General features: G+C 39.5%; 12 protein-coding genes across 16 annotated transcripts; 3 read left to right on the plus strand and 9 right to left on the minus strand.

Moving 5' to 3' along the window:
• Window positions 1-87,855: 87,855 nt before the first annotated feature.
• On the minus strand, window positions 87,856-98,978 carry LOC108680455 (GRIP and coiled-coil domain-containing protein 2). The gene is made up of 4 exons (XM_018169275.2): window positions 91,721-98,978; window positions 91,402-91,488; window positions 90,116-90,889; window positions 87,856-89,429 (listed from the first exon to the last, which is right to left on the minus strand). Exons 1-4 carry the CDS (start codon window positions 98,921-98,923, stop codon window positions 89,283-89,285), a joined length of 8,211 nt encoding a protein of 2,736 aa, XP_018024764.2. The 5' UTR covers window positions 98,924-98,978; the 3' UTR covers window positions 87,856-89,282.
• Window positions 98,979-102,319: 3,341 nt separating this feature from the next.
• Window positions 102,320-119,326, plus strand: LOC108680477 (rab11 family-interacting protein 1). 2 transcript variants are annotated; one of them, XM_018169301.2, is made up of 15 exons: window positions 102,320-102,469; window positions 103,481-103,519; window positions 103,896-104,001; window positions 105,392-105,529; window positions 105,881-106,110; window positions 106,380-106,528; window positions 107,402-107,492; window positions 108,833-108,916; window positions 111,728-112,984; window positions 114,875-115,006; window positions 115,408-115,542; window positions 115,764-115,900; window positions 116,460-116,635; window positions 117,013-117,071; window positions 117,477-119,326. In XM_018169301.2, exons 1-14 carry the CDS (start codon window positions 102,439-102,441, stop codon window positions 117,038-117,040), a joined length of 2,733 nt encoding a protein of 910 aa, XP_018024790.1. In that variant the 5' UTR covers window positions 102,320-102,438; the 3' UTR covers window positions 117,041-117,071; window positions 117,477-119,326. The 2 variants fall into 2 exon arrangements, with proteins under 2 accessions (XP_018024790.1, XP_018024791.1); XM_018169302.2 differs by lacking the exon at window positions 117,013-117,071.
• A 951-nt stretch (window positions 119,327-120,277) lies between these two features.
• LOC108680471 lies at window positions 120,278-125,742 on the plus strand. The gene is made up of 4 exons (XM_018169293.2): window positions 120,278-120,678; window positions 122,643-122,816; window positions 123,072-123,221; window positions 124,269-125,742. The coding sequence occupies exons 1-4, from the start codon at window positions 120,610-120,612 to the stop codon at window positions 124,542-124,544; spliced, it is 669 nt and encodes a 222-aa protein (XP_018024782.1). The 5' UTR covers window positions 120,278-120,609; the 3' UTR covers window positions 124,545-125,742.
• Window positions 125,743-126,508: 766 nt separating this feature from the next.
• On the minus strand, window positions 126,509-166,322 carry LOC108680457 (probable GPI-anchored adhesin-like protein PGA55). Its single transcript, XM_018169276.2, has 14 exons — window positions 166,210-166,322; window positions 148,766-148,922; window positions 143,511-143,751; window positions 138,505-138,697; window positions 136,294-136,423; window positions 135,819-136,036; window positions 135,233-135,471; window positions 134,779-135,185; window positions 134,189-134,365; window positions 133,619-133,849; window positions 132,136-132,984; window positions 131,417-131,867; window positions 131,142-131,263; window positions 126,509-130,845 (listed from the first exon to the last, which is right to left on the minus strand). The coding sequence occupies exons 1-14, from the start codon at window positions 166,320-166,322 to the stop codon at window positions 130,081-130,083; spliced, it is 4,293 nt and encodes a 1,430-aa protein (XP_018024765.1). The 3' UTR covers window positions 126,509-130,080.
• Window positions 166,323-170,222: 3,900 nt separating this feature from the next.
• LOC108680485 (sodium-dependent dopamine transporter) lies at window positions 170,223-185,768 on the minus strand. The gene is made up of 14 exons (XM_018169309.2): window positions 185,290-185,768; window positions 180,672-180,713; window positions 179,343-179,621; window positions 178,865-178,996; window positions 178,357-178,579; window positions 178,055-178,188; window positions 177,734-177,873; window positions 175,228-175,456; window positions 174,203-174,315; window positions 173,691-173,831; window positions 172,799-172,898; window positions 171,690-171,796; window positions 171,272-171,451; window positions 170,223-170,391 (listed from the first exon to the last, which is right to left on the minus strand). The coding sequence occupies exons 1-14, from the start codon at window positions 185,477-185,479 to the stop codon at window positions 170,308-170,310; spliced, it is 2,094 nt and encodes a 697-aa protein (XP_018024798.1). The 5' UTR covers window positions 185,480-185,768; the 3' UTR covers window positions 170,223-170,307.
• Window positions 185,769-194,994: 9,226 nt separating this feature from the next.
• On the minus strand, window positions 194,995-197,384 carry LOC108680479. Its single transcript, XM_018169305.2, has 3 exons — window positions 196,982-197,384; window positions 196,549-196,693; window positions 194,995-195,686 (listed from the first exon to the last, which is right to left on the minus strand). Exons 1-3 carry the CDS (start codon window positions 197,005-197,007, stop codon window positions 195,393-195,395), a joined length of 465 nt encoding a protein of 154 aa, XP_018024794.1. The 5' UTR covers window positions 197,008-197,384; the 3' UTR covers window positions 194,995-195,392.
• Window positions 197,385-197,704: 320 nt separating this feature from the next.
• On the minus strand, window positions 197,705-208,880 carry LOC108680480 (U3 small nucleolar RNA-associated protein 14 homolog A). Its single transcript, XM_018169306.2, has 11 exons — window positions 208,719-208,880; window positions 203,938-204,085; window positions 203,396-203,617; window positions 203,047-203,189; window positions 202,681-202,879; window positions 202,260-202,403; window positions 200,861-201,331; window positions 200,138-200,271; window positions 199,548-199,670; window positions 199,092-199,182; window positions 197,705-198,040 (listed from the first exon to the last, which is right to left on the minus strand). The coding sequence occupies exons 1-11, from the start codon at window positions 208,820-208,822 to the stop codon at window positions 197,720-197,722; spliced, it is 2,100 nt and encodes a 699-aa protein (XP_018024795.1). The 5' UTR covers window positions 208,823-208,880; the 3' UTR covers window positions 197,705-197,719.
• Window positions 208,881-213,802: 4,922 nt separating this feature from the next.
• Window positions 213,803-218,004, minus strand: LOC108680484. Of its 2 annotated transcripts, none has more exons than XM_018169307.2 (3): window positions 217,193-218,004; window positions 216,544-216,664; window positions 213,803-215,583 (listed from the first exon to the last, which is right to left on the minus strand). In XM_018169307.2, exons 1-3 carry the CDS (start codon window positions 217,263-217,265, stop codon window positions 215,358-215,360), a joined length of 420 nt encoding a protein of 139 aa, XP_018024796.1. In that variant the 5' UTR covers window positions 217,266-218,004; the 3' UTR covers window positions 213,803-215,357. The 2 variants fall into 2 exon arrangements, with proteins under 2 accessions (XP_018024796.1, XP_018024797.1); XM_018169308.2 differs by having other exon boundaries at window positions 216,544-216,661; window positions 217,193-218,003.
• A 93-nt stretch (window positions 218,005-218,097) lies between these two features.
• Window positions 218,098-241,807, minus strand: LOC108680458 (sorting nexin-18). Of its 2 annotated transcripts, XM_047885063.1 has the most exons (12): window positions 241,695-241,807; window positions 232,670-232,831; window positions 231,499-231,651; window positions 230,564-230,729; window positions 227,003-227,175; window positions 226,472-226,586; window positions 225,986-226,223; window positions 225,271-225,452; window positions 224,888-225,054; window positions 224,496-224,684; window positions 224,417-224,434; window positions 218,098-223,815 (listed from the first exon to the last, which is right to left on the minus strand). In XM_047885063.1, exons 1-12 carry the CDS (start codon window positions 241,707-241,709, stop codon window positions 223,762-223,764), a joined length of 1,632 nt encoding a protein of 543 aa, XP_047741019.1. In that variant the 5' UTR covers window positions 241,710-241,807; the 3' UTR covers window positions 218,098-223,761. The 2 variants fall into 2 exon arrangements, with proteins under 2 accessions (XP_047741019.1, XP_047741018.1); XM_047885062.1 differs by lacking the exon at window positions 224,417-224,434 and having other exon boundaries at window positions 224,478-224,684.
• Window positions 241,808-246,440: 4,633 nt separating this feature from the next.
• LOC108680478 (toll-interacting protein) lies at window positions 246,441-253,919 on the plus strand. 2 transcript variants are annotated; one of them, XM_018169304.2, is made up of 7 exons: window positions 246,441-246,715; window positions 249,005-249,148; window positions 249,568-249,716; window positions 250,161-250,278; window positions 250,616-250,702; window positions 251,064-251,219; window positions 251,988-253,919. In XM_018169304.2, exons 1-7 carry the CDS (start codon window positions 246,662-246,664, stop codon window positions 252,105-252,107), a joined length of 828 nt encoding a protein of 275 aa, XP_018024793.1. In that variant the 5' UTR covers window positions 246,441-246,661; the 3' UTR covers window positions 252,108-253,919. The 2 variants fall into 2 exon arrangements, with proteins under 2 accessions (XP_018024793.1, XP_018024792.1); XM_018169303.2 differs by lacking the exon at window positions 246,441-246,715 and adding an exon at window positions 248,261-248,490.
• Window positions 253,920-256,314: 2,395 nt separating this feature from the next.
• Window positions 256,315-267,349, minus strand: LOC108680461. The gene is made up of 5 exons (XM_018169281.2): window positions 267,301-267,349; window positions 264,705-264,912; window positions 262,139-262,272; window positions 258,647-258,710; window positions 256,315-258,077 (listed from the first exon to the last, which is right to left on the minus strand). Exons 2-5 carry the CDS (start codon window positions 264,858-264,860, stop codon window positions 257,817-257,819), a joined length of 615 nt encoding a protein of 204 aa, XP_018024770.1. The 5' UTR covers window positions 264,861-264,912; window positions 267,301-267,349; the 3' UTR covers window positions 256,315-257,816.
• A 10,930-nt stretch (window positions 267,350-278,279) lies between these two features.
• LOC108680459 (basement membrane proteoglycan) lies at window positions 278,280-287,173 on the minus strand. Its single transcript, XM_047885067.1, has 9 exons — window positions 286,882-287,173; window positions 286,460-286,582; window positions 285,724-285,997; window positions 285,336-285,588; window positions 284,816-284,926; window positions 283,282-283,440; window positions 282,697-282,872; window positions 282,090-282,246; window positions 278,280-278,844 (listed from the first exon to the last, which is right to left on the minus strand). Exons 1-9 carry the CDS (start codon window positions 287,072-287,074, stop codon window positions 278,770-278,772), a joined length of 1,521 nt encoding a protein of 506 aa, XP_047741023.1. The 5' UTR covers window positions 287,075-287,173; the 3' UTR covers window positions 278,280-278,769.
• Between the last annotated feature and the right edge of the window lie 1,185 nt (window positions 287,174-288,358).

Here is a 288,358-nt window from a genome sequence, read left to right on the forward strand (position 1 = left end):
CACAGTTAATGGTTTTCACGGATTCCTCTCTTAAATCACGATTTTGTGCCTCAACTGCCCTACTTTCTCTTCTCATTTCTGGTTGTAAGGCCTAACGGAATCGTGCCAATTTCCGCCGCGGCGTACATGACAGCACGCAGCCTCGCCTCGGATCCACCGTGTCTGGGCAAATGCACCTCAAGCTCAGATCCGGGAAGATTTTCCGGGTTGTTGTTGAGGTCAGCGTGATTTCCTGCTTATCATGAATCAATTTTGCTCTGATATCTACTGCTAGATTTTTTTATTGTATGTCGGTTTATGTTCTCCTTTCGTTAGGCTCGTCTTTGCAAGTTCAGTCAATATGTTATTCTGTCAAGAAATGGTTAATCAATTTCTATTTCTCTATCGGTTGTATGTGTTCTACTATTAAAAGAACAAGACATTTGAATTTATTTTTAGAGTTACAATATATTCTTTTAAATTCCATACACACGCAATTATACGAACATTTTTCTCACATTTAAAACAATCTCTTTATACATGAGTCTCTAACAAAATAATGAGGGTAGATGAGGAAAAGAGACACGCGAGAACGGCCAACAAGGAAAAATATTAGAAAAGTATCAGGAACAAATGCCGGATCTATACGTGCGAATCTAGTAGAAAAGAAGACGAGAGCGAACATGTTACCAAATCACTGAAATGCTCCAACTCCAAACAAAAAAACGGGCTTTAGGTCTAATCCTTAGGAAATTTATTGCAGTCGCTGTGCGGCGAAGGTCTTTTTTTTTGCTTGTAGCTCGTTCTTGCAGGAAGCGATCAATTGGCTGTGGCAGAAGAGATGGGCCGCCGAGTGATTGCCTCAACAGCTTTAAATCAATGACTTGCAAAGCCGGTATCGGGGATGTGTGTCCAAAACCGCGGATGTGGTCTACTTTGCCGCTCGCTCGCAATAACTCCTTTACTTTCTAAGGCTGTAGCAAAATGAGGATAAAATGAGGATTAATGAAGTGGAGATACAAATTCATGATGCGTTATTTTCATATCATGCCGAGGTTTAAATTAGGTATTTTTTTATTAAACGTTTATAATCGAGAACGATGAACAAGAACGACGGACAGCATTAACAACAACTAACAAAGATACAAGAAAGCTGGTTAAAGTTAGGGCAGGATAGGTAATGGCTGCAAATTAGATGAGATTGGAATATAAAGTCACTTCATTCTTCATTATGAGCTGATCTAATTAGTTTTAAGGAATCATCATTAAATGAAGACAACATCTTGAACAAGTGGATTATAGGACGAAGTGTGCGATTTTCACACGTAGTGAGCGAGATACGATCTTCCAATTTAATTTTTAGGTGACGGAGAGACGAATAGAAGTGTATCTTCAAGAACTGAAGAGTATCTTGAAGTTTTACGAAGCCTAAAGTAATGCAGAATCACAGGGTGCACCCTGGGTCAATATTTTCAACTAATTTAACATGAAATAATCGTACACTATAATTACGAAGCGACGTTTCATTACATCGAAGGGAAAAATATAGCTTCCCTTGAAAACAATATTTGATGTTTGCAAATAAAGGCCGCGAAAGAAAACCCCCGAGCCTGCTTTCCTGGCACCAAAGTGTTGATGTCGTAGCAGAGGGAAGGAATGGGGCGGTTCTATAAACAAGACTGTCCGTCCATTGTTTGATGACGGGTCGTGGCTGAGGCTTCGAAAACGCACAAGATTTTCTCAGGGACCGCGATGTGGACTTTTGACTGACCGTGGAAGGAGGCTGTCGTGAACTTATGGCAGCCGTGAAGGCCTTTTTCGGAGTGTTTGTAAAACTTTCAGCGACCGATCTGTAAAACAGGAATTTTCCTGAGCTATTTGATGTACTTAGAATGCTTAATGTAAGCCAAAGTGAATTTATTAACGTGATAAGTGGGATCATTATAACGAAGATTCTGTTGCTCAAATATCTTCTCATTCCGAGGTCCTAAAGCTGCAATGTCCTAAGCTATCGAGTTAGTTACTCACTAACTTGAAATTACAAATTATTCTTGCACAACTACGTAAAGACGATGCTTTGAGAAGAAGGGGTAATTACAGAGCTCGGACAATCTGTGCGAGGCTGCAAAGTTGGCCCTTGTAGCACCAGCTCAATTCTATTAGTTAGCCAAACTCTTGTGTTCGTAAAAAATTCAAACACAAGTTAGAGGACGCGCCTCACCTGTCTTCAGCTTATGCATTCTCCATCCTTATTCGCTGTCAACGCCGGTACCACAGCTTAACAATAAAACGTGATTAAAATGTTCTCACGCTTCAAAACCAGATGCATGCCAAACTGAGCTACATAAAAACAGTCTATTCCATCATGATGAGCTAGAGAATTTGCAGCAATTATTGAAATAAATGCTGTGATAATTAACGGTAGGTAAGCCAATGACCGCGACGCGTTAGCAGCAGCGGTGCACTTCTTGACTGATGAGCGTCTCAACTCCAAATAATTTGATTTGATTTTGATTTGATTTATTTATTTATTCACACAGGAGCACACGTTACAATGAAAAAATAAAAAGAGACGTGAAATAAAATAGCAAGGCTTCCAGGTGAATGCCCGTATAAGCTAAAAAAGCTTCGCAGGCAAAACAATAGGTACATGACTCAATTCCAATGATAACAAGACGACGATTTGAACAAATAAGTAACAAATTTATAAAATTAGCAAAACCATTGACAAAAGCCTTAAAAACTGATAACCGTATGTCATAGCAGAAAAATCAGCAGAAAGGAGGCAATGTCAACATCACGCTTAGTAAAACAGAGTACAACTATAAACATCTAGTCAAAATACCTAAAAACTTGCATAATAATCGAAGTCAAATTAATACTGGTTAAGGATAAAATCACGGTATTTTATTTTTAAAAACATTTTAGAGCAATCTTGTTTGAACTCATCGGGTAATTCGTTAAAATATTTGACTCAATTAAAAACGGTACCGCTTTTTTCTATGTCTAAACGAACCGGTGGTAGGTTAAATCGAACGCCCCTGGTGTTGTGAGAATGCTGGGGAACAAGAGGGGCGAAAGCAGTTTAAAAAAGACGCTCATCATGGTAAAGTGCTCTATTCATGAACTTTAAAAATTGAAATCTGAACATATCGTCAAGTTTTAAGATTTTCGACCGCCTATATAATTCGTTAGTGCATTTCAAAGGAATATTATTATCGTCATACCTAACCCTAAGCATAGAACGTAACGATTTATTAAGTAATGTGATGACCCGTTTTTTTGTATTGAAAGGTACACCACCCCAGATTAAATAGGAGATAACATACCTCATAGAAGATAACATACCTCATAGGAGATTACATACTTCATAGGAGATAAGAGACCTCGTAGGAGATAACATACCTCGTAGGAGATAACTTAACTCTTGGGAGATAGCATGCCTCTGCTGGGCGACTACCTCTTTATCACTTTCTCAAACGGTCAGTACCGGGTTTCAGCTGAGATAAAATACCGAGTATTCACAATATATTTAATCACGTGCGTAAAAATGCGTTGTGCCAGGTGGTAGTCCTTGCCAGTGCGTAACTAAAACATGAATGAATGAATCCCGGATGTTTGCATAACCTTAAAGTACGGAAGTCTCTAAATGAAAATGGAATAATTATTACTATGAAATATAAACAAATGTATACTATTCCCTAACACCTCATAGGAGAGAACTTAGCTCTAAGGCGGTAGATTGAATTTTGAGAGATAACTCAGGTGATAACTCAATTCTTAGAAGATAGCCTAACTTCTATGGATAACTATTGTTCTAGTAATGAAAATGAAGTGACTGCTGGAAAAGTCGTGACTATTGTCCACAGTCCCTGTTGTGACCTCTGAATACCAAGAGATCAACATTATAATTCGTAAATACTGTGCTGATATTAGCAAATTCATCACGAAACTTGACCTATAAAAATATATCATAAAAGTTGACCAAGGAACGTTTACGTAGATCAAGATTATCATCTCTGAATATTTCCATATCCTGATCCCAGACAGAAACAAAATTTTTTGTCATCTATCTCCCGACAACTTTCAATCTCTGTAAGAACTTTTGGGGATGTTCTAAGGTTCTGAGAATCCTCCAGAGGCTAGGTCGTAGCAGAGACAAGAGAAAGGCGGGATCACTTATCGACGGCAGGGCTGCCGTCCGCATACTAATAGCTTCGCAAGAACCGTGCGCTCTCTAACGACCTCACTAGCCCTCGCAAAACCTACCATGCAACACAAAAAATCTGCTGGGTGACAGTGTATCAAATGCCTGCGTCACTTCAGCTGGACGATTTGCACTAGGTTGATTCTTCTCCATAATGATATAACCAACAGTTTATACATTTAGAGAATTTTTGACTTCCAAGTTCTCGTCGTATGTAAGAAGTTTATTGAAATTCGTTCCTAAATGAGATTTTTTCTCAAGTGTGATTGTGTATTTTTCATTACGTATAAATATTGGAAGGTATAACTGATAAAAATAAATAATTAGAATATATTTTCTTAATAATGTTTGTCTTAAATGCGGATTGAAGTTAAGAATTCTTAGTAATTTAGCATCTTAAGTTTATGTACGCAAGAAACAATACTTACAATTCAGTTGTCAAGCGTTCAGTTCGAGCGTGTATACTATATTACTTTTGCTTTAGTATTTTCAATCCTTGCCGCGTTTTGAAAATTCGTTGCCTTTTTTGTATTGTTTTCTTATTTTAGCGAGTATACTAAGTTCCAGTTTCTTTGCCAGCAGTTTGGGTTAGAACGCTCGCCTCCCGCCCAGTGCCCGTGCGTGTGCCGCAGTGGGCATTTTTGCAAGCCGCTCGTCGCATTCGCCTGTGCCCCAAAGACTCGCATTTGGGAGTCGCTGAATCTGGTGAATTCCGTCGTTGGAAGCGGCGCGGCAATTAGCGAACGCCAGATGAGCTTCTCCAATATTGCTCCCGGCACAATTTCGCCAAATGCCTTTTGTTGAACGTGTACCGGACGCAAGAGCTGAACTGGTTAAAGAGTGAAGTTCACTATACTTTCAGAATTGACTGCTATTAATTTTGGATCTATTCTAAAGATTATTATTAAAATTCAGCATTAAATCCAAAACAGCCCTATTGAATTGTTGAGCGCGCTTGATAAATTCTTCCATTGGAGCAGTTACAGCAAGTTTTTGTGATTAGAGAACTGCAACAGGCGAATGAACTTTAGAGCCACGCAAACTGTTATGATACGAGAAGTTACTGCTCCGTAGCTGGTATTTCAGTGAGAGTTCTAGCCAAAGCAGCTCATCAGTAAAGCAGCTGTTGCCCGGTCCCGCAATACTATATTCAGCAGATCTGTAGCTTCTACTGATAACGCTGACCACGTTACGCCACGAGCGAAGAATGAGCTTTACAACATCGAAAGCTGCGAAGCTGAAGCAGCTTTGTAGACCTCAGCAGCTGCTGGACGACAAAGTAATAAGCAACAAGAGTCGCAACAAAAACTGTAATTAGGCGCAACTTGCTCGATCCTGACAGCCATAAACGACTTGCCGTCAAAACCATAAGCCTTCCGTAGAACATGAGGGTGGAAGCCTCCCGTAGAATGCGAGTGTGGAAGCCTTCCGTAGAACATGAGAGTGGAAGCCTTCCGTAGAACATGAGAGTGGAAGCCTTCCGTAGAACATGAGAGTGGAAGCCTTCCGTAGAACATGAGGGTGGAAGCCTTCCGTAGAATGTGAGGGTGGAAGCCTTCCGTAGAAGAACATGAGGGTGGAAGCCTTCCGTAGAACATGAGGGTGGAAGCTTTCCGTAGGACATGAGGGTGGAAACCTTCCGTAGAATGTGAGGATGGAAGCCTTCAGTAGAATGTAAGAGTCGTTTGCCCGTCCACTCGGCGAGGCTCGCTTACATCGTTCATGGCAACAACGTTCCTCTGAATTTCTGATGTTGAGCAGCTTAATCAATTTCAAAAATGATTTTTTAGGATATTTTTGTGTAAAGCCCGTTTGAAAAACGTGTCAATCCATTCCTCGTGATTGTAGAGTGTCTAAATGTCTTACTTAATTATACTGTACGTCATATCTTACTCTGCCACGCATTGAGGTTGAGAGTATCTAAATCAGGAACAAATTCCCTGAGTAATAACGAGGAGGTTCAAATTTATGCTGAAAGTAAATACATCCAACATTTCCTATGTAATCTGCTGACGAAAAATAAAGCAAATATAATTATGTATCACGCCATAAATGGTAAATTAACTTTCCCGGAGCATATACTTATGAGGCCAATAACTAACGTTGTTGTCATTTTTTACTTGTGTTACTTTTAAACATCGCTTAAAATTTTTTGAGAAAAATTGCACAAATAACAGAAAAATAGCAAAGTAATATATATAACATAAAAAGAAATGAGATTAATACAATTTTTCCTTGCTCTGCAATCTCCGATGTCATATAAATCGCCTATCGTACCCGCAAACTCGCCCTTCTATGCTCTCAGAAATTCTGATCACCAGCCGTGCGGTTAACGCAGCCAATATATGGAGTCATCGAGAGTGCTCTAAAATTACTTATAGCTCATCGTTACTCACAAATTGTGAGGAGAATGGATCATTAGATTCAAAGGGGCGGCAAAACGCGCACATTATCAACCTTTATGGTCTGGTATTGAGCGTCTCATAAAGTTTTTCCTACAGTCAGCAGGTAGTCTGTCTGGTCGCGATATAGCCAGTGGATACTCGGTGCATATTTCAAGCGAGTTTTAGGCTATGTACAAGCGACTAGTGCAATTGTACTACATTAACTGAACGCAACCTCCAGGTCCCTATGAGTGTCTTTGTAACATTGACCCCGGAGAATAAATTTACCCATTTACCCATTAGCGCTGAAATCCAATTTTCCTTATGTGTTATAAATAGTGCTGACATCTAATTTTCTTAATGATTGTGGTGTAACTAGCGCAGACATCTAATTGTCTTATGCGGTATAAATAGTGCTGACATCTAGTTTTCTTTATGATTGTGGTGTAACTAGCGTTGACATCTAATTTTCCTTATGCGGTATAAATAGTGCTGACGTCTAATTTTCTTTATGATTATGGTGTAACTAGCGTTGACATCAAATTTTCTTTATGATTGTGGTGTAACTAGCGCAGACATCTAATTTTCCTTATGCGGTATAAATTGTGCTGACGTCAATATTTCTTTATGATTGTGGTGTAACTAGCGTTGACATCAAATTTTCTTTATGATTGTGGTGTAACTAGCGCTGACATCTAATTTTCCTTATGCGGTATAAATAGTGCTGACATCTAATTTTCTCTATGATTGTGGTGTAACTAGCACCGACACATAATCACAATTTTTTCGTTCTATGCTAGCTTGTGATTGTAATACTCGTAGAAGCGATAAAAGTAGCAGTTTGGATTCAATTTTGTGCAGCCATTTCTGCTTCTCTAAATGGCCCCAGCGGCGCCAGTGGTGAACTGCTGGCTTCGCAAAAACTGCTCCAATTCGGATAGATTTAATTTGGCTTTATGTCCAGCATTGCCATTGATGATATCAGTCAATCATCAAAATTTTCGATTCAGGTGCAGTAACGCATCCATGGTTGTAACGTGACCTTATGATACACCACGCAAATGATTTGAACCAATCACAGTTCATGGGAATGTTTTAAATTTAAGAAATGCGGCTCACAAACTGCACTTAGTTCTTGCCTCAGAAGGTACCGTTGAAACTAGAATAATTTTTATTCATTAAAAAAAGTGCGAGTTATGTGTGCTATTGAATGTAAGAATGATGAAACATAAATTACAGTAAGTACTGTACTTTGTCATTCTGGAAACCATGAGATGCAATTTGAAAATTCGAAGTTTTCTCTCTCATTACATGCATAGCTTCAAGTGATAAGAATAAAATTTTCAGTCTAGTAAAATGTACCCATCTGCAACATCGTGCGTGGAGACGAAACAACTTATCAAGACGAAAGGAGTTTCAGTAACTGCAGGGTTTCTTGGAGAGCTGCACGGCATTTTAAGAGGCCGTTTGAAGGAGATAGCGCCATGTCACTGCAAGAGAATCGGATCCTGCGGGTTCATTGTGACAATCCAATAAGGTTCTTAAGATAGGTTAATGCCGAGTTAACAGCAAAAAGGAGGATGCGCAGTACCCGGTCACTCACATGAGACTCGTTCGATTGACCCGGAATTAAGGGCTCTGGCAGGTACGTAGGTTCGAACACATGTTGGCTGAAGGTTTCATTGCGATGTTCCCTTCTTCGTTATAGAAACAGTGGTCCAAAAATTGACGATTCTCGAAACTTTAAACACGGACATGAGAAACGCGTGCGCTTGGTTATGAATAACATACCCCCTGCATGTTCAGATACGATTTTTTACAGAGAGAATGTCATTGAAATTATGAAAAATATGATTTAAAAACCGGAATGTGAACTGCCAACAGCTATTTTTTTCAACTAGAAACACAGGAAAATCTTTAAAAATTGTTCATTTTTCACATTGATTTGCTTAATATCAATAATAATTTGACTTTTATTTGCTGTTTTTAGCGCATTTTCTCATTCAAGAAAAAATGCACTATGGTGCTCGCCATGTCCGTCTGTCCGTCCGTGATTTTACGTTTTCGTCAACGAAAAAATGCGCTCTGTCACTCACTGCAATGAGTACTGAGTTATATTTTTTTAGTTTTTACGCCAGTTTTTTACGCCATGCACTGGGCGTAACGTGAAATTTTATCCTATCCGCAATAACTCAACCATAGCTCGTCACACTTCTTGCAGTTCAACACAGAGTCATCGACAGGAGAATAAAGGCGATCAAACATGAAGCTTTCAATAAACAACGACAAAGTTAACAGATAGTATGTAAGTTGAAAACTTCGGGTCACGACTTCGGATCAAGATTTGGAGGTCTCTCCGTATGAGATAAAACTATTACAGACACTAAACGTACACAATGGGTCATACCTAAAACTAAATCATTAAACTAAGAAGACCACTTCACATCTATAGCTAAACGGGTTGACATCACACTAATATATTCCAGGTCGCAATAAAACACAACAATATTGGTCCTATCTAAGAATATTATATTTTCCGTGCACAGTAAACACCTGTCCCGTATGGGAGCGCAGATCGAGTGATCCTATAGAGTATAGACTATAGAGCTGAGCTACTATAACTATTACGCAATACAGAGTGGATCCGACAACATCACACGGACTTCTTAAGCCATTTGATTAAAAAATATAACTCAGTACTCACTGCAGTGCGACAGAGAGCGCATTTTCTCGTCGACGAAAATGAAGTCAGGGACGGACAGACAGACGGACAGACGGATATGGCGAGCACAATCGTGCATTTTTTCATAAATGAGAAAATGCGCTAAAAAGGATCAATATAAAATACATCTATAAAAGATGTATTTCCCTCCTGTACAATGATACTCTCAATCCCTCATAATGATCAGAACGCACGTTGTTACGCTTTACATTTATGCTTCTGAACCTCGTGGGAAATTTGTATTCAAACAAATTTACTCATAAAAACTATTGTCCATGTCTCAATAACACTCGGTGTGATCTAAAAAAGAAGCGAAAGCTTCCATTTGTAATTTGAAACAAGAACCAACACCAGGGGCCACGGCTATAAGCTAAAAAAACTGCGCTGCAACTTCTCCACGCGACAACATTTCTTCTCGCTTCGAATCACCGACATGTGGAACAGCCTCCCCGATGACATCGTTGGTGCTTCAAGTATGAACACGTTCAAGAACAGATTAGATAAAGCTATGGAAAAATATATGTTCAGATTTGAAATGCCAAGCACCATATGGAACCCGGTGGAAGTCTGGTAGCTACTTCAAACTATCGTCAGTCATGAAAAGATCCGGTCAAATGACACGATTTTAGATCTTCTGTGAACAAGGCACGAAAAGGAAAAGAATCGGCGACAGGCCACATCAGGCTTTCACTTCAGCGCCGAGATCAATATGTTATGTTATGTTAATTGATTCAGTTAAAAAATAACTTGCTGCCAATCGCTTTTGACAGATGATGTACATTGCATTTCTTAATAGAGAAACGATTATACCTGAAAAATATTTTCATTTATATAATAATTTCCAGGAATGTTAATGTTGTTCATTGAGTAGAAGTGCATTTTTGAGATGCTACCTCTACCTACGCGCTCTGTTATTTATGTTGAGATGCTACCTCTACCTACGTTAGCTATGTCTAATGCTACTTTCCTAAGTTTGATTTCTTGCCAGATGTTGCTTGAAAATATCTTCACAGGCGTTTTTGTGTGCCTTCTATTTCACCAGGAAGGAAAAATTTTGAAAACTATATGTGTAAAAAATCGTGTTAAATGGGATGACAATACTGATATGAGTGATCAACTATTTTTTCTTTTCCCAGATAAACTTGTATTTGAAAAAAATGTACATTCCAGGTACATGCAATTTGAAAACTTCATCAGGGTCAGGTTCATTTCGGCAGACAAACCTAATACCTGAAGTTCGAAATTCAACATTATAAAGTTTCTTGTACCTGAAGAAACGTCATTTAGAGATAAAATCGACCGCGAATACTTAGTAACTTTGCTTACATCCGCAGTTTATAGAACCCTCGACCGGTGTAACATTCCAGCCCAAAGGGTGCGGAATGCTGCGCGGTATTTGGTGCGAAACTCGACATTCCCCAGAGACGCCCAACACTCGATTAAGAAGCCCTAACGAGTGAGCGATGGCGGCTGCCCCTTCCACTCCAATCGCCGACTTGTGTTCTTGCAGAGCAGGCCTGGCGGCGTCACGGGGAATTTACTCCAGGATATAACGGGCTAGAGAGATGGCTCTTTTCTTTCTTGGATACAAATACCATAATCGCATAATTATTTATTTGTTTGAAGTAACAAAATATTATTAATATTTTGTTACTTCAAACTATCGTCAGTAATGAAAAGATCCGGTAAAATGACACGATTTTAGATCTTCTGTGAACAAGGCACGAAAAGGAAAAGAATCGGCGACAGGCCACATCAGGCCTACGCTTCAGCGCCGACATCACATGTTATGTTATGTTATTAGTACCTATTTACTCTCTGAGGTACTAACACTCTCCCAATTTCGTTTCAAAATTTTCGAGAAAATCACGAAAAGATATTTATGTTCTATTTGAAATTTTTCGCCGGGTGGGTGTGGAAAGTGAATGACCATAATGGTCTTGGTGCCTATATTGAGGCTGGGGCAGAGTCCAGGTAGGACGTGAACCTCAGAAGCTGCAGTATCAGAGGCTGGCAGCTGCACTGCTGATGGATGTGTTGTGACGGAACGCTCACTGATAAACGACCTCCTGATGAACCGCAGTCCCGGTCTCTGCCCATTGTTCGACTTCCGACTCGCAGCCGTTATCACTCATCGATTTTGGTAGATGGATGACTTACTTATCCATAGTTGATAATCATCGCAAATCGCATTATACTCATGGCATATCAAACGAAAAGATAATCAAAGCATATCACACAAAAATTTTATACTAATCGCGTATAATTTAAAAAGTTATAATCACGCAAAAAGCTTATACACATCACATAAGGTGCTTGATATAGAGCATAGCGTCACGTAGCACTTAGGAAATCTGGAATGAATGTTGAGTTTTGGACAGACATATTTCCATGATACTAAAATTTAAATTCAATTTGTTAGCATGTTTGATTAATCTCATATAAGTTAATGATCGTAAATTTGTTATTATTATAAATGACAATAAATACGCATATATTCTATCATAACCTTACAAGTTGCGTTTTAAAAATATTTTCTGCCATAAGCTTAGTGTGCTAAAGTTCTCATCTCGAGGTCTTAGTTGAGAAGTGCAGGATTTAGAGGAGTGATAGTTTGACTTAGGCTGAAGATAGCGTCAGACGTAAGCCAGTCAGGCTGTGTAGGCGTTTAGTGGGCGAAGGTTGCTGCGGCCTCCTAGAACTCTTACCCCAAATTGCTGCGGCCTCCTAGAACTCTTACCCCAAATTGCTAAGGAATTAAGAAGTTTGGTGTGAGCGGCGGTCTCGAGATCAGCTGCTATGATGACGGATGAGACCTGAGCTCCGGGCAGCTCGTTAAGATCCCTCCACATGAACTGCCGCCTCAGTCAGCACTAAAGCCGTCAATGGCAGGGACGAAATAGTTGAGGTCCTGCAGCACTAGTGCAGCATTGGCAGGGACGAAATAGTTGAGGTCCTGCAGCACTAGTGCAGCAATGGCAGGGACGAAATAGTTGAGGTCCTGCAGCACTAGTGCAGCAATTTAGCAAGGAAGTTGTAGACGTTTCTCTGTGCAATACGAAGACCGGCGCGTGATGGCACTAACCAAATAAATTAGATCGACGCCGGTTCTCTGCGCGGATGTTCTCCAGCCCACCCTCTCTTTTAGTCCACTTTGGGATGCGCCGAAAGAACATCTTCTCCTTAAAAGTATTCTAAAGAAAACGCTGTAGTGTTTAACTTTACCACACAGAATAATGAATGCAAATCCTTAGCTCAAAACTTATACAGCTAAGGTCTTTACAGCGCATGAATTAGCCAGTCGTTGTGGACCCAAGCGAGAGGCGTTCGGCGATTGTGTTTCTTAGCGCCGGCTGCTGCATCTAACAATATATATTAACTTATGAGCTAAGAAATAACTCCGCACTCTCAATTGCTTATGCATATGAAAATAATGCATAAATATTTTATTTATCGAAAGTATGGTCGAAAAATATACTCAATCTTTAATAAAGTTTGGTTGATTATTCATTTCATTGCAAGCAGCCCAACTTAGCGGTAGCTGTTCGTTATGCTCGACATGAGTTAAACTGCGAGCATTTTTTAGTTATTTCAAAACGAGTTTACCGGTAAATTTAACATGAATTAAATATATGGCGATCATTCTATTGTAGCTAAGCCCTCATGCACAGTATGCAAATATCGTACATTAATATTAATTGGATAAACATCATTAATTATTTCCTTCACAATAGTACGACGGCTTGCATTAAGTAAGCTTTTGGCTAGCAGCTGACGATACTCCGGAGATTAGCAAAGGTAGCCTGGCTTTGCACCTCACACGACAGTTTAGTCTTCTTTTAATCCCAGGTCTCCAAGAAGAGTTACGCTCCTAAAGAACTTTTCTGAGAGGAAATAAAATTTCAGCGCTCTATTTTGGAATAAGGTTCACAAGTTCTTGCCTAAAACTTTCGATATGTCGCAAGTTTGAGAAACGAGAGACTTTTTTTGGGACCTGAGTCCTGAAGTAGATCAATTAAGTTGAAACTTTGAGCTTTTGATGACTTGAGTTAGACCAGAGCTACATTATGTCGGCTTGCCTCTGACTTTCAGTTAAGAATCCCTAGCAAAAATTCATGGTTTCATCATTTTAACACGCTGAAGCCGTTGGTAACGGTTTTTTGATCAGTAATACGTCATAGAAAAACCTGATATTTTACTCATGCTTCATATCTACATATATCTATAATTCATTACTTGCATTATTATGTGGATATTATGTGGGAACTATGATTCAACACGTTATATGAATAAAAAAAACACGTTGAGTGCGGAGCGACCCATCGTTGGGATGCTGAGTCTTTTTTCCTGGATAAATTCTTCGATTTAGTTTTTTTTTAATTGGGTTGGCGGCAAAAGTTTGTGATGTCGGTAGGTAAAAAGTAAGTAAAACAGGGAAAATGGAATTCTGCACCGGAATCTACCAAATTTACGTGTAAATATTGAATTATAGGACTTTTTCCGCTGACTAGGCAACTTGGTCATCTGGCAACTCTGGCGGGTCAAACCGCACTTAACTCGTTAACAGTTTTATTCAAGTTAAGCTATGCTTTAGTAAGGCTTTAAAAGTCGCTCTAAATCGAAAAATTATTTTCGATATCCCAATTATAAGAAAATAAATTTAAATATAATTTAGCAGCGCTTAAGCATCATCGTCCGGAAAAGTCAGGAAAAACAAAGCTTTACATAATTATTAAAGATATTTTGTCCTCGAGACCTTCAAGCAGAGCATTTCATTTCTCTTTGTTTGGACGATTCACTTTAGAATATTCGTGTTGACGGCAGAGACGCTTGTCTCTGGAGCGAGAGTTCTTTGCGTTTGACGCACACCAGGCAATTGTGTTGGTTTGAGCGCCACAAGAGAATGCAATAAAAGTCGCCACTGCGGGGGTGCAGTCTACAAACTTTGTATTCAGACTCTGGAGGCTACAACAATAATGTCGCCAACCGCTCCGACAATAACTGCTGACTTCTTCGAACAATGTGAACGGATTCTCCAACAATATATAAGAAATACTTGAAAATCACTGAAGCATTAGTCAGAGTAACCCAATTGTGTTCTTTTTCCGCTATCCCAATGGTGTCATTCTTTATTCCCTAATAAAAATAGCAAAGAATTAATAAACAGCTCTGAAAATCTGAACTTTTAACTTGATGAATTGCATAAAAAACATTTAACCTTCTATAAGGTTATGAATAAACATCGATGATTGATGCATGCGTTGTCTGAGCTATGTTGAACTTAGTTGATCACTCAATCTTGTTAATGAATGAAAGCCAGAATAAATTGAATTTGAATTTCTGACAGAAACTCTATTTTTTTAACAGCTGTAATTAAGTTAATCTATTCTTGTCACTAAGTGTTTCGTAAATCGATAGGCAAAATTGGGTCACTTATGGATCATTGCCGTTTCAATGGATTTAAATGATCATACAATGATAAAATAAAAATTTAAATGTCTACTTAGGAAAAATATTCAGTGAAATAAACCAAGCTATAATGATTAATTCAGGATTCAAATTCAAGTGAAAGAATCTGCATAGTTTTTTTTATAAAAAGTTGATTTTTTTAAACTGAAATAGAAAGGAGAAGCTTACAGTACCTGCAAGTAAAACCAACATCAAACTATATATTGTGCACGTTAAAAGTCCGTAATTTAGATATTGTTCATAACAATAGCCTTTTTTGTGTATAAACTGCATCATGTTATTTTCAGGACTTGATTATTCATTACTCTTTGCCTGTCTTTATTCATTAATCTTTATTCATTACTACACTTTTTTCCAATGTCCGTTCAGGTAATCTCGTTGCGCCGCTGCATGATCAATAACTTTGCAATATTTTTCAGTGAGAATGAGTCTATTGCTCGTCTCAACGATATTTTAATCGCTCTGATATCAATCGTCGAGCATTATTTCATACGCGCCCCTCTTTTCAATATTTCTGTCTCGAAAACTTATCGGAGTTCAATCAAATTTATTCGATAATTATCGCAACGCCGAACTTTTTTAGTCTTCCTTCAATTGAAATTATTTTCATGTTCATTTTATCGATTGTGGTAAGCAGTGCTTCTCGTCGATAAATCTTGTGTGCGATCTTGCCACGGAATAAATTAGGGTTACAGTTTACTTTTTTCATATTAATTCAGCATCTTTTGTACGGATTCACATTAACCATCCTCCGCATTCAATTTGAAACGCCCATAGTGGGAAAATACGGAACCATATTTTCGGAGGGTTGTGTACCATAAAAAATGTTATAAGGGCGCCTTATATCGATGGCTGGAGAGCTTGTGCTCGAGGTGGTCAGAAGGATCCTAAACTGTCCCAGCAACACTGGAAGCCCCTCGAGGGCCCGATAGTTGTGCCATGTCAGCAGTTTTGAAAAAGATGTCGTCCATGCAAATGATGGAGAAAGATAGTGTCACTGTGGACCTGGTAGCTCCTTTGTCGCCCTCCTGGGACGAGCGAAGTAAGGTGTTCACGTTGCATAGGGGCGGCTTGAGATGAGGCCGCTGACAGATTTACTGCTTTGCATTTCTGTGTCGTCGCGGATGGAAGACCAAAACGCCAGACTTCCTTGGGTTTCACGAACCGTGGAGTTTCTGAAAGCTCTGATATGGAGTGAATCAAAATTTTGAAGTATTTCTAACATGAACTTGGAATTTTGATAAATATTAACTGCTCTGGTCGATTTTAGTTGCCAGTTTAAATCAGAATAAATTATTGCAATTGAACGCCTTTATTTTTCGCAGAGCTGATATACATTGATGAAATTTGTGAATTTTTAGCATTGTGCGATGCTGCTATAGTTTTGGATTCTTTCAATAGTAAGTTTGACGTTGGTTAAATCTTAAATTAAATCATCTAGCTCAGCCATTGTGTTCATTCTCGCAACTTTTGCAAGTTTCCAATAAGGTGCACGAATGAAAAGTTGATTTTCGTAGCTGCATGCCATCTATCTACAATATACAGGCTGCATTTACGACATTGGAGTGTTAAATTAAAAGCATTGACTTTGCTGCATTAAGGTCATTGGCTTACGGCTTTAACGGCTTCAGTAAATCACGGCTTACGGCATTTACGGTCACGGCTTACGGCATTTACGGATTCAGTAAATCACGGCTTACGGCATTTACGGTCACGGCTTACGGCATTTACGGATTTTACGTTAAAGACCAAGTCTAGTTCTACATGGCATGAACAGAAGGCCTACGGTAAATCACCTCAACATTTCAGTATCTCCTAAAGTTTTCTTATGTTTATTAACAACAACCATAAATCGATCACTAGACGAGTATTCAGAATGACTTAACATCAGAAAGAAGTACACTTCAGAATCTCACTGCAGCTTTGGTGATACTCTAAGTGGGCTCAAAATATATCACTAAATGAAAACATGACCCTAGATCCTGTACGCAATTAGGATTTTTTATTTTAGTTTTATTTAGTTTTTTAGTTGTTTCAATTTTTTCTTAATCGTTGTTAGGCACAAACTGAAAAATTAATCAATTTTCCAATTAGGTTCTTTCCACGCATGCGCAATTAGAAGCGAGCATCAATCATCTCTTCTGCTCTCGTAAGGCACGTACACACGAACAAAAAAAATCTAATAAATCTAACGAACTCATGTTTTAAATTTGCCTATACCCAAGATGTTGATGACCAGGCCAACCAAACCCTTCACCCTTCTTATTCTTGATCCTAAATACCACAGTCTTTGCTGTAAGATCGCAAAAACTTCAGTATTTTACGAACAACGTTATTGAATTTTTTCGCTGCAGCTTCACGCTCCAGATCCTGTTCAGTTTCAGCAAGCATCCTCCGGAGAAAATGCGAGTAAAAAAGCAAAACTTTCTCTCAGATTCAAAGACTTGGAACATTGCGAGGAATTTTGTGAAAAGTTTCCCGACAGGTCGATTGCCATTCTGAGTGTTGCTTCGTGTTGAAGTTGTTGCGATTTCAAGCCGCTGCTTCAACGGCGTCTCCCTGAAGTGGAGGTCTTGTAGAAAATTATGTATCATGAAACTTATAAAAAACTTCCATAAAACATTAGTTTTCCAATTGATGCATGCAGCTATCCCAGAAGCAAACCATTTTTACATCATCAGCAGAACATCGATATTTCCAGTGATTTTAGCGCATGTTCTCATTTATGGAAAAAAAGGCGCTATTGTGCTCGTCATGTCCGTCCGTCTGTCTGTCTTTCTGTCCGTGACTTCAGATTTTCGTCGACGAGAAAATGCGCTCTCTGTCACTCACTGCAGTGAGTACTGAGTTATATTTTTTTTCATTGATAGTTGACAATAAGTAATTAGGCCAAATGATCCGAGTCCGAGTTCTGCTTTGAGGACGACATTATTCGATTGCAAAATATTAGAGATTAACATCCCTATATAATATTGTCACGATTATTTTACGTGTGGCTTCCCTTGATGTCGCTCCTTCATACAGAACATGAACTTTCTAACATGCATCTTCAGAACTTAATCCAAATTAACATTCAGAGCTGCAACCATATGAATATTCAGAGCTGAAACCAAATAAAAATTTAAAGCTTCGCCCAAGTGAACACTCACAGCTGCATCAAAATGAACATTCAGAGCTGCACCCAAGTGAATATTCAGAGCTGCAACCAAATAAAAATTTAGAGCTTGGCACAAAGGAACATTCACTGCTGCACCCAAATGAACATTCAGAGCTGCACCCAAATGAACATTCAGAGCTGCACCCAAGTGAATATTCAGAGCTGCAACCAAATAAAAATTTAGAGCTTGGCACAAAGGAACATTCACTGCTGCACCCAAATGAACATTCAGAGCTGCACCCAAATGAACATTCAGAGCTGCACCCAAATGAACATTCAGAGCTGCACCCAAGTGAATATTCAGAGCTGCAACCAAATAAAAATTTAGAGCTTCGCAGAAGTGAACACTCACAGCTGTGCACCAACTGTTCTCTCGTTTCAAAAACATTCCATGCGCCTGTTTTTACAAGTCGAGGCGAGCGCTCATATCCCTAGGCGCACACATGCCCCCGCCTCCCGACGCTCGCGCTCTGTCCACTCAACTCATCCCAATCGTCTCTGCCCCGTGATATTTATTTTATTATCTGTCCTTTTTCCATATTTCCTTCTCATCTTTTAGCCCTAAACCAAATTTTAGTTAACAAGCTCACTATAAACTTTTTTTAATTTTCCCCTCTTCCCTTTTTCCTACTTATATTTCTCTCATTCTTCATACTTAGGGGTGGCAGTACATGCAACCCAGATGTCAAAGTTTAAAGAAAGAGGATTGAAGCAGTGAGTTACAGATTCGAGCTTCAGGCTAAATATATATTCATCTTATTCTTTATTTTCCAATTTTCTCCTCACCTTTTGTCTTCCTTCGCCTCACGCACTTTCCTCAGCGCCTCGTCTCCGCCGCAGCTGTCGCAGCAGCTGCTGCCACACCAGCTTTAATTAAGCCTCGTTATTTGTCAGCTCTACGAGTGTCGCCCAAACTATCATCGTCGCTTGGCAGCCAGGCTCAGCATATAGTTATTTGTCAGCTCTACGAGTGTCGCCCAAACTATCATCGTCGCTTGGCAGTCAGGCTCAGCATATATTCCTAAATTTCCCTGACATTTCTCCCTCAGATCATATTTGCCTCGAGGCGATACAAAGCGCGTCGCTTTACGGCCAAAAATTAATATCCATGGATGTTTGATTTGGAGGCCGCCAATTTTTAGTTTTTGAATTATATGGGATATTTTGTCGCTGGATTTTTGCTGATTTAATATCTAAAGGGGGATTTTCAACACTAAAACACACACGAAATTTTTTTAGGTCTTTGCCATATTTTTGCTTACGAGTAACCTGAGAATTTTAGCTGATCAATATTAATTTAGCCTATCAACTAATTCCACATGATATATGAATGTTTAAATGCTCAATACAAATGGCTGCAATTCTTAAACTTTTGAACTTTTTTTGAAGCTTTTATGAACTTTTTTAACATCTGCTGTCATAGATGACTCAGATCTGCTCCAAATTTTTAAAAACACAAACAATGCTGATTTTATTGACTACTCAAACTCTTTACGACAATCTATTTGACTATAACAAGAAGTGAAGTATCTTCCTTTCACTCTTTTAATGCGCCGTAAACTCGATAACAAGCTGCACACTCCTAAAGTTTCAGGAGTTTCTCTTCCAATCTCCAACGACTTGTGATCAGTAAAGGAACAGTTCTCATTTTTTTATCTTCATGGCCTGGCTAATTCCGGAAGATTTCCTTGTGAGTTTTGCAAATTTTCCTCTAGCCTCATTAACCCTTGCGGGAATTTTTCTTCCTGCAGATCAAGTTTGCAACTTAGAAAAGTTCTGAGGTCTTGGAGGTTCGTCTAGGAGAATCTCAATTAGCGCGAGAGCTCGAAGGCTCTAACATGACAACTCTAAAGCAGATCAGAAGATCGCGCACAAACCCTGTAGCGGCTGACGCTGGGGGAGGTTTGGGTGAATTCAGACACAAGGTCTGTGACAAATAACTTTTGTCAGAAATTGTGCAAATAACTGTCTTGTGTTCGAAAGTCATTTAATAATAATTGATGTAATCATGCCAAAATGTCAGTTTGGTATGAGTCTTGTCTAAACGAGAAGATTCAGATTTTCTGATGTTGTAATGGGTGATTGCTTTATTGCTTGTCATTATGGCACAAACAATGATTTGCTTACTGATATTGGTTGACCATATATACCTGCTCGTTGACTGTATGAGACTTCAAGAAGACAACAGTGAGTTCATTATTTTCAAATCCAGATTCAGTCCAAATTACTGAAAGATCCCCTTGTAGAAGTAAGCGTGAATCCGCTGCTCGAAACTCGTGCGTATTGCAATACTGATGCAACCGCGCGCAGCCTGCACTGTTTGGGAACAATAAGGATCTCAGGGTATCCCTTCGGGTATATCCTTGGGAATGTTGGCTTATAATTAACTTCAATTCTAACTTCTAGCTTGCTGTGTGCATTCCTCTTTCTGCCTCTGTTTTTAGAAAACGTTTGTGGTATGAATATGAATAAAGCAAAACACACATGTGATAAATTCGTTACTCTGCAACGCGTAAAGTCAAGAGGAGATGGGATGACAAGACGAGAGGTGACGAGTCTTTTATAGCTAATGTAGACGTCGCGTTATTTTCAGATGAAATTGCTGGAGTTTTCATCATTATGTGACTGAATAGAATGAAGCCGTGGCAACCTCAACAAATTCAGCGGCAGAGCAACAGCGAAGCCAGCCATCGCTCTCAGTGCTGACAGCTGCCTCAGATGTATCGGGCTGCTTGGCTCCGTGGAATTTGGAGCATCAGTAATTGTACCATCGGAGACAGATTAATGTGAGGCAGAAATGCCCAATATTGCTTCGGCGGCCCGACTGAATGCCAGCCCGCACAAAAGATGTTCGCTCGCCGCTTTCCTCGATTCTATGTTGGATTTGTGCTCTGGCCTGTAGAGAGGTCAGCCATTGCATTTAAATCTAAAAGAAAGGATAAGCAGAGCACGCGTAGATTTCCCATAGGATAAATTTAATTTCAATAATGTATTATTTTAAGACTTGGAAGGAACTGTATGTTTATCTATGATTTCAAATTTAAGGAATTTATTATTTTTTTTAATTTCCTGGCATAATTAAGGAATTTTGGGTGTTTTTTTCATAAAATCACATTCACACCATATGCTAAACTCCGACAAGTTTAAGCCATATTACGTCAACGTTTGTTCTAAATAAGGAGATTTATTAGTTTCCCACGAATGATGTTTATGGAGGAAGTGTTCGAAATGATGAACCGCTGTTAACATCATGCAGACACGAATATTTTCATCAACAATAGCAGCAAACAATAGACTATTGAATTTCGCACGTGATATTACTCATTGAATTGCAAAGCAGGTAAAAGTCCCGACTTGAACAGAGACTAATCGACTTCCTTTCAAAACCGCACTCGCTGCGAACGAGAGCGCTCGAGAGATCGACGGCGGTGGACCTCAACGGGAAGTGTTACAGGGGCGGAGGTTGTGGCTGGCAGTTATGGTTCACAGGCGAGATGAATGGAAGTGAGTCTTGCCTTCTCAGATACTGTGGCCCAAACGTCCTCTGCAAGACCCAGCCTACGAATAATGGACGCGTCCAGCCATAGCCTTTAAACTTGCTCTAAAATAATATCTATCGGAAGCTAAATTCTCAGCGGCTCTGAATATCCGACCGACAACGTTATTCCTTCGTCAACAAATGTTTTTCTTTAAGCGAAAAATTCTATCTAAAATTTTAGCGAGATCTAGAAGTGTATCTCGATATAAATGTCAAGATCAAAAATTGGTTCATAATCAGAGGTAATTTGTCCAATTTTCGTCTATAGTGATTATGATAACACACCATTTTGAAATGCAAATGGAGACATAAGATTAATTCTGATATTTTGATACAGAAAACAAGCCAATAATACGTAATTTTTAAGTTATTCGTGAAAAGTGTAATTATAATCTAATACATTGCAACTAAATGCAAATAAATTTTTAATTATTCTATCGTTAGTTTCTCGTTCAGTGGAACGTAGAACAATCTTCTTCCTAATTTATTTGAAAATGTTAAAGAAATTTCGCCTCTCATGAAGAAAGATAAATTTAGTTCACAATAAAAAAAAACGAACAACATGCGAATGATCTAACCTTAAACTAACAGCTTATCAAATCTGAAATCTTTTTGAATGTAAACACGTTTTACTGGGTTGATTGCAAACAATTTACGATAGTAAATGAGTTCTATAAAAACAAGAATAACTCCTTACATGTTATACAAAATAAAACATGATACGTAATTCTACGAATACTCCTGAAAATAACCATGACTACAAATCCGGCCAAAATAATGTTACAAAATAATAATGTTACTACGACCGCCATAAGCAAAATTTACGGTTCAGTATTGAATTCGATGTAATAAATTCGTAAATGCTGATTTACAAGTCACCTTAATGTGTAAATAAACAATGAAACTTTGTTGATAAAGGTCCTTCGTCGCATTTATTTCCATCAACTAATTGAGTTATATCCTGCAGAGCCAAGCTGCGCCGAACTAAACGCTAGGCTCACTTTTTTCATGTGGGGACTGGAGAGCGGCTTTATGGGCTCTAGCCCACAGCACAACGGATATTTATTACTTTCCCATCCAGCAGCAGGTTTGAACAGCCGTCTTAAAAAGGCCTGGTCGTCACTGCCATCACGCAAAACTAAAAGCTAAAAATTCCATCGATGGAGACACCTAACTTATAAAAAAGTATGTGGGTTAAATGCCCTAAACTGGAAAAAATTCAACCAAGCGCTTTATTAAGCGGGGAAAAATTAAAATACACAAATATAGCGTGGGAAACTATCGTCGATAAAGTTTTAGTTGGTGTGAATAAGAGAATAGCCTAAAACTGAAAAAATCGACAAAGCTCGTTATTGAGAGAGGAAAAACTTTAAATACACCAATATCTCGGGGGAAACTAGCATCGAAAAAGTTTTGGTTGTTGTAAATAAAAGAATCGCCATCGCTTAGAACAGCATAGATAACAGTGCAACAACAGTGCATTGCAGTAACCGTGCAGTGGATAAGCGTGCGGTGTAAGCGGCTTCCAGATGAATTAATGTAGGTAAATTTTATTATTAATGACAACGGGCGTTGTGAACTCAATTTTACTTACTTTAAATGAATTATTTTATTCATTCATCAAAATGAATAAACGCCTCATTAGTTCAAATTACGTAAATTAAGTGAGTAATTTCGTTGTAGGATGTGCAATTATTGCCAGCACTTGCAGGTGAATTGTAACAGCTATTGAGAAATCGATTTCTCATGCGTCACTTCCATGAAGAAAAGTTACTTTATACCACGAATTAGCTTTAGATCGTCCTTCAAGCCCCCTTCAAAATGTTTTCTCAAGTGATGTAATAAAGAAATAGGGTAATATTATACTATCGTTATAAGAATTGTTAAAGGCTCGCCAGCGGTATCCCTATGCGTAAACTTTATCCAACATCGGAGACATTCCATCAACTGAAAAGTTTCTATCTGTATTGTGTGCTTGCGTCTAAGGCCCTCGTGCAGGCTTTTCATCAATGTTCCTAGCTCTACGAGTGTTTTATCTCCTGAGCACTTTAGAGTGAGTTAAGCGCTATCGTCCCTGCTCTTGCCGACGCTTTCTAGCGATAGCGTGAGCTCTTGTACAAGCTGAAACAATGTTGCCGGGACTGCACTTCAAACGAGGCTTTGCCGAGCCAGAGACACGGAGCCAACGTGGGCCATCTCGCTTCTTCTATAAAAGCTTTTCCGTATACAACGGATGTGTAGCAAAACACCGTGCAGAACTTTGTGCCTGGTTCTGCGTTACTTTTCGAGTGTTCTTCATTCTATTTGATGGTCGATTCTGCATCGTTTGAAGTTTAGGGTTAGTTTGTGGATTTAAATTTTTTTCTTGCGCCCCGAGAGCGAATGTTACATAATAGTTGATTTTGATTTGTTCTTGACATGGATCATTGTATTTACACTGGATCAACTAAAACCATTTAAATGCTAGATGATAGACATTTGTTCATTATAAAAACGATAATAAATTAAATATTATTTTTTATGGATGGCCCTGATCAAACGCCAATTAATTTTTTCTCCAATACAAGCATTGTTTGATAACTCGGTTTCATAAATATGTTCACACATTTTAGCGTAATTAAATAATGGAATTTACACCAATTAACTAATCTAATATTAAGTCATTCTAAAAAATTCTTACTTTCCGCTTTTCCTCATAAGACAAAATTATCATTTAACCCAGCCAGCTCAACCCGCCCCATAAGCATGCCAAGAGTTCTATTCGTAGAGAATAAGCTGATTTTTTTAGTTACTACCAAAATAAAAGATAAAAATGCTTCTAAGCCTAAAGGAGCTTCACAAATTGGATGTCATGGCCTGTTTGTCGGCAGGCGATCATTTGACGGCCGCTGATAACCGACCTTAATTTATCAGCAGGTTCCAGACGTTTCATCAGAGGCTCGCTAATCTCGCAATGTAATCAGACGCGCGATCGATACGCTTGCTAATAAGCACGCGATCTGTAGTCCGTCCATCCGTGACTATTGGTCCTTGATGGCTATTGAAGGTCGTGTATTGCAGGTTTAACTTGCATATATGCTGCCCAAACTACGTTACATTCAGCTATTGCAGGCCTTCGTGGTACATATGCTGCCCAAACCAACACTGGCTTCAGCAACTGCACGCTGTACTGGTAGATATATGCTGCCCAAACAACCAATAGCTTCAGCGATTGCAGGCTTTAGTGGTAGATATGCTGCCCAAACAACCACTAGATTAAGCTATTGCAGGTTTTACTGGTTGATATGTCACTCTAACAACCAATACCTTCAGGTTTTCGAGCAAAATTACAAATACAATATGTAACTCGAAATATGAAGGCAATTTGGCTACATTTATTTAACTTTATAGATGTATCATTTCGTGAGAATTGCCATAAAAACTTCCACCTATTTCTTTAAAAAGCATGTGCGGTTTAATTGCTTATTTTCTTCTTCTTCATTCCTGCTCATTCTGCTTCAGCTTATTTTTTCGAACTGTGTGCGTCTAGATGTAATTATTAATTGTGTAAAAATTCAGATTAGAACAAATGTAAAACTAGATTTATCGCTAAAAACGTGAACGTCCCAACCGTGAACGCAGCATTTAGTTTACTTCGTTTCGACCTTCTGTGTTTATGTACATTGCTCAACAATCTCGCATTAGAGTAAGTACAGCCAGGATTATACATTCATATACTTTCCATATATATAACCTGATTCCGATTAACTTGATTATTTGAATTGTTTATTTCGTGTATATGTATAGCTTGTTACAGTGCTGTATTTATACAGGGTTTCAATACATGGAATCAAAAACGTTAAACTTTAAAGAAAAGAGTCTTCCTATACCTCCATCCTAGCTAGAGTCGGCCACCAGCCTTCATAAGCTTTAGGCTCAGCATTTATTTATCTGAAGAGCTCAAGCACCTTTCATGGAGGCTTACGTATGTCAGGAGGTCATTTATGCACCTCCTGATTTAAGAAGGGTTCGTTGAAGTTTGTGAAGGATATGTGAGACACATCTGTCTAGATAACATCTTGATACGGGGTGGTTATTCATGAGAGTTACGATACAGAGATATAAGCTACGGCGTCGCGAACTCAACCGCGAGCTATACATCGCGAAGCGCTTATATGTATATATCAACTACTGAGGGGGGCCTTATACTAAAGTTCCCAGCCCTTTTATAGGATATTCGCTTCCGCCCACAACTAAGGCCTTGATCGCGGGATCTATTACGTGATGTCATCTAGACTCTGACTGAGGTTTAATACTTTTTATAGCAATCTCTATCAGGTCAAGTGAATATTACGTCCAATTGCATATGATCTAATCATATAATTGAATTATAATGAATATAATGAGACGCCAGATTGACACCGGACACGTGCGATGAGAATTTTAAGTGATAATTATAATGCTGAGATCTAAATTTAAATGGCCAAACATAGATAAATTTAGTCATTAAAAAGTGAGTAATAATAATGGATGGTGAACACTAATCATGAATAGTACTACATAAGAAAATTATTTTCGTCTTATTCAAAATACGAAGTCTTTACTTTTATTTTGAATCGACCTTTAGAGACTTTAACAAGTTGCTAAAAAGCGATTAGCCTCAGCAACACGTGTGTACCAAAACATTATTAATATGTATTGATCTTTAATAAAACGCACTAATCATGAATAGTACATTCAAATAATTAAAAAATAAATCATCGATCAGATAAAATTCTAATACCCAGTACATAACTGACGACATCTGCGACATAAATTTCGACATAACTGACACATCTGCGATAATGTGCAACGACATTAACACGGTTTTGTGCCGCTGAAAAAAATTATCAAACGTTCATGGAGTTCATCGACGTTGCGATCATTCCGTTGGTCCGCCCGCGCCTTCACAAATCGAGTCCAATCGCAGCGTCGGCCGCTGAAACCATCCGCAAGATTCGTCAGCAATCGCCTTTGATCCAATCTTTTCAGCCTCCGAAACTTACAACAATTGAATTGGAGGCTTCCTTTTTGAAGAATGAAATCAACAATGGACGCAGCCGCAGGGACTAAGTTCATTAATAACAGGCTCCATTTATATGGGTTTGCTTCCGAAAATCAATCACTCGCGGGCTTTAGAAGCTCCTCACGAGGAAGCGCCAGATATCCCTCCGACCGAGCTAATAATTTCTTCTCGAAGCTACGTACAGAGTTTGTGGCAGTACAGCTGCTGGCTACGACCTCCACATCTTACGAGAGAACAGACTCAAGCCGTTCAAATGTATTGAAGGAGGTTTCCAGTAACGATTTTTTCAGCTGTGTCTGCAAGAACTCTGGACTGTCGATGCTTCTTGATCGAAGGCGCCATCATCTCCTGAATCGCTGGTGGCGCAAAGAGCCGGAAGCTGATGAATGATGGAGGGTCTCTGGATCTTGGACTTTTTACGGCAGGAAATACCAAACTGATCTCTGAGTATCGCTCGGTCAATTGAGTGCATAGAGTATCTCTTGCATTGAGGTTCTGAGTAAATTATGCGTCTTTTTTAAAACGCATTTGAAATATAAAATAACGGCACCAGTCAAAGGAACTATGATTCTTTTCATAAACTTTCAAAGCCATTTCGGTTATCTTGAGTTATCTAAAGATGAAAATAAAGCAGAAAACATTTTTTCGTGCCATGAGTTAATCTTACGGTGCCAACTAACGGACAGTATTGCCGATGCGGCAGAAAGCTACAATAATTCTTTATATTCAAAGTTACTTGTCACTCTCAATTGTAATTGTGAATGACCTTCTGCCATCCTCTTTATTTTTATTCAAATCAATCAGCTTCAAAATAGTCGTAAATGCGTAACAAGTGGATCGATACGAACAAGTATTTATTCATTTCTAACAAGTAACGAAGTTATGATTTATTTAAGAAGTTTTTGATCAGATCTGTCTCCTTTTTATCATGTTCACGGAACATCGTGTAATTCGCCCTTCAAAAAAAGTTTCTAAACCTCGGCGAGTGGACCTTTCTATACCTGCCGGTGGCTGCATGCGATCAATACGTCAATATTTTGATCATGACAATCTGCATTTAGCGCTCCTGCTAATTAAACTGAAGAGCATCCGGCAGTTTTAGGGCGAAGAAAAGTCGAAGCAATCTTTCTCAGGCGGTTTCTGGCCAATGGTCTCGAGAACACTCTGACCAGGCAGGCTAGGCTAGTGTCACCAGGCTCTCTGAACACTCTGACCAGGCAGGCTAGGCTAGTGTCACCAGGCTCTCTGAACACTCTGACCAGGCAGGCTAGGCTAGTGTCACCAGGTTCTCTAAACACTCTGACCAGGCAGGCTAGGCTAGTGTCACCAGGTTCTCTAAACACTCTGACCAGGCATGCTAGGCTCGTGTCACCAGGCTCTCTGAACACTCTGACCAGGCAGGCTAGGCTCGTGTCACCAGGCTCTATGAACACTCTGACCAGGCTCTGACCAGGCAGGCTAGTCAGGGAGGCTAGGACCATGCTAAATCTCTGACCAGGCAGACTTGGCTCATGCAGCCTCTCTGACCAGTCATGCTAGGTTCTTGCGTCATCCCTGACCAAGCAGGCTGGGCTCATTTGACCTCTCTGACCGGGCAAACTAGGCTCACGTAACATCTCTGACCAGGCAGGCTAGGCTTTTGCTAAATTTCTGATTATGCATGCAAAGCTTAAGGCACATCTCTGACCAGGCAAGCTAGGCTCATGTAATTTTTATTGAAATACGTTTTACTATAACCAATACAATACAATAAACAATAAAAATTTTCAATAGGTGATTCTTTAAGCATGTATATTTTGACCGTACGTTGATATTATCATTTATCCATGGAGTTTTAGAACATTGTCATTGGATCTTCGTAGAGTATTTCTATTGGAGTCGAATTATCGATAAGATATGCAACTTTATCGATAGATATGCAACTCACTAATTCTTATTTTAATTATTGATCGTTACTAGACAAACCGTTTCTACTGCTGCTTTCCTCGACAAATCCAGATTATCTCGGGGACGGACTCGAAGAAGTCCAATAAGAAATTTATAATTTCGTACAGTAATATGCGAATAATTTAATCTACGTTCCGGAGTACACTTGAATGCATTGTATTATCTTTTATAGTAACAAGAAGGTAACTTTGAAAAATAAATTTTTCGTCTCTGTGTACAAACTTGTTTAACCCCTGAATTGCCCGCCCTGAATTGCCTGTCCAAAATGACAAGATAGCCGTCGTCTCTTATAACGATCATCCAGTTAATTTTAGAAAAAAATTGGTCTTAGAAACATTTGCTGGGTTATCTATTGGATAAACTATCCCTGGAGTTCTGAATTACCAAGCTCTGGACTGATTTTCGTTCAAAGTATCACGCCTACAACATTCAACAGCCGTTACTACTAAGACGCTGAAAAGTTTACGGCCTTCGGACTGAATCACGTTGAAGTGAGCGAGTTTGTATGAGCCCCACGCAAACAATGCGAACTTGTTAGGCTTCCCGAGCGCCTCAGCTTGCAATGGACTCCTTTGTTGTGCTTCGCCTCTTGATGGACAGGTGTACGTTGCCAGCAACGCAGAGGTCTCCTGATAGGCCGACCTTTGTGTTCACACATGTGTAGAGTTACTTGATGGCATTTGTGCATAGCCGGCTAGTGAAGAGGGTCTTGCTAGACCGAACTTTGTGTTCACACGGCCTAGAGTTTCTTGATGGCATTCGTGCACAACTGGCAAGTGAAAAGTTTCCTGCTAGCCTGACTTTTGTGTTCACACATGTGTGGAGTTTCTTGATGGCATTCGTGAGCAACTGGCAAGTGAAAAGTTTCCTGCTAGCCTGACTTTTGTGTTCACACATGTGTGGAGTTTCTTGATGGCATTCGTGCACAACCGGCAAGTGAAAAGTTTCCTTCTAGCCTGACTTTTGTGTTCACACTGCCTAGAGTTTCTTGATGGCATTCGTGCACAACCAGCAAGTGAAAAGTTTTCTGCTAGCCTGACTTTTGTGTTCACACATGTGTAGAGTTACTTGATGGGATTTGTGCACAGCTGGCAAATAAAGAGTGTCCTGTTAAACCGACTTTTTTTGTTCACACAGTGTGGACTTACTTATGGCTTTCGTGCTCAAGTCTCACGCAAGGCTGCTGTATTGTGTATAGTTGGAGCGTCTTGTGATTGCTCAATCAAGAAAGCTCAAAATAATTCAGTTACATGTATGCAACGAAAATATTTCGCAGAAACCAACGCCTCATAGATTGTAACATTTGTTAATGGCAGTTTTATGTAATTAACAATGGAGTAGCGCACACCGTGATCTGTACTACTGAAGAGCATAGCGTACATATTCCGTCAGTACTCCGGGACGACCTCCTGTCCGTGTCGGCTCTAGATGGTATGAATATCAGAAATGTCAGCTAGACTTGCTCAACTTGATGACGGATGATTTAAAATCTGAAATCTGTGTTTATTATTTTGTTCTTAGTTTATTACTTATTCTTAAGGTTTATTATACCGGTTGTAATGTTACCGGTAGCTTTGGTGTGGGCTGTAATTCGTATAAATCATGTCCTCATTATGTAACGTGAACACTATAATAATATTGTTGTATTGTAAATTATAACATGAACCTTATTGTTGGTTTGCACAATTTTGGGAATTAAACTTAGGAAGCCTTTCACTCAGAATCTGGTACAAATCAGTCATATTTCAAGTATGGTTGGTGACGTTGGGGCCAAAGCCAAACTGTTCAAATAGAAAAAATTCGAATTACCTATCGTGTTTGCTATTGTACTATAAATTAACTCGTCGACTGCCCGGCTCGTTCACGATGACTTTGGCCAAACATGACCCTATTCGCACCTTGTGTCCGAGACAGATTCATCGTTTGGTATCTCGAATCCTTTTCACGTGGACCTTCCACGTGCAAGAAATCAATAGCTGTTCCTGCACTCGCGCTTAATCTTTGTCGGATTGCATAAGTACAATTTTATCTAAACTCGGTACGATTATGACGTTGATGTAAAACTATGCAGTCTGTCGAGGGTTGAGCAGAACGAGTATTTTTCAGAGAATCTTGTGTCTTAGGCGCGGCCAAACTTTGACAATCATTCTAAGATTTTCGCGCATTTCAAATATTCTGTACGCAAACAATTGGTGTGCTCTAAACACCGAGATCATTTTCAGTCTGTGTTGTAGCCAAAATTAGAAAAAAATTGCTACAATTTATATGATTACACTTGCATTCAAAATTCATGCGTTTGGAACATGAGTAAATGGTAAAATTTTAATAATTTCAATGTCATAAATTCAATTTCAGACTCATAAGCATTATTTTCAAGGCTATATTAGTGCTCTTAAAATACCAAAGCTAGATAAGATGGCTCAAAGTTGAAACTGAATAATTGAAATCAACTCGGCTGGCCAACGTAACGTCCACTTTTTCGTTCTCACGGCCACATTTGCAATGCTTTATCCCCCAAACTTTCGAATCGCCTTATTTTTACAACACTTCTCTTTAACTTCACTTCTTGTTTGTCTGTCTGTCTGTCTGTCTGTCTGCTACAAATCTTGTAATCGAAATTTAATACACTTCTACTTATCCTATCGATCTGAAATTTTGCACACTTGTTTAAAGTTGGAGACAATGGATGAATCAAATGTCAAAACAAATGATTTTTAAAATTTAAAAAAAATTTTCTTTTCAATATTAAAAAAATTGAAAAAATAATTTTGTCAGCTACAAATCTTATAACTGATATTTGACACACTTTTACCTGTCTAATTGATCTGAAATTTTGCACACTTGTGTGAAGTCAGAGGCAATGCATGAATCAATCAACAGAATCAACAATTTTGAAAAAATTTATATATTAAAAAAATTTATATATATTAAAAAATTGAAAAATATTTTTTTTAATTTTCAAAAATTAGATGAGAAATTCATTTTACATCTGTAAGATTGGACATACTGGATTCTTTGGAAGTGTTGTCTTTAAAAAGTAATTTTTAAACGTATATTATTATTCTATTGCAGTAAACGTTGCGGTGTAGTACAAAGTCGAAACACATTAAGGACGAACATTATTCATGTTCTCAACTCTAGTTCTCCCTGATACTCGCTCCTAGACAAAAACGAATAACGACGGACCTGAGAAGAGACGATGTTTGCATCACATTTGATGTGATAGAAAACATCACTGATGGCTTACCGCCGAGGCGTAGAACACGGCCTCCACATCCGCCGCATTAGGATTCTCTTAAAAATAGAGGGAAATTTCGGGCACGTGAGTTTGCAACGCAATGAGGGATGAAGAGGACGGCACTGCGCGGCTGTTGCTGCTGCAGCTACACGAAATTTTAGTGGGGCTAACGCGAGGGATTTATAGTCGTAAAAAGTGTCTTTGAAATTACGGTGGTCGCGGCGTCACTGGACGGAGAGCTATCGACCAGCGCAGACTTGGCGCCGGCGTGTCGGTCGCCAGTCTCACTTGTGTTGCAAGCAGTTCCTTGCTACATGTTCAGTCTAGCCTCACTTGTGTTGCAAGCAGTTCCTTGCTACATGTTCAGTCTAGACTCACTTGTGTTGCGAGCAGTTCCTTGCTACATGTTCAGTCTAGCCTCACTTGTGTTGCAAGCAGTTCCTTGCTACATGTTCAGTCTAGCCTCACTCGTGTTGCAAGCAGTTCCTTGCTACATATTCAGTCTAGCCTCACTTGTGTTGCAAGCAGTTCGTGGCTAAACATTCAGGCTAGCCTTGCCTGTGTTGCAAGCAGTTCCTTGCAACATATTCAGCCTAGCCCCGCTCGTGTTGCAAGCAGTTTGTTGCTACATCTTCAGTCTAGCCTTGCTAGTGTTGCAAGCAGTTCCTTGCAACATATTCAGCCTAGCCCCGCTTGTGTTGCAAGCAGTTTGTTGCTACATGTTCAGTAAAGCCTTGCTAGTGTCTCAAGCAGTTCCTTGCTAAATGTTCACCCTGGCCTCGCCTGTGCTGCAATCAGTTTCTAGCAACACATTCCTGCAGACGGCTTGTGACGAGGGATCAATTTACACTTCCGGGGTCTCTTCCTTAGCGTTGAGCAAGTCACCGTACGTTGTTCTAAAGATAAAATTAATGACAGAAAAAAAAATAAATGGAAAAATTTAATTCTCAATAATGTTCTCAGATTTCAATATATGTCATTACTTTTTCGTATCGTATAATCGTATCGTCAGAACGATTTTTCTAATATTGAAATCGTGTAAGTTACTGCAGTCTCGATGTCTTGCGTCATTGCGCTCCACTAGAACAAAGACAAGCTCCGAATAGCCTAAGTCTTAGCTGCTCTAAAATCATTGACTGCGCCTTTTCCGGAGAGTCAGTGAGGTGTTATGCAAGTCCGGCACGGAATTTAATCACGATAGAACTTCGTTGCTGTTAATTTGAATTTCAATTTCCTGTTTCCCTCGCATAATCCGGCGACTTCCGTCTGAGGCAGGGCGCGTGATGTCCTAACAGGTTGCGGAAAATCGGTCGGCGTTGGCGGAGCTTACGTGACGCCTCATCTGATGACCGGTGAGCCGGAAGGATGTCATAAGAGTGATAAGGAAGTTAGGGCAGACAGAACCCTGCTCACTCTCTGCTCACTAAGCGTGAGGCAGACACAGGCCGTGCTCACTGTTGCTCACCACGCTCGGGCCGTAACGATCGCAGGTCTTTGCTGTGGGCTCTCTCCTAAAGCAAACAAAGAAGTAATAATCTCATGACGGTGAAATTATGTGGCTCACAATCGAAAATTACTGTGGCCTTTTCTTCACACCAGTATACTTGTAAATAAATACCGTATTTTTCCAAAACGTATAATCCGAAAACAACTTGAATAATTTTAACTTTAGTAGAGTATTGAAAACACTATGATCATCATTCCATTCAGATACATTACAACTTCGTCTTCAGCTCCATTCATTCATATCCCTTTTGGTTCACGTCATTCAACCCTCCGTAACTTGTCATGCCTGCTTTAAGACCAAGGCTTGTCATGTCTGCTATCTAGACACGAGTCATGTTTTGTTATCAAGACTATGACTTATCAGGCCTGAGGTCAAGACCAAGACTTGTCATGTTACCTGTCAAGCTAACACCAGAACTTTTATGGCAATTATCATGGCAACAAGATAACTTGTCATGTAGGAATGAAAACAAAAATTACTCGTGTACATAACACAACACTACCAATAATAAAAGATCAGTCTCATTGTAGCTTTAATTCGTGAATATTATTTTGTTTGTAGAAAAATAAGGCCGAAACAAATTAGTTTCATGTATTTTAATTATCTTGCAGATATAATTGCCTTCGCAGTGGCCACTTGCGGCATTTATGTTCACTCTGAAAACTCTGTCGTCTGCAAGAGCTGTGCCGCCTGTCGCAGCTCATCCCGAGCTTGGGAGGCAGGATGACTCGATCTCCCCAATAACAAGTTATCTTTAGGGGGAAAGTTCAGGTCCTCGAGTGCCATCCATCTTTGTTCTCTTTGTTCCTTCGTAGCTCGCTGTATTTTGCTCTGAAATCCTTGCAGTGGACGATATCAGTTTCACTCGAGAAGAGAATCGTCTCGATTAAACCAGTCGCCAACTTTGGTCATCCGCGAAAGTTCTGAGTTGAGCCACAGAAGTCGCTGCGTGGAGCTTATTTGATTTTGGAATGGAAGGTAATAAGTCGTAAGTTTTCTTGAGACGGAATGAACGGGGACTTTATTCGGAACCTCGTTACAGTAGATTCCAATTAACGAAGTCACGTGGATCAGATGGTATAAAAACTTTTGCAGGCATTGATAATACTCGATTAGTTCATATGGAACTTCTCGTCTTTATGTAGAAATTCTTATTACGTTTCAAAATTAATCAGGAGGGTTCTTCCCCTGGAAATTTTGAAGTAAGACACTTGATTGATTGAGATTTATTTCAATTTTCGAGTTTATTTCAGTTCCTTTTAACGCTGATCGAGTGTGTAATAAATCGGTTGATGACATGAAACCCATTTGTCCCTGCAATGTTTGTGCAGTTTTTAAAGAGTTCATATTGCAAGCTAACGTTTACGAATTTGTTATGGATTTGATTTTTTTAATGAAACACCCAGATTAACACACAAATGGTAGGTTTCCTTAAATCATGGCAGTTGGCCGATAGTGTTTAACTTTCCACCTAAATTGCTTCAAACCCCTCACAAAAGTTATTAAGCATAATTTGGTGGCTCTTTCCTCGGTGTCGAACCAATTGTTAGGTTCGCCGAATAAAGAAGATCAGAAGTGCACCTTAACGATAACATATTAAAATTAAGAATCATTGAGAGGAACTCACTGAATTCATTTAGGTAAAGCCCAAATATATGTACAAAAATCTCAGGCAACATAATATAACTCTCATTTCTTAAGTACATGAAAGAAGGAGACGAAAATATTTATCAAGTGTACTGGTTTTGCGAAGGAAAGTGGCCAGCAGAGACGAAGTTTTGGGTCTCGAGGAGTTTTTGCGCGACATGAAGAGAAGAGCAGGACTTGGCTCAACCAAAGTCGCTTTCGGGCATTTTTTCGGTGCTTGGAAAGATGGATCGAAGGCATGATCTCTCCTCTGCCTCTTTCCGGCCATAGAATAAGCTTTATGAAGGAGCACTGATGACGGATCTGACATATCGTGAGGCTTCTGCTTCGTCTGCAGGCCTTCACAGCTCCAGGCTTTTGTTCTCTCATAATACTTGCACAAATAAATTTCAAATTTCATGGCTAATTTCGGCGGAAAAATCGTGTATGTTAGCAGCTACAGTTGATATTTTAGAATTTCACACACGTAATGCCGAATGAAGTCATTTGTACCTGAATGTGATTCATTCCCAGAATTCTAGCATTGGTAATTCTTTTTGTTTTGAATGATGTCCTGATATCGTTCATATATCTCACGATGGCAAGGCCGGGTCATGAGCTGCTCTTCCTGGTAACAGGTCAACTCTGCAGCTGGCGACACTATATATAAGGGGTCAATGATCGCAGCGAGACAGTTGGCTGGTCCGCCTCGCACCAGATACACGGATGACGCGGTGCGACTGAGCACTTCCACTTAACTTGCACCACGATGCTTCGCTGTGCAAGTGTTCCCTCGAACCTAGAAAGAAGTAGTTTTTACAGATCATAAAGCGTCTTGATATCGTGAATATATTGACTATTTAACAGCAGATGTAATTAATATTTTTTTTCAATTATAAAATGTGCATGTATTTCCTCAGTTCAAACGTTATTTGACTTGCTGAATCAGCGTGACAATAAATTATGTGTCCCGTGCAATAGAGACGACGAAAGTGTGTGTTGATATCAAACTACCTGAAAGTTATTCCCAGTCTTGCAAATGCTGTAATATTTTGTACTTTGCAACTGCCTGCTCGGTCCACGCAGACCTTTTAGTCTTCCTGCCCAAAAAACTCCAATTCATTCGGATTCCAAATATGATTGACGCTGCCATAGCGCATGCATTGTCTATAAAAAAGGTTTAATGAAGTTTGCGAGAATTGATCCACATTGAGATTCGTTCAATGAAAGATTCCATTCAACCTTCAAAACGTCCGGAAACAAGGTGTTAGCTATTGGAGATACAAAATAAAAGGGAAGTGAAGTATGATTTTCAGAGGAAACTTATTTTAAATAAAAAATTTTGAATTAAGAAGAATTCATCGCGAGAAAATTTGGTTTAGATATTTATGCCGCTGGCTCAACAATTCTAACGATCTTAAATGAAAATTCGGATCACAGGTAAGTTCAAATTTTCGTGCCGATCTTTCTATATAATAGCATAGGATTACTGTAACATTTTTCGCACGTGAAGTCTATAAATTAATAACATTTAAAGTTGATACACAAAATTTCGGATGACCAACATCGCGAGGCTGGTGCGAGCGGAACAATTTTGCAGCATTTCGAAGTGAACATCAAAACGCCTTAAAATTATAAATTATAGTATACAAATAAATAATATTTAAATAAAAATTATATGTTATAAGTGAACTGAATATTGAAAGTATAAATATTATCATGAGTCATATCGTGGCTGTTATTTTGAATCATTTTTTCAAATTAAGAGGTACTCAAAGCAACAATAATTTAATGAAGAGTAAATTTGCCCGAGAAGAACTTAACGATCAAGTAGTAATAAGGTAATTTTATAACTAAACATTTTAGATTTAAATTCTGAATTTGAGATTTTTTGTTATAGGCACACAGATTGTCGCTTAGAAGTAGTCATTTAATATTATATCTATTCATTGCAGTTTTATTCCAGCTGAACTCATATTAGTTTATTAAAAGCATCGCCTTCAATTATATCTCATTGTAAGTGAATTAATGTGTGAGTTTTGGATGAATGTCCAAGACTCATGTATAAAATCTATACTCAATTACCGGGAATTATTATCTTCTAACTCAATTCGTTTTTAAAGCCAATTCATATTTCAAGTTACAATATAAAATATGTTTTCATATTATTATTTGAATAATAGGTGGGAGAAATAAATTACTCAAGATCATTTTCCTAAAAAAGTAGATAGTTAACTGAAAACAAATGTCAAATGATCTCCTGTAGTTCAACCGTACTTTAATAACAGTTGATTTTTCTGTCGCGAACATGCGACCCTTCCCATTAAACTCAGGACGTCTGGATAGAACAGTCGCCAGCAGCCAACTCTTGGAAACTCAAAGGCTACATCCAAAACGCCTTCATCCGTGAATTACGACACAACTTGAGGCGCTTTCACCGCTCCTTGCACTTTATGGGTTCCTCTTGTAACTGCGCACCTGCTCCAAATCCTGCAACTTTATAGGAACTTTTAACATTTGTCTGCTTTGGTTCGTATCTCAGCGTCCAGGAGGCTTAACAAGCTCTTAGATAATGCGATTCAATATCACTCTGCGTGGTCGAGGATCGTTCCTAAAGTCAAAACCGGCAAATAAACCAGTTATTTGGCACTTAACTTGCGTCAATGTAAAATTTAAACTTTTATTCGGTTTCAACTTAAGTAGAAAACATTGGAATTTCTTATTAAAGGAACAAAAGTACAAAGCCTTCTAAACAATCATGTACATTTTGTACGTTCAAATGGACCAAGTAGTGTCTCCACATTTTTCTCGCATGTTCTTTGACAACATTAGCCTCATGGATCAGCATATCAATATCTGTTTGACTGGCATAAATTTCTTTTTTTCGATTTATAAGTTGCAGATAAATAAAGTTTTCATCATTTCGTGGCACCTTGACCAGGTTTTCAGGCGATGATGTCACGTATTGTACATTATTTACTATAAGTTTTTTCAGTAGTGGGTGTTTTACGGAAATTTGTTTTTTAGCATGTATGAACTAACATCTTTCATTAGTTTAGCGCTGAATAGAGTTGCTTCACTACCTGGAAAATGCACTTATACAGTAAGTACATCATCCTGCTCTTAAGATTATCAGCAAATCATATTAGTCATATATCGAATATTTTTACCACTGTAACTTATTTAACATCGCCCAGCAACAGAAAAATTTGTTTAGTTTGAGCACATACTGTATAAGATGATTGTTTGCCAGTCAAGGGTGATGATACACATTTATTTCCGCATTTTGGATTGATTAAATAGTTATAAGATATTAACTGGAGAAAACAATAACAAATTTTGCCAAAGTTTTTTAATTCAATATATGATTATTAATTTACCTCCTGATTGTTTACTTCGCAAGCAGTCCTCACTACGTACCAGACGTGCCCAACTGGCAAGTCACTCGCTACAGGTCTTCTGCTAAGTTCAAAGTTGAGCCTTTACAGCTCTGCTCCCAGAGCTCTGCTGTCAGAGCACTGCTGTCAGAGCACTGCTGTCAGAGCAGTACTGTCAGAGCACTGCTGTCAGAGCACTGCTGTCAGAGCACTGCTGTCAGAGCACTACTGTCAGAGCACTGCTGTCAAAGCACTGCTGTCAGAGCACTGCTGTCAAAGCACTGCTGTCAGAGCACTGCTGTCAGAGCACTCTCCTTAACTTCTGAATGGAAGTCGAGAGTTGAGACGCCGGCGCCATTCGTCTCGTTGATGCCGTGTAGGCCGGCCGAGCAAAAACTTAATTTGAAGCTGTGACAAAACCGCCGTCAGAACCTATGAACTTTGCCGAGTACTGAATGTCTGCTGGTCTTACTTGTTTTTTAATATATATAATGTTATTCCCCTGCTAACCGCACGTAGACTACGTAGACTACTGCATCCACGTAGAATAACTCACGCGTTCTTTAATCGTGTGATATCTTTTGAAGGCTATTGAGTTTCAGTTCAGGTTCTACTTTATCCTACGATTTAAAAAAAGGCACTCTATAAGTCACAAAAGTTGCAGTTAATCGTTACGCTAAAGTTAGATGCGTTTCATTTCCTTTCATTTAGAATTTAAAGATAATCATATAGCCAATCACCTATCATTCTCGATTACGTAAGATTTCTAATTTTCGGTCATTTGACCATTTTGGCTACTTTTAGTTATTACCAGAGTTTGCGCAGAGTACGAAAAACGTTCCTTAATATTCAACGCATGTTCCACACCCTGAAAATTCATTGGTTTGTCATGCTGATAGCTCTCTGACAAAAGGATAAATATAATTTCTCGAGGCGTAATCTCAAGCAAACTTATTCTAGTGATTATAAGCACCAGAAAATTTGTCGTGATAACCTGAAAATTAATAAGTATAGAACATAATTGAACAGAAATAAAGCTATAATGTGAATTGATTGCGCCACGATGCGTGCAGGCTTTGCTTGAAGGAAGGATTTGTACGATATGGTGTTGTAAACACGACCCAAGGCGCAGAGCCAGCGCTCATTATGATATTCTAATGTCTTCACTAAGATAATTTCCATAAATTATCGAGCCCAAAGGCAGCGTTGAAGTTTGGTGTGAGTTTAATACAGGCGTCGGCGGCTGAGAGACGTACGCTGCATCGTGATGCTCCTGTCAATAAGTTTGATGTTGTGGCTCGCGTGCCGTCTTTGAAAAGCATCTCAACCAAGAAAATTTTCAAGATACGTCCAGTACATGAGTTAGAATTATTCATTATGCATGAGTTTCAGACGTGATTCTTGGCACTCATCACGCAGCTCCTGCCAACTTGAATATCATGCAGAAAAAAAACTACACTGCCCAAATGAATCAAGTGAACCAAAAATTAAGCAAAGATACTAATGAGAAACAAACTTCTAAACACTGGTCTGTAATGTGAAGCAAGAGGAGAAAGCTTGGCTATGGTGAGCATGAACAACAAATTAAACAAAAATACAAATGAGAAACAAGCTTCTAAACACTGGTCTGTAATGCGAAGCAAGAGGAGCAAGCTTGGCTCTGTTGAGCAGCAGTGCAGTGTCCCGGCCAAGCCGGACCCGGACGACAAACGCTTTTCAATTACAGCGACTGAGAAGCTCGCACAAAATAGCGCCAGACGTCGCCACTGGCGCCTCGGGACTGCGACGTCTCGCCCCTCAGTATCCTTGATACCGCGTCGTCTGCTTACTCTACTTGCAGGACGGGACGCGGGATGTTCGTCAGGATGGATGTGAGATGATTTGTGAAGATTCTCAAATGCTAATCATCCTGAAGTTAACTAAGAGAGGTTTTCTCAGAGAGCATTGCAAACATTTTTCAAATGAAATTTAAACATCAGTGAATATTTTCTCACTCATTTATCACCTTTAAGTAGAATAACGAAAATTTTTTAAATTAATCCAAGACACGATTTATGAATCAATTCACTTGAATTGTAAAGACCGGTCTTGCCTTGATGCAAGCCTTGCACGGCTGGAGTCAAGCCTCTTCTTACGAGTCGGTCGTGTCTTGTAGTCGCTGATTCAGCATTGCGGGAGGCAATTCCTAGCTCAGTGTCCCCTTTTTACGACGTTCTCCGCCAATATTGGCTTACGTATTCAAAACTTTTCTCCCAATATCATTACGGTCCGCAATGCTAGAGGGAATGTTAACAATTTACACAACAAAGGATACATGCACACTTAATACACAGTAATTTTCTTATTATGGTTGCATATTACTAATTTTCAATCAATACTCTATTTTCGAATACTACTTGTTTTATAGATTTCTTTTTTTGTTCATTCCTCTCAATAAATTTTATTTTCCTCCTTCCCCTTTTTTTATTGACTCGAAATAACCGTGTTGTGTCAAAAAGGAAAACCATCTTGCTCAAAAAGATATAATGTCTTGCTGCAAAGAAAACTTTTGGAGTCTCCCGATATCTACGGAAAAACATATCCAAATTTTATTTATTATGAATTTATCCAGAAATTTATATTGTTAGTCTACGGTCTACAAACCCCAGTTTTAAGTATCTACATACCTACCTTAACTACAATTCGGAAACATCTCTTTATTTATACAGTTATGAAGTGAAGAAAGCCAGAAAAACATGCTATGCTATACATGTCTAGTTTAATGATTTCAGAAGATGAGAAGTTTGCTCACTGTACGGCACTCACAATGCCTTCGTCAGAGTTACGTTCACGAGGTGAATTTGATCGAAGAAAGTTCGAGGCGCAAAGGCAGGGCATCTGGCATCATGGCTTCATTTGATCATACCTCATGTGGTGTGAGGCATTCTTTGCGCTGTGGCATGACGGTTTCTGTTGATCATACAACGCGTGGTGTGATGCATTCTTTGCGCTGTGGCATGACGGTTTCTGTTGATCATACAACGCGTGGTGTGATGCATTCTTTGCGCTGTGGCATGACGGCTTCTAGTGATCATACCACATGTGTGTGCTGCGTTCATAGCACACCACACGTGATTACTGGAAAGTTATTGTAATAACGTATATATAGAGAGGCTGCAGAATCCAATTGATACATTAAAAGAGAAGCCCTACAAGAGACCAGCAGTGAAGTGTTTTTCTATCAACGTAGTGAGCAAAAATTCAAATTTTTCCAACACTGCAATGATGCACTGCGAAAAAAATGAAGTAACTTAAAATGAGAATACCAGAAACAATTTCTTGACCAAAGACGAATTACGTCAACTCGTTTCTTGATCAAAAACTGTACTGCTAACAAAGAAACAAAGATTGTACACAAAGATTGTACACAAAGATTGTACACAAAGATTGTACACAAAGATTGTACTGCTAAAGACACACGTGGCGACAACTTGGCGGCAAGCATTTGATGCAGAGACGGAAGCGCAGGCCTAATATCGGAAGGCATAGACGCAGCGCTCAGTGGAGCGAGCAGCGAGCAGGGGCCGGAATATAGAGTGTTGTGTTGTGTGCGATTAGTTCAGGGCTGTTCAGAACTTTGAGAGTCCCTCCTTCTTGAGTTCCGGTTGTCTTAAAAAAGTCCGGGTTGACTCTGTCTCCGGTTGTCCTAAAAAACAGCCTCATTTAAATATTTTTTACTTTATCGCTCGGATTGGTTGCGATACTTGAAAAAATTAAGAAATTTATGAATACTCGTACAGTATGAATGAATAGGCTTGTGTACAAAATTGACTGGAAATTAATTAATACAAAACTAAATAATCTATTAAATGTAATAAAAATGTGTGAACATGATATAAGAAACGACGCATAAGCAGATTAGGAATCTTTTGTTGTTGCAAACTCGCTTGCAGAACATACTTGTATTGTCGCAATTGAGCAGTTCGATTGAACATCGAACATTCATTGGCTTCATTTTTTCCACAGCCCCAAACTCGTACATCTGACACCAAAGAATTGCATCTTCGATGTACTCGTGTTTCGTGCGTCCAAGCTTATTTATTTCCAAACTTGATTGCAATCCGTCAAAGTACGCTCCTTCACTGAAAGCTATGAGAAATATTTGGTCGAGAATAACGTAGCTTTTTAGCGCGCTGTGCACAACCTCCCACCGTACATCAAAATGTTTCTCAATGACACTGGAAATCCATTTGCATCGCTAATGTATTTGCCCTTACTTCGGTGACTGGATATGAAAGGGAACGAGCGCCAGCGCGCAGCATTTCTCCTGTCAATAGTCATGGTTGTTGACTGAGAACGCCGCTCCGGCCCCCCTGGTGGGAGATGCTTGAGTAACGATCGGCAACAGACCATAACGTATAATTGAGTAAATTGAGAGCTACCTCTCACTGCATGCGAGTGACGTGCGTGTCGAAGTCAAATAGCCTAAATTAAGGAGACTATCAATCGGAGGGTATTTGCCAGTTTTGAAATACGACGGAGTCTCGCCAGCTCAGGACAACGCGTTGGGTATCATATACAGCCAATGAAGCAGCACATCGCGGCAGCCGCGGCTCACTGCTTCAATTATACGCGTTCATTGTACCGGAAAGCATACAGAAAATAACGATAGAGAATTTCCGAATTTTGATGAAGAAAATTTTACAAATTAATTGCCCGACTAGGTTCATACGGATTATTTGCGCCAGAAGAAAATACTTGGAAAATATATTCAATTTATAATCACCTATTCAATTGTAACGTCTTCTGTAAAAAGTAGCAACCAGATGTTGCTATTGAATTTTTATTTTTTTCATGATTGATTATTATTTCTAAAATTAATTGTAAATTTAAAATTAAATGTACCGGATGGTCTGTTCAAACTGCGAGCGTTGAAGGAAATGCTGTTTCTGTGGAAAATTCTATATCGTGGCCTTAGATATTACCATACTTATTTGTTAACAAAGCTGCCCTTTGAAACGAGGCGATGTCTTCACGCGTTGGCTTCTCAGCAAATTTCCTCGTAATTTTGCCGCTCGTTATTAAAGACGTGATCATGCGTGAGCTCGTAGTGAGAAAAATGTATCCCTTTGAAATTTACTATGACTTGCCGTCGTCTAGTGAGCATGGAAAAGAACACTTCTGCAACGATTTTTATCTGTTACTCTTTTACGCGTCGTGTTGAGAAGTTCCTAAGTAATTCTTTTGTTGAGAACTATCGTTAGTTACAGCATAACATAACGATAAATTTATTTCTTGTGGAAATATTTTTTTTATGGACGAGAATATTATTTATTGTAATATGCTCCAATCAAAGTTTAAAGTAACTCAATACGAAACATATGATCGAAGTTGGTGCATATATTGCTAATAATGAAAAATATAAAAATGGTAATACAAAGAAAATTTATCAATAATTTTGAAATGAGGATAATCAAACTGGCAATTTAATGTTATTAAATCTCACTCCCCAGCTCATCTTACAAAAAAACATAACAAGGAACAATAAGTAGAGTGATGATTCGGAAATAATTTTCATTTTATTGAAAGGATAACTTTGAAAGGAATAAGTATCTCTGATGCGGAGCAAATATGCTAAACAATATTGATAATGTTATTATCATGCTTGATGCCAGCATAGAACAAAGCATGTTATTCAATCCTCTGGTGACATTATAAAATTGTATTAATAAATGAATCTGAGCTGCTATAGTATGAACTAACCACCTGCATGAATTTTATAGGCAAAAACAAAATTCATTTTGTTTTTGCGTATGAAATGAAAAATTTTAAATTTTGTTTCGTATTTCCGCGTTGAACTGGTGAATAAAATTTAATAAATATAACTGACAACACCTTTCCCGACGGTAAAATTACAAATAAAAACTATAACTTGCTTCAATGTAAACATCTCAATACACACACATTCATATTATTGTTATTCACCCGTACCTTACATTCATGAAATTTGGCGTTCGTTAGACATTTCACGATTAATATAGTAGAGATATTAAGTCAGGGAAAGTAAACCCGAACATTCATCTATATAAAGTGTTCAGCGTTTCTAGATCAGGAATTTGTGGACACCAGTGGCTAAGCTGCGTAGATAATCGCCTTAATCTAAACATTGCAGTCTCCCACGCCCCGTTCTATTAGAGTAACTCCATCTCCATTGGATGGGTTTACAGCTCGGGCAGTTGCAGCACATCAAGTGGCATCCTTTTTATAGTCTCGATCTCGCCGCATTTGCTCCCGGCGAATACGGTCTTCTTCTGGACTAATCCGCCTCTTGAGATACGCATGCATCGCTTGCAACTCGTTCAACTTTTCCCTCTTTTTCTGTACCTCATTCTAAGTTTTATCATGTTTGCATATCTTAAGAGAGGAACTGACCAAATTTTACTGCACCTGAAGTTTTTCTACTTTGTTTGACATAAAATAATAAACTTCTATTTTTGTTCTTAAATTTTGCTGTTGATGAACATGTTTACCCATTTTCATAATTATTTCTAGAATTTGTTATCTAGTTTAATTACCATTCATGCAATAGAATTCATAAAACACTAACTTCTCTCTAGGCTCTCTTTCAGCTTCTTGTTCTTTGGAAGCTTCCCGCAGAACTCAATTTAGTTTAATTTATCTTTTATATCAAACCTAATTTCACGCCCTTCCTCACCACTCATGGTTTCAGAGTCTAAACTAATTACTTGAGCCCAAATTTTTTAAGTGAAGCTCACTTTTCACTCATTCTGTTATCTACGAATGCCATCCCTAGCCGGTCTTATTTTTCCCAGGTCCCAAGACCATGGATTTCTCTTTCCCCTCCACTCACTCCTCCCACTGAGCGGCCGCTCCCTTAGAACGCCCACTCCCAAACCGCTGCTTTGGGAATACCAACAAAAATTGAACTCGAAACCTCACAGAGCCTCTCAGGACTTGATTCCCACTCCAGATTTTTACAATAAAACGGGAATTGGTCGAGACAAAGCGCGAAACTTTGTGACACAGAAGCCCCGTCGCGTGTGTTCGATTTCCTTCAAACACATTGATCGGTCGTGGGAAAATGAACGAAAACAAGTTGCAACCTAAAATTTTGGACTGTTCCGCAAACCGTCGCGCCTTCCAAATTTTTCCATAAGGAGTCAAAAATGATTTCTTAAAAGGTTTCCATCTCTTATAAAATTTTTGAAAATCTCGTAATTTATGGGGCGAAGGGAATGAAAACAATATCAATTTTATTGAGGTGCATCATCGAAGAAAAATATATTAACAATTTTAAAATATAATTGCAACTGTTTTATGAAGCGTTAATTGTGGCCTTAGGCTCCGTTAAAGGTTTTCGTTTGTTTCCTTCTATCTGCCAAATAAATTCATCAGAATTTGGAAATCAGAATTCATGCCAGCCCAAGTTGCTTATTCAGAAGGTCAATTCAGTTCAGAATTGCGAATTTAAAATATTTTCATCAATTCAAATTTTACGTCAATTCATCATGACGTATGAGTATGACCAATGACCAGACTACTATCGCATTCGCATCTCTAACCCTTCTTTGGTAAACTAACACTTGCGCCATTGAATAACGAGCTAACGTCCATGTCATAAAACGACAACATCGGTATCGCGTTTCCGAGAGACATTTTAATATCACATTCCACTTGGCGCAATTCCCACTGAAAAAGTACCAGAAAAGTAACTTGTCTGAGGGATCGATGTCAGGGCGGAAGAGGGGCTTACCACGATGGAGCTGCAACTGCCGCGTCGCTCTTTGATCCGACGACAACCCTCTTCGCCACTGACGAAAGTCGCCCACGTTCTCGAGTCTCTGACTTGCCTAACCTAATTTGCCAGAGATCCCAGGGACTGCACCGGAACTGAACCGTCACGCAGCCTCTCAGAATACCGGGAATTTTGTTCAAAGTATCAAACTTAGGATTTAGGTGTTGTCAACTCAGATCCTTCAACGGCCCAAACCAAATTTTTGGACCATTGATCATGGTCCGTAACATTTTTAATATGAGGTTACGACAGAATTTCCCACTTCACCATTTGCATATGTATGTTTAGGAAAGCCTATCTGAACATTTTCATGAGACACTCGGTTATAGTTTGATAGAGCAATCGTGCTTTTTGTCAAAATTTATAAGTTTTTTCTATAACTTTCCTACAATCCTTCCATAACCTACATTACAAGAATCTATATAGTTTCAGAACCGATGCTTGACTTGTACATACTTCATTAAGCTTCAATATCCAAAATCAAGTAACCTGGTCCGTTACGACCAGCAGGCTGAACTCATCATATAATCAAGATGAAGAATGTTAACAAACTCAAACGATATCTCGACTCTTGGGCTTCGATAGTATCTTCCTACTCCAAGTTACACCCTCATAAATAATGACTTGGTTGTTTGCCCGCGCAATTCATAGCCTAGTTAATTGCTTCATTAAGGATCACTGGTCATCCGAGATTAAATTGCATTGTGCTATTGAAGCAACATCGCAACGTGAGAGCTCGACGTGCCAAAGTCAACGGAGTTTCGACCATCATCATTTTAATTAAAGCTTATTTGGTGCCTGTCATCTGAATTATGGCGGCCACTAAAACGCTCGCCGTGTATTGCATCGTACGAGAGATGCAATGTGGATCTGGCAGGCATGAATTGCCGTCAACTCAAGCAATATAATGTACAGTTGCTGTGGGCTCACACCAAAGCCAACTAGGCCCAAGCACCATCACTTATATTTATGGCTCGTGATCGTCCATCGACCCAACTTCTCGGTTTTCAAAGGTAGATTTTAAGCATCATAAACAGTAAGACGGGTGGATTTCAAGCATCATCAACAGTAAGACGGGTAGATTTTAAACATCGTCAAAGGCAAATTTTCACATGGTCTGCATTGTGCAGATTCATGCCATACAAAACATTGGCTTGAATGTTTCATCGAGATTGTTGCGTATATAAGCTTGGTGGTGATGCTGTATCATTCTTTCATGGCTCACCATCTGTATGGCTGTCTCACGAAGAAGCTCTTATGATTTATGACTGCAAAACCTCGCGGGAGACTAAACTGTAAGGAAGTGAAATGCTTTGTTCATGAAATTTATTGAGGTATAAAAAGACATGGGTTATTTTATACCCTCGTTCGCATCTTTAATTTTTACTTGCTTTAGGGTCTTTTCAATGCAAGAATAATTAATTAATCTATCAATTGATAGCCGGGGAAATATTGGCAAGCATTGTCAATAAAGGCGCATAAATAGTCACACAGTGAATTTCATTTTCAGTCTTTATATTTGTAAAACAAAGAATCCCTGTCATCTTTCATAAGCTTGCATTGAAAATAATCTATAGGGGAAATAATACTGTAATACATAATATATTTGTCAAGGGAACTCATTCTAAAAGTTTATTTTCAAGCTTACGTTTGCCGAAAGGAAATTGAGTGATGCCATGATCCAATAATTGAAGATAAATCAGCTGCTGTAAATTAAAAGTTTATATGAAATCGAGATTAATTACTCGGATATTAGAGTTAAAATTTGATTATACGATTATATGATTATATTAGTTTTTGACCCATGATTATGATTGTTAACATTATTAGCTCTCCGGAATATAAAGTAACATTTTTGAGAAGTTTCTAGTCACCGAATTTTAGTTGGGAGAAATCGGGCCTCATCTGGCAACTTATTATTCGTTGTAATATTTCTATGCATCTCGAGACAATCGAACGTTAAATTTAATAACCAGGTTCCTATAAAATGCTTCAAATTTCTTTAGCTACTTTAGTTGCCTTGGATTTTCTTGAATCGCATTATGAAGCAGTCTACTAGTCTATATCCCTTGGAAGAATGCTACAAAAATTCTACATTTTCTGGGTCTCCTTGCTCTAGAAGAAAGTAAAGATGTTGGTCGGAGTTACTGAGCTCAGTACTGTACAGTTCCATTTTTTAAAATCCTTTGAATGTTTCGCTTCACGCCTCCATTGGAACTTTCACGGGCAGGAATGCGGAGCAAGCTTCCTATTCTTACAATAAGTGAAGCCATTAGAGTTCCAAATGAAATAAAAACGCTCTGTCGTCGCTACGGCAAAATCGATGAGAAAATCCCGAACTGGAATTCTTGAACTGGCGCGATGTTGGGTCGCTCCGATCACTGCGTGTCGAAACTCTCGAACTTTCCGCTTACGGAAGCCGCTCTGCAGGCAAAATGAGCACAAATGAGTTTATGAAGTATTCATACTTTGACAAGTCACAGATAATTTGCATATATACCGGGGAAACCTTTATGCTTCACTTATCAGGCTGCTCAAAATATCGAGTTCGTTGCACGATAGATGGAGCATTTTGAAATTATATATTTAGCCTCCCAACTTTGTATTGATGTGCACAGATAAAATCGTTGATTTTGATCCGATTTTAACTTCCAATACAAAAATTAATTAGCAATCAACAAATAAAAAAGGTCGCGCTTGTCCTGCCAAGTGATCCGCCATGTTGGTTGTCATGGCAACTGACGACACCTCCAGAGCGGCGAGCGATTTATTAGCTACCTAAATATGAGGAAGCAAAAACATTTAGATCGTTTCTTTCGAGCCGTAATCCAAGTTTACACCCCTGGCTTTTTATCACATCTTCCCGTGAAGATATTTAGGAGGCCCTCTACAGGATTCGGGATAAATGCAAGGACGCCATGTTGGGCGATGAAACGTTCTTACTCTGTAAGAACTGATGAGCGTAGCAGTTTATATTAATGGACAATGGATGAGGACCTAATACAATAGACTTGAAATTCTTTGTAGAATGTTAATTCTCGTGTTATCAACAGAATATCAGAAAACAAAAGCCGGAATCAACGGGTAGATTGATGCTCAAGTCATACTTTGCAACATCTCGTCGTGCACAACTTTTGACGGATCATATAAGTAATTATTGATAACACTTCACACGGCACTTCTCATCATTGTAATTGTACTTCTATTAAACCTTGCACAACTTCCTTTTGCTGTTATTGTGCTTCAGTAAAGCCTCCTCATCCACCCGATGCCCGCCAACGAAAACCACCGCAGCGACCCACTCTATTATTCAGTTTTTAATTTTGGACTTCAGAGGCACTAGTTAGGCAAATGTTATGAAGTGCTTGTCGCACGGCCGAAAAGTGGCCGCTTTGGAACAGCGGCAGTGGGCATTCTTTCGCTGATATCTCTTGCAAATGCTGTGGGTCGGTGCTCCATGCAGCTCTAGGGACTCGAACAAAAGATAATCGCGGATTTGGTCCTCACACTCTTACAATCTACTTACTTTCAAATCAACGACAGCAAATCGTTGGCGGCTCCCCGGCCAGTGATGGACCGCTCCAAATTCTGAGTGGATTCCATACTGAGTTTGACAGGCTGTCAGTCGTTTTGGGTAGAAGATTGCTTCCGAATCCGTAAGATGAGTTTGGTATAAATGGAGATAAGAACGTTTTATTTCCTGCACAATAATTTTTAGAAATTGTCATAAATTCAATTACGTTAAACTGAAGTCGTTAAGTTTGTTGTTTTCATGAACACTGTTTTTGGAATTATTTATACTTCAGAAGTTCCAATACTCTACGGAAGCAGCGATTTCATCAAGGAAATGTAACTCATCTGGAAATATAACTCATCTGTAGAGGTGAATAGTGACGTAATTTCTGTAATTGTAAGATAATAAATCCGAGACACTTCTATTGTAATAGAATGAGTCAGATTGAACTCTACTCTAATTGTTCAGCATATCCATGTTTCGCCTCTGATTTTCTCTTTACAAGAATTTCCGCTAGCCTTGATGTATACCTTAAAATTTAAAATTCTGAAGTAGTTCCCCTGTAAAATAATATGAAGTTTTTCTATTGTCTGTTCAAAATTTGAACCCAACATTCGGACATGTTCAAAAAGTATCCAATTTCAAATGTTCAAAATGAATGTTAGAAGTTACGTTTAAAAATTTCATTCGAATGTTAACCGGTTTTTAATATTTGTCAATAATTTTGAAACTGAATTTTCTTGGAATTGCTAAAATATTTTTCCTGCTCTGGTCCCGTACGCCTGAATGACGTAACCGAACGTTTTATCTAGTTTGTTGAAACATATAGGGAGTTATCACACAGGAAAGCTACTTGCGTATGCACCTCAATCATCTGTGCGATCCAAGATAATATAACGCCTTTGCTATGGGCTTACTCTTGTTAATACTGTATATAGATTTTTCCGTTTGTGTTTACATCTTTTTGCTTGCCACTCTGTTGGTGAGTTTAGTTTCGAATATCTGTTCTGAAAATTTTGCTGTACGAATAGAACATAGACTCAAAGAATTTTAAAAATAATTAAGAAAAGTAAAAAAATTCCATTAAAAATAATTTAAGTGATTTTGCTAGCTTCTTTTGCTTTAAATTTTTATTTATTTTGAATTCAATAAATCTACGGCTCTCTAAATTTTCTTTCCAGAGCCGCGAAAAAAATCGAAGTTTCATTTGCTCGATCATACACAGCTCACTTAATTCCTCATTGTTCGAAGTCGAGAAATATCGAAGATTACTTCGCTGATCGAATATTACGATTAAATTTCGTTTGTACAAAAATTCTACCTGGCGCCAATAGTGAATAGCAGATCTTTTTTCCGGAACTCACCGTCTTTTCCCAACCAACAGCGCAAGGAGGAAAATCCTTCCTCTGGGAGTTGTATGTCCGTCTCTACCTTCGAACAATTCGGCAATAGCGGCGTAGATGTGACTGACTGACTTGGACTTCAGCGCATGGATGTCCCGGATGTGGAGGGAAGAGTGGCCTCGCTGTCTCCGGACATCCTGGAGATTTCTTAGTCCAATTAGCCGCTGATAATGTCTCCATGGACGCTCTTATGAAGCCCACACAAGAAACTTTGAAAACATCTCGGGATGGCAGGGCCGCTGTCGCTCTTGAAAACATCCAAGAATTGCAGGATTTTTGCGCCTGAAAGACGTGCCGGCGCTTGGAATTAGCAGGGATCCTGAAGGCTTGTGAGGACTGAGACGCGTTGTGGGGACAGATTTGTCTCAGGATCAATAACAAGATGAATTTTATTCTTCAAGTTTATAATTCTTTCTCGGAATTTCCCATCGATTCAATTCTTCGAGACGTCGGTTCCCGGGAAACAAGGACATTATGTGCGTGATCCATCAAGTATTTTTGAGATATTATTTAAGCATTGCATATGTAATGGTAAGGCAGGGCTCGAATATAAATAATTTTTAAATTTTTTCTCGAATGGTTGTGTTGATCGTCCCGTTGAATCGAGCTCTACAATTAAGGTCAGCTGTACGATTGAAGCATACGGGAGCAGCTGTATGACTGAATAAAATGGGAAATTAGTATTACTCGTGATTAATATGGATCATGATTAATATTGCTCATGTTTAAGACTGATCATCATTAATATGCTCATGATTAATATTGCTCATAATTAATATTGCTCATAATTAATATTGCTCATGATTAATATGGCGCATGATTAATATTGCTCATGATTATATCGTTCCTACAAATAAATTTTACCTCATTTTTTAGCTAGGTGCTGAAAGGGTGTCGATTGCACCGTTAATGTCCACATTGTGTTGGATGACATCGCTGCAATTGTTGCCAGCGATTTATTTCCTGGAATGCATAGGACGAGAACGCCGACACTCCATTACCACGGCGCTGTCACTGCGTGTGACCCGCACGCTGCGAACCTATTGATTGCTGCGGATACGGCGCGTCGACTCCCACAACCGGCGAGGAAGGGCCGTAGATTAACGGAGCATTTTACGGTCCTGGAGCTGTCGTTAGGACTAATTCTATTTGAGTGAATTGCTACCACAGATTCTTTGTGACTGTATGATGTCACTTGACTGCGGCTACTACAGATTCTATGTAAGCGTATGATGTCACTAGACTACGTCTACCACAGATTCTTTGTGAATGTATGATATCACTTGACTGCGGCTACTACAGATTCTATGTAAGCGTATGATGTCATTAGACTACTGCTACTACAGATTCTATGTAAGTGTATGATGTCACAAGACTACGTCTACCCCAGATTCTTTGTGACTGTATGATGTCACTAGACTACTGCTGCCACAGATTCTATGTAAGTGTATGATGTCACAAGACTACGTCTACCACAGATTCTTTGTGAATGCATGATGTCTCTTAACTACGGTGACAACAGATTCCATTTGAGTTAATTATGCCACTGTACCATTAGCTACATTAGATTTTATGTGTGCGAATGACATCACTAGACTGCAGCTACGACAGTTTCCACGTGATTGTAGAAATTGGAAGTGACGGTGACAGTCCAGTAGCGAGACGTCATTTCCAATCATATGAACAGCACAAGCTCCTTGGAATTAAAAACTTGTAATGTTCGAAACGTTCGAGTGTCACAATATGCGAATCTCTACAAAAAAAAATCAAATGAAATTAACTAAACCACCACACAGCTTCGAAATTAGGAAGATTCTTTGTATTACCTCTCTTCAGGGTAAAAATTTTCATCCGATGGACTCTGACAGACTTGTTTTTAGTCACATGCCAACAAATCCTTCTTCGGAGCCTTTACTATTTGCCACTCGGACATAATCGAACTACGAATTTTATTCTGGAGTTGTTTGCCGAGGTTTCGTCGACCCATGCAGGCAATTGTGAGTGCAAACCATGAAGCACTTAAATTAAATTAAAGGCCTTGCATTTAATTTAAATTAAATGCAAGGCAAAATATGAGCCGGTCTCCAGGATGAGTTCTGTCGCACTCTGCAGACATAAATTTTCATTAAAATTGTCTCTTGGTTCAAAACATGATTGAAATGAAGGAAGAAAGTGTAATTACTCGATAAAAGTAGAAAAGAATTGAGGCAAAAACTCTGTAAGTGACGGGGAAGCAAAGGAGGCTCGTTGTAAACTCTCGTCTGTTCTGAGCCACCGACTCCATACTTGTGATGTCGTGTTCTGGATATCAATGCCTTTATATTGATAGCTAACTTCCCGTACGAGACAACTCCTCCACTGCATCACCAACGCCTAGAGCTTTCACCAGCAGTTCCTCCATACAACTCCACCATCATATCACCAACGCCTGGAGTTTTCTCCAGCACCTCCTCCATATTGAGCAGAGGTGGGCAGTAGCGCGCTACATGTAGCGGCCGCTACTAGCGGCCGCTACATTTTCAGTAGCGGTAGCGGTAGCGGCTGTACATTTAAGGCAATGTAGCGGTAGCGGTAGCGCCCGCTAAGTCAACATGTTAGTTGTTACTTGTTAAGTTGTTACAAGTTACCACTTACAGGTTTTTTCATCTTTCAGTTTGCTTACAGTTATTTTTATGTTTCACCTTCCCTACATGGATGTCTACTTTAATCTACCAATCTCAAAAATAATGCACATATATATACAAAAAAAGAGTGATTTTTATATGTATATGTGGATAATTTCTTAGATTGGTAGATTAAAGTTCACATCCATGTAGGGAAGGTAAAGCATAAAAATAACTGTAACTTTTATTTACTGTATCTAACCCTGGGGTAACCCATACTAGTTCGGTTAGGTTAATTGCAATAAAGTTGCATTGATATCTTTAAAAAATTTTTATTATCATTAAGTGTTAATGAGTAAATCCCAATAGCAGAACAATAAATATTTAGAGATTTCCAATCATTTTGGCCATTGTAGCGGCTAATGTAGCGCGCTACATTTTACTGTAGCGGTAGCGGTAGCGCCCGTTACAATCTAGTGGGTGTAGCGGTAGCGGTAGCGCCCGCTACATTTAGAGCATGTAGCGGTAGCGGTAGCGCCCGCTACATTTAGAGCATGTAGCGGTAGCGGTAGCGCCCGCTACATTTAGAGCATGTAGTGGTAGCGGTAGCGCCGCTACATTTTCAAGTAGCGCTGCCCAGCTCTGATATTGAGGTCTGGCGTCTGCAACGCAGAAAATTGCAATCAAGTCCTATTTTTACTGAGCGAATTTTCTCTCAAGTAATTAGCCTCGTTAGTGTTAGCAGAAGAAAAGTGTTCGCTCCCTAATTTTTCTCCTAAGTGAATCAATGGCGAGTCTGCTAAGAGAGCGCCAGGCGTACGTTGCCGGTACAAATGTTGTTCAAACTTAAATAGATACAAATATTGTTACGCAATGTATATATGAGCGCTAATAGTGGTAAGCAATGTATATATAAAAACAATTTCTGTTAAACAATGTGAATTTGAACACAAGCAGCATTAAGCATTCTATGTACGGACGCCAAACTGTGTAGCAATGTGAATTTGAATGCAGTTTAAGTACTATAAATATGCGCACAACTGTATCCTGCGATATGCCTATCACTTAAGTACGAGAAATGCATATGCAACTTAAATATAGGAATCAGAGACTGAGGAAACTTCGCAACTTCAGCATCTTTTTGCTTCTAAAAAAAGACCTAATGTAAAGGCTTAAAACTACAGTCAGCTTGATTTGATGTGAGGGACAAAACATTAATGGAAAATAATGTATTCACATTGATTATTGTTGAGACTTCTCGTGCACATCTGATTTGCTGCAATGGGAGGTGTCGTCTGGAGCCAAATTCATTCAGTAGACAGAACGTGTATAAACCCACGACCGTTCACAAGCTTGGTATTCGCTGTTCATTTGGCTGCTTTATTATTCGTTATTTAGCAAAGTTACTCCGATGATTTGAAACTCACCATCAATAAATCCGATACAAGGTCTCGAGTAATCTTATTACTTTTACGAAATTTGGGGAAACCTTGGTAATTTTGTTGTGAGATTACCTGGTAAATTCCGGAAGTTAATTATTCGAAATAAATTTATTAATTCATCGTAGTATTCAAGCTTTTATTCAACCCCCGCGTGCATACCTAATCGACCAAATCCTAGGTCAAAAGCCAAGCAGCTGTGAACGAAGTTCCCTCTGAAGCCTCCAGCCTCAACCAGCCGGCACCCGACGCTGCTGTTCTGCCAGCTCCCTGCACCTTACCTTCAGTATACAGGATACAGCAGGATATTCTCAAAGAGATCTGCACGAGACAGCCATCAATAAATACAACGAAGCTCGCTGCAAGATTTGCTTATTGTAACCCTTATAAATCCTTCATAAATTCCTCACTGTCAATAAAAAATGTTTCCGCAGTCTGAGTGCAGCTAAGATATAGAAATTTTGAGCTTCATCTGTATCTTAAACTGAGCTTTTGTTTCTGTAAACAGCCTAGTGTAACCACAACCACTGCAATATCAGCGAAAAAAGTTATGAACACACACTCTCATTAAAAGATAAAAACAATGAACTATTTACTCCATTTTATATCACCCCCACAAGCAAGAAAAACGATATAATATGAACATTTTTTTCATTTCCCCTCATCACCCCCACAAACAAGAAGAACAATAAAACATGAACATTTTTTTATTTCCCTTCATTATGAGGTTCATTTCTAGAACTCTCCGTGGCGAATATAAGATTATAGAGCGAGATGCACCTCTCACCTCACAGTTGACACGGACTGGTCCACTCGGCGTCACCACACAAGGAGGTCGATCACGTTTCCAATTAGTGGCAAGGATCAATGTGGCACACAGAAAAATAGCTCCAGGGAAAACCAGCGCTGCCTCCAAAGGGGGAAAGCAATTAACGCCGAGCAAGAGAACAAATCAGGAAATTCAGAAGCGGCGCTCGCGTCTGGAGTTCAATGGTGCGAAGCATCGCCTGGAAATGAAGGGGAAAAATGCGGCGCGATCGCTGGTTCTGCGGTGAGATCGAGGCGCGTCTTGTGCGTCCATTGGTGACAGTGGAATGATGGGACGAGGAGTGACTGCCAGAGGAATGGAGGAGTGACTGTCAGAGGAATGGAGGAGTGATTGTCAGAGGAATGGAGGAGTGACTGCCAGAGGAATGGAGTAGGGATTGTCAGAGGAATGCAGGAGTGACTGTTGGTGGAATGGAGGAGAGACTGTTAAATGAATGGAGGAATGACTGTCAGAGGAAAGATGAGGCGAGAAGTGACTGTTGGAGGAATGATGTTGCGAGGAGTGACTGTCAGAAGATTGATGTGGCGTGGAGTGACTGTTGGAGGAATGATGTTGCGAGGAGTGAATGTCGAAGGAATGATGTTGCGAGGAGTGACTGTCGAAAGAATGATGTTGCGATGAGTGAATGTCGAAGGAATGATGTGGCGTGGAGTGACTGTTGGAGGAATGATGTTGCGAGGAGTGAATGTCGGAGGAATGATGTTGCGAGGAGTGACTGTCAGAGGAGTTTGGTGAAACAAGAGGAATGATTACACATATATCAGGTAAAATTCCTGACAAGCACAATTGACATTAAATGGAAGCTGCTGTCTCAGAGGAAATAATAAATAAATGCCCGTCATGAATGTTGAGTAAGTGATGTTCGAGATCATGTACGGGTTTAGGAATATAGAATATAAAATAAATTAGGTTGAAATTGACAGAAAAATTTATTGTTACAAATGCCTACGAATATCCTGTTTGATTTCTAAATTATAACCACAAGGTTCACGTTAAAATATCGTCGAAGTTTGGACACATTTGCCTGGAAGAGACGCGGCTACTTCAGTGATCAGTTGGTCGGTGACCGCAGATAATTTCCGCTGACTGAGCGAATATTTTGATTGGTCAGGAAACGAGGCTCGTAAAGCAGTCCTGATCTGTGATTGGTTCCCGCGCGTGTTTGAAAATGTTGACTCAAAATTGGGTCAGTCAGCAAGAAGCAAGTGATTAAAAGAAGTCGAGAAATTCTTGACCCTTATTAACTGTCCCAAAGTCTCAGGTGCTCCATTCTTCGGATCTTCTAACGACAAGAAGAACGGGGGAAATAATTTGACGGGACTTCCTCTGGCAGAAAAATTCTGCTCCTATTCATCAGATTATTTCTCTCGCGTAGATCGAAAATTTCCTTATAACATATAGCGCGATACAACCCTTGACTTTACTCAACTCGTTTGCGTTGAGAAGAGCGGGTGGCAACAAGATTTTAACATTCAACGGCTCTCGTCTTGCAAGCTAATCAAGCTTGCATGCTAATTCCATATCAACTTGCATCTTGCATCAGATTGGTCGGCTCAAGCGGCCCCAGCACAAGCGCTCCCACGTAGGCACTTAGGCCAAATGACGCTCGCCTCGGACGCAGATTTAGCAACTATTTCATGTCATTTGTTTGGTGGCTCGAGGCCTTCCGGCGTCTCTTGAGCTGATAAACGTGCATGCGTGCTTCTTTTTTCCAGACCTCTTACAACTTTGCCTCTAATGCTTGCTTTTCGACGCTTTTTAGTCGCTTTGTGGTTTACATTGTCAGCTATAAGTATATGGATTTGGGAGTGACCAACTTGCCAATTGAGAAAATTATTACTATCATAAATTGGAACGAGGTAATCAGACTAATACATCATTTAATTCAATGGAAATGTAAATAATTATTTAAGAAATATGTAATCAATAATTGGGAGGTAGCATTATATTCTATAAAGTAATATGCTGCAGTTTCAAGAAACAATAACGTCAAATATTATTTTAACCGCCATTTTCCATGTTCATTGGAACTTGCAGCAATAGAATTTGCCTACTAGACGTTTTTTTAATTTCTAGTGCGCCACAGCATTCAGTGCTTGACCCTAGATGCCTGCAGTACCCGAGGAACCAAGCTATTCGGTCAGTTAGATTTATTGTTTGGTTACTTGAATGATTGATTCATTGTTATTGATTTGTGTCAGTTTATATATCATCATTTAATGTGTATATCATGTATTATTCCTCATATATTTTTTATTTATTTTATTGCCATTTCTTTCTAGAAACCTAACGTCATGGAACACTCGTTGTGTTCATGCCATGAAGGTGCGCCTTGCAATAGCTTAGTAAACGTTCACAAAGGACTAGAATACAAGAAATTGATTTTTTACTTTACATTGATTGTATAATGTATATATCACATTGAAACACGTGTGGGCAGCGCGAGGCTAACTTTCACAAACAACAGCATTCGGAAGAGCGCGGATCATTCCGCTTTGATCATCGGCAGGCGTCGCTGCAATGCTAGTTTACCGCTTCTGTTTAATTGGGCTGCTATCCATTGAGTTGCAGCGTAAATATGTTGGCCAATTTAATATTTAAATAGGATGAACTTTTGCGTTTAAAATGGCTTTTAGTCGATACATTCCAAGGGAAAATTACTCGATATATTGTATAGCGAACGAGTTAGCAGAATTTTATATCAAATAGAATGAAACATGAAAAACATGAAAATCATGTTTATTCGCAGCACTAACATGCGCAACTTCAACGCTTTATGCGGTCAAAGTTCCTGATCCCATGCAATTCTTTTTCTGATAACTGATTATATTTAATCAATTTTCCCATCATCTCAATGATATATTTTTGAATCTGACAGTTCATTCTGCATACCTCATCCTTCGTTGTTTGCTTAGAAATGATCTGTATGTAATATTATCGAATGCAACGGATAGAACAAATCGTTCCCTGAAGATGAAACTCAGAGTCTAAGTTATTTATTCCGACATTCACTTTGTCATCGGTCCCAACATAAACTAAGGTTCTAGAATTATAAGAATTTCAGACATGACTGCCATGCTTATTGCACTTCAATATGTAAAGTCATGATTCCAGGGAGAGTATATTTATTGTTGCGTATATTTTTACATTATTTCAATCTAGTTTTCTCCATAAACAGTTTTTAAATCATTATTCGCTAGGGCCGTGTGGGAACCCGGACTCAGGGTTGTGCGAGCGTAGCCCTAGCTCCGTTGAACCATTAAATTTCCATTAGCTTTATTGACCATTATCGTATTAATGGTTTGGCACAAACATTAGTATTATTGACCATTATCGTACAAATGGTTTGGCACAAACATTATGTTTTCGACCGTTATCGTTCAAATGGTTTGGCACAAACATTAGTGTTTTCGACCATTATCGTTCAAATGGTTTGGCACAAACATTAGTGTTATTGACCATTATCGTTCAAATGGTTGGCATAAACATTAGTGTTTTCGACCATTATCGTTCAAATGGTTTGGCACAAACATTAGCGTCACCGGCCATTATCGTACAAGTGGTTTGGCATAAACATTAGTGTTATTGACCATTATCGTACAAATGGTTTGGCACAAACATTACTGTTATTGACCATTATCGTACAAATGGTTTGGCATAAACATTATGTTTTCGACCATTATCATTCAAATGCATGGTTTGGCACAAACATTAGCGTTATTGACCATTATCGTACAAATGGTTTGGCACAAACATTAGTGTTATTGACCATTATTGTACAAATGGTTTGGCATTAACATTAGTGTTATTGACCATTACCGTACAAATGGTTTGGCATAAACATTAGTATTATTGACCATTATCGTACAAATGGTTTGGCATACACATTAGTGTTATTGACCATTATCGTTCAAATGGTTCGGCACAAACATTAGTGTTATTGACCATTATCGTTCAAATGGTTTGGCACAAACATTTGCGTCCCCGACCATTATCGTACAAATGGTTTGGCACAAACATTAGCGTCACCGACCATTATCGTACAAATGGTTTGACACAAACATTAGTGTTATAGACCATTATGGTACTAATGGTTCGGCACAAACATTAGTGTTATTGACCATTATCGTACTAATGGTTCGGCTCAAGCATTACTGTTATTGACCATTATCGTACAAATGGTGCGGCACAAACATTACATTTATTGACCATTATCGTTCAAATGGTTCGGAATAAACAGCATTAGCGTCACCGACCATTATCGTACAAATGGTTCGGCACAAGCATTACTGTTATTGACCATTATCGTACAAATGGTGCGGCACAAACATTACTGTTATTGACCATTATCGTCTAAATGGTCAGCGTTATTGCCCATCGTTCAAATGGTTGCGCTAGCAGACGCTCGTATGACTCAATGTAATTGTCGTCGCCGCTCGTTTGACAAATTAACTTTCCTTGCGATGCAAAAATAAAACCGACAGCAAATGTTTAGTAATTTGTGAGCGCCGCCTGAAATAACAGCTCGCTCTTCATTCTGCTTTTATTACCACGCAACGAATTTGATTCGTTTCAGTTTCAGTCAATTAGGACTCATGCTAATTTTGCAAAAAAATACGTTAATATAGTACGTAGTTTATCGAACAATGTCGTTGACCTCATTCCCTCATAATTTGACCTCCGCGAGGTAAAATGCTTTTCCTGGAACGCCGACTTGCGCCCGAAACAATTACCTTATTATCGATTAACTTTTATTTTCTTCCTTATTTTGCAGCTTTTTACATGTCACGAAGAAAAAATTAATGGGTTAAAAATTTGTTAAAAATTTAACATTTTAACCATTAAAATGGTTAAAAATGATCAAATAGCGGCATTTTATTACCCATAGCACGAGCAGAAAGCGGGCGTTAGAAAATTACGCCCTTCTGCAGGGAGAAATTGGGTCAGATAGCATGAAATGCATTGAAATCGGGGCTCAAGAGCATATAGTGCATTGCTATTTGAACAAGTCTCATTCATTTATCCTTCTGCATTTCGAATTGTTTGCTTCAAACTATTCCTTAACGTCATTCTGCTTCTCCACCTCTTCTCTCTCCTCATCCTTTCCCCCATCCCCCAGATACCTCCCGTCTCGCAGGCCCCTCAGCCCCCCCTCCCCTCCCCCCCAGGAGTGCAGTGAAAACTTTCCATGTCGTAGGCATTGTTGGCGCAGCGCGCATCTTTTGTGGCGACCTGAAGTTGGCCGCAGCATTCCTCGCCGAGGCGCGTGACGCGGCGTCGCCTCATATGCGCTCATTGCTGTACGAGTCTTCAATACAAAGTTATTTTATAATTATTTATTATGTTATTGTCATATATTAAACATATTCCATCCCTAATAACTTTTCTGCTAGTCTCAGCGGTGTTATTGTATAAGTGATCACTTGTAGGTTCTGCACGACTCCCAATATCTTTCTTATCAAAAACCCACACTAGTTAAAACGAATATTTTTACGTGTGAAATGTTGACTACTACCAATCAGTAATCTTCGTGTTAGTTGGAGTTGTAATTATTGAATAATTGTCTTTTCGCTTCAGTATAATTTACAGCATCCTTGCTCATGTCCTGAGGCCGTCTGTCCCGCCAATCGCAGGCTGCTCTGCTTAATCGTTGATCGTCAACGGAGCTTCCAGAGTTGATAATGCGGCGCTCTTGACAAAACGAACTTTCTACTACTGATTAAAACTGACTAAATTCTTGAATAAAATCTTAAACTGTGGAGGTAAGTTTTTGTTTATCTTTTCTAATTCTAAATGTTTTAGGGTTTTATGACCCTAAATAAATTAGCGTTGCTTCCAAGCTGTGAATAAAATTCACATTAAGTAAGCTGAGTTGCTAACGTTGAGTCGCTTTTGCTTTCCAGGAACATCCACGTCCCAGCTCAAGACGCACGTCCCGTGACCGGAGTAAGAAATTGGGACCATCCCACAATCGTATCCCGCCCAGAGACGGGCAAATTTTCTTTCGTCGGGCATTCATGGCCACGGTACCGCGGTCCTGAAGGGGACGTGTACTCTTCAGTTCCTTCGGCCGCTGCGTCGGCCGTGGGTGTCGAGTGCGTGAGCAGTTAAACATCAGCGAGCGCATTCCAGTGGAGGTGAGCGGGGCACCGCGCAGCAAAGGTCAGGCCTGCGTGCGCACGCGCCTTCCCGCGGTCCTTAGCGATACAAACATGGACGAGGTGAACAGGGAACAGGAGTGGAACACGGACGAGGTGAACAGGGAACAGGAGTGAAACACGGACGAGGTGAACAGGGAACAGGAGTGAAACAAAGGCCGGATCCCTTGTGAATCAAGTCACGAAAAGTTCAAGAATCGGCAACAGGCCATGGGCCTATTTCTTCAGCGCCGACACTTCTATTCTATTCTATTCTATTCTATTCAAGCCTGTGGCAGTGGTAACACGGTTTAAATTTTTTGTTCTGAGTGTGACAGTTACGTGTTTTTGACCATGAAATTCTTCCCTGCGTCGTGATGATCGAAATGGTACAATTTCCCCGCGTGAGGCCCCAGCATTTATTTGCGAATATTTTTAATTTCCACGCGTCACATTTTTCAGACTATTTACGATGTTTTCAAAAATGAACTCACAATTCGCAGAGATTTTTACGCATTTGGAGACAGTTTGTGCCCAGACATTAAATAGGCGAAGAAGCTCTTATTAAACATGAGGACTTCGGAGTCCAGCGAGTTAAACATAAAAACTGGAACAGCAGGAAAAAGCTCCGTGGAAATGAAGGAATTCCTTTAAGATTGCATCCGGTGACTGAGGTCGTAAATGACGATCACGACGCCGATGAAAATCACGCTAGTCGTAAAATGGCGGCACAGAAAAAAGTGGCGCTTCCTTGCGAAATAAAGACACGTCGTCGACGACGAGAAATCGCGCGCTTCCGTTTTCGGCAGAACTTTTCCCATCGTAATTTTGATTACTGGAAAATACTTTCTTCGCGTTTCAATCGGGGTTCTTTGGAAACTGATTACTACAAAGTTTGATATGCATATAATTTACTTGTTTTTTTTAATTCTCTTATCACTTTTAGGAGCAACATTCATTAAAAGTTTAGCTCAGCCGTACAATGATAATATCACTTCTACGAACAAGGTTTAATGACTAAATTTTTGTCTAATTTTTTTATTCCACTCAATAGCTTCTATTTTTTCACTAACCGAAAAGTACGTTTTTCTTGACGCAAAAGCAAAAAGCGCCGCGTCGAGCTGCCAGAAGGGACTTTTATTGTATGTGGCACCACAACCTCACAACTGCAGGTCAGTTCAAGCAAAACTTTTCTGCTTTAGTGACTATAATTTGTAAGTAATTGCAGAATAGATATCTTCATAAAATTACGTTGTCCTAAATAACTTAATTTGACTTAACGAAAGAAGTAAGAAAAGTCAAATAGTTTGAAACAAAGGAATGTGGACACATTAATTACGAGCTTCAAAAATGTTCAGCCAGCATAAAAATTATTCCTGGCTCATTTGGTAAGCTGTTCTTCAAATTAGCATTTAATGTCCAAAGCTTGTTTCACACACAGAGGTATACAGGAAATGTGCCAGTTATATCCAAATCCTAAGAAAGGTTTTGATAAAAACTTATTGAAAATGAAACGTTGAAATGAAAAGACTATCACACGATATTACCTCTATTCAACCAGTTTTTTCTGTTGATAGCCACTCACCTTGATTCATGCTGCCTATCACATTTAAATCTGCCAATGATACGGTAATCGTATCAGCATTAGCATCAGATGCTAATGAATATCATTTTGTGTACCGTTCGTCATTTCAGTGCAATGCTTCTGGATATGGCTGCCATAATCCTCTATTTGATCAGCCAAGCTTCATTCATCGCCTGACGAGAGTGAATGAACTGCAGGATTTACTCTAAGAAGAAGAGCTTCTTGCATGCATCCAATGGCCAGCGTGCGATAATTGACGGCAAGGTATGATGATAATAATAATAATAATAGCGGTTTCAGCGTTTATTAGGCCGTAGGCCTGTCGCCGATTCTTAACATCGCAGAACATTCACAGCATTTTGAACTCGCAACTCACTGCTACAATTCTGCTATGCTTAACCGCCCGGCCTCCTTGCCGATTCTGACCAGAAACTGGCGCACAGAGCTGGGATCGAACCCGCACCTCTCTGCGCCAATCTTGGAACTCTGAACTTTAACCACTGGGCCACCCTGATACGTGCAGCTGCTAATTTTACAGCAGCCCACCAGGCATCTCACGATAAAATAACGTTGATTTAAAGTTGTTTCAAAGCAATAAACTCGTATTCAACGTTTTTTCGATGTTTCGATTTATCTAGAGGGAGAGCAGTGAGAGATGATAGGCTGCCACTCAAGGTACCTTTTCCGTAATTGTGAAAACTCGATTTGCCGTCAATTATTGTCGCCTTAAACAATAAGACATCGAGGATTATTTAATTTACATTGGCATTTTCTACAATTAATGAACTATGCAGCCTCGGAGCTGCCGCTGCCCAGTCAAATGCTTCAGTACTACCTTTTTAAAATTATACCAGCTGGATCAAAGTCCATTTATCCCATTTATGATGCAAAGTCCATTTAAACATTTATCCTCACTGCCACGTTTAATCTCTGCTGGCATTGCTAAAAGTCACATCGTTTCTCATGAAACTGCACCGACCGTTCCGCTACTCACAATTTCGACCGCAACCAAGGATCTAGTGCAGCATATGAATGCCTAAAGACAAAGAAGCTACAATCAAAACACAAGCCAATTTATTTCTTGTTTAATTCCAGCACACGTGACTCGGAACTTGGAGTTGCGAAACCAAGGGATGATGCTGGGCTGGCCGCCATCATCATAACGCGACCCTCTGTCGCCCCCCTCGTCATCAAACAGCCACCATACAGCGGCCTACCTCCGCCACACCGCCACCTTAAAACGATCTTCCGCCACACCGCCACCATACTGCACCGCCGCCGCACCGCCACCATACTGCATCGCCGCCGCACCGCCACCTTAAAACGACCCTCTGCCACACCGCCACCGTACAGCCACCGCCCCCGCCACGCGCTGCCAAGCGGCGTCTCGTCTGCCGGCGACGCCGTGCCTGATAAAGCACAATTTGTATACCAGCGATGCCAATAATTCCTGCCCTGCAGGCTTTACGATCCTAACTCCTACAAAGTAAAAGAATTAATTTTGACGAAGGATTCTCCCTGTGAGAGAAAGGCAAAGTCTTACAAAAAGCGAACTCTCACTCTCGCACTTATCCATCTTTCCCCTCTCATTTGCTCTCGAGCAAATTAATGGAAGTTTGGAGAGGAAAGAACTCTTCAGCAGAGAAATGTTTTTACGGTCGACAAGTCAATTAAGATGTGCGCCAAATGATCTAGTAAATGAGACGAGAGGTTATTTCAGGGACTGGCTCAGCGGCTGGGTTTAGTTGATTGCGGGGCAGGAGTTCAAGTCACCATAGATATTAATTAATCATTATTTGTGCATTATTATTGTGATTCCAACCTAACCTAAAGTCATCCTATTTCTAAATATAGTGGTTAAATAATAATATTTCTAGTTCAAGTTTTGGAAATTTAAGATGTTTTGATGATCAGGAGTCAATGCCGATAGGAAAATTTTAATTAATGTTCACATTAAAATTTATATTAACACTCATTCTAGAGAATTTTAATATGTATTACACAAAATAGAGTTACATTAAGGATGCATTCTTGAAAGAAATTCCCAATTTTGCATTCTGTAACATTAATGGAATAATGCATTGAGAGTTTACAGCTCAGGTTCAAATGGGGTGATCAAGCCAAGTGTTTCCTCGTGATGAAAAACTTAGGAGAAACCGAACCTACTGCGACGAGATTTACGAAGATGCGTTACCATGATCCAGCTGATCCAACTGTTACAGTTGATCGAGCTGATCCGACACTGTTGATCGAGCTGATCCGACACTGTTGATCGAGCTGATCCGGCACTGATTGTCCAAACGCAATTCTTGTGTCGTGCCCAAGAACTGTGTGTGGGCATCTCTGTTGGACAGCCCTGACGTCTGGCGCTGCGAGGAGGCGTGCAGCGGGCTACCCTCAACCAGAACTGCACGGCTGAACCTTCCAACACAAACTGAAGCAAACGCTCCAACTCGCAGGGAAATACGAGATTCAACACAGATCAGAGTTGAAACCATCGTTCACCTCAAACTCACTCAATCTTGTCATCAGCGACAAGATATAATTTTACAATGATAAATAAAATTTTTCTTAAGATGGGTAACAAAAGTAAGTAACATCTTGTACGAGTATAATGTCTGTGTTACCAAATACTCGTGTCGTGCTGCTCATAAATGGACCACGTCACTAGATCCATATTATTACATGACAATTGCATGCAAAATTATTGCCTATTTTATATGCATTTTTCATATCCTATATTTTTTAACGTTACATGTATTTCGTTAATAACGAAGCTGACATTCAGGACCAACCACCCAGCGATGAGCTACCGATTTCTGGTCGTCACCGCGCGAGGTCTCGCGTCATGAGATCTTCCTGTAGCTGCCACATGGACCGCAGGTAGTGGCTGGTAACTCAGTTATAAGCCACCACACATCCACTACACATCCACTACACATCCACTACACATCCACTACACATCCACTATACATCCACTACACATCCACCACACATCCACTACACATGCACTGCACATCCACTACACATCAACTACACATCCACTACACATCCACTGCACATCCACTACACATCCACTACACATCCACTACACATCCACTACACATCCACTATACATCCACTACACATCCTCTACACATGCACTACACATCCTCTACACATGCACTGCACATCCACTACACATCAACTACACATCCACTACACATCCACTGCACATCCACTGCACATCCACTACACATCCACTACACATCCACTACACATACACTACACATCCACTACACATCCACTACACATCCACTACACATCCACCACACATCCACCACACATCCACCACACATCCACTACACATCCACCACACATCCACCACACATCCACCACACATCCACCACACATCCCTCACACATCCACCACACATCCACCACATATCCACCACACATCCACCACACATCCACCACACATCCACCACATCGAGCTCCAGGTCTCATCAAAGACCTCATCGTCGCTACGTCGTCAAGCGAGGCGTCTTCGTTCAGACATCAAACGCACTGCACCAAAGACTGTATGTTATCTTTATATTCAATATTATCCCTCACAGAATTTGTAATTTATATTATATGAATGTAAAATTACCAGACTGATATTTTCAGCGTGTTTGAATAATTCACGGATAATTAGATATATTTTCCAACACTAATGTGAGGTCCCTTATTTTTTTCAATTACCGAAAATTCCATTTTTTGATGCATTGATGCGCAAATGTGCTCAGCAGTAGCTGGAGTCAAATTGATTCTTTATTGATTCAAGTACTAAAACAATTAAAGTATGTTCAGATGCTCTTAAGGTATAAAATCTATCGTGCCTATTCCTGCAACAGTAGGAACTCTGTGATCAAAAATTTACGTTTTTATTTATATTATATATGTATATCCACGCAGTGGCTTAATGCACGCTAAGATGCTCGGAAAAAAATGAAGACCGCCGTTAACTGATCGTGCTTTGACTCTCATATTTGAGTAACCCAGTGCGGGGAAATTCAATAAGAAGGTTCAAAGCAGTGCGATGTTTGGCGCCTTATTGATGACCTAGCTTGCAAGAGTTCTTTTTTCAACCCCGACAACTCAATAAGGAAACTCGTTAAGTTCTTTCCTGAGTTTATTCTCAAGAGGAGAAGCCTTCGACTTCTTTTCATGAATATATGGATGAGTCAAGGTAAAGAAATGCGCTCGCAATTACAAAGCTGGAGAAGAATCATTTCCCAAAGGCACAGTTCGCATAACATCTAAGTATGTTTTTCACAACCTTCATACAAGGGGCCAAAGTGTAAGCAAGTGCAGGTCTGTAACACGACTGGTGCTGTGAGCAGGTCGTCGTGAGCAGCATATCAGGTTGCTGTGAGCAGCAATAGCAGGTCGCCGTGAGCAGCAATAGCAGGTCGCCGTGAGCAGCAATAGCAGGTCGCCGTGAGCAGCAATAGCAGGTCGCCGTGAGCAGCAATAGCAGGTCGCTGTTAGTGCAGCTCACTTCTCTCATGCATGACAGCGTCAAAGTTTATAACTGAAAAGGAGTTATCTACTTCAGGTTCATCCGAATATTGATGTGGGTGATTCGTTGCGTGACTTATATAAATTTCCGTACAGATATGTTGAATCATTCATTAATAACTCATTACAATAGTTGCAATTTATATAGCCTTGCGAGTTTGAACTACTGAGTTTTCATCGTTAAGATAAAAAACACCAATTGCATTAAGTCGCGGAAAATCATCAGTCTTTAGGATTTTATTAATGAACTCACATTAGTTAAGCTTCAAATGTCGGCGGGCTTCTTCTTGTTGAAAAAAAATTAAGAGCTCACAACATCTCTAGATTTGAGAGCCTCGAGGTGAAATTAGATTGAGGAAGAATATCGGGAAAAATTATCAATGAAGAATATCAGTAATGAATATCAGCAGAACATCACTTAAGAATATCAGTAGAAAATCAAGGAAGAATATCAGTGAAGAATTTCGAAGAAGAATATTATGAAATAACATCAAAATGGAATATCAGTAGATAATATCATTGGGAATTACAAATGAAGACTATCATTGGAGAATATCAATGAAGCTCTGATGGCCTCCGGGGTCCTGAATCTCGTAATTAGCCACTATACAGCAGGAGGGCGATGATGGCATTAATGGCAAAGGAATACTAGGCTTCAAATTAGCACTTGCGATCGGCACCTCCGCAGGGATAACTTCAGTGCGCTCGTTAAGCCACGCAAACTAATGAATTTTTCCATGCGGGAGCTGGCAACAGAGTAAGATGACACAGGAACTTGTTTGCATAATTACATCCTGCAGCTTTTGCTGCCAGATGGCGGGGGGAGTTTTTCCCTCACTTGGAAAACGAGCGAGAGGGCGTGGCGCCCACGACTGAGAAAACGAGGCAGAAGATGCGAGTCACACCTCAACAAATGCTTATAGGTCCTAATTATTATGGGTTAGTATAGGTCCTAATGTGCGTTGTACACGTATGATTTATCTCAACACTCACGAAGTAATTATAAGTACTTCCTTGATGCGCGCGTGGTGTCAATGAGAAATACTTCAACCCCTACGCACGCAGTAATTATAAGTCTTAAAGGAGTTGATCTGCCTGGCTGGGAAGTTGCGCTGTTCTGCGCTGCTGCGGTGTGTGTGTGTACCCATCCCTGGAGGACTGTACTGACCAAGGGACTTTACACACACACAAGTCTTGACAAGGGACTGTACTGACCAAGGGACTGTACAGGAGGACTGTACTGACCAAGGGACTCGAGGTTATGGTATCTACAATCCATACGAGTGCAGCGACGTGGAAGAACGCGGAGTCAGCTTCAGTAAACTTTGGTCCAGACCGAGGAAGTTTTGCCGAGAGGTCCTCGACCGCTTCCAGTCATCCGTATTCCAATCATCCGCAACATCAGACGTACCGGACACGATCGAAAATAAGAAGATCTAAGAAAGAAATGGACATCTAAGGAAACGCCGAGTAAGATTCTCTAAGATAGGGAAGAAAATAAGATTGTATGCATGATCAACGACTGTCGGATGAGGTTCAACAGGACGTGTCAAGTAGATAACCTACACTCAAGCACCAGTTTAATTAAATAATACCAGCACCTGAACTAATCCAACACTCGCTGCACAGAGGGTGTTACCATTACCTGCCTGTGGGGGCCTAACCAATAATAGGGGCCCCGGCCTAACAAAGTCTAGATTGAGTTCCCATCCTTTCTTCTCGGCAGAAGATCTGGTGGAGTACTGCATAATTCTTCCTGGAATATAATAAGAACTATGTCTACGTGCATCATATCCTCTTACGTATTTTCATATCCGTTCCTTGCCCAGCCCAGCGAATCCCATTGCAAAAAGCAGGTTAGGTGACTTCAGGCTATCTGAGAATCAAAGACGAGCTACCCGCAATGTAAAAGTAGCGATCAATAACGATTATGTAGAGAAAATTGCATCGGTGGTAATTTCATGGATAATTTCAACTAGACATTCAATCTTCTTGTTCTTGCAGCAAGCAGGGATACAAACAATTAATGTTCTCGAAATATGCTCTCTAAGTTTACTGATACTTTTTTTCCTTTAAATTATCTATTATTATTATTAGCCTCTTGCGCAATGAATATATGTGAATGAATTTGCGCAGTCCCTTAGAAAAAATTGACTTTTTGCTGAACTCAGTAGTTTTATTTGCTACCTCCGGCTATCCAAGCAAAGCAAACACGACTGCCTTTCAAGCGTATGACCCTTTGTCGATAGCCCTGCAGTTCTGCCTAGACTTCTTATACCCGGAATGGCAAGAAAATCAACCCACTCTGGAAAATGGCCTAATAAGCTTAGCGTATTTTGCAGCGCTAACACCGCCATCACCATTGCAACGTAGCAAAGCGAATTTGTTTGAATAGAATTAGCATCAACGTCAGCCCTTGTATCGGACCTTCACTAAATTCGGCGGCCAAACCGTGGCTCGGGAATTATTGCGGCAATATTAGGCCGTATAAGGATTCCTGAAGCCTTACTTCGCTGCCGGTCTCGCTACGTTTCAACCTCGACTTCCTGACTTCACATCTCACTTTCTCTGCGCGTAGTGAACGAGAGTTTTGTAACAATTGTTAATAATTGCCTGGCATTGTGGGCAATTAAAGGCCAAATTAACCCCGAGAAGTACAAAAACGAGATTTTATTCTTAAATTATCTAATCTTTGACTTCTCGGGAGAATTTAAAAATGAAATGGAAACCGAAATTTCCTCCTTAATTTTTTGTGTGAATATACGCGAAATGTTTGGGGTTAAAATTATACAAATTGCCTTACACAGCAAAGAAAAAAAGGACAAAAAGATAGAAAGCAAAGTCATCAAACGAGAAATGAAAGAACAAAAGCTTATGATCATGCAATATAATTCGGATATTAAAGCTGGAGTAACTAACTCAGAAACATCTAGGTTACCTAACTCTACATATAACTGAGACATAAAATAACTGATTGCCTCAAACGTGGAGCTCAAGCCAGAAAGCAACAGGTACCTAATATATGTCACCAAGCGAAACCTATAATTTATTGAAGTAACTTCCCTCTTAACTTGTACCCTTTTGAAGTTCTTAGATAAATGGGCGGAACTTTATGTCCAACAACTTGAGCTCAGAAACGCAAGCCAAGCACGAATCACTCCGAGAGCCTCAAGCTGGATGACGGTGGGAGTGCGGGGCAAGAATGCGGTGATTTTGCTGAGCATCGTCGCAGTTTGACCGCAAAGTTTAAACGTCGCATGATGTCGAAATATGCAAGGTAAAATAAGAATAGACTAATTAAATATAATTGTGCGTTTAAGCGAGAGATCTAAAATATGCAAGGTAAAATAACAATAGAATAATTAAATATAATTGTGCGTTTAAGCGAGAGATCTGCAATAAGAAATGTTCAAGTAAAGTCCCGTCGGTATAGAATTTCCAGGGTTGATATAACTAGTGCCAATTTTTGAATTTATATAAAATAAATTAAGCTTAAGATCATTTATATAATCATTATTGAAAATAATAAAATTAATATAATAGAAATAAATAAGTCTGGAGCCGAGATGGGTTTATCCCAAACAGGTCCCGCGACGCCACCTTACTAAAGAAATACGAAGTGATGCACACGCAAGACGAAAGAGTCTTCGTGCGAAACAAAGAGATGCTCAGAGGATAATCTTAAGAGGCGAAGCATACACATGGTTTGCATATCGACATACTCCTGGATATTTTGTTTGTTGGAGCTGTACTTAACAGTTAACAATAATAACAGTAATATACAACGAAAATAAATGAGTTACAAGTTCCCAAGTTACATCAGAAATCTAATTTGTCTACAAAACGCATGTTTTATTCAGCATCACATGAGAGTATGAGTTTCGTTTGTGTGTTCTATGAATACATATTCATCTCCTCCTGGTAACTTGTTTACTACCGTACATTTTAAATTGCATGCTAATAATTTACCGACATGCCTTTTAGTTTTATTTTAGATGCTTGAAGTAATGATTTCTTTATTACTCCCGTATATACATGATTTTATTAAATTCGTGTTGTTGCCATCAACATGATATGAAATGTAAACAATTAACTTATTACCACGAATATGTGTAACACTGAAAGTTCCAAGTTTGTCCAGGATTACCTTGTTGAATTATATTTGTCGATTTTTTTAGTCATCTCATCCGCCTACCTGTTTATTCAGTGTGTAAAGCAAAAAAAATTCTAGTATGAAGAATCTAAAAAAATCTTCCTTGTGAGGCAGTCATGTTTCCAAAGAGGCCACTTACCATGCAGATATCGACAAAACTGTTGGGACAGTGCAGGCGAACTCAGGGCCATCACCGCACTCACATCACCTACGCAAGCGCGGCAACATTTAAAAGACACATCCAAATAGTTGAAAATATCAACGAAACTATGAAACCATATTGTAAAAAGATGTCAGTCTCCATTATAATTACTTATCTTATCTTATAATATCTCCCTGGCATAGTCATATTGAAGTATAAAAGACGAGTAAAAATCAGTCTTGAATCAGTAAAAATCAGTCTAGAACTTACTACATCTGTCCAGTACATCTGTCGATTTAGAACGATTAATATTACCTGGCGCCTGTGGTGTTACATGTGCTAAGGTTGAACTTTCATCAGTAGGCGAGCCAAGCACTGAACCGTGCGAAGCAACCCATTCCGTCTGATCGCAGTCGGCATTGTTGGCGAATCTGTTGACGCAAACTTTCTGCGAGAGGCAAAGCGAACCGAATTCCAGCCACTCCGCACAGCGTGGCCTCATGCATGAAGTCCGGGAATGTTGAAGAACGCTCGCACCAGCTATCAGAACAACAAAGTTCTAGGTCGCTGAAGAACGTTCATACCTGCTGACAGAACAACAAACACGCTGTGTTCTAGTACGCTGAAAAACGTTCGTTCCTGCTGTCAGAACAATAAATCAAATTCTAGGAAGCTGCAGAAGGTTCATTTACGAAATCAGACCAACAAATTCCAGGGCACTATAGAACGCTGTACGCACAGCCATGTCTGAATACAAATTACTAGAACCCTGAAAATCCCCATATTACCGTCACGTCACGTCATCCTAACTACAAAGTTCCAGGCCCCAGAAACGCAGTATAACACCGTCACGTCACGTCATCCTATGCACAAAGTTCCAGGCCCCAGAAACGCAGTATAACACCGTCACGTCACGTCATCCTATGCACAAAGTTCTAGGACACAGGAACGTAGTATAACACCGTCACGTCACGTCATCCTAACCACAAAGTTCCAGGCCCCAGAAACGCAGTATAACACCGTCACGTCACGTCATCCTATGCACAAAGTTCTAGGGCCCAGAAACGCAGTATAACACCGTCACGTCATCCTATGCACAAAGTTCTAGGGCCCAGAAACGTAGTATAACACCGTCACGTCTACGTAAAAAGTTAGTCCCGTAGCGCTGGCAGTCTTTGTCGCCGGGCTCGGCTGAGATTGCGTCAGTCGCGACACAAGCGACTCGGTGCGGTGTCTGATCCTGACAAATGGTTATTGCGAGTACTTTAGCAGCGCCGTTAAATAAGCGTGAAATTTGGCGGCAATCTCGAAAGCAGCTCTGGGCCTTGCTGCTTCATAACATGGATACGCTACACTTTGCTACAGCACTCCATGGAGCACAGGCACGCCTACACATACCCTCTTGCAGTTCCATAACATGACACTGCTAAACTGTACTACAGCCACACTCCATGGAACACAGACACACCTACACATCCCCTCTTGCAGCTCCATAACATGACACTGCTACACTTTACTACAGCCACACTCCATGGAGCACAAACACCTACACCTACCCTTATTTAGCTCCATAACATGACACTGCTACACTTTACTACGCCCACACTCCATGGAGCGCAGACACACCTACACCTACCCTCATGCAGCTCCATAACATGACACTGCTACACTTTACTACACCCACACTCCATGGAGCACAGACACACCTACACCTACCCTCTTGCAGCTCCATAGCATGACACTGCTACACTTTACTACAGCCACACTCCATGGAGCACATGTACGCCTACACATACCCTCCTATTACATGCACTTGACTAGACTTCATGGCACTTGACTGGTCATGAATGCACTTGACTGCGCTCTCTAAGCCATCATTAAAGAAGTTCTTAAATGTATGCTAATGACCAGCTGTCAACTTGCTTAAAAGAGGAAATTTTGTCTATAAAAATTCAATAACTAAGGAAGTAATTCTAGAGACGCCTCGTACGAAAAAATGTAACTCAGTACTCACTGCAGTGAGTGACAGAGAGCGCATTTTCTCGTCGACGAAAACGTGAAGTCACGGACGGACAAGTCACAGACGGACATGACGAGCACAATAGCGCCTTTTTTCCATAAATGAGAAAATGCGCTAAAAATAAATTGCAATTCCGTCATAATTGTTGCCATCATAGCCTTCATCTCTGTTATTATAATGACAAACAACTAAAAAAATCCTTCATAGACATCACAGACCTGGTGACGTATATAGTTGTTTGTGGTAGTTGCATACAACATCCGTGCATACAACATCCATACAACATCCGTGCCCAAAAGTATTTTATTCGTTAATAGCATTAAAGTTTCGCCGGTAAACGAAGTAAATGGTGCAGTAGAGGGAGACAGTGTAGCAAATTGTTCAGCCTTGCAGCAAATTGTTCATCATTCCAGGACGGGATGTTCTATTAAGAAGAACAACTAGCATCTTAACACGAGCATCACAGAGAAGAATACCATTAAGTCGCGTGATGGGCCAGTTAAAGTTTTAATGGAGAAGATGTTGTTTAGACCGTGGAATAAGGCACCTCGCTGTCCTACTCTGTCTGCCATGCCTGTTTCCTCATTCTGTTCTCATAACATTTATTCTTTACTCTCGCCGACTGTTTTTCCATTTATTCTCTAAATTATGCGTTTACTTTTACTTTTTCTTGACAATATTTCTGCTTTCGAAATTTGTTATCAACAAGTTTTAAATTTAATATGTAAATTCTCCCTGGTGATTTAAGCTTTCTATTAAATTCCATTTAAACGTTCTGTCTTTCTATTTTCGTTGTTTTCAAAATCAAAATGCTATCCATTAAATTAGTTTGTTTTACTTAGAATTTTCCATGCACCTCATTCCCACCCATGGGCGACATTTTTCCTTCGTGGATATTTTTGTTCCTCGTCCATCGAACACTCACACATACCAACACCTCACAATTTTAAATATAACCCTGATGCTAGTTTTAGAACTTTCATGTACTGTTAAAATAAGTTAGTTTTTTCATTTGATTCGTTTTTCTGTTTTCCTACGTTTTATCAGTCACGTGGCCTTGTTTCGCTTACTTGCGCCATCGTGATGGGCTTCTAAACTTGCTTGGTTCCAGCCCAGCGAAAAAAGCTCCATTGTTGCTGAAATGCATTAGCTCGGTAAGCGATAAAAAATATACTCTAGAGCCTGATCTCAAGTCTTAAAGTTATTAGGTGAGGCTCTGGGCTCCCATCGACAATGGAGAGAAATGCTGGAGAAATATTCAGGTTCAGTTTGTCTTGAAAACGATATGCCACTTTTAAAGGCACATTGCATAAGATCGTCAAAATCCGGACAAATGTTCAAATGATCTCTTCGTGAGGGATAACAGTCCGTGGTAGGACCGAGGCTGTTTAATGCCTTGCCAAAAGCGCTGAGAGGAGGGGAGTTCACCCTTGCAACAAAAAAAGAGACGACTGGACGAGTGGTTGAGAAAGATCCCGGATTGTCCAGTAATGGGAAACTACCCTCAGCAAGTGACAAGCATCAGCATCTTGCATCAGCGTGCCCAAATGAGGGCAAATAAACGTAACACGTCCAATGTTACATCCGGGACCCGAGGGCGGGGTGACCTGCCTAGCGACGGCTCGGAGACGGAGGACGACGAAGGCGGCGCATCAGCTTGACCGTGGACTACGAAGTCATAAACTTTTCTGTGGCCAAAATTACCACTAATCTGGACAAACGAAAAGGATATCAAGATGCAGCTCGGCCAAAAGAAAGGGTTGACTATATAAATGGATACAATTACTTTGTACAGAAGAGATCCTCCTTACTACATCATCATGTACCATGTCGGATCAAGTTCAATTATAATTCACACAACAACAACCATTAATGAGAATCCACACTATAGCTCCTCTCAAGTAGGAAAAACATGAATAAAATCAGGAAGCATTTAGAGTTGTCATCAACTCTGCATTCCCAGTTTAATTTTCAGAAACAATAAGTGTAAGTTTGTTCTAAAGATTAATTGTACCAATCTTTGGATCAGACGCGAAAGTCAACGTAGGTTTCCTGCTTCAGAGCAACTTGTACCAGGTTTCCGTCACCCAATCGACCTGCCGCTTTACATAGTCCGACCAGTGCCGCAGAATTTCGGCCGCTCGGAGACCTGAAGTGATTGCATCAACTTGGAAATTAGGCACCGCTGCCGAACGCCTGTTTCAAATTTCCCTGTTTTCCTTTCCATGAGAAATATTTAAACAGTCGCTGCCCGATGTTGCATGTGCAGCCTGATTGGATGCGGCGGCAGTCACGTCCTGAGCACAATAAATCTCTCACTTTATAACTTCATAATTTGTTTACTGGAACTCGCTGCCTGTTCCTGTCGCCAGTTAATAAAGCGATATTTTGTATAATGTTTGAGTGTTTGTCCAAAAGCATCGGCGGCAACCGGCCTCTTCCTTACGAATGCAGAAAGCATTGAAGGATTTCTTTTTAAATAAAAATTTCTGATCCCTTACTCTATCTTCTCTAGAAAAATTTTGCATGTATTCTGCTTTTTCGAATCAATCATTTGTACTTCTAGGGAATAAATTCGAATTCAAATAATACTAAATCATATATGATATTATTTCCATCTTTAAGAACATACATGACTAAAAAGTTTACTCAAACGTTAATAAAAACTAAGGTTATTGCGCCTCCTATCTCATCCAGCGTCCGCCTATACAGACACTGCAGCCTCGGCGTGTATAATTCTAAGCTTTGCTCAAATTAATTTTACGGCTTTTGAACTGTCACATCCACTGAATAAGTAATGAAATTCGAAGCTAATTAATTCAAGTTGAATACTAGAAGTCAACATATGTTTTTTCCTAAGAATTTAAAAGCAAAGAAAAGTCCACAAAATTCATATCTTTATAGAAAACGTTTCGGAGACCAGCTCCATCGTCAGTTCGTAGAATCTAGAATCACAAATCAGAAGTCACAAATTAATACATTGAAAGCACAGAACTTTTCCTCTAATATTTTTTAGTAAATAATTTTTAAACCTCGTTGTTTCATGTTTATTTCATCTTCTTGTTGAAATTTTTGATGGAATAAATTGTTTCACTGCGATATTCATAAATAATGCTTCTCTTTGGTGCATTTTTTGGTATAATTAATTGTGTGCATGCGTTATTTCGTGAATACTTAGCATTGTCGCGTGTCGTCTAAATGTAATTAAAGCTTTAATATTCAGCATGGGTCGAATATTTCTTGTTGAAAATTGTTGAATTCAAAACTGCGAAGAAGGAAAACCTATTTTAACTTGAGTTCCAGTCTGAAAAAATGTAATTTGATGTAAAACTTTTTTGTTGATGATCTTCTGAGCAGGCATTTGGATCCAAGATCATTTGAAAAATTATATAGAAAATATACACCTTAATTCAATATACCAGATTGTAGGATATTTTTTTCCTACAGGAATCGAAGTATCGAAGGAATCGAAGTATCAGTCAGCAAAAAAATGAAGGCACAATTAAATGTAAATTTCAAAGGGTAGCTGAATTCATATGTCTACTGCAGAGACCATCCGAAATCCGTGAAATTAACATCCATTGCCGAAATTCGCAAATGCAAGTAACAGAGAAATGTTCGCTACAAACATTCGCAGCTGAGGAAACCGGTAAATTTCCTGAAATTTTCTCCAGATTTCAATAACTCAAGAAAAATCGAACATTGAATAAATGAATAAATAAACTCAATTTGAAGAAAATTAAAATTCACTAGAGCTCATAGTATAGTTAAAATATTTCAACACTACCACTTGGTTTCGATTAATATTCTCATCATTAATTGGTATAGTTATAGTTATCGTTATCAATTATCATCAATAACGATAATAGTAATTATCGTTATCGTTATAGTAACTATCGTTATACGATAATAGTAATTATCGTTATACGATAATAGTAATTATCGTTATGAGGACACTGAATAAACAAAAGTGCATAAAAAATCATATAAAATTGTTTTTTATACAAAGGTTGAAACAACAATATGTATAAACCGACAATTTTCATGTATAGCTCTCATATAAATGAGATCCATAGTTGATTACACTCCGCATCAACTCAATGTCGCCATTTACTGAGGACGGATTGCTAGCGCTGCACTTTTAAACCGCGCAAAAATTGTACGACGATCTGACGTATTTCTTGTACAAATATTGTGAGCATAAGCCAAGCTGTACGTGTTCTCGGGTGGTAGTTTTGAGCTGCTCATTAGCGTAAAGTGTTGCCTAACATACGACAATTGGAGAAATTAGTAAATGTTTTTTTTTAAGGTTAGATTTTAAGATTTTCTCGGTGTTGGTTTACCTGAAAATAAAATAAGGGATTTGCCTGGTGTGTTTACTGTTGCTCAAGTGTAATAAGTCTGCATTGTTCGCGTTCTTATAATATATATTCTCTGAACACATTTCACTAAAATTTACCACATCTAAAATAGGTACGAAGGATTTGAGGCCAATTTATTCATCAAGTAATGTAACTGTAGAATAAATAATTGGGCTGTGGATTTCGGTTCGCAACATTAATTCTCAGATGTCAACATCTTTTAATAGAAAGAAATAATGTAATAGAGTCCTTGTGAAACATAACTGTTGTAAGTCACAAGTATTGAGCATTTCAAGTAACAAATTAGCATATTTTCTCTTTTTAACGGTAAATTTTAATTGTTTCCTTGTGTTTGTAAGTACAGTGACAGGAAGTCAACGGGCTACAACATCGTACGGAGAGCCACAAGTTTATAATCTTGCTGCTGTGTATTTCTGTGAGTTTACTGCAGCTTCGCGGCTGCGAGTAAAGCTTCAGGAAGTGAAGTTATTTCTGTGCGAGTTGGTTTGAGGCAATTTTCCGCGCTTTTTCTACTCGGCCGCAATACCCCATTAGGCTGGAAATAAGTTTTGGGTCGCTGAACCGGAAGAGGAGATAACCGGCGGGATGGGATGGCTCGGCCGTATAGCCTAAAACGTGCGCTCCGAGCTAAGACGGGGAGCTAATAAAGAACTGACACATGCTCAAAACTCTACTAAATCATACAAAGGATGAGGAAAGGAGGTCATAACACGCCCGCGGTCCTAACTGAGCCCGCGGTCCTAACTGAGTCTTCTGAAACAAAACTGGTCAAGAAGAAACCTTCATTTAACGACGCGCCACCGTGACAGAACATTGGAGCCGGGTTTACAAAAAAGGGTTTTTACTGCTAAAATTTTAGATTTTGTGACCATTATTCCTTGGTAAAAAGTGAGGATAACTGTTTAGATTAAGTTTCTTTTTACGCTGACGAATTTGTAATGGTTGACTGCTTTCACATTAACCTTTCACATGCGTCTAGGAACACAAATTAAATTTACGATCCAGATTAATAAACTTCTAACACACTTACGTCATCAGATCACAGCTGAGTTTTCAAAACATATCATGCGCCTCGTGTTCCAAACAATTCACTTCGCTGGGTAAGATTAGCATTATTCGGTGATCCATTAGGAAAGTTGGACGAGTAAACTGCTCTTCTGGAGCCGGCGACTATAGTGCATATCATCAGGCGTGGTGGTTATGAGTCCAGGGCTGTAGACTCTATAAGTGTTTAGAGGCGGCAGACGACGTTCAAGTTTCTCCATTGGCTCAAGTCTTTGCACTTTGTTGGGATCTTAGCCGCTTTCTTGGGCTCTCGCTAACGGTCGCTCTTTGAAGCCAAGATGGCTGTCTCATTCCGCACCCTGCGAACGAGATGATGGCGGTATAAAGGCGTCGCCAGCATCCATTGCACCTGCCAAGCCATCAACACTTCAGCCAACGAGTTGATGGCGTTATAAAGGCGCTGCCAGCATCCATTGCACCTGCCAAGCCATCAACACTTCAGCCAACGAGATGATGGCGGTATAAAGGCGTTGCTGTATCCATTGCACCTGCCCTGTCTCTTATACACATCTAGATGTGTATAAGAGACAGGCATTCCCAGTTTAATTTTCAGAAACAATAANGCATCAGAGCCATCATTACTTCAGCCAACGAGACGATGGTGGTATAAAGGTGTTGCCAGCATCCATTGCATCAGAGCCATCATTACTTCAGCCAACGAGACGATGGTGGTATAAAGGTGTTGCCAGCATCCATTGCATCAGAGCCATCATTACTTCAGCCAACGAGACGATGGTGGTATAAAGGTGTTGCCAGCATCCATTGCATCAGAGCCATCATTACTTCAGCCAACGAGACGATGGTGGTATAAAGGTGTTGCCAGCATCCATTGCATCAGAGCCATCATTACTTCAGCCAACGAGACGATGGTGGTATAAAGGTGTTGCCAGCATCCATTGCATCAGAGCCATCATTACTTCAGCCAACGAGACGATGGTGGTATAAAGGTGTTGCCAGCATCCATTGCATCAGAGCCATCATTACTTCAGCCAACGAGATGATGACGGTATAAAGGTGTTGCCAGCATCCATTGCATCAGAGCCATCATTACTTCAGCCAACGAGACGATGGTGGTATAAAGGTGTTGCCAGCATCCATTGCATCAGAGCCATCATTACTTCAGCCAACGAGACGATGGTGGTATAAAGGTGTTGCCAGCATCCATTGCATCAGAGCCATCATTACTTCAGCCAACGAGATGATGACGGTATAAAGGTGTTGCCAGCATCCATTGCATCAGAGCCATCATTACTTCAGCCAACGAGATGATGACGGTATAAAGGTGTTGCCAGCATCCATTGCATCAGAGCCATCATTACTTCAGCCAACGAGATGATGACGGTATAAAGGTGTTGCCAGCATCCATTGCATCAGAGCCATCATTACTTCAGCCAACGAGACGATGGTGGTATAAAGGTGTTGCCAGCATCCATTGTACGTGAGCCATCATTACTTCAGCCAACGAGACGATGGTGGTATAAAGACGCTGCCAGCATACATTGTACGTGAGCCATCATTACTTCAGCCAACGAGATGATGACGGTATAAAGACGCTGCCAGCATCCATTGTACGTGAGCCATCATCACCTCACATCAGCGCTGTCAAATTATATCACCCGAGCTGCCGCGTACACAAAGAAAGATGAATGCTGTAAACAAAATGGGGAGGAAGGCTGTAAAGCCGCAAGCGGGAGCTTTGTTGAACAAAGTAGCGCTATTGATTGCCTTATGAAGAAGCCTTCATTTATACACCGCCTCAAAACGATCAAGTAACTGATAAACGATTTCTTTTCTTTCGGTGGAGAGCCTGTACTGGCCAGATTATAAGGTAAGACATTGCTAAGTGAGAGTGACAATCAAGCTAATGTTATGATTGCGTCACGTGCGACAGAACTCTCAGACGTGTTTGCATTGGTAGACAACGCGAACAAATAACTGGAAGCATCTTCAATGGCTTATCGCAGTCAAACAGTTTATCCCGTTTGCCCATAGAATGCGTCACCAGCAAACGTTCGTAAGCACCTAGTGCATCACTGCTCTGCCAACAAACGTTCATAAGCCACTACTCACTGCTCTGCCAACAAACGTTCATAAGACACTAGTCACTGCTCTGCCAACAAACGTTCATAAGCCACTAGTGCGTCACTGCGCTTCACCAACAAACGATAAGCCACTTGCTTTAACTTGAATTGTTCTGCAGGATATACCCTGTCTCTTATACACATCTAGATGTGTATAAGAGACAGCATCAACACTTCAGCCAACGAGTTGATGGCGTTATAAAGACGTTGCCAGCATCCATTGCACCTGCCAAGCCATCAACACTTCAGCCAACGAGTTGATGGCGGTATAAAGGCTGTCTCNTGCATCACTGCTCTGCCAACAAACGTTCATAAGCCACTACTCACTGCTCTGCCAACAAACGTTCATAAGACACTAGTCACTGCTCTGCCAACAAACGTTCATAAGCCACTAGTGCGTCACTGCGCTTCACCAACAAACGATAAGCCACTTGCTTTAACTTGAATTGTTCTGCAGGATATACCCGACCTCAGTTCATAATTCCGGTGTTCGCAACAAGTTTAACTCTTCTGCTTGATCTGACTCCAAAAGATCTCAATATAATAATTGGTCAGTCGTCAAGGCTACAAAACTGATTTACACTAATTATTTCATTTATTTCACTTGAATCTTCAAGCTACCCAAAAATTGACTATCGAATTAATAATTGTCACTTTCTATGTTAAATTTTGCCATCGTGAAAATTTATTTCGAATCTAAAGAGGAGCTCCTGATTGTGAAATAGCTACGAAAAGGCGTTACACTCGAAAATTTAGAGCTCGTAAATTAACCATTGTACTACCAAAATATTTGACATAAAATAGAACCATCAAATCCTGAAATTGCAAACGAATGAAATCTTGCACTTTAGTGCGTCACTGCCTTACCAACAAACGATTAGCTAGGATAGTTCATTTCGGTCGCCGACGCCGAGGCGACCGATGGTCGCGTCTGAGAGTCGCGACTCCAGAGCGTCGGCAAGAAATTGTCCTCACTGCCAATGTCAAGGAGCTGCCCGGTAACTTATGGCGCTGGCAGTGAAGGAAGTGCGACTTCTCATTAGCTCTAATTAGACTGCAACCATTCCGCTCTCCAGTCACCAACACACTTCCTTCGTGGTTCTTTTTTCGCCCTAAAGCTTTCGTCTTCGGATGGAGAACACCGTTTACAACACGCTAAATTTCTGCTCACTAGGCTAATTTTGAAATGGAGTTGCAGGGCAAGAAGTTTCCGCTCTCTTTGTAGTACAGGAACTCGAAAAACTGCCCGGTTTTTCAAAGAGACTCGGAGTGACATATTGTTGATAGAACGACATCGCTTCTCCGTACGCCACTTAAAGAGCCGTCAACTTTGCTCATGTCTTCGCTCGCCCATAAACGAGAGAGAGGCGCGCAAAACATACTCGGTGAAAAACATTCACAGCATCAGTAATAGATGTACGAAAGATAGAACATAACTTTATTAACACGTTGGCCGCGATGTGCGCCATATATGTACACGCTGTACTTCTCAGAATCGCGATGTGTACACATGTGGTACATTCATATGAAAAATACATATTTTTAGAGCCAATATGAGCCACAATAGGCGTGGCTTCATTTGGTACACATCGCCAGGAATAATGAAGATTTTCAACCCTGAGCGATGTGCACCAAATGCGGCCACGAATTTTATGTGACACAATGACAGAACATACCCCTGCAGAGCTGCACACAACTTTTCTCCTTGCTATCTGCCGGGTAACTGAAAATATACAAGTTTGAACCTATCGCCCGTACGGCATTCGGGCCAAATCAGCAATCGCGGCCAACGTGCTAAGGAAGGAAAACATCTGTAAATTAGTATCTAAACCTTATGAATCAATACTAATAGCCACTTGAAATTTGCTAATAATTATTTGAATTTATATATTGTCATATCATTGTAGATTTTAACGAAGGTAAAATTCAAAAAGCGAATGATCGGAGATAGTTGAGCGGCTGAAAGCATGAGCAGCGCTACGTATAGTGTGTCGGGCCATGACCTGGTATAAAAATTTTATAAAATGATAATATTTAGGATCAACTTGATATTTGGCATGTTCAGCATGCTCATCACTGTTTACTCCGAACAAAACATGAATGAGATTAAACACATGAAAGACTGAAGACATCGTCTACCTCTCCGATTATCACGTGAGGAGCAACTCGAAAAGCAAACGTGTAAGAAAGTTGGGGATATCAACATAGAACAGTGCTTGGGTTATTAACGCCTACATGGTTGCTGGGTGCAATTAAGTGATCGCCAGCGATGCCTCGGAGTGGCTACAGAACATCAGGCGACAGTGACATCTGCAGAAATTGTGTCTAACTTGCGAGGTCAATTCCTGTTAGAAGACCTAGAATAGCATTATGCCAAATAGTACACAGTGCTCGAAATTGCTGATTGAACTGAAGTATGATATGATTTTTGATTAGTGTTAGTTAATTACATTTAGCAACGCATTTACACGACTTTCACTATGGCTTCTTGTTCTGCTCAGTCTACAAAAAATAATGTGGATTTCTCACATTCTAACTTCAGGCATCACAAGACGTCATCTCGTCGTGTGCCCAGCGTCAAAATCTAGCGGAAAAATGTCTCTACTTCCGCACAAAACACGAGGATAAGACAAAAGGCCGCGTCAAAGGATTCAGGTTTCAGTTATAAGTGAATATCAAAGGCAACTTTGTACATTAATATATCCACCTTTAATCGTAAGAGTATACCCATATATGTATTTTCGATCATTTCATAATTTGACACAAAGTTATCTATCTAACTACTGATTTGCATGTAATTTCAAGGGGTACATATTATTATAGGAACATCTTCATATATGAACCATTGCCTGTCGCTATCCTCTTAATCAGAAGCGTTGAAGAATTACATGATCTCAAAAAATTATATTAATCAAAAGCATCTTCTATAAAAGTGCACGAGACGAAAAACTTCAAATTACAATGCAAGGGATATCGGTTCAGGTCACGATTTCTATTTAACTATATACTCATAAGTTATGACTTTTATAGATCATGAGCTCGGCATAGGAAAATAACATAATAATCATTGAATTTCGCAACTCGAGCTCGAGCGCTCGACGTTGGAAGGCTGGACTTTTGAATATTGAACAATATTATATGATAATATTCCATAATATAGCATTGAAACGACGCGTGATGACCTCCTTCTCTACACATATATTTCGCCCACTATCTGCCACATAGCACTGGATATGTCTGTGATACTCAAGTCAGAACTGAACAATGATACTTAAAAGAAAGTAAAGTAGTTGCTATCAAGCAACGTTTCTTCAGGTTAAGGTGATATACGGCAGATTTAAGGAATGTAGTGCGCTCATTCAACAAGTTCCATAACCAAGGCAATCTAAATGTTTTGTTATCGCAGCGAGTGCTGATGAACTGAAGGCAATGAAATTATAAACTGATGTTGTAACACTCGTTTGCAAAGTTGCATATGCGAGAAGAATGCATTTCAATTATTATAATGGTTGAAAGCATGAGGCAAACAATCGAAATGTATTTGATGCTATAGGGAATCATTTGTGTTTGCTTTCCGTCCAAAGTAGTTAGGCAAAATCGAACCACTCATTTATCGCTTATAAAAATCGTTTACTTTACAGGACACATAACTTGGACTTGATCCGCAAGCGTACTTTCATTAGATTTATTAAGAAAATTAATAATTACATAGGAATTACGTGGCTCAGCTTTGTCCCCATTTGCCCTGAACCACGGAGTGACTACAAGAGAACAATTTGCATCGAACCACGAAATGACTACAAGAGAACAATTTGCATCGAACCACGAAATGACTACAAGAGAACCACAAGTATATCAAATCTGACTAGCTGGAGTGGAAATGGAAGCCTCGTGAGATAACTCGTGTAGAAAATTAATGGAAATAATTTTCAATATCAGGCTTGGAAATTAAAAATATCGGCTTTCCAATCAAGTAACAACTAGGAACGTAGAACCACTCCACTATTCGAATTCCTATAAGCATGACATTTATTGAAACAAAAATACGATGAATTAAAGTTATAAAACAAATATCAAGCCTCAAACAACCACGTACAAAATTAGTGACTGAAACGTCCGAGTAGAAGTAGTACTCAAACGAAAATAATAACAGTTATATTTTGTAATGAATTCTTTCCAAGTAATTCTAGATTGGAGGGCCAGACCCAATAATGACGATACCGTCCATGCAAGCAAGCTACAGTGATGGAGGCAAACAATCGACAATTGTTATGCTGGTAATCTGGTAGTACAAAAAAGGATTACTGACTATATTTTTAGTCGCTATTTAGAAGAAAAATAGGCATTAGAAAAAAATATCAGCTGAAGAACTAAATCGTAATAGCTAATCACAGATAATGACTTCCGGCATAATTATTCGAAATTTTAAACGGACACAATCACTTTCCATAAATAACGCACATGGATTCACTATCCCTAAAAATATATTGATAATACCGTATACCTCAAAGTAAAATCAATTAATAACCATCTTTAGTAGTAGTAGTATATAGTGGTTTACTATATAATAGGACTTCTGACGGGCACAGACACACGTCACAAGTCCTCCCCCCCCCCTGAGGGGAATAACCATCTTTATGCATTTCTTATTGAGATTTTAACTCAGAACGCGTGAACATCATTCAGTCATCATGAACATAACATCAGAACATTAACTCAGAACCATCGTCGCGGTGCCTGCATGAGAGCGTGCATGCAGATTGCGGGACGCCAAACGAAATCATAACGGTGGAGTTAACGACATTTAGGCCAGATTCACACCACACTGCCGGGCATGTGTCAGGCATATGCCAGTCACGGACCGTATTACGTCAGGTGAATTCCCATGTTCAGTTCGGTCTCGGGCCATCCTCACTTCAGTTCCTTTTAACAATGGCCATGTGTGTTCACAGTCAAAATATCTTTTGCCTTAAGCGTGGCTGGGACCGTGCCTGGCACGGCAGGTGTGAATGCTTCCATAGAAATGCATTTAAATAATATTTGACTGGAGCGTGACTGTCACGTGTCTGGTACTACGGTGTGATTCAAGCTTAACCCCACCGCTGCGCTCAGTGGCGTGGTTAACATTAACCCCACCGCTGCGCTCAGTGGCGTGGTTGACATTAACCCCACCGCTGCGCTCAGTGGCGTGGTTAACATTAACCCCACCGCTGCGCTCAGTGGCGTGGTTGACATAACCCCACCGCTGCGCTCAGTGGCGTGGTTAACATTAACCCCAACGCTGCGCTCAGTGGCGTGGTTGAGTGGTTGACACCAACGAAGTCCGTCAAGCAATTACACTCACTAACCACTACCGTGATCCATAATTGCCAAAACCGCAATTTACGAATATATTTATAAAACATAAAATAATTTTGGTTAACACAAACCAAAACGCAGCTCCAAATGGCAAGACAAAGATTGCTTTTGGCCATCAGTGAATTAAACTGAATTCTCAATAGATTTTTCTACTCCCATTTGAAGATCTCAATACGAACATCGCGATAGAGGCAACACCACGAAGAAAAATAAAAAAATAAACGCGAGTTGAGAGGCAGGCTCTCTTCGTAATCAAATACTGATATATTTGCATAAATACTTTCATAAAATTTATTAAATATCTCCGCCAGAAGCATTGAATATTGAATACGGACGCCTCAATGCCTCGGACATTAACAAGCGCGCTCTGAAACATGTCTCCGTTTGTGAGATAAACGAGGAAATTGCCTATAAATATCACATAAACTCTGTAAACAACGAACAAATGTTAGAAGCTAATATTGCACTGGTAGGTAAGCAACCATTCTGTAGCTCGTAACAGGATCAAATACCATATTATCTCGCATAGCCGAATAACAATTTTTAAGACAAACTAAATAAAATTTTTAAAAATCAGTATCTACTCATAACAATAGATAAATTATTTTTTAATATCAATATTAAATAATCAATATTCAAAATACTATAGAAACAAAGAAATCACATAACATAAGAACATTAGGAATAAATACACCGTAACCCGAAATTACCAACCAAGCTGCCATTAAATAACTTCAAAACAAAGACAAATATGCGTGACTTATACGAGCGCCCAACGGTCATGGCCGACCACATGCCTCAGTTGCATAAGGGTAGTCATTTTAGCATAAAAATAAATTAAATAATAAAAATAGTAATAAAAATTTAAGTAATAAAAATGGTGACTCACTTTCTTACTAACAGCACGAACAGATAGTGGATGTAGCACTTTTTCTGTACCGTACCAATCTAAGTCAGGGTGACTTCAACAAAGGGCAAAAAATACATCGATACTTGGACAAAGCTTCACTCTCTTCTCTAAGAAGGCATCAGTCAGGCCCTAAACCACTAGAAGCAGCAACACAAATGTCGGATCTTCGTCTGAGCGTGACGAGAAGATGACACACTTTTTAGTGACACACTTCGTCTGAGCGTGACAAGAAGATGACACACTTTTTTGTGACACACTTCGTCTGAGCGTGACGAGAAGATGACACACTTTTTCGTGACACACTTTGTCTGAGCGTGACATCTCACAAGAGTACCGGTAACAGTGAGGTTGACACACATCAAATATCCGAAACACGTATCCAAGATACGTATAGTAAACACTGAAGTAAGAGAATTTTTGGAACGTCTAAAATACGTTGCGTAAACAGGAATAAAATTCGAATTTTTAGAACTTCGTCTTGCTGATAAAACCATCGTTTTGAAACAGAAGTCAACCCAGTAATAAATAACAAACTGCAATAGCTTAGCTGGCTGATATAAGTACGAACCTAATCTCATGAGAAGAGAAAATAGGTACGTGCAATCGGAGCTGACTCCTACTCCAGGCTTACATGTGACACTAAGTTGAAAAACAAAATCTGGAGGAGCAACTAGACTAAATCTGAGCATTTTTGCGATTTCGTTAACTGTGCGGAAAAATTGCAGTTGCAAAATATAATTATTGTTGAAAACGTAAATCATCTATAATCTGGCCATGCGTGGTGATCAACAGCCTTGAAGTGGGCAACAGTTGAAGTCTCTGCACTGGAGTGGACAACAGTTGAAATCTCGGCACTGGAGTGAGAACAGTGCAAAATTTTCTACACTAGATTGGGAATGGTGCAGAAGTAGCGTGACAGGAGTGAACAAGGTGCAGAGTTCTCTTCACTGGCGTGAGGACAGCGTAGAGTTTTCTTCACTGATGCGAGTACAGCGTAGAATTCTCTTCACTGACGTGAGGACAGTGTAGAGTTCTCTTCACTGACGTGAGGACAGCGTAGAGTTATCTTCACTGACGTGAGGACAGTGTAGAGTTCTCTTCACTGACGTGAGGACAGTGTAGAGTTCTCTTCACTGACGTGAGGACAGTGTAGAGTTCTCTTCACTAGAGTGGAGTGCAGAGGAAGGCTGAGAGGATAGAGTGGCGTCTGGCGAGGGGCATGAAGAGGACGCACTGCCTGAAGGTGCCTCGCGCCACGCCGCGGGTGAAGAGTTCTGCTAAATACGAACAAACATAGAAGATTATTGCTGCAGTCTGCTCAGTGAGTTACCTGGAAATCTCAATAAAACTATTGGAACGATATTTAATTTTCTTGAGAATAATATACACCTCTAAAACAAGTATAAAACACAAACAGCCTAAATAATAAGCAAGGTTATTTTACATTATTCTCTGTATCAGATCTCAATGCGCTGCCCAAAGAATAGACTCTGCAACGGCGCCTCAGGTGCCGGATCAAAATATCATAAAATCTCCCACAAAACTGAGAGAAGAGGCAGTGTTAAGAAGTTAAACAGTGCAGTTAATTTGATCACGGCTTACGCGTTCTTGCGACGCAATAACTCTATGTAGGCAGACAAAATTTTGAATGGCACTAACAGAATTAGGTACAGAAACAGTCTAGTGAGACAGCGTAAAATAAGGGTTAGAAACCGCAAAGTATTTACAACTACAACGATGTGATGTGCAGATTACGGAGGTACAATAACACCATGATGCATGGCACTAACTTAAAATAAGAGTAAGAAGCAGTGTAGTATTTACAGCGATGTGAGGTGCAGGATATGGACGAACAATCAACCAGCAACATTACGTATTGCACCAACTTTAAGGGTTAGAAGCAGCGTTGTGTTTACAGCGGTGTGATGTGCGGTATACGGACGAACAAACACATTGCACTAACTTTGATGTGCGTGAGCGCACTGGTGAGCGCAGAGCGCAGCTCCACGCTCAGAGCCAGAGCTGAGCGCAACTGAGCAGTTTGGCGCTCACTGCAGCCTGACGTGAGCATCACTGCCGTTAGCTGGCGACTGGGACGGCTTCTTCGTCCTACATTCGCGGGCGCTACGAGGAAGTCATCTTCATTTGAAGCGTTGGTGTTTTCCAGAGGTTTTGGTGTCGATGACAACTCTTGCGACAGGCTCGCGTTCGTTGGGATAATACTTAACGGCGTTTGAGGAGGGCTGAAGTGTTCCATAGACGCACGCAAAATCATTTGTTGGCTGCCCGAGGATGGGTCGAGATCAGGGGAACCGTTTGCTTCAGAGCGATTATACTGCACACGAAGCATTGCTTCCTGCCTCCGAAGCGATGATAAATCAAGTGCACTGTTCTCGTTCTGAGTGAGTGCTGCATTGCAGCTGCTGAGACCACAGTGTGACGATCCAGCTTGTTTAGTTTCGTTCGGTCGGTCGTTGTGATGAGATGTTTGAGAGGGAGAAGCGGGAGTATTCTGTTGGGCAACGGTTGTGCCACTTCTCGTTTCAAGAGAAGAGTGAAGAAGGCCGGACTGAGAACAAAGGTGCTGCAATGAACATGGGAGGTCGTCACTGAGACAGTATTGCTCACCATGGTAGAAGTGGTGGCTTGAAGACGCTTGTGATCTTGAAAAACGTCCCGCGTGATTCATTGAGACACTTGGTGGAAGAATAGCATCGTTCGGCAGCGAGTGCAGGCCCTGTGAAGAAAACGCCAATTAGACTGGCAAGCTCAATGTTCCAGTGCAAAATATTAACAGCACTGACAACCTAGTGAAGCTTCCTGAATTTGTTTAGAGTACCTATAAAATAGTTCAAATATTATCAGCATACTTTTACTAACTTACACAAGGGACCCTTCGAGAGAAATAGAGTGCCACGATAAAGACAGAAATGTAAATAACCGATTTTTACCAGAGGCTGACGTGACTGGGTGGCATTTACAAAAACATGCATGCGAGAACTTCAACAACTATTCTTTTTTTCCCATTGAATAAGACCAGGAGAAAAAAAAGTAGCATAATGACTTCCAATAGTAACGACACATGCCTGTCGTGTCTGGAAAACACCTGCAATTAACTACCGAAAGGCTTGCGTCCAGTTACGAAGACTAACTCAAAGCGAATGAATCTTGAAATCACTTCATTCTCTCATGAAAAAACACAAATACTTGAAATTCCATCAGTTCATAGGTAGGCTGAAGGCCACTGACCTGAGGCGTGCCAGAGCACAGCGTGGGCGGGCAGATAGCGGCGGAAGCAATACGCTCTTCCATCCTTAGCACTTCAGCAGCGCTCTCCTGTACCGAAGGAACATAAAATGAACTTGATACATAGGTACATAGGTAATCAAATATATTGAGCAACATTAAAAGACATATATATCAGGTTTCTTCTCACTAAAAAAAAATTGATGCTACAGCACGGCATCCAACCATAAGAAAAATAAAATCTTAATACGGTTTTGGTCTAGAGATCGTGCAATCAAAACTATAGTTCATCGTGAGACAGCTGGCTGAGAACGGTACTCACATCAGACGCATAGCGCTGCAGTTGCTGCTGCATCACAACGGCTTTCATTTCGGCTCTGTTTTTCAGTTCCTCAACAGACTTTAGGCGTAACCGTAAAGCCCTAATTTCTGCTTTCAAATTGCCGTTCCTGAGGTCGCATCCAACTCTGACCTCGTCAGGCGACAGCGAAGAATCTACAATCAAGTTCGCCGTGTTCATTCCATCACACTCACTTCTACTCAACGCGTCGCAATTCAAGTCTGGCGACATGGAGTCAGGGCAAATTCCTTTATCAACGTCATTAGTATGCGACTCGACTTCTTCTAATTTCCTGCTAAGTTCTGCATTTATCGCTCTAAGCACAGTTAGTTCGCGGTATAGTTTTGAAGTCGACTCTGACAGAACGATCGCTTGCTTGTCAACATGGACAGCCCCGTCGACGTGATCAGACCCACAGGAATTCTGTTCATCAACTTGAGCGACATTCGTCGTTAGAATATCGCGGTCATCTTCTGGTATTCGGTCATCAGGCCGTCCTTCTGGAACCTCTGATACCCACGACGCACGAGGATTCATGACTTGGTTCATCGACTGCTTGCTAATTAGGTTGAACTTTCCTGATATTTCATTGGCTGGGCGCTTCGTGTTGGGCGCATCACGGAGTAAGCTTAACTTAGAAGGCACGCGCTGAGATACGTTCAAATTACCGTGTAGTTCGTTTATAAAGACTTCATTCACTTTAGGAAGATGCGGTGAGTTATTTGTGAGGCTGAGAACGCCATTTGCATATACGGACTCAGAAATATCTCTCCCTTTGCTGCAATTTTTTACAGCTCCCTGCTGGTCCCGTAGTTCAGGCCGGACTTCGATCAGAGCGTTTACCTGCTCTACAAGTTCTGCTTCACGGCTTATACGGCTTTCAACATCTTGAACAAGCAACTCTTTTGAACGTTGAAGATCTTCAATTTGTTTCTCTAATTCACAAATTCTTATGTCATTTTCTTTCGTATTTTTCAATGTTCTTTCGTAACAATCACGAATTTCATCGAGTTCTTTCCTACACTCTAACTCTCGAGTAGAAAGTTCTTCAGATTGCAACTCCGCATTACACTTGAGTTTCAAGAGGTCATCGACATCCTTGCACAACTGACGCTCCTTCTTCCGGAGCTGCTCAATCAACTTCGTTTGTTCTGCGCAGCGTGCGCAGCGCGTACGCTCATCGTGAAGCTGGCGATGCCCATCCGCTTCTACTGAACTCGATAGTTCATCGTTGACAGCTTGCAGAGTTGCTAACTGATTTGTAAGCTCAATCTCTCGATCTTTTAATCTTTTGATTTCTTCATATAAGTTTATTTTATCTAATTCGGATTCTTCTATATGAAACTGGGTTTGTTTTTCATCACTGAGTCGGAGCTGAGCCAACTCTTTGGCGAAATTGTCTTCAGGGCTTTGACATCGCGCCATTTCCTGCACAAATTCATCACAATCACTAGGCTCTTCCTCAGCGAAATCCTCGTTTTCGGCCTGACGACTTTGGCGTCCGTTGAACGCAAGTGACATCTCCACCCTAGCGCCTCGAAGCTCGCGTAGTTGGCCCACGAGTTCAGACTCGTGACTTCTTAGTCGTTCATTGTCATTCAAGAGCTCGCTGTTTTCCCTCTGAAGTTTCTCGAGCTCATTTGATAGGTCTCTCTCGAGCGCTTGGTATACCATGATCTCTTCTGATAGTTCATTTTTACACACTTCAAGCCTGCCGATCTGATGCTTAAGTTCCAACTCGTGGTTTCGGTGTCGATCAAGTTCTTCAGATATTTTATCCCGACAATTCTCAAGATGCTCAATCTGAGTTGTGAGTTCAGCCTCACGTTCCAGGTGCCGTTCAATATCGCGTGATAATTCGTCTTTGTTATTCTGCAGCCCTTCCATCAGATTAACAAGTTCATTATTACGGAGCTGATACCGCTCAATGTCGTCCGTCAGCTCAAAGATTCTGTTTTCAAGCTTTTCTACCTGATTTTGGCGATCATTCTCTAGGCTGTGATATTGGTCAACCTTTGTGGACATATCGTCCCTGTCTTGACGTAGCTCGTCTATTTGCTTCACAAGCTTTGCCTCGCGGTCTTCGTGCCGCTCTAATTTTATCGTTAGTTCTTCTACTTTATTTTGAAGGTCTTCAACTTTATTTTCGAGTTCAGTTTTCCGACGTTGCACATGTCGCATTTCTCTAATCAATTCATGATTTTTGTCCCGCAAACCTTCAATGAGATTCTTGTGATCCGTCTCGATTGTTTCGAGTTGCTCGACATTGGCGTTTATGTTACATTTTTCAAGCTCCCACTTTTCCATTTCCTTTTCGAACTCAGATTCTCGGTTTTTATGTTCCTCGATCAGCTTTGTGAGCTCGATGTTCCGTGTTTCAAGTCCGGCAACTTGTAACCTCAGCTGTTCTTCTGACTTTTTAAGCACATCCACAAGCTTCAAGTTTTCTCGGTAACTATTAACAACACTGGCAACTAGTCCTGGGAAGTCAAGAGGCTCATTTTGCTCATCCACGAGAACTTCAAGGGTAAGCTTGGCTTCTTGAAAACTCAGAAGCTTGTCCTTCAAGCCACTGAGTTCGAGTTCCGAACTGGCAACGGAGTTGTTCTCTGGGTTGGCCGTGAGTTCGACAAGACCTGCACTGATATTCTCTTCCTGCTGAGCTCTGCACAGTCTCTCACTGAGGTCCTCAACAATCGCATCTCTTTCCATCAGTTCGGTGGCATGCGCGCGTTTCCCATCATCAATGACCTTCTCCCAATCGGAATTTTTCGAGCTTTCGTCCTCTAGATTCTTCAGTTGCTTGACGAGTTCAAAATTGGCATTTTGCAGTCCCTTTACCTTTTCTTGTGATGTAATATTTTCTTTTTTAACCCGGGCTAAATCGCCCATTAACCGAGCGTTAGAATCTTCAACATTCTCGAGTTGTTTCTTAATATTATCAAGAGTAATGTTCAAATTCAAGACATCGTTTCTTAGGCTCAAATTTTCACTACAAAGATCGTCATGCGTTTCTTGCGTACGATTGGCAGCTTCGAGGCTCTCGATTAGTTTCTTGTTCTGGGCGCGTAGAGCGCACTCGCTGGTCGCCAGAACCTCAAGCTGACGTTCTATTTCATCCATCCTGGACTCAAGTATTTCTTTCTGCTTCAACATTTCATTCCTTTGGTCAACTGAATCAGAAAGCTTGCTCTGAAGTGAAAGGATTTCCTCGCTAAGATATGAATTTTCGTTGCGCAGTTGTTTTATCTCAAGGTTCAGTTCTTGCTTCTCGCCCAACAGAGACTCTGTTTGAGCATCAAAATCAATCTTCAATTTATTTAAACTTTGTAACTGATCAAAAAGTTGAAATTTACCAACTTCAAGCTGCTTTCTTTGTTCCGTCATCTGATTTACTTGTTCGGTCAGCTGCCCGTTGTTGCCTTCGAGCTGCTTCACTTGTTCGGTCAGCTGCCCGTTGTTGCCTTCGAGCAGCTTCACTTGTTCCGTCAGCTGCCCGTTGTTGCCTTCGAGCTGCTTCACTTGTTCCGTCAGCTGCCCGTTGTTGCCTTCGAGCTGCTTCACTTGTTCCGTCAGCTGCCCGTTGTTATATTCGAGTTGCCTGACTTGTTCCGTCATGTGCTTCACTTGTTCTGTCAACTGCTCGTTGGTAATGTTTTGCCTTTCTCTTCTTACTAGGTGTGCGTCGTGTGCACTGGATTGAGAATATTTTTCATCGGCCACAGCAGCATTTTTGGGGGTCTTTTCCAGCGCGGTAATTTTTTTACTGTCTCTTCCTATTTCCTCATTAGGAGTTTGCAAGAGGCGGACATGCAAACATTGTGCACCTTCTCCATGATTTTCCTGGGCTCGTTCAATCTTAGAAACTTTCCTCGAACTTTCTTCTAGGCTCTCTTCTGTTGTGTGCGGTTCAACAGAGCTCCGTTCTAACTTACTCATACGCAGTGTGTAATTTTGAGGCTCAACTCCATCAACATGTCTATGAATTTTACGATTCACAGACGGTGAACTCGAAGATTTTAGGCCATGTATGCAGTCTTGATGTTCCAATTCCTGAATTCTGGACTCGAGCTTCCTCTTGCAATCTTCACTTGCTTTAAGTTCGTGTTCTACCACGGTTAGGCGCTCCGAAAGTTTGCATGAACGTTCGGCAGTTTCTTCTAAGGCTCTCCATCTTTTATTCAGGCTAGGTGAATTTTCTACAATATCTAAAACAAGCTTTACTATGTCGTCATCGGATGAGTTAAGCAACAGATTTTGGTCAGCTTCATTGCCTACTGCTGATAGCATAAAATTTCTCAACTCCAAAAGCTTGGGTTTCAAACACCGTAGATGCGTCACCGACTGCTGAAGAACGCCGAAGCGTTCATAAAGTTTTAATACAGACGAGTTTTTAAACGGAATTCTACCGAAAGAAAAATTTTCTCCGATGCCGCTTGTGGGGTCGAGCGACTGCATCAACAGATCAATGTCACTAGATATGGAGTGAATTAGTTCAGAAGACTCCTCCGACCCAGCAAGTTCTGTTTGTTTCTCCAGTTGAGCCTGCGTTACTGACAACTCGTGCAGGACATTCCTCAGTCTCTCTCCCTGTTCTTTAAGATGAGATTTCAGACTGTAGATATGTTCTTCCTTAACACTTATCGTCTCTGATGCCACGATAAGCTTTTGACGCACCTCACTTAGTACGCTGGCAAGACCACACTGATGTGAGATACAAGTGGAATTTTTTTCCATGGAATTCGAAAACGAGTTGTTTATACTAGGCGTGTGTCCCTCAATACCATACGAACAGTTTCTGCTACCACTGTCGGCGTCAAGAACAACATCACCCGAAATATGTTTATTATGGTTCACCTGGGACAAAAGAGGCCCATTAGTGGGCAAAAAATGGCCAAAAGCTAGATCAGTGTCTCGCTGGGGAATTGCATCCAGCAATTTTTGCAATTCAAGGCACTTATTGTGGTACTGATCTCGCTCAAGCGTCGCACTCGTCAATTCTCTCAGTAACTCGTCAGACCGAGACTGACTTTTAAGCAATGAAGATACCAGGTTCAACAAACTCTCCGTCGCAACGTTGAAATGAGTTCGGAAAACATTTGCATCTATAGGCAGGACTTGATGACTCTGTAGAAGTTTGACTAGAGAAAGTTGCTCGTAAGACCAGTCTGTGTTTATATCAACTTTAGGTACAGTACCTTCAACAGCTCCGGCTACGGATAGAACGCTCTGAGAGACTTGAGAAGAGCAATCCTCGGACGGTTCGGTAATTCGAGGAATGGTTGCGTGCAGTGCATTGACATCCTCAACAGGCTCTACATCATCTGAATTTTTCACCTGAGATCTGAACGTTTCAACGGTTTGGTTATTAGACAACCCGTCCATGCAGTCCTGTGTCGACGTCAGCGGAATGTGGTCTTCTTTCAGGCCACAAGCTGCGTGAGCAATTTCGAGGTGTTCGGACATACCACAGGAGGTTTTCAGATCTAAACTATGTCTTTCTAGATGGATGTCCCGCATGTCAGCTTCTCTTTTGATCAGTTCTCGATTCAAATGAGTTATCATTGCATTTTTTTCATTAACTTGATTAACTAAATCATCCAAACGAATGTCTTTATCCATGACTAATTCTTGCATTTTGATGGACTCTTTCCTTGACTCAGACAGAAGCAATTCAAGCTGAGCAAGTTGATCGTTTTTTGCATCAAGTCTTCTCTTCATTTCTTGCAAGTCTAGAAGAGCCTGGTCAAGCCCCTCACGGTCTTTCTGATACAAAAAGTTTTCTGTATGAACAGTGGACGTCAAGTTTTGGGCTTCTTTGGCGATTGAGCTCTCATCGACTATATTTCTCGGGTCGAGGATGTCTAACTTGGTCCTAGTTACTAGCGAAGTGGAAAAACTTCGAGATTCACAAGCCCTTGTCCCCTCATTTTGCAACTGAGATGCGAGAGATTCAGCAAGTTCTCGGCGGGCGTCAAGCTCCGAGGCAGTTAAAAGCAGACGCTCCTTGGTGCTCAACAATTCTTTTTGAAGTTGAACTCGCGTCTTTTGACTATTTTCCAGCTCGTCACTAACCCACGCTTGCCATTGGTAGATACTTTCTAATTTACCAATAAGCTGCTCCCTCTCAGCAGCATGAGAAATTCTCTCATATTCATACACCTTGTTGACGTTTGCAAGTTTCTTATTCACAGTTAAAAGTTCAATCACTTCTTTAGTCTTGGCAGCAAGGTCATCAGAAAGCTCCTGGGTGCGTTTTTCATGTATCTGGCATTTGTTACACAAACCCAAGTTCTTCGCCTCAGAAGCTATTCGGCAGTCTGAATCCTTGTTCTCTTCTCCATCAAGTTGGGTTTCATTCGACAATTCAGGAAAACCAGACATGCTGCTCTTCAGATCATTATACTTGGAGAAGTAAAAATCCCTTTCATTTTGAACTTCAGATAAATATACTTGCAAGGCATGAAGTTCAACATTGGAGTGAATTTCTTGATTGTTTCTAAATTTTGATGTTCTATTAAAACGTTTCTTGGGAGCGCAGCTCTCAGAATCATGGATCTGAGCAACAGCTGTGAGGGAACTGGTCGATTGTCGGCACTCATCCACAATGCTTGGAGATCCACAGAAAAGCCGGTGTATCCGGGAATGCTCAAATTCATATACCCCGAGATCAGACACAGTGGAAATCTCAGATGCAGCTCTATGAGGAATGAAGTGACGCACAGTTGTCACTGGAGTTTGAAATTCAGAGGATTGCTGCTGAAAACCTAGACTGAAGGTACTTTTGTGTTCAGATACACAGGAATTGCTGCTGGAATTGTCCCATTGTCCCTTGAACAAGTCGGTTGCAGAAGCAGAACTGGTAGAACATTTAGAGTTATCACCAGCTAGAGTGTTTTTGCTAAACTTAGCATCAATATCGGATCTTTTAGTTCCTGATTGTCTCCTCTGAGTGTGTAGCTTTGAGAAAGCTGGAGGCAAATTGTCTTGAGGTGAGACTGTGGATGCATCTCCCTCGCTCTCAAGGTATGACATTTGCTCAGAAGAAGTACTCACGGCATGATGAGGATACCTGTAGACTTTCTTCCACTGATCAACAGGCCCATACTTGCTGATGCTCACAGGAACAGGGATCAGGAGGGGTTGACCAGCATCAAGAAATTCCAGGCTGCTGCATCCAGCCATGGAACTAGCCACAGAGCTTGCTCGACTAGAGGAAACTTCTGAAGTGAATGCACTAAACGAATCATCTACACACTGAGTGGAACCACTTCTGGAGCCATGGTTAAAGTTCTGATAATTAATGATGCTCTCACTTCCAATGCTAGAGAGAGAAGTTCTGGTGTTTGGGCTTTGGTTCCTACTGACTTGAGGCAAGTCCAGAGTGAGAACTTTACTCACACATGCAGGAGCACCCATAGGAACCTGCAATAACAAAATTATATGACAAATATAAGCAATATAAGCAATGTGTAGATCATTCTACAGCATAATTTTTGCTGATATGACAAAAATTTAGGTTAAATTAATTTCTTCCTTAACTTATTAAGTTAGATTAATCCTTGCCTTATCAGATAGACAGATTAATACAGAAAACAGACCTAACCGAATTTATTTCTTGGTTCCAGTTCACACAGTGATCTTATAGATTTCAAAATTCAATTCAAGCCAGTAAAATAGACAAAAAAATCATAACAGAGTTTAATTAAAATTAAGAGAGCACTACAAATTTCCACAATACCATTAACTGGAAATTGTTACCTCATGACTAGAGACAATGTCAGCAGAACTTGATAAAAGGGCTTTATTTGAAGCAAGATCCATCTTGCTGCCAAATTTTTGCAGCTCAGATTATATCATAGCTTTGTCGTAACTGCAAAAAAAGAATAGGTATAAATTATGGAAGAATCATGCATGGTCAAACTGTTATCATTTATGCAAGAGATGATACTAAAAGGGTGTGACAAGTCTAGCATGTCACAGGTCACATGAATTCCAAGTAGCGGCACATCTATTGCAATTCAAATTTTCTACTCATCAAACTAGTACATTTAGAGCTGATCCATCCTCAACAAAACATTACTGGTTATCAATCCTGCATAGCAAAAATGAAAATGTTTTGACTAAAAAAGTAAAAAAAAACCTAACCTGGCTGGACCTAACCTTAGTAGAAAGGTGTCAAGCAATGTAAAGAAGGGTTTTATACACACCTAACCCTAACTCTAACCCTAACCTAATGAGGTTGGAATTTTTTAGAATGTCCGGTACCGCCATGGGCTCATTTATGTGCCATTTTAATTGGGTTAAGTGAATTTACTATAAAAAAAGATTGTGAAAAACATACCTGAAACAGAAAGGAATGTTTTAGTGACTACCATCATATATTTTGGAGAAATAAATCATAGTTTAGGTCAATTACTTTTCATTCTATGAGGCCCGGTGCACAATTATATATATAGCATTCTATGTACAATTTTGTCTTTGTGACGACCAATGATGCACTAATTTTTTGATATGTGAAATTTTTTTTGCCAAGTGAGGTAAATGTAATCAATATTCTTTGTTTTTAATCCATTTTTTTCTTAACTGGAGCCTTTGCTTACTGAGGTTCTACTGTAAATGCGTTTTTGGGGGTGTCCCAAATAGCCCTAGGGGGGGGGTTGTCCCGAGTAGCCCCGCCGTGCAGAAACTGCCGCCATTTTTTTTGGAATGAGATAGGACAATTCCGTCAATTACATTTTCAAGCCAACACCTAGGTGCATCTTTTATGTAAGTAAAATTTTTCAATACGGCGAATAAATTTTTGGCTACAGACCTTAGCAGAAGTAACTTTTCAAATAGCATTTTTCACCATTTTTTCAGGAATTTTTCAAAGCTAGTAAATGTAGTATTTTTCAACTTCCTTTATACTACATAGATAGGAAAAATGTTGACGTTTATGCCACTATATTTAGTTTTGCAATATTCCAATTAGTTTTGCTACTATAACAGTTTTACGCCATGTCGGAGGACTGTCCCGAGTAGCCCCGCCCGTCCCGAGTAGCCCCACCCATAGTGGCAAAGCAGAGAGTTTTTTAGACTCTTCCTCAAGTTCATTTTTGAGTCCTATAAGTAGACCAGTAAAGTATCTTGGATACCAGAATTATCATACATAAGAAATCTGTTAAAATCTTGAGTAAATGAGGAAATTAGAAATGAACTGATTCTAAAAAATCACTGGTTTGCCACTATGGCCCCACCCGTCCCAAGAAACCCCGGTTGACGGTATACAATTTAATAAATTCATTTTAAGAATATTAAAAGAGTAAATGACAATCAATTTAGTGAAATGATAAGTAGGTACTAGGTAGTGCATCTTATCTTCTCTGATAATAATAATAATAATAAATATATTTTTGTAAATATCAAATTACCTTGCTCATACAAAAAAAACATACTTTTTCAATTAAATAAAATTCTGCAGGCTGTAGCACAGGCCACAGTAGCTGTAGGCTTAGCTAGGCATAATAGGTGATTATTAACTATCTTCAATCATTGGTACCAAATTGTAAACATAATCACAGACTTAAGTTTTGGCAGAAAATTTCAGTTAATATTTAACTTTTCCACTCTTGTAAATTGTAATCACTAATCACTGCTGAAGAATTAGTTCAATAGGAGTTGATGGGTATTGGGTAGTAGATTGTGCAATAATCAACATTCAACAATAATAACACACAATCAATAATAATTCACTATCTCATCAAATGAGAAGACTTCGAATTAATACACATAATGCATATAACATCATGCTAAGGCTAACAGCTTACAAGATGAAACGAGTACCTAGGTTACTGGGGCCGCCTGACGACCTGACGGTCCCGACCTGATGGCAGGCTGACCTTAACTAAGCAATGGAATTGGAAGCGAAAACTTCAATTAAACTTTTGAAACAGATTGGCTGGCCCTGTTTTATCAAAACCGTGAAAGGATTAGTTCATAACTTTTTTACAACTTATCTTGAATATAAACTTGTTTATACACTGAACATTAACAAGCACAGTGAGTTAGAGCACAAATTAACAGATATTCTCACTGAACTGCCAACTATAGTTGCGATTCCACGTCAACATTTAGTCGAGGTCAGCCACAGTCAGGCACTACGATAACAACATAGTGTGCGTGTTCGAAATGAAGATTTTCATGCTGAGTTCACGATCGCCAGAAGACCTCTGGCGACATAAATGTAAACTTCACATGCATGAGGATTTTCTGCATAATATTTGAAGACATAATAGTATTTTTTCCTTACAACATTTAAATATATACCAGTCGCCTTGAAATGATTCACAATCCTATGAAAATACCATCATTTGCCTCCTAAATTCGAAATGAGACATTGCTAATATTTTCCTAATTTTATCAAATTACCGTATTAATTATTGCGTATTCATTCCCATACAAGAGAAAAAGGCTATTATTGAACGCAAATTTATAAATTAATTATTAATTTTTGGAAGAAAAGTATTTCATGATTTGGAGTTATAGTCGTTGGAGGAAACGCGATGACTTATGTCACCAGACACCACAGTGCACACACCAATATTTGTCAGTTGACATTGGACGACGGTGATGAAAGGGTGTTGAAATGTTGATGTGACACATCTATGGGCAAAAACGAATATAATTTTTATTTCTAAGCAAAAAGCGATTCTACCATTATGTGGCAGCCAACTCACGTTCAAGTGACGGGTGAGTAGAATTAGTTGTCACAGTTTATGCAATTTCAGAAGATAACCGAAATCTGGAATAAACAATAGCCTAGAATACCGTTACGTCACTCTCCTTACGCTTACCTCATTATTTAGGTACCTAGGTAAGTGGACAAAAAATTTTTTACTTCGATCGTATTGAAAATTATGTATCTGAAAAGCGAAAAAAAAATCTAGAAAAATTCCATGTAAATTTAAGTGGAGTAAAAATATAAGTGAAAAAGCTACAAATTACCTATTTTCTTTAATCAATTATTATGTACCAAAAATGAACCACCCAATTTTCGGCATTTTTTCGAAGATTTATTTTTAAAAACTATCAGTTATAGGTTATTTGGTTTCCTTTCAAAGGTTCAATAACATCAAAGATGTTATTGGCTATCTGTTCTGACTAAAAACATTTTAGTTTAAACTTTGACTGTAGCCTCACTAGCCTGTAGGAGGGTCGTGCGTCGTGGTCGTGGGTCATGGTGGGTGCACTGGGTGGGGAGGGAAATGAGATTAGCTATGAGCGTGAGTGCGTGACACAGTGACTGATACTGATAGATATGAATAATGAATATGACAATGGCACTATAAGTTATACTGAGTATAACTATAAGTTCACCAAAACTACATGAGGCAGAATAAATTCTAGTTTGATAATAAATAGTAAATAAGTAATTAATAATAATAATTAATTGATTCAGTAGTTTTCAATGCAAAATGAAATTTATTTTTCCTTGTATGGATATGTTTTAAAGTTAAGTTATTGTTGGGTCACTTGGGTTATGTCTGTATGAAGTTTGCTAACTATTTTTCTATATAAAAAATTTGAAAAAAAAAATTTGTCTTTGCATGTATTTATATACCGTACGGTCCGTACCTACTTAGAAATGATTCATAAAACTATTAATTTTTCTATCAAGTGATATACTGTTCAAGTTTAATTCTTTTTGAGAGAATTAACACTCAAATTTAACAGGCCATTAATAATACCTCTGTATTTCAGTTCAACGAGCCAAAGGGCTTCTCATCAAAGGAAAAAATGGTTTGTAACAATATATTATTGCTATCACTCAGATAGGAAGATAAGATATAATTAATATTGAGAAGTATTAGTATTAATTAGTATTAATTTATATTAAAAAAATCAATGGATATATACATAATTTGTTCCTAATATATAAAATATCTACCTATATATCATTCTAACATTTTCCTTATAAATTTTCAAAGTTTTTCCAACCATATCTTATCTTATTTAGTATGAATCCATTGGAAATACTCATTTCTGTTCACAAACCAGTCCACATTTCTGCTAAAAATTATTATTTCAGTAAAAACCAATTAATATTAGAAACCAATTCCAGTGTTTTTATAATTGTTATTTATAGCTATAAAGTAAATACTAATCCATTTTTCAGATACCAATGATGCTCTGGTGATGATTGCTCTTGGAAAGGAAAGATTCCAGACATCAATAAAAGAAAAATCTAGTGACCCTGTTGAATGGCATGAAGAATGTGATCTGTGAGTATATAGGTACCATATACCTATACCCTTGATGAAATTTTACATTTTCTGTCTAATGGTAACAACATTAATTTATACATATCTGGGATGTAAACCCAGCTTTGAGACAAGAGGCTGGTATTGGTGATGTCTCTTTGTGATCCATCATAGTGGCAAACCAGAGCTTTTTTTGGAATCAGCTCATTTTTAATTCTACCAAAACTCAAGATTTCAACCAATTTCTTAAGTATGATAATGCTGGTATCCATGATATTGATACTTTGCTGGTCTACTTATAGGACTCAAAAATGAACTTGAGGGAGAGTCTAAAAAACTCTCTGCTTTGTCACTATGTCAGATCCATGATAACCCAATTTACAGATCATTATGTACATATAGCAATTCTTTAATTTATCTAGCATACCTACTCATTTCATGTACTTCTACTTGAAAATCTCTGGCTTATAATTTTGGTCTATTTTCATTTTGTCTCCAAGTGCTACCAGGTTAACATGACCTGGCTTGATAGTATTTTTTTAATTGTTCAGTGTTAGAAAAATATTGATCTAATGGCATTTATGGTAGGTACCGGTATAGTTGATATTGATTGGCATGTTCTCAGGTTCAAAAGTAGACAAGATATAAATGATATCAATGAATAGCTTATTGGCTAGCCAGAGCAATCAGAGCTTATTAATATTATGATAAACCTTCAAGTATATTTAAGCTTTGATACAGACTCTAATTTGATGAATTTTCTGCTTCTTATAACCTTTTTCTTTTTTGCTCAACTGTCATTTTTCTGTAAAATCCTTGCTACATTTGCCTCGAACTAACTCAATATTATGGTTTGACTTCCAAAGTTTTCATTTTCAAGTTTGCAAGATGAAATTTTTGTAAGAAATTTAGTCATTCAATTTCTTTCTGAACTCTAAATTTTTTGTCAAATTCAGTCTTGATGCTAGCATACCATCAAGAGCTCCTCATAATATGAGACTAGAATTGACGGATGCAAAAAACAATGTTAGAAGAGGCTAAAAATGTAATCAACTTCTGAGATGCCAATAAAAATTTGAGTGCATAAAGGAAATAGGTAATAAATATTAATCAGTTTTGTATCCTTGACAACTGACTAATTATTATATTGACATCTGTTGGAGTCAGATGAAGCAGAAAGTTGAATTATTTGCAAACATATCAAAAATGTGAACTGAGATTAGATAGATCCTGTAATATTAGTCAAGATTCTACAATTAACTTTCTTTTTACTCAGTGTTATCACCATTTTAGTTCCATAAATAAAGAACTTAATTCCAATAGAAATGTAAAATTTTAGAGTTAAGCTCCTCCATTGTGAGACTACACAAATAATGCTAATTTCTGTCCATGTTGCAACTTTCTTCATCAGTGAAATACCTGCTCAAGGCAACACTGCTGCAGTGCAGCTCACTGTCTTGCACCGCAATGGTCTGGGCCTGGATGAATTTCTTGGCCAAGTATCACTACCACTTTCAGACTTTGATGTTTATGAAAGACCAAGAACCAAGTAAGCTATGTTCTAATTAGAAATTTCTCTATTTCCAAATTACAATTTTGTAAATTTGTTATGAAGTTCATTGAAATGATTTTATTATTTACAATAATGTGTTATATGATGCAACTCTATTTACTACTTATATTTTTTATATTTTCTTGCATGCATTCAAAGTTATCAATAATTAATTTGCAATTACATAAATATTTATTGTTGACAAATATATACAGTATTCTTAGTGATTGTTTTGGAGCAAAATTGTTTACTGAAAGATATGCTATTTTAATGGTTATAATCTTTTGTGAAATTCTGGAAATATTGTGTCTTACAGAATCAAAACTGCACGTTGTTGTTTGATTTCAGATCTTATAAGCTGCAAGGCAAGCCTGATAAGAGTCGCAAGAAGGCCGAGAAGGAGCGGGGAGAGATTGAAGCTAAAATCGCCTTCATTGTAAAGTCGGGAGAATTTTTAGACGTTGCAAAGAAAGAGAAGCACAAGTCATCGCTGACATCACTGAAGCATCTGGGTGGCAGTCTCCTCAGTATTGGCAATAAGGACAAAAATAGCCTTAAAAAATTCACCAAGTCTGTCAGTGAGTTGAGGCATGGAGGACTCGATATCAGGCAGAGAATTCTATCAACTTTTTTCAATTAAGAGATAATGTGCCCCTTTAAGATGTCATTGTTATCATTACAGCTTGAATTTTAAAGTAAAAACTGAACAATATGATAGCAGAATCTACCAATGGAAAGTAATATTATCATTTTATTGCAATAAGCTTCAATTTATGCTTAGTTTTGATTTGTTAATTTGGCTTACTGGATTTAAGTTGCAGCTTCTTCAGCCTTTCTTTACTCGCAGGCAACCGCATGGACAAAATTGTGCCCAAAAAGAAGCGTTCCGGCAAGTCTGATGACTCACTGCCTCCCCAGCTGATGGCCAGTCGCCAGTGGTCTGGGGAGGCGGACCCCGGCGTCATATCTGATGAAGACGATGATGACGACTTGGCTGTGAGTGTTGCATGCACGGCTGTGTTCTGCTGTAAGGCGACCAGATGGCTGTGAGTGTTGCATGCATGGCTGTGTTCTGCTGTAAGGCGACCACTTGGCTGTGAGTGTTGCATGCATGGCTGTGTTCTGCTGTAAGGCGACCACTTGGCTGTGAGTGTTGCATGCATGGCTGTGTTCTGGTGTAAGGCGACCACTTGGCTGTGAGTGTTGCATGTATGCCTCTGAACTAATCTCTTGCCTACCGTTTAATTTCAACAAATCAGACCAACAGCTCATTTGTTTTTCAATCACCTTAATTGTGAATTCATTTATATGTATTTGAATTTTCTCCCTATCGTCGTAATATTTCCTACTAACTGATAGATATGTCACTGAAATCATTAATTCAGTTCTGAATCTAAGTCAAACGGTTGCGAGCAATAACTTTTGCTCGGAACTAAACATTGTTCATCACTAGGTATAATAGTGTGTGCTATGTGCATGGTGTGACCTGAGTGTTCTCAATGTTCCTAATTTTAAAACTTGTAGTGCCAGGCTGACTTCACACCCGCTGATCATGTATCAAAGTTTGTGATAAATGTACCTTTATAAATTGCATCAGTTTTTGGTGTTTTTAATTTGCGCGTTGTGCAACGTACACGTTGTGTACGTGATCGGATCTTATATGTCCTGTTAGTCACTAAGCCTTTATAATACGTGTGATCCACGTAACGTTGGAAGCATGCTTATTTTATCCAACATCCATTTTATGGCTACTTTCACTTCACGAGAAGTTTGTAGTCATAATTGCATGCGCGTGTTTGGATCTGGCATTTACTATTGTTATTTTGCACGAGTCTCAATAACGTGTTCGTGTGCACGCGTGTTGTCCAGTTCGATGACGTTAAAGTGGGCAGCACCGTGAACAGCAGCCCATACAGCACCGCGTCCCGCACCTCCAGCCGACATCTGCCCCGACTGCCTGGTGAGCCTAGCTACTTCTTACTGATTCACATGCAGTACTATGAAAATAGTTACGAGTTTGTAACTCCGTCATTCAATTACTGACCGATTTGCTAGCTAAACCTACCAATCAAAGACGAGAAATTGTTCGCTTAGTTTATTAATTGACCCAAATTGACCGCTGCGTTTACTTAAGTGAGTTTTGATTGTAGAACCTCGGACCTCTTGCCGGAAAACATTTAATCCGAATTATCTCTGGACGGTGCCAAGCTAGCTACCACAAGCTGCAATTGGCAGCAAGCTTTGATGGTTACTTGCTTGGAGCGCTCCACCCTCTGACTGCGGGACTTAGTTGTAGGTTCTGTTATTGTGTTAGCAGGACTGTGTCTCTCCCGTGCAGCTATCGATCTCTGCTCTCGTATGAACGATATTCTGCTCAAGTATCTTCCTTCCTGTTGCTCTACACTTGATACTCTTCTCGTCTGACCTGCTAGTGTCGCTCGCAATTTGAATGTTCTGTGACATTCTTGATGACAAATATATTGTTTTTACGGCAATTAGTTTCTTCTTGATTGCCATTAAATTCTGTTTATCATGTCATCTCTTGATGTTGATGCCATCCTATTCTGTGTGCACTATACCACCCCTTGTTGTTAGCGTCATGTACCGATGTTATCGCTTGATGTAGCGTATCTTGGATACAAGTGGACTGGAGGGCGACGAGCTGCGGTGAGTGTTCACGATCAAGTTTGGCGTGCCACATGCATGCAGCTTACAACCTTTTGCATTATCGTATTCTCGCCCAGTTCATTTACAGCGCTCTTATATATATATTCCACCATAATTTGTGGGGAATGTGTGTTTTGTCGTATTTTGTTACTGTTGTCTGAAAACGTCTCAAAGACGCATCTGACTTTTTTCGATAATAATGACTTTTTTCTACAAGTTTTCTCGTGTGAAATTTCAACAATCGCGATGCATGGTCGACCTTGCTGGTATCGTCACAGTATTTCACTCTAGAAAAAACTCATTCGCATTACCTAATATAAAATTCTAATTGGTTTATTGCACAGAAGTGAGAATGAATGCTCCTTTTATACGATTTTTAACTTTGAAAATCGGGACAATTTCCAGGGGTGTCAACGCGAGGTAATTTGAGTAAACAAAACTAGCGGCTTTTTCTCTGGTTGAAGCTAAGGCGATTTTGTACAGTAAAACTCTAGGCAATTTTCGGTGATCAAAACTCGAGGTAGTATTTAGTGATTAAAACACGAGCCAATTCCCTTTGTTGACGTCTCTATAAGTTCTGGTATTTATAACTTGAATTAGTTTTCAGTGAATAAAACTGAATGCAATTTGCAGACGAGGACAGCTTGGCGGGTGCGAGCTACAGCGGCATAGAGACGTCACCAGTGTCGCGGTACGGCGCCACGCGCCAAATGCAAGGTGGGTCTGGGACGCTGCTCTTGTTAGCGCATTTTCTCATTTATGGATAAAATGCACTATTGTGCTCGTCATGTCCGTCTGTCTGTCTGTCTGTCTGTCCGTGACCTCAAGTTTTTGTCGACGAGAAAATGCGCTCTCTATCACTCACTGCTGTGAGTATGTACTGAGTTATATTTTGTTCATTTGCGTGCTCCGGCTTGGGGGGTGATACTCTTATGCTAATGTTTATGGACTTCTTAGTTAATGGGTTGGGAATGAACTTAATGATGCCCCCGCCTACTTGCTCATACTTACTGATCGTGTCCGAATAAACTTGATGCTTCTCTACTGCAACTTATGAAGATAAATGGTTGTGAAAGAGTTGCTTGATCGGACGGAAGTATCGTTCACAAAGGTGGTTAGATTAATCACAAGGAAGTTAGTGGCTTAGGCTGGTCACAAGCAAGGCTCCAGACTATCTAGGTAGGAAGTTGAATGCTAATTAGGGACCTTGTTTGTGAGATGTAAACGCGATGGTCTCATTTGAAACTAGCACATTGGTTGGCATAAAAAATACGCTGTAAAAGCACATGAAAACATGCCGTAGTAATTGCTTGCGTGGAATAAATATATATACAACTATAATATATGCCTTCAGTTTCGGCGCCATTATTTCCTACGTATTGATAATTTTCTAAAGAAATAACTTTTTATTTCTTTATTCAGGTGGGTAGAAACTTGTTATTCTTTTGTCTAGTTTCACAAGCAATAGTTTTTGCGGAAACATTAGGCGAAATTTCTACGGTAGGCATCGGTTATTTTTTATATTATTCTTGGCACCGATGAAATTAGCGGACTTTTTTAACGGCACTTCTCTGAACAATGAGGCTAAGCAAGCGTTCTCGTGAGACCAAACAGCCATGCTACGGGAATGAAAAATATAACTGATGTTATTGTACACCCAATCCGCCTAATGTACATGGGCGGCCTAAATTGGGATCCATCCAAGCTACCAAACTATCAGGTACTCTAGAATTGCTCGAAACACACATTCTTGTCTAAATTATCGGCATAATGAGGAAATTAGCGTGAATAAATGTCTTGGAGTTAGTGAAGTTGCAGAGCAACTCACTATCGATGAATACTCACGGTTATCTCACATTATCATTTCTTGCATAGATAAATTATGCACTTGTTTTCTAAATATTCTATGTTGATAAATATAAGAAAGTACTTAATGTATTTTTAACCGTTTCATTCATGGTTTGTTGTAGGATTTCCAACTTGATTGCATTAAATTTTATCGTTGCGATTTCGTTGCGCTAGATATATCGTCTTGGTCGTCCGCTGTTTACTGTATAACCTCTTCTCGTTGTCATCCTAATATGCTTCTCGTTTTCATGGCCAGTTACGCGTCTAAGCGGTTCAAAACTGCGTCGTTTCGACTGTTTGTTTGACGTAATTCGTTTTTGTTTCCGTGTTTGTATGGAGTTTTTAACGTTCTTGATTACGAAGAATATTTCGTGTTGGAGGTGATTCTGATAATGGAATCGTTACGATCAATCAGATGCATTCAAAGAATTAAGCTCTCGGTTCACCCGTACAAGTACGTATCCCTCTCGAAAATGTTGCGCGATGTTTACCTATCGGCGTAGTATAATTCTAAATAATCCCGCATTAATAACGCAACTGCATGTGTGCCCATTGACCTGACGTTAACATGACCTAGCACAATAACATGACCAGCAATCTGACTTACCTGCTAATTAAGCCACGTGTTGCACTCGCAGTAATGCCACACGAGATGAAAGCTCTCGCGCGTTACCGTGTGTTGCTCGTGTGGCTGACTGCTTTACTAACCTCTACACGGTATTATGTTCATCCGACTGGTTTTTGTTGTGTGAATCGCGCTACCACTCGGTGCCACTCAACTACACTGGTGTATCTGCACGGGAAACAATGTTAAATCTGTTGGTTCACTATGCACTTTCCTTTGTCGGCTTCCCTGGCATTGCAGTTGAGCCAAATAACGTCATTTTCAATTTTTTTTGCTCCGAGTTGCTCAGTTGTGTTCGCATTGCATTGTTAACAAACCAACTAGTGTGACTGACTGTGAAGTGATCAACTTTTTATTGTAAATTTGACGCTAGAATATTGAAAGGTTTCATCTGGCTACGGGTGGCAACTGTAAGACAACTTGTTGAAAATGAAAGACCGAAAAGTGATGAAAGGTAAAATTTTCGATAAACATCCAGATGTGTCTTTGTATGGTATTGATTGTTGTAGGAATGTTTAAAGTCTTGTGTGCTCCTGCCTTATTTTTATTTCACCACCGTGTGGTGCTCAGCTTGACTACCTGTTTATGTACCTTGTCCTGACCGCCCATGCATAGACTAACTTACTACTACTTAAGGAGTTTTATGTCAGGCTGCAGCTGCTATTTGAATAAACTTTACTCTTTATGTCTTACTTCAATAAACATGAGAGGTTAGCTTTAGCTATATGTGTTAAAATGGTACTAACACTTATGCATTGAAACGATCGGGTGGAGCGCGACCTTGTAGCAAAATTGGAGTGCAGGTCGTGGGCTTTTTTCAATGAGGGGCTCAAAGAATGCAGGCGTTTGTGTGTCATGATGGCGCGGCGTTGCTGAATTATCACCAGCCTTTCTCGCACGCTTGGATTGTTCCTTCGTTTCAAGGGCGTGACTCTCATTCTAGCATTCGTTTCTTGGAGGCTTATTATTTACGTAATCAGCGTATCTGACGAAGACGTTCAGTGCACCATTGCAATGAGCGCTGACAAGAGTGGCTACTTTCTTGTACCCTGCAGATCAGGATGATAGGGAGGATGAGGTTGCGCAAAGCTCGTCTGCTGCCTCAGAGCAACAACAATTTAGCCCGCTTGCACCGACCGCTTCCTCCCCCACCGAGCCGTGCCCGCCGTCTCCCTTCACCCGCAACAGACTCCCCAACACGGCGCTGACTCGATCCAAACGCCGTCTTGTTGCTGCCAGACCTCCACCAGTGCAGGTCCCCACCGAGCCTCAAGTACCGGTGGCCGCCTCAGTGCAAGAAGAACCATCACCCCCTCCGTCTCCTGAACCTTATTCACTGAGCCTCAACTTTGCCAACCTCACGCCCATTGAGCTGCCGCCGCCCAAGCCGAAGCAAAGAAAAATCAGCGCCTATGATGACGTTGCTAATGCAACAAATGAGGATGTGCCCACTGCGCAGCCGCTGGCCTACAATCCCTTCGATGTCCAAACTACAGTGGCAAAGGAAGCGCCAAAAAGTGCAGTACTTCCGGCTAATCCATTTGACGAGGAACCTCCTAAGAATCCGTTTGATGAAGACGATGAAGAAACCAATAACCCGTTCACTGTGGCTGCTACTCCGAAGAACCCGTTCGAGGAGAATGAGACAGATGACCGATCCAACGCAGCAACTAAATCAGCTACAGAATCGCACGCCAGAGCAGCAGAAGGTCCTGCCGCTGTAAGCTCATCTCTTACATCAAATGCTCAATTTGAGCGCACATCTAATGGTCAATTTGAGCGCAATGTAAAGAAATCCCGGGCTCCTCCCATCCCAACGCAGCGCTCGACCAAGGTGGATCTCTCTAAGCGTCAGGAAGAAGCTCCAGAGATCAAAGATGATGTACAAGTCTCGGCCAGATCCGCTGAAGCAGCTCGCCGTCGCTCCAGCGTCCCAGCCCTCGCTGGCCTGCAGCGCCCTGATTCTTCCAACCCCTCGACGTTCGAGATCAGTCGCTCCAGCTCTGGAAGTGTCATTACAACCGCCCAGTCGGAGATGTTCCCGCGCATGGGCACTCCCTCTTACAGCAGTAAGCCTTACTTTGAACTGCACGACAGCCCCCCCTCCACCCACAGCGGTGTCAGTTCTCGGGGCGCTGCCAGTGGAGCCACGGGGTCCCTGTGCTCCATGAAGGACGACGGGGACGGTACTGGGGGAGGAGGTCTTGGTGGTCGCAGCGGTGATATGGTGCGCGGGGGCTCGGTTAAAGAGAAGCGCTCCTCGCAACCGTTAGAAGACGAGTGGGAGAGGAAACTCTGTGGCAAACGAAGCAGTGAGTAATGAATCTGTACAAACTGTAAATAACTTGACTTATATTCGGCTCATTTGATTTACTTTTGCCTTGCTTTCATTTAGAGCATCGAGTAGAGAATATGTTTTTACCGTCCTTTTATACTCTTTAATTCTCACATTGATCTTGACTTCACTTGCCATTCAACCGCACTCTTGGCTGCTGTCGGTTTTACCAGCCTATAGTGGCGGCCCACCAGACATCTGACGTTGAAACAACGTTGACTACAGATTGTTTCAACCAAATCTACTCGTGATCAACGTTTTTTCAACGTCATTTGCTTGTTATTGCGGTCTTTGTGTCTTAGTGAGCGTACATAGCCTGTGTCAGTGGCGCGCCTTTTTTGTTCAATGCTCTCCTTGTTCCTCTACGGTACCTTCCGTATATTTGAAATTCGCACAATCTAGTGTATTTTATTCCTTCTAGACGTAGGTCATTTTCAGCGTGCTTACGACCCGCTGTTGAATTAAGTTCGAGCTTTAAATTCATATAATTAAATATAATTTTTATGATTTTCGAAGTAATTTCTCCTCATTAGTTGCATCTTGTCAAAAAAGTCAACTATTCTGCTCACTCTGCTTGTAAAAATGTTACCTAGAGAAATCTCGCTTTGCAATTTTCTTGAACTGTCCATGCGAAGTCTAGATACCTATACATGTTCGTCATCTTGTAGGGCAGTAATGCCTCGTTCTTGTCCGATGCTTCGCTGTAATATTTGTTATGTGTTGTCACTCTTTTGCTGGTGTTGTGACCGCCGTCTCTCTACCAGAATTTTCTCCCGTTTATTGCATGCTAATGATAGCGTCAGACCTGAAATTATTTCCTAGCTTTTCCGTTCGGTTATTGCATGTGTTTTTTCGCGCTGTATCGCGGAAATTTTTCTTTCTTAGATTAGTGAATTTACAAATAAAATCAATTAGAAACATACCTACTAGGCCAAAATTACAGTTTATAGGACCATAATTTTTTTTTCTAAAAAGCAGACATTCTGTAAGAACAGAGTCACTATTAGTATTATTCCTCTGTCTCTAATTTACCATGAAAGTAACTGATGTGATCCCAATTCTTCATTCCAGAAGATAGGAGTTCCAGCAAGTCGTTCATTGAGAATTGGTTCAAGTGCTTGAACACGAAAGCCAATAATATGAGACGTAGTACGTTTTTAATCTTTCTTATGGGCTGTATATATCCGCATGTACCTTTGAACGCAAGGATGATGCGCTCTGCTACTTTGCCGTGGCCGCCCCCCTATTTTCTATAACGCATGTATTGTATAAAGCTGTTGTTATCGCTTACTCTTCTTCCATGAGCATTTTCTCGGGATGAGATATTTATGAAATTACGCAATGCTAGGCTATATCTTGGAGTAAAGTAACAAAGCCGTAAATCAAGCTATGAGAAGTATATTTATCAATTCATTTGTATTTGACTCCATCATCGTCCGTCACGGATTATTTTTTTCAACCTGCTTTTTTATGTTAAATCAGAAATATCTCCATGTGATACTAAACTGATTGTGTTGAAGCTCAAGATACAATAGTGCAGACACGAGGTATGGTTGTCTACTGCCGTAGATGAAGTTAATTACGACTGCTTATATTACGGGTTCTATCCTACTCCGTTGATGACCACGGAGAGCTCTTCTTCAAATCAGCCCCTAACATGCTGGGAATAGAGCAAGTGCGTGTGCCCAGCTTCGCTGTCACGTACGAGCGGCCTGGGATTGAATTTGAAAGAATCATGTATTTTAATAATCACGTTTACAATCACAACCCAAAAAAACATGTATTTCAGTCGCAACATAAACAATCATGTATTACGTAAACAACACAATAACTGGAGCAAAGCTGAGAGTAAACGATTGTATTTCAGCGGTGGGAAGCCTGGAGCGTCTGAGTGCAGCGGGGGCGGGCGGCGGTTCGTCACGATCGTCCCTGAACAACTCGTGCGCGTCGAGCCTGCACGACCTACAGCCGCAGCTCTCTCCTGCCGACCACCTCGCCGGTCCGTCCTCTGACTTGTCTAGCCTGGCGTTTAGTCTTCTTCATAACACTGTTCTTGTATATCTTATTATGATACGATCTTTTTTGTGACTGTTATCATCTTAATACGATTGTTCTCGTCGCGATTGTGATCGTAGTATGATTGTTCTTGTCGCAGTTATCATCATAAGAACTCAGGTCTGGACTCCGAAACGTAGAAACGCTGCCTCTGATACACTCTACTTTACATTTAGCATCTTTGCTACGTAAATTATTAGCTATATAGTTTTTTTGTGATTTTATGACACGGGGACACAACTGGTGATTATTATTGAAATGAAATAGTATTGAGGATAATTATTCAATACGTATTATGATAAATGAGAGCCCTGATCTAGCCGTGATTGCACCTTTCCTCCTCAGGTGGGGGGACGCGCTTCCCGGAGGTGAAGGCCCTCACGCTGGACCGCTCCGCCAAGCTCCCGACATTCGAGGACAGCAGCGAGACCGCCAAGAAGCAGAAGAGGAAGGGGCTCAAGAACAGGCTTTTCTCTAGAGGTCTGCATATCTTCGACCAGCTGCATTAATTAAATTTGTGTTGATTTTTGCATTATTAGATATTCAACTGTCCGAGATGACGTACAGATATATCTCTGTAAAATGAATGTAGTATAGGGGCGGATGATAGTCATGTAATTAGGCCATGAGCAGGGATGATTGATGATGGTCATTGCAGTGTTCTGTTATTGCGGTAATAAGTGTGATGTTTGTGAGTGCAGGATCGAACAGCCGCGTGGAGGAAGAAGGCAGGGTGGTGGAAGGTGGCAACGACAAACTGCCCAACGCGCCAGCCACCAACCCACACTCGCGGCTCTCGCAGGACATACACAACAAGTTTGCCGGCAAGAGTAGAGAAGTGAGTGCAGCAACCTGCTGATTGTGATGTTAGGTATCATCGCTGCCGTGGCAGTGAATTATGTCGGTAATAGGAAATGCGATCACGCGTGCTCTAAGTTGTGCTGGTAAGATGTTAAAATAACTTCCCATAGCAATATGGCTCAGACACCAACGGCCCTGCGTTTCCTTTGGTCTTTGTTCTCTAGCGAGTTTTACAGATTCTAATCAAATGAGATGGGAGGTAGCTTTTCAATGCAAATTATTTAATTCATATTAAGGTTATTACTATAGGTACACTAGTTTACCTGTTTATATAATTGAGGTGTGACTAGACTAAACCAGATAGTAGCTTAGAACAGCGTCAACACCTGACCTGTTGCCAAGCGACTCGGGAGATCACGGCTGCACATATCCTACTTGTATCACGTCTGCACTTAAACAGTTGCTCACTATTTAAATGATCTCTGATTCATCAGAATTTCATAGCCCTCTTTGTTTATATGAACTTAGATTCATCACCACTTTATTGCCCTCCATGTTTACTCTTTAATTCCAATGTGTGCACGGCAACTGAGCAGGACCTGATGGAGCAGATCCTGACGCTGCAGTCGCTGCTGGAGCGACAAGCTCGTCATGGCCGCGATCTGGAGGAGTACATCGACAACCTCCTGTCGCGTGTCATGGACGCCTCACCTCACCTGCTGCAGGCACCCGGCGCCACCCAGCCGTCCAACGCCATGCCTCAGAGACCAAAGTCAGTCTACTCTCGACAATTCCACTGAACTGAAAATGTGACTTATATATTCATTCAACAATCATTTGCCAGTCTGCTGCCATTATTTACGCTTCGAATGAGGCTTTAGAGAGTTCGGTTTAATTGTGTTGTTACCTTAATTATGAGCGATTGCATTCCATGACATGTTGATAAATGTATACAAGTCTTCAACCATACCGATACTTTGAGTTGTTATTTATGGCAAATATTTGCAAGTAACGCAGGTGGACCAAGCGTTTATTTTGTCAGATATCTGAAGCTATTTATACTAATTGAATGTTAAAGTTTGTAAAATGAATATTTCGCATTAAACCATTATTAGTTTAGTCATTCAGCTTTATTTTCTTTGTCCTTAGACTTGGCCGCCTGCTATTCAAAATTTAGTCGCACTCTGACCCTGCACTGCGGCTGTTTGGTAAATATTTCTCTGGTCTCACTGGCGTTGATTTTATGCTAACAATTGCTGGTCATCGCAGGTCTGGTTCTTGATATGTCCTGGTTCACGTCTCTACCTCTCGGTAAACATCATTCTCGTACCCTCGTCCCCATCTCTTTCTATCCCTCATATTCCTGTCTCTGATTCACCTCTTATTCACTCAGATGTATCAGTCCTCGTCCTTACCTGTGACTCACCCTGATACACCAGTACCTCCTTTATCTTGATTTCCTTTTCACAAATTTCGCTAAACTCTTTTACTGTTGGTGACTCTTTTGGTTATTTTCCAGCTTCATGCGTGTACTAAACTCAATGCAGGTCAGTTCTTCTCTGTACTCTTATTCTATTTCATCATCAGCCATTAACATCCAGAACTTTTTGCAGGTGCAAACGGTGAAGCCAAGTCGTCGGTGCTACTGCCAGCGTCACACGCGTTGGAGCCTTCCCGTTTATGGATTGCCTTGTCAAATGTTCACGTTGCTAAGTTTGTTGATTTTCATAAGTTTCTGGTTACCAGGGCTGGATTAAATAGGTTGTCCATCTTATCGCTTACTAATTACTGTTTTTTTGTGGTGAGGTCGTGATTCCAGATTGTAATTGACCAGCGCATTTGATGGCGATGAGAATCTGTTGTCGTGTCCTTGTGTATTCAGTATTGGATCATTTTTATCTAACTCCAGACGATTGATGTGTTAACCTGTTAACTTGTAGTTTGGTGTGGCCTTCCAGTTGAGTTTAATGCTTCTTAATGAAAAATCCCGTCCAGTTGTATATCCATGATGTTTTAAATCGTGCTAGTGAATACAACTTCAAAAAAACTTATTATTATCGGGTCCGTCCATTTTATTTTGCATTCGGTCTTTATATGAGGAATATGTGCTTCCGTTGTAGATATTTTATGAAGTCTTAGGCGATTGCTATAATCATTCCAATCAATGCCAAATACGAAAGCAATATTTTAATCAAACCATTCCACATAACCTATATGTTCGTTTAAAGTAGCCATTGATATAGGTAAGCAGAATATGTTAGTCTGTCGATTCCTCGCACAGTAATGCACCGTGACAGTGTCTTCTTTCTTACCCATCGTCAAGTAGTTCTTTCTCTCTTAATATTCCATTGGCTTTTGGATCTCAGATTTTTTGTCATGGTACCCAATTTAGCATGCCGCAGTAAGCGTGTTACCGCCTCCAAAAATGTTTTCAAGATTGAGTGTGCCGAAAATTTTAACATAGATTCTTGGTGGTAGATTGCTACTTTATTGTGTTTTTTATCATGATTCCCCCTCATTCGAAAGAATGGTCACAATTTTATAAACTTGATTCTCTACTACGCTCCTACACGAGTAATTTATCATGTGATATTTGCACGTAATCAACTTGCTTGTGATTATATACAAGAGCATTTCCCTCGGACATTATCTGAACGGAACTATTTACACTTGAAAGTAGTATATTCAAACCTTAAGGTAATTTCTGTTCTGTAAATTTGAAGATTCTGCTACTGTGGAAATCTGCCTTGACAAGAGTTTCAATGGCTTTCTTTTAAATGTGCTTGGCTGAAGCGAGCTTCTCAATCGGGCTAAGCTTTTAGTACTTCTTAAAGGATACCTTATGTACCGTACTGCAGAATATTCCTCATGTACTGCAGACAATTTCTTACGTACTGTACGGGACAGCAATTTTTTTTTACTTTTTCATTTTTTCAAGCATCGCTTCACTTTACTTCTCGTTCAGTTTTTCAGTTCTTAGAGAAAGTTTTTTTTCGTTCACTTCTTGAAACCTTCTGTCCATCTTTGCCTGTTCAGTGTTCATGGCCTGAATGATCCTCATTTAGAATGAGTTATGTTTATTCTTGCTATTTCGTACTGCACTGTTTGTTGACAAAGATTATTCGTGTAGCCGCTGGTGTTGTTAGTTAATGATATATAAGTCGGTAAAAGGTGCATGTGTCTGGCGACTCGAATATTTATCAAATTTCTCTAATCTTTGATTAATATTGGGGAATTCTATGCCGCTTTCTTTATTTATTAAAGAGTTTAATATTTATTTTTACTTGGCCGTTAGATTGGCTATACATTATGTGATTTTAATATACATTCCAGTCTTACATTTATAACATACTGAGCTTCCCTAAACGTAACCTCGTAGTCTCAACCAATTATCGGTAATTGAAAAAGATCCTTCCAGTGAATTGTTGACTTACTGTAATTTTATTAAACATTTAATTGTTGACTTCATGTTTGTATTAACCTAACTAACGCTGGCGTCGCTTCCATCGCAATTTGGAGTAAATCAATGAGCATACGTGTACCGATTAGACTTGTTTTTGTTTCGTTTGTAAAGATGTTGTATGCTGTAGGAGTGTAGGTGATATTCCGGTAGGTTTTTGTTAAATATCACGAAAATCTGACGCATTGAACAAAATTTCCAGTAAATTTCAACTTGACTGCACGGGAGCATTGCTCGTCGCGGCAATGCTAAGGGACTGACCTCCCCTCACTCCCGAAGTCTTTCATAACCTATCAACCCTTTCATAACCACTAGGGGGATTGTTCTTGAGCGCCCCACCGCTGAGCTCGCGGTGTCTGACTGCAGATCTCAGTTGTGGGGTTTATTATGTAGGTAATTTCCTTACATTTCCCTTTTCTGTCTCTCGTGCGGGCGGTCGACGTCCCGTGTAAGCGACCTCTTGTTCGAGTGTCTTCGTTTCTGTTACTTTTCACCTGTCCCTCCTTGTTACTTCGTCTCTGAAATGCTAACGCTGCTTCTTTCGAGCCAGCTTCAGCGGGCTGGACAATTGAGACCTTCCACCCCTTGTGGGTAATGAAAAATTTTTCATTAGAGAAACTTTTGATAATTGAGACTTTCCACCTCTTTGGTGATGTTCATCTTGACTTTCGGTGCGAGATAGCTAAATAGCTGAAGCGCTAGTAAACATGTGGCCACTTAACTAACTAACCTCTTCATAACCCTCTTAATCCTCCTCGTTACCCTCACAACCCTCTTTATATTGCTCACAACCCTCTCCATCTAACAAATCGCCTGGCCTCGGCGTTCCCTTCCTTCACAAGCTTGTAGTATAGCATTCAAGTCACCAGCTTTGAACATTATGAAAAAAGCGAAATAAGAAAAGTGCAAAATTAATATTTTTTTAATTCAATAATAATCACAATCGTGAATGTTTTTCAAATTTCGCAAGTATTCTCCATGATGATGTTTCACCTCCTTGTGGGAGTCTCTGCGATCGAATCTGGATTTTCGGCGTTTCTCCTCTACCATTAATGTACCTATCGAAATTGGTGCCATTTTTAATGCCCAGACACTAAAAATTTCCTCCTCCCTCAACTTACTTTTAGCGCTTGGCGACGGACCATTTTATTTTGAACCTCGAACGCTGATATTTTTGTTATTTTATTTTGAACCTCGAACGTTGATATTTTTGTTATTTTATTTTGAACCTCGAACATTAATATTTTTGTTAGTTAATAATGGTAATTTGAATGCCGTGATCCGCGATGGTTCAGGCTGGTGAGCAAAGTCCCAGGTTCGAGTGGCTGGAGGCTGCCGGCATTTCTCACGAGCAGGTCAGTCGTTATTTGGCCAGATTTGGAAAAAGTGTTTCATTTTAAGTCTGGAATAGTACGTGGTTGAGATCTTGAATTTTTTTCTTTGCAGCTGATTAATTGCCTATTAATATAACATACGTAACTAGAGTAGCCATGATTAAACATTTTTCGTACGCTTTATGATCATAGCCGATTAGTTCGTGAAATAATATTTTAACTGGAGGCAATTAGGTACATTGTTGAGGGGAAGCTGTGCAACACATAACTAGCTAGCCATCGTAATGATCGTAAAAGTTGAAGTCTTAAAAAGGATCCGAAGTGTGACTAAAATGACTAACATTCATTTGAGTGAAAATATCTAGTTGCTCAGAAATTGCAATTGAAATAATTTACAGTAACCACTGGCCGAATTCTAAGTTATTTATGAACAAGTAAATATTGCTCGACTGAGCCCAGCCGTTGACGCAGCTACACGTTGGTTGAAGTAGCAGGCCACACGAAGGTTGTAAGTTTCTCACGTAGACGAAGTACACGAATAAGAAGCTAGCGTGAAGCATTTTACTGGTGACGGACACGCTAGAACTTGATTTGATCCAAAGTTCACCACAAAGTTACAGTCTCCTGCCACGCTGGTCTGAGATTCGTAAGGCCACTTAGAGTCTAGACTATGGCTGCATCATTGAGGCTGTTCCTCCGGAATCACCAGCCAGTAGCGGCACCCGTCCATTGTCATCGACAGGGGCGACTTTGTTACGAGAACTTGTTTAGGAATCAGTGCTGGACAGCAGCGCCGGTGCTGGACCTAGGGGCTTGTATTCCCAGACCATCACACGGTGACCGCGTCCAGCATCACCCGTTCTGGCGGCTCAAGCGAAAGTGACCTGATGAAAGCTTACGTTCAACTTTAGCTTCGAGTAATGCTTTACGAACAGAAGATACGCGACCAACGTTTTGCAAAAAGCCGGAACGCTATAAAATATAGGTAGTCTATTTAATGCCATAGACATGTTTTGAAACAACTACTTGCAAGATTCAGAGGGATAGATACGCTGCACCAAAGGTGGGCAGTAGCGCGCTACATTTAAGGCAATGTAGCGGTAGCGGTAGCGTCCGCTACATATTCAAGTAGCGATACAAGGTTTTGCCGCTACTGCGTTACCGCTCCATTTTTATATAAAGCCTTTAGATTTTAATTAATAGTATTAAATATTATTTAAAAACCAGCATGATACATTCATAATTTAAATTACAGAATAAAACTGTACGAAAGATTTCGGTATAATGTTGTCAACCTCAGCCTGTTACTAGTGTCAACATGTTAGTTGCTACTTATTAAGTTGTTACCAGTTCCCACTTACAGGTATTTTTCATGTTTCAGTTTGCTTAGTTATTTTTACGTTTCACCTTCCCTACATGGATCTACCAGTCTCAAAAATAATCAACATATATATACAATTAAAAGACTTATTTTTTATAAGTAAATGTGGGTAATTTTTTAGATTGGTAGATTAAAGTACACATCCATGTTGGGAAGGTAAAACATAAAAATAACTAACTTTTATTTACTGTATCTAACCCGTACTAGTTCGGTTAGGTTAATTGCAATAAAGTTGCAATAATTTTACTCTAGCGGTAGCGGTAAATTTTACTCTAGCGGTAGCGGTAGCGGTAGCGCCGCTACATTTCAAAGTAGCGCTGCCCAGCTCTGCGCTGCACGTAGATTGTTCTCCGTCGTTTATACCACGTTAGCCGCAGCGCAGCAAAGAAACCATTGTTGACCTGAGCTTAACACGAAAATCGTTATACGATTACATGAAATTTATTTGCATTGAGGTTTCTTCCTCCTAAATGTGAAATAATTTCGTGAAAAATCTTTTTAGATATACATAAAAAAGCAGTGTTTAACTAATAAATGGTTGTGATGAGTTGATGTTCGATTATGTTAATAAGAATTAGTTTTTATATTTTTTTCGTTCGTTCAGCTTGCTCGTGAGTGTGTGGAGCAGTTGTGTTACGGAGGACAGGATGAAACTCTGGGGGGCAGTTTCGCCCCCCTCCCGCCCCCTCAAGAGGAGTCACAACGATTGCTCGAGTGCCGCAAGTTCCTCCAAAATGTTGCTTGTCGCATCATCGAGAACAAACTCACGCTGGAGCAGGTACGTAGGCTTATAGTTTCATATGCTGGTATACAATTTCTACGCCCAATTTTCGAAGATAACGTTAACCTCATAATTGACTACTTGCAATTTGTTACCAATTATTGAAAAAGTTAAACACTTTGCTTATGGTTATAATAACCGTCGGTAATGCTATTCGTAAATACAGGTCTGGGACCGAGAGTCCCGTCTACACACAAATAACTAAAGCCCTATAATCAATATTAACGCCACCATGATCGTGCTGCTGTGCAGTGCACGGCGCTGGTGCAGGGGTCGGGGTTCACAGGAGGGTCGGCTCTGTACGCGGCGACCAGGGAGCGTCAGGCCGCCGTGCGCGAGGTGCTCGTGCGTCGCGCGCTGGCGCCTCTGCCCTGCCTGCTGGACTTTGACTGGAACGTCAAGGTATTGCTTTACTGTCAGTTACTGCGTTACTGTCAGTTACTGCGTTACTGTCAGTTACTGCGTTACTGTCAGTTACTGCGTTACTGTCAGTTACTGCGTTAGTATCATTAGTACTATCAGTTACTCCCGCTTTTATGATGGATCTACTTCTTGTCGGCAAATATGGCCGAAGTTTATCCCGATTGCACTGTCAGATGAGCAGCTCTCCAGCTCCCAGTAAGCAAGGGACCAGGAAAAATCATCTATACTTTTAACTTTGATTCTTCAAAAAATTAGTTGCAGCTTCCAAAGAAGCAAATTGAGAATTATCGCACCAATTACTCCCAACTCATTATGTATAATTTCGATGTAAGACGATTTTCAGGCGAGACTTAGTTACCTCTACACTTAGTTAATCTCAAGAATGAGCGTAGACTTCACAAAAAATCGCATGAAATAGGTTGTTTACAGTTTATAGGTTGTCACGAACACAGGTTGTTTACATTTCATTTTTTACAACACTTCTCTTTAACTTCACTTCTTGTTGTTTGTCTGCTACAAATCTTATAATCGAAATTTAATATACTTCTACGTATCCTATCGATCTGAAATTTTGCACACTTGTGTAAAGTTGGAGACAATACATGAATCAAATATCAAAATAAATGATTTTAAATTAAAAAAAAAAGTTTCAATATTAAAAAAATTTAAAAAGTAATTTTGTCAGCTACAAATCTTATAACTGATATTTGACAAACTTTTGCCTGTCTAATTGATTTGAAATTTCGCACACTTGTGTGAAGTTAGAGGCAATGCATGAATCAATTAAAAGGATATATAATTGTGAAAAAAATTATATATTAAAAAAAATTGATATATTAAAAAATTTAAAAATTAATTTTTTTATATTCGAAAATTAAATGAGAAATTCATTGTACATCTGTAAGATTGGAGACACTGGATTCTTTGGAAGTGTTATCTTTAAAAAGTAATTCTTATGGTAATTCATTTAATATCTTTATCAAAAGTATATTCTAACTTTCTATCACTGTAAACGTGATGTGACAGCTCGCGGTGGCAAGCAGCAGCGTGGCAACACTGCAGGAGCCGCTCCTGAACCTCGTCCTGCGCACGACCTCATCCTCTACAGGACCTCCTACAGGAACTACATCCCATCCTTCGACAACGTCCTCCTCAAATGCAAGTGAATTTCCCTCATCTGCAGGAAATTCTTGTAATCTCGGCGCCGGCGAGAATATTTTTGCAGAGCTCAGTCTGGAGCAGGTTGAGGAGCTGATAGCTGCACTCAAAAACGTCCAGTGCAAGATGGTAAAATGTACCTAAATTAACCCATGGCAAGACCGAAGTCGTCATGGTTCGGTGTTAGGTGTACGGTGCCTATTACATTTGTAAAACATTTTTTATGTTTTTTACCAAAGAACTCGATCTATTCTATTATTCACGATTTTTTTCAAAAATACTAGGGAGATATTTAACGATTTCTACAGGCAAATCAATGAAGATGATTTAGCAATTCAAGTCCTATTCATACTTGTCTACCTTACTGATGCCATTATACAATGAGAATATCATCCACATTTGTTGAGTACAACGCGTAAATAGTTGATTAGAATCAATTTTTGGCAGCCACGTGAATTTTATGTTGTTTTGAGCTTCTAGCCCCGCATATACATCATTTCCTTCATATAGACTATTATTTATTCTTGCGTAATATAATGTTATTATCGTGTGTTTCTTCAAACATTGTAATATAGTACATATATTCTCATATTGTCGTGTTACTGGCCGCGTTCTGCACTTGCCTGTCAAACTTTATCACCTTGGTGAAAATTTTCCGATCTCGATTAGAAAATCGATTATCTTGACATCGATGAGTGATCTTGGTGTTCGATTTAGATTATTCCAGTATATTCAATGGTTAAGTTATGCCGATCAGTGCAGGTATACAATTTCGATGCACGAGTATATTCGAATTGTTTTAATCATTATATGCAATCAAATTTGATGATGAATCGTCTTGGTGTGCAGTGATCACTAACATTGCAATTGCGTTTTCAGCCATGACGATTAAGCCAGCCTCCTGTCCAATAGACTTCTCATTTTTTGGATCAATTTTACTTGTTTTTACCTGTAAGTTCTATCATTAAATGAAAGCATTATTAACAAGTTCCTGATTTAATTTTAATGTTCTACTCGCCTTAAACATTAAGGCAGATCTTCAATCTTCAATGCGGATGCGACCACTGAAATGGCCAAGAAATTTGTCTGTGTTAGCTTCAATTATTAGTGGCAATTCGCTTATGGTCGACGATCAACGAGAAAAATATGGTAGATCTGAGTTCAGAAATAGTATGTTCGTCTCTACCCTCATTAAAATTAATGGGGCATATTGTCTAAATATTGACACAATTTCTTGCTCACATGAACATAGAGCGCATGCGGCGGTGATACGCAGCTTTGCCGCTCCTAACTGGCTCATGATGATCAATGCGTTTTGATCTGTGGAGAAATATAGGTGACTACAGAACCTACGTTCTGTAGTCAGTGAACGTAGTCAGTGAACAGTGAAAATTTCTTACCTGGTGTAGCCTCGATTTTCTTCTAACGTTTATCTTTTTCGAGCTCAATCTCTCGGGTAATGTGAACAATTGTTCCGCATAGCTTGAAAAATTCACCTTGAATACGAACTTCAAATTCAGTTATAAAAATCAACCGATCCATTTTGAACATAATCAAGAATCCCACGAACAAAATTGATACATTATTTTATGTTAAGGTCATTCACGAGGGCAAAAATACATCTCTTTTGGAACCAAGTATCTCTCATTTCTCTTGAGTGTATATTCGTTTTCTAGGACGCGGGGACCTTATTTGATTTAATTAAGAGAACCTAAAGACTCGAGTCTCGTCCACTCAAGCATTTCTCGCTGAATCAATTAAGTAATTGTGTTCAGTAATAAATGTGAGCGCTAGGCCCTGATCCGTTGTATATATCGTGACGTTCAGTCTAACTTTTATTAGATTATTTCATAATAGGAAATGAAGCCAAGATGCAAGAAACACTGCAATATCGAAATTGTATTCTTTATTATATTCTTTTACATTTCTAATAAAGAAACCGCTCTAAAAATACAACAAAATATTTCACGCTGTTGAAGGTTAGAGCAAAACACATCGCTGGTGTTTAGTACTCCAAGGGCCATACTTTCAAAACTCGCTAAGTTAACGCAAGTACTTCCGCTCTATTTTCTTGATAATGATTGGTGGATTTTGCTTGAAAAGCCGTCAATGATTGGCTGATGAACTTACGATCTCTTAACTTTTTTTTTTTTGAAGGTATGACCCCCCAAGTGTGCTTCTCAGTCCGCACACTTTCTACGTTTTGTCACGTATTCTGTTATAAATACAAATAAATTGACTTGAATTTTATTCCCACTGTTATTTAATATGCGATTAGTTCATGCCTATTTGTTTCAGTGATTTATGTTGAGGATAAGTCAGATCTAGTCTAGTCATATAATCTGTTTTTTGTCCTACGGTCCTGAAGGAGGCGACAGTAATTTTTATATCTTGGTCTCCCAGTAAATAGAGTAACAGAGTTAATTTTTTTATATCCTCAGAGCTCTAAGTTATTCTACGGCCTAATTATGTAATGTAAAAACAGTGACTAATATCTCTAATGATAATAATAATTGGGTGATCCGCTATCCTTGCGACTATTGTCACTGAGAATTTGAATGAAACTTGCAGATATGAGACGGAACAACTGAACTAAATGTTGCCTGGAACGTCAAAACATCGTTTGATCTACTACATATTCAGTCTCTTTTAATCTCATATGAGGCATTTTAACCCTTACCATCGATATTTAATGTAAATGAACCAAATTGCTGATGAAATTAGGTTTCTTATCTGGACTCGGCCCATCATACAGAATGAAGGATAGCATCGTAATGCCACTTTCAATACAAGCAATTCGTTCTAAATTTCTAAATTTTCTCCTTCGAACGTCCTTCTAAGTTCGTACTCCCTCTGGTGTTTAGATGAAGCTCAATTTTTAATGTACACATGAGGACACAAAACTTTGTTCCTCTGAAATATTTGTTAGATTGTTCTTAAATTTGAAATTAATTTTTACTATCACTTTACTAGTGGTCGTTATGTTTATTCTGAAACTGGCGTTAGCCACCAAATTACAATACAAAAAAATTAATTTATTAAAGCCACTCAAACCTAACCCTCCTATCTGCGCTATATTCTACATGCTCTTATTAATGAATTATTCGATGGTCATGAGCCTTCTTTCGTCCCGAGGCAGCTTTCGATAAGCTATCAAATGTTGCGGCCACCAACCCCACAAAGGTTTGCTAGGTACTATTATGACCCAACGCTTGCTCTTACGCAGCACATTTATCACCGTGAGTTAACTCCGTCAATTTTAATAACCCAAGAAATCTTTTATTGTCCCGTAGATCGTGCCCAACTTCGCCGAGCCGTCTTTTCCCAAATCTTTTAATAGGTCGTAGTGCAATGGGCATTCCGGACACCATCACGGACTCGAGGCAAATTTGGCTTCCGATGAATTTTTGTTGGCAAATGAAGAGAGACTGTGGAGGCGTCTGAGTGAAGTCACGCTCAATCATGTCAAGATACATGGCGTGCCTTTGGCTTGAGACCACTAATATATCGGATACTTCTTCTCTGGAACCCAGTGGATTTATATGCAGCATCCGAAATTGTTGATGTTCTCTCTCTCTCTCTTATTTGACGATACTCTAGTATGAATTTAATCAAATGTTAACCTTCCCTACAATTTAACTCGTTAATGCGCAGATCCGACGTCGACTAAAAATATTGAATTTTTTGCGAGAACGATGCATTGCATGATTTTTTCGGTCATTGTTATTGATCTGCACTCAAGCTCCAGAGCCATGAAGTATTTCTTAATTTAATTCCTTGTGGAAATAAACTTTGCTGGAAAATTTTGTGCGCCCACATAAATTTCTGCCTCTCCAACTCCTCTTGGATTACTGCCTGCTACACGCAGGCATCCGTATCGGTTTGCTAAAACACAGGTAACTAATCACACACAAACTTGCACCAAATGCACGCGCACAACACTGACACTAAACTATTTGACGACATCGAGTTATTTGGGACTTGAATCAACATGTTTTAGTAAAGCACTTGACTTCATAAGTATCACTCTAGGTCTGGGCTATCGTATTGCTCTCGCTGAATTGGATATCCATTTATATTTATATTAGTGTGTTTATAGCAGACATTTGTGTCGTAGGTTGGCCAAACAATTACTCGATGATTTGGTAATTCAATCGTATTCTTGCCTTAAATTATCTTTGGTTGTGCGGGAAAATCGACATAATACTGTTTTGCATGACACGTGCAGCACCTTGGGTAAATTGATCCATGAAATTTATACCCACGAACACCACAAAGAACGGAGAAAATATAACTTAAATAGCGAGCGCATCATGACAGAGTGAACACCCGGTCGAAGTAACATAATAAATTATTTTAGTCTCCCTTCCCTCGACAGCCGACCGACATCTTATAAACAAAGTTTTCATCTATTGGCTATCTGAAAATTATTTACTGACTCGGCTACATGATAAAGGTTAACTAAATCACAAAACTAAAGTACGATTGTACTCTAAAGTGCCTAAATTGTAGCGTAAAACCTGGGGTGCAAGGCTATATACGTATTGATGGTGAGGGTTGCATCCTTTGTTAAGCTATACTCGAGGGCTGCTTATGCCGAGATGAGACTTTGAGAGTATCAAACGCTGAAATTGAATCAAATATCGAAATCAAATATTTTTACCGGGAGCTAAGGCTTTTCAGTAAAGTGATGACTTACTGCTCATTTAGTGAAAAATTGGATTATTGTGAAAGCTACATGCAGCGCAACTTTCAAACCTTGAATCCTACTGCAATGTTGTAAAATTTCTATTGAGGAAGATTTAATATCTGCCGTTCAAAATACTTTTTTTCCCGAAAGGAAAAATTATAGTACAATTACTGTATAAATATTGGTCGTTTTAATCCATTTGCCGACAACAGAACGTTCTCGATTGCATTTCTCGCACCATCAAAGCGTAGATTCACCTTCCAACTCACTGCCTTCTCAGCCTCAAACATCTCGCTTTCAGCACAGTCGCCACCATCTATCCACCGAGGCACGTACAAAGCTTCGTTCAACCATTCAACGAGGCACGCACACAGTTTCGTTCATCCATTCACCGAGGCACGCGCAAAGTTTCGTTCATTCATTATCCGAGGCACGCATACAGTTTCGTTCATCCATTCACCGAGGCCCGCACAAAGTTTCGTTCATCCATTCTCCGAGGCACGCATACAGTTTCGTTCATCCATTCACCGAGGCACGCACAAAGTTTCGTTCATCCATTCATCGAGGCACGCACAAAGTTTCGTTCATCCATTCTCCGCGGCACGCATACTGTTTCGTTCATTCATTCATCGAGGCACGCATACAATTTCGTTCATCCACTCACCGAGGCCCGTACCCAGTTTCGTTTATCCATTCACCGAGGCACGCTCACAGCTTTGTTCTAATCATTCACCGAGGCACGCACACAGCTTTGTTCTAATCATTCACCGAGGCACGCACACAGCTTTGTTCTAATCATTCACCGAGGCACGCACACAGCTTTGTTCTAATCGTTCACCGAGGCACACACATTGTCTCTATTTAACTCGTCTCTCTTGACTCAGCCCGCTACGTGCCTGTTACTTGATGGGTGCACACGCCTGCTTTATACAGTAGTGGGCATATTTACGTAATATGCGAATGACAAAATTGATTGTCGCGCACTCTCCTCTATGAGCCCCCTGAGGAAGAGTCTTGGGAGTCGTGTGGGAGGCAGAGATGAGGAAGCATCTGTGTCAACGCTGGGTGAAGGTTGGGAGGGATGACTGGAAGAGCGGGTGAAGGAGGCCTCCTTGGTGAAGGGGACGGGTGAAATGCAGCACCAGATAAATGAGCTGGAGACGATGCCGTGTGAGATCTGGGCGACGAATGAGACGACGACACAGCGTAGCCAGCAGTAGGTACCGCAAAAGACGGTCCTCCAGTACTTGCTAAGCCTGATGATGATAACGTGACTCCTAAACAAGCGTACATCGGCGTAGTGCTCATCGCCGGTGGTGTTGCCGTATGTTTGGATATATTAGCGACAACGGCAGGAGGCACTCCTGTGGCACTGTAATACTGTCCAAGCAGGTTATGCCCAATGCCAGATGAATATCCAGCCGGCATGACGCCGCTCACTCCAGACATGAGGGCAGCATGCGACTCGATTCCTGTTGACATTGTCCCCGTCGAGACGAGGTTCGAAGTTCCCAGGAATGTGTTTCCGAATTCCGATGAGAGGCCACCAAGGCCCAAGCCAGAGGTGCCTGCCATTGACGATGCGGCCATAAGGTTGGAAGCTCCTCCGGCGGTCATGACTTTGATGGCATGTGCCATTTCTGAGGGAATGTTCAATGTTGTGGGAGGAGAGGGCTTACCAGTCAATTTCAAGTGAAGAGTGGCATTGGGGACCAGCCCAAGCTCTGCCATTGTCGCAGAGTTCTGATCCAAAACCTGCAAGATGATAGTCGAAGACTGTGTTTATCTTTCATACGGTTACCACTCGTGGCATCAGACATATTATGGTGAAAATTTTAGCCTATAATATCTTCCTGTCTCTACTCTACTCTATTTTTCCTCTTAAATCAGTACGAAACAATAATAAATATTTATACCAGATAAAATTCGTAATTTTCTACAAAATATTGCAAGAAAGAATGAACCGTTGATATTTAATTTCATAAATCTACTCATTGCATGTACTTGTTTTTCAACGTTTGTTTGGTTATCAATAGTTTGAGGAGACTCGCCTGGTATGGAAAGGTGCGAACTACTTCGAAGTTGTCATCCCCGTCGCGGTACGAGCGAAGATAGGTTCTCAATTTCTCCAAAGTGTCATTCGCCTTCAATTTTATCAAATATGTTTGTGTACCTAAGGAGAAAAATATTCATAAGCAAGATGAAACCGTTTTTAAGTGGGAAGAAACAAGCAAGCGTTATAGAATTTGAATACGCTGTTCTAATCTTACGCAAATACTAATCTGTGATTTTATTTTATTTAATATGATAATTCCATTGCTATTACCGTTAGCAGCCCGAATTCTGAGGGTCGTGATGATGACAGGTTGTCTCGCGTGAACGATTGAAGATTTTCTCCCAGAGACTCCAGACCCCGTAACTTTGCTAGAAACAGAACAGACCGACGATGAAGCAGCCAGTGGGGAAATTTCTTGAACCTTTTTAGTCACCATTCCCAAGCCAACGGGGGACGAAGACAGTATATTAGAAACTGAAGGTACTCTAGTGGCTTTTAGCGGTTTCGCCACCTGGCCCGCACTGTCGGATTTGGGCTCTTCCGACTTCGGAGAAGGGCTTTTAGAAGGCGTTTCTTTGTCTTTTTCTTCTGTTTCTTCTGAATCTGCTTTTTCGGTGTTTTCTTTTGTTTCTTCGTCTGAGTCATTCTCTTCCTGGCTCTCATCAGCTTCATCCAGAATGGGAGTGTGCACCAGCGTCAATGAACTCTTCCGGGATGAGCCCTTCCAACAGATCAAATAATTGATAATTATTAAAAAAAAATTCCTAATGGATATTTATTAATATTAAAGACTTATAAAGCTTTACTGTACTCGCCCACTTTCTCCATACGCTAGATATTCTATTGAAATCAAGGCCCTCTCCTTGTGACTTGAGAAACCTCTATACATGTATATGTGCTAGCCTACGAATCAAACATGGATTACAGACCTAACATTTGTACATACTTCACACAGCGGTTTTTCAAATTAGATAAACATTAACACTCACCATTAACATATCAGATACTTCCTCTCTCAGGTTTACAATCTTGCCGTTCTTCACGACACAGGCCGGCACTCTAGACAGGAAATCTTCCACTGAAGTTCGTCTCTTGCGTAAACTATCGACATCGATGTCCGTAGCGGCCACTCCTCCTCCTACAACCATACCGATGCTTCCTCGTCTGCCAGATCCGACCATCGCTGCGGCTTCCATTTCGTCGTGTAGTAGCATAGCTCTGTTCATTCTGTTCCATTCACGAGGACTTTTTCTCCTTCCTATATTAAGGGCCCTCCTTGCCACCTCACTTACTCTTCTAGCATCGCTGCCTCTCCTGGCTTCGCTGCCTCGCCGACCTTCTGTCATTTTCCTTGCGTCGCTACCGCGCCTCATGTCAATGACTCTTCGTACCTCACTGCCCCGGCGAGCTTCGCTCACGGGACGACCGTCTACTCCTTCGAAGTGCCGGGAAGCTTCGCTGCCTCTCCGGCAACTGTGAGTTTTTATTGGGGGCTCCGATGGCGCTGGAACTGATGGTTCTGGAGGAATAGTAGAAGTGATGGTGGATTGGGAGGTGGTTGAATGCTGTGAAACCGACGTCTGAATGCCGTGACTAGACACCGTCGTTACTGCTTGAGTCACGTGTTGGGCGATGATGCAGGTTGTGGTAACAACAGATGTGGCGAGAGTAGAGGTAGGAGGAGCGACTTCTATTCTCGTGACTTCACTTTCACTCTTGTCACTGGCACGTTGCAGGGAATCTCGACGGCTGCCTACATGCTGGAGGTAAGCAAAAGCTTTCGTCAGCATCTCAGGAAGCTTAGGAGAGGGAGACCGGGTAGGAAGTCTGCGGCAGGTCTAGAAAACCAATACGAATACATCGACTACTTGGCAGACACAGGAACTACAGTGCTAGTTAGTGACGATTCTACGACATTCAGTGTCAGTTATTATGGTATTTTATTGTAATTAAAAATTACAATAAACAAAAATTTCTGGAGGTTTAGTCGAATACAGTAATCGTCTGTTACGCAAGCTCCATAAATACATTATAGATTCAATGGGTATGAAATAAAATAATATAAATATAATTCTAAAAAATTTCATGAACACTCTTGCCATGATGACATTTTAACTTCATATCATTCTTAGATTATTGATTTCAAGGAAATTTCTGGTATTTAAACAACGCTATGGTATTAATAAATCAGGGTAAACGAAGATAGACTCTTTCAAAACTGTTTTATAAGACTCCAATATTTTGCTTAGAATACTCTCAAAATAATTACTAAAGCTAATCAGAACTGAATTTCATGATTGTCTTCCAACAGTTTGACACACTTCCCCTTGACAGTTATCTAAAATGGTCTCAAAATAAAAAAGTTTAACAAAACTTTAAATACAAAACAGTTCTCACCTCAAAACATTTCTAACGTCAAACAGTTCTAACCTCAAAAACTTTAACAGAACTTCAAGTACAAACAGTTCTCACCTCGCTGGATTCACTCTTGTATTCGGCTTCAGGGCAGAGCTTGGAGGGCTCGACCAGCGGGTCGGCCTCAGAGATGCTACCCGTCACCAGACTCGTGACGGACGTCAGGGACGAGCCTGTCAGGCCCGAGTCTCCCATTGATATCTTAGGGCGGGGCGGCACGGGCGGCCTCGAGCTGCCTTTGCGACGACTCGATGTCGGCAGGTGAATAACTTGTCGCTTGTCGCGCACCTTGAACGTTCCAAGAAGCAATATATATGTGATACGTATAATAAATTATTATTATTATAACTTTATCTCTCTTGTACGATCATTTCTTTTTGTTTTAATACAAAACTTTTTTCTATACTACTATTTAGTGAGTGAAATATCGATCAAAAATACTTTTACGTAAACGAATAATCAAGACCAGGATCATAATATATCCACATCACGAAAGCGATAAATCTTGAATGACCTATGAGGAGTCCGAAAGTCTTGAAAATCGTGATTTATATCTTGCTTCTGGACGAACATGAGACAACTTTATGGTCAAGATCATAATTCAATCGTTCCCCTGATAATCCTCACTTTGATCAGCGTCCCTCTGGTGTTGGGCGTTAGGACTTCATCAGGCATAAGGCCATCGAGGAGGTCCTGCAGGAAGCTCCTGGTGGATGAAGAGTCGAAACTGCGGAACGGCGAGTCCGCGGCGCCGACGACGATTCCGTTCTTGTAGACGGTCACGTCAACGCTCACCAAGTTCGACTGTTGATACGAACCGAATAATTTATTGCTAGACATTTGTTCTGTGGCTCTTTAAAATTCGTATAGTAATTACTGGTTAATAACCAGGTTTTTGAATTGCTTGAATTAACAGTTAATAGTTTAATAAATTAGGTCAGTAAATAACAAATTAGTTTAAAATAGCTTTCATTCAATAAAGAAGTATGCATGCCAGTAAAAAGGTGTTTCTTCACATCTAATGTAACCTAATATTTAAGACCAGGATTAATTTCGACGATGTAATTCCTCCTCAATTATTTGTGCATATAATTTAGAAAACTTTAACAGCTGTATATCCGTACTGTATGTGTAAATTCATCGTGCCCATCGCAATGCAACTCCGAGTCTGCAGAGCTGGCTTTACTCACGGCGTAGTTACTGTTTGTGGTACTGACCTTGTCTGCAGCTACAGGGGAAGCTGCCGCCAGGCCAGAGTCTGCATATGCAGAGCTGGCTTTGGTCACGGCGTAGTTACTGTTTGTGGTACTGACCTTGTCTGCAGCTACAGGGGAAGCTGCCGTCAGACCAGAGTCTGCAGAGCTAGCTTTACTCAAGGCGTAGTTGCTGTTTGTGGTACTGACCTTGTCTGCAGCTACAGGGGAAGCTGCCGCCAGACCAGAGTCTGCAGAGCTGGCTTTACTCAAGGCGTAGTGGCTGTTTGTGCTACTGACCTTGTCTGCAGCTACAGGGGAAGATGCCGTCAGACCAGAGTCTGCAGAGCTGGCTTTACTCAAGGCGTAGTTACTGTTTGTGGTACTGACCTTGTCTGCAGCTACAGGGGAAGCGGCCGCCAGACCAGAGTCTGCAGAGCTGGCTTTACTCACGGCGTAGTTACTGTTTTTGGTATACTGACCTTGTCTGCAGCTACAGGGGAAGCTGCCGCCAGGCCAGAGTCTGCAGAGCTGGCTTTGGTCACGGCGTTGGTGCTGTTGGTGGTGAGTGTCTCAGCGTTGAGCGTCTCGACAGCGGTGACGAGCTGCTCGAAGTCCAGCACGAAAGGTTCGGCCTCCGAAGACACGCTACGACTCGTTGACTCCACGGCGGTGCGGCGAACTCCGCGAGTCAACAGAGACGAGTCCGTCGGGGACCTGAGCACAGATTGAAATTCACTAAGGTTGGTATTTTTAAAATGATAAATCTTCAGTTTCAATTTAGAGTAATGCGGTACAAAGTATTTTCGTCATTCATCAGACTTTATAATTCCAGGGGTTCAATTTAAATTTGACCGATTAATAATAAGTCGGGTAAAAATTTACTTTTTGCTCGTACTATTGGAATCCGTCTGTTCAGAGCACCATGAAGTGCATGGGAGGATAACCAAATTTTAGGGGTAAAGTCCGTAGATGTTTTCCCTAATCCAAATAAACCCAGAAAAGCGTGTCCGAAAATTGTTGGTATACTGCTAGGTGCTTAACTATAATTGAGTACCCCTTACCTTCGGTTTTTCTTAATCTTAACCCTTGGAGGAGGTCTTCCAGCTCTCGAGGATCGCTTGGGGGAAGCCGTGGGTGTTGTATTGGTGGAGGAGAAGGAGGAAGATGAGGAAGAAGAGGAGGTGGAGCATGAGCGAGAAGAGGAGTAAGAAGCAAGAGGCTGCAGCGCGTACGATCCATCAGCCTCACTCCACACCAACCCATAGTCACCCAGGAATTGCTGTATAGGATAAATAACTGCTTTATTAATATACCTTAATAAATACTAATCACTATACACGACGAAAAAATTACTATTAAATTGACGAATAACATTTTTTCTCTATCGTTACTTGTTTTCGAAAGAAAATATTTAGCTAACTAAAGTATTGTGGTTTATTACACAAAATTCAACGATAGAATCTGAAAGTACGAACTGATGAAGTATAATTTAATTAGGTAATGAGTTTAAATAAAATGTTAAAGTTTAAGCGAGACCTCAAGTTTTAGGAGATGGTGCTCGAGTTTGGTGCACTTGGTCTCGAGGTGATAGATACGTTGTTCCTTGTAGGGGTCTAGCAGCCCCCGCATGTGCCCCCCACCCTGATCCTCCTCCCTCATACACATCCTGTACGCAAGACGGTGGACAGGAAATCAATACAATCTCACGCATTTCAGAAATCAGTAGGTAATACAAATCAATACAATGTCACGCATTTCAGAAATCAGTAGGTAATACAAATCAATACAATGTCATGCATTTCAGAAATCAGTAGGTAATACAAATCAATACAATGTCACGCATTTCAGAAATCAGATATAAATAATGCCTGAAAATAATTTTATTGTAAATAATATCTAAATTTCAGGACGTACGTACGAGGGTTGCAAGTTTCATTAATTAAGCATATAATTATTAGGAATCTTCCTAATTCCAGAAACGTGTCTCTGAATAATTCACAGTATGTACGAAATTTGCAAGTATCGTTATACTCATAGTAACAAGGAATGTTCCTAATTCCAGAAACGTGTCTCTGAATAATATTCACACAGTAAAGTCTCCTTAATTCATATAATTATCGTACAATATAAATCACTTAACGTCATTTCCAATTCAATAACATGAGCCTTAAGTTTATGCATATGAAGAGCAGGCATTAATAATTAATGTAACGTCCATCAAAGAGCAAGTCAAGAGCGCTCGATGGAACTAATATTGAGAATTCGATTAGCTTAGCAATTCCAGCGCTAATAAGACCGTGCCTCCCTCAAGATGAGCCCTGCATGTGATGTATTAATCAATCATTTTAATTATACGTATGATGAACCATAATGATCGAATGGTACAGGATCTGGAATCTTGACTCTATATTTATTCCTATTTATTCCAGTCATTCCAGATTTCACTGAAAGGGCGAATGAAAGTAAAAGGGCGATTTTTCACGAGTTCGCTCATGAAACCGACATCAAAAAGTTTCTGGCGTCATGCATTGAAAACAAAAAAAAAATGAATTTTTCTTTGAATGAAAGTTTCAAATGAAGTTGCGCTCCAAGACACGTGGCATCGCTGCCAAGCCAGTAACTGACGTCACTGCCAAGCCAGCAACTGACGTCACTGCCAAGCCAGCAACTGATGTCACTGCCAAGCCAGCAACTGATGTCACTGCCAAGCCAGCAACTGACGTCACTACCAAGCCAGTAACTGACGTCACTGCCAAGCCAGTAACTGATGCCACTGCCAAGCCAGTAACTGACGTCACTGCCAAGCCAGCAACTGACGTCACTACCACACCAGTAACTGACGTCACTGCCAAGCCAGCAACTGACGTCACTACCACACCAGTAACTGAAGTCACTGCCAAGCCAGTAACTGACGTCACTGCCAAGCCAGTAACTGACGTCACTGCCAAGCCAGTAACTAATATCAGTGCCACTTAGTTAAAGTTGTAGCGCAGGCGTCCATGTCATCAAGAGGCGCTCATTAGGTCTGTACCCCACGCCACACCTGCGGCCTGGTCTCGTCTGGTGCAATAATTACAGTCTTAAGCTCGTCTTCCCGGCGTGGGCTAGTGGGCTTCAATGCATGGCAAAGGCGAGGGTCGATGCTTTAAAGGCCGACTCTCTTTCGAAAGCAATTGCTTTATTCTTCATGCCCCTCTGAACAGCTTCATTCTTCAAGCCCTCCTGAACTACTTAATACTTCAAGCAGCTCTAAATAGCTTCATTCTTCATGCCCCTCTGAGCTGCTTCATTCTTCTTGCCCCACTGAACAGCTTAATACCTAAAGCCCCTCTGAGCGGCTTCATTCTTCATGCCCCTCTGAACAGCTTTACGCTTCCGGTCTTTTTGAACGGGTTTGCACTTCACGCTTTTTATTCTGAAGGGCTTCTTTCGGATTCTGTGGGCTTCTTTATAAAGACAATTCAAATCTTGGTTTTCAAAGAAAATAAAACAGCAAATCCCGATCGAGGCTTGACTTAAGTATGATCTTAAACAGCCTCGCGACACAGGTCGGCACCCTAAACAAACAGCCTCATTGAAATATCTCACGAACAGATACGTCAATGGTGTCATGCACTACGTTTACAATTCCTTTTTACTTTTGAAATTAATTACAATAATTTAAAATAATTTGTTAACAATGCTAGTAACCTCAATGGAGTTTACTCCATAATTAAGATGCTTCCACAGCTCAAGTCATGGACTGACCTGACTTTCTCCTCAAGCACGGCAATATGGAAGTCCCTCTGCCTGAGGGCCTGTCGCGCCTGCGCCAGTTTGGTCTCCATGTCCATAAGCTTATTGGTGAGCACCGCCAGCAGCTCCCGGTCACTGATGCCGCCATCAGCTCCTAAGCCGCTGCTGATGCTGCTGATTACTCCTGATACTCCTGCTGATTTATCTGCGACACATGGATGCTCTTGTTTAGATAGAATATTATTATCTGTGGCACATGGATGCTCTTGTTTAGATAGAATATTATTATCTGCGACACATGGATGCTCGTGTTTAGATAGAATATTATTATCTGCGACACATGGATGCTCGTGTTTAGATAGAATATTATTATCTGCGACACACGGATGCTCTTGTTTAGATAGAATATTATTATTTGCGACACATGGATGCTCTTGTTTAGATAGAATATTTAGCTAAGCAAAGTAAATGATTTTTCCCATGATGCAAAGGACAGTTAGGCAATGACATGTAATTAATAGAATTTAATTGCAGTCGCAAGTACTGAAAAATATTACGACTATTTTGAAGATAATACTACCCATATGGAACGCACAGTCCGTATGGAATAAAGTAATAAGTTAAAGGCAAGATTATTTAAATAATTTCCGATCGATGATGGAATTTGTCTTCGAATGTAGAAATTGTGACATGAATCGCGGAAGTTAAGGTTAAAATTATATGACTAAGAGAACCTTAAAATGCGCAAATCAATGCGCTAGCAACACCACAAACGGGAACAAAAATTGCATGCTCGATTGGAATGGCATCGGCTTCTGGGTTGAGGCGCTGAGTGATCTAAATTTATATTATAATTACAAACACTTCTCAACAATGATGTCATAACGAAAAGTAAAGGCTCCAATTAACGAGTTTGATGTAGTTGTTTTCAAACAATCATGGCCGTTCATTCAAAATCCACATTTTATCTACAACAATATCTGTTCAGTGTTAATAACTGTGTTGCCCTGTGAAGCCAGAATGTGAATTGCTGTTTATGTTGCACTGACATCGCGTGCGTTGAGATGACAATGATAAAGATATTGTGTTGGGATAGCTTTGCGTTCGCTAGTGAAAGAAATAATTATTTACAATGTACATTGTGATTAATTGTTATGAATAAAAAAAGGTTTACTTGGCGAATAGGCTTTCAATTTGAATTCTTCTTACAAAATATCTGGCTCTAGAAAACTATTTGGAAATCTTTTATTTTATATTGTTTAACAGTTTTCTGTCGATATTTTCATGCATACAATTTTAGGAAATTTTTCACAAAGAAAGGCAATTTATTACTTGCGTACAATTTAAATACAATTTGAATAATGCAATTTTTGCATCTTCAAAGAAGTTTTCTAGCACTGAACAGAGCGAAGTGAACATGACACATTACAATAGTCTTTGAGTGGAACGCATTTAGGATTACTAGGCATTCATTGCCGGTCTTTGCAGTCTTTCAATTATAAAATAAGAAGCTTATGAAGAATTGCCAAAGATCAAATAATGTTAAGAGACGCTCTTTGGGGGCTGGTAGTGCAAAAAATATAATCGACGACGCGCTCTGCACCGCTGTTTGCAACCTGGTAATTAAATTAATTTGTTAACACAGCATACTTGACAAACAGTTATGAAAGCGTTCATATATGAGATTGCAACAGAAAATCTCATTCCTTAAAAAATTGAGATATACTATCAAGCAAATTTCATAACATATTTTCCGTAATTACCAAAAAATGTATGTTCTACATATTTTACAAATAGTTAAGTCGAAAGTAAGCGTCATTCATGCACATTGTATAAGACTATGTGAATATCCATCAACGCTTTAGTGACTCTGTATGATAACACTTCACAGATAACAGATTGTACTGATTTATCATATTTTTTCATGCATAACATAACTTTAGCACACAATTTCTAATGTGTACGAATATACAAAGCCAATTGAATATTTTCACCCCAGAATTAAATCGAACCCCCAGAACCGTATCTCAACTCAGGCCGGAAAAAATCGAGTCTAAATAGCTACTTGACAATAATTACGCCGTAATTGACCATCTCGGAAAAATTATCACCAGTTTACATATGTAAAACATTTCCTTTTCTTCATTCTGATTCTTTCGTATAACATTAGCACTCAACGTAGATTCCGTGCGTGCTTGCAGCAGGAACAAAAGCTCCTGATTTCCGCAGTTAATGTTTGCACTGTGTAAATAAACGTGGAGCGGAACGAAGTAAAATTGGCGTCTCTCCTCTCGCATTTCCGGGATGATCTTCAGACGAGGAGGCGTTTACAAGCTGGATAAAAGAGCGATATTGTGCAGCTCAAACACACATGGCGCTAGTAAATATTTCAGAGCAATTATAGGAACTTTTGGAACACAAATATTTACGTTCGTGTGGATCTTACTGGCGAAGAATTCAAACTTCGAATTATTATCATAATTATTCGTAAGTTTAATAACTGTTCTAAATATAATAAATAAAATAATAGCGGTTTCAGCGTTATTAGGCCGTAGGCCTGTCGCCGATTCTAAACATCGCAGAACTTTCACAGCATTTTGCGGTCTCGAACTCGCAACTCACTGCTACAATTCTGCTGTGCTTAACCGCCCGGCCTCCTCGCCGATTCTGACCAGAAACTGGCGCACAGAGCTGGGATCGAACCCGCGCCTCTCTGCGCCAATCTTGGTACTCTGAACTTTAACCGCTGGGCCACCCTGGATATTTTTAGCGTTAATAAGAAATATTGTGTTACAATTAATTAATGTAACCCTTTACGCCATGAGCGCGTTTCAAAATATAATGAATGTCTGTTGGATCTTCATCAATAGTTAAGTCGCTGTCTTCTATTTCTATAAGTCTTCTACTCATTAGTTGTCCGTACACCGGTCGTGAGTTCACCGGCAGCCAAAATACATTATTTTACAATTAACTAATTCGTAAGAACACGTCATTCATATTATTACAATTACAATTTTAATTGATATCGAGCGTCATGCTTTAGAGTAAAGAAGTATCCATGCTGCCAAGGAGGGCAGAAGACCGACCCCGCTTGGTCCACCAGCCAGGAAGTGAAGCGAATGGCGGAGAGAAATTCGAAAGCAGACTTTGAGGCGGTGGTGTACTGAGTAGCTTTCCTTCCATGTATTTGAAGAATAAGAGTTTTATCCTATGATCTATAACAGAAAAAAATTAAACGGTAAAAATAAAATTATTCTGTCGCAAAATGTCGAACTGGAAGCGATTTGCGTTTGTGTTAGAACTTTGCTGCAGTCTCAAGCAAAAGGTATTAACAAACGACTTCTGCTCTACCAGCTTCAAAACTAAATTAAGGTGAAGTTCTCGTAGTTTCCTGATTAGCTTATTGAACATTTCTGAATTACTATAGTTATATCGTTAGCGATATCAAGGCTAAATTTGTCATCGTTCATTAATTTCTACCGTGTGAACGGTAGTCGCAAGTTGCTCAGAGAGCCGCACAGGTTAGAGTGTGTTTTTATTTGTATTTTTTTTTTATTTGCGAAGCACTCCTCCTACCATTTTATTCCAACAGTAAATGAAATTTTATTTAATTAGTACAATAATTTATGAAAAATTTTTTGGGGTTTATAATTGGTAATGTACAATTATCCTGTTATTATATAAAAACATTAATACAATGCATGGATGAAGAGAGAGACAGAGAGGCGCCATATCCGTGGCAGCCATGCTACGCTCTGAACAGACAACGTGTTTGGCCCCTCCGACGAACTGAATAATGAATAACTTTTATCTCTTTATCAGCTCATGCATTTCCACTGTTCCAACATCAAGTAAAATAAGCAACATTTTGTTCTAAACGAAAGGCCGTGCAGATTTGGTTGAAATATTTTGGCAAACTTGATTCTTATTACATGCGTGTTATTTTGGAACAATAAAATTATCCTAATCATCATGATAAAATTGTTTTAAATTAATTGACTTGATCCTTATGTAGACTCTAATCATCATTGTCATTTTATTTTCTGTTCAAGCTAATTATCATTAGATTGATTATGAAATAGAGATTGTAAGATTATATTTTGCGGATTATTTTACATTATATTCAGCATTATATACTTCAACAAAAAATCAAAACAGTTATTCCACTAACAAAATTGAAGTCCACCGAAAATATATTAAGGGTAAAGGAAAATAAAATCCATTCGGGAAATATTTGGGGAAGGACGAAATAAATAAACTTGAGTGAAATAGTTTCCCACGCCATGTTTCTAGAACATCGATGACTTTCGTTTGAATTCAAACATCAAAAATGTAATTGAAAAATCAATTTGTATCCAAAATTATTCGGCTGCTTTTTGGTTCCTTCAAAACTGTCACATCTGCATTAAAAATAAAACTCACACACATGAACAAATCCCTCACATGAACAAATTTTTTAGGGTAAGACTTTCGCATCAAGTCTTACCCTGAAGCTTACATGGAATAAATTCCATATCGCGAAACATCCATGCAAGGCTCATCCAGTTATTATGCTTAGTTATTAATAAAAACAAGCTGAATTAAAAATAGAATTTAAAATTAATTAAATAAAAATAGAACCAAATTAACGCTCAGGAAATTTGTTACTTCTCTTCTCTTTATACTTCTTTTTAATATTATTTATATTCAAAATTATCGAACACTTAATAACAATGCACATAATAATTCTTACGAATGCAATCGAAAGTATCTTCGGAAAAATTCCTAGCCTGAGCAAAATAAGCTTGTAAATCATTCAGCCAAACTTGCTCTTGAAGATTGCAAATGCTTGCTCCAAGAGAAATTTCGGCGAGCAACTAATTAATAAAAATGTCATTTCTAAGAAATTGACAGCAGGGATACAAGCTCTAAAGCTGAGTAACAAGCCAAAACTACAAGCAAGTAGAGAAATAATAAATATTTTAAATTCATCATGCGTTGCAGGCATTCGATGTTTTATCTTCACTATGAGGGCTCACCATGGGAAGAAGGATGTCTAGAGGACCGATGATGGTGTTGATGTTGGTGATGGTGATGATGGTGGTGGTGATGAGGCCGAGATGTAGGAAGAGGAGGAGTTGGGTGGTGGGGAGCCCTGGGCAGTGGGAGTTCGGCGGGGAGTGAGCCTGTATTCATTGCGTGTCTAGGCGGCGGGGCGCAAGACATCAGAGGGTCTGATCCAGCGCGGGCTAGCAAGGGGAAGCCGTCCGTGCGCAGCCTCTGTTGGCAGCGAGCAGGCTACATGGCAACGTTGGATCGCAGCTACAGTGGCTACGTTGTATCGTAGCTACATTGTATCGTAGCTACAATGTATTGTAGCTACGTGTATTGTAGCTATATTGCACCGTAGATACATTGTGTCGTATATATAGCTACATTGGTTACGTTGTATCGTAGCTACATTGTATCGTAGTTACGTTTCACGTGATGCTATATACGTACAACCGTAAAGAGACATAACAATGTGACCCGCTAGAAAAACTGCGTCAAAGTTACAAAGCTTTGATTTGAAATGTTTAGGTGTATGAAGATTCAGGAAATATGCAGACTTGTATGTTGCACGCGGTGAGAGCGCATGTCAAGCATGTGAACACCGAATTGCAGTGTACGGTGAAGGTCTCTCATTGTTTGATGAGCGTGAACATTATTATTCGTGTTCTCTCTGTGATGCACTGTTATGGAAAGTGATGTTCAATTACCAATTAAAAAACCTGAAAATTTTTGAATTGGATCAGTTCAGTGGCACCACGTACGTAGGATGCAGATTCCTACCTTGAAAACCGCCCGAAAATCAATTACATAATAAAGTTGTGCTGAAATTTATACCTGAGAATACAGGTTATTCGGCTGTTAAACATTTAGGAGAATGTGTTTTTTACATGGTACTACACAAAAGCAGGCAAAATCTTGAGCTAGCGAGAGATTTTGTGGTAAAAATTCGATTTTGCAGTGTGAGGGTGCGTTTGCCAAGGGCGTCAACAACAATTTGTCAGAGAAGGAGTGTTGAAAGGGCGTGAGATGGTTATGAGCTCAATATGCTGGACTTGATGATAATTATACTTATATTTCTCAAAAGCGGAGCACGTTCAATCGAAGGCTATTGTGAGATCTCGGCGTATGGCGTATTGCCTCGATGAATTCAAAATGAATTTCCAGCTGAAATCTCGCAGAGCAATATTAAATTATTTGAAATTTGTACCGTTGTTGAATAGTTCTTGTTTCAGTTTTAACAGTAAACGTACTGCCCTCTAATTGTATTAGTGTCTACACGTGAGATTTTAGACTAATTGTGCTCCCTTGTATTTGTGGCAAAGCGTGAGACACGTTTTTAACGTTTTTCCCGTAACTAAACAGTTGTTTTCATCGGATGGATTAGCAAAATAGTACATGCAACTTATTCCAGCCACACGAACACACAACTCACTGTATTTTGCATTAAAATACAAGGGAAAGGATACACATACACAAAACAAACACGTATTACGCACAAGACTACACAGGGTGATACACAGGAATAATTCATGTGTAGAATCGGACAATAGGGTTTCGTGGTGCTCTAATGTGCAATCACACATGCAAGAAAAATAATAGTGAGCTAACCGGGTGCAAAGTTGCACCTATCGCTTGCCATGGTCTGAATCAGATCCGTGCTCAGCAATTAACAATTGTGATTACTGCTCTTTGAAGGGCATGTATACTGATAGCCATAACACGTTCCACGCAGCGACCTGTTGCCGTCGCATCTACTTAGGGAGAATATTGCCAGCCTAGCACCTTTTATAGTTGAACTGTTCAACCGCTCCCTCGCACATGTCCTCTGTTTTAGCATAGACGTCATCTGTTTTTATCCTTTCGGGTCTTTTTAAGCCGCTTGTAACGTGCCCTCGAAGTTCGATGTGAACAAGACGCCACGACAATCTCTTCGTGGAATAATAATAATAATAATAATAATAATCTGCTTCTCATTAATATTACAGCTAACTCATAAACACATTAAAGGTATTATGGAATACTACATATTATTGTTTAGCTGAGCAATATTTTATTTTCTTAGACTAACTGTCTGTGCCACGTAATAAATTAATACTTGATATCCAAGAAGATACAATTACATAGTGCTCAGCTCTGCTTTACCATGGTTCTAGTTATCCTGTAAATGATTAGAAATTATTATAAAAATCTCAAAACACAAACTAAAATTATCCGGAGGTATTTAAATGGAAATAAGTTTCACCGAAATTTCACATAAAATGTGAGGCGCGTCATGGCCGTGGCGCTACATGGCTCGGTCGATGTGTACGATGTGTATCGAGGCTGAAAAGATCCGAGCGTCCGTTATTTGTGCCTTGATTATCGGCAAGAGCGAATACCTGCGGCCTCGTGTTGACCCTGACACTGAATGGCGGAGAGACAGACACATTGGATAGCCTGGGTTAGAAACGCTCTATATTGGACTCTTGAGCTAGACAATACGTTGCTCTAAAATCCTAACGATGGAAGGAAAGAAATAAACTGCCATTTCAAAAAAGCCGAGGCTTGAAATTATTACACATATCATTATATGCTTGCGGGAGAGAATACGAGTAATATTTTAATAAATTATTTGTAAACTAATGGAAGAGAAACAGCTGATGGTGAATTGCCTCGTGCTGATGAGTTTCACGGTCTTGGGCCGTTTGAGAAAAGCACTGAAGAGCTTGAATGACGAGATCATTAGTGCTCGGAACACGGTTGTAGTGTGTACTGACAAAATATTGACCGAATGCGTGTATAAATCTGTATAAATAAACCATAGTAAGTCCACACAGAAGCAGAGTTATGGCGAGTGTGTAGCAACGTGAAGGAAGAAATCCGGTGTACGTGAAGGAAGAAAGTGAAGGAAGAAATCCGGTGAGAAGATGAAAGTAGTGACATTAAGTTTTCCGAGGGTTAAATCGTGCATATCTTATCCGAGATGGCCTAAAACGAGGTGCACGGTTTGAAATGCAGTTTTTAAAAAAAGGACGATTAGTGAGTTATTAATGCAGTGAGGCATAGTTACAAAGAAGAAAATTTCATCATCGTATAAATTCAAGATCAGTAAAGTGAAATGATGAATTGATGATCAACATAAACGTAGCAAACCCAGCTACTGTATGAATAACAAAAGCTATAATATTTGTTCATACCATCCGACGGGTTGCTGCCTAGAAATTGTTAATCGAGAGTTTTGATTAATTATTGAATGCCGAACTTTAGTTATCACGTTCAAGATTAGCTTGTTCTGCGCGAATGAGCTCAAATTCCTCCCACCGGTAAGGTAAAATGGGATAAAATCTTTCTCATTGAAAAAATTTTGGATGCAACAGCTGTGAAAATATACTGTACAAAGTCAAAAGATCCACTGTAATCATATGAAAAAATTGCACCGAATCGAGAAAGATAATATGCAGGCATGTATGTTGCACGCGGTGAGAGTGCATGAACATTCAAGGGAGAATCAAAGGACAGAATGTTTCCTAACCAGGCAGCGCATCCTAGTAACTCTCGACGTTACCGTTCAAAATGTCGGACGAAAACGATCGAGAGCCTTCTAACAATTATTTCGAAGTTCTATGAAATACATGTTCTTGTACAATCGTACTCTTTTAGTAATCAAAAAAGAGTGGCTATTTAAAAAATTCTAAACTCTTTTTATATTTATGAATGCTTGTTATCTTTCATCTGATTTCCACTTGAATGATAAAATACGTCATCAAAGAGACGTATTTTGGTGCTGCATCCTCTCTGTATCCTCGATGGTGCTGTATCCTCTCTTATTCATATAGCATTTCAAGGCTCTAATCGCTATTCAAGCATCAGAGTTTTCGACCAATTTGAAAAGCCTGTTTTCTATAAATGTGATACTTATCGTGAAAAAATGCCATAGAAATGTTGAGATTATGCTTGGTTTGTAAAATTTAGGAGTACTTCATTTTTGCCGCATATCTGCATAACTTTCAAATTTCATAAATATTTTCTCCCCTTTACATGCGCAACATATCGGTAATAGCTGAATTATTTGCCTATACTCACTATTCAATTAAATTTACGTAAAAGGAGTAGGCGCATTATAAATGCAAGGAATTCAAATTTTTGAATTTTTTCTTTAATTTAAACAAATTTTAAAGTAATTTACCTATATTTTATGAGTAAGCTTTGCAAGCTCATTGTAAATTTAGGAGCAAATCTCCGATGAATGACATCGGTTGCTTGTCAACTCATCGTCACGAGTAATAAATCATTTATTTATGTCGAATGTTTTCCTTATAAATCATGGAATACATTACGAGAGTGAGTTGTTTCCATCCTACCCACTGAGAAATATCCAATATAAATGGATATAATTTAATCATTCCGCATGAGTGGGCACATGCATTCTCTCATTTCATGCCTGTGAGGAATCGACCTGAGGATAACCTAGAAAAGACCAGTAAGAGGATAGCCTTAAGAGGACCAGTGAGAGGATGATCCAAAGAGAACCTGTAAGAGAACAACCGTGAAAAGACCTGAAATGGTATAACCTTAAAATGCCTCTGAGAGAATGACCTTGAAAGGACTTTTAAGAGGATAACTTTAAGAGACAACCTTTAGAGGTTTGTAAGAGGATCATCTCCACAAAAGTGGCTTAAATCTGCGAGTGCAAATGTAGCTCTTTTAAGAGTTATACTATCTACTCATGACCGATGAACTACTGAAAACAAAGTAATACTTGACAAAATTCACCCTCTTAGTCTCGAGCGACTCCCTATCTTCATTATCATCATCACCAGCATTATCACCTTCATCGTCACCATATCGTCTTTCGAAAAAAAAGAAAAAACATAAAAAGTAAAAATGCATCTAAATAGTAAGAGCACGCATCCTTTTTTTTTGCTTAACAGTGTCAGTAATGTAAATAAAGTAAACAAAGAACCAACATCTTCTCATCACCTACCGACTCAAACCATCCAAAGCCCTGAAGAGTTCCCCCCTCCCTCCCAACCCAAATATAACCCACCCACCTACAACCCACCCAATCATGCGCAATGCGCCTTTTTATCTCCTTCTGTCTTTTCTGTTTCTGCTTCCTCTTTCTGGCCACTCTTCGCCACTGCGCCACTATTCTCTTCCACTATTTCCAAGCGGCACCGCAACAACAAAAAATCTATTCAGTTACGTCCAATGCCGTTGCCAGCGACTGACTAGCAGCAATAGAGATACGGTGATGGGTTACCTGTATAGTGGGCGAAAGGATCGGTGAAGAGCATCCCGAGTGTGGTCGCGAGCGGGAGCGGTGGGAGGGAGCGGAGTGAGAGGTGCGTTGCGACAGCGCCGTCAGCTGCCTGATCTGGTCGTCCGAGAAGTCGGGGTGTCGGAACGGAAGCGCTCGCCTGCAACAACCAAGAGTGATGTGTCATCATCCGTGGATTGTTTAACTAAAGCAACAACCGAGAGGTGATTTCGTCTCCTCTGATGTAGCAATTGGCCTTAATGCCTCGACAACAACGAATTTTTTTTAAAGAGTCACTCTAGCCTCGTTCAGTGACTGAGGGTGGTTGTGCTCCAGCAGGAGGCGGAGGTGCGGTATCACCGATACCGCGACTCATAAAACAGATTTGTGGACTAGCGACGGGAGAACTGGCGACTGCTTGGCTCGTCGACGTGTACGTCATTGGCAGGATATGTCGGCTAGATAACTGCGAATGGCGGGAGCATCGCTCGTTATCGCTGCGATTTATTAAAAGAAAACAAGGAAATAGGGCTAAATGACGTTGGAATGATGGTCAATTATGAATAAATTTTGATAGCCGTAGCGATAAATTCGAAACCATGGAGACAAACTTGGTATGAATGTTGATGTCATCATGACGGAAATGCTTGCAAGTGATCAAATGTGCCGGTTGAAACGAGATCGTTGACAGTGCAGGGCGATTGCACTGTTACCGATAGTGCTGTATCCTCTCTTGTTCATATAGCATTTTAATAATGATTAGATTTTGTCCTGTAAAATTACTCGTTGTCTATAAACTGGCAATTCAAAAATTTATAGTAAATTTATATATATTACAGTATATGATATTCAAAACAGCATTTTTAACACCCTGATTTTCAGCGGTGTTTATGCATTCTACACCAGGCAATGCCAACAACCGAAATTCCACTCTGTAGAGACAGAATAAAAAACATTTTGTTAATTATTGCTTGCACAAATATGATTATGCTACTTAAGAATTAACAGATGATAGTATTACGAAAATTTATAATCAATAAAAATGTTGCTACTTCATCGACTAATTTTAGATATTTATTAGACTATATATAGTGTTGTCTGGGCAGCAATGAAGCGAGCAGCCCTACGGCAGCCAGCCTAAACTGCCTGCCTGGGTAATTTCGGTTAATTTTAGACATGTTTGATGTGTTGAAGGACATTCGCTAGCTGACATTTCGGTTGCGTTTGACGGGAAATCCTGTCCTGAAATTGCAGCTAAATTTTCTGCAATTAGCTGCGAATTTGTTATTTAGCTTCGAATGCCCTAAATAGACAGACATTCGAAGCCTGTCGTAGAACAGCGTTGTTAAGCGATATTAGAGCAGTCAAGACGGCTAATTAAGGCCGTATAATGGATACGCGCTTCTTCACTCTGTAAGTCGCTTTCACGAAAATTTTTGACCTTATAATGCAACTAAATTTTTGAAAGACATTCGTATAGGACATTGTAGTTATATTGACGAATCATAGAAAGTTGTTGTCTGTTGTTGAAGAGGCCTCACGAAATAGTATGATGTCGATGTGCATTCTGTATTATAAATTCAAGTTTTGAGATTTTTTCCCGTGACATTGCATTTATTTGTTTTTATGTTTGTACTGCCACTTGTGGTATGACATCGACCGGCGCTTTGTAGGACGTACCGTAAGAACGGCCGAGTGAAGTTTGTTCTCCTTAGCAATAGCTTGCATTTCCACAGTTCGTCGGAACAAAAACCTTATGCTTGCCGCGATTCAGGAGATTAATATTGACAAACACCTTTTGCTACCCGAACTAAGGCAAGGAATTGCAAGCTGAGAGTGAATTAATTTATTATTTTATATTTTAAGTTTCGCATCAGGTAAGATTGGGGGTTTTCAGCTTTCAATTGAATTCTTCAAGAAAGGTCCTGCCCAGTGTATAATTATATACGTCAAGTAATAAAATATCATGTGTATATAAATTTAAAAGTTAATTGAATGTCAAGTGTTATCCGATTATGCTTCCTCTTCTAACATCGAAAATTCTGTAAGCCATTAGGAAATTACAAGTATAAGTTAATTCAATTAATTGAATAATTTAATCGGTGAAAGTTAATCTAATTGGCCAGCTGGAACATGGAACGTATCGTCGTATAAACGACACGACGTTCTCCGTGCAACACCATCACACTGCGCTAATAAATGAACATGAAAGCTATCGCTGCAAAAGGCGAGGCTTTCACCATGAGTTTATGAATTGTGTTTCGATGCAGATATTTATGATGCTCAAGCTAATAATATATAACTAAGACGCGCTCTCCCCGCAATGATAAATGCATTGACAAAAGCTCAAATGCCTGTAGAGTACGAAAACATTTGGAAATATATTATAAAAAAAATTTCTCATTGGGAGCGAGTTGCAGTGTTTGCTCTGGTTTTATCACTAACTTAAGAAACATTTCCTGAAATATATATTGCGCGAAACTGAAATTTGGAAAGGGGGGCCCAGTGGTTACAGTTCAGAGTATCAAGATTGGAATAGAGAGGCGCGGGTTCGATCCCAGCTCTGTGCGCCAGTTTCTGGTCAGAATCGGCAAGGAGGCCGGGCGGTTAAGCACAGCAGAATTGTAGCAGTGAGTTGCGAGTTCGAGACCGCAACATGCTATGAATATTCGGCAATGTTAGTAATCGGCGACAGGCCTACGGCCCAATAAACGCTGAAACCACTAGTATTATTATAATTGGAAATTCCACATGTGATCAAATTTGGTCGACTGCAGGACAATTTCGGATACAATTTATTGCCAATATCTACCAATATTCGCCTAAAATTTGCATTCAAAGTTGCGACGATGAAGAATATTTTTTCTCTAAATTTACTGGTGAATGCGAATTCAAAAAAAACTGTGAATTGATGTTTCGTACAATTTTATACGATATTGTTGGTCCCGCAAACAAGCCGTTAAGGTCCGCGCAATATTTTTGCTGATATGTGCCAGTTTAATCACAATTATTAAAAAAAACTGACAAGGAAAATTACTACTCCTGCGAGTGTCGGTTTTGGATCATAGAAGGTGCTGGAGGTTCTAAGTCTGTTCACAGTTGAATAACGATAAGCGATGACATTTGCTGGATGTGGAAAAGGTTATAGCACAAATATGTGAATATTTATTTGACGAATGTCGGTATATTCGACGATAAACTGATTACAGCTATAATATTCACAATGTTGACGTAACTTTCCCTATATTTTTTAGATTTTGCCTTTTTGAAATACATAATTCTTTTGAAATAATAGGATGGGTTTTTTTTCCTGGATATATAATTAATTCTTGACATATCTCCTTAATGATACATGAACTTTTTTGATACTGTATTTTCTGCCTACTATTGGATATTGCTTGTATGTGTTTTCCTGCTCTACAAATTTATGCTTGCTGAAATCTATTCTAAGAGAATTGCCTCAACGTTGAGCTCGTGTATTATCTACTCAAATAAATAAAGAATAATTCAAGGCCCATAGAAGGCCAAAATCATCAGAACCATCACCTCTCTAGCTCGTACAATCGTTCGATGTTTGGATTAATGATTCAAGTCAAGAGTACATCGAAAGCTGCCATGGCTCGGCTGAATTTCAGAGCATTAAGTCATTATTATGGCCAGAAATTCTTTGCGATTTTGTATGTAGCCTCGTTTAAATAGAAAGGAACGTGTAAGGCATTCCGCACCATTGATCATGAAAGAAACGGTGAATCGCCTTCACCTGATTAGGCATCTCATTAGCGAGTCGCTATGAGCGCCCCTGATAAAATTTCCGTTTTATGCGCCATAATACGGGAAATTCGGATCCACATTGGCTCAGAATTTCGACTTCCGGGGTTCCAACAAGATTTGCAAAGAAAGAAGAAGAAATTTCCGAATGAATTAAAGGAATTAAACTGGTAGTGCTTTTTGGGTAATTACCTTTGATTCGACCAGAAATACATTTTACATTAAATTATGAGCAAACGCTGCCACCTGCGTCGCATTGTTGACCATTTCTTTTGTGCATGTCGACTAAAATGTCTTCAGTATTGTGCAGTGAAATTTTGAACTCCCGGAAACGAATTTTTGGATCAAAACACTTTGAAATCAATACAATATTCCAGAACATATTATGTGATTCCAGATGAATAATGAAACTGAACGTCGTTTGTGAACAAGTCCGAATCTTGCTAGAAACTTTTCGATTTCGTTTCATCCAATTCCTCTTCATAAACAACTTCAGCAACGTCATAATTGATATTTTGGATTAATCTTGAATTAAATTGTGAATTCGAACAAACGTTTTCACTCTAATAACATAATGAAAAAAATTCACTCTACTTAAGATTTCTTAATAATCCCTCCACGAAATAAAAGAAACAACAGCGCATGACAAGCAGCAACCTCATAATGTGCCAGTCTTCACCACATGTCGAATTTTTCCCTCAAAGCCAGAATGAAACGCCGTACAATTTTCGTCGTTTCAATGGAAGCTCATAATCGCGTCAAAGAATCCTCGCTGCGCCGAGGTGCGGTTATTGCCATGGGGTGAAAGGCTTCAAATTAGGACGACACATAAAAAATGTCTAAAGTTTAAAATAAATTGACACATGTCGGCTACATAAAAATTGTCTAAAGTTTAAAATAAATTGACACATGTCGGCCACATAAAAATTGTCTAAAGTTTAAAATATACTGACACGTCCCGGCCTGATAGCGAAAACGTTAATTTTTTAAATACCATGCGTAGCAGAAACGGTGGTGGTAATCACACTAATACTGATCAAAGGTAAGTCAGAGACACGAGAGTAATGCTCTTATTACCTTCAAGACTCATGCTAATTATTTTTTATAGAAGATCCTCTTTTTACGGCTTATTTATAACTTCAGATCAACGTGCGTAATAATCGTAATTAACTTAAGTTTACTAAGCAATTTTATTTGATTTTTCACTAGAGATCCTCAGATATTTTAAAATTCTCGTATAATTTGGCGATGTATGAAGTAAAAATAGACAGATCAGCAGCTGCGGCATTAAAGAAGAGCGCCTGAGCTGCCGTCGTGCTGCTTTAGCGCTGGCTTGAGTTGTCTCCTGCAACCGCGCTTCTAAATCCCTTCCTACAGCTACTTGCTAATACTCGCCTGCCGTTGCTTTTCTAAGTCACGTGAACTTTTATTTGCTGTTTTCTTCTGCTTCCTCTACTCGTCTGCTGTTGCTTGCTATTGCTACCTGAATATGAGTTTTAGACTCGCAGCGTCTCTCGCTCATACAAATGCTGTCTTTAGCTGCCGGCACAATAACTTCAATCCAGTATAGTATAGTGGTATCGGCGTTGAAGAATAGACCAAGTTTGGCCTCTCGTCGATTCTTGCAATGTTGTTCACTTAACTTTTGGAAATCTGAGAATCAACCTTTCGGCCAGATCTATCCAAAACCGACATTGAAACTAAGTGTCTGCTGATCATCCGCCAGTTTGTGAGGTGGGAGGCACTCCTAGCCGAAACATTATCCTCTGCATAACTTTTCTTGTAAGATCGTGCGCGCGTTCATACCTGGAGCGTCAAAGATGTGAGCAGGGAGTCTGCCCCACATGTCTGTCACTCGAAGCAAGAAGAAATGTCGCTCATTGATGAGTTGCACCGCAGTGTTTCAAGTTCGTGAACGTGACCCTGCTATTGGATCTTGTTTAAAATTTTAGTAATCCTTCTGTAACTTTGCACAAGCCATGAGTATAGTTGTAAACTTCAATGAGGTCGCCGCGCCAATTGCGACAACATAGGCTTGACAATTTCAAAATCTCTAATCTTTTTTCGTAATCTCCAATCTTTCGCCTTTTGAGCCTAGAATTATCCTTGATGCACGTCGTTGAACACTCTCGATTAAGTATTAGTCCTTTTCAAGTTTCGGTGACCACACGGCGCTTCCAAATTCTAAATGTGAGCGCACGCCGGCAACAAACAATAACTTCATAGATTTTGCATCATGTTACTCGTAGAGATTTGATCATTCCAAGCAGTTTATTTGTTTTATTAACTTGTGTTTCAATATGTTTAAAAATTTTCAACTCCTTGTCGGCATTTAATGTTGCTGATGGTATTGTCTTGACCCGTCTGATATTATCATCGTCCTATTTCGTGCTCGTGAAACAGGTGTGACTGCCTGAAGACGTCGACGTTCTACTCGCATATCGAGTGTCAGCCGCTCAAAAAATCTTATGATAAAAATCCCCTAAAAAACTGCGCTTGCGAAAATGTCGGGGCGTTTGAAGTTTTTTTTTTTTTGGTATATAGGCGAGTGTGTTATTCCAGTAATATTATTTACATAAAATACAAGTAAACCTTTTTAGTTTAATATTCCGAAATGAGTTAATCTGATAATTAATGAGTTAATTTAATGAGTTTTAGAATTACGATTGGGTTGCGGTTTCTGTAAAAGCTTTTCATCTCCATCTTCGAAGATGAGAAATTTTCTTGTCATTCAGCGGCGCTTTCATTCTTCCCTCTAACTTTTTAATAACTAAACAAATTAAAACTTAAATAGCTTTCGTTCATTCTCTCGTGACCCAGTTAAGACGTTTACAATTAAGATACAGGAATATTTCATGAAAACTCAAACAAAAAATTAATTTAGCTGTATGGGTATTCGAGTCTCAGAAGTCGAAAAAATTATATCAACCTAATAAACATTTAAATCTCTGCAATTTCTTTGTAAGCCTCCGTGAATGATATTCACGGTTCTCATTTTACCGGTGTTTGCAAAACGCAATATTTCAGTTCTCGAGCTTTGGCTCGCCCTTTGTTTATCCGACGAAAAAATGGCAGTCGTAAAAAATTTTCGTTTAAACTGGCGTCAAAGTTGACAGAAACGACGATAATTTCGTTCGCCACCGACAGGGAGACAACAATACAGCCATTTCAGGCAACTGAAAAGCAACTTTTGGGATTGATAGGCCTGCTTCTTTCTTCTTCTTCTGCTTTTAGTTAATCATTGCTTATTTTCCCTACTATTAATTATTTCTTTGGGGTTTTTGACAATTTAACATTAGCATTATGGTTATAAATTGATTCGCAGTACAAGCAATCACATGAGGTGCTGATTGTTTAAAAGTTACTAAAAATTTTTGCATTCCTTATCTGACAGACAGCTGAACAAGTTTGTTTGACCTATTATTATTAAACGTTACTTGTTTCACTAGAAAGTAGATTGCATAAGGAGCGAGTTATAAGGATCGGGTTTCCTCTCCAGCAGACCGCAAGGGTAGAGATATTCTTCCCTAGCTCACTAATTATTTAATATTTAATTTTATCTAATTTCCTTGATATGAGATATATTTCTGAAAATTAATTAATAGAGTTGCAATGCCAGGAAATTTATTGGTCAAGAAAGTTTTTCTTTAAAAAGCGTTCAAAAAACTAAAATTCGACTTTTTAATAATTTATGAAAGTTTTAATGTCATTTCTTTGATGTTTCCTTATTTACTCATTCGTTTAAATGTAAATGTTTTGGAAACAATCGAAAAAAATAGTTTTCACTAAAAAAGGTGTTGGAGTCAAGTTAAGAAAAACTATAAATATTGCCAGAAAATTAAAGGAAAAACTATGAAGCACTTTTGAAATATTTTTTAAAGAGACTAAATGGCAGGAATAATTTTTTTTTTTCAAATGTAATAATACATTGGGCAGAAAATGTTAGTAATAACTGTCAAAAAAGAAAATGGCACGATGATAATAGGCATTTTCAGAACTATCTGAAAGTATAAACTGGGCAGGGTGAGGGTATTTATCTATTGTAGCTGAGCGACTTCTTCACTCCAGGTAATATATTCTGAACTACAAGTGTTCGATGCCAATGAAAGTGTGGGCATGGCCCACATTATTTACTTACAATTAAACTGTGAGAAATACAGCGAAGTTTATTCATATCTTCAAAAACCTAATCTATTTTTAGTGCATGATTGGTGGATTTTGCTTGAAAAGCCGTCAATGATTGGCTGATGAACTTACGATCTCTTAACTTTTTTTGAAAGTATTGGCCCTTATCATACGTCGGATGATCTGAGAAGAGGAAAGCGTCATCAAACAAATTCCATTTTCGTCGGGTGAGAGGTTTTTGCATCTCATTGATTGATGTTATTCATTGTTTTTATTGTTTTGATGTTTCTCCTTTCAAATCGATATAATACGATTAGCTTGTTCACCGTGTGGCCATTTTATATCGTTTATATAAACAGGAAAGTAAAGCTACACCATAGTGAAAAATATTAATATGCGTTTAAAAATTACTTTTCAAAGACAAAACTTCTAAAGAATCCAGTGTCTCCGATGTTATACATGTACAATGAATTTCTAATTTAAATTTTTATACTTAAATTAAAATTTTACTTAAATTTTATTTTCAAAATAAAAAAAAATAACATTTTCAAATTATTCATTCTGTCAATTAATTCATGCATTGCCTCCGACTTTACGCAAGTGTGGAAAATTTCAGATCGATTGGACAATTAGAAGTGTGTTGAATATCAATTATAAGATTTATAAAAGAAAACACTATTTTTTCATTTAAAAAATTTAATTTTTTAAATTATATATTCTGTCAATTGATTCATGCATTGTTTCCAACTTTACGCAAGTGTGCAAAATTTCAGATCGAAGGGAAAAGTAGAAGTGTATTAAATATCGATTATTATCTATTTGTAGCAGACAGACAAACAAGCAAACAAGAAGTGAAGTTAAAGAGAAGTGTTGTAAAAATGACAAACATCACAGAAATGCACGACTGCTACCTTGTTGAAAACGTGATATGTTGAAGAGGCACTTCACTTTATAACTAATGGCGGCCATTAAAAACCACTAGAAGTCAGTCTACTCGGTTGGCCGTTCTCTTTTCCATTTATTTGATTAACTGCACGAAATAATTGCATTTTGACCCCCGCAATGTGTTAAGCAAGACTAGTTGACATTGTGAACACTTTTCCCGATGATTCGAGGATGTTCGTTTTTATAAAGTTAATTCAAAGAGGACACTTTTTGAATGAAGTTCACGAGCAATATTTACATTTGGAGCTACACGTGACGTCACAGGCGGGACAGTACATGACATCCGCATGACTGAGTTGCGCGTGGGTCAACCTTGTATTAGTTCAATCAATCATGACTCAGATTACATCAGGTCAATCAGACAACTTAATGAGTTAATTACCCTGGCGTCTTCCTCATGATTTCCTAAAGTCATTATAGAGCTGCAGTGCGAATAATCTAAATTTCATTTCAGAACCTGTGTCAGTGTTCAATAGTGGCCTCAACCATTATAGGGGATACCGTCGTCGTACATCACTTGCTACATTTAGGAGTGGATGTCGTATTTTACGCTGAGATCAAGCCTTGGAAATGGATCTTGTCAACCATGCATTAGCCTTGAATCGTCGCTCAAAAATGAACTTAATTTCATTATAATAGAATGGCTATACGGTCTGCTGCAAAGGGTCAACCTTATGCTTATCCCTCACAATCTTCCGACAACGCTGGTGCCCTTGTCTGCTGCACTGGGTTCATCCAAAGCTTATCACAAGCAACCTGGGTTTATTCGGCTATGCATTCATTTATGAGGTTAACCCAGCTCAGCGCTCACTTTTTCGCGTCGTTGCTAACTTCATGCTTTCACTCATTCCTCCGGACAATGAAGCACTGAACTAGTGATTTCTAATTTCTCTTGTAGGTTATGCGGGTGATGCAAGGTTAAGGAGTAACAACCCGGCAGCAGAGTCCCGACGTCGCCGGTACCGAGGGGACTGAGGGAGTGAGGGGACTGAGGGAGTGTGGGGACGGAGTGGAGTGTGGCACGAGTGGGGAGGGGGCGTTTAAAGAGGCCCTCTCGCGGCCTCGACGACTCGCGTGGGAGGCCATGGGAACAACACAGGACATCGGCCCGCCCTGTCTGGATATTCCGCTTAATTGCCTCCACGAAATTAGGCAAACATTTTGAAGTTCTGTTTGCACAGACTCTTTCAGACAATTTAAGTGAAATAACTTGTTAGCTTTTCAACGAGACTGGCACAACTATCTTTGGACAAAATTCTATATATTGTACTTCTTTTTATTGTGCTGTTAAATTTGGGAAAAATTTGAGCGATATAAGCATAATTTGGAGCATATGTGAGTACTAGATGTATCAAAATTATTGCTCAAGATTGGGTTTGAAATAAAATTACTCCGCCCACAAGTTAAGTAAAGATTTAGTCATGATCCTGGAAATATTAATGATTTTGCATAAGTAACCTCTTTTTAGTTTTCCTCTATAAAAAAAAATTATTATTTGAGGGTTAGGCTATAGTGCTAGACGGTAACATAAATATAATGAATTTATAGTCATCAAGAGGACGACGATGTTGAATCAATATCTGCCGTAATGCGCAACTGCTTCCATATATCTCCACGTGGAAGCCTCCGTTGTTGTCTTCTACAATTATAAAACTCATTCACTTCGACAAACTTGGGTGAGAAACACGAAAATCCGTAACCCTGGTTACCATACTTTAATAATAATATTTATTTGTGAATATCTTGGTGCTTTTGAGTACAGTTGCCGCAGCTTATGCCGCTCGACTCCGTTTGTGCGGGGCACGTGTTTTTTGCAATTGTGATTAAATTTTGTTATCACAGCGGCGCGGGACTAGGGTCGTCAACCTTGTTATGATTACATCGTCAGGAGCTGCACTCGAAAAACAAAATTTTTGGAGCGATATGATGGAAACATTAGAGCAAGTTTTATCGTTGATCATTGAGATCTTTTAATCATTAGAGCATGAATTTGATTGATGCATTAGTGCGTCGTTCATGAAAGACTCAAATGAAGTCATGGAACAAGGAAATAATATCGACAAATTATGAAGACCTGAACTATTACAAATTTTGAGAGTTGAATTAAGTTTATAATTGAACTGACGAGCTTAAAAGGGCTGAAGGAAGATATTCTTAAGGAACCGCACATTGCAATAGATATGGAAAATGTAAGATAATTAAATTCAATGTAAATTGCTGGTATTACACGAGAATTTTCATTGATTACTCATCAAGCGAGCGTTTAATTAAAATACTGAAGGTTTCAAGTATAATTTAAAACCAATTAATCACGAAATTCCGTTAAAGGTATATAGGAGTCATCGCCGAATTGACAATTAGAATTCAACTTGAATTTTCATCGGGCCAAGTTGAGGCTCCAAGCTCATTCAAATGAGAAGGTTTTTACACCTGGCTTGAGTCACCTCGGTAACCTGGTTCACTGGAGGCTTTTTTGAGTGAACCTGATGGCCTTGGTTAATTTAGCTATGGAATCTTAGTGCGTTGATTAGTTAGAATTTAATATCTTTGTTGCTGTCAAGGTTGAGTCAGTAAAATCGAAAAGGGTCTGGCTGAGTTAGCAGGGGCTTAAGCTGAATCAGCAGAGTGAGCAGGAGACTGCATGGTCCGTGTCAGTATCGGTTTGGTCAGAGTCAGCAGAGTCGGTAGGGGTCTGGTACGAGTCAGCAGAGTCAGCAAGAGTCTGGTCTGAGTCAGCAGGGGTCTGGTCTGAGTCAGCAGAGGTCTGGTCTGAGTGATCAGAGTCAGCAAGAGTCTGGTCTGAGTCAGCAGGGGTCTGGTCTGAGTCAGCAGAGGTCTGGTCTGAGAACCCTAATACAGCTCCTCTACTCCCCCCTGTATTGCCTTCAATGATCCCCTGCTTTCTGGCTTCATCCATTTATTGTTGCCCCATCCTCCACGTTCCCCATGCATTTATCCCACTTCCTTCCCCATGTATTCGTCCAGCTCTCCTCCCTATACACTCATCCCCGCTGCCTACCCATCCATTCATCCCGCTGCCCTCCCCAGACATTCATGCCGCTGCATGAATGTACCAAGATGAATACCAAAAAACAACGAGCCTACGACAATGAATGGCCAAAACCGTGCTTTCTATGCATGCAGACATCGAAGTAATCATTTCATTCCGGGATAAAAATAGGCTAATCTGACATTGTTTCACTTTCGTTTTTTAAACTAAAACAATTTTGTTCATTCCTCAATAAATAAACTGGAAATTTACAAGTCAGCTACAAAATCTGTCGCAGAGAGCTCAGTGAGCTCAAAAATATCTTACATTGGCAGATTGAACTAACATTACGAAGTGACTCAGCATGCATCAGTCGTGTACAGAACTATTGCACGCAGTTTCAAGTCCCCAACCAAATTTTACATTAAGCGATTCACCAAGAACATCAACGATCTCGACAAATTCGATACTGCGTTGCAATGACTCATGTCACACAAATTCATTTTAGTTCTTTCACGGCGGTGCAGCAAACACAAACACAATTCCGAAAAAGACAAATTCAAAAATTGTTTTTGGATATCACGGGAGAGGCCTCATTACAAAGTGGAATAAACAGCATTCCATGATATGATTAGTAAATTATAGAATTTATGCGATCATCGCCTGCAAATAAAGTTAGTTGATTTTCGCACAACCATTTTTAATGCAACTTATAGATGTTATCCACCCGTCACCCGGTGCACGGGAGGGGGACATGAGAGTGTCGGCTACAACTCATGCCATAAATGGCAACCTCGTACTCCTCTAATAAAAATATCCAGCACTCAGCCCCCGTAAGCCCTGTTCCTAATACCAGCGAGAAATATGTCGTAATTACAGAGACGAGCAGAGACCAGGAGCAGCCTAATTCAGCCGACCAGTTGTGGCTATAGCGCTGCAAATAACACTAATTAGCGTTGCGTCCTAATTAGATCTTCTAGTATTTTTTAGTGTAACCGTGTAAAAACTCATAACTTTAGCATTGATAAGTCATGTTATAATGATAATATTAGCAACAATTCTAATAATAATAATAATAATAGAGGAATACTTATGGCAAATTGAGTATTTTCATTACCAACCGTGTTACAAATTAATAGCCATTACCGCGGCACTAAAGGCAGTATATATAAAATCATGACAGATTCGCGACATCTTACACAATATCTCACGAACCAGACCTGACGACACAAGTTGCAGCACCACTCAACCGCGACCTCAACATGCAAAAAGCAGTGCCATATTCGCGGTTCCAAGCCGATACGAATGGCCCAGTTTTGCAGGGTCGCTTAACGGTTGAGCCCGATCTGTTAGTAGCACTCAGGTGAAGGGTCTGGCAATGCGGGGACGCTTGACTGAAGAGTGCGATGCTGCTAAAACGCAAGGCTGAAGGATCCAGCGTTGCAGAGACCCTTTACTGTAGTGTGCGGGCTGCTGAAACACCAGGCAGAAGGGTCCTGATCTGCAGGGTTGCGTCTCACAGGCTATTTTGAGCGATTCTGACCTCGTATTTTCAGTGCGGTGACCTACAGCCACAATATTATCACCGGACCCGGCCACTCTTTGAAGCCCGGCTTAGTCTTAGAACCATCATTCTTAGCTCTTAGCTGCCGAGCGGTATGGTTTGTCAGAATCAAATCGACATAATCATAAACAATGAGAAATAATAATGATATTCCTTACCATTATACCCTAACTTTCACGACAGGGGAGATAAGAAAATTTAGGGAGACCCTCAAATGATAAAGAAGAGCAAATGGTAATCATCGAATGGCGCGGAGCATCATTGATTTGCAATCCAGTGTGTATTATTGCATTAATATATTCCGACAAAAGACTTTCAAGCATAAAATATACGAATTAATATTCACCCAAATGTGATAGGCATGAACAATAATACAGCTGTATTAATTATAGCTCAGAAAATCTGACAAGCTTCTAATCTGTAATTGGTTGGGCCACGTCAGGCAGGTCAAGGTCCTACCGAAGGCAGGCCTCGAGGTGAGCTTTTAGCCTAGCGCGCCCGGTGAATTATTACGACCTTCAACTCCACAGTCAACTCACCCCCGACGCCTGGCGGTCAATAAGCCAGTCTTACTGCTTTAAACCTAAGAGTCAACTCGCCCCCGAAGTTGATGGTCATCAAGTCAGTTTTTCTACTTTCAACTGTACAGTCTACTCGTCCCGACGTTTGACGGTCATTGTGTGAGTTTTTCTACTTTCACCTGTACAGTCTACTCGTCCCGACGTTTGACGGTCATTGTGTGAGTTTTTCTACTTTCACCTGTACAGTCTACTCGTCCCGACGTTTGACGGTCATTGTGTGAGTTTTTCGACTTTCAACTGTACAGTCAACTCGCCCCCGAAGTTTGATGGTCATCAAGTCAGTTTTTCTACTTTCAACTGTACAGTGTACTCGTCCCGACGCCTGACGGTCATTAAATGAGTTTTTCTACTTTCAACTGTACAGCGTACTCGTCCCGACGTTTGACAGTCATTAAGCGAGTTTTTCTACTTTCAACTGTACAGCGTACTCGTCCCGACGTTTGACGGTCATTTAGTGAGTTTTTCTACTTTCAACTGTACAGTGTACTCGTCCCGACGTCTGACGGTCATCAAGTCAGTTTTTCTACCTTCAACTGTACAGTGTACTCGTCCCGACGTCTGATTGTCATTAAGTGAGTTTTTCTACCTTCACTTGTACATTCAACTCGCTCTCGACACCTGACGCTCGATGAGCTCGTCTGCATTTATCACCCACGATGCGCGCGTCGATACTGAGTTTCGATGTTTGTGTGGGTGAACATAATTACTACAACTTTGATGTTGGCTCATCGACAGTTTTACGTTGCTGTCGCTCGTTGATCATGGAATAATCTTGAACACATCAATAATATTTTATAATTTTCATATTATAATAGTGCCTCTGTGTTTAAGAATTCATAGAGAAATCATGATTGTTACTGTTCTATATAAAATGATTCCAAAAATCTTGAAAGTTTAATCTAGCAAACAACTCCCGTGAAAGTGAGAACAACCTCTGATATTGTACCCAGCATTTCAACTATAAATTTTCAACTAGTTTTTAGGTTATTGAGCTAAATCCTTAAATACCACGGAATTCATTCTTAATCCCAAATAAAATTAGAAAACCCCCTTTGCGTTACAATAGAATATCTAAAATTCCCTGAAAATTCACTATATTTGCGTTGATAGGCATTTTTTTAAATAACCTTGAGCATTCTGAAGCCTGAAATTATTTTCACAAATTGATTGATTTTCCAACGGTATCCTCTGCAACAATGTCCACAAAGAATTACTAATTGGTTCGACGATGAACTAAAGCTGAAACAAACTGCAATCAATGGAAGGCTAATTAAGTGATCTCTGATCGAAACGCAGGCTAGGAAGCCTCGTAGACTAACGTGTTGATTAGCCACCGAGAACGACCAACAATCAGACGCCAAAGCTCAAAGAGATGTAAAGCTTCTGAAGCATCCATATACATTCTGCAGCTAAATATTGAACGTCCTCGACTGTTTAGATGTCCTCTTGTTTCAGCCACACCAATGAAAAAGAAACCGCCTAAAATTCTTATACCTGCTATACAAATGATTTACATATGGATTGTACAGAATTCTTTAAACAATACGGCCATTTTTAAATTAAAACTTTCTCGCAGTTTCAAATAAAACAATAATTATGGATAAAAACTGTGCTTGAGAGACAAGAGTATTATGAGCTTGAATATTTACGTACAAAGTGACGCATTTCAAACAAATAAAAAACTTTATTCCATATAAATATTGTGAATAAGTGAACAAAATGCTGTGTTATGACAAAAAAGGACAAGTGGCGAATTTTAACCCTTCCACGTTTGATTTGAAGAAATTAGTTGTGGAGTTAAATTTGCTGCATCTTTGGAAACTGATCCAAAAAGCAATGAAATGTATTTTGTATAGTAAGTCGATTGGATATTTATCGTGCTTCCAGAATTATTAGAAACTTCCGTTTATAGTCAACAGAAAGACTACGGACTCTGAAAGGAATGCACCTCCTGCGCGCAATGGGACTTCACTCCAAGAATGTGAAGTGTTTGATGTCTTAAGCTCGGAGAACCTCCTTTTCAACACATTAAATTAGCAAAGTATATAAATAATTTAGCTTGATGCACGTTTGGGGCGAGATTAGTGTCTTCGCAAATCAGCTAGATAAAGAGATAAGCGAGTTAATTATGACGATACTTCACGCTGCTCTAAAGACAATAATGCCTTGCATACATTGTCCTGAAATATTATTCACTATTCAACCATAAAAATAAGAGGAAGAAATAGTTTATAAGTTTGGATAGATTTTTTCTCTAATGCATCAAAATCGAATTAATTGATGACAGATAACATGAATGAAAAATATAAACGAAAATTCGTTAGGTCGAATTAGGTTCATTTTTTCAGTTTGTGCCAAACGTAAGAAATGAACTGAACCTCCCAGGAGCAGGCGGGCAGTCCTACACGAGATGGTTAGTAACATTTATCGAAATAGTTAGTTAAATGTTTGATGTATTATCCGCAGACTTTTTATATGCCACCATGAGAAATTCTATTTTAGCGCATTTTCTCATTTATGAAAAAAATGCACTATTGTGCTCGCCATGTCCGTCTGTCTGTCTGTCTGTCTGTCCGTCTGTCCGTGACCTCAAGTTTTCGTCGACGAGAAAATGCGCTCTCTGTCACTCGCTGCAGTGAGTACTGATTTTTATTTTATTATATAATTCATCGATCAAAAACTAGTTTTTTCGCGCTTCGGTTCAGCATTAAATTAGATTCTCTGAGAATAAAACGTTCAGTACTAACAGCATTATGAGGAGAAGATTTTAAAACTTCTGTAATTAATTATTCATCATAAAATTTGAGGGAAATCCGACATGAATCTAATTTTGAACGAGGTTGCTTATGAGTATTAATATTTACTGAATTTTAACCAGAGCTTCATTTCGCATGCATAAGTTGATGTTCTCAAGTCACTGCGGCCAGGACAGGAAAAATTTAAAAAGACTTTCTATATTGAATATAAAGAAAAGGTCCTTTTGTTTACTACAATATCTCATTTACAACATCCTTTCTGAATTTTCATACATTTCACCGATAATCATTTGAATATTTCATGCCTTCAGGGAAATAGTGCATGGATGCACAGATATTGTGCGTCAATTTGATATTGTAAGATAACCTAGCTGATATTGAGAGATAAGCTGATTTCGTAAGATAGCATTATAATGAGAGATATCTTGATATAGAAAATGATCTGTCATTTAGGATAACCTGATCTTCAAGACCACCTGATATTTAAGATAACCTGATAACGTTTGCAACACTGCAGACGCCGCGAGCTAGAAGCTCTATCGCTATTCATTCAAGGGCTCGCCAGTCACCTATGGCGGTCTCTAAAGAGAACTTCTTTTCAAGCGTTCCCGAACCTAAACAAGAAATAAATAAAAACCATTTCACATTTTCTGGAAATAATGAATACATTTTTCTGTCACTACAACATGTTTTATGAACGCACTGATATTAACGCTTACCTCAACAGTTCAAACTTGGCGAGTTTGCTGGCAAATTGAGCAGCCTTGTCTTGCGACTCGGACGTCCCAACCATCCTCCTCTCACCACTGCCGCAGCGACACTGAGGCTTCATTGCAATAGCGTTGTCCTGAAGGGGGACTGCTGCAACAGTGAGCTGCCATCACGTTATCCTGAAGAGGTGCTGCTGCAACACTGAGCTGCCATCACGTTATCCTGAAGAGGTGCTGCTGCAACACTGAGCTGCCATCACGTTATCCTGAAGAGGTGCTGCTGCAACACTGAGCTGCCATCACGTTATCCTGAAGAGGTGCTGCTGCAATACTTAACTTCTATCACGTAGTCGGTGCCAATTTATCACCTGAAACATTTCCTAATTTTTCTATCTAATTTCACACCCTCCATCATCAGAGATTTTCCGAAAACTCTGATGTGAAAAGCAGTGTTTTTTCACGATTAATTGTGCTGGGAAGCTACTAGCGTATCCTCCAGATTTTGTTGTGCGCGTTTGCTTTCACATTTACGATGCACCAATATTCGACATCCGTTTTAGAAATTTAGTCTTATATTTCTACTGCTTCAGTTGTGAGGATTTTTGAATCATTAAATATTTAGTAAAAAATTGGCGAAAAAAATGTCTTCTATTTTTAGCGCATTTTCTCATTTATGGAAAAAATGCACTATTGTGCTTGCCATGTCCGTCCGTCCGTCCGTCTGTCTGTCTGTCTGTCTGTCTGTCCGTCCGTCTGTCCGTGGCCTCAAGTTTTTGTCGACGAGAAAATGCGCCCTCAGTCACTCACTGCAGTGAGTACTGAGTTATATTTTTACTCTCTATTCACTTAAAATTGTGAACAGATCATATGTATTTGACGTTACTATGTTCCTATATTAAAAAAATTATATACATCTGAAATTGTGAAATATACCTGAATTTCCTTATCTTAAGGTGGAGCTTGTAACGTTTTCAACGGCAATTTTAGATATCTAATTTGGTATTTTACTTGCATCAAATTCTTGGGCAATTTTAGATGTAAGTATCCAAATTATTTTCTTACAAACATGCTCGGACATCTTCAACCATATATATAAGGCAATGAAACAAACTGCACCATGAAAATTTCATTTGGACTTACAGCATCAAAAGTAAATAAGAAGAAATGTAAGAAAATGCGTTACAAATAATTATCGGTTAAAAATTGACGATTTATTAATTATTCGATACATATATGTAATGATTTAGTATCATTTTATTATGTCCAATTTCAGATTTACTGATCCTAAGGAAAATAATAACTTTCAATTAGTTTCCTGTTGAACTCTTTTTGAATTTTATTTTTCCCCGACAGAACTAATTCATAATTAATTTCATAATATTATATTCATATGACAAAGAAATGACTAACTCAAGCTTGATGAGCTGGACGTGTCTTTTATCAACTGAATTGCGCCTTATCTCATCAATGTTCTGGAACAAAAAATGCAAAATATGCGACTTAATTTGCGCTTAGAAATTCAATATCTGGAATCAATTGACCTCCAGTGCCATGGTTTTAAAGTACTAGCGATATTTGGAGTTTTAAGTGCGTATTAAAATATTATAAATTTGAGATTTCCACTCATTGCCAACAAAAAATATTTCTAACGATAAACACCGAGAGCAATCAGTGATGCGGTGCATGGCTGGTCACCGAACCATTGAATTGCCACAACAACGCGCATGAGATAAAATAGTTAGAATATTTCCCCGCGCTTGAATTGAACTGATCTCTTCGTCCAGAGAATCAATATACGTAAGGAGGTAGAACTTGAAGAAGTATAGAACTTGAAGAACTATAGAACATGAAGAAGAACTAAGTACAACACGGATGATAGCACCTTAACAATTTGCTTACATAAGCCTGCTTTCAAAACATAAATATTATTGTGCATTATAAAAGCCAATATTCTTGTTATTTGGTCATAAACCTCGTAAGGAAGACAAGATCGGATTAGAAAATAAGGTTTAAATAAATTTCAATATTTGACTAATTATAATTGTGATGAAAACGAAAAGTGTCGTACGACCTCAATACTTCATTTTGTGTAAGAATTTCATGGATAATTAACTATGTTCTTATTTCATGATTATTTCCCATAGCTCTCAAAACTTTGCAGCAACGAGAAAATATTAAGTTTAACATGTACACATCAAGAAGCACCTTAACGCGACTTTTGTGAACATCATTTGACACTTGAAAACTCCACGATAGCGCTAGGCTAACATCACATAAATTCTTTACATTAAGAAGCATTGTTGCTCTACAACAGCTTTATATCCCTCTTTATAATCTTAATATTTAATTAAATATCTTTAGCTAACACATTGCACTTTCTGTAATATCATGGCTGCGATATCACAGAAGTGCGTCGATCTACTTCCATCAATTTTCCGACGTAACAATCATGCAGCTGTCACCTAGCATTATGAGCGCATAAAACACCGAAGAACAATTTGTGCTGTCTACATTGTCGAAATTGAACATCATAAATTTTAGGCACAGAGTACAACATTTAAGAATAACATTTCGACGAGCCATAAATATTTAAAATTAGATTGCGCCTATACAAAGACGGACTGTCGGGTATTGGCTGTCTTAATAATTTTTCCAAAACCATAAAAATATATTACTTGAAGACCATGCAGAAATATATGCAGCAATAATGTTCGTTAAATTTTATGACTTCATTGAGCTGTCACTCCATTAACGGAGAATTTAATATGCTTTATCGAGTCAAATAATTGAATTAATGAACAGCAAATACTGTATTATTACAACGCTATTAATAAAAGAAACCCCGGAACAAACACTTCTAATTCCTGATGCACATTCCCCAATAACGATAGTTTTGCAGTTCTGGGCGATGCAGAACATGTATATATTGTATTGTTCATGCATGAGAATATACTGTTTCGACAAGGCTAAAGCTGTTGCTATACAATAGCATGCGTATAATATCGAGCAACGAAATACATGCTAGGGAGAACTGTCGTGACTTCTTCATTACACTGAATTCTGCACGGCATTCGCAGTACATGTTTAGACAACAGTTTACATAGGTTCTTTTATTTGTTATCTATTATATATACTACAGGGAACCGCAGTGCAACTTGTTCCCTGGGTTAAGAAACAGTTCCTAAAACTGAGCGGGCATTTCCAGAGAAAGCAACGCAGGGTTCTCGTTTGTTCCCTAGCTTTTCGCAATGCACTTATTAAACGACAGTCAAGTTTACTTCACGCGCCATTAATTCTTTATTAACTGCAACTTCTACTTGTTTTCTGCAATCGACGATTAATTTACATTTACAGTATTTCCTCGCGTATATTCAGTGCTGCAATAAATTACTTCAGAATAAGTAATTTTACCTTATTACTCATCAAGAGATATTCGTCTACTACATGTACGCAATCCTAAGTTTTCGGAAAGATTCACAGCGCGCTGCTTAAATGTGATAATTCACGGAAATCCAGTGAGTGTTTACAATTGTCAGATGTACCGATCTGACATCGTAGTTTATAAGTTCATATTTTGCTATTATATCGAAGAATAACCAACCATAGATTACCATACGAACGAGGTGCATGAACAGGCTTGTTATTATTTCTATCATAAAGAACAGACGATTGGGTGAGAGATGGAATGTTCTGTGCGAGGCACAATCGTTACATTTAATCCCCACATCAGTTTCGAGGTATTATAAAACTATGAGACATGCAGCCAAAATCTAAAGAAAGAGAATATCATTCTATATTACAGACTCATCGACTCATTGACATGTATGAATTCTAAATCATGGTAATCATAAACATAATACATTTTTCCCCTGAGCATTTGCTGTAACTTATGAGAAATAATACGGGTGCAAAAATACCGATCAACCCACACGTAAGTTTTGTCCACTTCACATGCATGACAAAACTTTTGAGTCGTGAAAATAATTTTTATTACCGATCAAAACTACATAATAATTTTAGCATAACTGCTAATTCTTATTTAATGTTATGTAATGTAATTTAATGTTATTTTCCATTAGATTGACAAGAAATAGATTCATTGGGCGATCATTCAGACAACGCTGGAGTGGCCGCGGCTGAGGCTGACCTCCACACCTTCTTCTCCTGCGGTACGATGGCGGCGCGGAATTTCTGCAACGAATAGATCAATTAATTTACACGTATATCCTATATCCCTTGTTTGCGTCCTATATCCCTTGTACCAATAGATACTAGCAAATTATTGCATTGTTGCGAAATTACAACAGGATTTTAGAAGCTTCTGAAATCAACGATGCTGATCCGATCCTCACTAATTAGTTGACATTAAAAGTTGAATTTCAATTGTTTCGCTGTGGTAATGTACATAAATCTCATTAATGTACATAAATCTCGCTGTGGTAATGTACATAAATCTCATCTATCGATGCATTAAAAAGTCAGAATTTATACTAGTGCGGTACCGTATATTGGCAGAAATTAAAGTCGGGGAAATTTTTTATTCATATCTGAAAAGCAATTAGGCCTGCCCCAGCGGCATTTTTTCTGGCAATATGGTGGAACAATTTAATTAGTTACTATTCATTTTGCAATCGGATTCTAAACACGTAAAAACTCAAATGAATTAGTATTAGTGGGCAGCAGTGTTCATTTCACTGCAAACTAAGGTTTTATTACGTCACTTTCGCATCAAATCGAATTATTTTACACGACCATAAATGCGATGATAATGAAGTTGTTTTCTGTGAGAGTCTTAGAATGGGTGACTGCAATAGTTTTCTGTTTGAGTTCTAGAAAGAGGGACTGCATTCATTTTCTTTTCCGCGTAATAGTTAAGGTGACTAAAGTAGTCTAAGAAAAGAGTTCTCGTCTGGGTGAATACAATAATTTTCTATGAGCGTGATAATGAGAGATGCTGCCTTAGTTTTCTGTAAGAGTCCTAATATGGGCGACGGCGAATGCTTTCTCTTTTAGTGAGGTCTACTGAGTTTTGTGCGAGATTCTTAGTAAGGGTGACTGCAATAGAACGTACCTCCTTGAGTGAGCTGTGTGGCTGTCGGAACACAGAGATGAACATCCAAAGAGGGATCATGAGCATCGAAGAAGCAGTGATGCACCAACCAATGGCTTCTGCCCAGCCTGGGTAAACGTACAGCACCAGTCCGTGGTACTCCAGAGCGTTCGTCGCCATCGACCAAACTCCCATCAGAATCTAGAAGAAATTTTTCATCATATGATAAAGTTGTTATGCTTGCATCAAGTCACTTTCTAGACTTGCCTCAAATTTGTATGTTCATTTCTCATTATCTGCAGATAAAGAATAATATTTTTTTTAAACAACACCTTATAGACTCTTGGTTGCTCAAGCTTTTATGCACCATGAGTGAGGTCATTCATAACGGAAATGGGTTTATTGAATAAGCCAATTAATTCTTCACACCAAAACTGACCGTAATTAAAATGAATAGCGGTGAGATAAACTTCCAACAAATAATCCAGTAGAGACTTGGCTGGAACCCAAGCATGTGGCGGATGTCTGCGGTAAAGCGGTCCAAGCCTGCACAAGTCACCAGATTTTAGCCCGTTTGTCCTTGCGTGCAGCAACCGTCGCAATTCTATCCATATGAAATGTCTGATCATTAGAATGACAGTCCTGTCAGTAGTTAGAGGCTCAAATTCTAAATTAAGATTGCAGTTGCTTTTCGACTGAATTTTTTGTAAAATATTACCACTTACGAAAGCATTACTGTCTTCACTTGGTGCCAGGTGACGAAGCAGCGCACCTCCAATTTGGCTTAGATTTACATATATCGGCAGCCGACCTACCAACATCTTCTATATCACCTGTGACCTGACGCTTTGCCTACGCATCGCCAGCAAACTACAGGCTCCTAATCCTTGCTTAAACTAATATAATACTACTGCTTTATAATTTTGTGTGAATGCGATTTTAGCAGGATACATCTAATTATGTGTTTCTCGTGAATTATTTAGGTAGGATTTATCGAAGGCTCACCATAAACTCAAGTTTGGAGAAAACCTTCAATTGGGAGGTGTCGGAGCCAGGTTTCGCTGAGACTCAAGTCTCAGCGAAACCCTATCTTTGCAATTTAACGAAACTCTTTAAATTTTATGCTTGCGTAAGAAGACTTACTTTTGATGCTTGGTGGCTTGTAATCTTTATTGAAGTCTTGACTAAGGCCTATTTAAATTATTGAATAATAAAGTTGCCATAATCCGCAAACAAGCCTGAACATTGGCCATTGAACGTTATTTACGGAAAGTCAAGAAGCGTACCCGAAAATCAAATCAAGTTTACCTTCTCTGATTATTGAACCTTGCTTGACCTATTATGTATCAAATAGAAAAATTACTTACATTTGACCCTATGCAAATGTTAATAAATATAATAATGGTAATAATAGTAATAAATGGTCATGAAAAGTAAATATAGTTTTCCCACCAAGCACAACAGATATTTTCTTTTCTGCATCCATGCACCAGCTATTGATTCACAATGGAAAATGAAAATTATATCCGGAGAATATTGTGAAATTACCATAAAACCAGGCGACGCCGATGCTCTCGAATAACGCTGATGAGAGGAGCGACACGCCGGCAGCGTAAGTGTCCAGCCAATGGAACATGTACATTCCACCCTGTAGAAAATCATTCAGGGCCAGTAAAATATAATCTAATTCTTATATAGTATCTGTCAGATAAGAGACGCCCTCCAACAGCGCATAATTCCCTGAAATAAGGACGGACAGGACTGGACCTGCCGCCGTGTTCTCTATAATCAAGAAATTGCAGATAAGATGACATGTAGACTGATTGCATTGCTGTAATGCTTCAGTTGAACACGTGCAATAAAATTCATTAGTAAAATTGCTAACGGTACCTTATTCCTCATGCAAGACAGTCTCTAATAGTCACTACAATAATCTTGGTAAATCTATATCACCAATATCGACTTAGCTGCTTCGTTAGCTGCTTTGCCTGTTCTAATTATCACTTTAGAAAACTAACCATGCAGAATGCCGATTTCATCTTGGAGTTTTGTTGAGATATAATGCATGAAAGAAAAAATATCAAATGCAACTTTGCATCGTACAACTACAGCTACTACGTATTCTGAAGCATTCCACAATTTCTCAAACGATAGCCCATTACAGAATGGGCTATCATCCCGAAATTTCAAGCGAGTTTACCTGGCAGAAGTTGCCGATGGACACCAGGACCCGAGTGTACCTGGCAGAAGTTGCCGATGGACACCAGGGCCCGAGTGTATCTGGTAGAAGTTGCCGATGGACACCAGGACCCGAGTTTACCTGGCAGAAGTTGCCGATGGACACCAGGACCCGAGTTTACCTGGCAGAAGTTGCCGATGGACACCAGGACCCGAGTGTACCTGGCAGAAGTTACCGATGGACACCAGGATCCGTGTTTACCTGGCAGAAGTTGCCGATGGACACCAGGAAGGACGAGGCGACGACGATGGCAGTAAAGACCTCCCGCCTGATCACCTTGCGCCCGAACGTTTCCCTGAGCTCGTCCAGCAGCCCAGTGATCACGCACTCTAGACCGCCCATCTGCATCAAAGATAACTTATCACTGAACTATTTAGTAATTAATTTTAATTAATTAATTAAGTTAATAAATTCTGTTTTATAATGAGCTCTATGGTTGAAAAGAAACAAGGCCTTGAGCCTGAGGCAAAGATAGCTGAAGGAAGAAAGTTCTTAAATTTGACTGGTTTGTGCAGAACATTGTACGTAGATTAATAAAGATCCTTCAAGCAGAACCTGATTGCAACATTTCAAGCTTACAATGAGTAGTAACCCACATTTCTGATGCTGAAATCTTGAACACCTTATTTTATGTTTGAAAAAAATTATTTAATGTCATCAGCTATGATAGAAGCCTAATTCATTATTGAAACATGTTTATTCATTATCCTCACCCCGGAGTCAAGCCCAAGCATGATGAGCATGAGGAAGAAGAGTATGGACCAGAATTGAGAGAAGGGCAGCGTGGCGACCGCCTCAGGATAAACTTGGAACACCAGCCCTGGACCTGCAAACCACCTCAGCTACGTCACTGATCTCATATATGTAATTCGCTTTCAATAATAAGATGAAGCTACGCTGCACGCTTGTAAGTCACACCTTCCTCGCCATGAACACAATGTGAATGTAACCATACCATACGGCATAGCCATAAAATCATTATGAATGAGACATATGACGTACGACTGTTAGGTCACTACCCAGCCAGCTCGTGCTGAACGATAAATTGTGCTGTGGTGAGGTAAGTGTTTGGTAGGCACCACATCACCACGATTTGGGACCACGATTAAGGATATGGCTCAACAATTAAGGATATGGCTCCACGATTGAGGATATGGCTCCATGACTAAGGATATGGCTCCACGATTGAGGATATGGCTCCACGATTAAGGATATGGCTCCACGATTAAGATTAAGGACATGGCTCCAGGATTAAGGACATGGCTCCAGGATTAAGGACATGGCTCCAGGATTAAGGACATGGCTCCATGCTTTCAGCCCAATGACGGTAAATCTGTGTAGCTACAATTAGCTAAAATAACGTGCACCAAATAATTGCCATGCAAACGGGATCAGTGGCACCTGACCAAAGTACAATTATTATGCATATTCAGATAGCGTGATACCATATCAAAATTATGTGAATTCAAGACGAATAAATTAATATATTGTTCATGATGCTACAAGTCAATTATTTAAACAAGTCAATTATTTGTCCTAGGTACAGCATTACCTTCATATTAAAAATTCACTCCTCATCAGTGGCGATGGACATCTCTTACTGGTAAATTTCCTCCGAATCAAGTGAAACTAACTATTAATTAGGATTTGTACTCGTATAATACCATGAATGGCATTAAGAATAATATCATTTCGTACAACATTAATTTCACCAAAGGTGTCATCGAAGCCAACCCACCATCCGTCGCGACTGTAGAGATGTGCATCTTCTGCTTGAAGGCCATGTAGCCGAGGTAAGTGAAGATCACAAGCCCGGAGTAGAAGCTGGTGAAGGCGTTCACAAGGCTGGTGATGAGACAGTCCCTGTAGCAGTTGTTGCTGAAGGTGTTGTACGACGCGTACGACAAGTGCACGCCAAATCCTGCACCCACTGAAAAGAACACCTGTACCGCAGCCTCGTACCACACCTGCACAACGCAACCCCTTCCCTCAGTGACAGCGAAGTCGACCATGTCCTCATCATATTAAGACTGATACGGAACTATTAATTTTAAAAACATGTCACGTCTTAGGATTTTATGCATTACAAACTCATTAAGTACTGCGTAATGCCATTATCGTTAATCAATTAATTGCGTTATTTTGCATTATTTCGGAAGCCAGAATGCCAAAGTTCTGATGTTATGTGAGCCCGCATCAGAAGGCATGACGTCACCACATGACGAAGCAAGACGTAGGCAATGACGCAATTCACTGAGAGTAACAGCTGTGCATGAGCTACGGCGTCATCACGGGGTCTGGATGCAATCATAACCTAATTTTTTTTTCAAATAAAAAGCATGATTTTTCTAACGTTTGTGCTGAACTTTCACAGATTCGTAAATAACGTACGTTAGCAGCTTCTTCATTTTTTTCAAAATATTTAACGCTCATTCTATAAACACACGATTTCGCCATCATTTAGCGCGGTAAATTCGTGCATTAATTGTGAACACTCATTCACAGGGTATGGTTTTGGGGTGGCACAACGGAGAAATATACGAACGCATCGTTAGCCAGTAAGCTTTTTAAATATATTACCGAAAGGCCGATATGAGGCCGAACGAATCGTTAGCCAGTCACTGATATTATTATTAAGTCACTGATATTAAGTTACTGACGCTGACACAAGAAACAAGTGTTCCTCGGCTGCACCAGGGCAACAAGTGTGTCAGCTTGCGGGCAAATTACCGAACTGCAGCTGCACCCGAACAAACGAGGCCGAGTGACCTTAATTAATAGCAGCAGGTGGATGTGGTCAAGCTTTGGGGTCACGATGGAACATTCTTCAGCAGAGCGCATTGTTTTAATGCTAATTATGTCATTAATGCCTGTATTCATGGCGTGAGCTTTGATTACAAACTTTAATGAAGAGTTTATCGTTTTTATTTTCCCTGGAGAAGAACTTCAATAATGTAAAAATATTTGTTTCGTATCTTCACAAATGTAAATGGCATTTTCATTATCAATTTAAAGACGCAGTAAACTTTTTCGAATTTTTTTGAAAACTACGTGTTTTTAGCTTCAATAAGCAAATGTTTCGGGAATAATGTTTCATTCTTCGACAGAAACCACTTGTGATTTAATTATAAAATTAATGTTAGAAAAAAATCGTACTGGACAACAAAGTGAATGGAAAAATTATAAAAAATAAATCAGCCATACTGCTAAAATAAGGGCATTTGCGCCTTTTTATTATTTTTCTGATGAGAAAGTAGCGCTCAGCCTCTTGCAAAACGAAATTAATTGATTTGATCTAATTTCGAGTCTACAGCTCCCAGAACTGAGAAGACACATCCGAGCCGTACGTTGAGCCGTGAGAGCCGTATTCACTTGTTCACTTTTTAAAATCAATCCAAATTTCACAAATGAATTATTACCTGGACTCTAATTTAGAGGCGATGAAAAATACTAAATATTTCAGTTACTGTCGTGAATTTTTAAACTTCTTCGATGTAAGGATCGACTAGGAAGAAAGTGCCTTAGCTGCAATGTGCGAGAACATTTTTTTCACTTTTTAAGTAGAATTGGAAATTTCATTAAATAATTTCATAGATTTTCGTGATATACTACGGCATATAAGTTCAAAAATAAATATGTTAAATTGTACCAGTTCTAAATATAGCCTGTACTTCAATACTTTGTTTCGCTCGATACTCTGATGGAACCTTGATCGCTGGGAGTTAGAAGAATCGCGAGATGCATCTTATTGATCAATTGCATATGTTGGAGTATAAATGTTGCATCAATAGTGATCAATGGCATCTGTTGGAGTATTAATGATGCATCAATATGGGATCAGTGGCATCTGTTGGAGTATTAAGGATGCATCAATAGTGATCAATGGCATCTGTTGGAGTATTAATGATGCATCAATATGGGATCAGTGGCATCTGTTGGAGTATTAAGGATGCATCAATATGGGATCAGTGGCATCAGTTGGAGTATTAATGATGCATCAATAGTGATCAATGGCATCAGTTGGAGTATTAATGATGCATCAATAGGGATCAATGGCGTCAATCGATTCGCAGCCTAAGTGGTTGTGAGGTGATAACGTTCAATAACGAGTAATTCAAACGAGGTAACGAGTAAATCATACTCATAAGGTAATAAAGAAAATAATTAGAAGTACTATGAGTAATTTTAAACAACCAAACTTATCAGGAAAACAAATAAAGTCCCCATGGCGTGCACTGTAGGACCTGGTAGTTGAGTAAGGCTGAGATGGATGGCTTCAGGTAGTAGATGATCCCGTCAGCCGCGCCAGGGAGGATGGCGCCGCGGATGAGCAGTAACGTGAGGATGACATATGGCATGGTGGCTGTCACCCACACCACTTTGCCTGCGCATCCAGCAACCCATTAGCTTCTTTATTAGAAATGATATCACTGTACAGAATCTTGACATTTCTAACAACGAGCGGTAGTGCTAGAAATGTCTTGCTGTTTCAAAGCATTTATAACAATTTAATTTGATATTTCTAAGACCTTACTTATAATATATCAATTTAAAAATTGAAATACCTGATGACTTGACTCCCTTGAAAAGTGAGAGATATAGTATGACGTAAGTGATGAACCCACAAACGATGAGGCCCGCCTGGGGCGGCCCCAGGTCATCAAACCCTAGACTTTTGTCCATTTGCAGCACAACCAAACTGTAAAAATAAAATCACAAATTAACGGCCTTGCAGTCCGCGTAGGGAATCTAAATCACGAAGCCACTCTCTGCCATTGTAACGTAACACTTAGACCAGGTACTTTCTAGAGTAACGCACTGATTGTGATCAGAAAAGACCACCGTTCCTTAAGAAAGAGCCACTAACTTGAAGTACTCTTCTGAAGGCGATGTCATGTTGGTGTCGTTAGGTCTTGGCCCCTCGGAGGTGACGCCGTCCCAGCAGTTGGGCGTGTTCCACGTGTGGTTGCAGTTGGTCCAGGGCAGCTCGTACGTGAAGGAGGCATACACAAAGTGCAGGGCCCACGCAATGATCACGTTGTAGTAGAAACTAACGAAGTACGCTACAAGGACCGCGCAGTAACCCACTCCTGTGTTTTTAAACTCATGTTGTTCGGGCGTTGCAGCAGCGCGCGCTGTCAGTGCTAGTGCTAATACGTCTACAATATATCAGCGCTTCTATGCTTAACCATCATAACATCTAAATATTCAGTGAGGAATGGAGCGTTCTGGACATCAAGTTGAAGCGTTTTTGTTACTAATTAAGCGTTCTAGTCGTGCATTATTTGAGTTTCCTAATCAACACTTTGGCAATGATCGTTATATATGTCGTATATACTAAAATATCTAGCATTAGAATGATGGACATAACGAACCTCTGAAGAGCGGACACACGCGCCAGACGGTGATGGGTCCCTGCCTGTTGTACTGGCCCAGCACGAGCTCCATGAAGAACAGCGGCAGCGCCCCGAAAACCGTGATTAAAAAATACGGCAGTAGGAACGCGCCTGGAAGTGAAGGTGCAGAACGAAAAACTTCAAGTCGAAGTTGCATAGCCGTAAACTTCTGATTAACTTTACCTGCCAACACGCACCTAATATGCAATGGCAGGAAAATATCTTCACTGAGGTTAACTGATAAGAAACTCTATATGCTAGCACACTGCTAATTGTGAAAAACAGAAGCTGCGAATAAATTATTTTGAAGTGGTTCATTAGTAGAATAAAATAAGGTAACACCAACCAACCTTTATAATATCAACTGTGTGAAGCAAAAAGTGGAAGTGGAGTCTACGCTTTCATTACTGGCGTTTACTAATAAAATTAGAGTTATTTTTAGCGTTAATTATCGTACCTCCACCATTTCTGTAGCAGAGGAAGGGGAAGCGCCACACGTTCGCCAGATCTACCGCGAAGCCGATGATGGAGAGGAGGAAGTCCATGCCTTTGCCCCACGACTCCCTGCCGTCCTCAGCGTCACGTGGGGCTGCTGTGTGGGGCAACTTGCTCCCCTGGGGCACCAGCTGGTTTGGTGAGGCCTTCCCATCGCCTTGTAGAATGTCGGGGTGAGGGGAGGCCTCGATGGGGGAATCATGGAGGGCCTGCGCCTCCTCATTGTCTCCCACGAGGGGACCTCCTCAAAGATTAGATAAACGCTAGACGCACTTCAATATTATAATTTGTTTTTTAAATTAATGTGATAATATTTGCAGGATGTACTCGTATTATCGTAATTATTGAGGGAAAAAATATGATAGTGATTTATGCAATCAATTTTGTCCTAATTGTAAAGGGTTGATTTGGTGTTATCATATCTCAGCTTATGAAGTTTGAGAGAAAATTTGACACCTATGTAGACGAGTAAAGTGTAAAATTTTCATAATTTGCTTCAACACGAAATGTGATTTGAGCCGGTAATTTAGTACTTAATGAGGCATAAATGTGGTAATGATTAATGAAATTAATTTAGTCCTTATTTTAACAGCCGCGAGATGCATCTTTTGATCTCAGTTAATGAAGTTTTTGAGGAACATTACCTACAGTATGTAGATAAGCAATGAGGCATTAGTTAGGTAGGTAATATGCGTGCATTACGCGTAGCTCAGATGAATAAAATGTTAATTCTCTCAACGCGACAGCGTCCCAGAAATGTCAAAAGCTATAACGACAGTGACAAGTGACCTGACCCAAAAGTGTTGCCAGTTTGATGTGTTCTATCCTTTTTATATCAACACGATACATGTCAGCGGTAATAAAAATTATTATTTTCTCTTCGGGACAAACGATCGTGAGTTATTGTGCATCTAGCACAATATTTTGCCTAGCAACGGTCTTCTCATAAGGAACCGTCGTGAAGTGGACGCGCACTCCCAGGAAGTATTTCATCATATTCCTGAATCCAAAACATAAATAACAGGAAATGTTTTTAAAAATAAAATGCTTGGAATGATGGTGCCAAATATTGTGTGCAAATACTTCGCTGGTCTGAAATAGCATTGCAACAGCTGCAATATTGTTACAAACTTAGGTAATGATTTGAACCTTTACGCATTTGCGTGAACAAATGTTTATTTTTTTCTCAAAAATAAACGGATTAGTTGATGTGAAACCTCAGAAAACTATAAGCCCAAAAACGAAACAGAATACGTTGCATATAATTTGTGCGATGAAAACTCGGTCTTACTTGGAGTGAGTCCGACGAGAGTGAGATCAGAGTGACATCGCCCTGTAAGGTACAGAAGACTGGGTAAATCAATACGGCATTGGATGACATAAAGACATTATCCGTCCAAGGCCGTGAAGATTAGACGACACTTCACCCATCAGCGTCCTCTTCAAAACGCATGAAATAAGAAGCAGGCAATTCTGGCATTAATCGGTTAAATATTTGTAATTCTGTACAATTTTTGTCATGAAACAAAAATAATGCAATGTAAATTAGAGAAAAAACATGACGGAACCTTCGTGTAACAAAGCAGCTCCATATTTAACATTCGCTTTGGTAGTCGAAGAATTACGAGCATAACTCGAAATTTAAGTTGAAATCTAATTCCATTTAATTAAAATTTAATTTCTTTATGTTATCCAATCTCCCTTTTGCAACGTCTCATTATTCCACTTCTATAAATAAAATATCCCACAATAAAATCCCGGTGCAATAAGAATGTGGTTGCGCGCTCGAAAAATCCTTTTATAATAACAACAATATATGCAGAGCCGTGCTCCAAAGCCACAAAAGACGCGCAAGTAAACATATTCTAAAATAAAATGAATTATAAATAACGTAGCACATTAATTTTGATAAAATCCAAAGTAATTTGTTATATCAGTGGTGGTTCGCAAATTTTACTGGATGCTCATAAGTACAATAAATTGTTTGAACAAATTTCAACAAATGCCATTTGGATCGATGCTGAGAAAGAATTATCATAGTTAATCATTAAACAATATTTCAGGCGCACAATTCCAACTCTTATTTTTAGGAATCTTGTAAACTTCTAACTCGTACCACCCGCTGAAATCACCCCCGGCTATGAAACTAAATAAAGCCGATCGATTGTCATCAAATGCAAATAATGGTACTATGGCCATTTAACACTATTGCCAAATCATTTAGATTAATTTCACTATAATTTGATAGAAATTTATTGGCAGTATGATTGATTAAATATAATGAGTTTTATCTTTGTTTGGCTGTAGCTTTTCTAAGCCTTGATGGCACTTGCAATCGGAAAAGAATTGCTACTGACAGCACGCTATTGATCGTTCAAAAACCTCTTATAATCTTCCCTTATTGTGGTTGAACACACGACGCATGCGCACTGCAGCAGGCAGTCTGAGCAGCATTTGAATATCCCGCAAGACTTGAAATATCGGCGGCTGAAATTAAATACCAGCGCCAGAATGTGATGGCATGCGACCGATCTCTAATGGAGCCGCGGCCTTCTCGCGGTAACCCAGGAATTCCAAAGCTTCGAACTACCCACCTCATCTTTTTTATTTGAAAAGTGCGGGTCGTAAAAAAATAATTTTCGTATGAGGAAGCGCCCATATAGCAGTGGCACTAGAATTCGAACTCGTGGGGGAATTCGGTATCTTCCGTCTTCCGGATTCTCTCGATGAATCCTGAAATTTTGACACCTACTCTGACAGGCTCCAGCCTCTGCATAGCAATATGGGCCTTTTATTTTTCGCTCATCTGGCATACCCGTTCATGAGAAAAAATTGTGTTTGCTTCTTCATTACGGTGAAAAAAAAATTCTATAACATACATTTATTTTCTGTCGTGTATTGACTACCACTGCCTACCCGACCTATTAAATACTAAATATTACTTTATTTTGTAACATTGGACTGAGAGAATGCCTATGCACTAGAATGACCAACCTAGGCTACCCAGAGACAGCAGTGAGCCATCACACTGCTGAGGTGTTCATAAAATTAAGATAACAAAATCGAGGCTACATTTCTTAAAATTGAGTTCTGTAAAGGATGCATAGGTTACGTACCAAAATACACGGGGTAAGAATATTTATATCTCTTCTTGCTAAAGGTTTAAGGTAGCGGACGCGAGAGGACTAGACATTATGAAATGAGAACATTAGGAGCTACAACTAATAATATCGTTCTCAGCTAAAGAAGCTGTAATAAATCTGCTATGCGCATCAAGGAACTGCTATGGTTTCCGTGTCCAATTGACAGGATGACCGCAAGTTAAACTCTAAAATAAGATGCAGCTATTACACAGCAACCGCCGCCAATATCATGAGGGGATACTGAGCGTCTATGTACTGTGATGGCTTGTATGTTCTATTGACTGAATTACCGCGTGCGGTATACTGAGATACGTTGCAGCTACTATACTGACTTCTACGCACCAGTTCAGTTTAATGGGTTGATACTGAGGTCTACTGTGATGGGAGAGCAATCGAGTTACCTGCAGCACGCGGAGTAACCGATTAGAGCTGCGAACAAGCTTGGCCTGGTGAAGGTAGCTTTATTATAAAATGCTTTACAAGTATTTTATTCACGACAGACGATGTAAAAATGTATAATTTGTATCGACGAATTTTTATGCTTTCAACATAGGTAGAAAATTTAACTTCTGAAGATACTGCATTCTATGTATATCGTCGATAAAAGCATCGTGCGAAGCTCGTTATGAGACAATGAAAACTTTTTTGTTTGCATGGTAATGTTAGCTTAGATGACAGATTTCACCGTTAATATAATTGAGGTCAATATTACGCAATGAAATTTAGCTACGAATATATAAATACCTTGATATTTTTTTTACTTCTGACATTTCTATATCCCAGGCAGTTCTACCGTCAATATTTGGGAACAATATGTAGCATTTGTTTTAATAAATAAGATAATAAGTATAGCGCTCATCGATGCATGAGCTGATCCCAAAAATATCCGTAAAGGATTTTATAATGATCAAAAACATTTATTGCTTTATGATATTTTGTTTGCATATATGATTTTTAGTTTTTCAAGTTCTCTTGTTCAAGGAATATGAGTAAGAAAATATCCTCATAAGTTTACTTCGACATTGTTGAGCTCTCTTCCGTTCGTTGGGATAAGCATTTGAGGTGCTCATATGTTTGCTAGATCGCAAGTATCAACACCAACTGAGCGCTGCACTCTAAACTTCGAACACATCAACAATAATATGTATGAAACTTCCATTCTTGGACCACCGAGCGTAAGTTCTTACAATTTATCGCTTCGAAGAGAACAAATAACATGGAAGATAACAACATTTCTGGCTCAATTAAATTTATTAAGAAAACCACGGATAAGATATCAATTTGTCGCAATGCGCAAGCAGCATGGATTTCATGCACATTTATTCAATAGACATTTTATCGTTGTGATCGATGTGGAATGGACAGCTCATGTGAAGGAATTGCTCGCCAAAGCTGAATTATAAAGACGTCAAATGTCAGAGCTTAAGGAAAAGATGGACTATTGAGTCTGTTTTATTTGTTGCTGGGTTCAGATCCTGTTATTAACAGAATTTATAAGCAATTTTTGTGAAAAGTTAGGGTCGACTAAGCATTGTTTCTTTAACTTAGTGTTTAAAAAAAATCGTAAATTTTGTGCGTAAAAAAAATATTCATAATGCTACACAAATATCTTTCAATATGAGTAACATTAATGAGGTGATTCATCCTTTTGAAGAACAGCATTATAGCTTTCCTTCTTTCTTTAAACTATCTCGTTGAGATCGATTATTTAGCGAAAATATTTTTTCATACCAAAATATTTCATTGTATTGATGAGATTCTTATCAACAAAGAACAAATTATTTAGTATACTTAATCAACTAACCTTATTATAAATATTTATTAAAAAATAATCTGTCGATTTCAGAAAGGTATAGATTTTTTGTCTTTGTTCAGCAAAGCTTATCGCATCTTTGTCTCGTGTCAAGGAACAAAGACTAGCCGCCCGTCTGACGTGATGCTGCTGATAAACTGTGTGCCTTTGTTTACTGCGGTAACTAGAAAGAATGGTAGGTATTTAATATAAAAGTATTTGACATCATAACTTGTTAGGTTTGTTTCTGACGGCTAATGATGATCACTTCCTGATGCCAGAGACGCTCGTCTCATTTCCAAATCACTGATAATTGGCATGCGGAAGCGTAACAACTGTGAGCTAATTAATTATCAGGAGAATGGTTATTTTCTTCAACGACATTAGCCACGACTTTCTTGACAACACGTGTAATGATAATAATTGCAAGCCGTAAAAACTTACTTTATGAACACCAAACATGTTTGCTCTTCAAACAGCGTCGTAAATTTTACAACCAACTACCGATAATGTGATGTTCTAATTGCGATATAAAATTATACGACTAACCAACAGCTATAGCTTTGACACTAAGCGCGCGTCGTAAACGAAATTTAGTTTCAGATTTTGGGCATACTCAACCCGATAAATAATATTTTTTAATATAAACAAGTTATTTAGCATTTAGAATGAACGATGAATTCAGGAGTTGCCAGATGTTAGCAAGAGGAAACAGCGAAAATTATTCACAAAAAAAAAAACGACAAAACCGTCCAAACTTGAACAGTTGTTAATATATTTGTAATTTTCGGTGCAACAATTCGATTTTTCGTATTCCATAAGGCAAAATAAAATAAATTTGAGACCAACATAGTTTTTTCCGGTAAACGCCTATGAAAAAAGGCTTCTTAGAAAAATAACTTTTCCGAAAAAAAACACCTGACAACCCAGTTTAGGACTACTTTTTCGTCGAGTCGTATATAGGAAAAACTCACCTGTGCCCTTGGGCGTTGAGTCTGATGAGCAGTACCCATCGTCACGAGGCCCAGGGGTGACTAGCCTAGTGAAGGCGCGGCCGCCGTGAGTGAGACGCACTTCAGCACATCTGTTGCCCGGCGCCGCTACGAGAGGCTCGTGGGCCACATCAGGTAACAGAGGCTCGGCCGTCCGGCCGCCGCTCGTCATGAGGCCACGACACAGTGAGCCTCATATATCACTGCACGCGGCGGGACCAGCTCCCAGCGATGCTCATGTATCACTGCACTTAGCCAGTGAATATGAATGTGAATAACTTCACTTGACTAGACCGAAAACCGGTGAATATCATGTATTTCAGTACTAATATGACTGACAAAGACGCCCAGCTTCGTGTACCTAGCTTGACTAAGCCAGCACCGAGCTGACTTCAGTAGACAATCGGGACCAAGCCTTGCTCAGTCCGAGCTGTTCGTGGCACCTGAGCTGCTTTGTAACATTCATGCATTTCTTTGATTACAAAAAATTCATTGATTATTTAGTTTTTCTCATTTTGTCCTACTTATACAAAGCTCAATATCCTATCCGGAAACAAATCTAATTAGCTTCATTAAATATTCATAATAAAAAGCACCATTCTTGTAAAACCATGAAGGCGAATCAATTTACATGATTTAGTTCAAACAAGATGTTTCCATTTTACTCGAATACCTTTTACTATTTATCTACACCATTCAATTTCTGAGAGCCTTGTGTCATTTGAATCTCCATGAATAACACACTAGCTAAAAAAATTCTTTAAGACGATAGGCGGAAAGTTCAACTTTAGAAAAGCCGAAAGATAGAATGTGCATACTTGCTATTTGATTTAAGATGCATTATGTTAATTAAAACAAATGAAACCGCCACTGGAGCGCGATATGCAGTCCCTCACAATAGTTTCAGCATTCAACTTGTTTTATGCTGTATTTTAGAAGGAAATACGTGTTTTTCTGATGCATGTTGATTTTTGGCCATGTATGTATGCTATTGGGAAACAAATAATGTTGAAATCGATGAATAATGTTTAACTATTCCTTCGTAAATGAGATATAACGGTAAATAGATTTCGTAAAATAAATTTACACATAGACTCCAAATAGAATTAATGAGGGCGAGTTAATTAAGTGACATTTTTCACTACCTTGTGTATTTTTTTTGCAAATAGGAATAAGCAGCAGAATCAAACATGTTATTATAATAGGATCAATGAAGAGGTCCAAAAAAACTATGGGATGTTGACTACGTTTTAAAGCCTCTTATACGTCCATACTGATAGATGCAAATTTAAATAATACTCACGAAGTAACTGAAAATATCTTCAGGTGATGGCATGACAGAATTGCCTCAAATGCTCTTGCACTGTGAAGGGCATTCCTTCATTTCTACTTCAAAATAAACTTTCTCTGCAAATTAATAAAAAAAAACAGCCTATGGTTAAAACAATTCCTATGATATCTTTGATAACCGTGAACACTATGTTTGAAACGAGTAGGACATGTCAAAAATAATTTTAAATTAACGTGGCCTCAAAATAATTAGACGGTCTACAGAACAAATGTTAAAATGTTTTTTTAACAAATGTTAAAAAAGCACGAAAAGGAAAAGAATCGGCGACAGGCCACATCAGGCCTACACTTCAGCGCCGAGATCAATATGGTATGTTATGTTATGTTGAATGAGATAGTTTGCGGGACCCGTGACTGTACACGACCTCTCAGGAGTGAGACAGGCGCGTGAATGAGCCAGCACGTTGTGCGAGGTGTCGATGAGCAGCTCTGAGAGGTGCTGGTCAGGGGAGCACGATATGCTTCCTTGTGGCTGTCTGAGCACCTGTTCTGAGGACGCCCCTAGAGCTGCTGGCTCCTCCTACGGCACCTCCTCAGTAATCACACTCACAGACAGAGGTGGGCAGTAGCGCGCTACATGTAGCGGCCGCTACATTTTCAGTAGCGGTAGCGGTAGCGGCGCTACATTTAAGCAATTGTAGTGTTAGCGGTAACGCGCTACATTTAGAGCATGTAGCGGTAGCGGTAGCTGCGCTACATTTCAAAGTAGCGCTACCCAGCTCTGCTCACAGATCATGTTCAGAAAGTTGTATCTTATATAAACAATCAGCAAATGTATTGCGTTAATTGTAACCATTGTTTCCGGACGTTGCCTCAAATCGCTTTGAACTAACCGCTACCTCAGGTTGATTTATGATACACGCGCACAATGACACATCTGGGCGTCCGTTCAACGCTTTGTAACCTTCTGAGAAGTTTGTACTTACACCAGCTCAAAGTAACTCTTAGTAATAAATTACTCATTAAATTTTGGGTGGCATGTGTTTGGTCAGGGCAGATCCCACAGATTTTAAAGTCGCGTTACAGTTTTCAAATATTGTTCTTTGCTATCGTTATAGTTTTCAGACAGAAGTTATGTAAATTAGAGAAATATCCAGTTAAATTGCACTTAGCACCCGTTTGAAATTTGAAATGGTTTTATATTGTTTCTTGTAATTTAATTTACTCAAAGTTAATTACAAAATGAGATATTATTGAGAGATAATGAGATAATTAAATATTTCACTATGACCTCTCAGCGATTGCAACGCTGAGAATATAATTTCAGACCATGTTGATTTACCGATACGATCTGTATTCTAGATGCTCCTTGGCATAATCCCAGTATATTTACAGAAATGCCCTCTAACACGCAAACATTCAAATTTCCAGTCAAGCAAAAACATATACTAAATGAATAAAACACAAATTTGCGTATTGTGAACCATTACATAATGCGGTGATGCAGAAAAATATAAAATATCTATGGCCATTTTATCTCAATGACGCCTATTTTTTTCTATCGTCTCGAATTTTATTCAGCGCATTTTTCTCGCATGGTCGAATAAAGATCATTGCATTTAATCTAAATTTATAACACGTCTTTAACGATTGAAATTCCTGGCCGACTTTCCATGCAATGCATAAGGAAGTGCACGATTTCTCTCGGACGACGATAGCGCTGAAGTAATTTAAGTATTTTTCATATCGTAAATAATTTCTTTTAAAGCCCAACTGAGACTGTACGACATTAAACAGGTACATTTTATAAAGCCTTAATAGCTTTGGATTTCATTTGACCGTCGCTCTAAATGCCGACAGGCATGCAATGACAATTCTGATAAATTTACTACCTGCCTAAATCCTTGTAATTTCTAAGACAGTGCATCATTCTTACATTTGTAATGATCATGTGTCGACGTACCCACAATAAGCATTCATTGAAAACCAATCAAGTCCCATGCATCGTACTCTGAACACGAAATGGTTCTCATATTTCCACGTAAGTCTCTTATCTTGGACACTTATACACTTATTTGGACCTGCATTGTGGTATGAATGAAATTACAAAAAAATAAGCATATACCAGAAATTTTTCAAGTCTACTAATTAGTGGACAAATTTCATTTCAAAGTGACGTAGTGGGGGTCAAAGACTTATCCCCCAATTTCCCACAGCAGACTCCTCTTATGGGGATGTGGGAAGGTCGGTGTTGCTGACCGGAATCCAAGGAACCCGGAAGGCCCCGCCATATTGGTGGCGACCAGGACGCTGAGGAATGCTAGGTGGGGTGACTTGGGCATACGCTCATGCGGCCCCAGGACGGCCGAACTTTCCTTTATTTCCACTGAACCACTGTAGGAATGTACGCTAAACTTTGTTGAGCATCTCGAGCATACAGCGTGAATAAGAGATGAGTACTAAATGGACGCATGATTCCATGCGTGCAAAAGAAATTACTGAAAGGAAATTAAAAAGAAATCAAACTTTAATCTTTATTAGTTCAGATTTTCCGCAAAAAAAATAATTTCCTTTTTGTCTCAACAGAGACTCCAATTTTGTTTATAATAAATCGATCATTTGTATTCAATACTTCGCATTTCATTTGATAAAGTTGCTTTAATATTAACTGATTGGTGGTCAAGGAAATAATTAATTATCTGACAAAATTTTGTATCCGTTAGTTTATTTCGTCCTTGAATATAATGATGTCTTATTTGCACGAAAATACGAAATAATTTGCAATGAACTGGCTAGGAATATGTACCAGACCTAAAATAAACTAAAATTTTTTTACATCTCTGGTATTTCATAATATCTGAGGTTAACAGTGTTCAATTGAATATTACAATTCCGTTCCGTTTCCGTTTCCGGGCCGTCGATCCCCGTCAGGGACTTGCCCCCCCCCCAGGGTCCCACACCAGGCACGCCCTCTGGTGCCTCGCCATATTGGCGACCGACAGCACCCTGTTGCACCCCGGGCACTGAGCAACCCTCCCCAGTAGAAGTGTATTAAATTTCGATTACAAGATTTGTAGCAGACAGACAGACAAACAGACAGACAAACAAGAAGTGAAGTTAAAGAGAAGTGTTGTAAAAACGAAGACTTGATGGCCGATAGGAGCTGTTGAATTCGGTGCTGGACTTTCATGTTAACTGCAAATCATTCTTATTTATGTCTTGTTCGCCCAATTTCCATGAAGAAATGGCAATTCATTGAAAAGATTAATAGCTTACTAAATTTACAATTAGCATTCGTTGCATTAAACTGTAAAATAAAATAATGAACTGATTTTATTATATGCTGTACATTTCGTTGCCCTGTATTGGATCACTTATTGGTTTAGTTATCTCGGCACCTTTAGGTCAATTCAAAGAACTTTGACCATGAGAAGATGAAGCATCAAGTGGACAGAACGTCTTATTTCCATAGCAGTAAGCATCATCTGTTAAGTGAGCTCCTAATGACAGTTGAGAGAAGGACGCCATTGGTCTCGCAGGGGTGCTACTCTTCAGCTCGCGGCGGTCGACAGTCAAGGAGCTGACGTGTAGAGGTGCTGCATCAGCCAACTCCGCTGACTGCAGCAAAAAGTTCCCTGAATGTTCTGACTGTCCTCCAGCTACCTCTGCTACCAAGTCAGGAAATGCCCTGAAAAAAAAAATAATTCGAAATTTACGGTCTTTCTTTGAGTTTACAAAAAAAAAAATTTATTTAAATTTACAGTTACAGAATCTTAGTCGTATTTTTCATGTTGCTTAAAAGTTCTCGAGAAAATTTAAAATTCGAAGTCAACCGCTAATCGTACCGCTTATGTGAGAGTAGTTTCAGTAATAAATTTCTTATTAATCCAGATTTAAATTATTTCTCTCGTTACTAAATTGCTATTGCCAGCAAGCTTACAAAATTCTCATTCTCAAAGTGTTTAAGTGGTTGTACAGGAGACACTCAAGAACTTCCATTGATATTTTCACAAATAAACTTTTGATATTTTTCACAAAATTTTCGTTTTAATTACTGGTACTTATTTTAATTCATTGTACTTCGTCATTTTCGGGAGAAAGTTTTTAGAAAACTAAAACCTCCAACTGATTCAAGTTTTAGGCCGAATAACCCTAGTATTGATTAGAGTAGTAAAATATCCATGAAGTGTAATTTGCTGGAAAATTCTGAATTTTATTGATTTTTTTCTAATATTTAACACAGGATGACCAAGCGAAAATATTTTATGATAGCGACTACGTTACGCGGTCCATCCTCTTGGTTATCATCATAAATTAGTCAAACATTAAAAGTTATACCCGTGGATTATATTCATGTGTAGCATTCTATTCACTCAAACAACAGATTGCGCTCGTTTAAAACTACCAATTAAATCCAAATGTAGTGTCAAGTCAAGATCCACTTTCTCGTCATGTCAGTAATTTTTCTCATGATAAGCCTACTGAATTTTAAGTTGTATTTATGGTTGAGTCAGCAGAATTAGTGGAACAAAATTTAAACGGGCTTCCAGTTACAAATTGGTTTTTTATTACTGGATTATACTATTTCGCGAACACGTAGAAAATATAGAGCATGGAAACAAAACACTCCGCTGGAGGCGCTCAACCGAGCGAATACAAGCCAGGGGCCAAACTTTCAAAACTCGCTAAGTGAACGTCAGTACTTACGCTCTATTTTCTTGTCTATGATTGGTGGAATTTTGCTTGAAATGCCGTCAATGATTGGCTGATGAACTTACGATCTCTTAACTTTTTTTGAAAGTATAGGCCCAGATTTTGTGCTCCCAGTCACATTTTTACGTGTTTGGCTCTCGCGAGATAATCTAAATGATGCTGATAAAAATTATAGATAATTTTAAGATAAACTTGAGCACGAACTTGCTGCGGGTGCGGTAGTAGAAGAAGACCACCCAGCAGACCACCAACAGGAAGAGGCTCGTCATGATGACCCCAGCTATGGCACGGCCCCCCAGCCCCGACCCCTCCTCTGGAGGCATAGTCCGCTCACACCGATTGCCGTAGTGCGGGGGCACGCAACTATACAAATACAATTGCTTATTTTTAGGTTGTAGTTTTTTTAGATTATAATCATATCGAACCATATCGAACATTCCTACAGTTAATTCGAATTCGGTGTTTATTGAAGTAGATTACTCGAGTTAAACGCACGTAAAAGGGAGGTTAGGAACTGTTTTTTATTAAAATTGAGGCATTTTATTTCAACAAATGCTCAAATTAATGTCCTCACAAAAATAATCACTATCACGTCGAGTAACTCATCAATACGAAAATGATTTAAAAAAAAACTTCGTTGCATGAACGTGGTGGACGTTGACGTGGAACATCTACGTCCCCCACGTCTACGTGTTCCACGTAGACATACATAGTGTGTATGTCCACGTCTACGTGTTCCACGTAGATATACATAGTGTATGCATGTCCATGTCTACGTGTTCCACGTAGACATACATAGTGTATTTATGTCCACGTCTACATGTTCGTCTTAGACACACATAGTGTATGCATGTCCACGTCTACGTGTTCCACGTAGACATACATAGTGTATGTGTGTCTACGTCTACGTGTTCCACGTAGATATACATAGTGTATGTATGTCCACGTCTACGTGGTCCACGTAGACGTGGAACACATTTAACAGTCGAAGCAAGGAAAGCAGGAATCAAGACCTCCCCGGGAGTCATTCAAGGACTTTTGAAGTAAGGAAGGGGGTTACAAATCAAGGAAGTGACGTCACAATATGGAAATCAAGCTCCTATCTGTCAGCGGCAATAATCCAGCAGGAGGCATTTGACCTCTAAAAGAACAGGTATTTTAACCCACGTGCACCACGGCGCTGCATGGGCGTCAAGTAAACACGTGCCACCGTTGAGGCAGAAACCCTGCAGGCAAATGCCACAGAGACTCTCGTCGGCGTCGTACGTGCACTGCGTGATGCCGTTACATAGGGCGGCTCGGGGAGAGCAACACGACGCCAGGATTTTCGTTATGGGCTGGCAGTAGAAAAACCCGGGCTCGCACTGGGGCGCTGGAACAAGTGGTTTGTAAACCGTTATCTGGAAGTGCAAATTATCAGGATGTCTTCGGCAAGAATAAAACGAAAGGAAGAAAAAAATTTGGCAGTAAAATTAAACGAAGAAAATTAAATAAATCAAGAAAAAGTAGAATATTCATTGAATAGGTACAATAAACTTGAAATGCCTAGAACCATATCGAACCTGATGGAAGTCTAGTAGTAGTATTTTTATTTTTTAAACGATCGCCAGTTTGGAAAAGATCCGGTCGCAGGACCTATTGTTAGATCTCCTGTGGACAAGTCACTAGAAGTACAAGAATCGGCGACAGGCCACATCAGGCCTACTCTTCAGCGCCGACATCACTATGTTATGCAGTGACGGTTATGCTATGCTATTATGTTCTACCTTCCAATACCCCTCAAAGTAAGTGGAGTCAAGAATAACGAAATAAATTAAACTGGATTTTAACTGATGATTAATTGGCAATATAATAAAACATTCAAACAAAAAATCGATCATTTACGCTGAATTTATTGAATTTCTAATTCCTGAAGTAGAAAGTAAGGAGAACAACTGTGAGAAGCCCTTTTCTACGCGACGTAGTCACGTATCAGAAACAATTCCATGTGTGCATTATTTTAAAATTAATCAAGGTTTCATTGCAACTTTCTTTCATTACTTCACGGTTGGGCGACTTAGTGCTTAAAAGTCACATATATTGGAGTCATTAGTTGAGAGTGTTAGCCTCAGCCAGCAATGAAAATTCTGTTCGAAATCAGAACTTAGGATTTAAGCGATTTGAGATCACCGCGAGCGCAGATGTGAGTTGCGAGTTGAAAACGAGCAGAAAAAATCTGCGAGATTAAAAATCGTCGAGAGGCCAAACACAGCCTTATCTTCGTGAAGGTCAGTATTATATTATCGTGTGTGTGGAAATGATAATTTAAGTTTAATAAACTTGATGATGACTTACGTGGACAGCTGACTTCGTCTGCTGCGTTGGGGCAGTCGGTCACATCGTCACACAACAAGAGACCAGCTACTGATGCGTTGCTTTCGTCCGAACATTCGAAAACCGATGGCATTATAGAGAATTTCCAATTAATTTTAATCCCGCTATTTAGCTGTTGATTATTCCTCAATTTTTTCCATCATTTAGTCGAAAGGAATTACTGGTCTTAATTTTTAATTCGTTTGAATGATTCAGAGTGAATGCTGTTAGGCTAGAATAACTTATCGTTTTTCCTCCAACATTAGGAGAAAGCGAAGAAACCGACGCAAGAGACTAAACTTATGGAGCAGCAATTAATTTTACGGCAGAACACATTTGTATTAAATACTTACACCACGGTATCTAAAATTGTCTCAGACTTTAACGAATGAAATATCACTTCTTGTAAAATGAAATCAAACTAGTCGCATAAGAGAAATGATTAGGTATCATCAGCAGCAAAGTTTCACGCCAATTTGATCACAGAGCCGCACAAATTACCACGTCTACCAGCAATTCATGGCTGAGTTTTCAGGATGGCACGCAACTATTATCAGATATGGACACTCCCGCTGTGAGGTCATCACAACCAGATAGCAGCGTCACTGATCAAATGGTTTCAAAGTGACACCCTGTTTTGTCGATGATTTCGAAGCTTTCATGTGTAGTCAGAAAATCAACTCCTGTCGTAACAGAGTAGTATATGAAGCAATGGTGGATAACTATGCAACAGATAAGTAGTTATAAATATTGATAGCCTTGCATAGCTCGCTATATATTTCATTGTTAATCGATGCCTTCTGAAATTCCATTTGATTGGCTATACTTACCAAAGAGCGTTGCATATAAAAAAAAAAACACATTTCGGTAGCTGTGTGACGCATCCAGCGACTCTAGGATTACGCAAGCAGTGAGCAGCAGTTAGATACAATCCATGGTCCTTGTTTACACGATACGATGCGAGCTCATTAAATGACATTATTCTTTCCTGCAAGACCAATACAGCACAAATTTACGATATTGTTTATCTTCTTACCTAATCATCATTTAAGGGTCCATCCAAATTATTTTTGTTAATAAATTAGTCGTGAAATTAATTTAGCCTACCGCGTTTCCAGGAATTTCGGCTCCAAAAATTATAAACTTCAGTTAAGAGTTGAAAAGAGAATACTTCACCTCTATTTCGATCAAGAATTGGCAGACGGTCATTCCTAGCAAATCTCAATCAACAAAAATATGGCGACATTATTTCACTTGAACTATGCCTCAGCATTGAACAGATAATCGTTTCTGAAATTTTTCCGTTTCATCGTAGGGTAGAAGGAAACACAATTTAAAAGAAAACTTCACATAATCGTAACATTATTTACATATATGGTTTTTTGCTGCCAAAAAATGGAACCGGGATAAATGCTTCTATCATTGCCGACAATGGAGAAACAACCACTCAGCGTTGAGAGCACAAACTATGAGATAGTTAAGGGCTTAAAGACCGAAAACTAACCATTATATTGACAGCTACATTGTGTAAACGATAACCCAACGGTTACTTGGGGGTGAGGGGAAAAGGTGCACGAGAAATTAGCTAGAATCTTCCCGGATAATTTTTCATTTAATCGTCCTAATTTGCGATTTCTAACTACTTTCCGATACTCGCTATTTATCCACTTAATTAGAATTATGAAGAACATGAAATATAGAACAAATTTCTGACACAAAAAATGGCATGTCTACTTCTGATCAGAGGCTTGATCTTCTGTGTTCGCCAGGTTTTCATGTTGATGTTTGTGGGCCACAGAGTCCTGAGCAGCAGCAGCAGGCTTCTCGCTTTGCTCCTCCAGTGGAGCGGCGTCGGCGACGGCGGCCATCGCTTGGGTGGCGAGCGCGGCGGTGTACTGCGCCGCGTCGGCCGTGAGCTCGGGGAGACGAGACAGAAAACCGAACGTGGCGAGCACAGCGTTGTTCCAGTGCTGACTCAGGTCAAGGTGCAGGTACTTCTTGCTAGGCACGTACGGTGTGATGTACTGTAAACAGAGATTATTACATGAATTTCAGGCCACTTGAAAGACTTAATTAAATAAGTGTGAAGAACTGTAGTTCAACTGGTTTGAGTCCAACTACGTACCACTTCAAGGTAAGAGGTCACCCAGCAAACTTTGGTCTTATAATTACGAGTATGAAGTGCAAGTCTTCGAGTATGTTTTCTAAAAAAGCCTTCTAATAATAACTGTTAGCAGAGCCACGTTATATTAAATAAAGAACGAAATAATACAACACCAATAACAACATTTAACACATTGACTCCGAAGTGGTACATATGCGTACCACGAAATGTATTTCTCCAGGACGAAGTGGTACACGATTCAGGTTGCATTAAATCGGCCAAATCCGAGAACAAAACAGGCCAAAAAAATATAACTCAGTACTCACTGCAGTGAGTGACAGAGAGCGCATTTTCTCGTCGACGAAAACGTGAAGTCACGGACGGACGGACGGACAAACAGACAGACGGACGGTTATACAGACAGACGGACGGACGGACATGGCGAGCACAATAGTGCATTTTTTCCATAAATGAGAAAATGCGCTAAAAAGGCCAATAACCCAATATATACTAGTTTATTTGTAGGTTCCGCTATACAAATTCCATTTATTTTCTTTTTCCAGTACTTAAAATTTAATTAGGAAGTACCGCTATTATAAATTTTAGCCGGCCAATGCCATTGAGGAAAACTAAATTACGGAATTTGTCCGGAAAAAGTAACCGTCTGGCAACCCTGTTTAAAAACAGTACAAAAAATGAAATAATAGTACAAGATGAAGCAATCGTAGTCAACGTGTTAAGAACAAAGCAGTACTTCACTTTAGTGCACCACCACCACGTACAGTTTGTGAAAAGTCGGCAACCTCCTGCGGCACAGTCTGTCTGGCGCGCTCGTAGATGGCGCGCGTGTCGGTGTCGCTGCTCCACACGCGCTGCTCGTTAAGAGCATACACCGCACCGCCTGCTATACCAGCACGCGTCCCAAACCTAAAGAATATCATGTGGATGATTTAGAATCACGCATCTTAATCTATGGCTCATGTTCTGTTCTAGCAACAAACACTAATCAGATATGGTAGATCAGATTCTTAATTCTACGTTCCATATTTCAGCGCCAACAGATATTATACCGAAACCTAAATGTTAAAATTACGTCGAACTAACACAAAACGTAATTTTTATATCAATTTAACAAGGAGAAATTGACGAGGCTGATGGATTTACTAAAGAATATATTCGCTACGCTGGACAGACAACACCCTAAAAGGCACTCACCACAATAGTTTCGTGAACTTCCCCATGCTCGCACAGCACTTGCGAGTTTATTTGCGGCAACAAAATCCTATTTCTTCACCTTAAAACAAAGAGCATTGCTGAAAGAACATGTAATTATCTAAAGCAAGCAATGACGTCGCCAATACCAATTAGATACAGAACGCCATAATTGAGAATTCCCTCATAAAGTACATTTAAAGAATATCGTTATATGCAAGTCCCATATAACAATGTTAATTTCCACAACTGAAAGTCGATACACTTGATATTAAAATCATTACCTACTTCACTACTTTGTTTCCTTGTCACAGAAGAGTTGTTCATCTGATACGTACTTAATTGAAGGTATAGAATCCAATAGAATAGCTCTGGAGGCAAGGGGGTGCCACTCCCCTTTAGTCTGAACGCATCACAAACCAGATTAAAGACAAAACCCAGGAATCTGGTGTGATAAGATGCGCGCCAGACTACCATGACCAATAAATCCACCGGCAGACAGTCGAATAAGACAGAAATTTTCACGCGTCATTTCATTACAAAATTGAACGGCCATTTGTTGGTTGAATTTATTCATCAGTTCCATTGATTCATAAGAGTTCCAAGGGAAAAGAGGCCGTGAATAAAGTTGGCTATAATTAAATTTAATATTCTTCATTTTAAAAATTTTCATGTTCTCTCGGAAATTTCAACAAAAAAGGTTCAACTAAATGATACTTTTGTATGCCAGCAGGTCGTTTATTAAACAACGGAAGTTCTGTTGAATTTCTTGGGGTTTTTCTTGAAAGCGACCATCTTCTTACAAGCTGGCTCACTCTGCAGCGGTTTTCCATCACTTTTTGCGGCTTCTTGCATTTTCCTCTTGACGGCGCGCTTAATTTCAGGCTGGTTGTAGAGATGCGACTGATCCAGAGGCTTGATCACCTGACCCGCCTTCCTCACCACCCTCGGGGCGATGATCTTCTGGTGGACCGTCTCAGGTACGAATGCGCGGCTAATAGGAAACCGAACGCTGGCCTCCCAGTCGCTAACGCTCTTGAAGGGGTACGGCAGCTCCTTTACCTGTAACACACCGCAGGCAATCGCAACAGGTTCCAACATTAAACAGAAAAATAGTGGGAAAAGAACGGTGTATAATACGCCATCAAAAGTTAGCAGCTCCTTCACCTGCAATATTACACAGGCTATTGTAACAGGTTCCAACATTGAACTAAAATAGGAAAATAACGGGCCAAAATACGCCGTCAAATGTCGGCATATCCTCCAGCCACAACACATAAGACGTAAATGTCAATTAACTGCAAAATTAAGCAGAAATGAAATAAATTAAAAAAAAATTTTAAAACCCACGTTTTCTTAACGGACAAAAAAGAAAAACATTTACTCTTACATAACATTTAAGTTATGTAAAATGTTATGTAATGTTATGTAAGAGTAAATGTTTTTTTTTTGTCCGTTAAGAAAACGTAGTTTTTACAAGTTTTTTTTATTTATTTTATTTCACTATTTTTAGTTTTGTAAAAACCCGAAAAACATGGTTTTAAAAAAAAAATTTATATTTAATTATTTTCTACTTTCTAGTTAGCAATTTTAGCAATTCAAATCAATTTCCAGGGTAGGCAAGTGTGGATGTTCGAGAAAAAACTCAATTCCAAACCGTGAATTGTTAGTGTTTTTTTTTTTACTTTTTAATTTTTTTTTAATGTTTCTCTAATTATTATTTCAGATGATCAAATCTTGAATTGTTAGGCAGCATAAGCATGCATGCCAAATTTCAACTTACTAGGATGTTTAGAAGTGCTCTAAATTAAGGTTTGAATTTTTGATGACAGACGGACACGAAACGAAGTCAAGGAAAACGTGGTAATAAAAAAAAAGAGGAAAAACGTTGGTGCTAAATTTAGTGGTCAAATATGGACAGCGCCTAAAGCCGCAATATATCGTTGCAAGTAATTCCAGCATTCAACAGGAAAACTCAATTGTACAAGCAACCTGCTTCTTGATTCTGCAACGTCTAGCTCAGCACAAGGCATAGTATAAAAATATAACGTAAATGTAATATCAAGTATAAAATAATTATTAAACTCCAAGTAGGGCACATTATTATACTTACCATGCGCTCTCGGATAGCAGGATGGAGGTCAGCCTTTTCATTGTAAATAAAATTGCCCGTTTTGGCCGGGGGTTTCTTGGGCGCCTTAATTCTGGAAAATAACGCATTTTATTATTCGTCGGCGTACAGGCGGCGATCCATTGTGGCCTGTTACTGCTACCTACGTCCGAAGAATATACTAAGGATACTAAGGTCTAATAGTTCTTCTGAAAATCTTGTTAAATCTAAATTTCGAAAATAAATACCAAATCAAATGATGAAAATTCACTAATACACATATATTAACAATCACACGTTAAAACTCGTTATAACTAGCAACAATGTAAGCCATGCGGTAAACAAGTTCAATGAGTTGATCTTTGAAACCAGCAACAGTGGAGAAAAACGCTCAATTAAATTCAGAGACTAATACATGGAGGCAGATGAGAGCCCCAGATCGCACCCTGCGCAACTTACGTGTATTTCTCGATTTTCTTCTGTGAAATAAGGCAGTCAGGCGAGGCCCACTCGCCCCAGCCCGGCAGGGCGTAGCACTCGTCTTTGACCTGCGCGGCCTCCTCGGCCGCCTGCTTCTGCTTACTGTAAACAAATCGTTTCTGTTGTTGCCTTTAGACACACTAACTTCCCCACATCGGTAAACTAATTAATATGACATATTAAGCCTGCTGCTTCCTTCATAAATATTTCTATATCTATATTGCTAAATTAAAACATCCAACTTTCCCTAAGCCCTCAAAATAGCTAAATTACACCAAGCTTTCTATCTTCAACTAGTGGATTTTCAGTTTTTCTTCTATGGCTTGTAGAAGGCGATGATAAACTTAAAGCTCATAATAAACAGATTGCTTGAAAAATTATCATATTATTATAAAACCATTATTGGTATTGAATAATAGATTCTTAGTAAAAATCGGGAGTCTCTTGAAATATTATTACACTCAATGAGAAAAATGGGTTGTGGAAGGCTGCTTAGTGCGTTAATCATAAATGTGACACCACGTGCCGTTCCATATACTCAAGAGAAGTTATAAGATTAGCAGGCTCACTTGAACTCCTCTAGCGCGTTGTCATCTTCGTCGAAGAGTTCGTTGTTGACGTCGCCATCAGCGTCGCTATCTCCATCGTCATTAAAGAGATTTGACACGCGAGACTTCGCGCTACTCAACACCTTGGTTTCCAGCTGAAAAAAAAACAACGAATTCAAAGTTTTCAGTTGTTTTTAAAGCGCTAAGAAGCTGTGGCTCTGCTGTATATTCGTTCTCAAAATAACCATAACATAAAAAATTCCATGAAATTTGTAAAACACACAAACTATGTTCATACCACATTAGAAGCTGATCAACTTCATGCTGAAGTAAAAACTAGAGCGCTTCTCTATTGTTAACCATCGAGATACTCTGCTTTATACAGAACTGTTTGGTGGCAAGAAATGAGCATCGGAACAGAAAACTCAGTTCTTGTGTTCCTAATCCTAATAACCCCAAGCGGTACAAACTCTCAGCCTATGGAAAAATCACTGGGTGAACGTTCATTTAATTACTTTTATAAGTGTATATTGCTTGAAAAATAAAATAGGTTGATGCAAAATGATTCAAAATACGGAGTACAGATTACATAATGGCTTCAAAAACTAATATTCGAGTATTGACATCAGATAATATAATGGATAGACACTATAAAATGCATTTCAAAAAGACCGAGGTAACATTCACATTGTGTACTATTATAACTTCTAGACATGGAAAGTTAAGAAAAATTTGGTTACTCACAGCTTTGAAATGTGTTGCATCGACTTCAGGAAGTCCCTTCAGTTGTTTGTTAGAGGGAACATCGGTGATGGGAGTGGCAGCCGCCGCCTCCGTAGCAGAGGTTTTATCAGGACCCAAATTTTCATAGTCTTCAATGGTTCGTAGTCTTACAGCTCCTTCATGAAGCGGCTGGTCTGGCTTCTCAGAGTCGAAAGTTAATTCAAACTGCGTGATTGTTGGCGTTTTGTCGTCTGTGTCCGCTTCACAATTTTTGTTTTTCTTTTTTCTTGCTGACATTTCTTTCTTAATGATTTTATTAGCCTCTTCGATTATTAATTCTTCTTCACCTTTCTGTGGCACATTTTTCTTCTTCCTGATCTCTTCAATACGATCTTTTAATTCTTCTTCTTTCTGTCTGTTGTATTCCCCCCAAAATTTCTTCATCTTTATGTAGGCCTGGTCAGCCACGCCTGGAGCTGGAGTCGCGTTTTTCTGGCACGAGCAAAAGTTGATCATGAAGAATTTTTTTATGTAAAATAAATAATTACAAAAATCAGCTGTAACGTTAGTGTTTGAAATTTCAAGTAAAAAGAATATTATCTCATACAGAAGTGGCTGGCTAGAATTACTTCCTTGGCAACACAGAGATACGCTAAAGCAGAAATTTCAGCAAAAAGGGTGATATTTCTCACACAAACATTAGTCAAAAATACTTGGAAGCACAGACATTAAAGTAGTACCGGTAGATCACTTTTTTCAACTAGTACAGTAATCAATGACATATAATCATTCAACACATAAAATAGGGATTACTTACAATGACATACTTCAGAGAAATAGGCAAAAAATTCACTACATAACACTGAATTACACTTGTAAATAAGGGAATGTTTGCATTCCTCTGCAAATAAGGGAACTGGCGCTGGAATATTCGACTCACCGTGACGGTCTCGGCCTGATCACCATCGTCGTCCGTCTCGTCATCACTCGACTCACCGTGATGGTCTCGGCCTGGTCACCATCGTCATCCGAGTCGTCATCACTAGACTCACCGTGATGGTCTCGGCCTGATCACCATCGTCGTCCGACTCGCCATCACTCGACTCACCGTGACAGTCTCGGCCTGATCACCATCGTCGTTCGACTCGTCATCACTCGACTCACCGTGACGGTCTCGGCTTGGTCACCATCATCGTCCGAGTCGTCATAACTCGACTCACCGAGACGGTCTCGGTCTGGTCATCCTCGTCATCATTCGACTCACCGTGACAGTCTCGGCCTGGTCACCATCGTCGTCCGACTCGTCATCACTCGACTCGCCGTAATGGTCTCGGCCTGATCACCATCGTCGTTCGACTCGTCATCACTCGACTCACCGAGACGGTCTCGGCCTGGTCATCCTCGTCATCACTCGACTCACCGTGACAGTCTCGGCCTGGTCCTCATCGTCGTCAGAGTCACCACTAGAGCTGGCGTCCTCGTCCTGCAAGTCTTCCTGCTGCTGCTGAAGCTTCTGCATGAGCTCAGTGTGGAGCCGCGCGTTTTCTTGCAGTTTGGCTAAGGCCTGCAATAAAAATTTATATACAGAATGCTCTTAGAATTCTGATACAAAAGCCAAGTACCAGTAATATTGGTCATGTAGACAGCATCAATCACTGATTTTCCTCAAGTCAGAGTAAAACTAAAAATAAATATTATTCATGTATAAATTGCCTAAATAAAATATGTAGCCTAAAAGTTCTTATATTTTCGTGATTAATAAATATTACACCAATAAATCATTGTTAAAATAAGAACCAAGAATAAATCAGCCTAAACCATCCCAGGCCTTGCAGTCTCACATCCTTATCAGTGTTAGCTCGCCGCTGCAGCTGAGTTGCCCACTTGCTCTTCTTGTGCTTGAGACTCATCCTCTCTTCTATCCTGATCTCCTCCAGCTCCTGTAACTTCTCCAGTGCTTTGTTGGGGTCCACCTTCTTCAGGTTCTCTAGCTCAGCTGCCTGTTTCTTCAGGCGATCTTTCTTCAGCTCGCGGTGATACCTGCCATGGTAAAATATCAATGTTGGAAACTGAATGCCTGACATTCTATTATGCAAAGAGCCAGCAACATAAGGTAATGATGTTTTCATGAATGATAATTCACTGAAAATTTCTTGTTGGGTTAGGAACCAGACCAATGATAGTTGAGAAAATTTTGAGCAACTAACTTTTTACTCTTAGTTTTATTTCTGAGGTGAGCCTTCTTGCCAATCTTGTCTCGAAGAATCCTGAGGCGCCAAGCATCTGTGTTGCGTGCTTTCACTTCCTCCAGACTGAGCGCTTCACGGATCTCTTTCTCTTGGGGGGTTTCCTGCAAAATAATTATGTTATTGAAAAACAAAACACATGTATTTTATTAATGTTGATAACACAATTTAAGGGATGTAAAAGAAAATTAATAAATATAAAAAACATAACTATTAGGTAACATCAAGTTCTTTTAAAAGCTGAGATGTTAAAATTAATACTATTTATATCAATACCATTTAGAAATAGTTCACCATTTAGACAATTTACCTCCTTAGCTTTGATCAAACCAGCATCATTCATTAGCCCAAAGAGTTTTTTCTGGAGACTTGTTTTGAGTTGTGGTTTGGTGCGATGGTCTTGTTCAAACATAGACACTTTGTTATCGGGTAGTGGGAATGTCAGTTGCTTGGCAGTGCGCATGTGGTGCACCACACCTGCCCATTTGTTGAGGTCCTCAGCTAGGACTGCATAGCCTTCCTTTCTTAAAACCTGAGAGGGCAACATAACCATTACAAATAATTTCAAATCAACCATAATTCTTGGTACATGAAACTTTTACTGAATAGATAGGTACTGAATTATTTTACAAATACGTGTACCTAACTGAGCAAGGGCAATCAAGCATGACAAAAAAATTGAAGCTATGAACTTCCCTTGCATACAAGTTAAAGGCAGATGTCAAGCATTTAAGCTTATCAAAAATGTATCAAGATACTGAATATGTTTTGGACACAGAAATTTTTTATAGCTGCTTAGACACACATAAATGAAACACTTCAAGCCCAGTGAGGATATGAGCCACTACTTACCCTCTTGTGTTTTTGTTTAGCAATGGGATTTGCTTCCTTGAGAGCTGCTGCAGAAGAGACTTGTTGATCCAGAGAAGCCAGAGCCCCAAGATCAACACCACCAGCTGCCATTGAGTTGTGTCTCAAACCTCCTGCTGCTTTATTGGTTCTGTAATAAGAAATAATCATCAATAAGGTTACTCTATAAACAATAGGCAAGGAATATATCTACCTTCTAAGCAGCAACTAGAGCTTTCCTGGAAATTTAAAAAGGCTGCAAGATTCCTACTAGATGTATTATCTTGTACCTAATTGTTGACAAAATATATAATTGAGCTGCAAGATTCCAAATTTGATCAAAATCTGTCACTTTGGAGATCCAAGATTTCAGTAAGAAGTAGAATTTACCAATCATGAGAAAAACATAAAAAATGTTTAGAAAATAATAAAATAAATTGGAAATTTTACACTGTACACCTGCTTTTGAGGTACCTATACCTACATATATACCTATTTCATGTGGGTCTGGGAGCTCTATTTTAAAAAATATAGAAATTCTTACCTGAACATGAATTACCAGACTGCAAAAAAAAATCTATATATATACAATTATACATATGGCAGAAGCAATGTAATGGAAGAGATAAAGGCAATTTTAACCAGACAATATTTCTACTTAGTAAAATATTATTTATCTAAAATCATATACTTTTATTAATTACAAACTCTCGCAGCTTGAATAAACCTTTTATAAAAGTTTCTCCCATTACAATGGCCTTTTCCCAATTATTCAGTTAAAAATAAGAAAATCCACCTATTTTCAACAGCAGTTTTGGAAAATCACCTGTAAAATGATCATATTTACCCATAATTCTTGGGAACTTCTGCCAAATATTTTAAATTGGCAACCTAGAATCGGCATAGTAGCAAACAGAGATTTTTATAGAATCAGTTCATTTTTAATTTCCTTTTTATATTAGATGGCAGAATTTACTTGTTTACACACGTGCGATCGATGACCAGAGAATTCGTTGATTTATATTATTAGTGGGTGGAACTTTTCTTCAGATGACGGTAGATTAAAAGGCAAGTTTCAGAAAGTAATTCTTATTTATTAACAACGTTTCGAATGCAACAAACATTCATTTTCAAGTTAGAAGAAGCATTAAACATTGACATTTTTGGTGGAAATAAGTACATAATATAAGTAAATAGGATACAACAGTAAAATTTTGGACCAAAAATTACTCGGAAAATTATTCCAAAGTTCAGACAATTCTGGTAGTCAGAAAATAGATAGCTGGAGTCCAATCCGTAGAGATGACGGGTTCAGCCATCGCCGGTCGGTTGTTGTCGGGCCACTGCTTGATCACGATGCTGGTGAGTACCTTCAGCACTTCAGCACAATGCGAGTGACGGTCTGGTTGTGAGCTTGTCTCGCGTGGTTCACCTGCCCTCCAGTATGAAGGTAGCTAATGAGACAGTGGCTCGGTGTCTTGATTGTTTGTCCGATGCTGTCTAAAACATGAAGAAGTCTACAACCTTCTTTGAAGCAAAATTTATAGACTATACACCGGCCTCTCGGATAACTCCCGTGCTTCTGCGGGGGCCTCTGTTGCGTCCAGTTTGGAATTTGACATTGTTGTCATGAGTGTCACAAAGCCTCTTAAATTCATCAACGATTTTAAGATGAACTGGCTTGTTAATAATGCTTCGAGACCTGTTATGGTAGTGAGCTTGTCTCTGGTGGTAGGAGAAACGGCAGTTCAATGTCGCAGTTGTCACTCCAATAACTCCAATGTAATCCATAACGTGAAGAAGTCTACAACCTTCTTTGAAGTAAAATTTATAGAATACACCAGCCTCTTGGAGAACTCTTGCTTGGAGGAGGGCAGGTGAACCACACGAGACAAGCTCACAACCAGACTGTCACTCGCATTGTACTGAAGTGCTGAAGGTACTCATCAGCATCGTGATCAAGCAGTGGCCCAACAACAACCGACCGGCGATGGCTGAACCCGTCATCTCTACGGATTGGACTCCAGCTATCTATTTTCTGACTACCGGAATTGTCTGAACTTTGGAATAATTTTCCGAGTAATTTTTGGTCCAAAATTTTACTGTTGTATCCTATTTACTTATATTATGTACTTATTTCCACCAAAAATGTCAATGTTTAATGCTTCTTCTAACTTGAAAATGAATGTTTGTTGCATTCGAAACGTTGTTAATAAATAAGAATTACTTTCTGAAACTTGCCTTTTAATCTACCGTCATCTGAAGAAAAGTTCCACCCACTAATAATATAAATCAACGAATTCTCTGGTCATCGATCGCACGTGTGTAAACAAGTAAATTCTGCCATCTAATATAAAAAGGAAATTAAAAATGAACTGATTCTATAAAAATCTCTGTTTGCTACTATGCCGATTCTAGGTTGCCAATTTAAAATATTTGGCAGAAGTTCCCAAGAATTATGGGTAAATATGATCATTTTACAGGTGATTTTCCAAAACTGCTGTTGAAAATAGGTGGATTTTCTTATTTTTAACTGAATAATTGGGAAAAGGCCATTGTAATGGGAGAAACTTTTATAAAAGGTTTATTCAAGCTGCGAGAGTTTGTAATTAATAAAAGTATATGATTTTAGATAAATAATATTTTACTAAGTAGAAATATTGTCTGGTTAAAATTGCCTTTATCTCTTCCATTACATTGCTTCTGCCATATGTATAATTGTATAGGTATATATATATTTTTTTTGCAGTCTGGTAATTCATGTTCAGGTAAGAATTTCTATATTTTTTAAAATAGAGCTCCCATAATATAAATCAACGAATTCTCTGGTCATTGATCGCACGTGTGTTTTAATTTCCTTGTATACGTACTTGTTACTTGATATTTTTATTAATTTATTATGTGTGATGATGCTTGTATGATGGTATCTAAGATACTTACTTACTGTTGTACTGGTCTACTTATAAAACTCACAAATGAACTTGAGAAAGGGCAACAAATTATGTTCTCCTCCAGGGTGCAGAGGGTGCAAGCAGCATTGCCAAGATATGGATTTTTAACCCAAAGCATTGCCAGACGCCAGTCATTTTCAAGGTCAGTCGCCAGATAATTTTTAATAAGAAAGTGCTGCAACCTGCAAGCAGCTTTGATAGCATATCCCTTGCCCTCCACACACCAGACACCACAACACTTACACACATCGCAACTGATTTCCAGACAAGCTTCACTGCATCCTGATCCATCAAGCATACTGGAAACCTTACTGTGTGAGCTTGCTGTCTTTCAGATTTGCAGTAATTTTGAAGTAATTTCTAAAATGCAATAATTTCAATCCAAATGTGTTAGCAAGATCTTCAGAAGGCGTAAATTTTGATGCTGATGCATAGCCAAATATCTATTGATATTCACCCACTCTCTGCACCCTGGGACTTCTCCTTTGCCACTATGACAGAATGTACAATATTCCATCATTTTCCATGTCGGGAAAACTAAACCAAAGCCTATGCCAATTTTTTCTACAACCATCACCCTTCAAAAATTTCACTGGAGTCAGCTCAGTGGAGCGAACTTATTAATAAAAACATTTTAATTTACAACCTTTTAAAAAGAAAAACAATAAAAAGTTTTTATCAATGAAAATTCAATGATAAATTTGAATATTTTATTAATATGAACAAGTTAGGGTAAACGCGGTATATTCCGACACATTAAGGACGCATCGAAAAATTAAAAACTATAAAAAAAACGTATGCGTTACTCGAGTTCTGCTTGCTTTATGTGACTCTCAAAACACTGCACAATGCACCAGCAACAATGAAACATCACAAAATGTTGCCATATTTATTTAAAAGCCTTTAGAATGCAAACCTACCAAATCCCTATATTCTGACACTGTGTGTGGCTATATTTGGCACGTGGTGAGACGTATTCCGACTGCGCTTCAAATTGTACTAATACATAATTCTGACATCCATGTGTTTGAATTTCAATTGCTGTGTGAGCTGTATTAGAATACGACACGGCTTTGAATTAGAACACTATTGAATATTGAGCACTACTTAATTAGGCTTTTAATTACCAGTTATTAAGCTTTTAATTAATTGAGCACTACTTAATTAGGCTTTTAATTACCAGTTATTAAGCTTTTAATTAAGAAAATTATAATTTTTGCACACAGCTTGGAACAAGCTGTGTGTCCAAATCCAATTCAAGTTGTGTCGGAATTAGTTTTTATGTGTCTAAATGCGTTTCTCAACCTAATCATCTATCAATTTATTTACCACTTTAAATCAGCAAATACAAGTATACATGAAGGATTCCCAATATATTCACAGACGTATTTAAAAGTCTCAAACCATAATATTCTTCCTACACAAACAGTTTATCACTATTTGGTAGAGCAAGGTCAACTGTCAACTTTGACACATTTTTCGATGATCTCATTGGGTGGCATGCACCGTCTCTCTTTGGATCTCAACATTTTTCCGCTAGATGGCCCAGACCCAGTGTTTTGGCAGTAGTTTGACGCGCAAATGTATGACGTCACTATTTCAACCATCAACGAACGCATGGAACTAAAACAAAGCTTAATATAAAGGAAAAACTAGAGAGGTGTCGGAATTACCCACGATGTTGGAATATACCGCGTTTACCCTATACCGCATTTACCCTAATGATATTATTATCACTTTAAAAATTTGCTCCCTATTTTTAAATATTAATTGTGCTAAGTTAAACTTAAAGATAGAATTGGATATATGCCATTAGGCTGATTAGGGACTTACTTTGGCTTGATTGCAATGGAGTCAATATCAGCCATTAGTTTAGCATGGGCTGTTGAGTCTTCAACATCACTCCCAGCATCTGATTTCCACTCTTCGTCTGACATGATGATTTGATATTTTCAGAAACACAAATGAATCAATTTCTAAGTAGGAAAAATCTTCCTGAAATTATAAGCAAATTAAATCAAAATACATTTAGGTATGCTAAGTAGTAAGTAATATGAGTTATAGATACCTACAACCATTGAAAAACAATCTAACATTACGTGATTTCTGATTGACTGTGACTTTTGTGCAAGTATGAATGAGTGTGACTGTGTGACCATGAAAGTCAGCCGCTGTCAGCGCATGACCAAGTTACGACTTGGCCATCTAAATTTCTTGAATTAGGTAGCTCAACGATGTAGCAGCTAATACTTTCTTCATAATAGAAGATTTATATATAGCTTCTACTGGCATGCGTTAACCAGAAGCCAGGACCCAAGAAGCAAGAAGGCACTGCAAGTCTGCAATCAAACTCTCTAAGCAATAATAAGAAATGCATGTAGCTTACAGTTACACTTAGGTACACACACTTCTTCTTTGCAGGGTGTCCACTTGAAGTGGACTTAAAGCCGCAGGTCTGCCAGATGGATGACCGTTGGGCCTGAGAGCTTATAGCTTGTGGTTTTCAGCTTCTTTGTATATGAAATTAATTGCTGCCGTCTTGTGAGGTTGGCTGATGTAAGCTCAGTACAGGATTGGTGTGTGTGTGTGTACGGCTTGAAGGTGAAGAAGTAGTCGAGAGATAACCACTCGTTACACCTGGACTCAGCAGAAAGTTTTCAGCGTCAAGTGTCAATGATCCTTGAAGGATTTATTAGATGGGCTTCCAGATTTGATCACAGGTAAATTCAAGGTGGTGCTCATGCATTACAGGGAAGTCGGACAATTTGTTTGCGTTAAATAGGTGATTGTTGCTCTTATAATTGCATGTTGAATCTTTCTGCGGTAGTTGCCTCCTCCAAGAAGTGTTCGTACAGTTAGATGGTGCACACCCATGGCTCGAGTAGTAGTGATAAGCAACTGATGCTCCAGGCGGTACCGAAGGCATGCCAGGAGAAAATGCTCCACAGTATCATCCACCCCACGGGCCCACAATGCAAGCACATGGGAGTGTCAGCCATGCCAAATTGATGGAGGTACGACCGAACACCAACATGACCCAATCGAAGACGAGTAAGTACCACAGCACTCCAGCAGCACAACGAGAGCAACTGGCAACTGGCAACCCATGGAACAGGAGACAAATCAGTCCGCACAGAAGCGAGATGATGTCCCTTCCCTTCAACAGCCAAAGCAGCAATCCAGTCCAGTTCCCAAGACTTGAGAAAACAAGAACGAAGTAAAGCAAGTGTATCAGAACAAGAGAGACGAAACAATGCAGAATGGTCAAGAGTATGACCCATCTTTGCAACAGCATCAGCTCGCTCATTCCCAACAATGCCAGCATGGGCCTCGACCCACTGTAGGTGCACCGTTTTCCTCTCATTCAGGCCAAGGAGCAGCTAACGAATTTGATATACAAGATCGCAAGATGTGTCCGTTGGGGAGAGTATGAGTTGCAACTTGCAAGGCCACAAGTGAGTCAGAAAAAATAACCCAGGATAGGGATGCTTCACTTACAATGAGTTTCACAGCATGTAGTATAGCAATCAATTCAGCTGACAGGATGCCGTGCGCCCGTGCCTGGGATTAAGCCTCCATGCAACTGCTCTTGCTTGTGCTGGTATGTATAAGCCACATGCTGTAGATGGATTGTCTGTCAATCGCAACCCATCACAGTACAGTAGATTGCCATGTACGGTTGTACCCAGGATAATATTCCCTAACATAAGCAGAAAAGACAGTTTAGTCAGTTAAACCAGAGACAAAGCGGAAATCGAGACAAATAAGATGATGTACACAAGTACAGGATTGGGTAGGGTAGAAGTTTACAGGGAACAATGGAACATATATTAGTAAATGAAATGAGTTACTGCTAATGTAATTTAGGTAAGTAAATAAAGTAAGGGCTGCTAATTTAACAACCTTCATTAAACAAAAAACAATAATAATAACAATAATACTAGAAATATATACATAATTATAATAATATTGAAAAAAAAACCTAGATGATCTACTTGCTAAATCAAAACGTATATCAGCAGACAGCAGTTGCCGCAGGCCGCAGCCATGCTTTAACAATTCTACCTATAATGCTTCCATATATCTGTACTATAGTTCCTACAAGTAAGTTAATTCGCTCTAGAACTATCAACTAATGACCATTGTTAGCATTGACTCGGCTCTTGTACGTTCAAGACCTAAAACTACTGTTCTCCTTGTAACTTGTAAGTATGTATTCTGTAATTTGTAAATAGTTTCGTTATGTGTAAGACCTTCACATATGAATATATTCTTATTACGTTACCGTTTTCCTGTTTTATAGTAGTGTTATTTTGTTCCAGGATGTTGTGTTCTTGTTGAATAAAGCTCATGTTGAGCTACCTCGGCTTTCGCTTACAACAATCGCAGAACATTCACAGCATTTTGCGGTCTCGAACTCACAACTCACTGCTACAATTCTGTTAACTGTTCTTAACCGCCCGGCCTCCTCGCCGATTCTGACCAGAAACTGGCGCACAGAGCTGGGATCGAACCCGAGCCTCTCTAGTGCGTCAATCTTGGTACTCTGAACTTTAACCACTGGGCCACCCTGCTGACCCAGCAGACCCACACTTCGCCAACCAACGGGTTGGAAATTTTCTGTGTGCCGCAATAATAACTAAAACGCGGATTTTATTTCATAAATATTATTTTCCAAATAACTGCCTTCTAAGTAATTTGTAGCGACGATACTATGAACAATTTGAATTGAGTAAAACTTGAGATATCGAATACGTCAAACTCAGTGTCTCTTTGCTAAAAACAGGGAAAGACGCTTGCACTATGGATTATCATGAGGAAGAACTTAACATGAAACTACATACGAACAATAAAATCGACGTAATAAAATGGTAAATCGTCATACCGATATTTAATATTATCTTATAAACTCATCAAAGTCCATTAACTATGAAAATAAAATCGCACCTATTAAGTGCCTAGTTGTGCACCGGATACCATGTCGTACTTCTAATGTTCTCAGCAATCATGAATTCTATCTTTGTGTCCATATTGTGTTTTTGACAAACTGAGTATTTCAAGCATAAACAACAGTGTTGAAAAAATCAGCCATTATCTAGAAGGAAACCTTTTATGGGGAACCATTCAGTTAATCAACTCTATTCCAAGCCTCCATTATCGACGTCTGCGTGAGGACCTCATTGAAGTATACAAATATACTCATGGCTTATACAAGGTCCCAGAAGGATTACTAGAATTTGAAACAAGAACCAACACCAGGGGCCACGGCTATAGTTATGGAAAGATCGGGTTCCAAAGGCCGGATGTCTTGTGAATCAAGTCACGAAAAGTTCAAGAATCGGCAACAGGCCATGGGCCTATGTCTTCAGCGCCGACACTTCTATTCTATTCTATTCTATAAACCCAGAGTTTAAAGTTCAGAGTACCAAGATTGGAGCAGAGTGGTGCGGGTTCGATCCCAGCTCTGCGCGCCAGTTTCTGGTCAGAATCGGCAAGGCGGCCGGGCGGTTAATCAAAGAAAATTTAAAGCAGCGAGCCCAAGCCTGCAACATGCTGTGGATGTTCTGCAATGTTAAGAATCGGCGACAGGCCTACGGCCAGCCGATATAATAAACACTGTATTATATTATATTATAAATTCCGTTCAGAAGCCAAAGTCAAACTTATGTGCATGTTAGAACATCAGGTGACATAGAGGTTTCCGGGTCTAATAAAGGGAAGAGAGGTCAATAAAAATCAAAGTAAGATAAACTGTGTACACATTGAATTACCTGTATGGGAGTAACGATAAGAAAAATTCATAACATTGAACATAAGCATGCAGCGAACAATATTATTAAGCACTGAAAATATCAATAGATTAATTTCAGCACCGTACATCTCATATTATGAATCTATTATAATAGGTCGATTACCTATAATAAATCTATTTTTAAAAAGTCAGATATATGATCAAAATAAAACTTGAATACCAGACAGAATGTACACTTCTGCATTCTAGAGCGATAGTAATTTTAGTCAAAAATCTCCTCTAGGCCACTGCATATGAACGAAGGAACTTTGCCGTCCGACTGGAAAGAAGCTCAAGTAACACCATTGTTCAAAAAAGGTGACAAAAGCAGCCCCGGCAACTATCGCCCACTCCTTATCGAACCCGGTGGAAGTCTAGTAGCTACTTCAAACTATCGCCAGTCATGAAAAGATCCGATCAAATGATACGAGTTTAGATCTATGAACAAGGCACGAAAAGGAAAAGAATCGGCGACAGGCCACATCAGGCCTACATTTCAGCGCCGACATCATTATGTTATGTTATATAGTCGTAATATTTCACTGCAACGGCGGCAGTGTCACGCCTGTAGTGAAGGTTACATTTTCCAGCTAGAACATAAAATAATTGAATAAGAGTGTTGCGGACTATTTAGTGCTTTTCAGCGCAACTTTTATCTAAGGCAGGATTAATTGAATACGCGTGCATCAGGTTTCTTTCTTTTATTTTATACTAAAACAAAAGGTCATTGAATATATAAACAATATTCGCAAATATTAAACATTACAGTAAATTACCAAGGCTTTCTAAACGGCAAAGAAATATTCAAACGAGAAAACTAAGCTCACCAAAATTCGTTCCTGAATAAAGTTTGGTCTGTACTCCGCAGCCGACAGATGACTAATGAGCGAAAATGTTCCGCAAGACCCCGGAATTAAGCTACTATTCTATAGCAAATGTTGCGTTCACAACAAAGAGTTTATCAGGCCCAAGTATCACAGTTTGCGTGCTCAATAGAGAGCGTTGATTCTTTAAGAACCCCACTGAACCTCACCTGAATTCACGGAGCACGTTGCACTACAGTGCGAATATTTAAAAAAATAAAGCATACAAAAGAAAAACGTTTCAATACTTTTTTCATCAAAGTTTATTTAGCCATCTTCAATTAAATCGCAAATTATTTTTACAGCCAAGTGAAAAAAACTTACAATAATCGTGACACCACAACTAATTAAAACAGTTGATAGACTGGCAGAGAGCAAGCAATAATACGAGACGTGTCCGTAAAATGAGTTCTACGAGTTATTTCACATAAAAAAATTTGTTTAATTGCAAAGAAAATTACATTTTCCGGAAGCTCAGCATTTTTATTATTCTACATAATTGCCGTTGCGTTCTATGCACTTCTGCATTTGATGCACCCACTTTTTTAAACCAGAATAATAGAACTCTGCCGCCTGTCCGTGTAGAAAACTAACAACCGCGTTTGGCACCACTGCATCTGTCTGGAATTGGGTTCCGCCAAGGTTTTCTTCAACTCGGAAAGAGATGGAAGTCACATCATTTGCTCTTTTGTTTCCGGTGTGGTGTAGTGTGCCCAGATCTTTGTCACCACTAACAACAGAGTCCAGAAATTCCTCTTCGGTTGTTCCGTGAAAAGCGAGAAATTCTTGGGCCGCTTCAACTTGCTGAAATAGTTCCTTCGCCGATTTTTTCTTAGCGGCCAGGAATAACAGACCGCAACTCGCAGCTGGTGGAAGACGCAAGAAGCTCCATCGCTGACGCCTGCTGAGGCAAGGTTAAACGTCGCAGTGAGGCTGGCTTGGTAAGGGATTGTAGTGGGGAATCAAACAACCTGTCTCTGTTGCCTAGTCGCGCATAGAAACGATCCTAGCGCCTGTGGCAGCCAATGTAACTTATTTTACGGACACGCCTCGTATGCTCAATTCTGTCCTCTTAACACAATGGGCAAGAGCAAAACCAAGTAATGATCTGCAAATCCTTAGTAAACATAAATCACGTCGTTGTTTCCGATGATCTCATTCATTTGAAGGGTTCTGAATCAATGAAATTCAGTAATTGCGCGAATTGAGAGTGAATTATTCGAATCTCCTAAGGCCTTGGAAAGCCCTGCATATCAGGTAACTTTGGAAGGCCTCACTTGACGATCAGGGCACACATCGCGGCATTCGGTCTCGCGTTAAGATATCTTCAATCAAACTTATATAAAGTAACAAATTCTGCCATCCTTTACTAATATCCGGTATGATATCGTACTCGAAGGATAGCTTGTGTAGTTTATTAGGATCATGACATCATACAGTGCAGCGAGGTAACTCTATCATCTGTGAATTAAGAATTTAAATTGAGAAAATACAAACGTCATGTAATATTTACTACCTATAGAATAAGTAGTAACAATCGTAGCAAAAGTACATAAATTTATTTCTGATTTCAAGGAAACGAATGCCCCGATCTAGCGTTTCTTAGAGGAAATACAGCGATCAGAGGCCAAACTGAAGGAACGTTGTCTGCACATTATGTTTCCGCAGATACAATCCATAGAAGATCATACACCATATGCGAATGGAAATTAAGCAAAATTTTACGTTACATCGTTTGTTCCAATTATATTTGTGTTATTAATTATTGAATTACAGTCCATATAAGTTCAATCAGAATCAATTAATCAATGAAACAAACTAGGAACCTTCGTTATTAATGATATCAAGCATCGAGTTCTGCAGCTTGGCGCCGCACTCGTCGAGCACGTTCTGTTCCAGCTTGAAGTTGTAGTCGAACTGGTCCCAGTCTATGGTCTGTATCCGTGCTACCACGGCCATCGCCTCCGACAGCTCCGAGGAGCCACTTGCTGGGTCCATTTCAATGGTCAGCTTGAAGGGCACTCCAAACGTCGGGTCCTCGTGACTGCAACAGAGCAACACGAGTGCTGGGACCAAACCTAATAAAACTGTCAGAAGTTTGTAACTCCATCAGTCAATCCCTGACGTCATTCATGCTAAACCCACCAATCGCAGACGATATTTGGCGGCTACATGTACTGGGGCCGCTACGGGCACTTGAGCAATTTTTTATAGTACGGCTCCTGTTCATTGCTGGGAACAAGTTTAAAGGCCTTGTGAAATAAATGAGGCTTCCGTGCAGCAAAAGCAAACACGGAATCGAGCTTGCAAAAGGAAAGATAACTATTCACGAAATCTTGTGGCTCAATTGGGGAATAACGAAAAGGAAAAGAGTAATGAATGAACAAAAATAACTGGAACATAAAAACGACGACTTGTATAGGTGGCAGGCAAGTCCATGTTATATGAATTAACCAAAACATATGCTCTCTTAATTAGTGACAAAATTTCAAACTAGTAGCAAGTGCGGCGTTCATTTTACTAATTTACAGCGAGTAATTTACATGAGTAATTTACAGAGAGTAATTAGGAATTTAGCAATAATAAAAGACATCGCAGAGATTTACATAGTAAGAAGGAATGACACCATTTTGCTCGTTTTGTAAAGTTCAGAGACACGACTTCCATGCCTTTCGAGATGTCTAGCCAACTCAGCTATACGGTGCCAATTCTATGGTTCGATTTTACTCTAGGGAAACGAGAGATGCTATGAGAAGTCAATTAGCGTGGATCCATGCAATATCAAAGGAAACCTGTTCAATAGAATCTCACAGCAACCCGGGGAATTTAGGAGCAACACCAACTAGAAGGTCTCGCAAAGTGTAAACCAAAGGCTACCTTTTTTTGAGGGTTTCAGCGCCTATGTTTTATAGGATTTAAAAACTTTCAGCGCATATGTTTTATAGGATTAGGAGGCCTTGAGCGTTAACACGCCGCTCAGCCTAACCCCTGTAGTTATTACTACCTTATAGAGCGCACAGTCACGGCGGAGGGAGAGGGGGCGACGTCGGTCTCTGCGTCTCTGAACGCCGCGGCGCCCTCTATGGTGAACTGCTGGCCATCGGACGACGCTGCGTCCGGATCTGCTGTTCACACCGTGACGGATCATACCATACGATATCAACTTCCGAGTGAATTTATTAGAAACTCAGATTTATTTAAAGGTTATGTCCAAAATCATTTTATAGCATCGCTCTGACCATCTGATTAAATTGTTGTAATAGCATTAGTTAAAACTAAACATGCATCATAAAATTTATGCGACGAATGAATTTCAGGAAGATGCGAAATCTTCACGTTGTTTTTTGTTGGCGAATCTACAGAGCAGTCGGTTTGCACAGCTGTTTAAAAACGATACCCAATGACCAAATGAAACTAGCAGTTTAAAACCATTACTAACCTACTATTATAACTTATAATGACCAAAAAATAACTACCGTATAATATAACTATAATATAACATCATAATAAATAATATAATAACTATAATATAATAATAACTATGATAATAAATAATAACTTATAATTACCAAATGAAACTAGCATTTTAAAACCAGTACTAATTCCTATTATAACTTCACTCAATGACTAATCACATTTCGGCGCATACTCACCTACTATCTCGAAATCATCTCCGTTAGTGAGAGGAGGAGAGCGCCGACTTTTACCGAAAATCCTCGAAAACATCCGTCAGAGTTGCTGCTCACGCCTGCTCTCAAGTTCCTCTTATTGAAGAAGCAAATACCTTGGACAGTAATGCTCTCAAAATTGACTATTGCACATTCGTTTACGAATTATTTTAGCCTCATGGATTAATTAATGACGGACCCGGACTACTTAATGTTGCTTCATGTTCTTTTACTTTGCAATAAAACGTCAGGGGATATACAATTTATATACATATATTAAAGCTTCCCACATCCCGGGAAGTTTCTGGAACACTTCATTTTTCATTAATAAAATGCTAATTATTCGAAGTAACACTAATTAGAAATTTTTAATGAGGACAATTCTAACTGAACTCGAGTGCAGAATTATTTCGTCAGCCCTTGGTCTACGGATACATTGCCCGTATAATGATATTCGTACGTATAATGTTTTAAGTGATCGTCAGTAGACGTAAATGAAGAGGCTGGGGCCGGGGGATCGCCTCAACACCCCTGAGCGGACTGCCACCATAAACGGTACGAGAGCTCAGAGCTGCCAATGCAACGTGATGCCATCAATTATTCGTGTATGTATACAATGCAAAAGATTGGAGGTCCGTGTGTTCACAAGACAAGGATATCTAATTCAAAGAACGCCCGTCAATTAAGTAGCATATGAATTAAGTGCAAGGCCTAGTGGGAAACGAAGAGAACAACGTTCTTAGTTCAGGTAAGAGAAGTTGAAAAAGAAGTTGAAAACTACCACTAGCTGAATATGGTGACAGCCCGCATCCCGTGCGGTTTGGTCAGTTTACATGTATTTAAATGACTTAACTCTTATTCTGATAAAACAACGAAATAAAAGAACAACAATTTCTTGGCAATAATATTTTATTCGTGAAAATCTTATATATGCACGAGCTGTTCTAGAATCGTACATTCCCCTCAATATCGCACAAGCAAAATAGATCACGACAGCGTCTGTACAATTCAAGTTAAGCGTTAAATGACTTCTCGACTCAGTCAGCGAGTGATCCTAACTTAACATGGAAGTAACTGTCATTTCCTGCCGCAAGTGAGACCGCTCCACCGAGGTAACGTCGAGCTCCTGCACCATGTGAAAGACGAGGGTTCACGAAAAAGGAAAGGCTTGCGTATGCGCCGATATATTTAACACGTGACTCAGGCAGCGATGAAAATGAAAGAAATATTTTTATAGTCCAAAGTCTTAGTATACTTTGGTCGTCTTTCTCATGAAAAATACTAATAAATAATAATCAGGGTAACGCGCTGAAGCCATCAGGATTGGAAGCAGGAAGGCATAGCAGGCATAGATAGTTCCTGACGCGGCTGTCACCAATGCTCTTGGTTTACGAGCGATGGCAGAGCAAATATTCCAGGTTTATACAGTAATCTTGATAAGAAACCTCATTTGATAACAAAATGATAAAAAAAAACCCTCTCCACCGAAGCTCATCATAATACGCAACTCTGAAGCATTGAAAGAAACTGTGTGTAACTTTCAGAATTATTTGGAGTCAGCGAATGATAACGTAAGTTGACATCACTTATGAAATAGTAATTAATTATAATAATTTTATTCTCGTATACAATTTGATACTATTTAACTCGTTCAAGGAAAACTAAAAACGGAGCTCGTGAAGCACGCATAAATGATATGACAGTTGATCTGCAGCACTAGTATCGGTCACGTAACTTGCTCATACCGATGAATTTTCTTAAATTATTTAAATTTCAGAATCTTCAGCATATGCATAAATGACGTTGATGTTAGGCACAGTCACTGAAAAATAACATAATATTTTTACAGGATCTTGCAAAATTTTCTTGCCATCGTCCACTTGAGCAGCAGCTGATGCACACACTTTACGTTATACTAATCAATCATAAATCAATCTGTTCCGATTTTTCAGTATGGATTAAAAGTTATGACGTAACAGAGGAAACAATCAGCAAGATACAGAGCACCTGTCATAGCAACAACTGAAGTAAGATACACTAAACAGTACTTGATTTGTTCAGGAACAGAAGGAAGTGAACTGCTCAAGCTGCCCTCGACTAAACTATTATATTCAGACTACCAATTTGTGGCCGATTCTCACATTTGAGAACATATAAGATCTTCATCAAAGCTGAAGGCTCAAGCGGAAAGGTGGAAAATGACCAAGTTGTGCTTTTACTTTATATGTACTCGCACAGCTGGATTATGATACAACACATGGAAAGAATACACCAAGAAATTTGGAAGATAATCAGGGGATAATTGTTCTCAAAATCCTATCTGAATTAAGAACCTGAACAAAACATTACTTCAGTTCACATAATAATTTGAATTCAACTCCTATCATTTAGAGCATGAGTACAACAGGAAACATTTTATCAGATGGTTTATCGAGGCGGCGAGATCATTGAGCGTCTGTCTGGCTTGACACCATATTGATATAAACATAAGGATATAAATTCTTTTATCTTTTTATTTCAACTAAAAGCAATCACCGAATAAACGCCGAATAAATTCATTGTAGTTTACATACAAATTGAAGGTGTTAGCAATTTCATCGTCATGCCCCAGAAGTTTTGTATGAATAAGTACATTCATGTCTCTAATTATTATTCATTATCCTACGATATTTGTATAAGATGACAAAATTTGTTCTATAATTTTTCTCCAATGACAAGCCTAAGCTACAAAGTAACCAATATTGGGAAGTCGAGAATGTCTACAAACATGTTCGCCTCCCAGCTATAGGCGCTGCAAACAACTCCGCAGATTTAAGAGAACAAGCAAGAGAGACGCACGGGACATCAGGCCGCCAAGCTGCACAACTGACGCTGCGTTTAAGGCACTTCAAGGGGGGAGGCTCTCTTCTGTTAACAGAAGTTCAACGACACGGTGTTCATGGCAGTCATTATGCGTACACCTTTCATGCGGACACCAAGTTTCGCATTGTTGAACTTAGCGCCATAATCAATACAAGTGAAGAACATGACGGATTACTGTATATATTCTATTCGTCTACCTTATATAAAGTACATTGGCTAACTCAATACGTCTTCATATATTATAGGGTTAGCTTGCAATAGACTACTGCAGCGGCTTACATCTCCCTATTGTTGATATGGAAACTATTTTCAAGTACCATGCAGTAACTTTAAAATCACCTTAAACAGCAATGAAGCTTCCATGTAGTACGTCCTCAACCCTGCATGAAATTAAAACTATTCACAAACAGCCGCAAAAACACCTTCAAGTTGGGACATGTAATGCAAGCTCCACACCTCCGGATTGAAGCGATCATGATTTCCACCCAAAACCCACGTATTTGTATGATCGCTTGGCTGGATTCACGAGCATTTTCGCGCTACTGGACCATTTAGTGAACACACCAAATGCTATGCACGCGGAAAGGTAAACTTCAGAACATGGATATAGAAAACCCCCCGCCCCATTTTACACTGGAATCGCAAAAAGCTTATGTGGCCAGGCAGTTGAGGTAAAATCCCACATTTCATTGGTATAGTTAAAGTAATTATGGAATGCGAGGATAGAACTGAGACACAAGGAACTTAAACTTAATCTAACCTAAGACTATAAATTATACATTCTTTAGATAATGTGTAAAAACAGCTTTAAAATCACGGACACATAATAAAAATTATATTAGAAACAATAAAAATTTAAAACTAACTGAGGGAAGTAAACACGTCGAAAAATATGCACGCCTGCAAGTAAAGCCTTGCATAAAATCAACTGAAAATCATTGAAGAATTTCCATACAGAAGCAGAAGTCAAATAAGTGTACCAGAGAAGTGCGCAGGATCAATGGATCAGCGTTGATACTTGATAGCAATTCAAGTCTCTCCATGCGCTGTGCATAGCTACTTTCGCTGCACTGCAAGCACAGAATCGCCCTTTTTATGCACGACATACACAACATCGCTACATTTGATGCACTGCAGACATAACATCGCCCTTTTTATGCACGACATATACAGCATCGCTACTTTTAATACTTTTGATGAATCCAAAACTTGTATATTGAGCCGAGACAAAATTCGAATATGATCACAGAAGAAGGATAGGCGAAATAATATTCATGTCATGGATCTATGCGGAACATATCCATAATTTGTCGACAGGGAGGATAACGGCGCAACAAACCAAAAAAAAAAAGCTCAAATAAATAGTTTTCTGGTATGGTTCAAAATATTATTACCTCTAACCATGGGGTTACATTGAAAAAACCGTAAGCTACAGATAATGAAGAACTTGTGTGTCGTATATACGGTGCTACAAATGTAAATGATGCAATTACAATAACCGGTCCCCATTGCATATAAATAATAAATAAATACATATTTAAAAGACTACACGGCGTTGCCGACAAAGCAGACGCTGCAAAGCAAACACCTAAGAAATATGAATAGTAATTCGTCACGGTAAAAAATTCAAAGGCGGGCAACAGAGGGGCTTCTTGCATGCACATATAAACATATAAAGATCACAAATACACGACAATCGAAGAACTCAATGAGTTGGTTAAAACGCGAATAATTGAATGGGTGCCGACACGACTTTAAAAAGAAGTCGTGTGTGTTTCACGACTGCGGAAAAAGATATAACTTACATATCATTAAAAGGACATTAAAAACCCATCCTTCAGGACAGGTTTCTTCATGAGCAGCTTGAATGAGACGCGCTTCGCCGAGTGACTAGAGAAGAGAAACTAAAGGAATTGTGTGTAGAAAGTCAACAAGTATGAACGCTGGAGCAACAATGCACATTGCCAGAAAGTGCGCATCATCACGTGCGTTTATCCCAGCAATGATGGAAAAAGCTGAAGGAGGTCGAGAGGAGAAGAAAATTTTGTCTCAGATGAACAATTCTAAGAGAAATTAGGAGGTACGAGGTAACACCAAAAGCGCAATATATAACGCAAATAATTCTACAGGGATGGAGATAGAGTGATAAAATAATAATTTCACATGCAATAATGTTAAAAATTTCATATGCGAAACAAAATTTTTCAATGATAAATAATTCAAACTACATCAAAAGCAAAGAGCGCAACATAGAATAAACTTCTGAAATTGTAAAGAGGCAGCACGAATTTTGGAATATAAAATACCTTTCTAAAGAACATGATAAAATAATGCATCAAATACAACGACTACGAACAAGAAACGGAGTACTTGAATCATCAACAATCATGCGTGCGGTTTGCTCAGACTTTACCAGGGACAACATATAACATAAGGCGGTCTGTAAAGCAAGATCAACAAGTGGGTCAACTGACACACATACGTGGAAGACATGGACAAAACCAAACGCCCAGACTGCGATAAACAAATTCATGCACATAAATTTTTTAATATTCCTTACATCAGTGTCAGTTCTGACGCTAACGATTGTAAAGGTGAGAGCGAGTGACTGTATACAGAGATACGTGGATACAGAGCGAATGTACTCACCGATCCACGGACACAAGGGAAATCGTGTAGAAATCAACCTTAATAAATGTGGCAGAATATTACAAATGTTGAAGGATATTACCAATGTTGCAGTAGGTAGGTATATTCAAAATGTTGAAAGATACTGCTAGTTAAAACTATGCCTCACTGATCAACAGCAGCACGAATGCCCCAAGTTTGTCTAATAATATTTTATGTAAAAGAAAATTCGGTTTCTTTTTGACCACTCAACAATGCAATGTCTGAATTAGAAGGCCAGCTAATTTTGCTGACACCTTTTACACTTGATCATGGTCGAGAGTGACAAGTACCAATCATGAAGTTATAAGAAAAATCATAAGGTATAAACCGTCCTACAATGGTGCCTGAATCTTGCACTATCAGCTCCCACCAAAATTCCCAAACCACACGCTTCTTGGATCACCAACAATGAAATGCAATTGCCAGGTCAAAAGAATTAAGCTGCTGATTCATTCATTTTAGATAAACTCTCTCGTATTTAAATGAACTGGCTAGATGCAAGGGACGTTCATCTCAATAGACCGCTTCAGAAAATGTGATCATAGTAATTGTCCAACGGAACCATTTCTATATTACTACCTTCTTGAATGGAGGCTGGTGCGACCATTTCTACCTTACTACCTCTACCTACTAGAGGACAGGCTGGAGCGACCATTTCTACCATACTACCTCTACCTAGTAGAGGGCAGGCTGGCCTCAAAATTGCTGATTCCGCAAAGGGAGAGAAACTTGAATGGCCTTTAATCACCGGCATACAAACGTGCTCCTATAACAATTTATAACTTCAATTGCAATGAATATTTTCTAGTCAAAAGTTGCAGGATCAGATAATAAAGAAGATTGAATAGGCTCTTGGCTCCAGATAGAAAGTTTCATCGGAGAAGAAAGCTCACTCATGGAACATTTGTTAATTTCTGAAACCTGGGATAATTTTCTTAAGAGAAGACGGGTTATAAAATGGGCGAGTCTATGAGCGAGTCGAGGAATAAGTGTGGCGTCCTCACGCGGTGCGTGGCCGCGTGCTACGTGCGTATCGACTGGAACTTCTCCAGGCTCTCGCGCAGCTGATCCGCCACCTGACAAAGTTTATATATTAGTACTTCAATACCTGTGACACGGAGTGCACCTACAGTGTGCAACCGAGGTTAATATTCATTACAGAAATAAATTGTAACTGGACAACATTGATCCATTACATAATATAAAGGTTGCTTATATACCTACAGTACGACAGCTACCGATACCAAATGAGCAACCGAGATGCAAATTCAATACAAAAGCAATTTACAAATTTCCACCCCCCCCCAAATTCTAGAGTTTCGTATTCTAAGTTCTTGAAGCACATGCATCTGGGTGCTACGATAGTTCCTGAAGTCCCGGCATTACGTATATAGATGATCATTTCTAACAATATCGGCCTTAACAGTCGGAAAGCTAAGTGAATGAAGCTTTATTTGGATAGCTGAATACATGAAATTTTTTGAAGCAACTCAACTAATTAATACAAGCAACAGGGCTGAATGAACGACATCAGATATTTTTGAAACAATGCAAAGAACTGAATCGCACTAACTTGTCAGGGGAGCATTTAGATGATACAATTGAAAGCAACTCAAGAAGACTAATGTGTAATGACATCTACAGGACTCGAGGCCAAGATATGATTTAAGAACTAACCTTCTGGTAGAAGCTAATTTGTTCTGTGAGGAACTTGGTGATGGCGAGGTTAAGAACTAACCTTCTGGTAGAAGCTAATTTGTTCTGTGAGGAACTTGGTGATGGCGAGGTTGAAGTCCTTCTGCCTCTCAACATCGAAGTTGCGGACCTCGGCCTGCAGGGCATAGGCGACGGTGTCGCTGCGGCGGATCATCGGCTCGACTGTGTCCTGGTCCGCCTTGCCCTCCGATGCTTCCCGCACCACTTGCTTGCGTTTGGACAGCGCTCCCTGCACACAAGAGTTGAGTCTTGAACTATTAGGAGCTTGGATAGGACAACATGCAGTACAAGGTGGGGGAAAATCGCCAAAAAGAATATTGGTTACAGTGATAGTTTCAAGAAATTGACAACGAAGAATAACCTTTCATTTCTCACACAATAGTCAGCATTAAGGCCCTGAGGTGTACATTTTCAATGACGGCAAGACGTTACCTTGGTGGCAGCGATGATCTGAGGGAAGCCCTCAAGGATGCCGCGGTACTCGTAGAGGAGGTTGCCGAGCGGCTCCCAGTCATGGCGCGGTTCCTCCTCATAGATGACGCCGATCTTGGTGTACGTGTCGCCCACGAAGTGTAGTGCCTCCGTCAGCTGTGGAGCTCCTGTACGCATCATACGTATCAACAATTTATCAAAAATAACTTTCTGTATCAGTGATGTCAAATATATAAAGGGTTACAATTAGTGTAACAACTGAAATGCAAAGTTATCTCTAGTTACCATGCATACAATTTTGCTAAAATGAGCTCAAATTAGGCGAAATTTAAATTGAATGTGACTGGCAGGTCAAGAATAAGCAGCAAAATATCACAACTCACGGTTCTCAGGGTCAGTATCAAAGGCCCTGCTGAGCTTGATGAAAGCATGAGCAATTTTGTCAAAGTCTTTCTTGTAAGCGAGTTGGTGCTTCTTGGTCTGCTCCTGGCAGGTCGCATGCAAGGACTTCACTGACTCGTCCAACCGCATGAAAAACTGACTCTGACCTTCAATTTTGTTCTCTCTGCCAAAAAAGTAATAATAAAGCAACATATCACAGCAGTCACCAAACATTGCTCTAATGAGCTTATCCAAATACTGAACTATGCCTTCGGAATAAAAATCTAACAATCTTACTTTGTACCGACACCACACTAAGTCCAGATAAAGATCAGTACAATCAGACACAATTATTACTATTATAAAAAAAACTCAGGCCGCCACACGTCAGCGTCCATACCAACGTGGCCGCCACACGTCAGACTCAACACGTTGACACCCACACGTCAGTCGTCAGCCCCCACATCAACGCGGTCGCTACACGTCACTCCCCACGCACACGTCACTCCCCACGCACACGTCACTCCCCACGCACAAGTTACTCCCCACGCACACGTCACTCCCCACGCACGCGTCACTCCCCACGCACGCGTCACTCCCCACGCACACGTCACTCCCCACGCACAAGTTACTCCCCACGCACACCTCACTCCCCACGCCTTCGTCACTCCCCACGCACACGTCAGCCTCCACGCACACGTCCGCCTCCACACTAACGTGATGACGAGGTCGAGCGGCTCGTCAGGCCGCTGGATGGCCTCGTAAAACATGTTGCCGACGAGCTTGTCGCTCTCAGCCTTGCGCTTGCCCGCCTTCCAGGCCTTCTCGTCGTTGGGCGCGTGGATGAAGTGCGTGAAGACGGCGCACTGCGACAGCACAGGGTGCCTGCAGATGCGGTCTATCCAAGACTGCAGCATCGTCATGCGGTATTCAATGAGGTCGTCTTCGAAACGCCCTGTCAACAATGCCCCCATAGTAATTTATTAAGGAATATTTGCATGAATTTTCATCGAAAAATTCATCAATTCAACATTCTACATCAAAGGTAAATGTAGAATAGTTTTAATAGTTTTTTCAAGTTCAAAATAGAAAAAAATTCCGTGATTTCTACAACAGCAGGAACACCAACCAGTATCAAAGTCATCCTAAACTCCATCCACTCCACTGAAGCCCCACGGGCGCCCTCAGCCCCACACAACGCACCTGAAATCTGCTTTTCCGGCAGGGGAGGGACGGGCGTGAGGGGGAACTTGTGCTGCAGCCGCTCGAGCAGCCAGTCGAAGTGCTTGTAGCGCCGCGACACAGACACGTTCGTGCTCTACAAAACACTGACTCTTGAGCCTGTATTCATTTCAACGTCGTTACCTTATCATTGTTCTACTAGTTATCCTATTCACGCCCGGATTCATTATACAACAAAACCCTTGCCTTGAATCAGCCTAATTAAGAGTTTGAGAGACCAGCAGACTCTTGACAAAAGTTTAACTATGGCAGTCCATTATTTTCCACATGGAATAATCCCGATTACTTTTGTCCATCAAGTTAAGAAATAATCCATATTCAATGCTAGCTTTGTCACTTAAAATTGATCATATCATCAGTTCAACGGATCTGTACTTGATATCAATAAACTAGTTCCAAGTGTACACCCTCTCCCTAACCTCTATGGAATTTTGACACCTTATAATTCAGCCATAGCTAGCAAATCATTTCATAACTAAAGAGCAGACGCACGGAGGGGGTGATGGTGTAAGCAATGAAGCTCTTCATGCCGTGGAATTTGCTCTCCTTCTTGGGTGATGAGATGGCGCAGGTGAGAGGAGCGGACCGCGGCCTCCAGTGCACTCCCTCGCTGTCCTTGTCGATGTACACGCGCTCCACCTCCGACACTGCAACGCGCGCCGTACCTGCACCAACATACTCATTATTGTCAATATTGATCATTAGGAATTATTTTATACAAATGGTATTACACTACACCATTTGTTACTACTACCGTACACTACACGCGCTCCACCTCCGACTCCGCCACGAGCGCCGTGTCTGAACCATCATTATATTCGCCATTGCGCCTTATTATCACAATATACCTACCAATTATTATTATATAAATGGCATTACACTATACCATTAGTTACGACCATTTGCTAAAGGAATGCAGCCACTGCTCAAGGCCGAAACTTATATGCATGTAGACAAAAGAAAAGTTTCCAGTAAACACATTCAAACAAAATACATGCACTACATGACGTTGCTTCGAAAGACTAGAGAAAGGAACTACAATAGTTGCGATTAATGGCGTTAGGCAATGTGGCTTCGTTTGCCCTAAGCCTTATTAATGGTTAAATGCCAGGGTAAATGTCAATAGTGAAATGGACTGCTGCCGTCAGGAAGAAAGCAGTCGTTCTATCAGGATGATACCAGAGCTGGGTCCCACCGGCACAACAATGCGGCGTTAAATAACTAACAACGAAACTAAAGAGCTCACGTCAAGGCCTAACATGGAAGCCCAACAAAGAACGTAAATGAATAAAGCTTCTGTACACATGAACAAATTTATTTTTCCCAACAGAACCAAGCAGGCAAGACCCAATACGCTGAGGTTGCGGCAGGAGACCAAGAGTGTGGAGTGCTGGTGAGGAGAGTGCTTCACAGTGGCACCCACCTAGGTGATGGGCAGGGGGCACCCACCCAGCAGGTGATGGGCAGGAGGCACCCACCCAGCAGGTGATGGGCAGGAGGCACCCACCTAGGTGATGGGCAGGAGGCACCCACCTAGCAGGTGATGGGCAGGAGGCACCCACCTAGCAGGTGATGGGCAGGGGGCACCCACCTAGCAGGTGATGGGCAGGAGGCACCCACCTAGCAGGTGATGGGCAGGAGGCACCCACCTAGCAGGTGATGGGCAGGGGGCACCCACCTAGCAGGTGATGAGAAACATGAGCCTGAAGATCATAATAATCAAGAGCAGAGCATGAAACATGAGCCTGAAGATCATAATAATCAAGAGCAGAGCATGAAACATGAGCCTAGCTGAAGATCATCATAATCAAGAGCAGAGCATGAGACGTGAGCCTGAAGATCAATGAAATTAAAAGCCTAGAAAAAAGGTGAGCAAAAATCATTCAAAACGTAAGCAGAAAGTGAGTAGCGAGAGGCACGAGCCCTAGGATGATGCATGAGTCCGAGGTTAATAATTTTTATTTTAGCATTATGATGAAACACTAGTTGTGCTAGTCACTTCAGAGAGAGCATAGCTATCGGAAAAAACATTTCCCAACTCATTTAAAGACGTTTACAGCTACCCCGTTTTCAGCTTTACTTTAACTGATTAGAGTCGCTTTTTGGTGCGAAGATTGCATTGTAATGTTAATCATCAAGAATAAGGTTGACCAGCACTGGGAGCCTGAAAATTTAACTGCACTGCTGCATGTCTTCCTAATTATCTACAGTAATAAAGGCCCGTCATACGATGAATATTATATAATTAATATCATTGGTACAGAAATCAGCAATTTTTCCAATTTGTATAATTATTTTACAATAATTGTACACGAAGCCACAAGGAACACACTACATTGAGAAGAAATCTCATGTAGATGAAGCAATGAATGATAAATAAATAGAGAGCAAGTGATTCCTTTATAAGAATCTAATGAATGTTCTACAAACTATTTAATAGCATCATCCAAGTAAGTTGCCAAACTCGTGAACTTGAAACCGCATTCATCATCAATGTAACTACGGAAAAACGAATATTAAATGCAGAAAACCTAGTCTTTGATCCGAGTGTCAGTAAAAGCAGCTATTTAGTCACTAGAATTTACTTACACTGGCCTATAACTTACAAGAAACAACATGGCGACACATTATTACCACACCAAGAACTGATGGAGCGACACCCTGTTACCACACAGGGATCGTATGAAGTAAAGAAATACAGGATATGTCAGGGAAACGCGTACTGAACTTCCCTGCCATCGATGCTCTCAATCAAGAGGGAAATGAAGCCAGGGATGTCTTAGAATAAATAGGTGACCCAGGAGAGTAAAGCTGTTATTGCAGCTAGATCACGCAGGTTAATTGATTAACATGGTCAATATTAGACGAACAATTAATATTCACTGAAGGCAAACAACGACAGGTCAAAGAGAAGGCTGTGATAACTGTTTAGAGGAAGGAATTGCAATGGATATTAGAGGAGCAACGCGGTTACCGCCACGGCTGAACCACATCGATGCGCACCAACATATGGCGCGCTCAGCGACCTGCTCACGCCGCGCCGTAGGAACTGGCCTAAAATACCAAGCATTTCTTACTGCTGGCCAGACCATAGTGTTGTGGTGATATGATGTAATGTGATGTAGTGTATTGTGTTGATGTGATAAGATGTATTGTGATGTGATAAGATTAATTGTGTTGGGTGTTGGGATAAGATGTATTGTGATGTGATAAGATGTATTGTGTTGTGATAAGATGTATTGTGTTGTGATAAGATGTATTGTGTTGTGATAAGATGTATTGTGTTTTGATAAGATGTATTGTGTTGTGATAAGATGTATTGCGTTGTGATAAGATGTATTGTGTTGCGACGATAGGAGATATTGTATTGATGAGATGTGTTGTGTTGCGACGATAGGTGGTTTTGTGTTCTGATATAGCACTGTATCGATTAGTAAATTTGATAGTTAGAGAAATGAAAGTCTGAAGCTGAGGCAAGACTGAGACATCACAAGAACCTCTTCATCAGTAAGAAAATCTTGAGTGTACTATAAAGAAAAGATTGGGGATATTACCTGTCAATTGAGCACATCGTGTTTAGGTATTTACAGTATTACCCATGTACAACTAATCACATTTCATATTCAATGCATACATTTATATAATATTTCTTGAATAGCATCCATCATAGTTCAACCATGATAAAAAAATGCCGCAAATTAAGGTTTAAGAAGAAAATAACTTTGAAGCGCTGCTTGAAAAATGCCTGGAGCAGAATGACAGTTTCAGGAGTAGGTCATTGTGCCTTTTTATGAATTAACTGAGCAAGACGCTGTCTCAAATCCAGAGATCCAAAAGACTGCAATGCAATGAAAGAAAAGAAGGTTGAAGCCACCCACGTATCGTACATATTACTGGCGCTCTGCACAAAAAAAAACTTTGCACAAAATGCAGCATTGACGACTAGATTGCCACGTTAGACAACGTATGAAAAAAATGCTGCAAATACACTCATAAAAATAGCAGTAGAAATTGCTGAGAATTACTGCGGTAGGCAGTAGCGAAGCGTCACACCTGCCATGCTAGCAGCGTCCGTGAGGGGGGCGTGGGTGCCTGCATGCCCCCTGTGTGCCAGGCTCCCCCCATGGGCGTGGTTCGCCTCCCCCCCGCCCGCCGCACCCCCGCCTTCAGAGTCGTCATCATCGTCCCAGTCGTCATCCCAGTCGTCTGCATCGTAGTTCTGCACAACACAGCCGTGTTGTCAAATAATATACGTTTAAAAATTAGTTTTCAAAGAAAACACTTCTAAAGAATCCAGTGTCTTCAATGTTACACATAAACAGTTAATTTTTTATTCTATTTTCGAATATTGGAAAAAATTATTTTTCAATTTTTTAATTTATAAAAAATTTCAAAATTATTTATTCTGTCAATTGATTCATGCTTTGTCTCCAATTTTACGCAAGTTTGCACAATTTCAGATCGATTAGAGAGGTAGAAGCGTGTTAAATATTGATTATAAGATTTGTAGCAACCAGACAAACAAGAAGTGAAGTTAAAGAGAAGTGTTGTCAAATAGGGACGACTTTGTAACTCTTGTCAGCCAATCACTGACAGTTAATCAAGCAATACCAACCAATCACCATGCAAGAAATCGGCCGCTATATGAACTTTTGCCACCATGTGTTCTGGAGCAGTTTTGATAGTATGGCCCAAGGCCCCAAAGAGGTCATCAAGTTAATTATTCTGGTCACGAATGGCATAGGGAGCCAGAAATACAAGCAATTTGACCAATAATTGCTGTAATATCCCTAATAACTGAACAAAAATAGGAGAATATCAATCAACGAATGCAGCAGCATCCATCATAATTCCTCAAGAATGACGAGACCTTTAACAGCTATTGAACTGCACTACACATCATGACAGATGGCTAGCTTTACATCATTGAGCAAGTACATGTAAACAAGACAAATCTTGTTCATTATCAGCATTTTAGGCTGACACACCTGCTGCCCTTTAAATGCCGTGTTGTGAGGCTGTGGAGGGGCAGTGTTAGCAGGAGTGTTGGACTCCCAGGCATCCCAAGATGAGGCAGAGGCAGCTTTGTACTCAGGAGGCAGACTAGGAGGAGGCATGGACGGCGGGGCGCTGCTCACCTCCTGCACACAACATACACACGCTCAGCTAGGAGAAATGCTCAGTAGGATCAATAAAAAAATATTATTATAGGAAGAGAAAACCAAACATTTGATATAAAAACAGGACATATTATAATATGTTAATTGATTTCGGTGCAAACTAAAAGAAATCAATCTTTCCTCAGAGTAAAAAAAAAGGTGAATAATTGATGTTTGAGCACACATAGCCAACGTATAATGTATATATATTCTGTACAACCAACATGAGTCATGTATCAACAAACAGAAAGATGAATTCTTGCAATTTATTATATTATTACAATCATACAGTGGGGGGAAATAAATATTCGTACACTTGAAAAATTGTAGTTTAATGTACCTATGTAAGTACACAAACTTAACAGGAAAAGTGATTTAAATTATGTATAGAGACGCATAGTATTCAAAAATACTATCAAAAGAAATTAAATCTCAATGCAACAAAAAACAATGCAACATGTTCACTTTTCGGGGTGAAAAAAGTATTCGTACAAAACAATAAATCCGCATTATTTTATTTTAATACTCGGTTGAATACCCTTTATTCAGCTCAACAGACTCCAGTCTATTTCTATACGTCTCGACCAATGATTTGCAGATGCTGACTGGTATTTTATACCATTCTTCTTGGCACACCACCTTAAGATTCTCAATGTTTGTTGGGGACCTTTTCTTAAATTGAATCTTCAAATACCGCCACAAATTTTCAATCGGATTTAAGTCCGGCGAATTTAATTTCTTTTGATAGTATTTTTGAATACTATGCGTCTCTATACATACTTTAAATCACTTTTCCTGTTAAGTTTGTGTACTTACATACATTAAAATACGATTTTTCAAGTGTACGAATATTTATTTCCCCCCACTGTATATGTACCTATATTATATATATTACCTATTAATACCATAATTTACACCCTATATATAAATATAGAATAGAGATGTTCAATGGATTACCTAACTTCAGTAAATGAGAAATGCTTCAGATAACCCAACAAACCTCTGTGTATGCAGCAGGAAAAAGCCCAGCTTCCCCCAGTGCATTGGTACCCTCCCACCAGCCGTCCCCAACATTTTGCCGAGTCACTGTTAGAATTTCTCCTTCTCTTAAGGACATCTCCCCTGTCCCTGGCTGGGCTTCAAAGTCATACAGCACCCGTACCTGCAACAGATGTGCAATTTCAGCCTTAAAGCAAGTTCAATGATATCGTGATACCTAAAAATGCAATTATCTTTGAGCCCTAAATAATTTAACAGTACTATATTATATTCAATGTAAAATGTGTTGACATGATCTTTTAATGACATGCATTAAGATGTTAATGTGCAGTGTTCACAAAAATGTTAACACGTTGACTATGATTGCTTTATCTTGTATTATTATTTCATTTTTGTACTTTTTTAAACAGGGTTGCCAGACGGTCATTTTTTCCAGACAAATTCAGTGATTTAGTTTTTCTTAACTGCGTTGGCTGGCTAAAATTTATGATAGGGGTACTTCCAAATTAAATTTTAAATAGTGCAAAAATAAAATAAATGGAATTTTTATAGCAGAACCTACAAATAAACTAGTATATTTCGAGTTATCGGCCTTTTTGGTCTTTTTTATTCTCGGATTTGGCCAATTTTAGGCAACCTGAGTTATGTACCACTACATCCCGGAGAAATACATTTTGTGGTATGCATATGTACCACTTCGGAGTCAACGTGTTAAGATATTTGTGAAATCTCTGCAACCTGGTAAACCAATTCAAGTTCTATATGGCTTGACGCTCATGGTGAAGGGTTTGCACAAATGCTAATATCTCAACCTTAATAATAAAGCAAGATTGCAATTACCCGTATCCAATCAATACTAAAATATTGTGAATGTGTGTAAATTTTACAAATTTTGCAAACAACCTGCAAAGAGATGATGTAAAGGAATATACAGTCCCAGTCTCTGAAAACAACCCATGGCAATAGTAGGTAAAAAAACCCACCCATTAAAAATTAATCTATATATTACTAGGCTTCCAACTTGTCCAATAGTCATTCCAGACCTATTATATTTCAGTGAACTCAAAATGGGGAATCTGTATTTAAATCAAAAATGATTTGCCAGACATGTTCTTTCAGATGCCGTTGGAAAAATTTAGTCATTGCATTTGGTCATTTTGAATAATTTAGCTTCCTGACTAAAAACTAGTACCTAGTATTACAACCCTGGCAATTTTTGAGTGCATGGTATATACTGTTTATAACCACTAGTAGTACTCATGAGGTTTGGTCCAAATTTCAGTGCTTAGTGCTTCAAAAGATCTGGGGAAAAACTGGAAAATATTTTTTAGAGTACAAGACCATATACATTATTATAGGTCTCACATGTGTTCACTTGATTTTAGTAGCATTTGTTTTATAGTCATGTTTCATCAAGTTTTTAACTTCAATATTACATTATTAAAAGAAAATTTTTTTTCTTATCAAAGTTTTTGTAATGAAAAAATATAAAATAAGCTTCTAGCAGGAATGAAAATGAAAATATTGTGAAAACATTGTCCATTTACATTTTGGATTTTCATGATTGAACTTGCCCATGCATATGCTAAACTCAAGCAAATTTGGAATATTGGGCAGAAATTTCTTAAAAATCATGGGCAAAATCATTCTAGCATTTATATTATTCAATACTGCAAAAAAAAGCAATACCATCAAACAGGGTAAAAAGGGACGGTTGGAGCATTTTTTGTTAATAACTTCTTACCATGAAACATTTCAGAAACAAATTTAGGCTCATTTTATAGCTCTTTGTGAGGGTTATTGAATGGCATCTTCAAAAAAATTACATATTCTATTCGGAAGGTGCCAGACGCAAAATAAAACTGTCCCAATTTACCCCTGGGGATGGGGTAATCCAGGACACTTGCAATAAAAGTTGATTTTAAAACTTTTGAAGCATGCGGAGTGTACTCATCCATTACTAACAGTACTCTAAAGTCCTCCTCTTTCATTGTACAGATGTAAAATAAATGACATTTTCTGTGATTTTTACTTGTTTTTCCTCCATTGATATGATATTACCATGTTCATTAATTACCATATTATTAATGTGATATTACTATATCCATGGACATGCCATTGAGCATTGACAACAACTTTGTCCACTGCAAGCTTCATATCAGCAGCCATGTAGCATTTCTTCTGTATCTGTAAGCTTACAGGATGGTTTGTAATTTTGCACAATTTTAATCAAATCAAGTGATTTCACTATAACAAAAAAGATTGTGAAAAACATACCTGAAACAGAAAATAATGTTTTAGTGACAACCATCATATGTTTTAGAGAAATAAATCATAGTTTAGGTCGATTACCCTCAACCGGGGCTACTCAGGACGGGCGGGGTAACTCGGGACAGTCCTCCGACACAGCGTAAAACTGTTTTAGTAGTAAAACTAATTGGGATATTGCAAAAATAAATATAGGTAGTGGCATAAACATCAACATTTTTCCTATCTATGTAGTATAAAGGAAGTTCAAAAATACTACATTCACTAGCTTTGAAAAATTCCTGAAAAAAATGGTGAAAAACAATAGTATTTTGAAAAGTTACTTCTGCTAAGGTTTGTAGCAAAAAAATATTCGCCATATTAAAAAATTTACTTACGTAAAAGTTGCACCCAGGTGTTGGCTTGAAACGTAATTGACAGATTTTGCCTATCTCATTAAAAAAAATGGCGGTCATTTCCGCACGGCGGGGCTACTTGCCCCCCCCCCCCCCNCTATTCGGGACACCCCCAAAAGCGCATTTACAGTAGAACCTCAGTTAGCAAAGGCTCCAGTTAAGAAAAAACATTTATTAAAAACAAAGAATATTGATTACATTTACCTTGCTGAGCGAAAAAAGTTCACTTATCGAAAAATTAGTGCATCATACGTCATCACAAAATTTTGCATAGAATGTCATATTTAGAATTGTGCACCAGGCATCATAGAATGAAAAGTAATGGACCTAAACTATGATTTATTTCTCCAAAACATATGATGGTTGGCACTAAAACATTCCTTTCTGTTTCAGGTATTTTTTTCACAATCTTTTCAGCGCATTTTCTCATTTATGGAAAAAATGCACTATTGTGCTTGCCATGTCCGTCTGCCTGTCTGTCCGTCCATCTGTCCGTCCATTGGCACTCACTGCAGTGAGTACTGAATTATATTTTTTTATAGTAAATTCACTTAACCCAATTAAAATGGTATGAAATTACAAGCAGTCCTGTAGGCTTACAGATACAGAAAAAATGCTATAAGGCTGCTGATATGAAGCTTGCAGAGGACAAGGTTGTTGTAAATGCTCAATGGCATGTTCATGGATACGGTAATATCGCATCAATAATACAGTAATATTGCATCAATAATAGGGTACCTTCAACTGGGGTGACTTCTGGTGACTTTGGCCTTTGGCCGCGTTTTTTATTTTGTTTTGCAAACAAAAGTGGGGTCATAAACGATGGCCAAAGTCACTCTGGCATTTATGACCTCCTTAACGACCTTGGCGTTTATGACCCCAGCATTTACGACCCACTTTTCGTTTGCAAAACAAAATAAAAAACGCAGACCAAGTCACCCCAGCTGACGGTAATTAATGTTTATGGTAATATTATATCAATAAAGGAAAAATGAGCAAAATCACAGAAAATGTCATTTATTCTACCTCTACATCACCTACAATGAAAGAGGAGGACTTTAGAGTACTGTTAGTAATGGATGAGTACACTCTGCATGCTTCAAATATTTTAAAATGAAGTTTTATTGCAAGTGTCCCAGGGACACTTTTTTTTTGCTTCTAGCACCTTATGAATAGCATATAGAATTTTTTTAAAGATGCCATTCGATAGCCCTTGCAAAGAGCTATAAAATGAGCCTAAACTTGTTTATGAAATGTTTCATGGTAAGAAGTTATTTACAAAAAATGCTCAAAACCGTCCCGAGTAGCCCCGGTTGACGGTACTTTTCATTCTATGATGCCAGGTGCACAATTCTATATATAGCATTCTATGTACAATTTTGTGACGACCACTAATGCACTTATTTTTCAATAAGTGAATTTTTTTGCTTAGCGAGGTAGTAAATGTAATCAAAATTCTTTGTTGTTAATCAATTTTTTTGTTAACTAGAGCCTTTGCTGAGGTTCTACTGTAGATGCATTTTAAGGGTGTCCCTAATTACCCTGGGGTGCAGGCCTAATTTTTTACCCTGTCATGCAGAAATGGCTGCCATTTTTTTTGGAATGATATAGGCAAAGTCCGTCAATTACGTTGAAGAGGAGCAGATTGCTCCTCTTGCTTAATCTTAGATTATTAGGTTCTTGCTTTTCATTCCTGGCACTTTGGTGTATTGCTTACTTTAGGTTATGCTTCCTAATATGGTTGGCTCTTTCCATTTAATTTAGGGCTTTTGTGACTTATTATTAATGAATGTTTCCTTCCCTTGTATTTGTTTCAGGTGTTGTTGTTCTCCAGCAATAATTCACTAGTTAGAGCATGCAACTTTATGCAATGTCTGAAAAGTTCACTTGCTTCCACCTTATCATCATGTTTGAAGTATAGCATGCACTATTAAGAGTCTTGGTTAAGCTTAGTAAGCATACCACTAATCACGCTTAGTGATCCTTGTCTGCACCTAATTTCTTGCCTCACCTGCACCCATTGCCTGACGCTCATTTAAACTGGAAGTCATTGTCAACCCATTCCTGCTTGCTGAGCAACATAGCTGCTTCCTAAGGGTGAGTTGCTAAGACTTGACCAACTCAAGAACAATAATATACCTTTCCTTTTCAATCTCATGCACTTAATTTACTGCAATGAAACTTGCTTATTACTTTGTTACCTGTTTAATGTCACCTTGTTCCTGTTTTGAATTGCTTTATTCACTTTCCTGATTGCTGTTACATTGAATTTGATATTGAAGGCAATAAGTGCCCTTTTTAGCCATCCATTATGATCCATATACTGTTATTGTTAGTAGGCTAATTGCAACATAGAAAATAACACTTCAGAAAGACAAAAAAACTGAAAAAATCAAATAAATCAAAAAAAATCATGAAAAAATAAAAAAAAATCATTTATTTTTGATTTTTTTTTAAAAAATCAAAAAAATCGCCAACCCTGGTTGTGGTGCAAGGAGAATAAGGGATATACCTACTATCAAAGTTGCTTGCAGCACTTTCATATTAAAAATTACCCGGCAATGGATCTTGAAAATGGCTGGTGACGCTTTGGGCTGAAAATCCATATCTTGGCAACGCTGCTTGCACCATCTGCACCCTGGGCTGCTTGCACAGTGCAAGCAGTTTAGGATTATACAGGTTTTCAGGGAATTTTCACAAGCATAATGAGTTTTATATTTATCTTTCCACAGATGTTGGCACAAATTCCGGTCATCCAGTTTACCTCGCGCAGTTGTTGGTGCAAATACAGTTGTCAAGGAACAGTCGAACAGACAAAAAATAGAACTCAGTACTAACCGCAGTGAGTGACAGAGAGCGCATTTTCTCATCAACAAAAACATGAAGTCACTGACGGACAGACAGACAGACGGACAGATGGACAGACAGACACGGCGAGCACAATAGTGCATTTATTTCATAAATGAGAAAATGCGCTAAAAACTCAAAATATTCAATATGCATTCAATTATCCTTCAATAATATATGACTTTCCTTGATATGAAAATTTTCTAAAAGTAAAAATTTATAAATTTATTTTAGGAGAAATCATCTACAAATTTCTTATGGCAACATTGTTTATTTACCTTCTGTATCTAGGTACCGTAAAATGGGGTAACTTAGACCGGCGGGGAGGTGTGGGTTGCTGTGGTGGTGATAGGGGTGGTGGTGGTATTGAGTGTGGGGTTGACTGGGATAGGGGATGTGCTTGTGGTGTATAGGTTTGTGATGAGGTAGTGTTTGTGGTGTTGTTTGTGGATAGGCAAGTGGTGCATTTAAAGTCGCTTGTTTAGTGGGTAAGTGAAGGGAGTGTAGTGCACCGAAGGTGGACCCACTCGCTGCAGGAATTGCAGCGAATGGAGCCAACGGTACGTTTGATGCGTCTAGTGCAGGTGGGGCAGATGTAGATGGGTCCAGGATTGGACTCGATGTCCCCGGCGAGTAAGTGTAAGAGGAATTCAATGGCCAGGACATAGAACCCCTCTGTCGAAAAAACAAGGGACGAATTCCCCGCCGGCAGCGCCGCCCAGGACGCAAGGTACCTCGGGCCAGGGCCCGGGGTGGGGTTGAGGTCGGGGAGTTTGGCCGTCGAAGGTCGCACGCTTCCTCCGACGGGTGCCGCCACTGCGCAGAGACACCCCGGTGAGAAGGGGCGCTCCACTCAAAGAAGCTCCCACATCCAGCGGCTTGTGTTATGTAGCCTCAGTATTAGGCCTTTAATGCCCATTGACAACATTTTTCTATGTCAAATAGTTTTTGAGTTGTGGGGGTTTTTGTTAAAAAAACGAAAAGTGGTCTAAGTTACCCCGCCGGTCTAAGTTACCCCATTTTACGGTACTTGAGTTGTGCTGCAGTTACATGCTTAGTCTCATCTTAAAGCTGACATTCTGAGCTTTCCAATGATACTACTGCGATCCATGTACGGCAATATTGACGCAGACGGCCGGGCTTTAATGGGGGCCGTGGGGTGGAGTCCCTCCACTAAATAGACCTAAGAAAATTAGAGCGGCAAGACTACATATCTTGGTGTATCTGGCATCTGAGCTCAATTACCCTCCTAACTTTGTACGGAGAGGTGCACTACAAGTTGCTGCTAGCATCCTTGAGTGGATTAAGCTACAGAAGCCTGTAGTTTGGTACCCATGCTACATTGAGTGCCTATTTTGAGGCGCACGGAACTTTGTCGTGCTGTCCTGAAAAGTTTGAAAAGTTCAATTTATTGTCACGGAAAACCTATCTCCTCCTACAGTTTTCAAGCTACAGCAATGAGACATACACCATTCGATTTGTAAGGAAATTACCTAAAAATTTGATGATCATTTTTTCAATTTCTGTCTGGTTCGTTTTTTATATGGGGGAGAAGGGAGGGGAGGGGGAAAATGAGAAAGTGATTATCAAATTTTTAGGTATGGTCCTTACGAACCAAATGATACGTGTCTCGATGTTGTAGGATGATATTTGTAGGAGGAGATAGATTTTCTATCAATTTTTTCAAAAAATTCATAGAAGCAAAATGTTCTTATTTTTACATTTTACGTATGTATGTGAAGTTTCATGATGATTGGATAATAACTGCAGGAGTTTTTCCGGAGGGTAGCCAGTCCCCTTAAACTAATTTCTTGTGTATGACAATGCTGGTATTCATGATGCTTTACTGGTCTACTTATAGGGGTAAAATAGGACTCAAAAATGAACTTGAGGGAGAGTCGAAAAAACTCTCTGCTTTGCCACTATGCCCGACATTGAGTGATAAGTGATTGACATACGGATTTGCACCATTTGCCAAAATTAGTCCTTCATTAGAAGGCACCAATTTCAAGCTGTGTGGATTGTCACCTTCTATTCTTCAGTTTTGTAATTCATATCCAACCGAATTGTGATCTATGAATAATGAATAAATATTCATAACTGTATCGACTCTTAGAACCCGGGTTAACATGTTAGAAATCTAGTCAACTTGATACAGATGGTATACGTTTGTGTGCGATGGTGTTGCAGCCCATTGCTGTACATTCATCTTTTAACAAATTTCAGAGCACGGCACACGGCACATTTTTTTACTGGCATATTATGGTGTGCGCCACATGGCGCAGATTGATAAAATGACAATAGAAATTCACTCGCACCTGGCCTATCTTCCTGACCATGGCTTGCACCCTCTGCACCCCACAGACCCACACTCAGGATGATGTATGTTTTCGTGGAATTTTCCTGCGCATAATGAGTTTTTGGAAGTCATAGGTCCGCACGGCGCACAGTTTGTGCAAAATTATTCAAATATTTTCTCTTTGCACAATCCCAGCCATCAATTCTATACCGCGCAAGAGAACTTGAGAAGTTTGTTGAAGAACAGACAAAATACTCAGTACAATATTCCTTTAATTATCCTTCAATACTATATAATTTTTTTGACATGGAAATTTGGTAAATGAGAAATCTGGCACTTTATTTTAGAAGAAATTTTCTCCAAGCAACAGCGCAATTTCGGAAGCACAGCAGTTTCTAATGAGCTCAGTTCATCAATTTTCATTGCAGTGGAAGGTGGTGTAATGCGGTGGTAGGGTTGTTATTTTGATACGTTTTCTTATATTGACATGAGAATATATTACCTATACTGTACAGAATTCCACACTGCATGTTGTCAACTTTGTTTACAAAGCAGTGAAAGCCTGCATTTGCAGTGCTTCTGATGTCTCTTTGCTAGCCAATGTTGTTGATTGTTGTATTACACTTCATCAAGGATCAAAGTAGAAGGGTGCACTATTGAGTATAGACCCTGATTGTTTTATTTAGGGTCTCTTGCAGGCTGCATTATTGCATTTCCTAACCGATCTTTTTGAAATTTTATTGCAATAGCCATTCTTTTTTTTTCAAAATTTTTTTGAAAAGCCAACTGAAACCAGAAAAGATATCACATATAATATGTTGGCTTGGGACCAATTGTATCATATTTATGGGACCAATCCAAATCCATGTTCCAGAATCCAGCCCATGAATACCTAGCTAGGCCTAAGTTTCTTTTTAGACTCTCCCAGCCTCAAGTTCATTTTTGAGTCCTATAAGTAGACCAGTAAAGTAGTATAAAACTTTTTTATTGCATACAATAGCTCTAAAAATATTTTGTTTCCTTCAGAAAATATAACAATATTATAGTATATAATAGGTATTAATAAGAGATTGAGTTCATTGCGGACATTGCCATGTTCGTTCATTCCGATGGGCGGTTTCAATGCTTAAATCTTGTCAATTTAATGCCAAGCTTTACTTCGCCATATAAAGAAACTCATATAGTTCATTACTAGAACTTTTAACCATAATATTTACCTGAACTTCAGCCATTGTAATCGTAGAATAATTGCCTCTCTTAATTCGTTGAATGGCAGATATTGACTACGTTGTGAATCATTTTCTCATAGATGCGGACACTTGCACTCCACATCCGCCACCGAAAACTCAAAATTACTATAGGAGGAAACCCGCAGACGTTCTTCCAACCAATGACAATGTTTTTATCAACATTTAGGAATCATCACATAAATCAATTCAATTTTACATTATTTGAAATTTTCGTTCGTTATTCATTGTCAATTTTATAACCTGACAACCGATATTAAAGACTTTAAATTGTTTGAGTTCCAGACCATCTTTGGCATGGTTGAATTAAAGGTTTAAAAAAATGCATTAATTTCTTTAATGCCAAACAAGCTTATACTGAGGGGTGTTGCCATGGTTGAACCAATATGTATAAGGTTGACCCATGGCGATGACGATTTTTCGCCGTTCTGCTCATCTATAAAGTGACGTCACTGTGGGCACAAAATGTAAATAGTGTAGATCAACGCGCTGTTTTTATGTCATATCTGAAGGCATTTAAAAAAATGACCTCATCAAAATGGCTCAAAAAAATTATTTACTGCAATTAATCTTATTTTAAGCAAAACAGGTGTTACAAATCATTTTGAATCACACGGTGACGTCACAAGTTGACGTCACAAAGACCAAGGTGACATCATGGGTGGAATAACAAATTAAATCCGCAAGCCGCAGCTGCCCGTGGGACAACCATGTATTAGTTCAACCATGGGTGTTGCCCTGTCGGCAGAGCTGGGCAGCGCTACTTGAAAATGTAGCGGCGCTACCGCTACCACTACATGCTCTAAATGTAGCGGGCGCTACCGCTACCGCTACACCCACTAGATTGTAACGGGCGCTACCGCTACCGCTACAGTAAAATGTAGCGCGCTACATTAGCCGCTACAATGGCCAAAATGATTGGAAATCTCTAAATATTTATTGTTCTGCTATTGGGATTTACTCATTAACACTTAATGATAATAAAAATTTTTTAAAGATATCAATGCAACTTTATTGCAATTAACCTAACCGAACTAGTATGGGTTACCCCAGGGTTAGATACAGTAAATAAAAGTTACAGTTATTTTTATGCTTTACCTTCCCTACATGGATGTGAACTTTAATCTACCAATCTAAGAAATTATCCACATATACATATAAAAATCACTCTTTTTTTGTATATATATGTGCATTATTTTTGAGATTGGTAGATTAAAGTAGACATCCATGTAGGGAAGGTGAAACATAAAAATAACTGTAAGCAAACTGAAAGATGAAAAAACCTGTAAGTGGTAACTTGTAACAACTTAACAAGTAACAACTAACATGTTGACCCTAGTAACAGGCCGAGGTTGACAACATTACACCGAAATCTTTCGTACAGTTTTATTCTGTAATTTATATTATGTATGTATCATGCTGGTTTTTAAATAATATTTAATACTATTAAGGGGACCGGCTACCCTAAAAATCGGAAATTTTGGCTTTACCGTTTTCTTGACTCATTTTGTAACTGCTGAAAAGGCGCGTCTAAAGCAGTTTACCGCATTTCTGTGCGTGCTATAATTTTTGCGTAAGACAATTTTAAAAATATATATATGAACATTTTTAACAATATGTACAAAGATTTATTTGAATTAAATCTGCATATATAGATCATTACTCTCGTTAATTACAAAGTGTTTGCACTCGTTTGGAAGCTACAAACGAGACGCGTTCAACAAAGCTACTACCATAGATGTACAATGTACATGCAATACTTTTTTGTGTAATGCAGTCTTGAACTTATGTAAAATGATCATTTTATATCATTATTTACAAATAAATGGTATTTATAATTTTATATGTCATTATTTAGGTTAATTGCGAAGTGTTTACACTCGTTTGAAAGCTACAAACAAGACGCGTTTAACAAAGCTACTACCATTGATGTTCATGCAATAGTTTTTGCGTAACGCAGTTGTAAAATTATGTAAAAATTAATATTTTATATATATATTTATATATAAAAAAGTACCATTTATAGCCTATTATTCACGCTAAATTGAACATAAATAGGTCTAAAGACCCTTGCTGGTACCTTGAATGCAAATAATTGGCAATGGGAAAGCTTGGGCTACAATATCAAGACTTTTTGGGCATATTCTTCTGTTTTAGGTAGCGCTGTAGCGGCAAAACCTCGTATCGCTACTTAAATATGTAGCGGGCGCTACCGCTACCGCTACATTGCCTTAAATGTACAGCCGCTACCGCTACCGCTACTGAAAATGTAGCGGCCGCTAGTAGCGGCCGCTACATGTAGCGCGCTACTGCCCACCTCTGCCTGTCGGACAGTTCTCTGGTCGGACTTGCGGCTGATCTCCAAAGTTCAGCGAGTCTAAAATGTCTCTCAAGATAATGAACGTATGCAGATGAAACTTTGCATACGTGTTCACTAGCACCTAACGGTGATGTTTAGGTCGAGATTGTTTTCTCGATTTCACCTAAGTTTGCTTGTAATTTCATATATGGCAATATGGGTAAAATTCGCAGTGAATATAATCTATCTTATATCATACAGTGCAGCTTTGATCGAAACTCTGAATATACATTCCTAACCATCTAACATTTATGTTTAGGTCGTGACCATTTTGTAAATTTTTTCCTGTTTCCAGCTTATAATGTTATGTATTGGTTCCGCCAATGGTCTTTCAAGTTGGAAGCAGAGATGATATCGAATAAATTATCAGGAATTAAACTTCACCGTTGAGTCCTATTGAACGCATGTACAGAGTTCGTCGTTCTGCATTCATTACTTACGGAGCCAGAGCCACTTTAGACTCGTTGATAATTTGACAACGCGCGGGCAAAATCGGGCGCTTCTCTGAATAGCCGTATAACTAACGCAGATGAAGGCGGAATCGAAAAAAATATCACAACATAAAAATCAGAGTAAAGTCCTCCTGAACACGTTTGCAAAGTTTCATCGCGCTGCGTTCATTAATTAGGGAGATACTTTAGGCTAGCCAAGCCTTGGAGACCGGCCGGAAAAGGGCCCGAGATGTCCGATGTTATGCGACTTGTAAACAAAATTTGTGAATGACACACCGTTCGGATAGTCTTGGGACGAAGTGCGTCAAGCGCTAAAATAGGCGTGCAGGGGGGTGCGTTAAACTTTGCGTTTATCGCACTAAGTGAAAACGAAGCGGGCAAGAAAAAGTCTGACAACGCTCGCTGGAGTTATAGAGAATATATGGGTTCGCTGTTAATTTCATGAAGAACGATTTTGATTTGAAAACTTATATGAGTAAAATCTGCTAAAATTTAACTTTCAGCGTATTCAAGTAGAGTGAGAATTCGCAGAAGCGTATTATGAATAAATAGTTTCGTTTTTTTTTTTAATTCGGACATGATCGGTCTTGATTTGACAAACTTAGGCGTGGAAATTGATCTTGACTTGATTAAAAAAGAATAATCGGCTATTTATTCGCAAAACGCTCTCGGTAGCCTTGTCGGATTTTTTTTCGCGTCAATATTATGTATCGCGCGAGCGAGCAGCCATAGACCAGCAAATTAACCCTCAAATCAGCCCTTGGAGCCAACATCAACCATCTAAATGCTATAGATATTGTCATCCTTGCACCTAAGCCGGTGTAGTCAATTTACCCATCTCACCACACCATCACTTCCAGTCCAGTCTTTTGCTTTTAACATATAATCCCCTAGTTTACTCTGCCCTCTAGCAGGCTTGCGCACTGAAAGGAGTATGAAAGAAATGCTGGTATTGGGCAATGCTGGCTTCTGACATGGATCCCTATAGCGCTCAGCGGTAAGTTTTAGTATGTTTTCTACTCATAATTTTGTGAAGTTTAACCGATCTTAACATAACCAATTATCATTGAAAAAATTTTTGTCTGCTTTGTTTTAATTAGCGCTACAAATGCCTAAGTCAATAAATGAAGAAAACAAATCTTACTATAAAAATTGACAAATTATCAATGCAGACTGCAAGTTATTTTTCACATTATTGAAAATTGAGGCTTCAAACGAAAAAGTTGCGTACATGGTGCAGCTTTTGATGAGGCTTCCTTATAATACGCAAAAAATTATGTATTCATTTCAGGTTCATGTTGCATTTTTGAGCTGCCAATAAGGCAATAACTTATGGTAAGAGATAAAATTTGTTTAATAATAATAATAATAATAATAATAACAATAATAATAATAGCGGTTTCAGCGTTTAGTAGGCCGTAGGCCTGTCGCCGATTCTCAAGTTCTCAACATCGCAGAACACTCACAGCATTTTTGCAGTCTCGGACTCGCAACGTACTGCTACAATTCCTGTTGTGCTTAGCCGCCCGGCCCCGGCCTCCTTGCCGATTCTGACCAGAAATTGGCGCACATGGGTTCGAGCCCGCGCCTCTCTGCTCCAATCACGGTATTCTGAACTTTAACCACTGGTCCACTCTGCCACTGTCGGCATTGATAAGGGAAGAAATATAATAAAGTTTGTGAGCATGTGTAAATTCTCATTAAAGCGTTTTTCTTATTCCGGAGATATTTTTTTTTCTCACGGCAATTAGTTGCTCTACCTAGGTGACGTCTCGCTCTAGGACGTCTCGGACAAATTTACGGCCGTACATGCGGCAGGTGCTGATCAGCAGACCGTAATGAACACAAATATGTCGGAATGGATAGGCGAATGTAAAAAAGAAATTAGACGAAATGATACAGAAAATATTAAAAAAAACTTATTAATTAGCAAATAGTTGTTTAAAATTCTTTTAATCTGCGCAGTACGCCGCCACTCATATCATGAACGAAACCTTATTTGAAAGTAAGAATTTCAATGCGAAACGGATAGTCCACGTACGTGGTGCAACCGATGAAATTTCTGCAAGACAAATTTCGATGCACGGTTTCTTAAACAGTTTCTTGGACGATTGTTCTTATTAAACATGGCCTCTTCTGTAAATGGAGTTAGTGCTCATCGGAATGACTACAGAAAGAGAGTGAGTTGATGTGTATTTTAAATTAATATTTTCTCAACGTTGTTTACGCTCGATTTGCAGCTAGTTCCGATCAAGCCTGCTGCTATCATCAGTCATCACTGCGTACTCGGTACTATGACTCATCATGTCATCCATATGGCACGCAATAGTCGGAACAACGTCATACTCAGAAATCTGGAGTAAAGATCTCTGTTATCAGGTTATCGGTTTAAAAAATTAGGCTCAGTTGACTTTGATAATGTCCACTACTACTAGCAGCAGCAGGCACTACCGCACTAACACTAGAAACGCGCAGCTCCCTGACCTCAGTGACCTGAGTGATTCAGAGTGAATAATTTTCATATTATTTGCCCTGACCCCTGAGGCTTGCTCTTTGATGAATTTTTAATGTAACATCTTTTTGTGCTCCTTTCCTAAAATTATGATTTCAACAGTCTCCACCATTCTTCTAATAGTTATATAACTTTTAGAAATTTTGTTACTTGATTTAGGTATATTTTTTTAAGTGCTGTTTGGTTTTGTCCAGGTACTTTGAGTAGCACTGTAGCTATAGTACCTAGGTACTCACTGCCCAGGTTGGCAAGTGCTTTATCAGTTTATCATAAAGTTTAGCTGCCTTCTAACTCTAAGTTCTAAGTTCTAACTAAGTTCATAAGTAAGAAATTCCAAGCTAGCCTATTGCTATGGCATTGCCTGAATTTATTCAGTAAAAAATATGGAAAACAGTATTTTATTTATCCTTAGTTAAAAAAGAATAATCATGATTCATGAATCCATTGTTTATAATCCTAATTTTAGGAAACATCTTCCCATTATTCTGAATTGGTTCGTGGGTGGCTTCTGCCTAATTTTCTAAAATTAGTGGAAACTGTAATCTTGATTGTGCAATTTTATCAATAGTTGGTTCAATAGTTTATCACAAAATATTCAAATTTGAAAATAGGGCAGATCCGGCAGAAGGCACTTCTCCACTGCATAAGACCAAATTGCCTATGTTTGTGGATAATATTACTCATTCCTATGGGCCTATGGCCCTTGTCTGGTTTCTTTTGTGAGCATTAAGAACAATCACATATTTTTGCATTCAATTTTGGAAAATATCCTAATAGGTCCAACTGTCAAGTCCAACTGTCCAATAAAATGAATTTAATATCAAGTCTTGTTCTAAGTTATATTATCTGTGGTAAGCAATTGAAAATGTTTTTTTAACTTATGAGTTCTGGTTTGTGTTTATTGCTCTCTGTAATTATTCTATGATCTTGATAATATCTGAACTAATCTGATCCAAGCCATGTGACTCCAGGAGTTTTTGGAACATGTTGGTCAGTTGATGATATAAATTGGTTACTGTTATCTTATGAAATTTATGTTGGCAAAAAAATTGCCAGTTAACAAATTACCACTTGAACTGCTTGTAATAGTCCATGGGCAGGTCAAATGCTCATAAGTAAAGGGTAGCTTTACCCAATTAAAAATCAGGCATTGCATTGGTAAAGCCTAAAGCTTAATATTCAACATGGTGAACCTGATAACTTCAATTAGCATTTCTTTATTTTTTACATTTCAGGTTTGAGTGTATTATGAGTTTTGTGCCTCTTATTCTGCCCATTCCTGTTCATTCTTCCTACACCATGTATCCTTACTCAAGAGTTTACCCATACAATCACAGTGTTAACCCTTACTATCCTTATTATAACAATTATTACCATGGCCCTTACTATCGCTCCTATGGTCGAGTGTATCGATATGGAACCGTTACTGCTGCTCCCACCACTGTGAGTTAATTTGAAATATGGCTTCAGGTTTGTGAATTTGTGATTAAGATGCTGATGTTCAAGCTTTGAATATTTCTACTTCATCTTAACAATTCATTTTCTACTTCATTTTCTTCTAAGTCTTAACAAAACTAAATAAGCAATTTTATACATATTTCAGCTATCTTCTTCATCTGACTGCATATTCAGGGAGGCTTTGTCTAATGAGTTTACAAATTATTCCTTCAAGTTTATATATCATTATTATTATTATTATTACCATTATTTTTAATTCAATCATTCATTATCTTTGAATATTTTAATTTCACTTCTTTGATTAATGAAGATATTAATTAAAAAATGCTTTTTAGTGTCATTTTTGGAGTAATAAATTTTACTGTATGGTGCATGTTCTTGTATAGATCTTTGCGTGTCAGAGATTTGCTTTTGCTAAATTTTATTTGGCAAGCTAACATGATTTTGTGTGTCATGGATGCATTATAGTTATTTTATTAAGGGGATGTATCCTGAGCAGGTTGTTCTTGGCCCCCTGCCAGAGGACTTCTTGCGTGTGAACAATGGCTGCACTGAACGGCAGCAGCAGGAGCAAACTGATCATGCCATGGCTGCTCAGCTGCAGATGATGAACAGGACACAGCCTGTTGTTGGGAGACTCCAGGTGAACAATGTTGTCTTATTGTTACTTTTTGCGCTCCTATTTTACACTGCATTACTTTCAAGTCCTTGTTACATGTATGAATGAACTAGCAAATACAGAACTTGATTCAGCAGCAAAATTTGTTAATAGATACCCTCATTTTCCTTGAAAATCATAAATATATAGGACCCTAAAATGGAATTAGAAGCCAAAATAACTAAGTAATTTTAACAAATATAAGATAGAAGCCCTCCTGGTTTTAGTATCAGACCTCTTGGAAATTTTAGCTGCTTGACATGGAAAACTTCATGTAATGACTTGATGTCCATTCAAGCTTCATGACACAAAATTCTTCATATTTTATATTTTGATGAGACACAATATGAGATCCCACAAGTATAATACTTGATTAATAGAAGAGTTTATGTTGTTATGGCCAGGTGACAGTAGTGCGTGCTACACTTCACAAGAACTACGGCATTTCCCGCATGGATCCCTTTGCTCGGCTGCACTTTGGCCAGCAGGTCTTTGAGACCCACACTGATCCCAACGGTGCCAAGAATCCTGTGTGGAACAAAACGTTTTACATGTATGGCCCTTGAACATTTTAAATTCAAATGTTTATGTTGAAAAATATCCAAAATCATCTGAATTTACTTCTTATGGTACAAAAATCAATTTGTACTTTATTTAATATGATGATCAGCTAGCACTAATGCTGCTTGATTATATATATGATTAAGCAAGTGACCATAAGTGCTGTAATTGTAAAGTAGTAAATTCATTTTTCATGTGATATTTTCATTTGTAGACTTATAAAAATTATCAATCTATACTGGAAGAATTAATAATAACTTTGCAATAAATTTTACTGAAAAAGTTCATTCCATATTCTGAGTACTCACTTTTTTTGCTGCCTCCTGGCATTGTAATGTTGCTGTGTGTAAGAATTTTGAGTTTCTGGTTTACTCGTCTTGCCAAGAGGCAACCCAATAGTGCCCTGATATCCAATTGGCTTGCTTTTGCATTTCAGTTACCAGTTGCCTCGCAGCTTCAACAGCTTCCTCGTGGAGATCTATGACGAGCGAACCCTGTCAGATGACGAGAGAATTGCTTGGGTCACCGTGCCTTTACCCCAAAGCATCACCCAGGTAAAATTTTGAACATGAATGATTCTCTAGGTAGTTGAAAAAGATTGTTTGCTGATACTTTCACTCACTAAAAATATTTGATTGAAATTGAATTAGAATGATCTTTCACTTTCTTTCTTTGAAATTGGGTTAGCGTCATCACTAATTCAATAGTGAAAAATTCAAATTCAGAGCTCTGCTGTCTAACTACACTCAAATTTTGACAATGTTGAGAAGAAAAATCTAACTCGGAATTATGTCTGCAAGAAATGTCTGATTTAGGTAGTATTTGTAATCTTAACCCTTTTAATATTTTTACATTCTTTCTACTATAGATAGTTTTATTCATATCTTTTAGGGGGAGATTTGTGACAAGTGGTACAAGCTTTCTGGTCGCCTAGGGGAGGAAATGGAAGGCAGCATCCATGTGATCATGTCATATCAGGTGAGTCAACCTGGGCACTTCATTTATTGAGTTTTGCCGAACATGTAGCAGCCCTCGCTTGTGGTTCCTCACTACGCGACGTCGGCTCAAGACATGAGAAACATCCACAGCAACAGAGCTCCGGCTGAAATAAATGATATTCTTGTTACTTTTTAAGGTCATTGCGCAAATCAGGAATAAAAATTTGGGTTTGGGTGTAAATGTTGTTGTTGGACATAAAATGTGGACTTTACTCAACTACAAGAAATTGTTCTAAAATTATAGTGATATATTCGAAATGACGATTATATTGACCATGTAATATTAGGAAATTGTTCTTAATTCATATTTGACTTAACTCCTGTGTTTCTTTGACGCACAGACGGGTGTGGCACCGCCCGCGGCGCCCATGGTGATGTACGGGGGCGTGGGGTATCCCACGATGACGCCCTACGCCTCCTCCGTGCCCGTCTACCAGATGCCCCAGCCTGCCCCACGACCTGCACCTCCCCCCATCACGGACGACGATGTCAGGCCGGTACGTTGATCAGCTGAGACTGTAGCGCTTCAAGGGTCATGATTAAGCATGTGGCTATGGTAATTTGGAGCCTGTAGTGCGTCAAAGATTAGCTTGTTCGTGTTCTATTATTGCCGACATAGCGTGTTCTGAGTATAATTGGCATTTTACCCGTCCAAGAGGAGCATGTTCAGATTCTATAATTGGCGACGATGTGCCGAGTCCGAAATTCATGTTAAGTCCCGAGGATGCCGAATGTATGCTAACTAGGACTTCGCCTCGAAGTCAAGTCGTGCATAGTGGCGAGTGCGTGCATGAATGTCTTAGTCTCGCGCCGTCTGTGCTAGGCCCACCGTGCCTACTATCAAGACTACGAAGCTGTCTCATACAGACCCTCGGCTCATTAAATATGGATCACACTTAAGAATTTGGAATTAGCACTCAAAAAATTGTTACTACCCTTTCACTCTTCTCATAATTTTATTCGAAAACGACTGATTTACGCGGTTTGTTCCTGGTGAAGAAATCCAATGTTCCGATTTGGTTTTATAGACAAGGAAAATGAGAAAAGCATTCTCAATATTATTTCCTTCTGAACTGCATAACAAAATTATTGTTATGAATCGAATGTAATAATTGATCTCATTTCAGAATTCAAATTTTATAATAGTTTTTATTTGAGGTTAATTTTCTCACCTGTCAACCGAAAAACGATTTTATGCTATAGCTGTAATAGAATAATTATGTTTTGAAGTTACAATAATGAAAGACTATTGGTGCCGCGTGCAGCTGCTGGCGATGTTCCCGAAGGTGGAGGCTGACGTGGTGCGCTCGGTGCTCGAGGCGTCCTACGGCAACAAGGAGGCGGCGGTGGAGGCGCTGCTGGCCATGCAGCACACTGAATCCTAGACTTGTACTCCACAACATCGTCGCTACCTCTAACCTTAATTTGAACCTCACTATCACTTAAAAGCAGTTCTAAAATTTCTATCTTCTCCCATTAGTTGAGACTAGTTATAGCTTTATAGCGACCACTGACCTATGTTGAGACCACACAGGTTCTGCAAATTGCCTCCGACAACTGCGGGGCTGGATTGTGTTTTGTCCGAAATCTGATTTGTCGGTCCCGGTACTCAGGAGGCGCCTTGTTATGTAACCGCGGATTCGGTGCATCTTAAAGTATTTATTAAAGGTGGATGCGTTTAAAAAGTCTTCAGGTGCTTGAATTGTATTCTCGTCCTTTATACGACCAAACACTAGTCACTTGAGTCTATGGTGGTAATGCGATTTGATCGACTTCTGTGCCTTTTTTGATTATAAAATATATGTTTTATGCGCGCCTAAATTTCTATGTGTCTAATGGGTTTTTGTAGGATTTTTAAGTAATGCGCCTTTTAAATCTCGTGGGGCGATAGAGGCTCTCGATGCCTTTTATATACATCAAAGCTTTAGCGTTTTTCCTGTATTAGTAGTAGTTTGTAGATCGAACTTTATTTGTTGTTCACAGATAACCCTGATTGAAGAAACTGGTTAATAGATTTCCGACGAAATAAGACGTGCCATTCAACACGTGCATTACCCCTCACTGCGCCATGAGTATAGAATTAAGTTGATAATTTTATCCCAATGAATGAAACAATTAGGCTTTCTTAGGGAAAAATTACAGACTTACTGCAGAAAGCTTCAATGATGGCCCGAATTCTCACCACTGGTAGCTGAGCCTTCCAGGGCAACGAGAAACGGCATGCGGTTGAGATTCTAATCAAAATGAAAGTCATCATAAATTAAGATAATTATTTCTTATTCTTTTTTGCGCTTGTGCAAATGAACCTTTCCTTGCGGCCTACATTGTGTCTCTTCACCTTCTCTGGTTAAACCGATATTGTTGTAGTCTTTTTATATTCTCTGGATTCATTTTTATTGTTATTAAATCCTAAGTTTTAATCATAGTCGAGTTTTATCGTGAATGCTCCTATATTTCATTGATTATTTCACATCAAATGCTTCCATTAAATTGGACTTGTGAAGAATCGTGGATCTTGGTAAAATTATTTGCTGGATAGTAAACCTGCATTGAGTTCCTGGCTTGCCAAAGGCATCGAGATCGCCTCGGAATTTCGATGTCTTTCTGAAGATATGAAATTAATATTCTTTGAGTGGAGTGACGCATAAAAGAACGGTTCCGTAAACAGCCGATAATTTTTTCAAGTAATTAATCGCAAAGAGCCAAGAGGATATTAGAGGAAATAAGTTATTACTGTGCGTATTATGTAAGCTCGTGTGTCATGATTATTATCTTATCTTGTGGGCTCATATGCATATGGTTTGTTGCTTCACTATTGCGCCATATTTATATAATTTGCTTAATGTTATCTCTCCTTATTAAATATACGCCATATTTTATTACAAAATGTTGAGTTGTTGCACATCGTTGTGTATTGTTCATCGAGGTAATATATTGCAATCCTATTATATTGTAGCTTCTTGCGTATTGTACTTTATTGCTGTCGTATGCATTTAATTCAGAGACATTGACGTGTAGCTCGCGAATGACACAGTGATCAAAAAGTGATATTTTTGTAAGCAGTCCGAGTAGTGAAGTAGAAGTATTTTTTCCAGTAATCAAAGTAATCCTACTCACTTACACGATTAGTTCTAAAGCGAGTGGAGGACCATTTTTATTTAGGAGCAATGTGGTTTACCTATTAAATGTTATTGATATGTTCGTTTTTCTCTCCTTGCAATTGCAGTATTCCACCGATTAATCTAAGATTCTAAGGCATTTATGGCTCAACTTCTTGAAGCCCTCGCTCGTTGCCCCCTCAACAGTTGTCTCAGGTACAACACGTAAGTAGCAAGATTAATACGTCATTTATAATGCATTCTAGAACGTCTGAAGTCTCGAACTATAGGACCTATTTAGCCCGTATACATTATGGTTACCCCTCGGGGGGACTTCTGACGTGTGTCTGTGCTCGTCAGAAGTCCTATGGGATTTCGCGTTCCTAGGGGGATTGTTCCTGAGCGCCCCACCGCTGAGCTCACGGTGTCTGACTGTAGGTCTCAGTTGTGGGGTTAAGTTATTATGTAGGTAGGATTCCTTACATTTCCCTTCTCTGTCTCTCTCGTGCGGGCGGCCGACGTCCCGTGTAAGCGGCCTCTTGTTCGAGTGTCTTCGTTTCTGTTGCTTTTCACCTGTCCTGATGAATAATTGAGACCTTCCACCTTTATGGTGATGTTCATCTTGACTTTCGGTGCGAGATAGCTGAAGCGCTAGTAAACATTTGGCCACTAAACTAACTAACATTATGGCTATCTTGTCGGAGGGAGATCATCATCACATGTGTCAGGAAATTTTTCGAGGTGGAATGGCAGTCGTAGCAAAGCCGAGGAAGATTGAGTCAAACTGTTATTTATTAATATAACAAAGTATGTCGGCGCTGAAGTGTAGGCCTTATGTGGCCTGTCGCCGATTTTTTTCCTTTTCGTGCCTTGTTCACAGATCTAGAATCGTGACATTTGACCGGATCTTTTCAGGACTGACGATTGTTTGAAATAGCTACTAGACTTCCACCGGGTTCGATATGGTGCTAGGGATTTTAAGTCTGAACATATATTTTTACACAGCTTTATCTAGTATGTGCTTGAACGCGTTCATACTCGGAGCGCCAACGAAAATCGGGGAGGCTGATCCACATGTCGATGATTCGAAGCGAGAAGAAATGTTGTCGCATGGAGAAGTTGCAGCGCAGTTTTTTTTTTTATAAAGGGCGTCTGATCAGTCCAAGTCGTTTATTGGCTTTATTAACTTTACCTTCAATATGCTTAGAAAATTTCAACTCATTGTCGATATTTACTCCTAAATCCTTTTCCATTGTCGACTTCGACATCATCTTTCTGACGTTGCAACCGTGTCTTCTCATACTGTAATCTTGCTGTTATCGCTCATCCGCCCTTATTTGGGCCAGCTGATGCACGATGCTGTTGCTTGCTTCTCGCCGCTGGTAGTGATGCAGAGGAGGTCGATCTGGGATTGTAGCCAGGAACACGTCCAGTCGTCTCTTGAAGGTCTCCAGGGTGAACTCCCCTTCTCTTAGATCCTTTGGTTGGACGTTAAACAGCCTCGGCCCTGCTACGGAAAGTGATCCTTACCGCAGGGATTGAAATCTGACTGCAGATCTGTTACATAGTGGGGGGATCTTGCACAGTCTCCCCCTTCTCTCGTTGTGATGTGTCTCAATCCAGAAGGTCTCGCTCTTGAAGTTTGGCGCCATTCCGATTAATATCTTCCATGTGTACAGAATGACATACCTCTCCCGTCTCCTCTGCAGTGAGTACAGACCCAGTCGCTTCAACCTCTCCCAGTAGTTCAACTCTTCCATTCCTCTGATCCTGGAAGTGAAGGTTCGCTGGACACCTTCCAGTTGCCGCACAGTACAGCCGGCAACAAAAATGCAAGAATAAATAGGAAGAAAAGTAACCACTGATCTAGAAGTGACTTCGACGCTCGTGATGACAATTGTAATTTGTAACGCACAATAGAGATCATCACTTTTTTATAGTAACCTTAATTCCCAATTGCCTTGCTCTTAGATACCAGTAAACATTGATGACGATTAACCTATCTGATCACAGAGGGTTAGGCAGGAGACGTTAGGTTTACCAAAAGACGGCGTGGATGAATATGCTACAGTCCTGGCTTTCGACAGTTGACTAAATTGAAAATTTCATCAGTATTTCTGACATGGGCTTACATTCGGTTGCAAACTGCAGCCTGTCACTCCAGTGTCGGCACTGCACTGGAAGCTAAGCATAGCTCTCTTCCGACGAGAAATATAATGTTGAACGTGATTCTTGAGGTATTCTCACGAACTGTCTACATATCTCAGTGTGTATAAATTGGAGCCCACCGAACTGAGCTTACTTTATGCACAGCTTGTGGCTAAATTACACTTGACTTCTATTTACATTATAGTTTGGCTCTACTGATAAGAGGCATATGGCGTTATAGTTATAGGTCGTTGGTGTTTCAGGTAAACATTAATGAGAACGTAAATTCCTACAAAATGCGCTTAGATGTTGAAGGAAATACATATACTCATTTGGATAATTCACACCCGTTTATGAAATCATCACATATCTAAAACCTGGTAACGAGAGATCCGTTATGCAGACGACGAGTTGAGATTTCAATCGAAAAAGTACATTACAAGAAGATGAGACGTGATTGATATTTCAAGGTAGCTAATTAAAAATCGTGATTGGCATAAGTGTAACATTGAAAACGAAATTATTTCAAATCAATAATCACTAATTAGTATTATTTAGAAAATTAATAATTTATGTAAAACAGTCTTTAATGGATTCGATATCAAAGCATAACGCGATGCGTAGAAAAGATTCGTCAGATATTGTAGAGCATTATACCATTAAACACAAGGTTAAAATTCTCTCTATATATTCGATTCTTCGCCGTCTCCGTCTTCATTCTTAGCCAATCAGTTGGCCGTTAGCTGATCACGTGACCATTTACCGGTCTTCACAAGTCATGTCGTCACATGTCATTACCATTGCACGTCTTCACGACGCTAGCCAGATTAAGTGGCTGCACAACCAGCAAGCGCCTAGCAACTGCTTGCTGGACACTAAATAACTTATCAAGCATTTTGCCGTAGCCGATACTCTGAGCTGAAGCGTCGTTCGTTATGGATATACTTGTGTCATTTGATGAAATTAGTACTTACAATCTATCAATTATGTCTTCCGAAATGTCTTGTGCCATAACACTTCTAACGGATGTCTATACAAATAGAATAATAAGTTATATAGTATATAGAATAACATAATATGTATAATATCTGGAATAAGTATAATCGAAGTAATGGTCCTGCTGGCTCTTACTTGGGCGATCAGCCTTCGGGAGCCCCGGACTGCTCTTCGGCCCTTATGTGTTGGCCTCTTCAAAGAATGTGGACGGGCTTTCTCCTTTCTAAATAGTGATTAGTGAAATACTTGAAATATTGAAAACTGACGAAATGACAAAATGTCTGGCAAAATCCAGTAACTAAATTCAACATCAAAATTAAATAATATGTCTCGTTATGTGTCTTTATGCCTCGTTCAAAATGATGTTCATTCCGTGAAAGTTTAGGTAATGTTCCTATTTTGTCCGTGACGTCTCGTCAAGATATTCCAGTTTTACACCTGAAATTGAAAATTGTATCGATTTTTTAGCTAATCAGTACAAACTTCTTGTCTAGTATCTTCTCGGATAGGAAAAAGTACCAAACTTAGTAATCAACAGTAATCACTGAGAAATATCTGGAAAGGATCCTATAGCTGCGTAGTTAGGAATAGGATCTAAAAATTGAATAAATATACAGTCCACACACAAATCTGCAAGCGCATTCATTGCAAAACACAATTGCTAAATCGTGCAACAACGATCAATCGTTCGACTACGAACAAACGCTCTACTGTCGTTTGAAAAGTCTCTGTAAAAATTATACACAAAGATCACTTTTGAATTTAATCCAGTCAATCATTGTGATGTCATAAATTCTAGCAAACCTTACATGAAGACAACTTTGCTAGAATCACTCAAACAAAATGCGTGTTTTAATGCAATGCACTGTAGACGCAAATGACCCCTGCATTGGTATCCTTATAACTGCAGAGACAGTCGAGGTACAAGGAAAGATAGCCGCCAATTGCCATGCATTGCTGGTCGCCGCCCTCAGGTTCTCCAGGCAGCCAGCCGTAGATGTCAGTGTCCGGCACCAGGACTCCGGAGCTCCATGTCACGTACGAGCCGTTGCTGGCGCGTATCATGTCTATGTAGAAGCCACCCGATAGGCGGATGGACAAACTAGCCCTGTCCTGAAATTGGCAAAAATTTAATCAGATTTACGTTATTTCTAATGTGATCGGTACCGCATATGAAGTCGACCTTACGTATTCGGCTTACTAAATCAACAAGGAAATTATAGGCCCTTTTCTTCATTAACTAAAAACATGAGAAATTTCTTACCAATTTAGGATAACTAAATCAACAAGGAAATTATAGGTCTTTTCCTTCATTAACTAAAAACATGGGAAATTTCTTACCAATTTTAGATAACTAAATCAACTAGGAAATTATAGGTCTTTGCTTCATTAACGAAAAACATGAGAAGTTTCTTCCCAATTTCATGAGTTGAAAACTTCATCAAACGCCTTCTTAAACTCGTCATAGCAGTACCGCTACGTTCCATTTTCCATATACCACCATTCGACAGCTTATAACACTGCACTGGCAGCTGTGGACTGTTTACCAAATACTCGCCTCGTGTCTAGGTTTTCAGCTGGCTAAAGTGAGAGTGTGGAAACTCGCAGCAAATACTCGCAGCTTATAATAGCCCCCAAGAAACCAAAATTATTTTAACACAGAAATTGCCTTAGTGACTCACTTTTGGGGTAACGGGGTTTGGTACCAAATCCATGCTGTTGTTCCGACAGGTTTCAAACGCGACCCTAGAAAATAAGTTAATCAACAATGAATTATGCAAATTAAAACTCGAAACTTTGACTCGTTGGTACGGTCATGAACAATATCACGGGAATAATTTCCTCAGGATGACCGTCTCTTCTTCTTCTTATGTCGATGTTTCTTGGAGCTCGGAAGATCATCCATATCGCCCTATGGCAAAAGAGGTAGTTCAATTGTGCAGAATGGCGGACGAAAATCCCGGTGTTACGCCAAAGACAAGATCGCCTTCAAAGGGACGCCTGTCGGAGACCACCACTGCAGTGCTTCGAATGGACTATCATGATCCCTTCCCTGAAGAACGTAGCCTACATCACATCTTGACATTAACGTTATCAGCCGCACGCCACCAGACAGATCACGTCCATTGAATTAGATCAATCAGCCCACAGGAAAATAAGCCTGGCGTCGTCTGCCAACACGCGAAAAAATTTTACACCAACCGGACGGAGCGCGCCGGAGCCGGCCGTATCTGTCCCGTGTGTCGAATCAGCCCACGGTCGAACGGCCACGCGTCGTACGACGATAAATTTTGGAACAGAACTATGCTATCTGAAACCTAACCCCAGATGCTGTGAGCTAAAAGTTACGTAATTTAGCGAAGCTGTGGAAGTCGCTCGTCGAAGGACGACAGATTTTGGAACAGAAATATGCTTTCTGAAACCTAACCCCAATGCTGTGAGCTAAAAGGTACGGTCTGGTGGTGCACGGCAGGATGCACACAGTTCCACTGGCGACCTGGGCTGGTTGGTCACAGTCCGTTGTCCGCAAGTTACAATTCGAGCTAAAGTCAGGGTATGAAGTGATGATTCGATGCAACGTTCAGTGGTGCATAACCATTACTCTCTGGGCTATTCGCTTCAGAATATGGTGGCGTAAAGCTCCACTTCGCAGCCATAAGGCTTTCTTCAATTGCTGATCAGTTGTGCGCCAGGTTAGGTTAGGTAAGGTTTGGTTAGGTTAGGTTAAGTTAGGTCCCTCCATCGCGCCAGGCGCATTAATTACTGATCGGGCAACGAGAAAAGCCTTCTGCTGGCTGCGAAGGGGGAGAGCCGGGGCATGGCGTTATTGGAGAGCCGGGGCATGGCGGGACAGTCAGCCGGGGCATGGCGGGTTTGCGCTTTTGCCTGTGGAGTAGAGCGCCATGAAGTAGTGGCTGTGACGTAACGGCGCTGTTATGTCGGGCGCTTATTTTCAAAAGCCGCGAAGACGCCAGGCTGTGTTTAATACTAGCACGCAACAGTTTGGCTATTTGCCCACGACTGTTGCTTCGGTGGCTTGATGTTATCTGGCTGATTGATTCATATCCAGGAAAGGAAATGACACCTATGGCTTTAGGCGCCTAATCACACAGGCTAAAATGCCCTCTAGCGTGATTACGAGCGGAGAGGAATAGATATTGAATTGTGGGCAAGGGCTATGTAGGGGTCTATACTGCGTCCCGGCTGGTTCGACACACGGGACAGATACGGACGGCTCCGGCGCGCTCCGTCCGGGTGGTGTAAAAATTTTTCACGTGTTGGCAGACGACGCTGGGCCTTAGACGCCAGGCTTATTTTCCTGTGGGCTGATTGATCTAATTCAATGGATGTGATCTGTCTGGTGGCATGCGGCTGATAACGTTACAGTCAAGATGTGTTGTAGGCTACGTTCTTCAGGGAAGGTATCATGATAGTCCATTCGAAGCACGGCAGTGGTGGTCTCCACCTGAACTTTTCCTTGACAAATATTTTTATGTTGCCGCCTATATAGAAATCTGAATAATCCTACTAAAGCGTCTTGAATTGCTCAGTCGTTGCCGACTAACGTTCAGAGGAATTACCCTTAAGACTAATACAAGTTCTGCCTTCCTACGGTACTCTATTTTTGTAGAGCACCTCATGTGAAGTTGGACTCGATATAAGAAGTACAGTAAGACTAAGAACATCTGTATTTCATTGACCGACCCATCTGCGTCCTCTGGCAATGAGGCCGCGACATTAAATGTACAAAATTGTGATTAACCCGAAACGTAAACTATGGTGTGCCTTGGAGAAATTCCTACGAGACCGTAGCTCGAGATTGCTTTAGCTTAACTAAACTTATTGTCCAAAATAGACCGCAAATTTCACCTAAGAGACAAAAAATTTTGCTAGCTCTTGCTTGCCTTATCTTCAGTGTCCGGATATTGGATAGACACTCGTGTCGTGACTCTTGAATACTCGCAGTACTTGTCAGGTGCCGTTTTCGTAGCATCCACTTATATAATTACTAAATGTTATACTAAAATATGTTCCAGAATCAACATTTCTCTAAAGCAACTATAACACTCGAATGAGACCAGGTAAATTCCCTATTAATATTAGAAAATTAATGATGCACTCCATGGTTTGATGGGATTACATTGCGACACGAGTGGGATAAGAGTATCGTTCGCAAGGTCCGCCTTATACCTGACTGACTCATTTTACCGAGTCGGAGCTTTACCGTAATATTACCTATTAATCATAAAATCATTGGACGTCCAATTACGTGATCAAATCAAACGGGCAGTATTGCCTAAATCAATTTATGGCTCTTAATTGCCTGATATCCTTACAAAATACCACAATAACTTATGGCCTGACAGAAACGACATTGAATGGTTTCTGAAATTTATCCACTTGGTTAAATAAGGATAAGGTTCCAGGTTAATGAAATTTTAAATATACTCATTTATGTATGATGTTTATAGTCTCTGGAACGTATAGATAGATAGATTAGATAGTGAAGTTCTATGAAATGAATTCACTTACGTTGGACGGTGAAGTTCTTTGAAATGTATCTACTTACGCTACATGATGAAAATCTTTTACATTTATTTCTCCTCAGTACCTCTTTCCATTTCACTGAATACGCAATCGTGATATACAAATCGTGAATACGATTTGTATATTAAATTTGCACGAAAGTGCAAAGACAAAAATTAAAATTTGTTCAGCTAGTCAATGAGTTCATTAAAAGCTCACTGAATGACGTAGGAATAACCTGACGTTAAAGTGAACTCTTTGCATTGGCCACGTTCAAGGTGCCAGCGCACCGACCTCGATTGTTTGCATGGTCGGGTATTCGATTGATCGATTCGTGTGGATGTAGACTGAACATAAAGTTCCTGCTGATTTTTGAAGGAAGAGGAATTGAAGACTAATATTCTTCAATATAAATTTATAATAAGAAAATTATGAGAGCTGGAGCTAAAAATTGATGTAAAACAATTGCGAAATGAGAAATGAAAGGAAAACTTTTCCGGTATTAACAAATTTGAATTATTAGTTCACTCTAAAGCGATAAATACAAAAATCATACAAATATACATCTGTACGTCGCAAATTTAGGCAGAAATTCTGTTCGTAGCTTGTATTAAAAGGTCTACCATCTTAATATCAGCTGCACTCACGTGGGACTGATGCCACCTGGCGGCAGAGGGAATTCGTACAGGATGTAGTTCGTCTTGTACGAGTTGAGTCTGAACACGTTTGTCAACATGCCCTTCACGGCGCCAGGCACCGAAGCGTCCACCACCAGACGGCACTGCGGTAGCAATGGGGAAGCAACTGGTGAGACGTCTCGGACAAAAACGCGGCCTCTCTCACGGCCGGTCTCGCGGCCGTGATTCCAAATTCAGTGAGCGTGGAATATCTCGCAAAATACTGAACGTAGCTTGATGAAACTTGGTACACATAATCATTAGAGCCTAACGGTGATGTTTAGCTCGTGACAATTTAAGGCGAATTTTGAAAAATTGTCACGAGCTAAACATCACCGTTAGGCTCTAATGATTATGTGTACCAAGTTTCATCGAGCTACGTTCAGTATTTTGCGAGATATTCCACGCTCACTGAATTTGGAATCACGGCCGCGAGACCGGCCGTGAGAGAGGCCGCGTTTTTGTCCGAGACGTCTGGTGAGCGACATTATGATTCGTGTCTGCAAATGTTCGTAATTAATGGAAATGATTCGTGCCAATTCAGCATTATTTGTTTGAGCCTGATAAGCAGAATATTCAAAGAAAATGAAAAATATTCGAAGAATAGAAAAATGGACAAAACAGATCTACAGAAACCTCAATTTCCACCATAACATTCCCGTCATAAGATTTTTTCATAAGATGTTTTTAAGTCATTTTGTTTTCATTAAAATAAAAAAACGCAACTTTTTGGCAACTGAACAGCCCACGAATCTTTCAATTTCTGAACAGATTTGCCTGAAATTCATAGCATGGAAATAAATAGCAAATTTTGAAACCAATGTGCAGGGATTTATTCGATGTCCTCGTTCTGAGTTCAGAACGCAATTCATGAATACTTGAATTGAAAGTAGCGGATCGTGAAATGCTCATCCTACGAGCTCGTTTAACATTGAAGTAGTTTCGATTTATCGTTATTTCATGCTGTAGTACATTCCGAATATTATGTTTCATGTAATTTATTACTTAAACTTTGCCCATTTAAATGCTCTTAGAATCACAAATTTGTTAAATATTTCTAATTGAATTCTGAATGTGCAGGATTTCATCATGGCAAGAGGGTAGCTGGATAGTAAAGAATTAAATCAAGATCGTCTTTTTGATCCTTAATGTCTTCTCGCCGTGATTAGGCAGCTACGGTACGCCACAAAAGTCAGTTAGGTACGTCAATCTTCAGTTATGGAAAGATCGGGTTCCAAAGGCCGGATCCCTTGTGAATCAAGTCACGAAAAATTCAAGAATCGGTAACAGGCCATGGCCCTATTTCTTCAGTGCCGACACTTCTATTCTAATACGCCGCGCTAGGAGATATTACGTACATATTTTCAGGCCTCTTCTGTTATGATTAAAACTAAACTTTAAAAATTATGGTTTTGGTATGATATGTTAGATCCTCATTATGTAATAACATATAGCCTAACCTAATCTGACCTAATTTTTTAAATTTCGTTCTCACAAAGTAATAATCGGTAAAAAATTAATAAAACCTATAGCGGCGAATTGCCGATTTCATGAATTTCAATAAATTCGAAACTCATGTTGTGAATTTCAGACAAATCCGTTCTGAATTGACGGAGTCGGGAGCTGTTCAGTTGCCAAAAAGTTGCGTATTTTGGTTTAATTTAAAATGAAATGACGCAATAATCTGTAATAATTACTTTCGTGGCGTATTGCTTATAATTATTTATACCTTAAATTTCAGGCAGATCTGTTCAGAATATAGGTAGGTAGTTGTGAGCTGCATGGTTGAGCACAAATTCTGTTTTGTGTTTCAGTCCTCTGACGAGTTCACGGGTAAGTTCGGAGAAGTATCGATCCAGAAGCGGCAGAAGAGTTTGACCGTTAGTTGATTTAGAAAATCACGCCTTCTATCGCCGAAATCACCAATACCTCCAGTAGAACAGTGAATGGCTGTATAGCCATTGGGATTTATCTACTTTTAAACCAGAATTACACAGGCAAAGTCAATGCAAACTTGACATATCGTATTCAATGAGAAAAAGAAGTTTCAGTTGACATACATACATATATATATATAGCGGTTTCAGCGCTTATCAGGCCGTAGGCCTGTCGCCGATTCATAACATAGCAGAACATTCACAGCTTATTACGGTCTCGAACTCGCAACTCACTGCTCCAATTCTGTTCGGGTTAACCGCCCGGCCTCCTTGCCGAGTCTTACCAGAAACTGGTGCACAGAGCTGGGATCGAACCCGCACCTCTCTGCGTCAATCATGTTACTCTGAACTTTAACCACTGGGCCACCCTGCCCTGTTGATCTAGCTGAAAGAAGTGCTCATAGAAGTTGTGTGATTGAAACGTACGATCTCGATACGTAATCCACATCTGAGCCTAATTGATTTCCTTGATTATCAAGAAAGTGGTTTCTAAAGGGTTTCACAGAACATTAAACGATAAACTAAATAATTATTTTGACCAAGCAGCGTACGTTGATTAACTAATGCTGTCAACATCAAGAAATATCGTATTATCTCACTGCATCAGTGTTCCACTGGAATCCTCCACAGGCATCGTGTTGACTGCAACGAGCCGCGCACGCCACCTGCGACGCCACACCCGCCTCTTGCACACTCCAGACTTCGAGAAGTGCTTTGACCACCAGACCGAAGACCACAAGTCCACCGCCGGACATCCTGATCTCTTCCGTGTAATGGGAAATCCTTTAAGTTCGTCTCACGGAGTATCTGGATCGTATGGTGAAAGCACGATTATGTTTTGGTTCATGTTTACTGGTAAACCATCAATTGCTTGTTGAAAGTATCAAGTTTAAACCTAAATAATATGAAACTAATTCCACTTCATTGGAAGCCTTTACTCATTTTAGCAAGGAAAATATTCCCGATGCAAGGTACCTGTTTACGTAAAAACCAGTAAAACAAAAAGTTTTATCCAGTTAACCAGTTTACGCCAGTAAAACTACAAATAACGCCGGTTTTATAGTTTATCTCAGAATAAATGCAATGATTACATAGTTATTGGGACATATATTGTATAAGTATATAGTTATTGACACCAATATATTGTGTACCGTAAGTATATAGTTATTGAGACTTGACGACCCTAGTCATATTTCTAGGGCCGTCAGTTAGTGAAATGGCATGACTGCCTAAATATGCTTTAACAATCAACATTTGAAATAAACGGATAGCAAACAAGTAATAATGTCACTAGATTGCTTGAATCGCAGATCCACTAGAAATTTAAAAACGAAGAAAACTCCACAAATTTTCAGCTTATCTCTATTGAAAACGTTTCAGAGTCCAGCTCCATCGTCAGTTTGATAAATCTAGAACACAAATACAAAAATAAATTGATAAAGTTTGGATTCAAAAGAAAAAAAATGCAGAAGTTGAAAACCTAAATTTACAGGAAAAGGACAGCATAATAAACCTAATACCTATCTATTCACAATTTCTAGTGGATAAGAACTAAAGGCTGCATTTAAACTAGGCTTCTCTTTAAATAATATACGTTTAAAAATTACTTTTTAAAGACAACACTTCCAGAGAATCCAGTATCTCCAATCTTGCAGATGTACCATGAATTTCTCATCTAATTTTCGAAAATTGAAAAAATTTACTTTTCAATTTTTTAATATATATAAATTTTTTAATAGATACACTTTTTCAAAATTATTTATTCTGTTAAATGATTCATGCATTGCCTCTGATTTCACACAAGTGTGCAAAATTTCAGATCAATTAGACACGTAAAAGTGTGTCAAATATCAGTTATAAGATTTGTAGCTGACAAAATTATTTTTTCAAATTTTTTAATTTTGAAAAAAATTTTTTTAATTTTTAAAATCATTTATTTTGACATTTGATTAATGCATTGTCTCCAAATTTACACAAGTGTGCAAAATATCAGATCGATAGGATAAGTAGAAGTGTATTAAATTTCGATTACAAGATTTGTAGCAGACAGACAGACAGACAGACAAACAGACAAACAAGAAGTGAAGTTAAAGAGAAGTGTTGTAAAATATACAAGGATTCCAAAATTTTAAAGTCAGTGTCCGACACTGACTTTAAAATTTTAACTTCTATTTAAACTAAATGACTGTAGGCAATTAATAAACGTGCTTAAATCTCTGCGCATTACTATCGAAAATAGTTGAGTTCGTGATGAATTATAAGTGCAAGCAATCGAAAATCAGATCTCCGATCGCGTCATATATTTAATAGAATGCGAGCTCCTGCTGAGTGTAAATCCCGATAAATGTGACCTGCCCCTTGCAAGCACGAAGGTGATACTGATACATTTGATAACGTCTGCACGTAAATCGTGGTTATTAGTATTACAACATTTCTTTTTAACTTCACTTCTTGTTGTTTGTTTGTCTGCTACGAATCTTATAGTCGATATTTAACACACTTCTAATTGTCCAATCGATCAGAAATTTTTCACACTTGCAATTGACACAATAATTAAAAAATTTTTTTAAATATTAAAAAAAAGGAAATTGTTTTAATATTCACAAATAAACTTAGAAATTAATTGTACATGTGTAACATCGGAGACAATGGCCTCTTTGGGAGTGTTGTCTTTAAAAAGTAATTTTTAAATGCATATTATTTACGGCACTTTTCTTCACTTCTTGATTTTGTCTGCTACAAATCTTATAAGCAATAATACTCTTCTGCCTGTCCAATTGATCTGAAATTTTGCACACTTGAGTAAAGTCGGAGACAATGCTTGAATCAATTGACAGAATGAATAATTTTAAAAATGAAAAAAAGTTTACACATTTAAAAAAATAATTCTTTTAAATATTCAACTATAAAACAATAAATTCATTATACATGCGTGAAATCGGAGACGCTGGCTTCTTATGATGTGCGGTCTTTAAAAAGTAATTTTTAAACGCAAATCATTATATATCAAATGTTCTTGTATACTTAGAAATTGTTCGCATTTTCCACAATCATTTATAAGCTGATCGGGATGTGTCAGTCGAATTGTATCGTTGGATTTTAAATGGTTAAATTGAGCATCTTTGTGCCAGAGTTACGTGGAAATGAGTTGATTTTTTAGCCATCGTCAACAAATAGCTCGGGTATCCCACTCACCTGACTCCTGCCGTGAGTACCAACCTCGACGACTGCTGCCTGACGTGTGCCTCGCCAGCTAGCTGCCACAATCCGGCCTCGACGACTGCTGCCTGACGTGTGCCTCGCCAGCTGTCACAATCTGGCCTCGATGACTGCTGTCTGACGTGTGCCTCGCCAGCTGCCACAATCTGGCCTCGACGACTGCTGTCTGACGTGTGCCTCGCCAGCTGCCACAATCTGGCCTCGATGACTGCTGTCTGACGTGTGCCTCGCCAGCTGCCACAATCAGAGACCGACGACTGCTTACCAACGTGTGCCGTGAAAGTTGCTGCGCCAGTAATTGATTGAATTATATTGTTTTGAGAGAGATAAAAATAATTTTCCAGCGTTAACGTTTTAATGCAAGCGTAAATCCTCAGTACGTTGCATACCAGTAAAGATCCTGTAAGCCAGTCTGCCACAAAAACAGGTTCTGGCATTAATATGTACTAGCAAATGTCGTGAGAGCCGACCTGCAACGTGTACCAAAAAATTGTGCACAGCTTCAACCTTCGGGTAATATTCACATCACAATTAGTTCGCAGCTGAGCTGAAGCAATTTTCTTGATTGAATCGATAACTAATTTGTAGCTTAAACTTAGGAAAATTTACACACTACAATTTGTTCAAGTAACGTACGTTAGAAGCTGATCGTCTAAGATTTTTTAATCAGTTTAATTTTATTGAACTCGAAACCTTCAAGCAATGTGTTAATTCCGTGAAAATTGAATGAAGCTTTCAAGGTGCGTTAGTTTTTGTGTATGATTTGCCCCAGTCAGATCTACGAAATAAAAGTTAGTTTGACGATACTAACGGTCAGTTCGATGTTTATAAATGTCTGTTCTAAGTGAAGAATGCCAGTTTTAAGTAAAGGCAATAAGTTCTAGGCAAGATCAGCCAATACAGGTAGGAACAGTAAGTTATAGGTAAGAAGAACAGGCAGTTATGTGCCAAGAGCTGTCAATTCTAAGGTAAGAATAGTCGGTTCTAGGGAAAGAAGTAAGTTATAAGTAACAACATTCAGTTATAGGGTTAGGATAGCCACTTCAAGGTAAAAACGTTATTTATGAGTTAAGGAGTCAGTTCTGGAGAGAGATTGCCGTCGGTACTAGGTTTCAAGACAAAAGGTAAAGAAAAGTTAGTTTTACTTTTTATTCAGAGTTGCGTGACTGATATTCATTTCTAATTCCGCGTGAGAGTTGATTTGAGTTTTTAAAAAAGTGTTCTCACGAAAGAACAGTAAGCTCCGTACCTGCAACTCTCAGGCTTCGTGTAGAGTTAGAGCAAATAACTGAAAGATTTAGAGTTTTTGAGCAGAAGTTTAGTAGTAAAACAATTGAGAACAGCTTTTAAACTCTGAACTTTCTTAGGATATACGTTGCTAGGAATAAACTGAGAACAGCCTTTGTTCTGAATTCCTTTTACAGAGTAATTTCTGTCACATATATGCTCTGAATTTCATGAGCTGAGCAGAGTCGCGACTCAGAACTTAATGATCAGAGTCGTGACTCAGAACTTCAAGAGCAGAGTCGCGGCTCAGAACTTCATGATCAGAGTCGTGACTCAGAACTTCATGATCAGAGTTATGGCTCAGAACTTCATGATCAGAGTCGCGACTCAGAACTTCGTGAGCAGAGTCGCGCCTTAGAACTTCATGATCAGAATCGCGGCTCAGAACTTCATGATCAGAGTCGTGACTCAGAACTTCGTGAGCAGAGTCGCGCCTTAGAACTTCATGAGCAGAGTCGCGGCTCAGAACTTCATGATCAGAGTCGTGACTCAGAACTTCATGATCAGAGTTATGGCTCAGAACTTCGTGAGCAAATCAAAAATTTATAAGCAAAGTATACAGCCAAAGAATTTACCATTTCTTAAGAATGAAAACGTTCGCAACGGATTCCAGCTCCATCGTCAGTTCATAACCTATAAGACAAGCTGAACCAACTTTAAAACTAAAATTCACATTGAAGATAAAACATAAATTGACAAAAGATAAAAATCATAGCACGTGAGGTGAAAGGCCTATATATTTACGATTTCAAGGGGATAGGAGCTAAAGGCTGCATTTAAACAAAGTTTCTGCTTAAAAATATACAGGGATTCTAAAATTCGTAGGCCAGCAACACCGGTCGTGTAAGCTAGAACTCCAAATCACTATCGGACACCGGAACATTGCACTGCTCGGCAAGGACACGCACAGCTGGATGAGGAGGATGCGCAAGTAATGTTCTCGTTCTAAAACTTCCGCCCTTGTGCTCCGCCAGCCAGTTGTGCACTGCGACAGTAGTGCGCACCCTGCACAACTGAATCTATATACCAGGGACGAACGCATAAAAATGGGGAGAGTATCTTTATACTTGAAGAACGAGCTGATTTTAAAGTTATTAACCAACACCACACCCAGATTAACATTCGGAAAAAATTTATTGCACAAAACTTTGAATTCCATAGCACAGTCTCAGATGCATTACGGAAGTTGGGAAAAGAACAATAAATCAGGTTCCTACAGTTACAATCGGGAACAACTTCATTATATTGCCTGGATATGAATTTCTTAATTTGAGTATAAACCAATTGCGACGGAAACCCAACTAAAAGATTCTACGAAAAAATTCAAATTCAGTGATCATATTTAACCGATTAAGGTTTAATTAACTCGCCATTTGATTTAGCTATGTCATGTTTGTTTTTAGCATGCTGACAGTTATGTTTCTACAAGAGAAGTTTGAATCTCTTTGATTGAATTATTCAAGTGGTTCAAGTGGTCAGTGCCAGCACGCAAATTATGTGTAGCACATTATAAATCAATAAGTATTAGTTTGATAGAAACAGTCTGGCTATCTAGTTTGTTTAGAATATCAGTGAAATGATTATTCAGTAGAGTTGAGAGATATTAGAATTTTTCAAATTGCTTGTCTTGCTACTTTTTATTTATAATGTATGGCAACCTTCTGTGTTTGCGCAGGTATCGACCAAATAACAGAATATTTTTCAGTAGTTAAGCGCAATTTTCGGAGCCATCAGAGCAACGTGAGTAATCAATGTCTAGCCAGAGTGTAATTTCACGTCTAATTGCAGCGACGCGACCGCAGGCCAGTATAGCACCTGAGATTATTATTTGGTAGCCTATTTTAAGAAAACTAATTTGCTTCTAGAATACATGATTCGAATTAGCCTAAACTGCTAGTTATCACTGTGTTTACCACTTTTTGTGCCATACATTACACCTTATTCCGCTGATATGAGCATTGGGAATATTTCAGCTCACGTTTATTGTTATGAAGACTTCTCTTACACGTCTTCGTGTCTAGTTTTTCAAGCGACGAGAATTTTTGAACCAAGCTGTGGAATGCTCACTTTTCTTAGATTTGAGTGGTGGTGAAATCTTCAATTTCTTTTACAATTGATTCTTGTTTGAAGCAGTAGTGAACCATGTCCTTTGAACTTTTTAGAATAATAAATTTAATATCAGATTTCATTTCCATTCGGACTATTTCCAATTAAATTCTGAATGTGCAGGATTTACGGTGGTTTTAAGAATTAAATATTCACTGAAGTATCAAGCTTTCTTTGGACCTTACGACTTAACGCTACCGTTAGGCGTTTATATTGACTCCAGATCCTGGTGACCCAAGATAGGCGCGACAGAGAATTTCAGCTCCTTGTCGACACAAACTCCCAAATCTTTCTCCAAGCTAGTTTTTTCAATCATTACTCTCTCGTTGCCACCATGTCTCCTCATACTGTAATCTTGCTGTTCATTGTCTTTTTCCGAGGTGAAGCACTAATCACTTCTCTGCGTTAAACCGCAGCTGCCACGTATCAGCCCAGGTAACTAAACTGTAAAGATCATCTTGTAATTGCGCTTTATTTGACGCATCCTTCACTGTATTATAAACTTTTGTGTCGTTGGAATCCATGGAGCACACGCTGGACACTACTTCTGGCAGATCATTTATAAAAGCAACAAGCAAAACAGGCCTAAGAACGTTACCTTGTGGCACGCAACTGCGCACTGATGCCCACTCTGACATGGTTCCGTTAATACTGACACGTTGTCGTCTACTTACTAACGCTTATTCGAGTACAAATGTACAACTGCTGACACTTATTCGAGTACAAATGTACAACTGCTGATACTTATTCGAGTACAAATGTCAAATGTACGTACACCTGATGACACATGTTCGATTACAACTGTACACCTGACGACACAAGTTCGATTCAAAATGTACCCCTGCTGACATTTATCCAAGGCCAAACTATTCCGTCGCGCTAAAAAAGTTTGCAATCTGACACTCATTTTGCACAGTTACTGCGGCTCAGGACATTTTGGCCCTGAGCTTCTGCGAACCCGCAAAGTCTGTGGGCAATTTGTCACGGAATTGGTATGATTTCGTCTCATTATTATCATAGCGTTACAGCGTGACCTGGGACTGCTACGTCCGAAACACGCACCGAGGCGCCTAGGCTACGAAGTGCATTATTATCCAGGAAAACTTTCGAGCTGCTGAGTGGTGTTAGCTAGAAAAACTTTCAGTAGTCGAGATTCAGAGCCTGCAATTTCGTTGATTGTCCAACAAGTTTGTGATAATAGTCGTGCAAGTAGAGAAGCTCGTAATGGCAAGGTAAAATAGCTCGTAATGGCAAGGCAAAATAGCTCGTAATGGCAAGGTAAAATAGCTCGTAATGGCAAGGTAAAATAGCTCGTAATGACAAGGTAAAATAGTTCGTAATGACAAGGTAAAATAGTTCGCAATGGAAAGGTAAAATAGCTTGTAATGGCACGGTAAAATAGATCGTAATGGCAAGGCAAAATAGCTCGAAATGACAAGGTAAAATAGATCGTAATACCAAGGTAAAATAGCTTGTAATGGCACGGTAAAATAGCTCGTAATGGTAAGGTAAAATGGCTCGTAATGGCAAGGTAAAATGGCTCGGTATGGCAAGGTAAAATAGCTCGTAATGGCAAGGTAAAATAGCTCGTAATGGCAAGGTAAAATAGCTCGTAATGGCAAGGTAAAATATCTCGTAATGGAAAGGTATAATAGCTCGTATATGGCAAGGTAAAAAGGCTTGGTATGGCAAGGTAAAATAGCTCGTAAAGACAAGGCAAAGTAGCTTGTAATGGGAAGGTAAAATAGCTTATAATGGCAAGGTAAAATAGCTCGGTATGGCAAGGTGAAATAGCTTGTAATGGCTGGGTAAAATAGCTCGTAATGGCAAGGTAAAATGGCTCGTTCTGGCAAGGTAAAATAGCTCGTAATGGCAAGGTAAAATAGCTTGTAATGGCAAGGTAAAATAACTCGTAATGGCAAGGTAAAATAGCTCGTAAAGGACAGGTAAAGTAGCTTGTAATGGGAAGGTAAAATGGCTCGGTATGGCAAAGTAAAATAGCTTGTAATAGCTGGGTAAAATAGCTCGTAATGGCAAGGTAAAATAGCTTGTAATGGCAAGGTAAAATAGCTCGTAATGGCAAGGTAAAATGGCTCGTTATGGCAAGGTAAAATAGCTCGTAATGGCAAGGTAAAATAGCTTGTAATGGCAATGTAAAATGGCTCGGTATGGCAAGGTAAAATAGCTTGTAATGGCAAGGTAAAATAGCTCGTCATGGCAAACCATGAACTAGAATACTGAACCATGAACTAGAATACTGAACCATGAACTAGAATACTGAACCATGAACTAGAATACTGAACCATGAACTAGAATATTGAACCATGAACTGAATACCTTCAATAAACATTCTCAGATATCGTTGTTCGACGCGACCCTAAGAATTGCTTCTATTTTATAGTTACTTTGACGGCCCCAGCCAAAACTTTTAACTAAAAAGCAATTAAAAGATTGTAGCATTTTTTACGCGGTGGAATTGAGGAGGCGATAGTCACGCTTTATATAGCATTGAAAATTGAGCATATACGGAAGCAGCGATTTAATAATGTTTGGGTGTTTATATTGGGTGTTTCTTTTCCGCGACCCCTGCCGATGCGCCTTTAGTACTTAGTGCATAGCATACAACTGCTAATCCAGTTTTACCTTCTGATATTTTCTCATGAACATATTAGAAGTCACTCATTCTGCTCTCGTGAGGCACTCATTAAGCTCTCGCGAGGCACTCGTTCTGCTCTTGTGAGGCACTCATTAAGCTCTCGCGGGGCACTCATAGAGCTCTCGTGAGGCACTCATTAAGCTCTCGTGAGCGACTCATTAAGATCTTGCGATGCACTCATTAAGCTCTCGCGGGGCACTCATAGAGCTCTCGTGAGGCACTCATTAAGATCTTGCGAGGCACTTATTAAGCTCTCATGAGGCTCTTATTGAGTTCTCGCGAGGCAATCATTAGGCTCTCGCAGGGCACTCATTAGGCTTTCGCGAGGCACTCATTAACTTCTCGCGAGGCCCTCATTAAACTAGATTGGATTGGATTAAAAATGACAAAATAATTGTTGAACTAAACTTGTTGAATTGTTGAACATAAGATATCATCGATCGCGTTAATTTGGAACAAGTATTAAAATCATTTGGCTGCTTAAATCGCAAGTTTATCAAAAATTTAAAAACAAAGAATATAGCCGGAAAATTCTCCATTTCTTAAAAAGGAAAACGTTTCGGAGACCATCTCCATCATCAGTTCAAAAGCTAGAACACAGGTACAAACAATTAGCAAAATTGACATTGAAGCAAAAATCGTCAAATGAGAAACAAACAAGAATGAAGCAGATATGGGCAGACAAACATATTTATTTACGATTTCGAGGGGGTATGAACTGTTGGTGGCATTTAAAATACGCTTTTGTTTAAAAATAAAAAGGGACTCTAAAATTCCTAGGTCGAAAACACCGTTGTAGAGGCTAAAATTCGAAAATCACTATCGGACACTGGAACGTTGCACTGCTCGGCATGGACGCGTACTGCTGAATAAGGGGGGATGCGCAAGCAGGTTTCCTGTTCTAAAACTCCTTCCATTATGCTCCGCCAGCCTAGTATAAAAGTTGCGATATGTCATACCGACACACGCAGATGCGCATAGCGCACAACTATATTTATAAACTAGGAACGATCGCATAGTAACAGGGAGTGTATCTTTATACTTAAAAAAACTGATTTTAAAATAATTCACCAGCAATACATGAAGATTTACACTTGGGAGGTATTTAGGGAACAAACCTTCCAGCTTTTTAGCCATAGACTCCGAAGTGGGACCAAAGTAAGGAAATGAACAATAGCAGCATTCCAGTCGTCACGTTCGGGACAACCTCAGAATATTGCTCAGACAAAAATTTCTTAATTTGAGTATTTACCAATTGCGACGGAAACCCATTAAGTGAAAACGTACTGCGCAAAAATTCAAGTTCAGAGTGCATAGTATGGAAAGTTGAGCAAATACGAAAGCCTCGGTTTATTAACGTCTGAATAAAAAAATTCGAAAGCCTGTTCCTACGCGATCGACCCTATTTTATCAATATAGTTGTGCGCTTGGCGCATCTGCGATGTCGGTATGACATCTCGCAACTTTTATACTAGGCTGGCGGAGCATGAAGGAAGGAGTTTAGAACAGGAAACAGGCATCCCCTATTCAGCAGTACGCGTCCGTGCCGAGCAGTGCAACGTGCCAGCGTCCGATAGTGCTTTTATAATTTTAGCCTCTGCGACCGGTGTTTCCGACCTGCGAATTTTAGAGTCCCTTTATATTTTAAACAAAAGCCGCCAGCAGTTCATATTTTAAATGCCGCCAGCAGTTCATATCTCCTCGAAATTGTGAATAGATAGGTTTGTCTGCCCGTATTTGCTTCATTCTTGTTTGTTTCTCATTTGACGATTTTTGCTTCAATGTGAATTTATTGCTAATTGTTTGTACCTGTGTTTTAGGTTTTGAACTGATGATGGAGCTGATCTCCGAAACGTTTCATTTTTCAAGAAATGGTAAATTTTCTGGCTATTTTCTTTGCTTTTAACTATTTAATTTGGAACAACGTACGGGCGATGAGATGAAGTAGGAATGAGTTAAAAGCTACTTAATTTCAAGAGCATGAACAAAATCAAATATTGACACCAAGAAGTTTGATTTTTAATGTACTTAGTCAGAAATATTTAAATCTTGATATTTTGGAAAGGAATAATCATTCTTGGCTGAATACATTTAACCGATGTTTTGAGAGAGGCTAAAATACAATTGTTAAACTTAAATAAAGACTTAGATCTGAGTTCAGGCTGACTTTGATTCAAGATGAAATCATGGAACGGAATTTTATTACCACTTTTTAATACTCTCACAGAAAATTTATAGTGTTGCCTTGAAAAAATGTAGCTATAGGGAAACCTCAACCACTAATTTTTTCATCTATGTTCTGGCAGCTACATTTCACATCATTTACTGAACAAATGTAGCTCCCTATTCATTAATGCTTTCAAAGATGACATAAAAACAATGTGTCAGTCCACCCTATTTGCATTTTGTGCCAACAGTGACGTCACTCTAGAGATGCGCACAGCGCGAAAAATCGTCATCGCCGTGGGTCAACCTTGTATCAGTATAGTTCAATCATGGTTGCCGCCACGTACGACAACTTTAAAATCTTTTCTGTTGCGTACAGACGTCCTCAGGTTGCTACCAACAATAGTTTGTGGATAATTTATGATCCCAGGGAGTGACACACGGCTGTAGAGGGTAAGTGAGAAGTGATATAGCTGCTAAAGACATAATTTCCCACATCTCTTTGTCACTTCGTTACCGTCAAATATTAATCGACCTGACGGCTCATTAATTGTTGTGACTTTGATGTTGGACGTTTTGGTAATTTCAAGATGAAGTTGAAGGATAATCAAAGTTGTCTTCACTTGAAGGTTTAATTCTGCAACTGGAGCCTGATCGAGCTGAAGGCACAAAGCTAGAGACCGACGCTTTAGTCTTGGTGCATGGCGGGAGCCCTCAGCTACAATATAGGCTAGGGCAAAAAATTTGAAAAGTGCGGTAGAAACTAAGTGCTTGAAATAAATGCTACAAATAAATAATACGTTCATTTCAAAACTTCTTTGACTGATTCTATGTGCGATACCACTTATAGGTTTAAGCTGTGCATGGGTTTTTCAGTTGCGTTGTGAGATAATTTTTCTTTGGTTTATTTTGATTCCACTGGCCTTCCTTTCCTATCTTTCATGTTATATGATGTGCTGCCACTTGTTATTGGCGAAATTCAAAGCCGACTATGGTAATGGAATGGTCATGACATTCAAATCGCCCCAGCAGCGCCTTGCCGCCTCTTTCCTTTCTACCAAGAATCTTTCTAAATAGGTTAGACCACCAGAACTGTGGCTAAGTGATATATGAGTCTTGATTCCAGCAGTGTGTGATGCAGTCAGATAAGAATGCTTTCTTCAATCTACTCGACTTGAACATAAGCATTCTTGAAGTTTGACTGCGTTAAGAACATAACTGTACATTCGTTAAGTAAATTTTCTGGTCCTTGATACTTTTTATCTTCCTTCTACTTTAATATTTTTAGAACTGTTCATTCATTCGGAAACGATAGTTGTGATTAATTCTGGGATGTCAAGTAGTTTTAATAATTGAATGCTGCACGTTACGTCATTTTTAAGTAGATATTGTGAAAATTTGCAAATTTTTGCAACCATACAAGCAACAATTAATTTTACCAGTATTTTTTCCAATGAAATCTCTGGCGTAGGTTTTAAAAGTTCAAGTATGTGGGCAATGAGTTATTTTTCGTGATCTTTGATTCAATGGTGTGATTTTAGTCTATAGAATTTATTGCATTGTCATAACATAGCAGAATGTAACAATCAGGAGCCACATTCATAACGGCTTCCCTAATCCGTTTATCTTGATCAGTATCGATAACAGCAGCGGAACTGTTCATTGCAGGCAATAAACTAACCGTCCAAATTCGTGCGATCCTGTATCACACAGTACAGGATCGCTATTAGAACATCACACAGTACAGGATCGCTATCGGATCGGAGTGTCGATAATAAACGCTGGCTCAGTTTCAAAGTGGGAGATCCTATCTAGGGAAGGTGCCAGAAATCTCTAGATAAATAAATAAGAATAAATCTCAGAATGTACCTTTGCAATAATACATGCATATTTGTTTGCCCCTCTAATATTGTATTTGTGGTCTTTCTTCAATTAAAATTGTACCTGCATAGGATTTCACTAACTTGAAATACTTTTAAAAATACTTTTTTGTAAGCTTGATTTGATCATTCACAGAAACGCAATGATATGTACTGAACTATTAACTGTATTGGATAATCTCTAAACTCACGCAAAAAATCTAACATTTTGTTCAAACTTCAAACAAAGGCAATTTCAAACTTGTAAATCTAAAACCATGGAAGCTCATTGGAAAAGTTGTCCTAATTAAACAGCTCTCATTTTTGATTCCGAATATAAAAATTATTACGAGAATAATACTGGAAAATGAGCAATGTTCTGTCAATCAATTTATTAGCATGCATTAGGGAAGCACGTAGCATTATTAAAAACTCAATCATTATACTTAAAGTATTGAATAGTAAATCGTATAAAAGTTGCATGGATATGGAATAATAACTTATATAAAAGGTACTTATATATTAACCGTCATCAGCAACGTTATTTTTATAACAAAAGAATAACGTAATGAGGAGTAATCTATCAGTAATAGGAATACATTGAGGGAAATGAATGGGTCAAAATAACTCACTTAATGAACTTACTTTTTATACCACTTGCTATTTTGTAGGTCTTCACTAAGTAGCCGTAAATCTATTTACATCGACGATTTACAGATTAGCCGTTGACTTTCGTAAATGGTTTAATCATAAACGAACAATGTGACTTAATGATTTTTACGTGTTCAAGATGAAAAATACGACCTCTGGGGACATTCGGGATGCCAATTCTAAAACCTGACAATTCCCACTCGCACGGCGCAAAAACTCCAACTTCAGATTATGGTTAGGACGTCAGGTTATGGTTAGGACGTCAGGTTATGGTTAGGACGTCAGGTTATGGTTAGGACGTCAGGTTATGGTTAGGACGTCAGGTTATGATTAGGACGTCAGGTTATGGTTGGGACGTCAGGTTATGGTTAGGACGTCAGCTTATGATTAGGACGTCAGGTTGTGGTTAGGACGTGTTTCCCACTACGGTGAGTTCAAGAAAGACCAAGTTCACTTCCGTTCTGCAATTTGCCCCATATATTGTTATTCATACGTTACATATTTGAGGCCAGGTTGATAAATACGACTCTTTCACTTGACACCCTCACCATCACCCATTCATGTTTAATGAATGTTGAGACATTTGTTGTCATAACAACAATCACTCACTGAAAGAAATGTAATACACTAGCACAAAATTATCACCTGAACTTCAAGTATCACGGCGCCATTCAATTTCTATGTCTACACTAAAGGAAAGACAGCATGTGGGGCCAATAGTTACTCGGAGTTGGGTAGACATTGGCCGTACGGGAAGCGCTGGCTGGATTTCCGGTGAAAACCGACTTCGCAAGTCTGCAATAGACAAACCAAATAAATTATTCAAATTTTTTTTCGGAAAGTCGCTATACCGTACTTTGCATATATATTTTTTACGTAGAGGATAGGGTGTTAATGGCAGTTAAGGTCTGATTCCTAATTAATCGTTACGCTGCCGCAAGAAACCTGAGCAAATATTCATGTTTAAAAGAACCATTCAAATACAGCGTTTTGAAAATTTCGCTCAAAGAAAAAGGTTAAAAGCTCTCATTCAATATAAATATTGTTAATCCGCGCTACCATTTACTGTCACAGAAAGATTTGGTCCTCTATAACGTAAGTAGTCGAGTAAAGATAACTTTTTCTGGATATCAGCATTTACATTTAGCCTTATCTTTTCCAAAGAACTTTAGAATTACGTGAAATTCTACTGTACGACTCGTGTTAGCTTACTCGGCGAAGCAACAGCTTGGCCTGCGGTCAGCTGCTGCAGCCCCCAATTCATCCGACTGCGAGAGAGTAGATTTACTTATCGTGCCGTCCCACACGCTTTGCATGTCTTATTGTGGATGCCGTGCCGGCCGAAATAGGGGTCTTTTTGCCACCTATCTAGCAGTGTGCGACAACGGTGTGCGTGTTCGTCATCACTGGAAGTAAGCCGTTGCTACGGCGGGAGTAATTTGCGCTGAACTCTACTTCTGCGAAGGACGCTGTTGAGCATTTGCATGTGTCGAACCGTAGGCCTTAAAACCTGTTTAGCATGCGTGCTGATCGCCACTGTGTGCAGTCGTGTCGCCGGTTATCGTTCGCCTGTTCGCTGAATAACAAGGTTGACGAGTTTCTTCACATCTGTAGCTCGCGCTCTCTAGATGTCGTCTTTGACCGAGACCTGGCACGCATCGCGCGTCGTCGCGCTAAAGGACTTCAGGTAGTCGAGCGCACGCGGACCCGAATGCAACCCTATACCTTAGCGACGAATTGCGCCAGGGTAGCTATACCGTCGCCAGCATGGGTGTGGTCCTTACCTTGCTTAACATCGGCACCCGACCTTTGAACTGCTATGTGCCAAGTTCACCTGCGCCTCGTTTACGCACGCCGCAGTACCCAACTATCGTCTCAGATCGGTTGCTGTGACGCGCGAGTTTTTCATCAAATTGAGCGATATCTTCACCAAACTTGTGACCTTCACCGATCTTGTACTTATCACCTGCGATTTAAACGTTTGACTGGATCGCGTCAACGACCCATCGGCGCGTCAGCAAACGGCCTGCTGTCCACCGTCGGCATGGTTTGTCACGTGACTTTGCCAACGATCGACGTGGGCGGACTGCTGGACGCTGTCATCACGCGTGCTGATCATCAATTCAGCCAGTCGACCTCATCGAGATCGCAATATCCGACCATCGATTACTTCAGTGAATGGTCATATGCTTCGGGTGAAGTACGCGTGGAAGATTTCCATGCAGTTTTTGAAAACAAAATTTCTGCTGTGCGAGCGTCGTCAGCCGATGGCTCCGTGGGCAACATTTATGTCGTGTCCGTACGACTGCGTGCTCCGAGAATTCACTTGCGTCACAGCTGACGATATCATCGCTATAGTGCACGTGCTGCCTAACAAGCAGTTGTGTTGTTGAAACCCTAGCACTTTGTCTGGTCAAACTTTTCAACCGCTCACTTTTCACCTCACTGACGGTGTTGTTCCAGAAACTTCAAATCAGCTCACATTGCACTTGTATTAAAAAAACAGATATTGACGCTTCTGATGCCAAATCATGTCTACCCATTTCCAACCTGTCTATTTTGTCGAAACTACTGGAACGCGTTGTGGTCCGATAGCAGATCTTCAGCAGCTCGGCCTCATGTCTCGCCTTCAGCCTGCCCGCTGTCATCTCCACTCGACGGAAACGGCCGTTCTGAAGGTGCTTTCAGATGATAATCTGCGTGCAATAAACGGCGGCGACATGGCGGCAATGGCTTTACTAGACTTGTCGGCTGCATTTGACACGGTCGGCCACGCCACTTTATTGCGTTGGCTTGACGTATCATCATTCGGCCTTCACGCCACAGTGCTGCGGTGAGTTGAGTCTTAACTCAGCAATAGATTCCAACGCGTTCGACGCAGGCACTCTCCTTCAGCGCAGTTGTTAGCCACTTGCAGCGTACCGCAAGGGTCAGTCCTCGCTCCGATCCTCTTCCTGTTATATACTTTCGACGTGTTGCATATTATCGATTCAAATAGTTTGAATAGCATATGATCGCCGACGACAATAAAATCTATGGCTACTGTGCGTCGGCTGACGCTGCAACGTTGCAGGATCGGATGTCTCTCTGCACGGACGCCGTCTCAGACTGGGTGCATTCCTACCGGTTTCAGCTCAATGCATAAAAAACGATCTTATTTCGTTTACGACTGCTCGGCGCTAGCATCAGCTTCTGTTCAACCCTGTTCACGTGGGAAACGAGTTCGTCACGCCTGCGTCTTTAGTTCGCAACCCCGGCATTGAGCTGGACACCGAACTTTCTTTGAACAATTATATTGCTATGGTCACAACCGCTTGTTTTGGCGCTCAGCCATTGTCTCGCGAGGCTGGTCCTAGAGGCCCTCGTGGTTCTGACCAGGTTGGGCCATGGCAATGCCACTCTATGAACTTTTGACCACGGTACTTAGTGAACTGCTCTTCGTAATGAACACTTCTGCACGATCGTGCGCGACAAACAAAAATTCGACAACGTGACGCTGATATTACGTGATATTCACTGGCTGCGCATGCAGCAGCACAAACAGTTCATGGTCACTATTCTGACGTTCGGGTGCCTTTACGATCAGGCACCTACTTATCTCGCAGAAGGTCTGCGGCGCGTGTCGGATCTGCCTTCTTTAAGGCGAATGCTTTCGTCATCAACAGTGGACCTCGTGGTACCGTATACACGTTTATCTACCGTCCACGACAGAGCGTTCCTGGACACCGCCGGCAGAACCTGGAACTGTTTGCCGGCTTCCTAAGCATCGGCTCTATCATTGCCGGTGTTTCGTTGACGCTGAAAGACGGAACTATTTCGTAGAGTCAATGAATCTTGTGCTTAGCCATTTTTATACTTTCTCATGCCTTTTTTCGCTTGCTATTAAACTAATGTGTAACGTGCCCTCGCACTTTGTTTGAACCAGACGCCACGATAATCGCTTCGTAGAATAATAATAATTGTAAATTGAGCATCAACGAGGGATTCAACGTGAAAATAATATTAATGTAATATGGAAACACAAATTCTAATATACTAACCTCGCATGAAGATCCAGTGTAACCTCTTGGACACTGGCACTCCTCGACGCTCGACACCCGCTCTATCACCCCGCTGGCGGGGTCCAGGCGGCCTGCTGTGTCTAGCAGAAACCGAGACGCCAGAGCCAATCCCGTGCCGGAGGCGTGTGGCACTGCCCTAGAACAGGTCATGCATACCCATTGAAAGCCTGGGACTGCGAGATTGACCCATTCGGTACAGGTTTTATTCCTGTTATGACTATAAAACGTAGACCCGGGAACAGAACTACACATCGCAGTCCTTAGGGTCAACGTGCAGCATAGCTGGGATGTCAGATTCAGAAACAAAGTCTCCATCTTCACGCCTGCTCTAGAGATCTATGCTGCTGTTCCTCATCAAACTTTCATTCTAATATTCCAAGAAATGAGCGCACATTGAATCCAGACAAATCAGAAATTCTTTTTAATTTGAATATATTAGCATGATAAGTCAGCCATGTACGAATTTTTCCGTAAAATCTTTCCCATGAAAACTGGTTTGCTTACCAATGTCAAGTTTATTACTAGATTCTAGTAGATTCTTTAACGGTTACAATCAACTACTTATATGCATGACGCGCGATTTTACCTGATGAGGAATCTGGTGGTGTTTTGGAGGACGACCATCATGTGATGCCTGGTGGCAGTGATGCGTTTTTCGGCGGCCAGATACCATTCGTTCGGGTCCAGGGGCACGGACCGGTTCTGTCGCACGGCTTGCCCGTAGCCATACGTGGCGTAGTACACTAAAGTTACGTTGTTGCCCTGTGACATGGAAAAAATTATAAAGTGCAATTAAGTAATTTGAACTATGTCACTGTAAAATAATCATAGACACCTCCGTAAGAAAATGTCTAGTTTTCTAACTAGAGCAAATGACTGAATACATAGAGATTTGTCTAAGTCAAGTTGTCTAAGTTGAGTCCACCCCAGGTAATATTTGTAAGGGAATTTCATTCACGATCTCCAAATCACTGTGGATTAAATCATGATTACAAACTCAATTGAAGCAGGAAGTCGTAATAGGACATGGATTTCTAAACATTTGTTTCATTTAAGGTTTGCTTAAAAAAATCCTCATAATCAACGAAAATTTATTTCAGCGTGTTGGAAATAGACAGCCGCTAGACACAGACATGGAATTGACAGCCTAAAAATTAATTATCTTTGTCACCGAGATGACGGCGTCAGGGTAAGAGAAGGGCAGAGTGGGAGCAGCGGAGAGCGTCTGGTAGTGCAAGCGGCTGCCGTAGGAGTTGAGGAGGTTGCCCAGGTACATTGAAGGCAGGCTGAAGTAATATGCGGAGGCCGTGGAGCTTTCTACCACAGTCGGCTGCGAGTGAGGATACTGCAATTAAATTCATTGACGCAAATTCCTATCAACACTGAAAGTTGAAGATAATTTGGCTTATTTTTATACATTATTTACAAGTTTCCAGGTTTTACATTTTCACACTTGCCATTGCACGTCATTCTTATTTGTATTTATTTTGTATTATTATTTTTTTTGCAGTATTCATTTATTTTATTATTATTATATAGTTTTTTATTTTATTTATTATGTTGTTATTTTTATTTGTTCATTTATTTTTTCTAACTATATTTTTACATTTTATTAACATGGTCGCAAGACCAGCGCGGGAATGGATAGAGATGACGGAGATGAAAGATATTCGATGGTGATGAAGCAATAAGTGGATACGGGAGAGTTGCTCGTGACTTTAAGGTGCAGGTTGTTTGCTTTGGTATTCGTTGAGGGAGTCGCTCTCAGTACGTCTTAGCGGCAAGGTGAGAGTCAAATTTTGGGTCGCCGCATCCAAACACGATCGATGGCTTGCAACTGTCATAGCGCAACTAGCTTCTGAATAACCATAAAAAGAATGCAATGGACAGCCACAAGACCAAATCATCCGGGAAGAACTGGTGCCGAACACCAGAATGCTACGTCACAAACCGGACTTAAACAGCCTTCATATAATGGAAGGCTTCATTGTAATTCTCCGGAACAATTCGCGCCTAAACAAGAAATCAACTGGATCTCATTGCACTTAATTGAAACTTTACACCTAAAAAACTGTACATTGACCTTCACTCGAACCAGCGATTAACACTGCAATTGTGTCTCTTTATACAGCCACCTTGAAAGTACCTTTCCACTGAGCTGCTTTTCTTCAACATTTTATTACGCTCAGTGATGCCTGACAATGCTCAGTGAAGCCTGGCAATGCTTAATGATTCCTGTTGCTGATCAGTAATGCCTTTCATAATGCCTGATCAGTAATGAATTCCTTTGATATAATCTCAGATGCCGGACCAGAGTAAGGAAAAGAACAGTAAACAACGTTCCTATTGTCACACTTGGGAACAACTTCAGTATATTGCTTGGACATAAACTTCTTAATTTGGGTAAACACTATTGTGTTCTTTGGGCCAAACCCATTGTGTTTTCCTTAACTGTCCCATCCTTCCTCGTTTATGGCTATTCAAACCTCAAATCACGACTCTTTAACCAGGGATTCGTGATATATGTCATTTTAATTTATTCATTACATGTACAAATTACGAGCATAAACAAGTGGAGACGGCTCGTTATTTGCGAGTTAAACAGTGCACTGTAAGGCTGATGAATACTAATCAACATTGATTCATTGTTATCAATGTAAATGGCCTGGTAAATAACAAGCACATCGTTCTCTGGTTGAACTCACAGTCTTGCCTGAGTAACCAGGTGAGTTGTCTAACGAACTGGTCCTGCCCCTCGGCTCGTGGGTGAAGTGAGGGGATACGACATCCAGTTTAACGTCCTCGGGCAAAGGAAACTGGAAATAAAATATTTCTATTACTGAGAGAAGATTACTTTGATGAGAAGCTTGTGTATAAAACTACTGACTCAAACCGTGTCAGAAGTAGCCAAAAATGTTTGAGATTAGAATATTTGTCGATGGGAAGAAACCGTTAATTATGCTAAATTTTTGGACATGCTCTTTAAGTTCAGTCCGGAAAATTAAAGCTGATCTACTACGATTAATTTATATCATACAAATTTGTATCAATTTATCAATTAATTTATGCCAAGTCCGCTTATTTCAATTTATTTATATAATTATACATCATTAAACTTCCCACAATCCTAATAATCAAAATAATATCAGTGTTTTGTTTTCAATGAAATATATGTTTAGAGACTACGAGCATGTATTGAACGTGACGCAAAAAAATAAGACTTACCCGAGCCTTGGTACGTTTACTAGAAGTACATGTTTTGGATGCCCCAAAACAGAAACACTCGATACACTCGTCTAAAGTGTCGGCATTATCGTTAAAGGACGGAGGGAAGCAAATCTCAGGTTTCTCTCTTATTGCCAAATATGTGTTTGGCTGAGCCATCGCGCTGCCCAAGATGTTATGAGCCTCACAGGAGTAGGTGCCTTGGTTCGATCGGTTGATGTTAACGCAACGCATGGTGCTGCGCCCGTTGTTGCTGCAATATAATAGCACGTAGAATTTGAGGGTTTGAAATTTAATCTATTGAAAAATGAATTTATTTTAAATACGAAAAAATATAGCAAATGTTAACAACTTCAGGTTACTCTGGGAATCGGTTTGCAACACTTACTTCGTTTGGACGCAATTAGACGGCAGGTGCCTTGAGTTGAACCTCCAGACGATGACGGGCAGAGGGACTCCGTTCGCCTGGCATGTGAGTTCGAAAGTGGAGTAAAGCGGCGCCGCGTGGGAGATGGGCGGCGGTTGCGTGATGTTCGCGGCCACGCATCCCAGTTCGTCGGACCCGTCGCCGCACTCCGAGCGGCCGTTGCAGTGATGTGACCGAGCGATGCATTGCTGGCCATTGTGGCAGGTGAAATACCTCGGAGGACACACGTCTCCTGATACCGAGAAAAAATAATTCTACCTTGAACTTCGTTGGATGAAAAAATAATCGTGACGGTGAAATACGAATGAAAAAATAATATACATATTTTGATATTTAACTCATTTCACGATAAGACGTTCTTTAACCTCCCATATATTAACACCACAGCCTGAAGGTTGAAAAGGTTGAACGTTCAATTTAGAGTTTAAATTTTGAGCTTCCTAGTACCGTGCTTTGCTTTTGAACATTTGGGAAGCTGATTGTAGACCAACTTTCTATAAGCTTTCCGTAAAGCCCACGGTGACGCTGCGTTTCAAATGGACTGATAACGTATCAATAGAAAGGAGAAGATTTTTTACTTGTAATTGAAGCCTGTTGTGTTACCAGATGAATTAGGTATTAAAAACATATAACTCAGCACTCACTGCACTGATTGACAGAAAGAGCATTTTCTCGTCGACGAAAACGTGAAGTCAAGGCATTAAGAGGCCGCAGTTGGCCTCATCACTGGCATCTCCACAGTCGTTGTCGAGATCACAACGCCACATCAGTAGAATGCAGCGCCCATTGTTGCACTGAAACTCGTGCGGTTCACAGCGATCTGAGGAGGTGGTGCAGTCATTTGATCAATACTTCCTTTAAGTAGGTCTTAACGAAAGAATCTCTAAAATATGAGCTTATTTGTACCACGTGACAGTACAGCTTACAATGGTTTTAAAAAATTAAAATATTTCCTGATCATTTCTCGCCATGACAATCGTGATAATTCAGCCATCCAACATATTGAAGTTCCACTATAAGCAGCTGTGCAATCCTATACAAAGTGGCGCTACGGTATTTCAATTATGCTCATGAAATGGTCAGTTCGATGCAAATCAAAGCTGGACTACCACCACTCACGGTTGCAGAAAAGCTCGTCTGAGGCGTCAGGGCAATCTCTTATACCGTTGCAGCGCGCAGCGCGAGCGATGCAGTGTTGGTCGTCACACTTCCATTGGTCGCCAAAGCAAGCTAAATAACAAACAATGAAGCACTCCAATATCTGTTCAATTTTATACTGTGTTCTCGTAAACCATATAGCCAAACTAAGCATCCGAGCATTTTGCGGCTTATAATTTTAACTTACGTATTACGTGATCATTAGTTGTAGGCAAAATTGGTAATAGGACACTGTACTGACTAAAACGGAAATTGTTACCGTCTATACGCAGTTTATCAGTGGTTCCCAAACTTTTGCAAGAGTGGCGCCTCCTTGGCTCCCCTGTTAATTGCTAGCGCCCTCCACAGACACATAATATTTCCACAGAAGCACAAAAAATCCATATTTTGAATATTTTCAAATGTTTACACTAGAAACCCAGGATAGGTTAAAAAACAGATCTGGGTGGGAAAACCCATTGCTGGGAGCCGAGTGTTGCACGAGCTGTGCACAAATCGTCAAACAAACGTTCGAACTTCTGACTTCGACTTCGGACGGCAGCCCTCCTACACCACCCTCTCCTTCCTCACCGGCCACCCAGACCTTTCCACCGCCCCCAGGGGGGCGGTGCGATAAGTTATAAAGCAGGAATTGATGATAAGTTATGAAGCAGGAATTTAAAAGCAAAGACAATGCCACAAAAGTTCACCAAGTCTTTATAAGATAAAACGTTTCGGAGTCCAGCTTCTTCGTCAGTTCATAACACGAAATTCTGTTCAGAAGTTCAGTCCTAGAAACACAAATACAATCAATTAGTATAGTAAAATGCACTGTCTGGTTTAAAAACGGAAAATAAATAAATATGACATGAAATTAACGCTAGTAAACGGCCTATCTATTTACTATTTCGAGAGGAAAGGGGCAAAAAGCGACATTCAGACAAGGCTTCCGTTTGAATATATACCGGGATTCTAAAATTCGTAGATCAGTAACACCGGACGTGGAAGCTAGAATTTCAAAAGCACTATCAGATAGAGAGGCGTTGCACTGCTCGGCATGAACACGTACAGCAGAATGAGGTGGATGTGCAAGTAGGTTCTCCGTTCTATAACTCCTGCCCTTATGCTCAGCCAGCCTAAGTATAGAAGTTGCGTGATGTCATTCCGACGTACGCTAATGCGCACTGTGCACAACTATATCTGTACACTAGTGACGATCGCATGTGAACAGGTAGGGTATCCTTAATCTGAAAACCGAGCCGATTCTAAATTTGTTAACTAGCAGCACATGAAGATTTACATCCGGAAGATATTTAGCAAATCATTTTTGAAATTTTTTTGACATAGTCTCAGATGCGGGGCCAAAGTAGGGAAAAGAACAGTAAACAAGTGTCCTATTGCCACACTTGGGAACAACTGCAGTATATTGAAGGATGCCAGGATACCAGGTGCGATGGAA

The sequence above is a fragment of the Hyalella azteca genome, unplaced genomic scaffold (assembly GCF_000764305.2).
Source record: "Hyalella azteca isolate HAZT.00-mixed unplaced genomic scaffold, Hazt_2.0.2 contig16847, whole genome shotgun sequence".
Lineage (NCBI taxonomy): Eukaryota > Metazoa > Arthropoda > Malacostraca > Amphipoda > Hyalellidae > Hyalella > Hyalella azteca.

Excerpts from the sequence above, each read along its gene's own strand:
- LOC108680455 (XM_018169275.2), bottom strand. The coding sequence starts at position 98,923 with ATGGCTGGATGCAGCAGCCTGGAATTTCTTGATGCTGGTCAACCCCTC. Across the intron at positions 91,489-91,720 it reads TGCAGCGCTATGCGTCTGAT|GAGAGCGCTGCTGAAGTGCT; the intron begins GTGAGTACCGTT and ends CCTTCGGTACAG. Across the intron at positions 89,430-90,115 it reads GTGCGCTCACGCACATCAAA|CAGAACTCTTCACCCGCGGC; the intron begins GTTAGTGCAATG and ends GTTCGTATTTAG.
- LOC108680477 (XM_018169301.2), top strand. The coding sequence starts at position 102,439 with ATGTGGCAGCCAACTCACGTTCAAGTGACGG. Across the intron at positions 112,985-114,874 it reads ACTCTGTGGCAAACGAAGCA|CGGTGGGAAGCCTGGAGCGT; the intron begins GTGAGTAATGAA and ends ATTGTATTTCAG. Across the intron at positions 116,636-117,012 it reads GCCATGCCTCAGAGACCAAA|ACTTGGCCGCCTGCTATTCA; the intron begins GTCAGTCTACTC and ends CTTTGTCCTTAG.
- LOC108680471 (XM_018169293.2), top strand. The coding sequence starts at position 120,610 with ATGGTTCAGGCTGGTGAGCAAAGTCCCAGGTTCGAGTGGCTGGAGGCT. Across the intron at positions 122,817-123,071 it reads ACAAACTCACGCTGGAGCAG|TGCACGGCGCTGGTGCAGGG; the intron begins GTACGTAGGCTT and ends GCTGCTGTGCAG. Across the intron at positions 123,222-124,268 it reads ACTTTGACTGGAACGTCAAG|CTCGCGGTGGCAAGCAGCAG; the intron begins GTATTGCTTTAC and ends GTGATGTGACAG.
- LOC108680457 (XM_018169276.2), bottom strand. The coding sequence starts at position 166,322 with ATGAAGCCTCAGTGTCGCTGCGGCAGTGGTGAGAGGAGGATGGTTGGG. Across the intron at positions 143,752-148,765 it reads TCCTTTCGCCCACTATACAG|AGGCTGCGCACGGACGGCTT; the intron begins GTAACCCATCAC and ends CGCTGCCAACAG. Across the intron at positions 133,850-134,188 it reads CCAGAGGGACGCTGATCAAA|GTGCGCGACAAGCGACAAGT; the intron begins GTGAGGATTATC and ends GGAACGTTCAAG.
- LOC108680485 (XM_018169309.2), bottom strand. The coding sequence starts at position 185,479 with ATGACGAGCGGCGGCCGGACGGCCGAGCCTCTGTTACCTGATGTGGCC. Across the intron at positions 178,997-179,342 it reads CTGCTACAGAAATGGTGGAG|GCGCGTTCCTACTGCCGTAT; the intron begins GTACGATAATTA and ends CTTCACTTCCAG. Across the intron at positions 170,392-171,271 it reads CACACAGCTCACTCAAGGAG|AAATTCCGCGCCGCCATCGT; the intron begins GTACGTTCTATT and ends TATTCGTTGCAG.
- LOC108680479 (XM_018169305.2), bottom strand. The coding sequence starts at position 197,007 with ATGGGGAAGTTCACGAAACTATTGTG. Across the intron at positions 196,694-196,981 it reads AAGTTCACGAAACTATTGTG|GTTTGGGACGCGTGCTGGTA; the intron begins GTGAGTGCCTTT and ends GATATTCTTTAG. Across the intron at positions 195,687-196,548 it reads TTGCCGACTTTTCACAAACT|TACATCACACCGTACGTGCC; the intron begins GTACGTGGTGGT and ends CTCTGTTTACAG.
- LOC108680480 (XM_018169306.2), bottom strand. The coding sequence starts at position 208,822 with ATGTCAGACGAAGAGTGGAAATCAGATGCTGGGAGTGATGTTGAAGAC. Across the intron at positions 203,618-203,937 it reads CTAAACAAAAACACAAGAGG|GTTTTAAGAAAGGAAGGCTA; the intron begins GTAAGTAGTGGC and ends TTGCCCTCTCAG. Across the intron at positions 199,183-199,547 it reads AAGAAAATCGAGAAATACAC|AATTAAGGCGCCCAAGAAAC; the intron begins GTAAGTTGCGCA and ends GTTATTTTCCAG.
- LOC108680484 (XM_018169307.2), bottom strand. The coding sequence starts at position 217,265 with ATGTTTTCGAGGATTTTCGGTAAAAGTCGGCGCTCTCCTCCTCTCACT. Across the intron at positions 216,665-217,192 it reads AGATGATTTCGAGATAGTAG|CAGATCCGGACGCAGCGTCG; the intron begins GTGAGTATGCGC and ends CGGTGTGAACAG. Across the intron at positions 215,584-216,543 it reads GTGACTGTGCGCTCTATAAG|TCACGAGGACCCGACGTTTG; the intron begins GTAGTAATAACT and ends GCTCTGTTGCAG.
- LOC108680458 (XM_047885063.1), bottom strand. Across the intron at positions 230,730-231,498 it reads CGGCATTTAAAGGGCAGCAG|AACTACGATGCAGACGACTG; the intron begins GTGTGTCAGCCT and ends TGTGTTGTGCAG. Across the intron at positions 225,453-225,985 it reads CCGCTCGACCTCGTCATCAC|AGAGAACAAAATTGAAGGTC; the intron begins GTTAGTGTGGAG and ends CTTTTTTGGCAG.
- LOC108680478 (XM_018169303.2), top strand. The coding sequence starts at position 248,296 with ATGAGTTTTGTGCCTCTTATTCTGCCCATTCCTGTTCATTCTTCCTAC. Across the intron at positions 249,149-249,567 it reads CTGTTGTTGGGAGACTCCAG|GTGACAGTAGTGCGTGCTAC; the intron begins GTGAACAATGTT and ends TGTTATGGCCAG. Across the intron at positions 250,703-251,063 it reads ATGTGATCATGTCATATCAG|ACGGGTGTGGCACCGCCCGC; the intron begins GTGAGTCAACCT and ends TTTGACGCACAG.
- LOC108680461 (XM_018169281.2), bottom strand. The coding sequence starts at position 264,860 with ATGTCCGGCGGTGGACTTGTGGTCTTCGGTCTGGTGGTCAAAGCACTT. Across the intron at positions 258,711-262,138 it reads CCAGGTGGCATCAGTCCCAC|GGTCGCGTTTGAAACCTGTC; the intron begins GTGAGTGCAGCT and ends CTTATTTTCTAG. Across the intron at positions 258,078-258,646 it reads CAAACCCCGTTACCCCAAAA|GACAGGGCTAGTTTGTCCAT; the intron begins GTGAGTCACTAA and ends TGCCAATTTCAG.
- LOC108680459 (XM_047885067.1), bottom strand. The coding sequence starts at position 287,074 with ATGCTTAGTTTGGCTATATGGTTTACGAGAACACAGTATAAAATTGAA. Across the intron at positions 282,873-283,281 it reads ACCCTGACGCCGTCATCTCG|GGCAACAACGTAACTTTAGT; the intron begins GTGACAAAGATA and ends TCCATGTCACAG. Across the intron at positions 278,845-282,089 it reads ACACTGGATCTTCATGCGAG|ACTTGCGAAGTCGGTTTTCA; the intron begins GTTAGTATATTA and ends TGTCTATTGCAG.